The sequence below is a fragment of the Staurois parvus genome, unplaced genomic scaffold (assembly GCF_062004578.1).
Source record: "Staurois parvus isolate SC_StPar_1 unplaced genomic scaffold, SC_StPar_1.0 ptg001098l, whole genome shotgun sequence".
Classification (NCBI taxonomy): domain Eukaryota; kingdom Metazoa; phylum Chordata; class Amphibia; order Anura; family Ranidae; genus Staurois; species Staurois parvus.
Genome location: NW_028318894.1, coordinates 822,660 through 1,111,017, shown reverse-complemented (window position 1 = coordinate 1,111,017; position 288,358 = coordinate 822,660). Strand labels below are relative to the sequence as shown.

Here is a 288,358-nt window from a genome sequence, read left to right as displayed (position 1 = left end):
CAGTTCCCGCAGGAAGATGGATGACAGTCACTGATCATACCTCCTCTGAATTCAGTTCCCGCAGGAAGATGGATGACAATCGCTGATCATGACTCCTCTGAATTCAGTTCCTGCAGGAAGATGGATGACAATACTCTCTAGGAGGTGTTAGGAATGACGGGTCCGGGGCTTATTCCTTACATCAGCCAGGTGTCCATATTGCCATAAACCTCTACAGGAAACCTTCATGGGGGGTGTTGGGGTGATAAAACACATGGGAAATCTTATATACAGTCAATGTCCACTTAGAAAGTGCAGTTCCGGGAAGTTGCAGGAACTGAGACTGAGACTTCTATCAAAAGTTCACAATGATGGTAAAAATTATTGTAGGCCCAAAATATCTATCACACTAGTAACAAAAATACAATTCCAGTATCTATCCCGCCATTTGTAGATGTTATAACTTTCACATAAACAGATTCATTTACACGGATTGGGATTTTATTTTAGCGAAGACAAGGAGGAGAATACATTTTGGCCGAAATTTATGACAAAATTTGATTTTTCTTTTCTTTTTGCTGGACATGTTTAACCCCTTGCCCTCCAGAGGATTTGCCCCCTTAATGACCACGCCTCTTTTTGCTACTCGGTGCTGCACTAATTCAACTGATAATTGTGCGGTCATGCAATGCTGCACCCAAACGAAATTTACATCCTTTTTTTCACACAAATAGAAATTCAGTGGTATTTGATCACCTATGCAATTTTTTATTTTTGGTGCTATAAACGAAAAAAAGTTTTGCAAAAAAAGTTTCTAAAAAAATGACATTTTCTCATTTCTGTCATAAAAATATTAAAAAATACTAAAATATTCTGCTCCATGTTTTTGGTTAAAAATAATCCCAATAAGTGTATATTGATAGCTTTGTGTGATAGTTATAGCGTCTACAAACTATGGTATAGATACTGCAATTTACGCCATTTGTTTGCTGTACAGCGCTGCACTAGTTTAACTGACAATTGCACGGTCATGAAATATGATAAATAAATGAAATTTACGTCCTTTTTTTCACACAAATAGAGCTTTCTTTCAGTGGTATTTGATCACCTCTGCGCTTTTTATTTTCGGTGCTATCAACAAAAAAAAATTTGACTTTTTTTTTTAAAAAAACATTTTCTCATTTCTGTCATAAATAAATATAAAAAAAACAAAATTTCATCATAAATTTGGGCCAAAATGTATTCTGCTCCATGTTTTTGGTTAAAAATAATCCCAATAAGTGTATATTGATTGCTTTGTGTGAAAGTTATAGCGTCTACAAACTATGGTATAGATAATGGAATTTACAGCTTTCACTTTCTGACTGCCCATCACATTTCTTGAGGTGATAAAATACCAGGATAGTACAAACACCCCCAAATGACCCCTTTTTGGAAAGTAGACACCCTAAGCTATCTGCTGAGAGGCATATTGAGTCCATGGAAGATTTTGTTTTCCACAAGTTTTTGGAAAATTACATTTTTTTAAACCCAAAGTTGTCATTTAAATTGTATATTTCTCACACAAGCCATGGGTATATGTGGAATTACACCCCAAAATACATTCTGCTACTTCTACCGAGTATGGGGGTACCACATGTGTGAGATGTTTTGGGAGCCTAGCCACATACAGGAGCCTAAAATCCAATGACCACTTTGAAAGCCTGAAGGTGCGTAACTTCCTCATTACACTTCCTCACTACCTATCACAGTTTCGGAGGCCCTGAAATGCCAGGATAGCAGCAAACCCCCCAAATTACCCCTTTTTAGAAAGTAGACACCCCAAGGAATCTAAAAAAGAGGCATGGGGAGTATTTTGCAGATCTCATTTTTTCTCACAAGGTTTAAAATAAAATATTAAAAAAGAAAACATATGTTTTTGTTTTTTTTATTCATTTTCCAAAAACATGTGGCAACAAACGAGATCTGCAAAATACTTACCATGCTTCTTATCAAATTCCTTGGGGTGTCTACTTTCCAAAAAGGGGTCATTTGGGGGGTTAGGTGTTATCCTGGCATTTCAGGGTCTCCGAAACTGTGATAGGTAGTCAGGAAGTGTAATGAGGAAATAAAGCCCTTTAAAAGCCAGAAGGTGCTTATTGGATTTTGGGGTCCTGTACTTGGCTAGACTGACAAAATGTCTCACATGTGGTACCCCCATACTCGGGAGAAGTAGCAGAATGTATTTTGGGGAGTAATTCCACATATAACCATGGCATGTGTGAGCAATAAATCATTTAAGTGCAATTTTGTGTAAAAAAAAAAAAGTTTGTTTGTCAATCACCCTAGTGAATAAAATGGTGGGGGCTGCAATTTTTTATGTCACATAGTACTGAATTTTTTTATGTCACATTGTACTTGTGCAGCAATTTTTCAAACACAATTTTTTTTTTTAAATACAGTTTTTTTACTTTTAATGCATAAAAACACAATATATTGTACAATTATTTGGTAAAATATAAAAGATGATGATATGCTGAGTAAATAGATACCAAACATGACATGATTTAAAACTGCACATGCCCAGTGCAATGGCGACAAACTGCATACATTTTTAATATCCATAGGCAATGCTTTAAAAACCTTTACAAGCTACCATTTTAGATTTACAGAGGAGGTCTAATGTTAGAATTACTGCCCTTCATCTGACGTTCGTGGTGATACCTCACATTCATGGTGCAACCGCTGTTTACATACTGGCACAGGGTCAATGCTCGTGAACACAGGTGCACATGTGTGCGGGGGGAGGGGAAGAGGGTACTTTTTTTTGTAAGTTATTTTGATTTTTTTAATTATATTTACACTGTCCCTTTCATTTTTTTTTATCACTTTTAATGCTATCACAGGGAATGTAAATATCCCCTATAACCTCAATGGGCATTGTCATAGATTCTTTTTTGAGAAATCTGGGATCTATCAGACTCTGGATATCTCCTCTGCCCTTACATTATCTAATCTCACCAAAATCGGTGTGATCAGCTGCTTTCCCAATTTACAAATGGTGCTGTTTATATCCTGCAAAACTGAAGTAATGAAATGCTCATAGCTTCCGATTTTTTAGACTATAGAGATTATTGGCACCATTCTGGTCTCCAATCAGCTCTATGGTCAGCTGGCAGAAACACCGGCTGCATTCTCACGTTCCCACGATGGCACGGGACTGCCGTGGAAGGCAGCGGGGGAGGGGGGCATCATATCCTGCTGTTTGTTAAAGAAATGCTGCAGCTACTTAGCCACTAGGATTGCTTTTACATGAAAACCAATCGCTGGGTGAAAAAGTGATACCTGGATGAGGCCTGCAGCTGTAGGCATTTTCCTGGTATAACCATTCAAAGTACAGTGATGTACAAGTACGTCGCTGGTCCTTGTTGGGTATATATGATATGTTCTTTTTTTTTTGTATGTAGAGTGTGGGCTGAATAAAAAAAAGAAGAAATCTCTGGCAGAAAAAGTGTGTGGTATGCCCAGCATTAGAATATACCACCCTGAATCCACCCACTTCTAATGGTGGGCACACATTAGGTCACACGGTGCCACATGCCCCAATTCCAAGATTGTACAAATGTCTAAATAGTGGCACACTTGAATAAAAATTGTCCACGTATAAGTGGTACCCCATATGGAAAAAGGATGACACCAAGTCCCAAACTATCTTGCCACTGCTCCCCATGTAGTCTGGGCATCCGGGGGGCTCCACGTAACTATCTTTTCCCTCATAAATTCAAAACTTATAAGTATAGCCTGTTGTCCTCTCACAGGTCTTCTACATCTTGACCCCATATCTGGCACGCTTGCTGGGGAGAATTGTTTGAATGCAAGGCAGCCAGAAAAATGAATGAGAGACTCATCAACGCAGATGTTTTGCTGGGGAGTATAGACATCTGCAAATTTTTGGTTGAGGTGATTTATGAGGGGCCAAATTTTGTAGAGCCGGTCAAATTCAGAGTCACCCCGAGGATGACAGAGTGTATTGTCATTGAAATGCATAAAACACATTATACTCTCATATCTATGCCTGGCCATGGCAGCAGAGAACACGGCATATGATGAATCGGGTCTGTGGACCAATACAACTGCAATTCATTTCTTTTAGTAATGCCCATGTTGAGGGTTAGGACCAAAAAAAAATTTAATTCGGAAACCGTAATGGGTTTCCATGCGAATGGTCTGGCAAGGTTTGAATTTGGGTTGGCGGCGATAAATTGTTGTGCATATAAATTGCTTTGATCCACAATCAATGCATACAGATATTCCGTGAAAAACAGCTCCAAAAAATCAAGGGGAGGAGTTAAATTCGCTGTTTCCACCTGAATTCTGGGTTGGGCAGTAAAAGGGGGAAGTACAGGTGCTTCAGAATTTGTGGGCTGCCAATCGGGATTTGCAAGCACATCTGGAAGGATACTTGGGACTCTAGGTCTGTGTGTGAATTCCTGGTGGCTGCGGGACAATACTTGTGTTCGCCACCACACCAGCTTGTACTGCACTTATGAGACTCGCCACATCACCAAGTCATACTGCAGTGCTGGTATGTGAAAGACCAGGATGTACTAGGCTGCTGGTGCTCGCCAGTTCACCAAAAGGTAGCGTGGCACTAGTACTGGCACTCTGCTGCATATGAGAGTCATCACATTTTACCGGCAAGTGATAACAGAGATCAGGCCTGATTTTGCAAACACTGCGGTTTTGTGTACAATGTATCAGTGACGGTGACCTACTGACACTGCACTTGCTGGAGGAGGAGGGGTAAGCGTAGGGGCTAAATCCAGGTGCTGGCAGGTGCCGGGGCTGATCCCGCTAATGCTGCGTTTTTGGGGACACTATACTAATGTGAACGCTGATATAGTGCTGATCTGATCATATATAGATCCATTCAGACACCATATTAGCAATGGAGGTTTATTGTGTATGAGCGTCTTCCTGGCAATCAAGGGGTTAAATGTGATGGCTGGTGTACTGACGGGCAATCTGATGCCATCTGGGAGGGGCGTGAAAACCACGGAAGCGCGAATCACGTATATATATGTGACTTTTTGCACACCTGTGCTGCCCTGTAGCAGTATTTCTGCTATAGGGCGGTCAGGAAGCCGTTTGTTACGGCGCTGCATTTCTTTAACTGACAATTGCGCAGTCATGCAACGCTGACCAAAATGAAATTTACGTCATTTATTCCCGACAAATTGAGCTTTATTTTGGTGGTATTTTATTGCCTGTGCTGTTTTTATTTTTTGCACTATGAAAAAAAAGGTCTGACAATTTTGAGAAAAAAAACAATATTTTGGACTTTTTGCTATAAAACATGTCTAGTAAAAAAATGTAAAAATCAAATTTTGTCATAAATTTCATCCAAAATGTATTCTGCTCTGTGTCTTTGCTAAAAAAAATCCCAATACGTGTAAATTAATTGGTTTACGTGAAAGTTATAGTGTTTACAAATGGCGGTATAGATACTGGATTTTTTAAAATTTTTATACTAATAGCTGCAATCAGTGACCTATGGCAGGACTGCAGTGGACATTCTGACACTGGGGGGGAACTGACTTGGGATCACTGACATCCCCAGTGACACCAATACAGTGATCAGTGCAAAAAAAAAACACTGACACTGTACTAATGGCACTGGGGAGGAAGGGATTAACGTTTTTAGGCAATCAAAGGGTTACCTGTGTGAGGGGAGTGTTTTACTAGTGGGCGGGGAGAGGTGTGCTTCACAGGAACACACTGATCCGGAAAACTGAAAGCTGCTCTCCGGAACAGTGTGCTGGAAACTGCCAGGGATGAGAGCTGCATTGAAAACAATGCAGCCTTCCTGCCTGTGAGTGTTTGCCGGCAATCACCAGCCTCCTGTGAGTAATCACTGGCCAGGACCCGCTGATTGACACCCGTGGCCACGATCGGTGCCGCAGGTAGGACGGTTGCATGCCGCGCGCCCCCTAGCAAGTAAACAGGATGACGGTTATAAACATGATCCTGCGCACAGGGGCCGCTTTGTGGCAGTATATGTACTGTGGGCCGTCCCCTAGTGGAGGGATCAGTGATAATCCCATACACTGTCACTGGACTAATGACACTGGCTGGGAAGGGGTTAACATGTAGGACCATGAAGAGGATCCATGTGTGTAATTATGTGTCACGTGTGTACAGTGTGCTGCCTTTACTAACTCATCTCTCACTATACATTGTGCTGATCCAACAATATTATCCCCATGAACCCCAATGCAGCATTCCCAATATGTCATTATTTATTATATGGGGATATATATATATACACAGACTATATGACCTCCTCATGTATATATTACACTGCCCTGCGTTTCTTACAGCTTTAATGCCGGTGAATGTTTCTAATGTCTCTTACTATACCTCTTGATGTGTAATGTATTGTTACTTGTGTGAGCATGTTGTGATGTCACCTTTGTCCCTCCTCCTTTCCTGGGACTGCCCAACCCAAGTGGGAGGGTCCAACCTCTGTCCCAGGGTATATATTGAAGAGGGCTGTCATTGCCAAGTCAGCTCTGATGAAGAAGGGACTCCCTTCGAAATGCGTCAGCCTGACTCTCGTGTTTAGACTCGGCTGGTCTCTGATTGGTCAAGTCTCACTAAGGACTTTACACGCTTGTTATACTTCTCTGTGAGGATATTTTCACATCCAATAAAATCACATTTTACTGAGGTAATGCACAAGGTTAGTGCGCTTTTTGTTTCACTTTCCAGTATTGGTGGGGCTTCCCCAGCCTTGTTTAGAGCCGCACAACCTTTGATGCCTTGGTGGGGAATTTCTTCAAGTTCCGGGTCCATCTATCCACCCTTGTTCTGGGCCATAGAGGGCAGGAGGGGTTGTTTTGTGTTTACACCCGCAGTACCATTACTCCAGTCACTTTCCGGGTCGTTACCACCCCCCATTATTATCACTGTCCCAGCCCTTGCCATCTGTAGGAGGAGCTGAGTCTCCACCTCCTCATTAACACTGGGAGGCCTATAACAAACTCCAATGATGACCTTTGTAGTACCGCCCCCCATGTGCAGTTCCACCCCTAATACTTCAGCCTCATCACACTCTCCCTCAACTAGGTCCTCTTTCACACTCGCTCTGAGATCACTTCTCACATAGAGACAGACACCACCCCCTTTCCTATTTCCCCCGTCTCTCCGAAAGAGAACCTAGCCAGGAATATGAATGGCCCAGTCATGTGAGGAATGAAGCCAAGATTCAGCAATACCAATTCAATCCTAGTTCTCTTCATGCACCAAACCTTCCAACTCACCTATTGTGATGGGCACACTTCTGGCATTGGTGAGCAAACACTTTCATTCACTGACACCTTGTCCATTCACTGACGCCTTGTCCATTCACTGACACCTCCTTCATTCACCGACACCTTGTCCATTCACCGCCGCCTTGTCCATTCACCCACACCTTGTCCATTCACTGACACCTTGTTCATTCATTGACACTTTGTCCATTCACTGACACCTTGTCCATTCACTAACACGTTGTCCATTCACCGACGCCTTGTTCATTCACCGACGCCTTGTCCATTCACCGACGCCTTGTCCATTTACAGACACCTTGTTCATTCACTGATACATTGTTCATTCACTGACACCTCCTTCATTTACTGACACCTTGTCCATTCACTGACACCTTGTTCATTCACCGACGCCTCGTCCATTCACTGACACCTTGTTCACATGGATTTTGTGTATTTTTTATTTTCATACAAATGGTACCAATTCCACTGGTTGTATGTAACATGGGAACCTTCTTATCATCTGCCATAGCCCTCCCCCCATCTTTCCCCATTCCACCCCCCAATAAGTACTGACCTCTGTCTGATCTGTCTACCCCGTTATAATCAAATTCTCCCTCCCCCCTCCATCCTAGTTTATATACTCCTCCAGCCTTCCCATAAACCCCTCCCCCAGCACAGCAGACCCCCTTCCATTTAGGTGCAAACCACCTCTAGTATATAGGCTGCACCCCAAAAGTCAGCCCAGTGCTCTAGGTCAGGACTCCATTTTTATTCTTCTCCTGCCATCAATGGCCGACCCGGCCCCACACTTCATCCATGTCTTTGGGGACCTCTGATCTCCTTATGGACTGTTTCTTCCATGATGAAGATCAGCCATGGAGTATATCTGAGGTGTATATCAGGGTGTGCTTCTTCCCCACATGAGAGCTGGGATGTCCAGCAACATTCATCTAGAAGACATTTCCCACAATCAAGGCACTAATACACCTCCAGGGTTGTGTGGGACCCCTAATGTACAGGAAGACAGGACTTCAGTGAGGAACATTTCCCTCACTCAGGACAGGAAAGTGGATTCTCCCCTGTGTGAGATCTCTGATGTCTGTAAAGATTGGACTTCTGTGAAAAACATTTCCCGCACTCAGGACAGGAATATGGCTTCTCTCCCGTGTGAGATCTCTGATGTGTGTGAAGATGGGACTCCCGTGAAAAACATTTCCCACACTCAGGACAGGAATATGGCTTTTCCCCCGTGTGAGATCTCTGATGATAATGAAGATTGGACTTCTGTGAAAAACATTTCCCGCACTCAGGACAAGAAAATGGCTTCTCCCCAGTGTGACATCTCTGATGTTGATGAAGAATTAACTTCTGTGAAAAACATTGCCCGCACTCAGAACAGGAATATGGCTTCTCCCCTGTGTGAGATCTGTGATGATTGTAAAGATGGGATGTTTGTGAAAAACATTTCCCACACTCAAGACAGGAATACAGCTTTTCCCCCGTGTGAGATCTCTGATGTTTGTAAAGAGTGGACGTCTGTGAAAAACATTTCCCACACTCAGGACAGGAATACGGTTTCTCCCCCGTGTGAGATTTCTGATGTGTGTAAAGACTGGACTTCACTGAAAAACATTTCCTGCACTCAGGACATGAATACGGCTTCTCCCCCGTGTGACATCTCTGATGTGTGTAAAGACTGAACTTCCTTGAAAAACATTTCCCGCACTCAGGACATGAATATGGCTTCTCCCCTGTGTGATATCTTTTATGCATATTAAGACTGAATTTATAACTGAAACATTTCCCACACTCAGGACAGGAATACAGCTTCTCTCCTGTGTGAGTTCTCTGATGTGCGTACAGATTGGACTTCTTTGAAAAACCCTTCCCGCACTCAGTACAGGAGAACCTCTTCCCTGTTGGAAGGCCGGCCCGGTCCCGCACAGTCTGAGGTTCCTCCGGATACGAGGAATCCGATGGTCCATCTACACTGGGTGGTGCCGGATGGACATTGGAGGGAGCCGGGTTTTCTCCTGGACTATACTGTGTGATGTCCTCATCTTCTACTTTCCAGTCTGGAGACAAAGTGAGACAATCCTCTGAGGTTTTCCTCATCTCCCGGCCATGGACTAAAAGACAAAGACAAAGAGGATTACTAGACAGGAGCTGATTGGTTCCCCCAAACCAGGACTCCACCCACATCAGGCAGCTTGGGCTCTGAAGAGCTTACAATTCCACCCTCAAGGGAACTAGGAAATGGCTCCTCTGATCTCCTACCAGGTCATTTCTTTATTCATGGACCTTAGTCAGAGAGTGAGGAAACAACCAGAACTGTCTTTTATAGGAGGGACAGTGATGAGGGGATTATAGGACGAGGGTCCCCACCCCCTCTATCACTCATCACCATCTTCCCAACACAAGAAGTACTGCACTTCCTTATTTAGTCCATGATTTAGTCATGAAGAACAGCAGGGCTGAGCCCCACCAGAGGTCAGAGAGTGAGGATGGGGGGAGAACAACCAAGATGAAGACTGGACTGATCCTGAAGACCACCATCATTGGGGTATTGACTCCTCCCTCATTATCACTTTCTGTTTAAGGGTCCAAAGTTGGAGGATGTTCTCACATTATTATCACCATGTAAAAGTCTGTGCTCCAATCACATCATCCGATATAAAATGTCCAGCTGGGAGGAAATGGGTGTAACAAAAGAGAATCCATATTATGTGTATATATAGCAGTGGGGGGAGGGGGAGAGCAGAAGTTAGGACTATGGAATGTACAACATAGAGTATATAGTGCAGGGGTCAGGAGTATGTAATGTACAACATAGAGTATATAGTGCAGGGGTCAGGAGTATGTAATGTACAACATAGAGTATATAGTGCAGTGGTCAGGAGTATGTAATGTACAACACAGAGTATATAGTGCAGGGGTCAGGAGTATGTAATGTACAACACAGAGTATATAGTGCAGGGGTCAGGAGTATGTAATGTACAACATAGAGTATATAGTGCAGGGGTCAGGAGTATGTAATGTACAACATAGAGTATATAGTGCAGGAGTCAGGAGTATGTAATGTACAACATAGAGTATATAGTGCAGGGGTCAGGAGTATGTAATGTACAATACAGAGTATATAGTGCAGGGGTCAGGAGTATGTAATGTACAACATAGAGTATATAGTGCAGGGGTCAGGAGTATGTAATGTACAACACAGAGTATATAGTGCAGGGGTCAGGAGTATGTAATGTACAACACAGAGTATATAGTGCAGGGGTCAGGAGTATGTAATGTACAACATAGAGTATATAGTGTCACACAAATCTGATTTCTTTTTATGAGGTGAGCAAAACCTTGGACAGAGGGGTGGTGGTGGACGTGGTATACTTGGACAGAGGGGTGGCAGTGGATGTGGTATAGTTGGATTAGAGGGGTGGCAGTGGACGTGGTATACTTGGACAGAGGGGTGGCTGTGGACGTGGTATACTTGGACAGAGGGGTGGCGGTGGACGTGGTATACTTTGACAGAGGGGTGGCGGTGAACGTGGTATATTTGGACAGAGGGGTGGCGGTGGACGTGGTATACTTGGACAGAGGGATGGCGGTGAACGTGGTATACTTGAACAGAGGGGTGGCGGTGGACGTGGTATACTTGGACAGAGGGGTGGCGGTGGACGTGGTATACTTGGACAGAGGGGTGGCGGTGGACGTGGTATACTTGGACAGAGGGGTGGCGGTGGACGTGGTATACTTGGACAGAGGGGTGGCGGTGGACGTGGTATACTTGGACAGAGGGGTGGCGGTGGACGTGGTATACTTGGACAGAGGAGTGGCGGTGGACGTGGTATACTTGGGCAGAGGGGGGGCGGTGGACGTGGTATACTTGGGCAGAGGGGGGGCGGTGGACGTGGTATACTTGGACAGAGGGGTGGCGGTGGACGTGGTATACTTGGACACAGTTCCCCACACATGGCTAATGTGTAAGGTAAAGTCTACAGGATGGAAAAATCTGAATGTAAAACTGGCTAAAAGATGGTATTCAGAGAGTAGTAGTTAATGATTCATACTCTGAATGGTCTGGGGGTGTCAGTGGTGTACCCCAAGGTTCAGTGTTATTAGTGGAGTACCCCAAGGTTCAGTGTTATTAGTGGGGTACCCCAAGGTTCAGTGTGATTAGTGGGATACCCCAAAATTCACTGTTATTAGTGGGGTACCCCAAGGTTCAGTGTAATTAGTGGGGTATCCCAAGGTTCATTCTTTTTATTGTGATACCCCAAATTCAGTGTGATTAGTGGGGTACCCCAAGGTTCAGTGTTATTAGTGGGGTACCCCAAAGTTCATTCTTATTAGTGGGCTACCCCAAAGTTCAGTGTTATTAAAGGGGTACCCCAAGGTTCAGTATTATTAGTGGTGTATACCAAGGTTCAGTGTTATTAGTGGGGTACCCCAAGGTTCAGTGTGATTAGTGGGGTACCCCAAGGTTCAGTGTTATTAGTGGGGTACTCCAAGGTTCAGTGTTATTAGTGGGGTTCCCCAGGGTTCCGTGTTATTAGTGGGGTGCCCCAAGGTTCAGTGTTAGTGGGGTACCCCAAGGTTCAGTGTTATTAGTGGGGTACCCCAAGGTTCAGTGTTATTAGTGGGGTACCCCAGCATTCAGTGTTATTAGTGGGGTACCCCAGGGTTCAGTGTTATTAGTGGGGTACCCCAAGGTTCAGTGTTATTAGTGGGGTACCCCAGGGTTCAGTGTTGGGACCCTTACTTATTAATATATATATAAACAATATGGGGTGTGAGATTATAAACCCCATTCCAGTCTTTGCAGATGACACCAAGCTGTGCCGGGGAATAACGTCCTTACAGGATGTCTCCAACTTACAAGCCGACCTCAATGCTCTGTGTAATTGGGGGACTATGGGGCCAATGAGGGCTAATGGTGATAAATGTAAGGTTCTGCACTTGGGGGGCTAAGAATATGCATCATACATACTAGGGGGGTACAACTGGGGGGGGGGTCAGTGGTGGAGAAGAATCTGGGGGGTCAATGGTGGAGAAGGATCTGCAGGGGGCAATGGTGGTGAAGGATCTGGAGGGGTAGGGGTCAGTGGTGGAGAAGAATCTGGGGGGTCAATGGTGGAGAAGGTTCTAGTAGATCACAAGCTTAATAATGACATGCAATGCAAAGCTGCGGGTTCTAAGGCGAGCAAAATCCTCTCTTGTATTAGGAGAGGTATAGACTCCAGAGAGAGAGATATCACCCCCCCTCCCCCAGGGTACAAATCATTAGTAAGACCTCATCTGGAATATGCAGTTCAGTTTTGGGCTCCATTTCACAAAAAGAACATTGGGGAACTGGAGGAAGTACAGAGAAGGGCAACCAAACTGATACGAGGCATGGAGGAGATCAGCTATGAGGAGAGATTAGAGGAACTGAATGTATTCTCTACTGAGAAGAGGAGATTAAGGGGGGATATGATCTCCATGTATAATACATAAGGGGGGATATGATCTCCATGTATAATACATAAGGGGGATATGATCTCCATGTATAATACATAAGGGGGGATATGATCTCCATGTATAATACATAAGGGGGGATATGATCTCCATGCATAATACATAAGGGGGGGATATGATCTCCATAAGGGGGGGGATATGATATCCATGTATAATACATAAGGGGGATATGATCTCCATGTATAATACATAAGGGGGGATATGATCTACATGTATAATACATAAGGGGGGATATGATCTCCATGTATAATACATAAGGGGGGATATGATCTCCATGTATAATACATAAGGGGGATATGATCTCCATGTATAATACATAAGGGGGGATATGATCTCCATGTATAATACATAAGGGGGGATATGATCTCCATGTATAATACATAAGGGGGGATATGATCTCCATGTATAATACATAAGGGGGGATATGATCTCCATGCATAATACATAAGGGGGGATATGATCTCCATGCATAATACATAAGGGGGGGATATGATCTCCATAAGGGGGGGGATATGATATCCATGTATAATACATAAGGGGGATATGATCTCCATGTATAATACATAAGGGGGGATATGATCTACATGTATAATACATAAGGGGGGATATGATCTCCATGTATAATACATAAGGGGGGATATGATCTCCATGTATAATACATAAGGGGGATATGATCTCCATGTATAATACATAAGGGGGGATATGATCTCCATGTATAATACATAAGGGGGGATATGATCTCCATGTATAATACATAAGGGGGATATGATCTCCATGTATAATACATAAGGGGGGATATGATCTCCATGTATAATACATAAGGGGGGATATGATCTCCATGTATAATACATAAGGGGGGGATATGATCTCCATAAGGGGGGGGGGGATATGATATCCATGTATAATACATAAGGGGGATATGATCTCCATGTATAATACATAAGGGGGGATATGATCTCCATGTATAATACATAAGGGGGGATATGATCTCCATGTATAATACATAAGGGGGGATATGATCTCCATGTATAATACATAAGGGGGGGATATGATCTCCATGTATAATACATAAGGGGGGATATGATCTCCATGTATAATACATAAGGGGGGATATGATCTCCATGTATAATACACAAGGGGGATATGATCTCCATGTATAATACATAAGGGGGGGATATGATCTCCATGTATAATACATAAGGGTGGATATGATCTCCATGTATAATACATAAGGGGAGATATGATCTCCATGTATAATACATAAGGGGGGATATGATCACCATGTATAATACATAAGGGGGGGGGGATATGATCTCCATGTATAATACATAAGGGGTGATATGATCACCATGTATAATACATAAGGGGGGATATGATCTCCATGTATAATACATAAGGGGGATATGATCTCCATGTATAATACATAAGGGGGGATATGATCTCCATGTATAATACATAAGGGGGATATGATCTCCATGTATAATACATAAGGGGGGATATGATCTCCATGTATAATACATAAGGGGGGGGATATGATCTCCATGTATAATACATAAGGGGGGATATGATCTCCATATATAATACATAAGGGGGGGGGATATGATCTCCATGTATAATACATAAGGGGGATATGATCTCCATGTATAATACATAAGGGGGGATATGATCTCCATATATAATACATAAGGGGGGATATGATCTCCATGTATAATACATAAGGGGGATATGATCTCTATGTATAATACATAAGGGGGGGTATGATCTACATGTATAATACATAAGGGGGGATATGATCTCCATGTATAATACATAAGGGGGGATATGATCTCCATGTATAATACATAAGGGGGATATGATCTCCATGTATAATACATAAGGGGGGATATGATCACCATGTATAATACATAAGGGGGATATGATCTCCATGTATAATACATAAGGGGGGGATATGATCTCCATGTATAATACATAAGGGGGGATATGATCTCCATGTATAATACATAAGGGGGGATATGATCTCCATGTATAATACATAAGGGGGGATATGATCTCCATGTATAATACATAAGGGGGGATATGATCTCCATGTATAATACATAAGGGGGGGATAAGATCTCCATGTATAATACATAAGGAGGGAATATGATCTACATGTATAATACATAAGAGGGGATATGATCTCCATGTATAATACATAAGGGGGGATATGATCTCCATGTATAATACATAAGGGGGGATATGATCACCATGTATAATACATAAAGGGGGATATGATCACCATGTATAATACATAAGGGGGATATGATCTCCATGTATAATACATAAGGGGGGATATGATCACCATGTATAATACATAAGGGGGATATGATCTCCATGTATAATACATAAGGGGGGATATGATCTCCATGTATAATACATAAGGGGGGGCGATATGATCTCCATGTATAATACATAAGGGGGGATATGATCTCCATGTATATTACATAAGGGAGGGATATGATCTCCATGTATAATACATAAGGGGGGATATGATCTACATGTATATTACATAAGGGGGGGATATGATCTCCATGTATAATACGTAAGGGGGGATATGATCTCCATGTATAATACATAAGGGGGGATATGATCACCATGTATAATACATAAGGGGGGATATGATCACCATGTATAATACATAAGGGGGGACATGATCTCCATGTATAATACATAAGGGGGGATATGATCTCCATGTATAATACATAAGGGGGGGTATGATTACCATGTAAATACATAAGGGGGGATGTGATCTCCATGTATAATACATAAGGGGGATATGATCTCCATGTATAATACATAAGGGGGGGATATGATCTCCATGTATAATACATAAGGGGGGATATGATCTCCATGTATAATACATAAGGGGGGATATGATCTCCATGTATAATACATAAGGGGGGATATGATCTCCATGTATAATACATAAGGGGGGATATGATCTCCATGTATAATACATAAGGGGGGGGTATGATTACCATGTATAATACATAAGGGGGGATATGATCTCCATGTATAATACATAAGGGGGGATATGATCACCATTTATAATACACAAGGGGGAGATATGATCTCCATGTATAATACATAAGGGGGATATGATCTCCATGTATAATACATAAGGGGGATATGATCTCCATGTATAATACATAAGGGGGGGATATGATCTCCATGTATAATACATAAGGGGGGATATGATCTCCATGTATAATACATAAGGGGGATATGATCTCCATGTATAATACATAAGGGGGGGGGTATGATTACCATGTATAATACATAAGGGGGGATATGATCTCCATGTATAATACATAAGGGGGGATATGATCTCCATGTGTAATACATAAGGGGGGGATATGATCTCCATGTATAATACATAAGGGGGGATATGATCTCCATGTATAATACATAAGAGGGAATATGATCTTCATGTATAATACATAAGGGGGGGATATGATCTCCATGTATAATACATAAGGGGGGATATGATCTCCATGTATAATACATAAGGGGGGGTATGATCTCCATGTATAATACATAAGGGGGGGATATGATCTCCATGTATAATACATAAGGGGGATATGATCTCCATGTATAATACATAAGGGGGGGATATGATCACCATGTATAATACATAAGGGGGGATATGATCTCCATGTATAATACATAAGGGGGTATATGATCTCCATGTATAATACATAAGGGGGTATATGATCTCCATGTATAATACATAAGGGGGGTATATGATCTCCATGTATAATACATAAGGGGGATATGATCTCCATGTATAATACATAAGGGGGGGGATATGATCTCCATGTATAATACATAAGGGGGATATGATCTCCATGTATAATACATAAGGGGGATATGATCTCCATGTATAATACATAAGGGGGGGATATGATCTCCATGTATAATACATAAGGGGGGGATATGATCTCCATGTATAATACATAAGGGGGAATATGATCTCCATGTATATTACATAAGGGGGGGATATGATCTCCATGTATAATACATAAGGGGGGATATGATTTACATGTATATTACATAAGGGGGGGATATGATCTCCATGTATAATACATAAGGGGGGATATGAGCTCCATGTATAATACATAAGGGGGGATTTGATCTCCATGTATAATACATAAGGGGGGGATATGATCTCCATGTAGAATACATAAGGGAGGATATAATCTCCATGTATAATACATAAGGGGGATATGATCTCCATGTATAATACATAAGGGGGGATATGATCTCCATGTATAATACATAAGGGGGATATGATCTCCATGTATAATACATAAGGGGGATATGATCTCCATGTATAATACATAAGGGGGGGGGGATATGATCTCCATGTATAATACATAAGGGGGGATATGATCACCATGTATAATACATAAGGGGGATATGATCTCCATGTATAATACATATGGGGGGATATGATCTCCATGTATAATACATAAGGGGGATATGATCTCCATGTATAATACATATGGGGGGATATGATCTCCATGTATAATACATAAGGGGGTATATGATCTCCATGTATAATACATAAGGGGGTATATGATCTCCATGTATAATACATAAGGGGGGTATATGATCTCCATGTATAATACATAAGGGGGATATGATCTCCATGTATAATACATAAGGGGGGATATGATCTCCATGTATAATACATAAGGGGGGGGGGCGATATGATCTCCATGTATAATACATAAGGGGGGGATATGATCTCCATGTATAATACATAAGGGGGGGATATGATCTCCATGTATAATACATAAGGGGGATATGATCTCCATGTATAATACATAAGGGGGATATGATCTCCATGTATAATACATAAGGGGGGGATATGATCTCCATGTATAATACATAAGGGGGATATGATCTCCATGTATAATACATAAGGGGGATATGATCACCATGTATAATACATAAGGGGGATATGATCTCCATGTATAATACATAAGGGGGGGGGATATGATCTCCATGTATAATACATAAGGGAGGATATAATCTCCATGTATAATACATAAGGGGGATATGATCTCCATGTATAATACATAAGGGGGGATATGATCTCCATGTATAATACATAAGGGGGATATGATCTCCATGTATAATACATATGGGGGGATATGATCTCCATGTATAATACATAAGGGGGGATATGATCTCCATGTATAATACATAAGGGGGTATATGATCTCCATGTATAATACATAAGGGGGTATATGATCTCCATGTATAATACATAAGGGGGGTATATGATCTCCATGTATAATACATAAGGGGGATATGATCTCCATGTATAATACATAAGGGGGGATATGATCTCCATGTATAATACATAAGGGGGGGGGCGATATGATCTCCATGTATAATACATAAGGGGGGGATATGATCTCCATGTATAATACATAAGGGGGGGATATGATCTCCATGTATAATACATAAGGGGGATATGATCTCCATGTATAATACATAAGGGGGGGATATGATCTCCATGTATAATACATAAGGGGGATATGATCTCCATGTATAATACATAAGGGGGATATGATCTCCATGTATAATACATAAGGGGGGGATATGATCTCCATGTATAATACATAAGGGGGGATATGATCTCCATGTATAATACATAAGGGGGGGATATGATCTCCATGTATAATACATAAGGGGGATATGATCTCCATGTATAATACATAAGGGGGGGATATGATCTCCATGTATAATACATAAGGGGGGATATGATCTCCATGTATAATACATAAGGGGGGGATATGATCTCCATGTATAATACATAAGGGGGGATATGATCTCCATGTATAATACATAAGGGGGGATATGATCTCCATGTATAATACATAAGGGGGGATATGATCTCCATGTATAATACATAAGGGGGGATATGATCTCCATGTATAATACATAAGGGGGATATGATCACCATGTATAATACATAAGGGGGCATATGATCTCCATGTATAATACATAAGGGGGGATATGATCTCCATGTATAATACATAAGGGGGATATGATCACCATGTATAATACATAAGGGGGATATGATCACCATGTATAATACATAAGGGGGGGATATGATCTCCTGTATAATACATAAGGGGGATATGATCTCCATGTATATTACATAAGGGGGGATTTGATCACCATGTATAATACATAAGGGGGGATATGATCTCCATGTATAATACATAAGCGGGATATGATCACCATGTATAATACATAAGGGGGGATATGATCTCCATGTATAATACATAAGGGGGGATATGATCTCCATGTATAATACATAAGGGGGGATATGATCTCCATGTATAATACATAAGGGGGGATATGATCTCCATGTATAATACATAAGGGGGATATGATCTCCATGTATAATACATAAGGGGGGATATGATCTCCATGTATAATACATAAGGGGGATATGATCTCCATGTATAATACATAAGGGGGGGGGATATGATCTCCATGTATAATACATAAGGGGGATATGATCTCCATGTATAATACATAAGGAGGGATATGATCTCCATGTATAATACATAAGGGGGATATGATCTCCATGTATAATACATAAGGGGGGATATGATCTCCATGTATAATACATAAGGGGGGATATGATCACCATGTATAATACATAAGGGGGATATGATCTCCATGTATAATACATAAGGGGGGATATGATCTCCATGTATAATACATAAGGGGGGATATGATCTACATGTATATTACATAAGGGGGGGATATGATCTCCATGTATAATACATAAGGGGGAATATGATCTCCATGTATAATACATAAGGGGGGATATGATCTCCATGTATAATACATAAGGGGGGATATGATCTCCATGTAGAATACATAAGGGAGAATATAATCTTCATGTATAATACATAAGGGGGATATGATCTCCATGTATAATACATAAGGGGGGATATGATCTCCATGTATAATACATAAGGGGGGATATGATCTCCATGTATAATACATAAGGGGGATATGATCTCCATGTATAATACATAAGGGGGGATATGATCTCCATGTAAAATACATAAGGGGGGATATGATCTCCATGTATAATACATAAGGGGGATATGATCTCCATGTATAATACATAAGGGGGGATATGATCTCCATGTATAATACATAAGGGGGATATGATCTCCATGTATAATACATAAGGGGGGGGATATGATCTCCATGTATAATACATAAGGGGGGATATGATCACCATGTATAATACATAAGGGGGATATGATCTCCATGTATATTACATATGGGGGGATATGATCTCCATGTATAATACATATGGGGGGATATGATCTCCATGTATAATACATAAGGGGGGGTATGATCTCCATGTATAATACATAAGGGGGATATGATCTCCATGTATAATACATAAGGGGGGATATGATCTCCATGTATAATACATAAGGGGGGGATATGATCACCATGTATAATACATAAGGGGGATATGATCTCCATGTATAATACATAAGGGGGGATATGATCTCCATGTATAATACATAAGGGGGGATATGATCTCCATGTATAATACATAAGGGGGGATATGATCACCATGTATAATACATAAGGGGGGATATGATCTCCATGTATAATACATAAGGGGGGATATGATCTCCATGTATAATACATAAGGGGGGATATGATCTCCATGTATAATACATAAGGGGGATATGATCTCCATGTATAATACATAAGGGGGATATGATCTCCATGTATAATACATAAGGGGGGATATGATCTCCATGTATAATACATAAGGGGGATATGATCTCCATGTATAATACATAAGGGGGATATGATCTCCATGTATAATACATAAGGGGGGATATGATCTCCATGTATAATACATAAGGGGGATATGATCTCCATGTATAATACATAAGGGGGGATATGATCTCCATGTATAATACATAAGGGGGGATATGATCTCCATGTATAATACATAAGGGGGATATGATCTCCATGTATAATACATAAGGGGGATATGATCTCCATGTATAATACATAAGGGGGGGATATGATCTCCATGTATAATACATAAGGGGGGATATGATCTCCATGTATAATACATAAGGGGGGATTGCTGTAGGAAAGTCCTGGATTCTTTCTTGGATACACAGAATATAACTGGATATAACATTTATAGGGAACGTTGATCCAGGGAATATCTGATTGCCTCTCGGGGGGTCAGGAAGGGATGTTTTCCCCTGCGGGAGCAGATTGAATTGTCCTTTGCTTGGTTTTTGCCTTCTGGTGGATCAGCTGTGGGTGTCGGATTATAACTTTTATTTTTAATGGTAAAACTAGATGGAATGTCTTTTTTCAGCCAGACTAACTATGTAACTATGTAGGTCCCACACCGCTGCCTCCCATCTCCTGAGACTGCACTCAGTGACTTGGGTCTGAGACACTACAGACATATCCCTCCACCCGGCACAGCCAGCAGATAACAGAGAAGGTCCCCTGGAGGAGTCAGGCACAAGGCAGGAGACCCCAGTCACATGTCCTGGGTGCCTACATTATGCAATGCTTAGAGTAAAAATGAACATTTTTCTGCCAGCTGAACCCCAGAACCTCCATAAATCCAGTCTAGAGACATAAATTGTGTCTGCAGCACAGAGAAGGAAGATTATCCGAGAGAAATCCAGGAATACAGGACGGGGAACACAGCTCAGGAAAGTGACCAGGGGATTACAGGCTGATATCACCCAGTCCCCGCCCTACTCTGGACCAATCAGTGAGCAGTATGGGTGGAGGAATGGATTTAGTGTTCATGACCCACCTGTGCTGATCTCTGTAGGAGTGTCCTCCTCTATAAATGTCCCCGTTATTCCATCCTCCTCCATAGACTGCTGATCATCCCTCACATACGCCTCTTCTTCTTCTGCTTTCACCTCAAATTCTATATCGATTGGATCTCCACTCTAAATCAAGGAAATTAGAGAAAATATCATCTGTAAAATGTAAGATTTATGATTGTGACATCACACACAAAATCCACACATTGTCTCTATGAGTCCATGTTCTAGATGCTCCATCCCACCAACCTTGTAATGGTGAGGGATGGTGTGACCTTCCTGTGTGGAATCCCGGGAATACAGAGGACGGGGACATCTCTCTGGTGGGTTCCTGGTATTAGGTGGCTCCATCATATCCTTGTGTCCTTCTGAAAACTCCTCCATCACTCCATCCTCCTCATCCTCCTCTTTATACTCTTCTTTACCATCAATATTATCATCCCCGAGGATTCCACTCTGAAAGATATAATAAAACATTCATTGTAACAAACATGCTGTGTATAAATCACAACTACCAATAATTGTCATCATCTACCTGATGATGGTGAGGGATGGTGTGACCTTCCTGTGTGGAATCCCGGGAATACAGAGGATGGGGACATCTCTCTGGTGGGCTCCTGTAGCTGGATGACTCCACCATGGTGTCCTGGTACAGATCTTTGTGTTCTTTTAGAAGCTCTGACTCCTCCATCCCCCCATCCTCATCCTCCTCCTCTTTTATCTCTTCTTTAACCTCTACTTTAGAATCTCTCAGGTTTCCACTCTGAATATATAATAAAAATGACATCAATGGTAACAATGCAGAGAATGTACAGATCCTAATGATACTATCAGTGATTGTTCCTCATCTACCTGATGATGGTGAGGGATGGTGTGACCTTCCTGTGTGGAATCCCGGGAATACAGAGGACGGGGACATCTCTCTGGTGGGTTCCCATGACTGGATCCATCTGTAGGAAACACACACACTGACTGAATCCATTGTTTCTATGTGTTTATCAGATGATGGGGGATCTAGGTGGATCCTCCGTACTGCTCTCTCCTTTACAATAAAGTCTCCTCTTACCCGGTGATGTGAGGGGCGGCTGATTGTCCATCATGACGTCCTTGTAGAGATCCTTGTGTCCTTCTAAATACTCCCACTCCTCCATGGAGAAATAGACAGTGACACCCTGACACCTTATAGGAACCTGACACACACAATGATACAGTCACCATCCAGACACATCCCTTGTCTGTTACTGGAGAATGTCCCAGAATTCCCGGCACCGCTCACCTCTCCTGTCAGCAGCTCAGTGATCTCTCTGGTGACTTCTAGAATCTTCTTCTTCTTTCTCTCTTCTATCAGGGAGGGAGGTGGAGGCAATGTGATGTCATATGATCTCCAGACTTCACAGGAGGAAAACTCTACATCTGAACACAAATAGTCACATCAAATGATATTCCCAGAATCCTCCTCACCTCTCCATTCAGGTCTCCATTTTATTAAAGCCCCACTTCAGGCTGAGGTATAATTTCCCCCCACAGGACCCCCACACTACGCAGGGTATAGGCTTGTTGCAGCATTCTGATGTCATTACATACAATGCAGGACCAACAGTCCCACTTTACATGTGAGGATACCAAGGGACCCCACATCCTAAGAGCATCAGAAAAAAGCCAGATGGAGGGACATTGGGAGGAGGAGCTGTGAGGTCAGTGTGATGTCATAGGATTCTCTGACTCTGGATGGAGGGACATTGGGAGGAGGAGCAGTGAGGTCGGCGCGATGTCATAGGATTCTCTGACTCTGGATGGAGGGACATTGGGAGGAGGAGCAGTGAGGTCGGCGCGATGTCATAGGATTCTCTGACTCTGGATGGAGGGACATTGGGAGGAGGAGCTGTGAGGTCAGTGTGATGTCATAGGATTCTCTGACTCTGGATGGAGGGACATTGGGAGGAGGAGCTGTGAGGTCAGTGTGATGTCATAGGATTCTCTGACTCTGGTTGGAAGGACATTGGGAGGAGGAGCTGTGAGGTCAGTGTGATGTCATAGGACATATAGACTCTGGATGGAGGGACATTGGGAGGAGGGGCTGTGAGGTCAGTGTGATGTCATAGGATACTCTGACTCTGGTTGGAAGGACATTGGGAGGAGGAGCTGTGAGGTCAGTGTGATGTCATAGGATTCTCTGACTGGATGGAGGGACATTGGGAGGAGGAGCTGTGAGGTCAGTGTGATGTCATAGGATTCTCTGACTCTGGTTGGAAGGACATTGGGAGGAGGAGCTGTGAGGTCAGTGTGATGTCATAGGACATATAGACTCTGGATGGAGGGACATTGGGAGGAGGGGCTGTGAGGTCAGTGTGATGTCATAGGATACTCTGACTCTGGTTGGAAGGACATTGGGAGGAGGAGCTGTGAGGTCAGTGTGATGTCATAGGATTCTCTGACTGGATGGAGGGACATTGGGAGGAGGAGCTGTGAGGTCAGTGTGATGTCATAGGACATATAGACTCTGGATGGAGGGACATTGGGAGGAGGGGCTGTGAGGTCAGTGTGATGTCATAGGATACTCTGACTCTGGTTGGAAGGACATTGGGAGGAGGAACTGTGGGGGGCGCTCTGTGAGGTTTCTGTACATCTCTCCCGGGTGTGTCCCACCTCTCCAAACATGAAAGATGAACTTTGTCTTTGGGCTTTGCCAGGACACATCATATTTCTCAGATCTGTGTGTATTCCGGAGACTTTACTGATCACATTGTAGGATGAATATCTGAGACTGGGATCATTATGGAGAAATATGCTTTCATCACATTTACTACAAATGACATTTTTCTCTCTTTCTTCCTATTTGAATCTTATGAAACAAAGACATAGATATTCCAATCCCCCTAAATATCCCCCCATCCCCCGCCACTAACTAAAGTCATAAAATCCATTAGTATAGACTGATGAAGTGAGAAGGTGACACCTCTCCACAATGAGGAGAATGTTCCGGCCCCGGAAGTGGGGGAATGTTCTGCCCCTGAAGGGGTTAATCTGGGTTCCCACACTATATATGTGTGTATCATCATCTGCTGGAGATAAAAGATGTCACAGTGATTATGGAGGAAGAGGACGGACGTGACTACGGAGGAAGAGGACGGACGTGACTATGGAGGAAGAGGATGGAAGTGACTACGGAGGAAGAGGACAGACATGACTATGGAGGAAGAGGACGGGCATGACTATGGAGGAAGAGGACGGACTTGACTATGGAGGAAGAGGACAGACGTGACTATGGAGGAAGAGGACGGACTTGACTATGGAGGAAGAGGACAGACGTGACTATGGAGGAAGAGGACGAACGTGACTATGGAGGAAGAGGACGGACGTAACTATGGAGGAAGAGGATGGACATGATGATGGAGGAAGAGGACGGACGTGACTATGGAGGAAGAGGACAGACATGACTGTGGAGGAAGAGGACCGACGTGACTGCGGAGGAAGAGGACCGACGTGACTGCGGAGGGAGAGGACGGACGTGACTGCGGAGGGAGAGGACGGACGTGGCTGTGGAGGAAGAGGACGGACGTGGCTGTGGAGGAAGAGGACGGACGTGACTGTGGAGGAAGAGGACGGACGTGACTGTGGAGGAAGAGGACGGACGTGACTGTGGAGGAAGAGGACGGACGTGACTATGGAGGAAGAGGATGGATGTGACTATGGAGGAAGAGGACAGACATGATGGGGGTTATTGGGTGTAAATAGAACATAACATCTTATTACCTCCTCTGCTGCCACTTCCATCAATGTCTCCTTTCTACTTCCTGCCTGTACCTGACATCACTTCCTGTCTGTACCTGACATCACTTCCTGTCTGTATATGACATCACTTCCTATCTGTCTTCCATAGAGACTTCCTGTGTGGGTAGAAGTGAGATCCCCACCTTGTGGAGCTCAGAGGAACTGCAGCCCTGAGAAGCGTCTGGTAGTGTTTATGACTGCCTAGTCCAGCCTTTCTCAGCCAGGGGTCCTCCAAAGGTTTCTAGGGGCTCCTTCAGCAATGAACAATTCCTATCTCTTAGTAACAAATGGCATCAATGATGTGTAAAATCCATATTCTTGGAATACATCACAGGACACGAAGCATCTTTATAAATCTTTATGTTATGCCCCACCTACAGGTGGTCGGACATTGGCAAACAATAGACAGGAAGGCCCCTTATAGACCATAAGCAGGCGTTTATCGGGCATTTGAGGAGTGTTTGTAACGCTCTTCAAATGGCTATGAGAATTATACACATGGCAGCACACAGTGCTGTTCACACTGAAGAGTTAGCATCACGTCATGGCAAAAATGACACCTCTTGTCCAGTCAGGAGGGATTGAAGCTTTTCAATGCCTCCCATTCAAATCTATGGTAACGCTCCACAAATGCAGGCGTTTGCATGGCAGTTGTGGTGCTTTAATAATATTTTAAAAAAATGATTGATGAGGAATATCATGTCCCATAATTCCCTGAAATGATAGAAGAGAGCATAGAGTGTCCTTTTGTAAAGATGGCTGACATCAATGTCTCCATGTTGGCCCAGGAGGTAGAATGTTATGATCCCAGCACCCCAACCTACTGTGATGCATACAGAAAGCACGAGGCATGGATTGATGGATGGAAAGTGGTCAGTGCCAACAGCTGGCAATCACTTTCTGCAGAGGAGAGGGAGAATAAACGTCAGTCCTTTTCTTTCATTGACAACATTTTGCACACTGCCCCTACGCTCAGATATCAGTCACGTGGCCAAGTCCCATGTGCCCACACATGCTGCATTTTATTCAAATGTGTGACTGCACATGCTCAGAAAAATAGGATTTCACTTGTACATGTTGTAATATTGTTCCTTTTCTGCAACAGTAAAAATATCAAGAAACGTTGGAAGTCACTCAGGGACAGGTTCTAGAAGGATCTGACGGCGTTATCCACCCACCCAAGTGGTTCTGCTGCAAAAAAAGTGAAAATGCAGCGACTGTTTAATGAGCTTCAGTTCTTGAAGGCTGCAATGAACAGGAGACTGTATGTATTTCCCGATGGAATCTGCCTTGATACAGCGGGTAGAATAATGATTTCATCTCCTGCAAGTTTGCCCATAAAGAAATGAAAGGTCCATCATTTTTATCCTAGATGTATTTAAAATATTAGACAGAATATCAACCAAAATGCAGAAACACACACATGGTACAAATGGTATAAAGTGAGTAAAATACCTTCCCTCTACCTTACCAAATCTACAGGGGATCAAACACTTCCTTCCCCCACTGTGTCCTGTACATGTGATGCTGCCTACTGACAATTGTCCTACAACTTTACATGGTTTTCTTTTCCTTCACACAGAACTTCAGGAAATATTTCTGACAGTCAAGATGTCTCCACTCCTGACAAGGAGAACCTGGAAATGACAGACATGGAGAACCTGGAAACAACAGACATGGAGAACCAGGAAATGACAGACATGGAGAACCTGGAAATGACAGACATGGAGAACCTGGAAATGACAGACATGGAGAACCTGGAAACAACAGACAAGGAGAACCTGGAAATGACAGACATGGAGAACCTGGAAACGACAGACATGGAGAACCTGGAAATGACAGACATGGAGAACCTGGAAATGACAGACATGGAGGACCTGGAAATGACAGACAAGAAATGCCCGTAGCGAATAGGGAAGAATGGAAATAGCGCAGGGCATGCATGACTAGGCCCAGAGTGGTGTAGGGAACGGAAAGGGTTAAATTTAGCTCCAGGGGGTGGGGATTGATTGGGGAATTATAGCATTGGCCAGATGTGGAGTGTAGGTGGGGTTTGTGGTACCTTAGGGTGGGGGGTTCTGCGGAAGGGGCGTCAGTGGAGCTGGACGTAGCAAGGAACAGAGCTTCCCTCCCGCCCTCCCTGTTTGGTTGGGTATAGGGTCTCGTCCGGAGGCAGGTGAGAATAACTACGAAAAAAAAAAAAAAAAGGGAACCGGGTTGAAAAGGGGGGTTTTTCCCGTTGGTTCGTGGGCGGTTGTTGGTCTTTGGAGGCGGTTCTCATCTTGGAAGGTAAAACAATGGTGTGGGACCCCATCCGTGCTATGGGGGGCCCGGTGGATATTCCCAGTTAACCAAGGTTTAACTGGAAGGTGGTGGTGCTGCACTGCGGACGGTATGGTTGTCTCCGAGCTGGTTGGTTGCGGCTGGAGGCCTGGTGTATAGGGTTGTCCGCAGGTGCATTTTGGATCGTTTGTGGGTGCCTTTGAAGACCAACAACAATTCTTTGGTTTCTGTTAAGGAACGGTTGATGTATGTTAAAATGTGAAGTGGTTAATAAAAGGCCATGTTGGCCATTTACTCCAAAATGGTGTCATGTTTTTTGTAAAGTTTAGTCGGTTAAGGGGGTGTGGAGTGGTATGGTTAAGTAAAGGTGGAAGTCGGAGTGGACAAGCCTATCTATGGTGCATTAGTCATGGAGAACCTGGAAACAACAGACATGGAGAACCTGGAAACGACAGACATGGAGAACCTGGAAATGACAGACATGGGGGATTAGCAGTGCATTTCTCCTATTACTCCCTCCACTTCCCCCATTCCAAGCACCACAAGGAGTGATGGTACACGGAGCTCTGCTTCTTCCAGGAAGAGACAAGCTGATGACACAATTCCTCCAACCCAATGTGTGGAAGTATGGAAGGAAATGAGGCCACTAATGCAGGAGTCACGTGATGGTCAAACAGGTGGATTTGTGACCTCTATGGCACACGACATGAGGCAGATTCCAGCACATGGCCTATCAGCCCTGTAATATCATCTCCTTGGGGTCATACAGAGCTACATGCACATGTCATCTGCTCCACCCCCACCACAGTCTGTGCAATACTCCAATTCCCCAAATCCAAGATATACACAACATAGCGCCCCTTCATATCCAACACACACAACATTTCCACGCCACCCATCAGAGTATAATTCAATTGACAACAGGTGGGTCTGGAGAAGGTGACAACACCCAGCCAGGCCATTCTACTCATTCTACTCATACTAACCATTCCTCATCTGAGCCAGTGTATAGAAACTTGGACATTATACACACTAGCAATTCAAATAAAGAGCCATAACATTATGACTACCCACCCAATATTGAGTAGGTCCCTGAACTCAAGCAGACCTTGGAAGGTGTGTCTGGGATGCTGACAACGCTTTCCAAAAGCAGTTTACTGTGAACTCCAGAATGCCTTCCTCTCTGATAACGGTCAGTAGTCATAATGTTATGGCTTATCAGTGTATAGGTGTAAGTATATGGAAATGTAGAGGAGGAAATGACTCCTATCTGTGACTGCTGTAACCTGACCCCCTGTGAAAGCTGACACTGACACTGGCACTGGATACACACAAGGCAGTCAGGGATTTCAGCCCCTCCCTTCTCCTCTCAGACTGTAATAGAGAGAGAGCCAATCAGAGGAGCCATTAAAGGAGCCAATGACAGGGACTTTCTCAAGCAGGAGGTGCAGCTGCAAAGCATTGTGGGATATGCAGTCCTGAGCAGAAATGGCCTGATAGGCTGATATGAGGGATGGAACTACAGAGACCAGCATGCTTAGTGAGAGCAGAGTGAAGGACTCCATCTTGTTTTTCCTGAGGGGAGGCAGTCTGCATGTGGCAGGAGACAGTCTGGACCTGGCAGAGAAGTGCTCAGGGTCAGTTCACTCCATGTTTAGGTATCTGCATCAGTCAGGGAACATCCAACCTGAGAGATGTGGCCTACAGTACAGTGCCTACACCGACAGTGTGAAGGGCTCATCGTGAGGTGACCACAGGAGCTGGTCATTTCCAGGACCATGGTTTGGGCCTTAGTCCCAGGATCTGGTGAGAGGGATTTTGCCCCCTGGCAGATGACAGGAACACGGCACACAGAGACATGACACCTCTCCCATACTCACCAGGCACTGGGTTGTGTAGATGGTCCTGCTATACAGACACAGTGTTTGCTTTGCTATACAAATCCTGCCACGGGATTACAATGATACTTTACCATAGGAGTGTAAGTGTACCAATGAAAGTGTCTCGCTGAAGACCCCAACATTCATCCTGTTACCAAGAGACTGAAGTTACTGGTGCCATACGGGCACGCGCATGCGTATTCAGGCCTCTATATTGCATGGTGTGGGAGGGAATAGCTCTACCTTGGAAAGTAGCTATGAAGCATCAGTTGGGCGCAGTGTTTGCCTATTGGGCTTGTGGTGTCGGGGGTTAGAAGGGAGAAGTCTGACACCACAGAGAGTCATCCTTCTGCTCTCCTCCTGCTTGGACATCATAGAGCTGAGTTTATGTAAAGGGGTTTAGACCCACTTTGAGGGCGCCATGTAAGTGTTTCCTCTGCTCTTGGGGTTATTCACGGTTGGAATCCCCTGAAAGCAGCCTGAGTGTAAAAGTGAGTTATATTGCTTCCGGTCTCAGGATTTGCTGTTCTCTTGACTCACCGAACGTATACCTGTTGTTCATGTTTATTACTTCCCATAGAGGTCTTACAGTAAAGCTGATCTCTGTGTTTATTATACCGTGTGTGCTTTTAATTGGTCCTTGTACTTCATTATTGTCAGGGGTGTCAGTTGGGGCTGAGACAGTTCTTGGGGTTGGAAGGCAGAGTGGTGGAGTGAACAAACTTAAGCAACCCCTTCGGGGGGATCGCTACATAGAGGAATCAGGATCTCCTTCCTCCCGCCGGTGACCCCTCTAGTGATTTAACGATCTATATAGAGGAATCGGGCCTCCTTCCTCTTGCTGGTGACCCCTCTAGTGATATAAAGATCTATATAGATGAATCAGGACCTCCTTCCTCCTGCCGGTGACCCTCTAGTGATAGGATCTATATAGAGGAATCAGGACCTCCTTCCTCCTGCCGGTGACCCTCTAGTGATAGGATCTATATAGAGAAATCAGGACCTCCTTCCTCTCGCCGGTGACCCCTCTAGTGATATAAAGATCTATATAGAGGAATCGTGACCTCCTTCCTCCTGCCGGTGACCCCTCTAGTGATATAAAGATCTATATAGAGGAATCAGGACCTCCTTCCTCCTGCCGGTGACCCCTCTAGTGATATAAAGATCTATATAGAGGAATCAGGACCTCCTTCATCCCACTGGTGACCCTTCTAGTGATGCATCCAAATTCTATTTGCTTTCCTCACTGCCTGGCCACACTGTTTTCTCATTTTGCAATCATCTGAAATAAGTACCCTCAAGTCCTTTTCCTCTTTAGTGTTGAAAAACACTGTATCCCCAATGTTGTATTCTCTCAAGGGATTATTTTTTCCCTAGGTGCATTATTTTACATTTAGAAACATTGAACTGCAATTTCCACTTTTGTGACCAATCATCCAGCAATGCCAAATCCTGTTCCATGTTACAGACACCTCCAGGGATATCCTCCCTATTACACACCTTGTGTGTCATCAGCAAAGAGACATCCCCTTACCCAACAACCCTTTAGTTCTCTCACTTGCATATATATTAAATAGAACAGGTCCTAGTACAGAGCCTTGGGGTACACCACTAGTGACTGGTCTCTGTTCTGAGTGAACCCCATTTACAACCACACTCTGGTATCTATCCTTTATCCAACTGCACATCCACTGAACCACCCAAGGGCTAAGTCCTAGCTTGTCCAACTTCTGTATTAGATCATTATGTGGAACTGTATCACATGCCTTGCTGGAATCAAGATATTCTATGTCCACAGCACCACCCTGGTCCAAAACATTGGTGATATAGTCAAAAAGTCCAATCAGATGAGTCTGCCATGGTCTGCCCTCAGTAAAGCCATGCTGCTTTGGATCCAGCAAGTTGTGTGTTTTTAGATGATCAATGATCCTTCCTTTCAGGAGTGAATCCATTAACTTGACTACCACCGATGTTAGACTCACTGGCCTGTAATTGCCGGCTTCTACCTTGCTGCCCTTCTTGGATGGAACACACTGCGCACTCCATTACATGAACAACATTGGGAGTTCTGCAATCATCATCTGATCAGGATACACAGGAGTATGAGCCAATCGTAGATCAGCAGGTGCCTACAGGATACCACCCCACAGGGATATGAGCCAATCGTAGATCAGCAGGTGCCTACAGGTTACCACCACACAGGGATATGAGCCAATCGTAGATCAGCAGGTGCCTACAGGTTACCACCACACAGGGATATGAGCCAATCGTAGATCAGCAGGTGCCTACAGGTTACCACCACACAGGGATATGAGCCAATCGTAGATCAGCAGGTGCCTACAGGTTACCACCACACAAGGTTATGAGCCAATCATAGATCACCAGGTTGTCAGAACTGTTCTGAGCTCACAGAATGAAACAGGAAGACCTGAACTTATCATCACTACATGGACATGCTGGAAGCCATTTTGTTCTGTATATTCTATTTCATGGTTTCTGAACACAGATTCTAAGAGCATTCCAAGGTGGTTACAGCTTATGTTCCCAGGTTATAAATCTGGGGGGAGGTATGGTGGGATCAGACGGCTACAAGATGAAGACTAGACATGACACCAAGTGGTAAGATAAATGGATGAGTCCATGTCTAGATTGAACAAAGGACACAAGAACTGGTCACAATGATTATTTCCCATGATCCTCTGGAAAGAGTGCATATTATACCTTACATTGTATATGGTGTTATTATTATGTGACAGGAATATCTGATCCAAAAATGTCACTTGTATTATTATTAGTATTACATGAAGTGAATGCTTGCTTACTTATGTCATCCAGGTTTATATTACTAGATTCCATTTCCACATACATATATTTATATGAAATGGTTTAACAATGAATACATATTGATATATTGGGGATATTCTGTTTGTAACATTATAAAGTATCAGTTTGAGTTCATTGTATGACAACGTTGTTATGTTACAGAAGACGTGAGATAAGAAGTCTCAGTATAATGACCTCATCTTTTTGTAGGATATTTAGGTAGATTTGTTTTTTCCAGAATCACTTAAAGTGGTTGTAAACCAAAATATTACAAAATGTACTTTTTTCCATAAATGAATACATTTTAATGTAAACATACATACAGCTGTGAGTGTACCTCAGAAAAATGTTCCTTTAGCTTGTCTCCGCCCTCCAAAAACTGCTGGTCTGTGGGCGTGGCTTAGGACCAGAGAATAGTAGGAGGAGATGTGATGTCACACAATCCCCCAGTTATACCCCCCTCACTGGTGCTGATGAGTGCTGAGTTGTGGATCTTGTGAAGGCAGAGACCAGCATGGAGAGGACACCCCCTCCCCCACCCCTTGCAGTGTATTACATGGAGGCTCATACTGGTCTCATCCTCAGCACAGCCTGTCATTCACAGGAGAAGGGGAGTGGTGACACCATATTTCTGCTGGTGTCAGATTTATTCAGCTCAGAAGATCAGGTGGGATTTCTGGAGAAAGGGATTGCTTCAAGATACCAGACTAAGCTGAATGGCTCAGTAAAGGTAAAATCTACCCAACTGCAGGATTAGACTGATTTGTGTTTTTTAGGTTTACAACTACTTTCAGTAATACATTATTAGCAGTGACATGGGTACCAGTCTGTGTGACACCAAACCTGGCAGAAAAGCAGTTCTCTCTAATGTAGTCATGTCCTTACCAGCCGAGGTTAAAGGTCAACCCTTGTCATGTTCCAGAAGATATGTCAGAGAATTCCTCATCCTATACTGCCCCCTTCAGGTCACTGAAATCAATTAGTAGAGAAAATAGCACCTAGTCTGACGTCATTGTGAGGAGAGAGAAGCTTTGCCCACCTAGGTTTTATTTGGAGGGATAAAAGTAAGAGACGGACAGAGAAGAGGACACACATCACCAAAGAGACCTCACAAGACAGGAGACAAGGGGCAACAGACGGACACAGACACCCCCTGAAGTGAGCGCACTGAAAGCTGACATCACTGACACCATACAGTCCATATTGGGAACTAGAACTTTCATTTTCCTCAGATAACTTGTACTCCCCTTATATCTCCAGATACATTGTTTAGTCCGATAACGGTTCTGGTGAGCACAGGAGGGGATGTGACGTCATTTTACCTGCAGTATAAATTATTATCATTTCCCTCCTCTGGGGAAGATTGATTTTACATATCCCTGAAGCTGATTCTGGCTTCTAGTCAATGGTTTATCCGGATGTATACAGTATATATATGACAAGGCAGACTACTTCATGTAACATTACATCTTCATCTCAGATTGTAAGCGGATTGGATTGTCCTGTGTATGGGATTCCAGATCAAGTCATGGCAAGGTACACGTTGAGCGTTGAATATCTGGGTGTAGAGAGATCACGGGGGGGATTTGTATATCTGTTGTCACATGTTGCTGAGTTACTGATTTCTTACACGACATTTCCAGACAGTTGGATGTAATTCATTAATATTTGGAAGTAATTGCTGGCTTGTATTTCTCCCCATTATTGTGGATTAGATCATTGTACTGTTATCTTGTATTGTTTATTATTTATCATCACCTATTAGATTTCATCCCCATTTTGTACTGATTTATATTATTAATAAATATATATTTTTGCACATTATTGCGTTTTATTTTGTCTTCCAATTATCACAAATACAGAACTGGGATGTCGGTTACTTTGTGAGAATTAGTAGGGAATCTCCTTCATTCCAGATCCCGCCTGTTTCCATGAATTGTATACGGATTATTTCCTCACAGATAAAGTTCTGACAATTTGTACCGTTCTGGTGTTTTTGATCCTCAGAAATGAGATCTGCCGTCATCAGACATGATGGATTTTCAGACATCTCTCCCATAGTTTGTAGACTCTATAACTCTCCTACACACTGAATCATAGACACTGATTGGGGTTATTGTACCCAAGAAATGGCGCAGAATACACCTTTGTCTACATTTATAAGGAAAGACCATTTATTTGTAAAAACAAGAAACAAGTAAAAATGGTAAAAAGTGGTGTTTAATACCACCAAAATAAATATCTATTTATTTGAAAAAATTACAAAAATATAATTTAGGTACAATGTTGCATGACTGTGTAATTGTCATTCAAAGTGTGAGAGCGCTGATAGTTACCAGTCGGCCTGGGCAGGAAGGGGGTGGAAGTGTCCGGTATACAGGAGGTAGAAATATTTATTTTTAAACAGACCTCCAAGTGTTTGTGAAATCTCCCACCACAAAATATACTCAGCCAATCACAGGGCAGGACTCCATTTTTATTCTTCTGCTATCAATGGCCAACCCGATCCCACACTTCATCCATGTCTTTGGGGGCCTGTGATCTCCTTTTGAACTGTTTCTTCCATGATGAAGATCAGCCATGGAGTATATCTGAGGTGTATATCAGGGTGTGCTTCTTCCCCACATGAGAGCTGGGATGTCCAGCAACATTCATCTAGAAGACATTTCCCGCACTCAAGGCACTAATACACCTCCAGGGTTGTGTGGGACCCCTGATGTACAGGAACACAGGACTTCAGTGAGGAACATTTCCCTCACTCAGGACAGGAAAGTGGATCTTCTCTGTGTGAGATCTCTGATGTCTGTAAAGATCCGACTTCCGTGAAAAACATTTCCCACACTTAGGACAGGAATATGGCTTCTCCCCCGTGTGAGATCTCTGATGTGTGTAAAGACTGGACTTATCTGAAAAACATTTCCCACACTTAGGACAGGAATATGGCTTCTCCCCCGTGTGAGATCTCTGATGTGTGTAAAGATTGGACTTCCGTGAAAAACATTTCCCACACTCAGGACACAAATACGGCTTCTCCCCCGTGTGACATCTCTGATGTGTGTAAAGATTTGACTTCTGTGAAAAACATTTCCCGCACTCAGGACAGGAATACGGCTTCTCCCCCGTGTGATATCTCTGATGTCTGTAAATATTGGACTTATCTGAAAAACATTTCCCACATTTAGGACAGGAATGTGGCTTCTCCCCTGTGTGAGATCTTTTATGCACATTAAGATGGGATTTATAGCAGAAACCCTTTGTGCACTCAGTACAGGAGAGCCTCTTCCCTGTTGGAAGGCCGGCCCGGTCCCGCACAGTATGAGGTTCCTCAGGATACGAGGAATCTGATGGTCCATCTACACTGGGTGGTGCCGGATGGACATTGGAGGGAGCCGGGTTTTCTCCTGGACTATACTGTGTGATGTCCTCATCTTCTACTTTCCAGTCTGGAGACAAAGTGAGACAATCCTCGGAGGTTTTCCTCATCTCCCGGCCATGGACTAAAATACAAAGACAAAGAGGATTACTAGACAGGAGCGGATTGGTTCCCCCAAACCAGGACTCCGCCCACATCAGGCAGCTTGGTCTCTGAGGAGCTTACAATTCCACCCTCAAGGGAACTAGGAAATGGCTCCTCTGATCTCCTACCAGGTCATTTCTTTATTCATGGACCTTAGTCAGAGAGTGAGGAAACAACCAGAACTGTCTTTTATAGGAGGGACAGTGATGAGGGGATTACAGGAGGGTTTACAACCACTTTCAATGTCTACACGAGACAAGTTGCAGAGGTCCCACACCGCTGCCTCCCATCTCCTGAGACTGCACTCAGTGACTTGGGCCTGAGACTATACAGACATATCCCTCCACCTCCACAGCCAGCAGACCACAGAGCAAGGAATCCTGGGAGAATTGTTCTGTCAGAGATCTTATTAGACTTGGACATTGTGCAAAAGATCAAAAGCACATGCCCTAGGGGCCTAGGTCTAGGATTGTGTAGGGTGAAAATCAACATTTTTCTGCCAGCTGAACCCCAGAACCTCCATAAATCCAGTCTAGATACATAAATTGTGTCTGCAGCACAGAGAAGGAAGATTATCCGAGAGAAATCCAGGAATACAGGACGGGGAACACAGCTCAGGAAAGTGACCAGGGGATTACAGGCTGATATCACCCAGTCCCCGCCCTACTCTGGACCAATCAGTGAGCAGTATGGGTGGAGGAATGGATTTAGTGTTCATGACCCACCTGTGCTGATCTCTGTAGGAGTGTCCTCCTCTATAAATGTCCCCGTTATTCCATCCTCCTCCATAGACTGCTGATCATCCCTCACATACGCCTCTTCTTCTTCTGCTTTCACCTCAAATTCTATATCGATTGGATCTCCACTCTAAATCAAGAAAAAAAATCATCTGTTAAATATAAATTCACATGAAAAATGCACAAATTGTTTCCACGAGACCAAGCTCTAGATGCTCCATTCAACAAACCTTGCAATGGTGAGGGATGGTGTGACCTTCCTGTGTGGAATCCCGGGAATACAGAGGACGGGGACATCTCTCTGGTGGGTTCCTGGTATTAGGTGGCTCCATCATATCCTTGTGTCCTTCTGAAAACTCCTCCATCACTCCATACTCCTCATCCTCCTCTTTATACTCTTCTTTAACCTCAACTTTAGGATCTCTCAGGTTTCCACTCTGAATATATAATAAAAATGACATCAATGGTAACAATGCAGATAATGTACAGATCCTAATGATACTATCAGTGATTGTTCCTCATCTACCTGATGATGGTGAGGGATGGTGTGACCTTCCTGTGTGGAATCCCGGGAATACAGAGGACGGGGACATCTCTCTGGTGGGTTCCTGGTATTAGGTGGCTCCATCATATCCTTGTGTCCTTCTGAAAACTCCTCCATCACTCCATACTCCTCATCCTCCTCTTTATACTCTTCTTTAACCTCAACTTTAGGATCTCTCAGGTTTCCACTCTGAATATATAATAAAAATGACATCAATGGTAACAATGCAGATAATGTACAGATCCTAATGATACTATCAGTGATTGTTCCTCATCTACCTGATGATGGTGAGGGATGGTGTGACCTTCCTGTGTGGAATCCCGGGAATACAGAGGACGGGGACATCTCTCTGGTGGGTTCCCATGACTGGATCCATCTGTAGGAAACACACACACTGACTGAATCCATTGTTTCTATGTGTTTATCAGATGATGGGGGATCTAGGTGGATCCTCCGTACTGCTCTCTCCTTTACAATAAAGTCTCCTCTTACCCGGTGATGTGAGGGGTGGCTGATTGTCCATCATGACGTCCTTGTAGAGATCCTTGTGTCCTTCTAAATACTCCCACTCCTCCATGGAGAAATAGACAGTGACACCCTGACACCTTATAGGAACCTGACACACACAATGATACAGTCACCATCCAGACACATCCCTTGTCTGTTACTGGAGAATGTCCCAGAATTCCCGGCACCGCTCACCTCTCCTGTCAGCAGCTCCATCATCTTCTTGGTGACTTCTAGAATCTTCTGCATGTTGTGTCTCTCAGGGTTTAGGGAGTCACATGGAGGCACTGTGATGGTCATATGATCACCTGACTTCGGAACAGGAAATCTCTGTATTGAGAAACCAATAGGAATATCATGTTAGACTCCCAGAATCCTCCTCACCTCTCCGGTCAGGTCTGTGTTTTATTAATAGAGATGAGAGTGATGTCATGTGACCTCCCAGAATCCTCCTCACCTCTCCGGTCAGGTCTGTGTTTTATTAATAGAGATAAGTCATGTCATGTGACCTCCCAGAATCCTCCTCACCTCTCCGGTCAGCAGGTAGACGATCTCCAGGGTGAGGTTTAGTATCTTCTCAGTCATGTGACTCCGGTCCTCCTCCATCCTCATTGGTGCCATCATGTGATCTATACAGGTCTCCTTGTAGACGGATAACTTTGGGAAATGAAAGTAAGAATGATTTGGATGGTATTGGTCACACAATAATAGGATGTGGATGTGAGGGGGGAATAGGAGGGTTGCTGGACATTGAAGGACTACTCCCCCCATGGGAAGACATTTTGTTTGGACTGTTTAGTGTTTACTACAATTTTGAGGTCCGGGGCCCCTTTTCTCTGTTGGGTTTGTTTGGTCTCTGAACTGGTTTTGATGAGTATTAGATCTGCAGACAAGGAATGATAAATCTGATCCTTCCTATGACTAGTTTGCTCTGAGGCAGTGCTGTGAGGTCAATGTCGGCTCATCATGCAGGGATGGTCACTTTATATCGCCCGACGCCCGGGATATGTAGTTCTGGGTGCCGGGCAAGTATTGCCTTTAATCTTTATCCCTGCTAAGGGCAAGCCACAGGGCTCTCCTTTCAGGTTCCAGCCTCTGCCACCCCGTGTGTGTGAACCTCTCCTGTACCTACTATGCTTCCCCGGCTCTGCTTGCCCATCTGTGGGCCCGGGTCAGTGGGTGTCGGAGGGTAGAGGGGACACGTTCACTTCCTTCTTGTCCTGACCCAGAAGTGATGTTATGACAGATTTCCCGACCATTGTGTCAGGAATGGACTTGCTAATAATGGTGGGACTCACCTGCCTTGTGGGCTGCAGTACCAGGGCTGGCCAGCGGGTGCTCTCAGCAATCAGAGACTCATCCCTGCAATCAGCCAAACACCTGAAGCTGATTGCAGGGGTTGTATTTAAGGAATGGCCAGACTCACAGTCAAGGCCGTGGTGTGTGTTTTCTATGGGCCCCTGTATCTTATATCCTGTATTCCTGTTCCTGTCTGGCTTGTTGCCGACCCTGCCTGATCCTGACATCTGCGGACTTCTGCTTGATCCCTGGCTTGTGACCCTGACCATTCTCTGCCTGACCCTCTGTACTGCGCTGCCTGTGAGTTACTGAACCCAGCTTGTGACCCCGACCACTCTCCCGCCTGTTCCTGGTACTCTGTTTGCCCGTTTGCTACTGACCCGGCCTGCCTGATGACACTTGCATTGTATGTATTGTTATCTGTGGGTGGTTTGGTTTGGTTTGTTTGCATTGTATTTATGTTTAGTATTGCACTGCATTTTGTATTGTTAGTCTTAATAAATTATATTGTTTATACCATATCTGAAGCCTGCGTTTCCCTGTGTCAGTCCACACACCTCTGGTCATACCCTGATTCCTGACATTACACCAAGGCCAATCCTGACCAGAAGTGGCTGCACAGGGAAGCCATCTTGGCTTATTGTTGCTAGGAAGGATGGATCTTGATGAGGTTGCGTATTTATCTCTGCTAGTGTTTGATGACAAAGACTATGCTTATCAGACTCTGAAGGAGTATCCCCGGGATCAACTGCTAGAGTGTATAAGGATCGCTCATTGTCTAGTAGATCAGGGCACAGAGTTTTCTGAGGTGCAGCCATTGATCCAGGTTTGTGCTGAGTTGGCTCGGTCCTGTACCCCTGAAAGCAGGGATGACTTTTTCCCCCATTTAGTGTGGATCAAGTGGAATCACTGGTATGGTTGTTGGAGGAGGATCCAGATTGCTTCCATGAGCACTATGCAGCATGTCCATCACATGTGCTTATGGATTGTATAAACGCAGTGCAGTCTTTGATCAGACAGGCTTTGTGTAAGCTGAGTTTTGTTCAACCCATACTGCAGACATGGACAGATTTGTTGCACCCACCCTCAGTCAGCTTACAACATCATTCCTCTGCTCAAGGCACTCTTCCTGCATCCCCGACAGCACCCCCAGTGACGGCCCAGTATACTCTGCTAACTACCACATACCAGTCCCCTGCTCCCACTCGCTGCACCTATCCTTTCTTTGGCCCTGTGGAGAGGTCCGCTGTGGCGGCTGCTCCCTCCTCTGTTCCATCCTCCAGCTCTTCTCTGTCTTCAGCTGCTCCATTCATGTACAGACCTGCATTTACTTACAGTGCTCCAGTAACTAAAATGAGAAAAAAGCGAAAATTCTTTCCAACCAGTACCATCCTGCCAGTTGACTCAGAGCCCACTGTCGTGCCTGGTGACTCGGTGCCCACTGCCTTGCCAGATGACGTGGTGCCCGCTGTCAAGCCAGATGACCTGATGCCTGGTGACCCAATGCCCGCTGTCGAGCCAGACGATCCAATGCCTGATGACCCAGTGCCCGCTGTCATGCCTGGTGACCCGATGCCCGCTGTCGTGCCTGATGACCCGATGCCTGCTGTCGAGCCAGACGATCCAATGCCTGATGACCCGGTACTCGCTGTCGAGCCAGATGACCTGATGCCAGATGACCCAGTGCCCACTGTCGAGCAAGACGATCCACTGCCTGATGAGCCGGTGCCCGTTGTCGTACCTGGTGACCCGATGCCCGCTGTCGAGCCAGATGACCTGGTGCCCGCTGTCGAGCCAGACGATCCGGTACCTGATGACCCGGTGCCCGCTGTTGTGCCAGTTGACTCAGAGCTCGCTGTCGTGTCTGGTGACTCGGGGCCCGCTATCTTGCCAGATGACTCGGAGCCCGCTGTTTTGCCAGATGACTCGGAGCCCGCTGTCTTGCCAGATGACTCGGGGTGCGCAGTCTTGCCAGATGACTCGGGGCCCGTGGTCTTGCCAGATGACTCGGGGCCTGCGGTCTTGCCAGATGACTCGAAGCCTGCGGTCTTGCCAGATGACTCGGTGCCCACGGTCTTGCCAGATGACTCGGTGCCCGCTGTCTTGCCAGATGACTCGGTGCCCGCTGTCTTGCCAGATGACTCGGTGCCCGCTGTCTTGCCAGATGACTCGGTGCCTGCCGCTCCGCCTGGTGGCCCGTGCCCACCACTCCGCTTGGGGGCCCGGTGCCCACCGCTCTGCCTGGGGGCCCGGTGCCTGGCGCTCCGCCTGGGGGCCTGCCGCTTTGCCTGGTGGCCCGGTGCCTGCTGCTCCGCCTAGTGGCCCGGTGCCTGCTGCTCCGCCTGGTGGCCCGGTGCCTGCTGCTCCGCCTGGTGGCCCGGTGCCTGCTGCTCCGCCTGGTGGCCCGGTGCCTGCTGCCCTGCCTGGTGGCCCGGTGCCTGCTGCTCCGCCTGGTGGCCCGGTGCCTGCTGCTCCGCCTGGTGGCCCGGTGCCTGCTGCCCTGCCTGGTGGCCCGGTGCCTGCTGCTCCGTCTGGTGGCCCGGTGCCCGCTGCTCTGCCTGGTGATCCAGTGTCCAGCCTGATGTGCCTCTGTCCGGTGTCCAGCCTGATGTGCCTCTGTCCGTTGCCCAGCCCGATGTGCCTCTGTCCGTTGCCCAGCCCGATGTGCCTCTGTCCGTTGCCCAGCCCGATGTGCCTCTGTCCGTTGCCCAGCCCGATGTGCCTCTGTCCGTTGCCCAGCCCGATGTGCCTCTGTCCGTTGCCCAGCCCGATGTGCCTCTGTCCGGTGCCCAGCCCGATGTGCCTCTGTCCGGTGCCCAGCCCGATGTGCCTCTGTCCGGTGCCCAGCCTGATGTGCCTCTGTCCGGTGCCCAGCCTGATGTGCCTCTGTCCGGTGCCCAGCCCGATGTGCCAGTCTTTGATATCCCGCCAGTTACCGGACCCGGGAGGTGGAACATTTTACCCAGCTAGGACTGTTTGGAGCGTCCTGAGGCCGCTCCTTGGGGGGGGTACTGTCAGGAATGGACTTGCCAATAATGGTGGGACTCACCTGCCTTGTGGGCTGCAGTACCAGGGCTGGCCAGCGGGTGCTCTCAGCAATCACCTGAAGCTGATTGCAGGGGTTGTATTTAAGGAATGGCCAGACTCACAGTCAAGGCCATGGTGTGTGTTTTCCATGGGCCCCTGTATCTTATATCCTGTATTCCTGTTCCTGTCTGACTTGTTGCCGACCCTGCCTGATCCTGACCTCTGCGGACTTCTGCTTGATCCCTGGCTTGTGACCTTGACCATTCTCTGCCTGACCCTCTGTACTGCGCTGCCCGTGAGTTACTGAACCCAGCTTGTGACCCCGACCACTCTCCCGCCTGTTCCTGGTACTCCGTTTGCCCGTTTGCTACTGACCCGGCCTGCCTGACGACTCTTGCATTGTATGTATTGTAATCTGTGGGTGGTTTGGTTTGGTTTGTTTGCACTGTGTTATGTTTAGTTTTGCACTGCGTTTTGTATTGTTAGTCTTAATAAATTATATTGTTTATACCATATCTGAAGCCTGCGTTTCCCTGCGTCAGTCCACATACCTCTGGTCATACCCTGATTCCTGACACATTGAGGCCGGCAAAGAATGTAATGCAGTGCGATGTGCACTACATTACATCCAATGGAGTACAGGGGAGACATTGGGGGTCTTTTAGACCCTGGATGTCTAAATAAAGAGAACCTAATTGTAAAGAATTAAAGTTACACCCAAGTACATAACTCCTCCCTTTAAAATTTTTTAAGGCCCTCCACCCCCACATTTATGCACAACCAAACGTAAGAGCACACGCTGGAGCGCCTACACGTGATAACATTGATTGTGATACACGTTACATATCGCCGGTCACACCAGAATGAGAGGATAATTCTAGGAGCAGACCTCCTCCGTACTCTATACTGATGACCTAGAAGGGGCTATAAATGTGTCCCCTATAGATAATACCGGGACTAAAGGTTGTCACCATTTCAGCACACACAACTTAAGGTTTGACATGTTGGATATCTATTTACTCGCTGCAACCTTGGCTTTTATGGTGTAATTTATTGCTTTTTTGTGCCCTGAAACTAACTTAAGTGTATATTTTACTGAAATTTGGCATTTCCTAGACTTTGTGATAATATTTTGCGACATAAAAAATTAGAACTGCCGCTATTTTATTCTCTAAAGTCTCTACTTTTAGAAAATGTATATATTGGTGGTTTTGTGTCATCTTTAGGGCTAAAATGATTTTTTTAAACGTGTGCAAAAAATGCAAAAATGGCTCTGGGAGTGAAAGGGAGAAAGGATAAGCTGGACACTCCCCTTTCCTGAGGAGCAGCCAATCAGTTCTCATTACACTGCAAGGTCTCTCCCCTCCCTGCTAGTCCCCGGGTGCGGTGCTGGAGACAGGTGGAGGAGGGGAAGAGGAGATAAACAGCGAATGTTACACATATTAAATGTTTTAGTCGCTATAAAGCCCCTTTCATTCTTTAACCCCCCCGGACATTCCTAAAAGCGCCTCAGATTTATATACATTTCTTGTTAAAAAGGAATGTTTCCTTCCTCCTTCCCAGCAATGTAAGGGGCTCTATGCTCCATACTCCTGACCCCGGCACTCCATCATTGTGTTGGCTGCATAGTGTAATGATTGCCCATTGGCTGCCTGTGTAGTGTCATCATTGCCCTTTGTAGGCCATGTATGGTCAGGATGGTCCTTGTCTTGTCTATTTATTGTCAGTGCTGTTTGTTTAGAGGACCATATTACTAGAATTTATCTCCACAATGAGGAGAATGTTCCGGCCCCGGAAGTGGGGGAATGTTCTGCCCCTGAAGGGGTTCATCTGGGTTCCCACACTATATATGTGTGTATCATCATCTGCTGGAGATAAAAGACATCACAGTGACTATGGAGGAAGAGGACGGACATGACTGTGGAGGAAGAGGACGGACGTGACCGTGGAGGAAGAGGACGGACGTGACCGTGGAGGGAGAGGACGGACGTGACCGTGGAGGGAGAGGACGGACGTGACCGTGGAGGGAGAGGACGGACGTGACCGTGGAGGGAGAGGACGGACGTGACCGTGGAAGAAGAGGACGGACGTGACCGTGGAGGGAGAGGGCGGACGTGACCGTGGAAGAAGAGGACGGACGTGACCGTGGAGGGAGAGGGCGGACATGACTGTGGAGGGAGAGGGCGGACATGACAGAGGGGTTACTGGGTGTAAATAGGAAATAACATCTTATTACCTCCTTTGCTGCCACTTCTGGTAACGTCTCTTTTCTACTTCAAAACCACCTGGAACTTCCTGCCTGACATCACTTCCTGTCTTCCATAGAGACTTCCTGTCTGGGCAGAAGTGATATCACCACCTTGTGGAGCTCAGAGGAACTGCAGCCCTGAGAAACATCTGTAAGGCTCCAGTCACATCTTTGCAGTTTGCTTTTTGTTTGTTTTGCAGTACTTTTCGCAGTTCATTTTGAGTTTTTGATATGTTTGTAAGGGTGAATGTCACCAGCACACCGAGGATCACCAATATGGGTCCAAAAGTTTTAATGAATGATCACATAGTTACAGCAAGGCAACATTTTGGAGACTCGCAGGACCCTTTGTCACATGCCTGATGAAGGGGTCCTGCGAGACTCTGAAACATTGCCTTGCTGTAACTATGTGATCGTTCATTAAAACGTTTGGCCCCATATTGGTGATCCTCGGTGTACTGGCGACATTCTCCCTCGCTGATTCTGTTCAGTTCCAGCCGACGGTCGCTGCAGCACCCACTTATACACACCACCATTTTTAACACAGGAACATGAGTGTTTGGATTGTACACTTGCATGTTGATACGTTTGTGATGCATTTTCACCGTGTTTTGTGTTTTGTTCAGCTCTTTTTTTTCAAAGTGAAATATTTTTTTGTTGGGCAGAATAAAAATGCAAAAACACACTGCCATGCATTTCAGCAGATACTCCATTGAACTCTATTGTAGCAAAAATGCTGCTTTTTGATTTCAAAAAGAAATCCCTGACCCTTTCCAAAAACAAGCAAAAAGCATTAAAAAACGCATTTGTGTGAACGGAGCCTGAATAATCATTCCTGTGAAATATCTACCTTACACGGCTACCAGGGAAATTCATATATAACACAAGATAAGGAAGAACAAATCATTCTAGCTCTTATGGAACCAACACTTTAACAAAGATATTTTATTACATATAGAAAATAAATTAAAACAGATTCTTTTTGAAATCAAATCTTTTTGGTAAAGAAAATTGTGGCGGAACCGTTCCGCCTGGGCTTCCTCGTGCGGAGCGATGCATCTCAGCCAATGGTCCCCTTTTCTGGCACGTCTTCCAGTGCTCTGCCAAGGCAGGTATTAGAGCTCAAAACCAATCCTTTCCCTGATATCCCAAACCACGAGTCGGAACTTCACGTAGGGTGAAATGAATCAATCTTTATTAAGCACAGCTCAGTATATACAGCTTCACCCCCACCAGACATCCTGGCACTGGGTTTTCCCCACCCACAACAAAACCCTACAACACAAAAATACAGTATGAACTCTATAGAAGTGAAAGACTACAAGGTCACATTTCCCTAAACAGTGTAGAATGTTTGTCTCCATAACAGCCGCTAACATATACAGCTTTACAAAGGGGAGAAAGCTGAAACAGAAAAAGCAAAATGTTATCAGAAAGGGACGGTTCTTCACAAAAATGTAAAATATTCTTTAAAGTATAAAAATATAAATCAAACCTCTCATAATGAAGATGTTAGACATAAATGACAAGGATGTAATGGTCACAGAGGAATGGTGGTGGAGATCTCTCACAGTAAGAACACTTCCTTGAATGGTTCTATAAATAAAGAATGAATCCTGGAGGGAATAAAGCTGTAAAGCAATAAATAATATATAAACTGGGCCATCCACTTCATCCATAAAGACATTGTGATTGAAGATCTTCTAGATCACATAGAAGGAGGACTCATCCATGATTTCATACATTTGTTTGGAAGGATGACAGAGTGTATTGTCATTGAAATGCATAAATTGCATTATATACTAATATCTATGCCTGGCCATGACAGCAGAGAACACGGCATATCATGAATTGGATCTGTGGACCAATACAACTGCAAATCATTTTTTTTTAGTAATGCCCATGTGGAGGGTTAGGCGCAAAAAAACCTTAAATTCAGAAACCGTAATGGGTTTTCATGTAACTGGTCTGGCAAGGTTTGAATTTGGGTTGGTGGCGATAAACTGTTGTGCATGTAAATTGCTTTGATACAGATCCTCCGTGAAATACAGCTCCAAAAAATCAAGGGGAGGAGTTAAATTTGCAGTTTCCACCTGAATTTCGGGTTGGGAAGTGAATGGGGGAAGTACGGGTGCTGCAGAATTTGTGGGCTGCCATTCGGGATTTGCAAGCACACCCGCAAGAATACTAGGGGCTCTACGGGCCTGTGTGCGAATTCTTGGTGGTTGCTGGACAATACTTGTACTCGCCACCTCACCAGCTTGTACTGCACTTATGGAACTCACCATGTCACCAAGTCATACTGCAGTGCTCGTATGTGAAAGACCAGGATGTAATAGGCCGCTGGTGATCGCCAGTTCACCAAAAGGTAGCATGGCACTAGTACTGGCATTCTGCTGCATATGAGAGTCATTAGGCAATTGAATCACCTCATCACCCTGGGAATGGGGTCGGGTACACCTGACCTTAGCAGGGAACTCTTCTCCATCGTCTGAGCGATCTGTCAGGGTACCACTGTTGTCTACAGGTTCATTTTCTGATTGTGTCAGTGAGTCTTCCCCTTCGCTCTCACCTGACATGCTCAGAATCCTGTAGGCCTCTTCACTAGAGTACCTTTCATTGGACATTTTGGCCACTAAATTTATAGGTAGCTAGCGCGACTCCTGGGAAAAAGAGCACCTGGCTGTCAGGGACTGCTTGAACTGCTACAAAAAAACTGGCTTGCAAGTGCTAGCAGAGATCAGGCCTGATTCTGCCAACACTGCAGTTTTGTGTGCAATGTATCCTGTGACAGTGACCTACTGACACTGCACTTGCTGGGGGAGAAGGGGGGGTAAGCGTAGGGGCTAAACGCAGGTGCTGGCAGGTGCTGGGACTGATCCCGCTAACACTGCATTTTTGGGGACACTATACTATTGATAATGCTGGTATAGTGCTGATCTGATCAAAGATATTGATCCATTCAGACACTATACTAGCAATGGAGGTTTATTGTGTATGGGCGTCTTCCTGGAAATCAAGGGGTTAAATGTGATGACTGATGTAGTGACGGGAAATCTGACGCCATCTGGGAGGGATGCTAACTGACACTAATGCTATCTGAAGTTGCCGGAGACACTAATACAGTAATCAGCAAAAAATCTGTACACTGTACTAATGACACTGGTGACAGGGCAGTGAAGGGGTTAACTGGGGACGATCAAGGGCTTAAATGTGTCCTAAATGTGGTTTTACTGTGTGTGTATAATGCGTGGATCTGCTTTCTTCTCTCTCTGGGACAGAATGCGCTGAGAGAGAGAAGATGTCATCATTTCCTGTATCTGTGTAATGTAAACAAAGGTACAGGAAGATCTCTGATAAAACAGCAATCAATCATCAGATCCAAACATCACTGGCCTGAATCTGATGATTGATCAGTCAGGAACTGAATCACAGCAATGGCATGTTGGTGCATGCACACACACCCCCAGCCCACCGTCACCGTGGGAGCATCAACCACATATATACACGATTTTGCACAGGGAGTCCGCCCTGTGGCAGTATTTCTATTATAGGGAGGACTTAAAGCCGTTAAGGAAAGCTCGGCGCTGTATTTTTATTGATTAACATTTTTGCACATTTATATGAGTATGTTCAGGTGTGGCCAGCATTTTTTCAGTTGAATTCACTGTTAGGTTGGTTTATTGATTGTTGATCACCTTTTTTAGCTGCTTGTGGGAATACTTTGTATTATTTGTGCTCCTCTTCACTAGTGTACCTTTCCAGTTCCTGTGTTTATAAATATGGACACAGAATGATCTCTGATTCTGTACAGGTGATCAGCAGGTCCAGGTGATCAGCAGGTCCAGGTGATCAATAGGCCAGAAATCATTGGCCTGGACCTGATAATTGATTTGTTTTGTACTGAATGACAGCACAGTCAGGGCGGTGGGCTCACACGTGTACATGTACTGTATGTGATCTGGAGAAGCAGGACTGCCCTGCCGCAGTGTAAGTTCGGTGGTCGGTCCTGAACTGGGTAAAGTCAGTTTGTTTGCTGATGATCTTTTGCTTACTTTGGTCCAACCCAACACCTCCCTGCCAGTCCTATTCTCTGTACTCCATACATTTTCCTTTCCTCTGTAAAACAGAATGATAGTTTCCTTGGCCCACCTCCTACCTGGATTATTTGGGCATTCATCTCCCTCGCTCGTACAACACACTCCATGAGGCCAACTACATCCCCACTTTCAAATACTTGAGAGTCCTACTTCTGTCCTGGACTCATCTTCACCTCTCCTGGATAGGGAGGATCAGTGATATAAAATTGGCAATTTTACCAAAACTCCTTTACTTGTTCTGTACTCTTCCCCATCCCCACCCCCACCGATCCCCATCTCCTCCTATACTCTGAAATCTTTTTAAAATCAGGTCTTGTGATTCAACTGAGCAGACAAAGGGCCACGAATCCCAAGACATGCTATGTATATACATAAGGAACAAGGAGGTTTGGGTGTTCCAAATGTTACTAAATATTTCTTGGTGCCCAGATTACCCCACTAACCCCCCTTTACACCACAATACATGGCTCCTTATGGGCTGACTTAGAAGCATTGCTCTGTTCTCAAACTTCTCACCATTCACTCCCATGGAGTCCTCCTAAATCCAGACCTACGTCTATCAGCCTCTTGATGGGTCACACACTCTGCACCTGGAACTCTGATAAATATTCCAGCAACTTCATATCCCCTCACTTGGCTCTTTCCTCTTTTGGGCAATCCTAAAAAGGTCCTCAAACGGTTACAAACATTACTAACCTGCCACCTTCCCAGGAGCCCTTGGTACATCTTATGGCATTTAAACCCCCCAGGCCTCACAAGTTCCCAATTTAAATTGGCTATAAATGTTCTACTAGCGGCAAAACAAAGACTTGGAAACAAGAGCTTGGCCCCCTCGTGGAAGTCCATCTTAGCAAAGATGTCATCTAAGAAAGATGTCTAATAAGAAATTCTTAGAAACCTGGGCCCCGTGGATACATTACACTCACCCCCCCATGTCCCCTGACACCTACACACTGCTATAGGCATTGAGGCCCCAGGTTTCTGGTAAGGGGGTCCCCGATGTCCTCCATCTGTTCTTCATCTTACCACCTTGTTCTATTTCCTTCCCTCTTCCTTTTCTCTCAGCCCCCTGACCTGGGAGGCCTTGGTTACTGGGTATCTTGCCTATCCTCTGTGCAGGACCCGACTCTCACACCCAGTCCAAGAGTGTCTCCCAAATTATGGATAACTCAAGATTTCCCCTCCCCCTCATTTTATTCTCTTCTCCTTCCCTAATTATCCTCTTGTTGCCATTCTTACAATGTGTATGGTTACTGTAAACCCGATCTTGTAACACGCCGCGCTCATTGATCTTTATATCCATCACTTGTATTCTCTTGTATGATTTACGGATGCACGCTGGAATGGTTTTCATGGGTCGGTTACTTCTGAACATTTGTACGAGTTGCACAATGTATCCTACAAAACTTTAATAATAAAAACTTACTGCAAGTGAAAGTTAGTTGGACAAATGTGAGGAGCATTTCCCCCGCTGAGATACATTGTGGCCATCATTTATTTTACACAATGATTTCCTATGATGGTCAGCTCCATCTAGTGGCCTCAATGCAGTATTTTCCTGAAATCCCTCTGTGATATGGGGGTTTGTTAGCTCCTGTGGTAGATGTTTGTAAGTGAGTCCACGTCAGTCAAGACTTGCGGTTTATCGGCACGGCAGCCCACTTTTATTAAGAAGAAAAATGAAAGTCTTTACACCATAAGGTTTCCCACGCAGGGGATTGTCCAGCTTTGTCAATACATCAGATCACTGAAAATGCTAGCTCACCTGGCTACACTTCAGCAGCACCACTGATCTGTACACTGGTCCCCCAGACTAGGACTTCTTCAGGATTACTCAGCCTTGGTTACAGCCCCTCACTACACAGGCCCACTCCTGGCCTCTACATAGGGTTCCCCACCCCCCTAAAGCTTGATCTCTCCTCCATTGACTTCTGGAATCCCTCCAGCCCCTGGGATTCCCTCCAGCCCCCTGGACTCACAAGCCACTTCAGGTCCCCCAGAGTCTTGGAGCTGTCCTGACTTTCCCAGTCCTTGGGCAAGGAATCCCACCTCACAAGGGATGCAATCTCCAGCAGGAACCCCCAGCTCTCCTGACAGGGTCCTGTCTCCAAATGGCAGAAGACTTGGCCTATAACAATCCTGCCCACCTATGTACTCACACAGGCTGCAGGCATCTAGCACATGGGACTGAAGGACTTGTCCCCACCAAGAATCTCTGGAACCTTCAAGCTCCAGGTCCTGACCCGGAACTACCAAATCCATTGACAACCTAGAACACAGTTTTCTCTGCTCACAAAATACATGTTGGAGCTTCTCAAACAGCAGTCAGGAGGACCGGGTGTCATTGTCACAGTGGCAGGACCTCACACTTCCACACCTCCATCAGACCTCCAAGTGTTTGTGAGAGATTACACTAGAACATTGACTCCATTTTTATTCTTCTCTTATCAATGGCCGACACGGTCCCACACTTCATCCATGTCTTTGGGGGCCTCTGATCTCCTTATGGACTGTTCCTTCCATGATGAAGATCAGCCATGGAGTATATCTGAGGTGTATATCAGGGTGTGCTTCTTCCCCACATGAGGGCTGGGATATCCAGCAACATTCATCTAGAAGACATTTCCCGCACTCAAGGCACTAATACACCTCCAGGGTTGTTTGGGACCCCTGATGTACAGAAAGACAGGACTTCAGTGAGGAACATTTCCCTCACTCAGGACAGGAAAATGGTTTCTCCCCGTGTGAGACCTCTGCTGTCTGTAAACACTGGACTTGTCTGAAAAACATTTCCCTCACTTAGGACAGGAAAGTGGCTTCTTCCCCGTGTGAGATCTCTGATGTCTGTAAAAACTGGACTTGTCTGAAAAACATTTCCCGCACACTGGACAGGAATACGGCTTTTCCCCTGTGTGACATCTCTGATGTATAACAAGTCCTGATTTGTATACAAAACATTTTCCGCACTCAGGACAGGAAAGTGGCTTCTCCCCAGCGTGAGATCTCTGATGTCTGTAAAGAATAGACTTGTCTGAAAAACATTTCCCACACTCAGGACAGGAATACGGCTTTTCCCCTGTGTGACCTCTTTGATGTACAACAAGTTTTGATTTTTGTACAAAACATTTCCCACACTCAGAGCAGGAATATGGATTCATTCCCTTGTGCAGTCTCCGATGATTATAAATACTGGACTTAGCTGAAAAACATTTCCCGCACTCAGGACATGAGTATGGTTTTTCACCCGTGTGAGACCTCTGATGTTTGACAAGATCTGATTTTTGTACAAAACATTTCCTACACTCAGAACAGGAAAATGGCATCTTCCCCGTGTGAGATCTCTGATGTCTGCAAAGACTGGACTGCTGTGAAAAACATTTCCCGCACTCAAGACAAGAAAACGGATTCTCCCCTGTGTGCATTCTCAGATGTTTGTGAAGACTGGACTTCAGTGAAAAACATTTCCCACACTCAGAACAGGAAACCGGCCTCTCCCCAGTGTGCATTCTCCCATGGTTGTGAAGACTGGACTTCACTGAAAAACATTTCCCACACTCAAAACAGGAAAATGGCTTTTCCCTTGTGTGAGATCTCAGATGTTTGTGAAGATTGGACTTCTCTGAAAAACATCTCCCGCACTCAGGACATGAATACGGCTTCTCTCCTGTGTGAGATCTCTGATGTGTGTAAAGATTGGACTTAGCTGAAAAACATTTCCCACACTCAGGGCAAGAATGTGCCTTCTCTCCTGTGTGAGATCTTTTATGATCATCCAGTTTGGATTTATAATGGAAACATTTCCCGCACTCAGAACAGGAATATGGCTTCTCAGCTGTGTGAAGCCTTTGGTGTGTTTTAAGATTAGACTTTTGTGAAAAACATTTCCCGCACACATGACAGAAATATGTTTTTTCACCTGTGTGAGATCTTTTATGCTCATTAAGATGGAATTTAGAAGGGAAAAATTTCCTGCACTCTGTACAGGAGAACCTCTTCCCTGTTGGAAGGCCGGCCCGGTCCCGCACAGTCTGAGGTTCCTCAGGATACGAGGAATCCGATGGTCCATCTACGCTGGGTGGTGCCGGATGGACACTGGAGGGAGCCGGGTTTTCTCCTGGACTATACTGTGTGATGTCCTCATCTTCTACTTTCCAGTCTGGAGACAAAGTGAGACAATCCTCGGAGGTTTTCCTCATCTCCCGGCCATGGACTAAAATACAAAGACAAAGAGGATTACTAGAGAGGAGCTGATTGGTTCCCCCAAACCAGGACTCCGCCCCACATCAGGCAGCTTGGTCTCTGAGGAGCTTAAAATTCCACCCTCAAGGGAACTAGGAAATGGCTCCTCTGATCTCCTACCAGGTCATTTCTTTATTCATGGACCTTAGTCAGAGAGTGAGGAAACAACCAGAACTGTCTTTTATAGGAGGGACAGTGATGAGGGGATTATAGGACGAGGGTCCCCACCCCCTCTATCACTCATCGCCATCTTCCCAACACAAGAAGTACTGCACTTCCTTATTTACTCCATGATTTAGTCATGAAGAACAGCGGGGCTGAGCCCCACCAGAGGTCAGAGAGTGAGGATGGGGGGAGAACAACCAAGATGAAGACTGGACTGATCCTGAAGACCACCATCATTGGGGTATTGACTCCTCCCTCATTATCACTTTCTGTTTAAGGGTCCAAAGTTGGAGGATGTCATCACATTATTATCACCATGTAAAAGTCTGTGCTCCAATCACATCATCCGATATAAAATGTCCAGCTGGGAGGAAATGGGAGCAAAAGAAGTAATGCCAATGTAATGTACAACTTATTATATCGGAAACAAAAGTTAGGTCTATACAGTCAGATAATGTAATGTACAAAACAGAGTACATAGTGCAGGGGTCAGGAGTATGTAATGTACAACATAGAGTATATAGTGCAGGGGTCAGGAGTATGTAATGTACAACATAGGGTATATAGTGCAGGGGTCAGGAGTATGTAATGTACAACATAGAGTATATAGTGCAGGGGTCAGGAGTATGTAATGTACAACATAGAGTATATAGTGCAGGGGTCAGGAGTATGTAATGTACAACATAGAGTATATAGTGCAGGGGTCAGGGGTATGTAATGTACAACATAGAGTATATAGTGCAGGGGTCAGGAGTATGTAATGTACAACAGAGTATATAGTGCAGGGGTCAGGAGTATGTAATGTACAACATAGAGTATATAGTGCAGGGGTCAGGAGTATGTAATGTACAACATAGAGTATATAGTGCAGGGGTCAGGAGTATGTAATGTACAACACAGAGTATATAGTGCAGGGGTCAGGACTCATAATATTGGTATTCAGTAATCAGTGGAAGATGAAATGTTTACTGTAGAGAAGTTGCAGAGATCCCACACCGCTGCCTCCCATCTCCTGAGACTGCACTCAGTGACTTGGGTCTGAGACTATACAGACATATCCCTCCACCCGGCACAGCCAGCAGACCACAGAGCAAGGAACCCTGGGAGAAATGTTCTGTCAGAGATCCTGTTAGCCCCATGATAAGGGGTAGAAGACCCAATACACATGTCCCAGGTCAATCAACACCTAAGGTGAACACCAACATTTTGTTGCCAGCTGAACCCCAGAACCTCCATAAATCCAGTCTAGATACATAAATTGTGTCTGCAGCACAGAGAAGGAAGATTATCCGAGAGAAATCCAGGAATACAGGACGGGGAACACAGCTCAGGAAAGTGACCAGGGGATTACAGGCTGATATCACCCAGTCCCCGCCCTACTCTGGACCAATCAGTGAGCAGTATGGGTGGAGGAATGGATTTAGTGTTCATGACCCACCTGTGCTGATCTCTGTAGGAGTGTCCTCCTCTATAAATGTCCCCGTTATTCCATCCTCCTCCATAGACTGCTGATCATCCCTCACATACGCCTCTTCTTCTTCTGCTTTACCCTCAAATTCTATATCGATTGGATCTCCACTCTAAATCAAGGAAATGAGAGAAAATATCATCTGTAAAATGTAAGGTCACATAAAAGAACTCCACACATTGTCTCCATGAGTCCATGTTCTAGATTCTCCATCCCACCAACCTTGTAATGGTGAGGGATGGTGTGACCTTCCTGTGTGGAATCCCGGGAATACAGAGGACGGGGACATCTCTCTGGTGGGTTCCTGGTATTAGGTGGCTCCATCATATCCTTGTGTCCTTCTGAAAACTCCTCCATCACTCCATACTCCTCATCCTCCTCTTTATACTCTTCTTTAACATCAATATTATCATCCCCGAGGATTCCACTCTGAAAGATATAATAAAACATTCATTGTAACAAACATGCTGTGTATAAATCACAACTACCAATAATTGTCATCATCTACCTGATGATGGTGAGGGATGGTGTGACCTTCCTGTGTGGAATCCCGGGAATACAGAGGACGGGGACATCTCTCTGGTGGGTTCCCATGACTGGATCCATCTGTAGGAAACACACACACTGACTGAATCCATTGTTTCTATGTGTTTATCAGATGATGGGGGATCTAGGTGGATCCTCCGTACTGCTCTCTCCTTTACAATAAAGTCTCCTCTTACCCGGTGATGTGAGGGGCGGCTGATTGTCCATCATGACGTCCTTGTAGAGATCCTTGTGTCCTTCTAAATACTCCCACTCCTCCATGGAGAAATAGACAGTGACACCCTGACACCTTATAGGAACCTGACACACACAATGATACAGTCACCATCCAGACACATCCCTTGTCTGTTACTGGAGAATGTCCCAGAATTCCCGGCACCGCTCACCTCTCCTGTCAGCAGCTCAGTGATCTCTCTGGTGACTTCTAGAATCTTCTTCTTCTTTCTCTCTTCTATCAGGGAGGGAGGTGGAGGCAATGTGATGTCATATGATCTCCAGACTTCACAGGAGGAAAACTCTACATCTGAACACAAATAGTCACATCAAATGATATTCCCAGAATCCTCCTCACCTCTCCATTCAGGTCTCCATTTTATTAAAGCCCCACTTCAGGCTGAGGTATAATTCCCCCCCCACAGGACCCCCACACTACGCAGGGTATAGGCTTGTTGCAGCATTCTGATGTCATTACATACAACGCAGGACCAACAGTCCCACTTTACATGTGAGGATACCAAGGGGCCCCACATCCTAAGAGCATCAGAAAAATGTCAGATGGAGGGACATTGGGAGGAGGAGCTGTGAGGTCAGTGTGATGTCATAGGATTCTCTGACTCTGGATGGAGGGACATTGGGAGGAGGAGCTGTGAGGTCAGCATGATGTCATAGGATTCTCTGACTCTGGATGGAGGGACATCGAGAGGAGGAGCTGTGAGGTCAGTGTGATGTCATAGGATTCTCTGACTCTGGATGGAGGGACATTGGGAGGAGGAGCTGTGAGGTCAGTGTGATGTCATAGGATTCTGTGAATCTGGATGGAGGGACATTGGGAGGAGGAGCTGTGAGGTCAGTGTGATGTCATAGGACATATAGACTCTGGATGGAGGGACATTTGGATGGGGAGATTTGAGGGGTCCTCTATATGAAGCTCCCATGCAAACCAAATCCTTGTTCCTGGGTGCGTCCTACCTCTCCTAAACTGAAGAGTGACCTTTGACCTTTACCATCCAGAAATCTGTCCGGAATCTGTGGAAGTAAGCTGTCATGTGATCAGGTGACGTGCGGAGGAACGGAGTGTAAATAGCAGACAATTGTCTCCAGAGCCCCTAATGGTGGGGATGGATTTGGCGGCGTGCTGGTGCCAAGTTTCCCCCCCCAGGGTCACTGCAGGTGTGGAGAAAAGCTGTGTAAGAGGATATGGAGGAGAGATGAGGAGGAGATCCAGGAATCAGGAGAAAGGTCAGGGCAAGCAACAGACGAGCGCATCCAAGAGACCAAGCCGGGGTCACTACACAGAAAATCAATCCAAGGAAACAACAGGCAGGACGAGGAATAGCAAGAAGGAGCTGAGAGACAAATGAGAATATTGCTCAGCCAATGGGAGATGATCTCAGCATGACTTCCATCATGAAGGAGATGAGGGGGAGGGGAGGAAGTCACTGAAGGTGACCATAGATCCATGGAAATTCAGCTGGTTCAGCAGGGATCGCACACATTTCCATCCATGTGTGGCCACTGCCGGATAAAAGCCACTCCCCCAGCAGCTGCAGCCAATAGCTTCAGTGCTGATCTGTGTATTCTGAGAGCGGAGGAGTCCCCCCATTGTCAGAATACAAGAGTGCAGCGGGGAGGATTCCCCCATCCACCTCCAATGTGTGGATGGGGGAATCACTTCAGTTTTTATGGTCATCCCGCTGGCTGAACGATAAAACTGAACCATGTAGGCCAGCTTTGGGGGCAAATATATTATCATCAACTCCTCCCCCTGAAGGGGTTCATCTACATATTACCTCCTCTGCTGCCAGATCCAGGAATGTGGACTCTCTGCTTCCTCATTCATAGAACTTCCTGTCTGTACCTGACATCACTTCCTGCCTGTCCCTGACATCACTTCCTGTCTGTTCCTGACACCACTTCCTGCCTGTACCTGACATCACTTCCTGTCTGTCTTCCATAGAGACTTCCTGTCTGGGTAGAAGTGAGATCCCCACCTTGTGGAGCTCAGAGGAACTGCAGCCCCGAGAAGCGTCTGGTAGTGTGACCCCGGCCTTGTGCTGGGTGTGTATGGACTGTAGATCCTTATAGAGGGGTCACCTCCACTTTCACCAAGGGGGACAGAAATATATGACTGCTCGGGGGAGGGGTTTTGGCCCCTTTGATTTTGCAGTAACATTGATTGCAGATTTAGTCCTGTAGAACATCTGGTATATGGATACAAAGCCCCCCAGCTGGGAGTAAAGGGTGGAAATGGCTGGTGACCCCCAGATTTGGGCAATGATGTCATCACTATAAATGGATAAAACCCGCGCTATGTGTAACAACTCCAAACCTACAAAAACCTTCTAGCGGACTGCTGCTGTAACAAAGGGAAGGATTCCCCGTCATCTAGAAGAGCATTATGTGTCACAGCGCTGTCCTATTGTGTGTGCACAGAAATCATCACAAATACACTACAAATATGTGGAGACATTCAGAGATAAAGAGCTCGGGGCTCCAAATCCTATTCTCTGCACATCCACTGCTTCCACTTTACACCCACTTCATTGGTCTTATGGGGTTTATCAATAAATGAAGGAAACTGAACCATGTGCAAATCCATCCACAACATAAAGTGCTTTGTGCTCAAGATGCTGCTCCCTGCACATCCACTGCTTCCACTTTACACCCACTTCATTCATCTCATCAGATTTGCTGCTATAGGAAATCATTTAAAATGATCACAAAAACAGCTAATTGGCCACTAGGATTACTTTTACATGAAAGCCGACCTCCAGCTAATAAACCAGCACTAGAATGGTGCCTGTAGCTGCAAGCATCCTCCCGGTATAACCACTCCAAGTCCAGCGACGTTCCAGTACATTGCTGGTCCATGTTGGACATATATGTACCAGCAGAGAACACGGACATACGATGAATCGGGTCTGCGGACCAATATGACTGCAATTCATTCTTTTCTGTAATGTCCATGTTGGGGGTTCGGCCCAGAAAAGTTTTAATTTCATAAACGGTGATAGAGTTCCATGTGAGTTGTGTGACAAGAGCTGAATTTGGGTGTCGCCATGTATTGTGGTGTATAAATTGCCTTGGCCCACAATTGGTACAAATCTTCTGTGAAGAACAGTGGAGGGGCTGAACACTAGTGCTGGCAGTGACCGGGCCGATCCGGCTAACACTGAGTATTGGGGACACTATACAAAGCCGGCACTAGTATAGTTCTGTTCATGATCAATATATTGATCCGTACAAACACTATACTAGTAATGGCGGTGATCAGCGACTTATAGCGTGAGTGCGACAGTGTGCGGCCAATCTAACGCCAGCTGACCCTGGCTGGGAGGGGCTTACTGACCCTGACACTGTCTGATGTCACTAGTGGCAGGAATACAGAGATCAGTGATACATTCTATATACTGACACTGTAGTAATGGCACTGGCTGGGTGATAAGGTGTGGTCATGGTTCCCTACCTACACGGGATGGGTGATAAGGTGTGGTCATGGTTCCCTACCTACACGGGATGGGTGATAAGGTGTGGTCATGGTTCCCTACCTACACAGGATGGGTGATAAGGTGTGGTCATGGTTCCCTACCTACACAGGATGGGGAATAAGGTGTGGTCATGGTTCCCTACCTACACGGGATGGGTGATAAGGTGTGGTCATGGTTCCCTACCTACACGGGATGGGGAATAAGGTGTGGTCATGGTTCCCTACCTACACGGGATGGGTGATAAGGTGTGGTCATGGTTCCCTACCTACACGGGATGGGTGATAAGGTGTGGTCATGGTTCCCTACCTACACGGGATGGGGAATAAGGTGTGGTCATGGTTCCCTACCTACACGGGATGGGTGATAAGGTGTGGTCATGGTTCCCTACCTACACGGTACAGGTGATAAGGTGTGGTCATGGTTTCCTACCTACACGGGATGGGTGATAAGGTGTGGTCATGGTTCCCTACCTACACGGGATGGGGGATAAGGTGTGGTCATGGTTCCCTACCTACACGGGATGGGTGATAAGGTGTGGTCATGGTTCCCTACCTACACGGGATGGGTGATAAGGTGTGGTCATGGTTCCCTACCTACACGGGATGGGTGATAAGGTGTGGTCATGGTTCCCTACCTACACGGGATGGGTGATAAGGTGTGGTCATGGTTCCCTACCTACACGGGATGGGGAATAAGGTGTGGTCATGGTTCCCTACCTACACGGTACAGGTGATAAGGTGTGGTCATGGTTTCCTACCTACACGGGATGGGGAATAAGGTGTGGTCATGGTTCCCTACCTACACGCGATGGGGAATAAGGTGTGGTCATGGTTCCCTACCTACACGCGATGGGGAATAAGGTGTGGTCATGGTTCCCTACCTACACTGGATGGGTGATAAGGTGTGGTCATGGTTCCCTACCTACACGGGATGGGGAATAAGGTGTGGTCATGGTTCCCTACCTACACGGTACAGGTGATATGGTGTGGTCATGGTTTCCTACCTACACGGGATGGGGAATAAGGTGTGGTCATGGTTCCCTACCTACACGCGATGGGGAATAAGGTGTGGTCATGGTTCCCTACCTACACGGGATGGGTGATAAGGTGTGGTCATGGTTCCCTACCTACACGGGATGGGGAATAAGGTGTGGTCATGGTTCCCTACCTACACGGGATGGGTGATAAGGTGTGGTCATGGTTCCCTACCTACACGGGATGGGGAATAAGGTGTGGTCATGGTTCCCTACCTACACGGGATGGGGAATAAGGTGTGGTCATGGTTCCCTACCTACACGGGATGGGGAATAACACTCATGATAAATAATGACACAAACATTATTGATGATATACTGGAGAGAACTCTAAGGACATGGGGTTGCTAAATACCGAGACCAGAGCTATTAGAGAACAGCTGGAGATGCCAGAATTAGCTATGGAAAGCATGAGTGCTGCTCTGACAGGTCTGTGTGAGATGACAGAGGACATTTATCAGTCAGCGATACACCAGTAGGAGGAGCTCGAGCGGCAGCGCAATGACGTCATATCCGGCATCGACGCCATCTTGGTGCACCCGGATATATCCACACATGCAGTACACCCCTAATGCTGTGAAAACATCTACAGATGTGAGTAGATCCGTCTTTATATTTTAACAATAAAAGGTTTCACACTATATCAGATTTTCTTACTTTATTGGGGACGAGTTTGGAAGGTCATTGGCCCTGAGAAGCAGGAGAGTTCAGGGGAGACCCCGGTACAGAGGAGGAGAGAGTCCCAACATTACTACTAATGTGATGGATTTGGTAAAATGTCTATTTCGTTTCCTATCGAATATATATATATATACACACTTTTTTTTTATACACATCTTTTTACATATTTACTTTTATACTTTAATACTATTTCTTTCCACATATTTATAAATGTTTAGCATGAATATATATATGTTGCGTGAATATTTTCTGCCTGCTGGGCCTTGTGGTACTTTAAGAAATCCTTACTTAAGAAATATTTGCTCACAGGAACAGACCCCCTCCCATCGTGTGATTTGGAAGACAAAAGAATGTTTTTCTCTTTTTAAGATAAGACTGAAGAAGATCACACCTATACCATGACGGAGATTGTTTTCGTGTAAAGTGACCAATCAAAGACTAATATAATGCTTATGCTGTTATCACGTGATGTTCGCATCATTTTTCATATATAAGCTCACGGTTTCATTTAAATAAATTAGAGAGAAGTTTTCACAGACCAAACGTGTCAGTGTGAGTTTCTTTATGTGCGCACATTCCAAAAGCTGGCCAGTATCATAAATTAGGACAGGAACAGATAAGCAATGGACAATTAGGTCCACTACTAAATCATCTGGTGCCGAAACCCGGGAATTCTGGGTAATGAACCTGCAGCCAGCCGACATCAAAAGGCATTAAGTGTCAGTAAAACTGGACAGGACGGAGATTGATCACCTCTGGAGCATGGTAAGATATATTTTGCTATCTTACCATTGCTTATCCTGTCTTTGTTGTTGATTCATACCTGTGCCTAGTACGGCTGCTAAAGGTCACTAAAAGCAGGTAACCTTGCTTGCCCGGAGTTTATTTAAATATACCTGCATGTGCTTATCTGTTACCTGGGTCTCTGTTGTGTGTTTTTATGTATCAGTCTTGAGGTGGAAGAGGAGTGGACCTACTGAGGGTTTTGACACATAATTTCTCTGGGTGCATGGTAACCTTGTGTGTTGACCACAACAGAGGAGGTGTCGGTTTACGCGTCACTTTTTTGTGTGACAGCGTGGTGCCTTAGCTGTATTTGGGGCTAGGAAGAGTTACTCAGTGATCTGTACTCATAGCCCACCAAGATAGACTGATATGTCATGTCCTAAATGTGTGTCTGGTTTAATGTTTGCCATTCATGAAGACGGTTGGGGTTTGTTAAGGGTTAAAGAGAAAGGATATAGTCAGGAATTGTTAGGACGGCATCCTCTGTTTTCTGATTTGCCTGAAGTGTTAGTTTTCCGCCTTAATGTGCATTACCCTGTAAGGGGGGGTATTGGGAAATCAATTCAGCAGATAGAAGCAGAGGCGAGAGAGGGGGGGCATAGTATAGAAAGGTGCCCCTGCCAATTAGAACAGCTGGAAGATTGTGAGCAGAGTGAGCAGCAGCGCGTGAAGAGTCTTGGGTTTCTTTTAGGAAGACCAGAGACAGGAGGAGATGGGTCAGACGCTGATAAAATCGGAGAAAGGAATGTTAGCATGTGACCTGGTTGCACAAAGGGAGGGGGAACAGTATGTGAAGGGATTAGTTAAATTAGGGAAAGTATGTGGAATCACAGATAAGGGGGGTCGTTTACAGCCGGAAGAATGGCGGAAATTGATAAAAGAAAAGAAAGGTGTATTAGTTGATAATAATTTATTGAAGACAGCGGAAGCTTGGTACAATGTAGCTAAAGCTATACATAAAGAGCAGTGGACAGAAGAGGTATTGCAACAGGGAGGGAAAACTGTTTATGTATACCACCAATGTGTTGACATTGTGAAGGAACACCCACCGCCCTATATTTGGTCTGCAGACACTGGGCTCCACCCTTCATCTACCACCATCTCCTCAGTCCTTCCTGCCCAGCCCAGTGCACTTCCTGATGGCAGCCATCTTGCTACACCTACACTGTCATTTCCTGCCCAGCCCAGTACACTTCCTGGAGGTGGCCATTTTGGTACACCAAATCAGATTTCCAGAGGGCCTATGCCTCAAGTGAGCCGCCTCTACCCAGTGTGTCCGGTTTTACAAGCCGATGGTACATTCTACGTACCGCCAGATGTGCCGCGTGTCCCCACTATGCCAGTGCTTGAACCTGACACGACCGCTGGTCATGCGAGGGACAGTTTTGTCTCCAATAGACCAAAAGGAAGTAAACATTTGCACTTAGGGTCAACCTGGTCAGACATATCTTCTTTGGATGAGGAGGCCGCAGGTCCAGAACTTCCTACGCTATCCGCATATGCCTCTCCAGATGCCCCTCTTAGGCCACAGGTGACAGGAAGGACTCCTCAGGCAGGAAGACTCCATACCCCGGCAGATGCACCGGTCCTGTATGTCATCTTTACTCCGTCCCAGGCCTCTTCCCTGGTGACCACATTGCCAGACCCTGAAAAGCAGCCCATGCCCTTTTATCGCAGGATAGCTCAGATCCAGAAGACATACTCGGCAGCCTGGAGAGACCTAGTCAGCCTATGTGAGATAAAGGCAGGAGACTCATACTGGCCAATAATGGCACGAAGTCTTAACAACACCTGGCTTGTCGATGACAAAGCCTTCTCCTCTGGACTGGAATTTTGTACGCAATTGCATGACTGGGCCAAAGAGAGACTGGCCGATCAAGCCACCACCCTTCAAGATATTACCCAAGATAAGGCGGAGTCAGTAGAAAAATTCTATACCAGATTGTCCCAGGTCTTCTCCGACCTGGGATTCAGCGCATACAACAAAGCCCATAATCAGATGCTGTCATCAGCCTTTGTTGCGGGGCTGAGGGAACCAATACGGAAGGGTCTTATCATGGCTAGGCCTGAGTATCGTGTGGTGCCCCTAGACACTCTGCTGTTGGTGGCAAAAGGCCTTGAATCATCACAAGCTACCAAGAAGTCCACCCCTATTATGGTAGCAGATCCCTGGACACAAACCTGGCCAACGGCCTCAGAAGAAAATAAGCCCATTTGTTTCAATTGTGGCCGCCCAGGACACTACAAGAGGAACTGTAGAGCCCCTCCCAGACGTCGATGGACACAGTGGAACCAGGACGCATACAACCAGCAACAGTCACAACAGCAACATCAAGCTCCTGGGCCCAGTGCGAATCACCTGGATCTTCTGCGCTAGGAAGTGGGCAAGCCTGTGTCATCCCCTATCTTGGCAGTGTCTTCAGCTGGTTCAGGGGGCCCGTTAGCAAAAGTGACCTTACCTATTGAAGGGCACCCAACAACATTCTTAATTGACACAGGTGCAGCCAGGAGCGTGATCAGATCAGAAGACCTCCCAGACCACTCATACCTTTCTGATATAGATATATCCTGCGTGGGGGTAGATGGAACCCCACGGTCTAATCCTCTTACCCGACCTTTACAGGTTGGTCTATTCCCAGACTTGCTGGCCCGGTTTGTCGTGTCTTCAACATGTCCCCTGAATCTCCTGGGAGCTGATGTGCTATCTAGGCTCCAGGCCTCTATCACATTCACTCCTGATGGCAAGGTGGTTATCTCATCACCACTAGAAGTAGAGGACATGTCTGCACTGTGCTCCATTCCCCTTCTGATGGCACTTCAAGAGATCTCTACCACCACCATCCCAGAGGATGTGCTGAGCAGAATCCCAAGTTGTCTATGGTCCACAGGACCCGAAGATATTGGATATTTAAGGGTACCCCCAATTATGGTGGAATTGAAGCCAGGAGCCCCCCTACCCAGGAAACCACAGTACCCACTGAAACCAGCACAATCCGAGGCCATTTCAAAGCAGGTCAAGTCCCTTGTGGCAAATGGTGCACTCATACCTTGTACCTCTCCATGCAACACACCTTTGTTCCCGGTGAAAAAGAAGACACCTAAGGGGGAACCAGAGAAGTACAGGATGGTACAGGACCTCCGAGCAGTGAATGAAGCCACCATCTTGGAGACACCTATTGTTCCAAATCCCCACACTTTACTCACAGGGGTACCGCCAACAGCAAAGTATTTCACCGTGGTGGACCTGGCAAATGCATTCTTCAGTGTTCCCTTGCATCCTTCCTGCAGATACCTCTTCGCTTTTACCCATGAGGGGAAGCAATACACCTGGGCAGTTATGCCGCAAGGGGCGCAAAATTCTCCGAGCCAGTTTGCCAAGGCCATGACCACCATACTGGACACGTGGCAAAAGGAACATTCGGCAGTGGTCCTTCTTCAATATGTGGATGACCTTCTCCTCTGTGCTGATGACCTGCCCACAGCTAAAGAAGCCTCGGAGAGTTTACTATGTTATTTGGCACACCAAGGCTGTAAGGCTTCTAAACCGAAGTTGCAATGGTGCTCTACAACAGTCGTATTCCTGGGCCACTGCCTCTCACATGGAACGGAGGAAAGAGTTAAGGCCATCCAAAATCTGCCACTGCCGCTAGGCCAGAAGCCACTCCATGCCTTTCTTGGCCTCATATCCTACTGTAGGTCATGGATTCCTGATGCTTCTTGGTTTATGCAACCACTCTACGATGCTCTCAAGTCTGAGCCCTTCCATCTGTCCGAAGAGGCCGCCTCCAACTTTTTGGCTTTAAAACGCTTACTTTCTTCAGCCCCAGCCCTAGGTCTACCAGACTACGAGAAACCTTTCAAACTGTTCAAGTCTGAACGCCAAGGCCATGCCACAGGAGTATTGGCCCAGTTCCATGGCGACCGCCTACGACCCGTAGGCTACTACTCATGCCGTTTGGACCCAGTGGCTAGAGGAGCACCGTCGTGTCTGCGTGCAGTTTTCGCTGCTCAAGCTCTGCTGGATAAGACCTCTGATATCGTACTGGGACATGAACTTGTTCTTCTGGCGCCGCATGACATTGCTGCCATTTTAAACCAAGTCCAACCTAAACATTTGTCCACAGCGAGGCATCTTAGACTACAATGTTCCCTCCAACTTCCTGATAACGTCACTCTCCTACGTTGCCAAACCCTGAATCCGGCCACTCTCCTCCCAATTGCTGAGGGGGGTAATGAAGGTAATGAAGAAAGTGGAGAGGATAATGGAGCCACTGAGCCTCATAATTGTCTTGAAGTGATGAAAATGGAAACCTTCCATCTTCCCACAGTGAGTGAAACACCTCTGCAGGACCCAGACTTCACCTTGTTTGTTGATGGTTCCAGATATGCAGACGATGGAGGCAAATATCATACAGGATTTGCGGTCACTACTGCAGACACAGTCCTACAGGCAAGAGCCCTATCGCCAGCAATATCTGCACAGGGAGCTGAACTTCAAGCACTCACAACAGCATGCCAGATGATGGAAGGAAAAAGGGCCAATATCTACACAGACTCCAGATATGCCTTTGGGGTGGCCCATGACTTTGGACCCATATGGAAGGCAAGAGGATTTATGACTGCGGCAGGTACGTCCATAAGACATGGAGCAGCCATTGGAAGACTGCTGGAAGCACTCCTTCTACCCATTCAAGTGGCTATTCTGAAGGTAAAAGCTCATGGGAAAATAAACTCCTCAGAAGCCAAAGGCAATAATCTGGCAGATTTGGCGGCAAAACGAGCGGCCATGGGACCACCAGAAATGGAAGGAGAGGTGACCGGAGAGTGGGAACCAATATTCACCTTACAGACCTTACCTGTGGACAGAAGCTACCTCAAGGAACTCCAAGAAGCAGCAAGTCCAGAAGAAAAAGAGAGCTGGAGACGGAGAGGAGCTATTCTCAAAGACGGTCTGTTTGAGTGCAACAAGAGGTTTTGTTTACCCAAGAATATGTTTCCAGCTGTAGTCCAGTGGGCACACGGAGCAGCCCATCTGTCAAAGAGCCTCATGAACTCTCTCATCAACAAGTACTATATAGCGCCTGGAATTACCACATTGACAAATAATTTTTGCAAAACATGTGCCATCTGTGCAAAATGTAATCCGGGACGCACAGAGAAGACACCACAGAAACACTTGGCCAAACCCCTATACCCTTTTCAAAGGATACAAATCGACCATATCCAGATGCCAAAGAGTGGGCGGTTTGAGTACGCCCTAGTGGTGGTGGACATGTTTTCCAGTTGGCCAGAGGCCTTTGCTGTAACCAACATGACTGCTAAAACAACTGCGAAGAAACTCCTCACTGAGGTCGTATGCAGATATGGACTTCCAGAGGTGATAGAGAGTGACCAGGGCCCCGCTTTCACAGCTTCAGTAACCAAAGAAATATGGGCGGCATTAGGAGTCACTCTGGCGTTCCATACCCCCTATCACCCCCAAAGTAGTGGAAAAGTAGAAAGAATGAATGGCACTCTGAAAGCCAGAATGCTAAAAATGGCCCAAGAGACTGGCATGAGTTGGCCAGACAGTCTGCCTATTGCCCTATTTAGTGTCAGATACACACCAAGAGGAGAACACTCCCTATCCCCTTATGAGATTTTGTTTGGCTCAGTCCCCAGACTTGGTTGTTATTTTCCACAACAGTTGCAATTACAATCTGATGTGTTAACTAATTATGTGACTGTATTATCACGTGAATTAACCCGTATCCATGCCCAAGTGTTTTCTTCCATTCCAGATCCTGAGTCAGATACAGGAACTCACAGCCTATTACCCGGAGATTGGGTATTAGTAAAGAAATTTGTGAGGAAACATTCCCTTGAGCCAAGATATGATGGTCCATTCCAAGTTCTGCTGACTACAGCCACTTCTGTCAAGGTGGCCGGGAAGAACACTTGGATACACGCCTCCCACTGCAAGAAAGTCCCAACCCCTGAGGAAAAGGCATCATCTACACCATGATGATTGTGTTGTATATCCTTTTTCTAATAAGTTTGATAGAAGCTCAGCAGGTGGCTATCACCAAAACAGGTGCTCAACAGGTAGCCATCACTAGGATGAATGACACCTTCATATTCTGGTACAATTCATCCAACACATATGTGGCTGCGTTCACCTTTGATTTCTGTAGTATGATACCCATATATTGCAATAGTCGTGGACCGGGATGGGCACAGCGGGCCTGTCTGGTGGTCAACTCGGATCAGATATACATATGTATACCGGATGAGTATTGGGGACCGAACTGTGCATATTGGGGATCAGTGGGATGGAGTACTGGAGCAGGTTGGGGGTATCAACCACAGAGTGCCTTAAAAAAGAAAGATAAGGTGGGGAAGCCTCTCATTAAACGTATGTCCATCTGGAAGTCAGGGTGCAGTGATAGCGGAGAAAGACTCGTCCTAAACATTGAGAATCCTAGCCCTGGTGATGCTGGACTTTACTGGTTAGGCAGGCACCCACAGAAAGGTACACCTCTAGCAAAGTTTTACCTAAAAGACATGTATAACTCATCAAAACCAATAACAAATCCCCTTAAACCTGTCATCCCTGCTATAAAAGACATGATAGCAATAGCAAACCCTACTTTTGAAGAGACAATGGCGGCTGAAACCGGGTTCTCTGACACTAACCTGTGGCTTGAGTGGATGAGATTCAGTGCCAAACAACATAACAGAAGTAACTGCTATGTCTGTGGTAGTGCCAGGCCACATTTAGGGACAGTCCCTCTTCAGATCCCACAAGACAGTGAGGAATGTTTCCTCAGCCTGTTCACTAATACATCCACCAATCATTCTGCGTGCGAAATGTGGAAAGAGGAATATCCCATAGTTACCAAAATCCCGAAGCCTGGAGAGGGCATCACTATATATCCTGGGAATTATACCTGTTACTCGAATTACAAAGGCAAAGGGAGGTTTCTGGGTAATTTTACAGAAGGATACTGCTCTACCTACAGCAGTGTCTCAGGGAAGTTAATACAGAATCAGACCCAGTCTCTCGGTGACATATACTGGATCTGTGGGGACCAAAAGATTAGAACCAGATTGGAAGGGATTTGGACTGGTGAGTGTGCTCTTGCAAAGGCCATTATGCCTCTCCACATCCTAGCAGAAAATACCCCTGACCCAACGCCTGGCCGTAGGAGGAAACGGAAAGCTCCTTCTGGCAGTTTTGACCCACATGTGTATATAGATGCCATTGGAGTCCCAAGGGGGGTGCCTAATGAATTTAAAGCCAGAGACCAAGTAAAAGCAGGCTTCGAATCCCTGATTCCCATGATAACTGTTAATAAAAATGTAGATTGGATAAATTACATATACTACAACCAACAGAGGTTTGTGAATTACACCAGGGATGCCCTTCAAGGAATCGTTGACCAGCTAGCCCCTACATCCTACATGACATTCCAGAATAGAATGGCTCTGGACATGATTTTAGCAGAAAAAGGAGGTGTCTGTAAAATGATAGAAGGAACCGGAACATGTTGTACATCACAAAACTGGCCCGAATGGTAAGGTTACTCTGGCTATAAAGAAATTGGAAGACCTGTCAGCTGAGTTGAAGAAGAACTCAGGTATCACAGACCCGTGGGATCAATATTTCAGTTGGATGAGTGGGTGGCAAAAGATACTTGCCCAAATAGGGGTAACTGTACTAATAATTCTGGTTCTCCTGGCCCTGGTTGTATGCTGTGTTATACCATGTGTGAGGAAATTGATAAGCAAAGCTGTAGACAACAGTACACCTATCTTCCTGAACCAGGAGCAAGAGGATCCCCACATGATAGATGAAGAAAAACCTTACACCCCATTACGGTCCCTCCCCGCCAACAGTAATCTCACAATTTTGTAGGGATAGCATCTGACTTCCTTATGTACAAAGTCTGTGGCAAGGGGGGTGATGAAATAGTCATCAGTTGTCTAACGTACAGCACAAAAGAGTTCCAAGGTACATAAGGACAGATGAGCGAGGTCTTATAGGGACAGAGGAAAATAGTCATTTTAAGGGGGGACTGTGATGGATTTGGTAAAATGTCTATTTCGTTTCCTATCGAATATATATATATATACACACTTTTTTTTTATACACATCTTTTTACATATTTACTTTTATACTTTAATACTATTTCTTTCCACATATTTATAAATGTTTAGCATGAATATATATATGTTGCGTGAATATTTTCTGCCTGCTGGGCCTTGTGGTACTTTAAGAAATCCTTACTTAAGAAATATTTGCTCACAGGAACAGACCCCCTCCCATCGTGTGATTTGGAAGACAAAAGAATGTTTTTCTCTTTTTAAGATAAGACTGAAGAAGATCACACCTATACCATGACGGAGATTGTTTTCGTGTAAAGTGACCAATCAAAGACTAATATAATGCTTATGCTGTTATCACGTGATGTTCGCATCATTTTTCATATATAAGCTCACGGTTTCATTTAAATAAATTAGAGAGAAGTTTTCACAGACCAAACGTGTCAGTGTGAGTTTCTTTATGTGCGCACATTCCAAAAGCTGGCCAGTATCATAAATTAGGACAGGAACAGATAAGCAATGGACAATTAGGTCCACTACTAAATCACTAACAAGGAAGCTTTCCTGTGGAACAGCAATACTGCAAGGCTGATTGGCCCTGTGGGGCCGGGGCAGGAAGGTGAGGGGGCACCCCAGCCACTGAGGATTGTCACTGATTGGTTGCACACCTGCATGAAGATCATAATTATTATCATGAATTGATTTTTTCCGTTAAGGACACTTTATTATTGTGTTGTGCATGCCACACACTATGAAGGGGTTTATGCCCCCATGTAGCATGTATTGAGGGACACAAGGACTATTGCACTTTATAGGCCATCTGGAATATTGGGGTTCTATTTACTTCTATACACTTATGTGTTTCTATCACATCCTTGTAAGAGTTTTCTATATGTGCTCACATCAGTTTATTTGTATTATTCCATTATATTTGTCTATGTGATATTATTGTCTAGCGCTGCACTACCTATATATTCATCTCAGCCCTGACCACATTGTGACCCCTCTGGCTATCACACCTGAGCTGCTAAGCAGCTTCTGACCAATCATTAGGGTGTAGATCCCCCTGGCTGAACTAGGAGGGCGCTACAATGTATAATCTTCTACCTCAAAAGTCCAATTTTACTAGACATACAAAAAATATATGTGAGATAGAAGGAATCACTCTCCTGTGGGAACACTTCAAACATTAGAGCTCCCCCTAGCTGCAGCCTGGTAATGACATTACTAGGAGGTCTGTTCATTTATCTGCTCCATACTTCCCGTCTTTATATAATTTAACATAACATAATACAATAGAATAGAATATATTATATCTCCTGACATTTAGGGGTCTATTCATAAAAACATTTGTATAGCAGTGCGCTCAGTGACAAAGCATGTACATTCCTTCTGTGTGAATGGGGAACAATTTAAAATGAATTTTGACTTAAAATGGAAAATGTTGCCTTTTGTTAGAATTTCTATGAGGAAGATCATATTTTCTTCGTTTTCCCGGGTTGAACCATGGGAGTTATTATACCAAATAATAGAAAGGGTCATTTTCAGGTCTCAAGTCCCGCAAGGGACAAACTTCTCCCCAACTGAAGTATTTAGTTCTGCGTATAGAGAAGGAATTGAAGCCGGGACCCCTCAGTGCAGGAACAAGGGGGGAGGGGATTACAAACACCAAATAATCCCGTGGTGGTCCACACATCCTCCAGTCTAGCCGAGATGTCATTGTTCTGCCAACGAGAAGGATGAACAAGATGAAGAGACGCGGTATATGGAAGTATTCTCTACGTTTCTGCAGACACAGCGGCCATTATTCCAAGCTGAGGGATTCTGGGAGAACTCGGGAAAAAATGTCACAATGGAAGAGTTTCTGTCTTCCAATGTAATGAGGACAAGAGAAGTCACACATCATGGATTATACACTGTGTCACGGATAAAATGCATGCCCACGACAACTAGCTAACCAAGGCGTGGTCCGCCCGTGACTTGGGGTAAAGAGGGAATGAGGGGGACTTTGAGCATATAAGACTGGCCAGGATACCCTTTCACAGCCCACACTACCTCTGGCCACCACTAGAGGGAGACTCCACTCCAGCTGGCTGACCACACACAGGCAGATATGAATCTTATATACAATCTGGTGCACGCTAAGGATTGAGGAGCAGTCTAGCAATTGGCACACCCTTCTAGGATTCCTCCAGCTATCCTACAAGCTAGAACCCCGGTGTTAATCACTCTTCCACTGTCCACAGACCCCCACATTAGACACACAACACATCGTAGCTTGCCACCACCCAACAGTTTGTCCACAGACTGTTCTACTGGGCCACCACACACACACAGATCTCCGTCTGGCAGATCTATGTTACAATCTGCAGGCAATCTGCCAACACACAGTACAATTGCATACAGATTGGCAATGAACTTAGACCGAGCACATAGACTCTAGAATACAACAATCTCTCCGGAGATATGAGCCCGAGCTTAGTACACAGAAGTCACTTATTCATTTTATGATTTAATATCCCAAAAGTGGGCAGTGTATTAAATATGTACAAAGAAAAAAAAGTTGCAGAAAATACAAAAAGACACACAATTGGCTATTCACAATAAAATAAAAGGGAATAAAAACAGAAATAAAACTTTTACCAAGATTTATCCTGAGACTGGAGCAAGTCAGAGAAAGTCCACGATTCACCAGTCACATGGAACCGGCTCTGTACGAATCACCCCGTCCATATCTCAGGGTCCTCAATTTATTGAAATATGGATGTGGGCTGCACATTAGCCCTTGGCCAATCAACCCTGGGGGGTGTTCCTGTAGCAGCCCATTGGATGTTCTGGGTTCTGAAGTGCCCAGAGCTGAATGGGCCAGGAATAGTTTGGATCACTTGGTCAGCGATAGAATTTCCGACACCAGTGTGTTAGTCCGAACACAACAGAACCAATCGCTGTTCAGCTGTTGCAATCAGGCACCATATAACTGTTTCCTGTGTTTCTCTGGAATTCCACAGGGGCTACAAATAGTTTTACATGCAGATGTAGCCTACAGTGTGTCCAATCAGAAGGAAGTATTTTCATCTCTCTGCAACAAATATTTTAGCTTTTATGAGAGATGAAATACATTCCTTTGATTTGTGGATATAAATCAAAGCTGACAGACACTTCGGAGCCTTCTCAAGGTCTCCTGCTGACTCTTGTAGCCGAAATGACTAGGATTCTTCTTCTAGGTTCAAGAAGGTGGCAAACTCTGGCTACATAGGTGACAACATTGTATTGGCATCCAGGTGACACCTCTAGCCTAGAAGCTGCTCTGTCCTTTCAGATGCTAATTGGTGAACATATGTCTCTGACCGAATACTGAACACTTATCTGTAATAACATGGAATGAAACTAGATTCACAATTACATATTTCTACTGATCACCTCACATATCAGCTACCCAACCCTTACATTTATGTTACACACTGCTCCAAAAAATGAAAGGAACACTTTGAAAACCCATCAGATCTCAATGAGGAACAATCTCCTGCTGGATCTTTATACTGACATGGGCTGGGTAATGTGTTAGGAATGTAAGGATGCCCCATTGTTTAATGGAAATGAAAATGATCGACCTACAGAAAACTGAATTCAAAGGCACCCCAAAAATCAAGAAAAATGATGCAGCAGGCGAGTCCATTTTACCGAAATTTAATTGCAGCAACTCAGAATGGTCCTCGGTAGATTGTATGGCCCCCATATGCTTGCATGCATGCCTGACAATGTTGAGGCATGCTCCTAATGAGACCATGGATGGTGTCCTGGGGGATTTCATCACTGTGCTCCTGGACAGTCTAAAGTGCAACCGGGCAGCTTGGATGAATCTAAACATGACATCCCAGAGGTGTTCTATTGGATTTAGGTCAGGCCAGCATGGGGGCCATTCAGTGGTATTAAATCCTTCATCCTTCAGAAACTGCCTGCACACTTTTGCCACATGAGGCCGGGTATTGTCGTGCACCAGGAGGAACCAAGGACCCAATGCACCAGGAGGAACCCAGGACCCAATGTACCAGGAGGAACCCAGGACCCACTGCACCAGTGTAGGGTCTGAAAATGGGTCCAAAGATTTCATCCCAATACCTAATGGCAGTCAGGGGGCCATTGTCTAGCCTGTAGAGGTCTGTGCGTCCCTCCATGAATATGCCTCCCCAGACCATCAGTGACCCACCACCAAAACTGTCATTCTGAATGATGTTAAAGGCAGCAGAATGTTCTCCACGGCTTCTCCAGACCCTTTCATGTCTGTCACATGTGCTCAGGGGGAACTTGCTCTCATCTGTGAAAAACACAGGGCACCAGTGGTGGACCTGACAATTCTGGTGTTCAATTGCAAATGTCAATCCAGCTCTATGGTGCTGGGTAGTGAGCACAGGGCCCACTAGAGGATGTTGGGCCCTCAGGCCACCCTCATGAAGTTCCTCCTTGCACAAAGGAGCATATACGGTTCTGCTGGTGGGTTAAGGAACTTCTACGGCCCTTTCCAGCTCTCCTAGAGTAACTGCCTGTCTCCTGGAATCACCTCCATGCTCTTGTCTCCTGGAATCTCCTCCATGCTCATCTCCTGGAATCTCCTCCATGCTCTTGTCTCCTGGAATCTCCTCCATGCTCTTGTCTCCTGGAATCTCCTCCATGCTCTTGTCTCCTGGAATCTCCTCCATGCTCTTGCTGGGAGACACAGCAAACCTTCTTGCAATGGCAAGTGTTGAAGTGCCATCGTGGAGGAGTTGGACTACCTGTGCAACCTCTGTATGGTCCAGGTATGACCTCATGCTACCAGTAGTGACACTGACCAGAGCCAAAACAAAAACTAGTGAAGAACAGTCAGTAAAGATGAGTAGGGAAAAAAATGTCAGTGGCTTCCACCTGTAAATTCCTGTTTTGAGGGTTGTCTCATTGTTGCCCATCTAGTGCACCTGTTGATAATTTCATTAACACCAAAGCAGCTGAAACTGATTAACAATCCCCTCTGCGACTTCACTGACCAGATCAATATCTCAGGAGTCTCATTGACTTGATGCTAGACTCTGATTAATAAGTCTTTCTTTCATTTTTTGAGCCGTGTATTATGAATGCTAACTCTACAAAGCTGCAGATCTGTGAGAGTTCTTTTCTGGATTCTTCTGTTTATAGATTACTGAGACCTTTACAGTAAGATGTGCATTTCCTCATGTAATGTTCTATTTGTGTGTTTTGTTTTTTATGTTTCACTTCCCTCCACCCATCAACCAATAAGTTTGGAGACCACTGCTCTAGTGGGACCAGGGAAAAGAAAGAAGAGATGCAGCAGAGCACAGCACTGGATCAAGAATAAACTCAGGGTAAACGGATCCACCTTGCATTAGAGTGGAAAGCCAGCTGTGATGACATTTGCGTGCTGCTGCCCAGAATCTCTGGCGAGAAGGGGGAGTACTTTAGTCCACAGACACACTCCCGGGATGAATTACTGCTACCCAGCCTAACCAGAGGGATACCACCTACCAGGAGCTCATAGGGGGACCCCTAGTGGAAGAGGACCATCAGCCTCATACCCAACAGAGGGAGGACCACCCACAATCAGATGACATCGGGATTATTTATACACAAAACCGCATTTATTATGCGCGTCCGGTGAGTGCGCATTGCCTTATCATTACCACACGGGTACCGGATCTCTAAGTCACCCGAGCACTTATATCTTTATATTGATTTGCTGGACTATCTTCTTCGGCTTTTGAACTTTTATTTATATATATTTACAATTTAATAAGGATTTCTTTACACACATTGGTTTTAACATCGAGCGCTGCACTTTATATATACATTGCTATTTCCTAGGGTGATATTGGTACCTTTTTTGTGCATAGCAGCTTGTTACCTATATACTTAGGCGCTTGTACTACTTACTGCATACATTTTTGCTTTTTCTGTTGGTTGGACTGGATGGATTGGTGTCTTTTTTCCATCCAGATGAACTCTGTAACTATGTAACAAGGTGACTCCAGTAACACTGCTGAGACTAATTTCGTTTTGGTGAAAAGGTACAAAAAGGAACCTCCCTGTTTCCATATAATTCATGCTATATGAAAAGACGTGATGGGGATAAAATACCAGATTGTCTCCTAAGAATGTAGGACGTATATTATGGTATGTTTGCTGATTTGTAATCCCATGATATATATTTAGTGTGTTGGAGTTTATCGGTATTGTCAGGAATATTGTATGCATGCTACCAAAGCCGTAATCAATCAGTAGATCAGAATACAAATTATTCTTTTATTATCTCTCCTCTGTGTGTACAACTATTATTCTAATCGCTTTATGTAATCCAACCTCCTGATAGTTACAATTCTCCATTTAATCACTGTTACACCAAAACGTAATGATTGTAAATGAGGAATAATATCTACTCTCCAAGGCATTCTATAGATTTCACAAGGGACAATTTGTTATAGTGAAATATTCATTTTTTCTGATCACAGATTAGTTACTTCTGACCCCAAAAAAACTCAGACCAGACAATTCTTATCCAAGGATGACACCCAGTGGCCATGGGAGGTAATGCTTGAGTAAACATGGGTTAGAGAATCAGATTCCCCAATCACAGAGAAGGTTCCGCCTTCTGGGCCAGGTTTATTCAGATTTGATGAGAGTATAAGTCATAACTAGATAAAACCGGCAGGAACACTCACAGAGGGAGGACCATCTACACAGCCATCTGGAAGGTAGACATCATCTCACACTCAGATCATCTAAAGACACTCATCAACTGAAGAAGAGACACCATTTTGTGGAAGCTCAATCCCAACCATTAATTGGCAGCCATCTTTGAGTCTGATCATCAGTTCTCCAAAAAGATGACCTGATACTTGGAGGGTAATTGTATATTTTCTGTTGATTTTGCTTGCTTAGACTAGTAAGTCAATTGCCACATTCCTTTGTAACCTAATAACTCTCCCCATGATAACATCATTTCAAGTTAAGTCATTTATAAAAATGTTCCTGTTCTTAGGCCATACTGGTGAACTATTCTGCATAGTTTATTCCTTCTGCAGGAGACAGATTATTGTCCGTTTTTATTGGTTATGATGTTTACAGGGAGACTAATTATTGAATTTAATTCACTCTATTTTAGAATTTTTACAGAAACATCTTAGTGTCAGTGTAAATCACAATATGACTATTATTTATGGTGTTTGTAAGTGACTTATGTAAATAAATATTGATTTTCATACTCTGCAGTCTATACCTACACAGATCTTGTTTGAGTTCTTAAAGAAGTTTTCAGATTAAGTTATTTTTATAAATCATTTTTTGTATTGGAGACACTGTGATTAAAACCAAAAATACCTCATTTGGCCTTTAGATGACGCTAAGTATCCTAGCAATTAGCACCATCTAGTGTCCAAAGTGTCAGGGAACACCTGAACAATTGATTTAGTCAGCTAAATCAATTGTTCAGGTGTTCCCTGACACTTTGGACACTAGATGTTGCTAATTGCTAGGATACTTAGCGTCATCTAATGGCCAAATGAGGTATTTTTGGTTTTAAATCAATGGTTGGTTTAATTCTGTGGTTTTATGTAATTTATATCTTCAATGTTTGAAAATGTATGATCTCAGGTCTTTGTACGAAATTACCCCTAACATAGTAACCTAAGGGGTCTATGCAAAAAATATATTGGGGGAGGTGACAAGCATGAGTCCAGCTGTGACAAATTCTGGCCATATTTTAATAAACTCAGTGATTTCCTATAATCGTCAGCTCCCTCTAGTGGCCATAATAATGTATTACTTCCAAAATACCTCAATCAGGAAAAACAGTTTAATACCACATTATTGCCACTAGATGGAGCCAATGATCATAGGAAATCACTGTATGAAAAGACCAACATGTGACATGGCTGAATGAATGCTGGTCATATTAGTTCATCTATTCTCTAAGTGGGGTGGTATCTATTGGGCCAATCCCTTTTACAAACCACACATAATATCGACCTTCAAAGTGAAAACAGAAACGATTTGCACAAAATCAAAGAGTAGAAATATTTTCCGGTGGATCCCCTCTACCCAGACCCCATATGTAGACATAGAACAACAAGCTGTGTTCCCTCTCGTGCCGCACTCCTCCAACCACCCAAACCCACACAAAAGCCAAGGGAAATAATGAGAGGAAAGTTCCCCCCTAGTTTGGGGCGGAGTTCTCCTTCCCTCCTGTTGGGGGATGGGAGAAGGATGGACTGAAGACAGAGAGACGCTTCGGGGTCACCACTGTTCTGTAGAGCCTTGAAATGAAGGACATCAACTTCAGAAGTTCTTGTTGTCTGTGTAAAGTTCCCCGATAACGAGATCTGGGCTCTCCCGGCTTCTAGCTCTGTAACCCGCTATATCATTATCAGGAAACGCAACTCCGACACCCAAGAAGGGCTGAAGTTGTGTCCTTCAATTCCAGGATCTACTGACCACTCTGCACCCCGACATTTACTGCACTTCATCCATGTCTTTGGGGGCCTCTCATCTCCTTATCAACTGTTTCTTCCATGATGAAGATCAGCCATGGAGTATATCTGAGGTGTATATCAGGGTGTGCTTCTTCCCCACATGAGAGCTGGGATGTCCAGCAACATTCATCTAGAAGACATTTCCGGCACGCAAGGCACTAATACACCTCCAGGGTTGTGTGGGACCCCTGATGTACAGGAAGACAGGACTTCAGCGAGGAACATTTCCCTCACTCAGGACAGGAAAGTGGCTTCTGCCCCGTGTGAGATCTCTGATGTTTGGAAAGATGGAACTTCCGTGAAAAACATTTTCCACACTCAGGACAGGAATATGGCTTCTCCCCCGTGTGAGATCTCTGATGTATGTAAAGATCGTAATTCTTTGAAAAACATTTTCTGCACTCAGGACAGGAATACGGCTTCTCCCCTGTGTGAGATCTCTGATGTGTGTAAAGATTGGACTTCCGTGAAAAACATTTCCCGCACTCAGGACAGGAATACGGCTTCTCCCCTGTGTGAGATCTCTGATGTATGTAAAGATAGGGCTTGTGTGAAAAACATTTCCCACACTCAGGACAGGAATATGGCTTGTCCCCCGTGTGAGATCTCTGATGTGTGTAAAGATTGAACTTCCGTGAAAAACATTTGCCGCACTCAGGACAGGAATACGGCTTCTCCCCCGTGTGAGATCTCTGATGTGTGTAAAGATGCCACTTGTGTGAAAAACATTTCCCACACTCAGTACAGAAATATGGCTTCTCTCCCGTGTGAGATCTTTCATGCACATTAAGATGCGATTTATGCTGGAAACCCTTCCCACACTCAGTACAGGAGAACCTCTTCCCTGTTGGAAGGCCGGCCCGGTCCCGCACAGTCTGAGGTTCCTCAGGATACGAGGAATCTGATGGTCCATCTACACTGGGTGGTGCCGGATGGACATTGGAGGGAGCCGGGTTTTCTCCTGGACTATACTGTGTGATGTCCTCATCATCTACTTTCCAGTCTGGAGACAAAGTGAGACAATCCTCGGAGGTTTTCCTCATCTCCCGGCCATGGACTAAAATACAAAGACAAAGAGGATTACTAGACAGGAGCTGATTGGTTCCCCCAAACCAGGACTCCGCCCACATCAGGCAGCTTGGTCTCTGAGGAGCTTACAATTCCACCCTAAAGGGAACTAGGAAATGGCTCCTCTGATCTCCTACCAGGTCATTTCTGTATTCATGGACCTTAGTCAGAGAGTGAGGAAACAACCAGAACTGTCTTTTATAGGAGGGACAGTGATGAGGGGATTATAGGACGAGGGTCCCCACTCCCTCTATCACTCATCGCCATCTTCCCAACACAAGAAGTACTGCACTTCCTTATTTAGTCCATGATTTAGTCATGAAGAACAGCGGGGCTGAGCCCCACCAGAGATCAGAGAGTGAGGATGGGGGGAGAACAACCAAGATGAAGACTGGACTGATCCTGAAGACCACCATCATTGGGGTATTGACTCCTCCCCCATTATCACTTTCTGTTTAAGGGTCCAAAGTTGGAGGATGTTATCACATTATTATCACCATGTAAAAGTCTGTGCTCCAATCACATCATCCGATATAAAATGTCCAAATGGTAGGAAATGGGGGGAACAAAAGAGAATCCATATTATGTGTAGATATAGAAGTGGGGGGAGAGCAGAAGTCAGGAGTATGTAATGTACAACATAGAGTATATAGTGCAGGGGTCAGGAGTATGTAATGTACAACATAGAGTATATAGTGCAGGGGTCAGGAGTATGTAATGTACAACAGAGTATATAGTGCAGGAGTCAGGAGTATGTAATGTACAACATAGAGTATATAGTGCAGGGGTCAGGAGTATGTAATGTACAACATAGAGTATATAGTGCAGGGGTCAGGAGTATGTAATGTACAACATAGAGTATATAGTACAGGGGTCAGGAGTATATAATGTACAACATAGAGTATATAGTGCAGGGGTCAGGAGTATGTAATGTACAATATAGAGTATATAGTGCAGGGGTCAGGAGTATGTAATGTACAACATAGAGTATATAGTGCAGGGGTCAGGAGTATGTAATGTACAACATAGAGTATATAGTGCAGGGGTCAGGAGTATGTAATGTACAACATAGAGTATATAGTGCAGGGGTCAGGAGGATGTAATGTACAACATAGAGTATATAGTGCAGGGGTCAGGACTATGGAATGTACAACAGAGTATATAGTGCAGGGGTCAGGAGGATGTAATGTACAACATAGAGTACCCCTTTGACAACGAGCGTGGCTCGAAACATGTTAGGGGATCCACCCAACAGACGCCATTCGATTACCAGGGAGCCACAGATCACTAGGGAACCTCTTCGTTTGACCTGGGCTGTGTTCTCCAATTTTGTGAGTTCTTAACTTCTGATTTTACTGTTTACCCAATAAAAACATACTTCACTATCATTGCCCATTTTGCTCTGGCTCATTATTCACGAGCCCTATCAAGGTGGAGCGATCCAGAGAAGCATTGTGTGGAGAGGACTTCGTTGGAGCTGCTGGTTAAACCGGAGATGACCGTGGGGGGTTTCCACCATTCCTGGGAGTCTCATATGGTGACCGGATGCTGTCCTAGTTGCTGACCAGGCCCTGATGTCCATCTGTATACATACAACGCCCTGTTTGTATGTTTTTGTGGTAAGCGCAATCATTTACTGGATTTATCCACAAGCCTAATTGGATTTCAACATTTATTTATTTCATATCTTCATCTACATGGAACTATTTATATTTTGACTGATAATTTAATGTCTTATCCATCTGCACATTGATGGTTGGTATATTACTTAGCGCTGCATACCCTTTATAGATAGAGTATATAGTGCAGGGGTCAGGAGTATGTAATGTATAACATAGAGTATATAGTGCAGGGGTCAGGAGTATGTAATGTACAACATAGAGTATATAGTGCAGGGGTCAGGAGTACATAATGTACAACATAGAGTATATAGTGCAGGGGTCAGGAGTATGTAATGTACAACATAGAGTATATAGTGCAGGGGTCAGGAGTATGTAATATACAACATAGAGTATATAGTGCAGGGGTCAGGAGGATGTAATGTACAACATAGAGTATATAGTGCAGGGGTCAGGAGTATGTAATGTACAACAGAGTATATAGTGCAGGGGTCAGGAGTATGTAATGTACAACATAGAGTATATAGTGCAGGGGTCAGGAGTATGTAATGTACAACATAGAGTATATAGTGCAGGGGTCAGGAGTATGGAATGTACAACATAGAGTATATAGTGCAGGGGTCAGGAGAATGTAATGTACAACATAGAGTATATAGTGCAGGGGTCAGGAGTATGTAATGTACAACAGAATGTATAGTGTAGTGGACAGGATTATGTAATGTACAACAGAGTATATAGTGCAGGGGTCAGGAGTATGTAATGTACAACATAGAGTATATAGTGCAGGGGTCAGGAGTATGTAATGTACAAGTTATATAGTATAAGGATCAGGACTCTCAGTATTAGTATTCTGTAATCAGTGGAAGCTTAAATGTTTACTGTAGACAACATGTAGAGGTGAGCTGGGATTAAACCATCATGAAACAGGTTAGATTGGAGGTGACCAAATCCTTGGACAGAGGGGTGGCTTAGAACGTGGTACACTTGGACAGAGGGGTGACGGTGGACGTGGTACAATTGGACAGAGGGGTGGCGGTGCACGTTCTACACTTGGACAGAGGGGTGGCGGTGGACGTGGTACACTTGGACAGAGGGGTAGCGGTGGACGTGGTACACTTGGACAGAGGGGTGGCTGTGGACGTGGTACACTTGGACAGAGGGGTGGCGGTGGACGTGGTATACGTGGACAGAGGGGTGGCGGTGGACGTGGTATACGTGGACAGAGGGGTGGCGGTGGACGTGGTATACGTGGACAGAGGGGTGGCGGTGGACATGGAATACTTGGACAGAGGGGTAGCGGTGGATGCGATATACTTGGACAGAGGGGTGGCGGTGGATGTGGTATACATGGATAGAGAGGTGGCGAGGGACATGGTATATTCGGACAGAGGAGTGGACGTGGTACACTTGGACAGAGGGGTGGCTGTGGACGTGGTACACGTGGACAGAGGGGTGGCTGTGGACGTGGTACACTTGGACAGAGGGGTGGCTGTGGACGTGGTACACTTGGACAGAGGGGTGGCTGTGGACGTGGTACACTTGGACAGAGGGGTGGCTGTGGACGTGGTACACTTGGACAGAGGGGTGGCTGTGGACGTGGTACACTTGGACAGAGGGGTGGCTGTGGACGTGGTATACGTGGACAGAGGGATGGCTAATATGTAAGGTAAAGTCTATGGACTGGAAAAATCTGAATGTAAATGGATAGAAAACTGGCTAAAAGATTGTATTCAGAGAGTAGTGATTAATGATTCATACTCTGAATGGTCTGGGGGTGTCAGTGGTGTACCCCAAGGTTCAGTGTTATTAGTGGTGTACCCCAAGGTTCATTATTATTAGAGGGGTACCCCAAGAGTCATTGTTTTTAGTGGGGTACCCCAAGGCTCAGTTCTATTAGTGGGGGACCCCAAAGTTCAGTGTCATCAGTGGTGTATCCCAAGGTTCAGTGTTATTAGTGGGGTACCCCAGGGTTCAGTGTGATTAGTGGGGTTCCCCAAGGTTCAGTGTTATTAGTGGTGTACCCCAGGGTTCAGTGTTTTTAGTGGGGTACCCCAGGGTTCAGTGTTTTTAGTGGGGTACCCCAGGGTTCAGTGTTTTTAGTGGGGTACCCCAGGGTTCAGTGTTATTAGTGGGGTACCCCAAGGGTTCAGTGTTATTAGTGGGGTACCCCAGGGATCAGTGTTGGGCCCCTTACTTATTAATATATATATAAACAATATGGGGTGTGAGATTATAAATCCCATTCCAGTCTTTGCAGATGACACCAAGCTGTCCGGGGAATAACGTCCTTACAGGATGTCTCCAACTTACAAGCCGACCTCAATGCTCTGTGTAATTGGGGGGCTATGGGGCCAATGAGGGCTAATGGTGATAAATGTAAGGTTCTGCACTTGGGGGCCAAGAATATGCACCATACATACTAGGGGGGTACAACTGGGGAAGTCAATGGTGGAGAAGGATCTGGGGGGATCAGTTGTGGAGAAGGATCTGAAGGGGTTCAATGGGGGAGAGGGATATAGGGGGTCAATGGTGGAAATGTATCTGGGGGGGGTCAATGGTGGAGAACGATCTTGAGGGTTCAATGGTGGGATATGATCTCCATGTATAGTACATAAGGGGATATATGATCTCCATGTATAATACATAAGGGGGATATGATCTCCATGTATAATACATAAGGGGGGATATGATCTCCATGTATAATACATAAGGGGGGATATGATCTCCATGTATAATACATAAGGGGGGATATGATCTCCATGTATAATACATAAGGGGGGGATATGATCTCCATGTATAATACATAAGGGGGGATATGATCTCCATGTATAATACATAAGGGGGGATATGATCTCCATGTATAATACATAAGGGGGGATATGATCTCCATGTATAATACATAAGGGGGGATATGATCTCCATGTATAATACATAAGGGGGATATGATCTCCATGTATAATACATAAGGGGGGGATATGATCTCCATGTATAATACATAAGGGGGGATATGATCTCCATGTATAATACATAAGGGGGTGGATATGATCTCCATGTATAATACATAAGGGGGGGGATATGATCTCCATGTATAATACATAAGGGGGGATATGATCTCCATGTATAATACATAAGGGGGTGGATATGATCTCCATGTATAATACATAAGGGGGGGATATGATCTCCATGTATAATACATAAGGGGGGATATGATCTCCATGTATAATACATAAGGGGGGATATGATCTCCATGTATAATACATAAGGGGGATATGATCTCCATGTATAATACATAAGGGGGGTATATGATCTCCATGTATAATACATAAGGGGGGATATGATCTCCATGTATAATACATAAGGGGGTGGATATGATATCCATGTATAATACATAAGGGGGGATATGATCTCCATGTATAATACATAAGGGGGGGATATGATCTCCATGTATAATACATAAGGAGGATATATGATCTCCATGTATAATACATAAGGGGGATATGATCTCCATGTATAATACATAAGGGGGGGATATGATCTCCATGTATAATACATAAGGGGGGATATGATCTCCATGTATAATACATAAGGGGGGATATGATCTCCATGTATAATACATAAGGGGGGATATGATCTCCATGTATAATACATAAGGGGGATATGATCTCCATGTATAATACATAAGGGGGGATATGATCTCCATGTATAATACATAAGGGGGATATGATCTCCATGTATAATACATAAGGGGGGGATATGATCTCCATGTATAATACATAAGGGGGGGATATGATCTCCATGTATAATACATAAGGGGGGATATGATCTCCATGTATAATACATAAGGGGGATATGATCTCCATGTATAATACATAAGGGGGGATTGCTGGAGGAAAGTCCTGGATCCTTTCTTGGATACACAGAATATAACTGGATATAACATTTATAGGGAAAGTTGATCCAGGGAATATCCGATTGCCTCTCGGGGGGGTCAGGAAGGAATTTTTTTTCCTGCAGGAGGAGATCGGATCGGGCTTTGCTGGGTTTTTGCCTTCTGGTGGATCAGCTGTGGGTGTCGGATTATAACTTTTATTTTTAATGGTACAACTAGATGGAATGTCTTTATTCAGCCAGACTAACTATGTAGCTATGTAGGTCCCACACCGCTGCCTCCCATCTCCTGAGACTGCACTCAGTGACTTGGGTCTGAGACACTACAGACATATCCCTCCACCCGGCACAGCCAGCAGATAACAGAGAAGGTCCCCTGGAGGAGTCAGGCACAAGGCAGGAGACCCCAGTCACATGTCCTGGGTGCCTACAATATGCAATGCTTAGAGTAAAAATCAGCATTTTGCTGCCAGCTGAACCCCAGAACCTCCATAAATCCAGTCTAGATACATAAATTGTGTCTGCAGCACAGAGAAGGAAGATTATCCGAGAGAAATCCAGGAATACAGGACGGGGAACACAGCTCAGGAAAGTGACCAGGGGATTACAGGCTGATATCACCCAGTCCCCGCCCTACTCTGGACCAATCAGTGAGCAGTATGGGTGGAGGAATGGATTTAGTGTTCATGACCCACCTGTGCTGATCTCTGTAGGAGTGTCCTCCTCTATAAATGTCCCCGTTATTCCATCCTCCTCCATAGACTGCTGATCATCCCTCACATACGCCTCTTCTTCTTCTGCTTTCACCTCAAATTCTATATCGATTGGATCTCCACTCTAAATCAAGAAAATGAGAGAAAATATCATCTGTAAAATATAAGGTCACATAAAAAATCCACAATTCATCTTTACAAGTCCATGTTCTAGATGTTCTTCCCTTCCAACCTTGTAATGGTGAGGGATGGTGTGACCTTCCTGTGTGGAGTCCCGGGAATACAGAGGACGGGGACATCTCTCTGGTGGGTTCCTGATATTAGGTGGCTCCATCATCTCCTTGTGTCCTTCTGAAAACTCCTCCATCACTCCATACTCCTCATCCTCCTCTTTATACTCTTCTTTAACATCAATATTATCATCCCCGAGGATTCCACTCTGAAAGATATAATAAAACATTCATTGTAACAAACATGCTGTGTATAAATCACAACTACCAATAATTGTCATCATCTACCTGATGATGGGGAGGGATGGTGTGACCTTCCTGTGTGGAATCCCGGGAATACAGAGGACGGGGACATCTCTCTGGTGGGTTCCCATGACTGGATCCATCTGTAGGAAACACACACTGACTGAATCCATTGTTTCTATGTGTTTATCAGATGATGGGGGATCTAGGTGGATCCTCCGTACTGCTCTCTCCTTTACAATAAAGTCTCCTCTTACCCGGTGATGTGAGGGGCGGCTGATTGTCCATCATGACGTCCTTGTAGAGATCCTTGTGTCCTTCTAAATACTCCCACTCCTCCATGGAGAAATAGACAGTGACACCCTGACACCTTATAGGAACCTGACACACACAGTGATACAGTCACCATCCAGACACATCCCTTGTCTGTTACTGGAGAATGTCCCAGAATTCCCGGCACCGCTCACCTCTCCTGTCAGCAGCTCCATCATCTTCTTGGTGACTTCTAGAATCTTCTGCATGTTGTGTCTCTCAGGGTTTAGGGAGTCACATGGAGGCACTGTGATGGTCATATGATCACCTGACTTCAGAAGAGGAAATCTCTGTATTGAGGAACCAATAGGAATATCATGTTAGAATCCCAGAATCCTCCTCACCTCTCCGGTCAGGTCTGTGTTTTATTAATAGAGATAAGAGTGATGTCATGTGACCTCCCAGAATCCTCCTCACCTCTCCGGTCAGGTCTGTGTGTTATTAAGAGATAAGAGTGATGTCATGTGACCTCCCAGAATCCTCCTCACCTCTCCGGTCAGGTCTGTGTGTTATTAAGAGATAAGAGTGATGTCATGTGACCTCCCAGAATCCTCCTCACCTCTCCGGTCAGCAGGTAGATGATCTCCAGGGTGAGGTTTAGTATCTTCTCAGTCATGTGACTCCGGTCCTCCTCCATCCTCATTGGTGCCATCATGTGATCTATACAGGTCTCCTTGTAGACGGATAACTTTGGGAAATGAAAGTAAGAATGATTTGGATGGTATTGGTCACACAATAATAGGATGTGGATGTGAGGGGGGAATAGGAGGGTTGCTGGACATTTAAGGACTACTCCCCCCATGGGAAGATATTTAGTCAGGACTGTTTAGTATTTGCTACACTTTGGAGGTCCCGGGACTCTCTTGACCTGCTGCATCAGAAATCCCCTTTTCTCTGTTGGGTTTGTTTTGTTTCTTAACTGGTTTGCAGCTGAATCAGGACTCCTCTAAGAACAAGTGCTCACTGAGTGAAGGAATGTCCTTCTCTATGTTACTTGATATTCCAGAACATGTCACATGACCAGTGAGACAATAAGATGATTAAGATTGCCAGTTCTGTAAGGTCGGAAAAATAAGTACAGGTGGGGGAGGGCCACCACAGACCCAGAGACCTCCCCTCCCTCCGAGTCCCCTGAGCCCTCCAGCCCCCTATTCCCCCAAAGCCCTGCAGCCTGATTACCCCTTAAAAGGTCCCAGTTTCCCCCTTCAGAGGCCCTAAAGTCTTTCAGCTTTACTAAACCCTCACAGCCCCTCACCTCCTCTACTTCCCTCAGACCCCTCAGTATTTCCCTCCCTCTGACACCAATGATGGAACATATTCTTCATGGCCGGCTGGGGAATGTTTCCTTCCTCCTGAGCAGCAATGTAAGGGGCTCTATGCTCCATACTCCTGACCCCGGCACTCCATCATTGTGTTGGCTGCATAGTGTAATGATTGCCCATTGGCTGCCTGTGTAGTGTCATCATTGCCCTTTGTAGGCCATGTATGGTCAGGATGGTCCTTGTCTTGTCTATTTATTGTCAGTGCTGTTTGTTTAGAGGACCATATTACTAGAATTTATCTCCACAAGGAGGAGAATGTTCCGGCCCCGGAAGTGGGGGAATGTTCTGCCCCTGAAGGGGTTCATCTGGGTTCCCACACTATATATGTGTGTATCATCATCTGCTGGAGATAAAAGACGTCACAGTGACTATGGAGGAAGAGGACAGACATGACTATGGAGGAAGAGGACAGACGTGACTATGGAGGAAGAGGACGGACGTGACTATGGAGGAAGAGGGCGGACGTGACTATGGAGGAAGAGGGCGGACGTGACTATGGAGGAAGAGGACGGACGTGACTATGGAGGAAGAGGACGGACGTGACTATGGAGGAAGAGGGCGGACGTGACTATGGAGGAAGAGGACGGACGTGACTATGGAGGAAGAGGGCGGACGTGACTATGGAGGAAGAGGACGGACGTGACTATGGAGGAAGAGGGCGGACGTGACTATGGAGGAAGAGGACGGACGTGACTATGGAGGAAGAGGACGGACGTGACTATGGAGGAAGAGGACGGACGTGACTATGGAGGAAGAGGACGGACGTGACTATGGAGGAAGAGGACCGATGTGACTATGGAGGAAGAGGACGGACGTGACTATGGAGGAAGAGGACGGACGTGACTATGCAGGAAGAGGACGGACGTGACTATGCAGGAAGAGGACGGACGTGACTATGCAGGAAGAGGACGTACGTGACTATGGAGGAAGAGGAAGGACGTGACTATGGAGGAAGAGGAAGGACGTGACTATGGAGGCAGAGGACGTACGTGACTATGGAGGAAGAGGAAGGACGTGACTATACAGGAAGAGGAAGGACGTGACTATGCAGGAAGAGTACGGACGTGACTATGGAGGCAGAGGACGGACATGATGGGGGGTTAATGGGTGTAAATAGGAAATAACATCTTATTACCTCCTCTCTTGCCACTTCCAGCAATGTCTCCTCTTCTTTGTGCCACATGGAATTTCCTGTTTGTACCTGACATCACTTCCTGTCTTCCATAGGGACTTCCTGTTTAGTATAAGTGAGATCACCACCATGTGGAGCTCAGAGGAACTGCAGCCATGAGAAATGTCTCATGGTGTGATCCCGGCCTTGTGCTGTGTTCAGCATTTTGAATGTTTTCTTGTCATATTTGCCCTTTAACCCCTTCAATTCCGGGCACTTTTACCCCCTTCCTGCCCAGGACAATTTTCAGGTTCCCTATTCTTCATTCAGGAGGTCCAGTCCCCACCATCTGGGAATACAAGTCATTCACACTCTACTGGTAGACAACAAGGTCCCCCCAATCAGTCCATCACCTTCCAGTCTCTGCAGCAGAATACCAGGATGGAGTCTAGATGACGCCTCCCAATGACTCCGCCCCTCTCCATGACTTGGATTCCTTAGTGGAGATGACACCTTGGAAGAGGACTGAACCCCAAATGTCTATCAGACAAACTATGAAGGTCCAAACTCCCTCAGATTCAGAAATGAGATGACATTTCACAGAGGAGAGATTCATTTATACTTTACCAGGTGAGGAGAGCTGTGGTGGATGATAGGACCGCCCCCGAGGATTCCCAATGGCTGCTCCCCATAGAATCTGTTCTGGTATGGAGAGTCTGGATTGGTGGAGAGTGGAGATGAGGATCAGATGAGTGTCTGTGAAGATCCGTGTGCTCCGTCCAGTGTCAGTCCTTGTCTGAGAGCCCCTCCCCTTTTATATCCAAAACCCCCTTATCTAAGGAAAAGAGGTGTGGCTTAGAGTATTTACCTGCATTTGATTGGCCGACATTTCTGTTGATGTTCCCTCTCCGGAGGTTTCCATTTCCAGAGATGTTTCCTCTGTTAATGATTGGTGGGACACAGACAATCCAATCTTCATACATACATGGAGGCCCTCTGCCATTCACAGAGGAGATGTTTCTGATCCCCTCCCCCGACACATGACCTCCCTGCCTGCAGATTCAGAGCGAAGGAGAAATCTTCCACACTTATCAGCTGCTCATTGGGGGACCTTTCCCATCCCCCCACCACCACACACAGCCAAAATGCCAATATGAACAGGGTGATTAGGGTGTAATCAGACACATTCATAACACCCTGAACACACTCCTGCAGCCTATTAGCTCCCATTTCCCTCTCTATGTGTCAGCAGATCTCCTGCAGCCTATTAGCACCCATTTCCCTCTCTATGTCTCAGCGGATCTCCCGCAGCCCATTAGCTCCCATTTCCCTCTCTATGTCTCAGCGGATCTCCCGCAACCCATTAGCTCCCATTTCCCTCTCTATGTCTCAGCGGATCTCCCGCAGCCCATTAGCTCCCATTTCCCTCTCTATGGCTCAGCGGATCTCCCGCAGCCCATTAGCTCCCATTTCCCTCTCTATGGCTCAGCGGATCTCCCGCAGCCCATTAGCGCCCATTTCCCTTTCTATGTCTCAGCGGATCTCCCGCAGCCCATTAGCTCCCATTTCCCTCTCTATGTCTCAGCGGATCTCCCGCAGCCCATTAGCTCCCATTTCCCTCTCTATGGCTCAGCGGATCTCCCGCAGCCCATTAGCTCCCATTTCCCTCTCTATGGCTCAGCGGATCTCCCGCAGCCCATTAGCGCCCATTTCCCTTTCTATGTCTCAGCGGATCTCCCGCAGCCCATTAGCTCCCATTTCCCTCTCTATGTCTCAGCGGATCTCCCGCAGCCCATTAGCGCCCATTTCCCTCTCTATGTCTCAGCGGATCTCCCGCAGCCTATTAGCTCCCATTTCCCTCTCTATGTCTCAGTGGATCTCCCGCAGCCTATTAGCACCCATTTCCCTCTCTACGTCTCAGCGGATCCCCTGCAGCCTATTAAAGCCCATTTCCCTTTCTATGTCTCAGCGGATCTCCCGCAGCCTATTAGCACCCATTTCCCTTTCTATGTCTCAGCGGATCTCCCGCAGCCTATTAGCACCCATTTCCCTTTCTATGTGTCTGTACTCTGTGGGAGTTGGACTTGGGAGAACAAGACTCTGTGGGGGCGGGACTTGGTGAGCAGTACTCTGTGGGGGCGGGACTTGGTGAGCAGTACTCTGTGGGGCGGGACTTGGTGAGCAGTACTCTGTGGGGGCAGGACTTGGTGAGCAGTACTCTGTGGGGGCGGGACTTGGTGAGCAGTACTCTGTGGGGGAAGGACTTAGTGAGTAGTACTCTGTGGGGGCGGGACTTGGTGAGCAGTACTCTGTGGAGGCGGGACTTGGTGAGCAGTACTCTGTGGGGGAAGGACTTAGTGAGTAGTACTCTGTGGGGGCGGGACTTGGTGAGCAGTACTCTGTGGAGGCGGGACTTGGTGAGCAGTACTCTGTGGGGGCGGGACTTGGTGAGCAGTACTCTGTGGGGGCGGGACTTGGTGAGCAGTACTCTGTGGGGGCAGGACTTGGTGAGCAGTACTCTGTGGGGGCGGGACTTGGTGAGCAGTACTCTGTGGGGGCGGGACTTGGTGAGCAGTACTCTGGGGCGGGATTATGATTAGATTTACTATTCCATTCATTTTCTGCTCATATAAAGATGGAATTCAGATATAAAGACGGGAAGTATGGAGCAGAGAAATGAATAGACCTCCCAGCAATGTTATTACCAGGCTGCAGCTAGGGGGAGCTCTAATGTCACCCCAGCAGAGTGATCCCATCTAGCCCACATTAACCCTCTCACTGCCAGAGCTGGTTTTGCAGTGTGTAGGAGTCTGGGATGCGTTTTGTTGAGGTGGGGGAGGGGTTATGAATTGTTTCCATTCTCACTGTAGAATGTGCTGCAACAAAAGTGACATGAAGGCTCCTCCCACACTGATCACGGGACACGTATGACTTTTTGCTGCATTTCTGCCATGTTTTTACCGTGTTTGCATTGCACTTCTTAAAGATCATGTGACTCAAAATCTGCACCAAACCTTCACCGTGGGGAATTGTTGATGCGTTTTGCCATGTTTTCCTTTGATTTCAATGGGGAGGGGCGTTCTTGGAGCGTTTTCTTACCACCCCAAACCTGCAGCAAAAATGCATTAAGCAGGACTTTGAAAAATGCAGCGGCCCCGCATCGGCTGAGTGTGAAGAGTTCCAGGAATACACGTCACATGATGTTCTTCTACTAACACAAACCTGGGAGAACACCGGATGGGGGGACAGCAGAGTGACCGATAATGACACACATTGAGCTGCCGATAAAACTTCATTTCCAGAGTCCCCCCACAATACAGGAGGGGGCGCTATGTACTGTGGGGTCTGGGGGAAGGAATCCGGGAGGGAAATGTCATCTGCAGAACATTTCATACTCTTCTCTAGATTTATAAATGTCAGCGACGTGCGATGATTGACACCCCCTTACCCAGATAATGGGGACTTGTAATCTGACAGATTCACACAGGAATTGTTCATTGCTGAAGGAGCCCCGAGAAACCTTTGGGGAACCCTGACTGAGAGAGGCTGGACTAGGCAGTCATATATTTCTGTCCCCCTTGGTGGGAGTGGAGGTGACCCCTCTATAAGGATCTACAGTCCATACACACCCAGCACAAGGCCGGGGGTCACACTACCAGACGCTTCTCGGGGCTGCAGTTCCTCTGAGCTCCACAAGGTGGGGATCTCACTTCTACCCAGACAGGAAGTCTCTATGGAAGACAGGAAGTGATGTCAGGTACAGACAGGAAGTGATGTCAGGTACAGACAGGAAGTGAAGTTAGTCACAGTAAGGAAGTGATGTAATGTACACACAGGAAGTTCCGGGTAAGATGTGAGGCAGGAGGAAGCAGAGAGGAGACGTTGGTGGAAGTGGCAGCAGAGGAGGTAATAAGAAGTTATTATTATCATTATACAGGATTTATGGCGCCAACAGTTTGCTCAGCACTTTACATTATAATGGGAGACAATACAGCAACAATACAGATCAATACAAGAGGGATAGGAGGGCCCTGATCCTGGGAGCTTGCAATCTAGATTTCCTATTTATACCCAGTAACCCCCCTTCATGTCCTTCCTCCATAGTCATGTCCATCCTCTTCCTCCATAGTCATGTCCATCCTCTTCCTCCATAGTCACGTCCGTCCTTTTCCTCCATAGTCACGTCCGTCCTCTTCCTCCATAGTCACGTCCGTCCTCTTCCTCCATAGTCACGTCCGTCCTCTTCCTCCACAGTCAGGTCCGTCCTCTTCCTCCATAGTCATGTCCGTCCTCTTCCTCCATAGTCACGTCCGTCCTTTTCCTCCATAGTCATGTCCGTCCTCTTCCTCCATAGTCACTGTGACATCTTTTATCTCCAGCAGATGATGATACACACATATATAGTGTGGGAACCCAGATGAACCCCTTCAGGGGCAGAACATTCCCCCACTTCCGGGGCCGGAACATTCCCCTCATTGTGGAGATGTGTCACCTTCTCACCTCATCAGTCTATACTAATCGATTATACCACTTTTATTAGTTGCGGGGGATGGAGAATCCTATGACATCACACTGACCTCACAGCTCCTCCTCCCAATGCCCCTCCATCCAGAGTCAGAGAATCCTATGACATCACACTGACCTCACAGCTCCTCCTCCCAATGTCCCTCCATCTGGAGTCAGAGAATCCTATGACATCACACTGACCTCACAGCTCCTCCTTCTTCCAATATCCCTCCATCCAGAGTCAGAGAATCCTATGACATCACACTGACCTCACAGCTCCTCCTCCCAATGTCCCTCCATCCAGAGTCAGAGAATCCTATGACATCACACTGACCTCACAGCTCCTCCTCCCAATGTCCCTCCATTCAGAGTCAGAGAATCCTATGACATCACACTGACCTCACAGCTCCTCCTCCCAATGTCCCTCCATTCAGAGTCAGAGAATCCTATGACATCACACTGACCTCACAGCTCCTCCTCCCAATGTCCCTCCATCTGACATTTCCCTGATGCTCTTAGAATGTGGGGTCCCTTGGGATCCTCACATGTAAAGTGGGACTGTTGGTCCTGCGTTGTATGTAATGACATCAGAATGCTGCAACAATCCTATACCCTGCGTAGTGTGGGGGTCCTGTGGGGGGGAATTATACCTCAGCCTGAAGTGGGGCTTTAATAAAATGGAGACCTGAATGGAGAGGTGAGGAGGATTCTGGGAATATCATTTGATGTGACTATTTGTGTTCAGATGTAGAGTTTTCCTCCTGTGAAGTCTGGAGATCATATGACATCACATTGCCTCCACCTCCCTCCCTGATAGAAGAGAGAAAGAAGAAGAAGATTCTAGAAGTCACCAGAGAGATCACTGAGCTGCTGACAGGAGAGGTGAGCGGTGCCGGGAATTCTGGGACATTCTCCAGTAACAGACAAGGGATGTGTCTGGATGGTGACTGTATCATTGTGTGTGTCAGGTTCCTATAAGGTGTCAGGGTGTCACTGTCTATTTCTCCATGGAGGAGTGGGAGTATTTAGAAGGACACAAGGATCTCTACAAGGACGTCATGATGGACAATCAGCCGCCCCTCACATCACCGGGTAAGAGGAGACTTTATTGTAAAGGAGAGAGCAGTACGGAGGATCCACCTAGATCCCCCATCATCTGATAAACACATAGAAACAATGGATTCAGTCAGTGTGTGTGTTTCCTACAGATGGATCCAGTCATGGGAACCCACCAGAGAGATGTCCCCGTCCTCTGTATTCCCGGGATTCCACACAGGAAGGTCACACCATCCCTCACCGTCATCAGGTAGATGATGACAATTATTGGTAGTTGTGATTTATACTCAGCATGTTTGTTACAATGAATGTTTTATTATATCTTTCAGAGTGGAATCCTCGGGGATGATAATATTGATGTTAAAGAAGAGTATAAAGAGGAGGATGAGGAGTATGGAGTGATGGAGGAGTTTTCAGAAGGACACAAGGATATGATGGAGCCACCTAATACCAGGAACCCACCAGAGAGATGTCCTCGTCCTCTGTATTCCCGGGATTCCACACAGGAAGGTCACACCATCCCTCACTCTTACAAGGTTGGTGGGATGGAGAATCTAGAATATGGACTCACAGAAGTGATTTTTTTTTTTATGTGATGCCATAATATTGGAGTTTATGTTTTACAGATTAACTCTTCTATTATTATTTTATTAGAGGGAAGATCTGATAGATATAAAAGTTGAGATTAAAGCAGAAGAAGAAGAGGCGTATGTGAGGGATGATCAGCAGTCTATGGAGGAGGATGGAATAACGGGGACATTTATAGAGGAGGACACTCCTACAGAGATCAGCACAGGTGGGTCATGAACACTAAATCCATTCCTCCACCCATACTGCTCACTGATTGGTCCAGAGTAGGGCGGGGACTGGGTGATATCAGCCTGTAATCCCCTGGTCACTTTCCTGAGCTGTGTTCCCCGTCCTGTATTCCTGGATTTCTCTCGGATAATCTTCCTTCTCTGTGCTGCAGACACAATTTATGTATCTAGACTGGATTTATGGAGGTTCTGGGGTTCAGCTGGCAGCAAAATGTTGATGTTCACAATAGGTGTTGATTGACCTGGGACATGTGTATTGGGTCTTCTACCCCTTATCCTGGGGCTAACAGGATCTCTGACAGAACAATTCTCCCAGGGTTCCTTGCTCTGTTATCTGCTGGCTGTGCCGGGTGGAGGGATATGTCTGTAGTGTCTCAGACCCAAGTCACTGAGTGCAGTCTCAGGAGATGGGAGGCAGCGGTGTGGGATCTCTGCAACTTGTCTACAGTAAACCTTTAATGTTCCACTGATTACTGAATACCAATATTATGAGTCCTGACCCTTACACTGTATAATTTATATTGTACATTACATACTCCTGACCCCTGCACTATATACTCTATGTTGTACATTACATACTCCTGACCCCTGCACTATATACTCTAGGCTGTACATTCCATACTCCTGACCCCTGCACTATATACTCTAGGTTGTACATTACATACTCCTGACCCCTGCACTATATACTCTAGGTTGTACATTACATACTCCTGACCCCTGCACTATATACTCTATGTTGTACATTACATACTCCTGACCCCTGCACTATATACTCTATGCTGTACATTACATACTCCTGACCCCTGCACTATATACTCTATGCTGTACATTACATACTCCTGACCCCTGCACTATATACTCTATGTTGTACAATACATACTCCTGACCCCTGCACTATATACTCTATGCTGTACATTCCATACTCCTGACCCCTGCACTATATACTCTATGTTGTACATTACATACTCCTGACCTCTGCACTATATACTCTATGTTGTACAATACATACTCCTGACCCCTGCACTATATACTCTATGCTGTACATTCCATACTCCTGACCCCTGCACTATATACTCTATGCTGTACATTCCATACTCCTGACCCCTGCACTATATACTCTATGTTGTACATTACATACTCCTGACCCCTGCACTATATACTCTATGTTGTACATTACATACTCCTGACCCCTGCACTATATACTCTGTTGTACATTACATACTCCTGACCCCTGCACCATATACTCTATGTTGTACATTCCATAGTCCTGACTTCTGCTCTCCCCCTCCCCCCACTGCTATATATACACATAATATGGATTCTCTTTTGTTACACCCATTTCCTCCCAGCTGGACATTTTATATCGGATGATGTGATTGGAGCACAGACTTTTACATGGTGATAATAATGTGATAACATCCTCCAACTTTGGACCCTTAAACAGAAAGTGATAATGAGGGAGGAGTCAATACCCCAATGATGGTGTTCTTCAGGATCAGTCCAGTCTTCATCTTGGTTGTTCTCCCCCCATCCTCACTCTCTGACCTCTGGTGGGGCTCAGCCCCGCTGTTCTTCATGACTAAATCATGGACTAAATAAGGAAGTGCAGTACTTCTTGTGTTGGGAAGATGGCGATGAGTGATAGAGGGGGTGGGGACCCTCTTCCTATAATCCCCTCATCACTGTCCCTCCTATAAAAGACAGTTCTGGTTGTTTCCTCACTCTCTGACTAAGGTCCATGAATAAAGAAATGACCTGGTAGGAGATCAGAGGAGCCATTTCCTAGTTCCCTTGAGGGTGGAATTGTAAGTTCCTCAGAAACCAAGCTGCCTGATGTGGGCGGAGTCCTGGTTTGGGGGAACCAATCAGCTCCTGTCTAGTAATCCTCTTTGTCTTTGTATTTTAGTCCATGGCCGGGAGATGAGGAAAACCTCCGAGGATTGTCTCACTTTGTCTCCAGACTGGAAAGTAGAAGATGAGGACATCACACAGTATAGTCCAGGAGAAAACCCGGCTCCCTCCAATGTCCATCCGGCTCCACCCAGTGTAGATGGACCATCGGATTCCTCGTATCCTGAGGAACCTCAGATTGTGCGGGACCGGGCTGGCCTTCCAACAGGGAAGAGGTTCTCCTGTACTGAGTGCGGGAAATGTTTCCACTACAAATCCAAACTTAATGTGCATAAAAGAACTCACACGGGGGAGAAGCCGTATTCCTGTCCTGAGTGTGGGAAACTTTTTTCAGATAAATCCAATCTTTACACACATCAGAGATCTCACACAGGAGAGAAGCCGTATTCCTGTCCTGAGTGTGGGAAATGCTTTTCAGTCAAGTCCATTCTTTACAAACATCAGAAATCTCACACAGGGGAGAAGCCATATTCCTGTCTTGAGTGCGGGAAATGGTTTTCAGTCAAGTTCAGTCTTTACACACATCAGAGATTGCACACGGGGGAGAAGCCGTATTCCTGTCCTGAGTGCGGGAAATGTTTCAGTTCTAAAAACAATCTTAATAGGCATAAAAGATCTCACACAGGGGAGAAGCCGTATTCCTGTCCTGAGTGCGGGAAATGTTTTTCAGAGAAGTCCAATCTTTACACACATCAGAGATCTCACACGGGGGAGAAACCGTATTCCTGCCCTGAGTGTGGGAAATGTTTTTCAGACAAGTCCCATCTTTACACACATCAGAGATCTCACACAGGGGAGAAGCTGTATTCCTGTCCTGAGTGCGGGAAATGGTTTTCAGAAAAGTCCAGTCTTCAGAAACATCAGAGATCTCACACAGGGGATAAGCCGTATTCCTGTCCTGAGTGGGGGAAATGTTTTTCAGTGAGGTCCTATCTTTCCAGGCATCAGAGATCTCACACGGGGGAGCAGCCATATTCCTGTCCTGAGTGCGGGAAATGTTTTTCAAGCAACTCTAATCTTTACACACATCAGAGATCTCACACGGGGGAGAAGCCGTATTCCTGTCCTAAGTGCGGGAAATGTTTTTCAAGCAACTCTAATCTTTACACACATCAGAGATCTCACACAGGGGAGAAGCCGTATTCCTGTCCTGTGTGTGGGAAATGTTTTGCACATATGTCCATTCTTCACAAACATCAGAGATCTCACACGGGGGAGAAGCTGTATTCTTGTACTGAGTGCGGAAAATGTTTTTTAGAGAAGTGTTATCTTTCCAGACATCAGAGATCTCACACAGGGGAAAAGCCATATTCCTGTTCTGAGTGCGGGAAATGTTTTTTGCAGAAGTCCGATCTTTCCAGACATCAGAGATCTCACACAGGGGAGAAGCCATATTCCTGTCCTGAGTGCGGGAAATGTTTTTCACAGAAGTCTGATCTTTCCAGACATCAGAGATCTCACACAGGTGAGAGGCCGTATTCCTGTCCTGAGTGAGGGAAATGTTCCTCACTGAAATCCTGTCTTCCTGTACATCAGGGATCCCACACAACCCTGGAGGTGTATTAGTGCCTTGAGTGCGGGAAATGTCTTCTAGATGAATGTTGCTGGACATCCCAGCTCTCATGTGGGGAAGAAGCACACCCTGATATATGAAAGGATGATTTTCTTTATCCCCTCAGAGACCCCCGGTCTGTGGAGAGATTCCTGGTCTATCAGCAGAATTCTGGGAACACCCCTCGAACACGGAAATAACGGCAGCTTATGTTCAGAGATGTTCAAAGTTTATTAGATATTACTAAGATTATATAGGATACAGAAATAATAACGGGGGGAGCGAGTTCTAAAACTGTAACTTGTAAGTTTCCATCATGAGCTGACTACATGAAACATGACATATACATTTCTTGGTATAAACTATTTTGGCTACCTTTCCGAGAAATAGCCGGGCAAAGACATTGTCAGGGTCGTCTTATCTTCTGTTGATACATCCTTCACCAAACTAAAACAGTTCCATTAAACTTCTAATATATCTGCAAAAACCTAACTTAATACTTAAAATGGCGTACATCAACACAATGGAGGTTCTCTAGATCCTTTCAATCCCCTCTTAGATCATGAACATGATCTCAATTCTTTACCTCATTCATCTTTTTGTACATAGCCAGATAACCTTCATTTGTATTTTGCGGCTTGGTAGCTCTAGCAATGCAATATAATAAGCATTTAAAACATAGATATAAAAATAAAACAAAAAACAATATCATGACTATTCTTACAGAGATACCTTTCATCCATGAAAAGACGGAACCAAATCCTGATCCTAGCCAATCAAAAGGAGTCCATCCATCTTTTCCTATAGCTCTAGCTTCTTCCATTAAACCATCTACCTGTTCCCTGTGTTGCTTTATTATTTCATAATAATCTGGAACAGTCATTGTGGTATTATATATCCAAGTACAACATTCAGAATCCTCTGTCATCTCACACAGACCTGTCAGAGCAGCACTCATGCTTTCAATAGCTAATTCTTGCATCTCCAGCTGTTCTCTAATAGCTCTGGTCTCAGTATTTAGCAACCCCATGTCCTTAGAGTTCCTCTCCAGTACATCATCAATAATGTTTGTGTCATTATTTATTTTGTTCATGAGTGTTATTCCCCATCCCGTGTAGGTAGGGAACCATGACCAAACCTTATCACCTGTAGAGAATAGATCTACCTTTTCTTGTTTGGTTTCCCTTCTCTGTCTCAGAGTTAGTTGGTGTTTGTACTGGCTTTTACCTGATGTTCCTTCTGGTCTATAGCTGCCATGATTGGCACTAATTGGGCTACATAGCACCAGTGCTGGACATTACTCGGTATCCAAGGGTAACAGATCTTACCACAACAGATATAGGTATTGTTTCCCAAGGAGATCGGCTATTTTTGTATTGCAGAGCGAAATTCAGGGGTGACATGAAAAAGAAGTGTGAAATGAAAAAGAAGTTTTCCAAACATAGTTTTCCCCACATTATCTTGTATCCCTTCTAAACTTTCATTCAGGGCTCTACCATTTACTTGCCAGAGTTTCACAGAAGAAGTTCCATCCCTCCTTCCAGGATCAGATACATTTAATATGGACTGAGAGCACATTCCCCTTCCCTTGTGGGAAGTATTCCCCAGTCTAAAACACCAATCGGGGAGTTGAGTGACTCCCAGAGTTGGAAAAGATATGGTGGCATTAGAAGTAATATTGGTCAAACCAATACTTACATTCCCTGTTATTAACAAAAATATTTTGACTGGAGCGGCCAGAAGAGGAATTTCCTAGGTGCTCGGATGTAACTTACTACAGATCCAACATTTATCAGAACCTGACTTTTGAGCATAAGCAGATTTAAACTGCATCATCAACATTTTCCTGAAAAAGGATTGTTCTCTTTCTTTCACTTTTGGTTATCTGGGTCTCATTTAAATCTAGTCCTTGAAAACAGATACCTTTTATTAGGCCCAAGTCCTCAGGGTGATAAATACAGTTAGTTAGGATCCATACTGGCAGGAAAAAGAGCAGTCAGTGTGCCCAATAGGACCCAGATCTTCAAAGCACCATGAGGGGCAGTAAAAAATGTCATCTTCAGGGCCTTTTTCACTTACTTCACCCACTCTTCGAGGATTTTCCTCTCATACTTCACCTCCTTTTTCCATCTCGTGTTTCTCAGGTGTTTGGTTCACCTTCTTCACTCGACTAGCATGGATCCAGGACTGGGAATTCTCCACCAGAACAGCCGTTCTGGTAACCGCTATCACTGTAGTAGGTGGTCCAAAGGGGCGGTCTTGCTTCTTGTCTTTAGCGAGTTGGCGGACCACTACGACATCTCCCACTTGGAAAGGGTGTGTTGGTTCCTGAAAAGATAAAGGAGAGGTGCGAGCAACATTTCTTTCAACCTGATCTAAAGTCTGAATCAATTTTCTCACATATTCTTGTTGTACCAGGTCAAGGTCCCCTCTTTCTAACATAAGTGGCTGTCTAGCCCAAGGAGTGGGGAACGGTCTTCCCATTAATATTTCAAAAGGAGATAACCCTGTAGTCTTATTAGGTGTCATTCTTACCTCTGCTAGAATTGCAGGTAACATCTTCTTCCAGTGGGTATAGGTTCCTCCAGTGGCCTTCCTCAACTTATCCTTAACCCCTTCACGCCTAAGGGTAAAACAAATCTAAATGCCTAAGCACAATTCTGCAACGTTGACGTGTTAGTAAAACCGTACATATTGTCACAACTACTTTGTACATCCAGGTGGATTATACCTTGTTTTTTTCAGGATAAATTGGGCTTTCATTTGATGGTAAATGGTCATGGATAGCTCCTAATTTTTTTTTATTATTAAAGGAAAACTGGGCCAAAATAGTAAAAAAAATCATTTTTTTAAATTTAACTGTGTGTTTCTTGTTACGACCATAACCTACCACCAAAGAACAACTCAAAATACATTCTCCAGTTCTTGACGATCGCAGCGATACCATATATGTGTATGTTATTTGTTGTTTGTACCCGTAGTACAGTCCAGAAACAACAGTGCGCATTTTGTTTTTGTCTTTTTTTTTTATATAAAACACACTGTCACTGACATTGACATTAACACTAACTGACACTGATACCAATTTTTTTTTTAAATCCTGACCTTTGCCCTTGACCCTGACCTTTGACCCTGACACTAACCCTGGTACTGAACTAGATCAAACCTTGATCTAGGTATTTTTCTTTATTTTTTCTTTTATTTTTTAATATTTATTTATCTTTTTTTTTTTGTTACAAACTTTTTTTTCTCTCTCTGTGTCAGGAGTTCGAGAGATACAATGTATCTCTCTTCTCCATTCATAGAGAGAGAGAAAACAAGGGGGCCGGGCTGCACAGTGATTGATCACTGTGATAGCCAATCAGAGGCTATCACAGCGATCACGTGACCCGGAATCGGGAGTCCCGGGTCCCGATCGTTAGAACGGGACCCGGGGCTCTCAGTGACACCGCGGTCTTGGTGCTGGGAGCGCGCCGAGCGGCGCGCTCCCAGCACAAAGACAGGTACGCAAATATACGGCCCCACGGAAAAAAGCCCAGGTCTGTGAGGCCGCATATTTGTGTTACGTCGGCGTCAAGGGGTTAATCGTCCTGTTCATCCTTTCTACTATACCCCAACTTCGAGGATAATAGGGAATATGACATTTCCAATCTAAGTACTTTTACCAGGTCTTGGCATACCTTGGCCACAAAGGCTGGTCCGTTATCAGAATTTATCTGCAGCGGACATCCCCATCTGGGTATTATCTCCTGTGTAAGAATTCTGACTACAGTCTGTGCGTCTTCTTTATTAGTGACAAATGCTTCCACCCATCTGCTGAACATATCCACCATTACCAACAAAAACTCTTGCCTCTGTCCTGTTTTTGGCATGTGGGTAACATCTATTTGTAAATGGGTGAAAGGTGTAGTTGGGTACACTAGATGCTGGTGTTGTGGTTTCTTTGGGTTCTGTGGATTGTTCCTTATACATGTAATGCACCTGGAAACATATTCTTTCACCAACCTAGATAAACCTGTAATGTAAAAATCCTGCAATAATGTTTCACATGTCGTTTTCCATCCTCTATGTCCTAGACCGTGGTACTGTGCAATGAACAGTGGGGCACTTGACATGGGAATGCAGGGTTTCCCCTCTAAGCACACTAGACCAGAAGCTGGATCTAGTTGTGCTCCAGAACCATTCCAGTCTGCTAGATCGACTTCTGTAGCAAATGTTTGTAAATCTGCATACATCTGGTCATGTGGGGTGGTTGTGACGCCTGAAGTGGGCATAGACATCTGTTCACTGGCCACCTGTTGTAATGCAGCTTCCTTTGCTACCTTATCTGCTAATGCATTTCCTTTGGCAATATGATCTCTGTGATTTGTATGTGCCCTGCAATGAAGAATGGCTGATGTTTTCGGTAACTGTATGGCTTTGTGTAGATCAGATATCAAGGAAGAGTGAGATATGGTTTTGCCATCAGCAGCAATGAATCCTCTTCTCTCCCAAATGACCCCAAAATCATGTACAGCACCATGGGCGTACTTGGAGTCTGTGTAAATGTTGACATCCTGTCCTGCAAATAATTGACATGCTCTTGTAAGGGCAATCAGTTGGGCTGCTTGGGCTGACTGATATGGGATTGGCTTTGCCTCGAGTATTTTGTCAGGAAGTTGCACAATGGCATATCCTGCATGGTAAGTATTATCATTTGGCCTAGAACATGAGCCATCTACAAACACATCTGGGGCCCCATCAAGAGCCACAGCTGACATGTCGGGCCTAGGGGAAGTGTCTTGCTGTATGTGGGTTATACAATTGTGTTCTGGTGCCACTTCATCCTGTTCCCCCTTTAGCCCCAATAGGGCATTCAAAATTGGAGCAGGACCTGAATTTGCTGAAGAATATTTAATAATCAAGTTGGGATCAGATAGAAGAATCACTTCATATCCGCTCAACCTTTGTGCTGACATGTGTTGAGTGTGTATGTTTTTCAGTAGTAAGGACACTTGATGTGTGGTGTGTAGGGTAGTTTCATGTCCCAATGTGAAAGAAATAGCCATCTCCACCACCATTACGCAGGATGCAACAGCTCTCAGACAAGCAGGCATGCCCTGAACCTGAGGTGGCACTACTTTGAAAAAAAAAAGCTACAGGGCGGAGCTTGCCTCCATGTTCCTGAGCCAGGACCCCCGCCATGGTTGTACAATTTTCCCCCGCATACAGATGAAACATTTTCTTATAGTCAGGTAGTCCAAGACCAGGGGCCGTTACCATAGCATTCTTCAGGTACACAAAGGCATCAACCATTTCATTTGACCATGTGAGAATGTCAGGTGATTCTGAAAGTGTGGCAGACCTCAGAGTGTGATCATAGAATGAACAATCAGGTATCCATTGGCGGCAGTAACCAATCATACCAAGAAAAGTTAGCATGTCCTTTTCTGTTTGTGGGCGGGGCAGACCCACGAGAGCCGCAGCTCTTTTGTGACTGACATTCCTCTCACCATGACTTAGAATAACACCAAGGTATTCAACCTGTTTTTGGCACCATTGCAGTTTCTTTTTAGATGCTTTGTGACCATTCCCTGACACCCATTCTAACAGAGACCAACTATCCTCCTGACTGGCCTCCTGACTTGAACTACAAATCAATAGGTCATCCACATATATAATGAGGACTGAACCATTGGGAGGGGTCCAGGACCTCAGTGTGGTCTGGAGGGCAAGTGAGTAGACTGCAGGCGAATCTACAAAACCCTGGGGCATTCTACACCAGCTCATCTGACAATTTCGGAATATAAATGCAAATAGCGCCCTCGTCTGGTGGTTCACAGGAACCAAAAAAAATGCATTTGTTAAATCAATCACTGTAAAATATTCTGCATCGGACGGAATGGAGGTGAGGAGTGATGGCACGTCAGGCACTATTGGGGCTATTGGAACCACCAAATTATTTATGGCCCTCAGATCTTGTACAAACCTGTAAGAGCCATCCGGCTTCTTAACAGGACTGATAGGTGTGTTGTAAGGAGAAACCGTTTCTTCTAAAATACCTGTTTCTAAAAATCTTTCCACTAGAGGAGCAATCCCTTCCTCCTTCTCTGGCGTCAATTTGTATTGCCTCTGTTTGTAGGGCAATGCCCCTTCCTTGAGTGTGACTGTGTATGGTGTACATGAAATTAATCCTACATCCATAGAATTTGTGGTCCAAACTGGATGTGTATCAGGAGGGGGTGTAATGTGTGAGGGATGACTCTCATCATTGAAATAGGTGGGTATAATGGGTACTTTGGTGGATCTGGCAACAATACCTCCTTCTGATGTTACTCTCAGAGAAATCCCTAAAATTCCCATAAAATCTCTTCCCAACAAATGTACAGGGCAACTTGGAATGATTCTGAAACTGTGACAAGTGATGGCCTCATCCCATGTGAGGGCTGAAACAGGCAAGGGGGGAGTTTTGAGGGTTTTTGTTAGTATCCCATTTATTCCCATAGAAGGTTCAGCATTTGTAGTTTCTCCATGATACATTTCCTCACTCAGACTGCTGCATGTAGCGCCTGAGTCAATTAAAAATGGAACTTCAGCGCCCCTACTTGTAAATAAATGAGGGGCTGCTGCCTGTATGATGAAGAAACCAAGGGAAATGCCGGGACACCACCTTCTGGGCATCCCTATTGTCTCTGGTTCTGCTGTGGCCCCCACTGAATTGGATATTTAATATCTTGTTGTTGTGCCTGTGGTGTGGTGTTTGGGGGGTGGTGGTGGCATTAGGTGGTTGGTATCTCTGTGCTGTTGTGGCTGTCCCTGGGAAGAGGAAGGTTCATATGGACAGTTATGTCTCCAGTGATCCTGTCCTCCACAGTTAAAACATCCAGTTCTTCTGGGGATTTTGCAAGGTTCAGAGTTACTTCTTCCCCTGCCAAATCCTCCTTTTCCTCTACCTTTTTGTCCTTGCCCTTGATTTCCCTGTTGGGGGTCACTTTGGAAATGACTACTATTAACCTTCTCTTTTCTTACAATATCTAAACATCCCGCTGCCTCCTTCTCGTGAAGGGAGGTCTGAAACTCAACAACAGTTTTAGTTGCCCAGTCAGAGACCTGCTGCTTCACGGCTAATCCTGCTTCTGGCTTAAGACCTGTTATGTCTGAATCATCAATGGACTTAACTCTCCAGTTAGAGCCAGTCCTGCTTCTTGTGTCCAGACATCCTTCAACCTTTTCCAGAATTCTAATACAGTTTCTCCTGCCTTCTATTTACATGCTGTAGCAATAGGGAGGGAAGCCTTATTCTTGAAAACCCTTTTTAGTTCTGTGTCAAGCTCCCCCCACATAGTTTCTCTCCCTTCTGTGGTGTTTAGTTTATAGGCAGTAGCCTGTGTATTACTTGGTTCTATGTGACTAATGCTTTTTACATTTATCCAATCCCAAGCTGGATTATTTTCCAGAATACCATCAATGATCAATCTCATATCTTCCTGCGTGTAATTTCTTCCTAAACATGCCTTTTTTAAATAAGCAAGTGTACCTCCAGGAGATACTGTAGGCTTGGGACAATGTTTAACAATCTTATTAATATCTTCTAATTCTATGGGTTTTTTTTAGAATTAGTTCTCCTGCTGTGAGAAATGGTAGTGTCAATATAGCCACCTCCTTTCCTCCTACGGCCCCCTCATCTTCTCTTTTTCCCTCTTGTTTCTTATCCATGGATCTAAGCTGCATTCTAAATTCCTCCACATCTCTGCCCTTTCTATGACTGGTGTCACTTCTTCTCCATTGACCATACTTTTTCTGTAATTTTAATATATTTACCTGTCCCTGTTCTTCGTATTCCAACTCTCCTTTGTCGTCACTATTTTCCGTAAGGATGCCTTGAACTTGGCTACCCTCTTTGTCTGGTGATTTTATACTAATGATCTGTTTGGGTCTAGTGGAGGGGCCTGGCTGTATTGGCCATAGATCCGGGATGGGAAGTGGCGGAGGGGCAGGGGCTGGAGGGGCATTAGGCTGGGGAGTAGTCATCCCCAAACTGATCAAAAAATCATCATCAGCAGTATTTTTAAGACTGCTTAATGAAGGATATATATTATACGGAGGGGGTGGGGTTGGTGTCTGAACTGTTTTCAGTCCGATCTTGGGTCTGCATGTCTTTTCAGATTGATGCTTTTCCTGGCATATTTTTAATGTATCCAATTTTATTTTCCTCTTTTGTGTTAAAGAGAAGATCAAATTGAACTTTTCCTTGCTATTATCAACCCAGTATGGTGACCATTTTAACCAGTTTTCTCCCCCTTTCTTCATATAAACTTGGTCACATTGTGGGTCCCCCTCATACCAAGGAAAGGCTTGTTTGTCCCCCAAACATAATCCCTTAACCATGTCTGTATGAAAAGGATCATTTGCCCCCTTTCTTGGGAATGGGTCTGTACTTCCCATGGCTTCTGTCCAGCCTGCCATACAATCCACCCAGGGATTTATTAAATAATTGTCCGTTCCACAAACTCTAGCAACACAATCCTTACAATTTTCTCCCTTTTCCGGGGGACCTGGTGGGTAATTACCTCCTTGACCCATATTTAGACAGTGGATAAGATTATCTTACCTTATAATCTTATTTTGTTCCACACAACAAATTATCTTATACTTCTACGCAACAGAAAGAAAAAGCAAAAGACAGACAAACCAGAATCTGCTCCACAGACTTATTAACCTTTTGATAACTTCCCAAAAGTTATCTCTTCACTGTTCTACCAAAGGACAGTGTGTTCTACCAAAGAACAATTTCTTTTATGTTCTACCAAAGAACAATCTGTTTTACCAAAAACACTCTCTTTATAGTGCACTATATTGTAACTCTACCAAAGAGTTAAGTCTGCTTACCAAAAGCAGCTACAGGTTATCACGGGTCTATATAGACAATACAGAATGGTTCAAGACCTTCCCTCAACACAGGGCAAGAAAGAGCTTTTAGTCATAAAAAGACAAAAGGTTTACTTACCAAGTGAGGTGGGTGGTAATCCCGGATGAGCCCCCAGCTGAAAGGATGATTTTCTTATCCCCTCAGAGACCCCCGGTCTGTGGAGAGATTCCTGGTTTATCAGCAGAATTCTGGGAACACCCATTTACCACGGAAATAACGGCAGCTTATGTTCAGAGATGTTCAAAGTTTATTAGACATTACTAAGATTATATAGGATACAGAAAAAATAAGGGAGGGGGGAGCGAGTTCTAAAACTGTAACTTGTAAGTTTCCATCATGAGCTGACTACATGAAACATGACATATACATTTCTTGGTATAAACTGTTTTTGCTAGCTTTCTGAGAAATAGCCGGGCGAAGAAAGTTTCAGGGTCGTGTTATCTTTTGTTGATACATCCTTCAGCAAACTAAAACAGTTCCATTAAACTTCTAATATATCTGCAAAAACCTAACTTATTACTTAAAATGGTGTACATCAACACAATGGAGGTTCTCTAGAGCCTTTCAATTGAAACCTTTAAATACAACAAGGGAGTGAATAAGGTTCAGAATTTTCAATATGAAACAAAAATGAAGAACACGAGGACATGACCTCCAACTAACTGGAGGAAAGTTCACAACTAATCTCAGAAAGTATTATTTAACTGAGAGAAGTAGATGCTTGGAATAAATTTCCAGTAGAGGTAGTGAGCCAGTGACAAATCACAGAGATCATCACAATAGTACACAATGAATGGCTATGAATGAAATTAATTAATTGTGTACAACTGTCATGTGATCACTGTGATTGGTCACAGCAATCACATGGTACTGGGCTGGCCTGGTACAATGATCTGTCATCTGGTGGACACAGCAGGTGACATATCAAGATACAAAAGAGCCACTAGACTTGGAGGACTTCATATGATGTCCACCCAGGATGGGAAAGATCCCCCTCAGCTGTCATTCTGCTATAGGCCTGGTGGGAAGCAATTCATTACAGGGGACACTGTACAGGTTCTATATGTAGTCTGGGGGTCCCTGTGGAAGTCCATGTGTGGACATTTCTACCTATGATAAATGACAGGCTAAACCCACCTGGAGACTTTCTCTACACCTGGAGTGTGCTGAGTTCTTGGAGAACGTCTACACAGTGTTTCCAGATTGGCTTTATCACCCCAACGAGCTCGCTCCAGTTCATGGATGTCATCATTATGTTTGGAGGATCTCACCAGTCAGGAGCCTTTCCTGTCATCCTACATGTTCCCTTCTGAGGATTGTTCTATCCTTCCAAACAAATGTATGAAATCATGGATGAGTCCTCCTTCTATGTGATCTAGAAGATCTTCAATCACAATGTCTTTATGGATGAAGTGGATGGCCCAGTTTATATATTATTTATTGCTTTACAGCTTTATTCCCTCCAGGATTCATTCTTTATTTATAGAACCATTCAAGGAAGTGTTCTTACTTTGAGAGATCTCCACCACCATTCCTCTGTGACCATCACATCCTTGTCATTTATGTCTAACATACTCATTATAAATGGATTGATATTTATTCTTATGCTTTCGGATGTATTTTTGCATTTTTTTACCCAAAAAGATCTGTTTTGGAGGTCTCTGTTTTATTATGTATACCTTTATTTTATCTTGTGTTCTGTGTCTTTAAAAAAAATATTTTAATACAGATAGAAAAATCTTAAACAGTTGGTTGCATAAGAGTTAGGTTTATTGTTTCTTACGTTTTTTAGTTCTTTTTGATCTTCCCTGGTATCTCTGTAAGGTAGATACAATGCAGGAATGGTTATTAGGGGACACTTCTCAGGGCTGCAGTTCCTCTGAACTCCACAAGATGGTGATCTCATTTCTCTCCAGACAGGGCTTCTCTATGGGATACAGACAGGAAGTGATGTCAGGTACAGACAGGAAGTGATGTCAGGTATAGAAAAGAAGTTCCATGTGGTACGAAGTACAATGGAGACATTGCTGGAAGTGGCAGCAGAGGAGGTAATAAGATGTTATTTCCTATTTACACCCAATAACCCCCATCCTCTTCCTTCATAGTCATATCCGTCCTCTTCCTCCATAGTCACATCCGTCCTCTTCCTCCATAGTCACTGTGATGTCTTTTATGTCCAGCAGATGATGATACACACATATATAGTGTGGGAACCCAGATTAACCCCTTCAGGGGGAGGAGTTAATGATAATATATTTGCTCCCAAAGCTGGCCTACATGGTTCAGTTTTATTGTTCAGCCAGCGGGATGACCATAAAACCTGAAGCGATTCCCCCATCCACACATTGGAGGTGGATGGGGGAATCCTCCCCGTTGCACTCTTGTATTCTGACAATGGGGGGAGTCCTCCGCTCTCAGAATACACGGATCAGCACTGAAGCTATTGGCTGCAGCCGCTGGGGGAGTGGCTTTTATCCGGCAGTGGCCACACATGGATGGAAATGTGAGCGATCCCTGCTGAACCAGCTGAATTTCCATGGATCTATGGTCACCTTCAGTGACTTCCTCCCCTCCCCCTCATCTCCTTCATGATGGAAGTCATGCTGAGATCATCTCCCATTGGCTGAGCAATATTCTCATTTGTCTCTCAGCTCCTTCTTGCTATTCCTCGTCCTGCCTGTTGTTTCCTTGGATTGATTTTCTGTGTAGTGACCCCGGCTTGGTCTCTTGGATGCGCTCGTCTGTTGCTTGCCCTGACCTTTCTCCTGATTCCTGGTTCTCCTCCTCATCTCTCCTCCATATCCTCTTACACAGCTTTTCTCCACACCTGCAGTGACCCTGGGGGGAGGAAACTTGGCACCAGCACGCCGCCAAATCCATCCCCACCATTAGGGGCTCTGGAGACAATTGTCTGCTATTTACACTCCGTTCCTCCGCACGTCACCTGATCACATGACAGCTTACTTCCACAGATTCCGGACAGATTTCTGGATGGTAAAGGTCAAAGGTCACTCTTCAGTTTAGGAGAGGTAGGACGCACCCAGGAACAAGGTTTTGGTTTGCATGGGAGCTTCATATAGAGGACCCTTCAAATCTCCCCATCCAAATGTCCCTCCATCCAGAGTCTATATGTCCTATGACATCACACTGACCTCACAGCTCCTCCTCCCAATGTCCCTCCATCCAGAGTCAGAGAATCCTATGACATCACACTGACCTCACAGCTCCTTCTCCCAATGTCCCTCCATCCAGAGTCAGAGAATCCTATGACATCACACTGACCTCACAGCTACTCCTCCCAATGTCCCTCCATCTGACATTTTTCTGATGCTCTTAGGATGTGGGGTCCCTTGGTATCCTCACATGTAAAGTGGGACTGTTGGTCCTGCGTTGTATGTAATGACATCAGAATGCTGCAACAAGCCTATACCCTGCGTAGTGTGGGGGTCCTGTGGGGGGGAATTATACCTCAGCCTGAAGTGGGGCTTTAATAAAATGGAGACCTGAATGGAGAGGTGAGGAGGATTCTGGGAATATCATTTGATGTGACTATTTGTGTTCAGATGTAGAGTTTTCCTCCTGTGAAGTCTGGAGATCATATGACATCACATTGCCTCCACCTCCCTCCCTGATAGAAGAGAGAAAGAAGAAGAAGATTCTAGAAGTCACCAGAGAGATCACTGAGCTGCTGACAGGAGAGGTGAGCGGTGCCGGGAATTCTGGGACATTCTCCAGTAACAGACAAGGGATGTGTCTGGATGGTGACTGTATCATTGTGTGTGTCAGGTTCCTATAAGGTGTCAGGGTGTCACTGTCTATTTCTCCATGGAGGAGTGGGAGTATTTAGAAGGACACAAGGATCTCTACAAGGACGTCATGATGGACAATCAGCCGCCCCTCACATCACCGGGTAAGAGGAGACTTTATTGTAAAGGAGAGAGCAGTACGGAGGATCCACCTAGATCCCCCATCATCTGATAAACACATAGAAACAATGGATTCAGTCAGTGTGTGTGTTTCCTACAGATGGATCCAGTCATGGGAACCCACCAGAGAGATGTCCCCGTCCTCTGTATTCCCGGGATTCCACACAGGAAGGTCACACCATCCCTCACCATCATCAGGTAGATGAGGAACAATCACTGATAGTATCATTAGGATCTGTACATTATCTGCATTGTTACCGTTGATGGCATTTTTATTATATATTCAGAGTGGAAACCTGAGAGATCCTAAAGTTGAGGTTAAAGAAGAGATAAAAGAGGAGGAGGATGAGGATGGGGGGATGGAGGAGTCAGAGCTTCTAAAAGAACACAAAGATCTGTACCAGGACACCATGGTGGAGTCATCCAGCTACAGGAACCCACCAGAGAGATGTCCCCGTCCTCTGTATTCCCGGGATTCCACACAGGAAGGTCACACCATCCCTCACCATCATCAGGTAGATGATGACAATTATTGGTAGTTGTGATTTATACACAGCATGTTTGTTACAATGAATGTTTTATTATATCTTTCAGAGTGGAATCCTCGGGGATGATAATATTGATGTTAAAGAAGAGTATAAAGAGGAGGATGAAGAGTATGGAGTGATGGAGGAGTTTTCAGAAGGACACAAGGATATGATGGAGCCACCTAATACCAGGAACCCACCAGAGAGATGTCCCTGTCCTCTGTATTCCCGGGATTCCACACAGGAAGGTCACACCATCCCTCACTATTACAAGGTTGGTGGGATGGAGCATCTAGAACATGGACTCATAGAGACAATGTGTGGAGTTTTTATGTGATGTAACAATATTAACACTTATTATGTCTTACAGATGATATTTTCTTTTCTTTCGTTGGTTTAGGTTGAAGATCTGATAGATATAAAAGTTGAGGTGAAAGCAGAAGAAGAAGAGGCGTATGTGAGGGATGATCAGCAGTCTATGGAGGAGGATGGAATAACGGGGACATTTATAGAGGAGGACACTCCTACAGAGATCAGCACAGGTGGGTCATGAACACTAAATCCATTCCTCCACCCATACTGCTCACTGATTGGTCCAGAGTAGGGCGGGGACTGGGTGATATCAGCCTGTAATCCCCTGGTCACTTTCCTGAGCTGTGTTCCCCGTCCTGTATTCCTGGATTTCTCTCGGATAATCTTCCTTCTCTGTGCTGCAGACACAATTTATGTCTCTAGACTGGATTTATGGAGGTTCTGGGGTTCAGCTGGCAGAAAAATGTTCATTTCACCATAGATGTTGAGTTATCTGGGACCTGATCTGTGGGTGTTCTTCCCCATGCCCGGGTCTAGTAAGATCTCTGACAGAACAATTCTCCCAGGGTTCCTTGCTCTGTTATCTGCTGGCTGTGCCGGGTGGAGGGATATGTCTGTAGTGTCTCAGACCCAAGTCACTGAGTGCAGTCTCAGGAGATGGGAGGCAGCGGTGTGGGATCTCTGCAACTTGTCTACAGTAAACATTTAAGCTTCCACTGATTACTGAATACCAATATTATGAGTCCTGACCCCTGCACTATATACTCTATGTTGTACATTACATACTCCTGACCCCTGCACTATATACTCTATGTTGTACATTACATACTCCTGACCCCTGCACTATATACTCTATGTTGTACATTACATACTCCTGACCCCTGCACTATATACTCTATGTTGTACATTACATACTCCTGACCCCTGCAATATATACTCTATGTTGTACATTACATACTCCTGACCCCTGCACTATATACTCTATGTTGTACATTACATACTCCTGACCCCTGCACTATATACTCTATGTTGTACATTACATATTCCTGACCCCTGCACTATATACTCTATGTTGTACATTACATACTCCTGACCCCTGCACTATATACTCTATATTGTACATTACATACTCCTGACCCCTGCACTATATACTCTATGTTGTACATTACATACTCCTGACCCCTGCACTATATACTCTATGTTGTACATTACATACTCCTGACCCCTGCACTATATACTCTATGTTATACATTACATACTCCTGACCCCTGCACTATATACTCTATGTTGTACATTACATACTCCTGACTTCTGCTCTCCCCCCTCCCCCCACTGCTATATATACACATAATATGGATTCTCTTTTGTTACACCCATTTCCTCCCAGCTGGACATTTTATATCGGATGATGTGATTGGAGCACAGACTTTTACATGGTGATAATAATGTGATAACATCCTCCAACTTTGGACCCTTAAACAGAAAGTGATAATGAGGGAGGAGTCAATACCCCAATGATGGTGGTCTTCAGGATCAGTCCAGTCTTCATCTTGGTTGTTCTCCCCCCATCCTCACTCTCTGACCTCTGGTGGGGCTCAGCCCCGCTGTTCTTCATGACTAAATCATGGACTAAATAAGGAAGTGCAGTACTTCTTGTGTTGGGAAGATGGCGATGAGTGATAGAGGGGGTGGGGACCCTCGTCCTATAATCCCCTCATCACTGTCCCTCCTATAAAAGACAGTTCTGGTTGTTTCCTCACTCTCTGACTAAGGTCCATGAATAAAGAAATGACCTGGTAGGAGATCAGAGGAGCCATTTCCTAGTTCCCTTGAGGGTGGAATTGTAAGCTCCTCAGAGACCAAGCTGCCTGATGTGGGTGGAGTCCTGGTTTGGGGGAACCAATCAGCTCCTGTCTAGTAATCCTCTTTGTCTTTGTATTTTAGTCCATGGCCGGGAGATGAGGAAAACCTCCGAGGATTGTCTCACTTTGTCTCCAGACTGGAAAGTAGAAGATGAGGACATCACACAGTATAGTCCAGGAGAAAACCCGGCTCCCTCCAATGTCCATCCGGCACCACCCAGTGTAGATGGACCATCGGATTCCTCGTATCCTGAGGAACCTCAGACTGTGTGGGACCGGGCCGGCCTTCCAACAGGGAGGAGCTTCTCCTGTACTGAGTGCGGGAAATGTTTCTCTTCTAAATTCCATCTTAATGAGCATAACAGATCTCACACGGGGGAGAAGCCGTATTCCTGTCCTGAGTGCGGGAAATGTTTTTCACAACAGTCTAATCTTAAAACACATCAAAGGCGTCACACAGCTGAGAAGCCATATTCCTGTACTGAGTGCGGGAAATGTTTCCATTATAAATCCAAACTTAATGAGCATGAAAGATCTCACAGAGGTGAGAAGCCGCATTCTTGCCCTGAAGAAGATGACATCACACAGTATAGTCCAGGAGAAAACCCGGCTCCCTCCAATGTCCATCCGGCACCACCCAGTGTAGATGGACCATCAGATTCCTCGTATCCTGAGGAACCTCAGACTGTGCGGGACCGGGCCGGCCTTCCAACAGGGAAGAGCTTCTCCTGTACTGAGTGCGGGATGTGTTTCCATGCTAAATACCATCTTAACGTGCATAAAAGATCTCACACGGGGGAGAAGCCGTATTCCTGTCCTGGGTGCAGGAAATGTTTTTCACAGAAATCCAATCTTGTCAGACATCAGAGATCTCAAATGGGAGATAAGCCGTTCTCCTGTCCTGAGTGTGGGAATTGTTTCCGTTTTAGATGCCATCTTAATGAGCATAAAATAACTCACACAGGAGAGAAACCGTATTCCTGTCCTGAGTGCAGGAAATGTTTTTCACAGAAATCCCAGCTTATTGTACATCAGAGATCTCACACGGAAAAGCCGTATTCCTGTCCTGAGTGCGGGAAATTTTTCCGTTTTAATTGCTATTTTAATGAACATAAAAGAATTCACACAGGAGAAAAGCCGTATTCCTGCCTTGAGTGCGGGAAATGTTTTCCACAGAAATCCCAGCTTACCGTACATCAGAGATCTCACACGGGGGAAAAGCCATATTCCTGTCCTGAGTGCGGGAAATGTTTCCGTTTTAAATGCCATCTTAATGAGCATAAAAGAACTCACACAGGAGAGAAGCCGTATTCCTGTCCTGAGTGTGGGAAATGTTTTTCACAGAAATCCATTCTTTACAAACATCAGCGATCTCACACAGGGGAGAAGCCATTTTCCTGTCTCGAGTGCGGGAAATGTTTTTCAAATAAGTCAAATCTTTTCCCACATCAGAGATCTCACACGGGGGAGAAACCGTATTCCTGTCCTGAGTGCGGTAAATTTTTTTCAGTGAAGTCCAGTCTTTACAAACATCAGAGATCTCACACGGGGGAGAAGCTGCTTTCTACTCTTGAGTGAGGGAAATGTTCCTCATTGAAGTGCTGTCTTCCTGTACATCAGGGGTCCCACACAACCCTGGAGGTGTATTAGTGCCCTGAGTGCGGGAAATGTCTTCTAGATGAATGTTGCTGGACATCCCAACTCTCGTGGGGAAGAAGCACACCCTGATATACACCTCAGATATTTGGAAGGAACAGTTCATAAGGAGATCAGAGGTCCCCAAAGACATGTATGAAGTGTGGGACCGGGTTGGCCATTGATGGCAGGAGAAGAATAAAAATGGAGTCCTGCCCTGTGATTGGCTTTTGTGGTGGGAGATTTCACAAACACTGGAGGTCTATTATTAATGCTTTGTGGACAAATGTTCCAAGCACTCATTAGGCCCACAGTTGGAGGTGAGGACAATACTTGCATGGTGGGGGATCACTGAAGAGGTGGGTGGTAATAAAATGTCCCAATTCTAGGAGAGTGACTGATGGTGTACACATGGAAGCAATGGAATTGTGTGTATACCGGGAATGAAGGAGTGATTGGTGAATGCACATATTGGGACTTTCCCGTGTCTTTCTCCATACATGTTTCTTCTTGTATGTTTCCCGTGATACAAATGTCTGTGTATATGATCGGCACATGATGGTCTGTCTATGACAAACGTTTTATTGATCTGATCATTTCCATGGTGATTGTGGACACAAGTAGCAGAATGTATTTTGGGGAGTAATTCCACATATACCCATGGCATGTGAGCAATAAATCATTTAAGTGACAATTTTGTGTAAAAAAAAAAGTTTGTTTGTCAATCACCCTAGTGAATAAAATGGTGGGTGCTGCAATTTTTTATGTCACATAGTACTGAAATTTTCTGTCACATTGTACTCGCGCAGCAATTTTTCAAACACAATTTAAAAATAAAAATACACTTTTTCTACTTTTAATGCACAAAAACACAATATATTGTCCAATTATTTGGTAAAATATAAAATATGATAGTATGCCGAGTAGATACCAAACATGACATGCTTTAAAACTGTGCATGCCCCGTGCAATGGTGACAAACTGCATAAGTTTTTAATATCCATAGTCAACTCTTTAAAAGCCTTTACAAGCTACCATTTTAAATTTACAGAGGAGGTCTAGTGTTAGAATTACTGCCCTTGACCTGACATTCGTGGTGATACCTCACATGCATGGTGCAACTGCTGTTTATATACTGGCACAGGGTCAATGCTCACAAACGCAGGTGCGCGTGTGTGTGATAGTATTTTTTTTTTTGTAACTTATTTTGATTTTTTTAATTATTTTTACACTGTCCCCTTCATTTTTTTTATCACTTTCAATGCATTCACAGGGAATGCAAATATCCCCGATAACCTCAATGGGCATTGTCATAGATTCTTTTTTGAGAAATCTGGGGTCTATCAGACTCTGGATCTCTCCTCTGCCCTTACATTATCTAATCAAACCAACATCGGTGTGATCGGATACTTTCCCAATTTACAAATGGCGCTGTTTATAACCTGCGAAACTGAAGTGATGAAATGCTCATAGCGTCCGATTTCTTAGACTATAGAGATGATTGGCATCATTCTGGTCTCCAATCAGCTCTATGGTCAGCTGGCAGAAACACCGGCTGCATTCTCAGGTTCCCTCAATGGCACGGGACTGCCAAAGAAGGCTGTGGAAGGCAGCAGGGGAGGGGGGGGCATCATCTCCTGATGCTTGTTAAAGAAAACCTGCAGCTAATTAGCCACTAGGATTGCTTTTACATGAAAACCAATCACTGGCTGAAAAAATTGATACCAGGATGAGGCCTGCAGCTGTAAGCATTATCCTGGTATAACCAAAGTCCAGTGATATACCAGTACATCGCTGGTCCTTGTTGGGTGTATATGTTATGTTCTTTTTTTTGTATGTAGACTGTGGGCTGAATGAAAAAAAGAGAAGAAATCTCTGCCAGAAAAAGTGTGTGGTATGCCCACCATTAGAATATACCGCCCTGCATCCACCCACTTCTAATGGTGGGCACACATTAGGTCACATAGTGCCACATGCCTCAATTCCAAGATTGAACAAATGTCTAAATAGTGGCACGCTTGAATAAAAATTGTCCACGTATAAGTGGTACCCCATATGGAAAAAGCATGACACCAAGTCCCAAACTATCTTGCCACTGCTCCCCATGTAGTCTGGGCATCCAGGGGGCTCCACATGACTATCTTTTCCTTCGTACATCTGAAACTTATAAGTATAGCCTGTTGCCCTCTCACAGGTCTTCTACATCTTGACCCCATATCTGGCACGCTTGCTGGGAAGAAATTGTTTGAATGCAAGGCGGCCAGAAAAATGAATGAGGGACTCATCAACGCAGATGTTTTGCTGGGGAGTGTAGACATCTGCACATTTTTGGTTAAGGTGATTTGCGACGGGCTGAATTTTGTGGAGCCGGTCAAATTCAGGGTCACCTCAAGGACAACTCAGTGTATTGTCATTGAAATGCATAAAACACATTATACTCTCATATCTATGCCTGGCCATGGCAGCAGAGAACACGGGCCTATGATGAATCGGGTCTGTAGACCAATACAACTGCAAATCGTTTTTCTTTAGTAATGCCCATGTTGAGGGTTAGGCCCAAAAATGTTTTAATTCGGAAACTGTATTGAGCTTCCATGCGAATGGTCTGGCAAGGTTTGAATTTGGGTTGGTGGCGATAAATTGTTTCTGCATATAAATTGCTTTGATCCACAATCAATGCATACAGATCTTCTGTGAAAAACAGCTCCAAAAATCAAGGGGAGTTGTCAGGGTCCTGTCCACGGCAGGAGTTCTGGAAGATCTGGCATTTCTGCCAATACTCTACATGGCCGCAGAAGGATACATCAGCCTCAGTCTGGTGCCAGATGGCCTTTATAAGGAGGCTCATCACTTCCTCTGGTTGCTGGATGATCTCTAGCTCCCCGTGCCCTATTCCTGTGTTTCTGACTTGTGATCTCCTGTTACCGACTTGGTTTGTTCCTGGACCTGTCTACTCTGATTTACCCCTGACTTCGGCTTGGCTTACGAATACTCTCTTTCTCACTCCTCTGTGAATGACCTTGGCTTTCCCATCTGTCTACGTCTGCTCTGATTCCCAGCTCGTACCTGACCTTGGCTTGAACCGACTATTCCGTAAACATCCAAATCCCGGAAGGGCTTGCATTCCACGCACAGGCACCTCCTGTCTGTAGACCTATCTCCGTGCACCAGCTGTGCTTCTGAGTGGACCACCAACCAGCACTCCTACAGGTGACCTGTGCCACTTTGGGCCTGACTCCCGCTGTCCCACTCTCAGGGGAGTCCAGAAGTTAGCTGCAAGGAAAGCCCTCTCTCCATTGGCCTCCATCACCAGGTATGTGATAGGAGTAGTTAAATTTGCTGTTTCCACCTGAATTCCGAGTTGGGCAGTGAATGGGGGAAGTACGAGTGCTGCAGACTTTGTGTGCTGCTAATCGGGATTTCAAGCACATCTGGAAGGACACCATGGGTTCTACAGGCCTGTGTGCAACTTTGGTTGTGCTCGCCACTGCACCAGCTTGTACTGTACTTATGGGACTCGCCACATCACCAAGTGATACTGCAGTGCTGGTATGTGAAAGACCAGGATGTACTAGGCCGCTGGTGCTCGCCAGTTCTCCAAAAGGTAGCGTGGCACTAGTACTGGCACTCTGCTGCACATGAGAGTCATCAAAATTTAAGGGCAAGTGCTAGCAGAGATCAGGCCTGATTCTGCCAACACTGCGGTTTTGTGTGCAATGTATCAAGTGACAGTGACCTACTGACACTGCACTTACTGGGGGAGAAGGGGGTAAGTGTAAGGGCTAAATGCAGGTGCCAGGGCTGATCCCGCTAATGCTGCATTTTTGGGGACACTATACTAATGTGAACGCTGGTATAGTGCTGATCTGATCAAAAATATTGATCCGTTCAGACACTATACTAGCAATGGAGGTTTATTGTGTATGAGCGTCTTCCTGGCAATCAAGGGGTTAAATGTGATGACTGGTGTACTAACGGGCAATCTGATGCCATCTGGGAGGGGCATGAAAACCACGGGAGCACGAATCATGTATATATATATATATATATGTGATTTTGCGCACTTGTGCTGCCCTGTAGCAGTATTTCTGCTATAGGGCGGTCAGGAAGCCGTTACAGAAGCGGTTTGTGTTACGGCGCTTCATTAATTTAACTGACAATTGCACGGTCATGCAATGCTGCACCAAAATGAAATTTACTTCATTTTTTTCCACATGAATTGGGTTTTTGTTTTGGTGGTATTTGATTGCCTGTGAAGTTTTTATTTTTTGCGCTATAAAAAAGAAAGATTGACAATTTTGAGGAAAAAAACTATATTTTGGACTGTTTGCTATAAAACATGTCCAGTAAAAAAATGTAAAAATTTAATTTTGTCAAATTTGGGCCAAAATGTATTCTGCTCCTTGTCTTTGCTGAAAAAAAAATCCCAATACGTGTAAATTAATTGGTTTACGTGAAAGTTATAGCGTTTACAAATGGCGGTATAGATACTGGATTGTTTTTTATTTTTATACTAATAGCTGCGATCAGCGACTTATGGCGGGACTGCGGCGGACATTCTGACACGGGGGGAAATTACTTGGGATCACTGACATCCTGAGTGACACCAACACAGTGATCAGTGCAAAAAAAAAAAAAGCACTGACACTGTACTAATGGCACTGGGGAGGAGGGGGTTAACTGTGTGAGGGGAGTGTTTTACTAGTGGGCGGGGAGAGGTGTGCTTCACAGGAACACACTGATCTGGAAAACTGAAAGCTGCTCTCCGGAACAGTGTGCTGGAAACTGACAGGGATGAGAGCTGCATTGAAAACAATGCAGCCTTCCTGCCTGTGAGTGTTTGCCGGGCTCTGGAGAGTAATCACTGGTCAGGACCCGCTGATTGACATCCGTGGCCATGATCGGTGCCGCAGGTAGGACGGTTGCATGCCGCGTGCGCCCCCTAGCAAGTAAATAGGACGACGGTTATAAACACGATCCTGCACACAGGGGCCACTTTGTGGCAGTATATGTACTGTGGGCCGTCCCCTAGTGGAGTGATCAGTGATAATCCCATACACTGTCACTGGACTAATGACACTGGCTGGGAAGGGGTTAACATGTAGGACCATGAAGAGGATCCATGTGTGTAATTATGTGTAACGTGTGTACAGCGTGCTGCCTTTACTAACTCATCTCTCATTGAAGGAGAGAAACTTGCTGAATCTGGGCTTTACTTCCCTTAGCCCCTCCCCACAGAACCAGCCCAGGGTTGATGGCCCTCCTCCCCCGCTTTCACCTCTGTGGTCCCCCCCTCTTCAAAGAAGAAGAAACCTGCTACTCCACGTTAGGTCCCTTGAGGACCCTGCTGGCTACTAGTTGATTTCTATTGGGCGGGGACCTCTACACGGTCTTGTTATGGGACATTGGCCTCCACCCTTGTTCTTCTTTGAATTGTTATTGCAAATATTATGTTTTTTAATTTTATTGCTTTTTACCTGTTTACTGACTAGATTGGATATATGTCAGGTATTCTATTTCTCTGGGGTTAGGAACCTTTCTTATACATGTCTGTTACAGACCCCATGGTGCCGGGAAGCGTCTATGTGCTCTTCCTAATTGGAAGACTCTCCCCACTGCTATGCTTTGGTGGAGACTCTTCCATTCCTTGACCTTGTGTCTGGGTTATTTGGTGTTTTACTGTTTTATGCTGCATATCGTTGTTTTACCACTTGAACTGACGCTAGCCATTTTATGGGCTCGGTGTCTTTTGTCTCTCCCCTATTTCTTCCTTTTTTTCCCTCACTTTTTTAATTGTTTTTCTTTGAGGGTCATCTCGGGAATTTTCATTTGGTCCTGGATTCTCGATCTCCCCTACGGGGATGTGTGGGTCTCCCCATCGCTGTCTTGCATTTTTCTATGTCCACCTTAAGACCTAATAGTGGCATTGTTCCCTTACTCTCCCATAATGTTTGGGATCCCCCTCTAAGCATCTCAAGGTTTTTTCTCATTATCCTCGCCGACTCTTCTCCACCTTCAACTCTCTACTCTCGCCACCCCCACCTCCACCCAGCACCTCACTCACTGCCCTTGAGATTGCCAATCACTTCAAAAACAAGATTGACACAATTCGCAAGGACATCGCCGCAACTCACACACTCTCTCAACCCGTCCCCTCTCACACAGCTACCCCCTCATCCCCCCTCTCCCTCGACATAACCCGCAGGGACTTCATCGCTGCTTAAACTCCCTCCAACCCCGTTCCCCCTCACTCAGCTACCCCCTCATCACCCCTCTCCCACGGCCCCACCACTGCTCTGACCTCCACTTCCACCCCACCCTGCATTCCTCATACTGAAGACCCCCAACACTTCACACCTTTGACCTTACTACCATCGAGGAAGTCTCCAAGATCCTCTCTGATGCCCGCCTCACCACATGCCCTCTCGACCCTATCCCCTCACAACTCCTATGACCTCCCTCCCCCTCCATCCTACGCTCCCTCATCCACATCTTTAATCTCTCCCTCTCCTCCGGCACTTTCCCCTCCCCTCTGAAACATGCACATATAACCCCCATACTTAAAAAGCCCTCCCTGGACCCCAATGACCCGAACAACCTCAGACCCATCTCCCTGCTCCCATTTACATCTAAACTCCTCGAGCGCCTAGTCTACACCCGCCTATGATCTCACCTCAATGACAACAACCTCCTTGATCCCCTACAGTCCGGCTTCCGTCCCCTACACTCCACCGAAACTGCCTTACTAAAACTCTCCAACGACCTGCTAACCGCCAAAGCTAATGGCCACTACTCAGTGCTCCTACTCCTTGACCTCTCTGCGGCCTTCAACACAGTCGACCACCCCCTCCTCCTCAAAAAACTACACTCCCTCGGCCTCAGAGATTCTGCTCTCTCCTGGCTCTCATCCTACCTATCACAACGCTCTTTCAGCGTTACCTATAATGCTACCACCTTCCCCTCGCTCCCCCTCTGTTGGGGTCCCTCAAGGCTCTGTCCTCGGGCCCCTTCTCTTCTTCATCTACACCTCCTCCCTTGGCCAACTCATACACTCTCACGGCTTCAACTACCACCTATATGCCGACGACACACAAATCTATATCTCAACCCCCCACCTCACCACCTCGGTCTCTGCCCGAATCACACACCTACTGAGCGACATATCAGATTGGATGTCGCTCCACTTCCTTAAACTGAACCTCTCCAAAACCAAGTTTCTTGTCTTCCCCCCAGCCCAGACACCACCCCCCATTGACTTCTCCATCACATCCAACAACGCCACCATCAAACCCGCCCCGCAGGCCAGAGTACTTGGTGTCATTCTGGACTCCAACCTATCCTTCCAGCCCCAAGTCCAATCTTTAACAAACTCGTGCAGACTCCACCTCCGCAACATCGCCAAAATCCGCACGTTCCTAACCCCAGAAACCACTAAACAGCTCATCCACTCCCTCATCATATGATGACTCGACTACTGCAGCTCCCTCCTCACTGGCCTCCCTCACCACAGGCTATCCCCGCTTCAGTCCATCCTGAATACGGCTGCCAGACTCATTCACCTTTCCAACCGCTCCATTTCTGCCACCCCCCTCTGCCAATCCTTCCACTGGCATCCGATTGTGCAACGGATCAAATTCAAAATCCTAACACTGACGTACAAAGCTGTCCACCATACTGCCCCGAACTACATCACCGACCTAATATCCAAGTACCGCCCAGCACGCACACTCCGCTCCTCACAAGACCTCCTTCTCTCTAGTTCCCTGGTCTCCTCCTCCCATGCCCGCCTCCAGAACTTCTCCAGGGTGTCACCCATCCTCTGGAACTCCCTGCCCCAACCCATCAGATTATCACCTACTCTCCTCACCTTTAGGCGCACCCTGAAAACTCATCTCTTCAGGGAAGCCTACCCCACCCCCTGCCGACCTCCTCCACTCTTCCCACCACTCCATCCCCCACCTCCTAGATTGTAAGCTCGAAAGAGCAGGGCCCTCGATCCCCTCATGTTTTGCATTGTATTGGTATTGTTCTGTCACATGTTCTGTCCCCCTTTGTAATGTACAGCGCTGAGCAAACTATTGGCGCTTTATAAATACTGTATAATAATAATAATAATAATAAGTCCCTGGGAGCTGATATAGTTGCTCTGCAGGAAACCCATTTTGTCTCCTCTTTCACACCACGTTATATTCATAGAGATTTCCCTGTGTGCTTTTTGCTAATGCATCTGAGAAAGAATGAGGGGTAGCGCTCTGTTTGGCCCGGCGGTTCTCCTTTACTGAATCTAAAGTGATATGAGACAAGGAAGGGCGATATCTATTGGTTAAAGGCCACTTGGGGGGAAACTTAGTGACTTTCCTGATTTACTATGCCCCTAATGTGAATCAATTAGACTTTTTTCGATCCCTGTTTCAATCTTTAGCTCCGGAACTGGAAGGCGATGTCATTTTAGTGGGGGATTCAAATTTGGCTTTAGATCAAACGCTTGATAAATCGCATGCGATCAAACTTGTGTCCCCCCGAAACAAAGTCGCAAATTTGCTCAACTTTTATATCGCTATAATTTGGTGGATGCATGGAGAGAGGCCAATCCTACTTCTAGAGACTACTCTCATTTCTCTAGAGCTCACAACCATAAAGCTTCTATCAGAGGTTTTTGTATCCAAAGAGCCTCTAGACTGAAACGATCTCGTGAAGAGTTGATCTCTGCCCAAACTAAGGAATACGAGGCTTTACTGGCCCAACGTAAAATGACTCCAACCCCGGACTTGTTACTTAAGGTACAACAGGCTCGTTTGGAGCTTAATCTTTGTCTCGCCACAAAAACGGAAAAACAGCTACGATGGAGGAATCATAAATTCTTCACATGGCGAGACAAACAGGAGTGTTGAGAGAGACTTGTTGGAGGGCTGCCCATGTGCTGGGAGCTGCCAAGTAGCCAGAGATGAACTGGGCTAAACTTGGGGATGATGGAGTCATGAGATGTTTGCCTAAGGATTGGAACCCCATCTGTAACATACTGGAGTGACAGTCCAGGGAGTGACAACACTGGAGTGACAGTCCAGGGAGTGACTACAACACTGGAGCGACAGTCCAGGGAGTGACTACAACACTGGAGTGACAGTCCAGGGAGCGACTACAACGCTGGAGTGACAGTCCAGGGAGCGACTACAACGCTGGAGTGACAGTCCGGGGAGCGACTACAACGCTGGAGTGACAGTCCGGGGAGCGACTACAACGCTGGAGTGACAGTCCGGGGAGCGACTACAACGCTGGAGTGACAGTCCGGGGAGCGACTACAACACTGGAGTGACAGTCCGGGGAGCGACTACATCACTGGAGTGACAGTCCGGGGAGCGACTACAACACTGGAGTGACAGTCCAGGGAGCGACTACAACACTGGAGTGACAGTCCAGGGAGCGACTACAACACTGGAGTGACAGTCCGGGGAGCGACTACAACGCTGGAGTGACAGTCCGGGGAGCGACTACAACGCTGGAGTGACAGTCCGGGGAGCGACTACAACACTGGAGTGACAGTCCGGGGAGCGACTACAACACTGGAGTGACAGTCCGGGGAGCGACTACTACGCTGGAGTGACAGTCCAGGGAGCGACTACAACACTGGAGTGACAGTCCAGGGAGCGACTACAACACTGGAGTGACAGTCCGGGGAGCGACTACAACACTGGAGTGACAGTCCAGGGAGCGACTACAACACTGGAGTGACAGTCCGGGGAGCGACTACAACACTGGAGTGACAGTCCGGGGAGCGACTACAACACTGGAGTGACAGTCCAGGGTGTACTCTTTAAAGGCTTGTTATTACTCTAATGAGGGTAACTGTATGCATTTCAGCTATTTAGAAGTGTTCACAATTTATATAATTTTATTTATTTATTTCCTTTATTTTATTTATTTATTTTAATTTTATTTATTTTTTTGTTTTATGAGTGTACACTGATTGTTCACATTTATATATATTTATAGTGTACACGGAGTGATTTCATGATTCACGTGTTGCTCACGATTTGAATCTTGTTTTTGTTTTATTTTGTGCATATTTTGTTAAGTATATATTATTGTTGGTAAAGTATATACCAGATGATATTGAAGGTAATACACTATTTTTAGTTTTTCCATTTTTTTTGAGGTACACATCTTATCTGGATTTATGGGGAGGTTGAAGTTGGACACGGAGGATTCATTTATTTGGACTTTAATTTATTTGGACTATAATTTTGGATTTTAAACATTGACTGGCACAAATAAGATTTTTGTATAATGTCTGATAGTTACTAGATTTTGGATCCACATGGTTAACCTTATGTACAGGGTGATGGGGGTTAATGTTGGTAGGGCCCCGGAAACGGCCCTCTTCCATAAATTTCCACTTACAGTACCAAAAGAAGACCCTTAACCACTTGCCAACTGCATATAGCCAAATGATGGCTTCATTGTGGCCGGCTAGTTCTGGGAGTGTCATATGACATCCTCCCAGAACACGCCCTCCCGCATGCCCTTGGAGGCACGCACTCGGTGATCTCCATGATCGCTGTGTCCTACGGACACAGCTGATCATGTGATGTGGTAAAAGGCCAATCACAGCGGCCTATTACCACATGATCAGCTGTGTCCAATGACACAGCAGATCACCAGAAAATGTAGTTGCCAGTTATCGGCTGCACTTTCCTCACACTGTCACAGCATGAGGAATGTACTGCTGATAACTAGCAATTGTCAGAGGAGGGATCAGCACCGATCATCAGGGCACTGATGATCAATGCCAAGCAGTGCCAGTCACCTGTGCCCTGCAGTTCCGCCCACAAGTGCCCAGAAGTGCCCACCATTGCTGCCCAGCAGTGCCACCCATCAGTGCTCAGCAGTGTCGTCAGTCAGTGCCACCCATCAGTGCCACCTCTCAGTGCCTATGAGTGCTTCCTATCAGTGCCCAACATTGTTGCATATCAGTGCATCATCATCAGTGCCGCCTATAAGTTCTGCCTATCTGTGCCACCTCATCAGTGCTCATCAGTGCTGCCTATCATTGCTGCACATCAGTGCTGCCTATCAGTGCTGCCTATCAGTGCTGCCTATCAGTGCTGCCTATCAGTGCAGTCTCATCAGCGCACATCAGTGAAGGAGAAAAATTAACTGTTTGCAAAATTTTATAATAGAAACAAAAAAAAAACTTTTTTTTCAAAATTTTTGCTTTTTTTTGTTTATAGCTCAAAAAATAAAACACCCAGCAGTTAGTAAATACCATCAAAAGAAAACTCTATTTGTGTGAAAAAAAATGGTAGAAGTTTCATATGGGTACAGTGTTGCATGACCGCGCAATTGTCATTCAAAGTGCGATAGTGCTGAAAGCTGAAAATTGTCCTGGTCAGGAAGGGGATAGAACTGCCCGGTAGGCGAGGGGTTAAGTGTCTTCTATGCTGTTAGCAGCGAGAATCACTATTGCTGAATATTAGAAGAGATCAATTATTCCGCTTCAATATGTTCACAACAAATGAGATTGGATCCTGATTAATGACAGACTCACCTGTGTTTTACATCATAATACCAACATGTGTGATAAAACGTGGGATCCGTGGACTCCATACATCTCCGTGCCCTAGTACTTCCTGATTTAACTCTCCTCTCTTCTTCCCTCCTCTCCTCTCCTTCCCTCTTCCCTCCCCTCTCCCCTCTCCTCTCCTCTCCCCTGCACTCCCCTCCCCTCTCCTTTCCTCTACCATGTCCTCTTCCCTCCCCTTTCCCCTCCCCTCTCCTCTACCCTCTCCACTCGCCTGCGTTCTCCTCCTCTACCCTATCCTCTCCCCTGCCCTCCCCTCCTCTCCCCTCCCCTCGCCATACATCTCCGTGCCCTAGTACTTCCTGATTTGGCTCTCCTCTCTTCTCCTTCCCTCCTCTCCTCTTCCCTCCCCTCCCCTCTCCTCTCCCCTGCACTCCCCTCCCCTCTCCTCTCCCCTCCCCTCTCCTCTACCCTCTCCACTCCCCTGCGCTCTCCTCCTCTACCCTCTTCTCCCCTCCCCTGCCCTCCCCTCCTCTCCCTTCTTCTCCCCTCCCCTCTCCCCTCTTCTCCCCTCCCCTCCTCTCCTCTCCCCTCCTCTCCCCTCCTCTCCTCTCCTCTCCTCTCCTCTCCCCTCCCCTCCCCTCTACTCCCCTCTCCTCTTTTCTCCTCTCCTCCTCCCCTCTCCTCTCCTCCCCTTTCCCCTCCCCCTTCTCTTCTCTCCTCCTCCTCTCTTCTCCTCTCCCTCTCTCTCCTCTCACCTGCCCTGCCCTCCCCTCTCCCCTCCCCTGCCCTCCCCTCTCCCTTCTCCTCTCTTCTCTTCTCCCCTCCCCTCTTCTCCTTTCCTCTCCTCCTCCTCTCCTCTCCTCCTCCTCCCTTCCCTTTCTCCTCCTTCTCTCCTCTCTCCTCCTCCTCCCTTCCCTTTCTTCTCCTCCACTCCTCTCCTCCTCCACTCCTCTCCTCCTCCTCCCCTCTCCCCTCCCCTCCCCTCCCCTCCTCTCTTCTCTTTTTTTCTTCTCTTCCTCTCCTCTCATTACTGTTACCCTCTTTTCTTCCTTTCTGCTGTCTCTTTTATTTCCCATGTTCTGGTGCTAGTGTAGTTCCATGTTGTATGTGTTGTGCACTATGTGTGGTGTGTATGATGAATGCTCTGTGTGATCCATATGTCTCCTATTATTGCTTCCCCTGTACAAGGTGGACTTAATGCTGGGAATGTTCTATGTGACGTCTCCAGTCATTATTGCACACATTTCCTGCTTCCCTGCGGGATGTCTGTTGTTTATTCATCCGCCTGTTTGTTGGGGATATTTCATACCTTATAACATGACACTTGTCTATTACATTTTCTGTAACTTGAAACATTTCAATAAAATATTGGAAAATAAATGGTTGCATAAGAGCTAGATTTTTTTTCTTAGTTTTTTTTAGTTATTTTTGATCTTTCATGGAAACCACAGGAATGGTTATTTTAATGTTTCTTGGGGCTGCAGTTCCTCTGAACTCCACAAGGTGGTGATCTCACTTCTATCCAGAAAGGAAGTTCTTATAGAACACAGACAGGAAGTGATGTCAGGTAAAGACAGGAAGTGATGTCAGACACAGACAGGAAGTGATGTCAGGTACAGACAGGAAGTCACTTCAATAAAGACAGGAAGTTCCATACCATATGAAGTAGACGGTGGAAGTGGCAGCAGAGGAGGTAATAAGATGTTATTTTCTATTTACACCCACTAACCCCCATCATGTCCGTCCTCTTCCACCATAGTCACGTCCGTCCTCTTCCTCCATAGTCACGTCCGTCCTCTTCCTCCATAGTCACGTCCGTCCTCTTCCTCCATAGTCACGTCCGTCCTCTTCCACCGTAGTCACGTCCGTCCTCTTCCTCCGTAGTCACGTCCGTCCTCTTCCTCCGTAGTCACGTCCGTCCTCTTCCTCCGTAGTCACGTCCGTCCTCTTCCACCGTGGTCATGTCCGTCCTCTTCCACCGTGGTCACGTCCGTCCTCTTCCACCGTGGTCACGTCCGTCCTCTTCCACCGTGGTCACGTCCGTCCTCTTCCACCGTGGTCACGTCCGTCCTCTTCCACCGTGGTCACGTCCGTCCTCTTCCACCATGGTCACGTCCGTCCTCTTCCTCCATGGTCACGTCCGTCCTCTTCCTCCATGGTCACGTCGGTCCTCTTCCTCCATAGTCACGTCCGTCCTTTTCCTCCATAGTCACGTCCGTCCTCTTCCACCATAGTCACGTCCGTCCTCTTCCACCATAGTCACGTCCGTCCTCTTCCTCCATAGTCACGTCCGTCCTCTTCCTCCATAGTCACTGTGACATCTTTTATCTCCAGCAGATGATGATACACACATATATAGTGTGGGAACCCAGATGAACCCCTTCAGGGGCAGAACATTCCCCCACTTCTGGGGCCGGAACATTCTCCTCATTGTGGAGATAAATTCTAGTAATATGGTCCTCTAAACAAACAGCACTGACAATAAATAGACAAGACAAGGACCATCCTGACCATACATGGCCTACAAAGGACAATGATGACACTACACAGGCAGCCAATGGGCAATCATTACACTATGCAGCCAACACAATGATGGAGTGCCGGGGTCAGGAGTATGGAGCATAGAGCCCCTTACATTGCTGCTCAGGAGGAAGGAAACAATTCGCCAGCCGGCCATGAAGAATATGTTCCATCATTGGTGTCAGAGGGAGGAAAATACTGAGGGGTCTGAGGGAAGTAGAGGAGCTGAGGGGTCTCTCAGGGGTTACTGAGGATGAGGAACTTTGGGGCCCCTGAAGGGGTAGTGGAGTTCAAGGGCTTTTAGGGGGTAGAGTAGCTGAAGGAATCTGGTAGGATAGGGTTGGCAGGTAGCAAGGCTCTGAGGAAAGAGAAGTTTGTCAGGCTCAGGGGGACACTGAGGTAGGGAGGGGGGCTCTTGGTCTCTGATTGTCCTCTTACCTGCACTTACTTTCCAGACCTCCTTACAGAACTCCTACCAGGAAAGGAAGACAACCTTCACCTTCTTACCATCTCACTGGTCAAATAATGTATTCCAAGATACCAAGCGGAATGAAGGACAGTCATTCACCCCTTGGTGGGCACTTGTTCTTAGAGGAGGACTCTTGGTGCATTATTGACTAAAAGGTAGTCAGGGGTCAGTGCTATACATCTTCAGGAGACACTCCTATACCTTCCCATGACACAGGCTCTGGCAGTGCCCGGTGCTGGAATTCAGAGCCCCAGGAACCCACCGCCACTCTGTACAATGTCCTGGATGCTACAGTATACTTGGTATCCAAACCTGTCCTCCTTCTACCCACACTAGGCTGTCATTGGAGGGAAGAGAACAGACTCCTCCCCCACAGCTGTCTACTCCACCAGCACCATCCTCCTGCTATTCCATCCAAGCTCTTCTTTTACTGCAGAGAGTGACAGTGACATCACTCCTGTCAGTCAGCAGGCTGCCACAGATTGGAGCCTTGCAGCCGGAGTTCTGCCAATTATCCTGATTTTCCAGCAACTTAGGCCAAAAGTCAGCAAGTTCCCCTTCCTGGACATCATGATGAGCTGACATTGACCTCCCAGCACTGCCTCAGAGCAAACAAGTCATAGGAAGGATCGTATTTATAATTCCTTGTCTGCAGATCTAAAACTCATCAAAACCAGTTCAGAGACCAAACAAACCCAACAGAGAAAAGGGTATTTCTGATCTGGAAGACAAGAGGGTCCCGGGACCTCAAATATGCATCAAACACTAAACAGTCCAAACTAAATATCTTCCCATGGGGGGAGTAGTTCTTCACTGTCCATCAACCCTCCTATTCCCCCCTCACATCCACATCCTATTATTGTGTGACCAATACCATCCAAATCATTCTTACTTTCATTTCCCAAAGTTATCCGTCTACAAGGAGACCTGTATAGATCACATGATGGCACCAATGAGGATGGAGGAGGACCGGAGTCACATGACTGAGAAGATACTAAACCTCACCCTGGAGATCATCTACCTGCTGACCGGAGAGGTGAGGAGGATTCTGGGAGGTCACATGACATCACTCTTATCTCTATTAATAAAACACAGACCTGACCGGAGAGGTGAGGAGGATTCTGGGAGGTCACATGACATCACTCTCATCTCTATTAATAAAACACAGACCTGACCGGAGAGGTGAGGAGGATTCTGGGAGGTCACATGACATCACTCTCATCTCTATTAATAAAACACAGACCTGACCGGAGAGGTGAGGAGGATTCTGGGAGGTCACATGACATCACTCTCATCTCTATTAATAAAACACAGACCTGACCGGAGAGGTGAGGAGGATTCTGGGAGTCTAACATGATATTCCTATTGGTTCCTCAATACAGAGATTTCCTCTTCTGAAGTCAGGTGACCATATGACCATCACAGTGCCTCCATGTGACTCCCTAAACCCTGAGAGACACAACATGCAGAAGATTCTAGAAGTCACCAAGAAGATGATGGAGCTGCTGACAGGAGAGGTGAGCGGTGCCGGGAATTCTGGGACATTCTCCAGTAACAGACAAGGGATGTGTCTGGATGGTGACTGTATCATTGTGTGTGTCAGGTTCCTATAAGGTGTCAGGGTGTCACTGTCTATTTCTCCATGGAGGAGTGGGAGTATTTAGAAGGACACAAGGATCTCTACAAGGACGTCATGATGGACAATCAGCCGCCCCTCACATCACCGGGTAAGAGGAGACTTTATTGTAAAGGAGAGAGCAGTACGGAGGATCCACCTAGATCCCCCATCATCTGATAAACACATAGAAACAATGGATTCAGTCTCAGGAGATGGGAGGCAGCGGTGTGGGACCTCTGCAACTTGTCTCATGTGGACATCTAGGCCTCCACTGATTGCTGAATACCAATATTATGAGTCCTGACCATTTCATTGTATAATTTATATTGTACACATCCCCCTGACCCCTGCACTATATACTCTATGTTGTACATTATATACTCCTGACCCCTGCACTATATACTCCATGTTGTACATTATATACTCCTGACCCCTGCACTATATACTCTGTTGTACATTACATACTCCTGACGCCTGCACTATATACTCTATGTTGTACATTACATACTCCTGACCCCTGCACTATATACTCTATGTTGTACATTACATACTCCTGACCCCTGCACTATATACTCTATGTTGTACATTACATACTCCTGACCCTGGCACTATATACTCTGTTGTACATTACATACTCCTGACCCCTGCACTATATGCTCTATGTTGTACATTACATACTCCTGACCCCTGCACTATATACTCTGTTGTACATTACATACTCCTGACCCCTGCACTATATACTCTGTTGTACATTACATACTCCTGACGCCTGCACTATATACTCTATGTTGTACATTACATACTCCTGACCCCTGCACTATATACTCTATGTTGTACATTACATACTCCTGACCCCTGCACTATATACTCTATGTTGTACATTACATACTCCTGACCCTGGCACTATATACTCTATGTTGTACATTACATACTCCTGACCCCAGCACTATATACTCTGTTGTACATTACATACTCCTGACCCCTGCACTATGTACTCTTGTACATTACATACTCCTGACCCCTGCACTATATGCTCTATGTTGTACATTACATACTCCTGACCCCTGCTCTATATACTTTGTTGTACATTACATACTCCTGACCCCTGCACTATATGCTCTATGTTGTACATTACATACTCCTGACCCCTGCACTATATGCTCTATGTTGTACATTACATACTCCAGACCCCTGTACTATATACTCTGTTGTACATTACATACTCCTGACGCCTGCACTATATACTCTATGTTGTACATTACATACTCCTGACCCCTGCACTATATACTCTATGTTGTACATTACATACTCCTGACCCCTGCACTATATACTCTATGTTGTACATTACATACTCCTGACCCCCGCACTATATACTCTATGGTGTACATTACATACTCCTGACCCCTGCACTATATACTCTATGTTGTACAGTACATACTCCTGACCCCTGCACTATATACTCTATGTTGTACATTCCATAGTCCTGACCCCTGCACTATATACTCTATGTTGTACATTACATACTCCTGACCCCTGCACTATATACTCTATGCTGTACATTACATACTCCTGACCCCCTGCACTATATACTCTGTTGTACATTACATACTCCTGACCCCTGCACTATATACTCTATGTTGTACATTACATACTCCTGACCCCTGCACTATATACTCTGTGGTGTACATTACATACTCCTGACCCCTGCACTATATACTCTATGGTGTACATTACATACTCCTGACCTCTGCATTATATACTCTATGTTGTACATTACATAGTCCTGACTTCTGCTCTCCCCCCTCCCCCCACTGCTATATATACACATAATATGGATTCTCTTTTGTTACTCCCATTTCCTCCCAGCTGGACATTTTATATCGGATGATGTGATTGGAGCACAGACTTTTACATGGTGATAATAATGTGATAACATCCTCCAACTTTGGACCCGTAAACAGAAAGTGATAATGAGGGAGGAGTCAATACCCCAATGATGGTGGTCTTCAGGATCAGTCCAGTCTTCATCTTGGTTGTACTCCCCCCATCCTCACTCTCTGACCTCTGGTGGGGCTCAGCCCCGCTGTTCTTCATGACTAAATCATGGACTAAATAAGGAAGTGCAGTACTTCTTGTGTTGGGAAGATGGCGATGAGTGATAGAGGGGGTGGGGACCCTCGTCCTATAATCCCCTCATCACTGTCCCTCCTATAAAAGACAGTTCTGGTTGTTTCCTCACTCTCTGACTAAGGTCCATAAATAAAGAAATGACCTGGTAGGAGATCAGAGGAGCCATTTCCTAGTTCCCTTGAGGGTGGAATTGTAAGCTCCTCAGAGACCAAGCTGCCTGATGTGGGCGGAGTCCTGGTTTGGGGGAACCAATCAGCTCCTGTCTAGTAATCCTCTTTGTCTTTGTATTTTAGTCCATGGCCGGGAGATGAGGAAAACCTCCGAGGATTGTCTCACTTTGTCTCCAGACTGGAAAGTAGAAGATGAGGACATCACACAGTATAGTCCAGGAGAAAACCCGGCTCCCTCCAATGTCCATCCGGCACCACCCAGTGTAGATGGACCATCGGATTCCTCGTATCCTGAGGAACCTCAGACTGTGCGGGACCGGGCCAAACTTCCAACAGGGAAGAGCTTCTCCTGTAGGGAGTGTGGGAAGTGTTTCTGCTATAAATCCCATCTTAATGTGCATAAAAGATCTCACACGGGGGAGAAGCTGTTTTCCTGTCCTGAGTGCGGAAAATGTTTTTCATGCATGTCCCTTCTTTCCATACATCAGAGATCTCACACAGGGGAAAAGCCATATTCCTGTCCTGAGTGCGGGAAATGTTTTTCAGAGAAGTCCAATCTTTACACACATCAGAGATGTCACACGGGGGAGAAGCCGTATTCCTGTCCTGAGTGCGGAAAATGTTTTTCACAAAAGTCCAATCTTTACATACATCAGAGATGTCACACGGGGGAGAAGCCGTATTCCTGTTCTGAGTGCGGGAAATGTTTTTCAGAGAAGTCCAGTCTTTCCAAACATCAGAAATCTCACACAGGGGAGAAGCCATATTCCTGTGCTGAGTGCGGAAAATGTTTTTCAGAGAAGTCCTATCTTCCCAAACATCAGAGATCTCACACGGGAGAGAAGCCGTATTCCTGTCCTGAGTGCGGGAAATCTTTTTCTTATAAGTCACATCTTTACACACATCGAAGATGTCACATGGGGGAGAAGACATTTTCCTGTCCTGAGTGCGGGAAATGTTTTTCAGAGAAGTCCAGTCTTTCCAAACATCAGAGATCTCACATGGGGGAGAAGCCATATTCCTGTCCTGAGTGCAAAAAATCTTTTTCTAATAAGTCCAGTCTTTACACACATCAAAGATCTCACACAGGGGAGAAGACATTTTCCTGTCCTGACTGTGGGAAATGTTTTTCACAAAAGTCCAATCTTTGCAGACATCAGAGATGTCACACTGGGGAGAAGTCGTATTCCTGTGCTGAGTGCGGGAAATGTTTTTCACAGAAGTCTCATCTTCACACACATCAGAGATCGCACACGGGGGAGAAGCCGTATTCCTGTTCTGAGTGCGGGAAATGTTTTTCAGATAAGTCCAGTCTTTCCAAACATCAGAAATCTCACACAGGGGAGAAGCCATATTCCTGTGCTGAGTGCGGAAAATGTTTTTCAGAGAAGTCCTATCTTCCCAAACATCAGAGATCTCACACGGGAGAGAAGCCGTATTCCTGTCCTGAGTGCGGGAAATCTTTTTCTTATAAGTCACATCTTTACACACATCGAAGATGTCACATGGGGGAGAAGACATTTTCCTGTCCTGAGTGCGGGAAATGTTTTTCAGAGAAGTCCAGTCTTTCCAAACATCAGAGATCTCACATGGGGGAGAAGCCATATTCCTGTCCTGAGTGCAAAAAATCTTTTTCTAATAAGTCCAGTCTTTACACACATCGAAGATCTCACACAGGGAAGACATTTTCCTGTCCTGACTGTGGGAAATGTTTTTCACAAAAGTCCAATCTTTACAGACATCAGAGATGTCACACTGGGGAGAAGTCATATTCCTGTGCTGAGTGCGGGAAATGTTTTTCAGAGAAGTCAAATCTTTCAAAACATCAGAGATCTCACACGGGGGAGAAGCCGTATTCCTGTCCTGAGTGCGGGAAATGGTTTTCAGAGAAGTCCAATCTTTCCAAACATCAGAGATCTCACACGGGGAAGAAGCCATAATCCTATCCTGAGTGTGGGAAATGTTTTTCACATAAGCTAGATCTTTACAGACATCAGAGATCTCACACAGTGGAGAAGCTATAGTCCTGTTCTGAGTGCGGGAAATGTTTTTCATGGAAGTCCAATCTTTACACACATCAGAGATTTCACACGGGAAAAGTCGTATTCCTGTTCTGTGTGTGGGAAATGTTTTTCAGACAAGTCCCATCTTTACACACATCAGAGATTTCACACGGGGGAGAAGCCGTATTCCTGTTCTGAGTGTGGGAAATGTTTTTCACAGAAGTCCAGTCTTTCCGGACATCAGAGATCTCACGTAGGAAGAAGCCTCTTTCCTGTCCTGAGTGAGGGAAATGTTCCTCACCGAAGTCCTGTCTTCCTGTACATCAGGGGTCCCACACAACCCTGGAGGTGTATTAGTGCCTTGAGTGCGGGAAATGTCTTCTAGATGAATGTTGCTGGACATCCCAGCTCTCATGGGAAGAAGCACACCCTGATATACACCTCAGATATACTCCATGGCTGATCTTCATCATGGAAGAAACAGTTCATAAGGAGATGAGAGGCCCCCAAAGACATGGATGAAGTGCAGTAAATGTTGGGGTGCAGAGTGGTCAGTAGATCCTGGAAATGAAGGACACAACGTCAGCCCTTCTTGGGTGTCGGAGTTGCGTTTCCTGATAATGATATAGCGGGTTACAGAGCTAGAAGCCGGGAGAGCCCAGATCTCGTTATCGGGGAACTTTACACAGACAACAAGAACTTCTGAAGTTGATGTCCTTCATTTCAAGGCTCTACAGAACAGTGGTGACCCCGAAGCGTCTCTCTGTCTTCAGTCCATCCTTCTCCCATCCCCCAACAGGAGGGGAGGAGAACTCCGCCCCAAACTAGGGGGGAACTTTCCTCTCATTATTTCCCTTGGCTTCTGTGTGGGTTTGGGTGGTTGGAGGAGTGCGGCACGAGAGGGAACACAGCTTGTTGTTCTATGTCTACATATGGGGTCTGGGTAGAGGGGATCCACCGGAAAATATTTCTACTCTTTGATTTTGTGCAAATCGTTTCTGTTTTCACTTTGAAGGGCGATATTATGTGTGGTTTGTAAAAGGGATTGGCCCAATAGATACCACCCCACTTAGAGAATAGATGAAGTAATATGACCAGCATTAATTCAGCCATGTCACATGTTGGTCTTTTCATACAGTGATTTCCTATGATCATTGGCTCCATCTAGTGGCCATAATGCGGTATTGAACTGTTTTTCCTGACTGAGGTATTTTGGAAGTAATACATCATTATGGCCACTAGAGGGAGCTGATGAATATAGGAAGTCACTGAGTTTATTAAAATACGGCCAGAATTTGTCAAGGCTGGACACATGCTTGTCACATTCCCCAACATATTTTTCGCATAGACCCCTTAGTTTACTGTGTCAGGGGTGGTTTCATACAAATACCTGAGATCACACTCATACATTTTCAAGTACAGTAGACATTGAAGACATAAATTACATAAAACCACAGAATTAAACTATCCATTGATTTTAAACCAAAAATACCTCAATTGGCCTTTAGATGACGCTAGTATCCTAGCAATTAGCACCATCTAGTGTCCAAATTGTCAGGGAACACCCGAACAATTGATTTAGTCAGCCAAATCAATCAAATCACAGTATCTCCAATACAAAAAAATTATTTATAAAAATAATTTAACTGACTTAATTATTCTGAAAAATTCTTTAAGAAGTCAAAGATCTGTGTAGGTATAGACTGCAGTATGAAAATCAATATTTATTTACATACGTCACTTACAAACACCATAAACAATAGTCAGATTGTGATTTACACTGACACTAAGATGTTTCTGTAAAAGCTCTAAAATAGAGTGAATTAAATTCAATAATCAGTCTCCCTGTAAACAACATAACCAATGAAAACGGACAATAATCTGTCTCCTGCAGAAGGAATAAACTATGCAGAATTGTCCACCAGTATGGCCTAAGAACAGGAACATTTTTATAAATGACTTAACTTGAAGTGATGTTATCATGGGGAGAGTTATTAGGTTACACAAAGGAATGTGGCAATTGACTTACTAGTCTAAGCAAGCAAAATCAACAGAAAATATGTAATTACCCTCCAAGTATCAGGTAATCTTTTACAGAACTGATGATCAGACTCAAAGATAGCTGCTGATTAATGGTTGGGATTGAGCTTCCACAAAATGGCGTCTCTTCTTCAGTTGATGAGTGTCTTTAGATTATATGAGTGTGAGATGATGTCTGCCTTCCAGATGGCTGTGTAGATGGTCGTCCCTTTGTCAGTGTTCCTGCCGGTTTTTTCTAGTTATGACTAATAAACTCTCAAAATCTGAATAAACCTGGCCAGGAGGTGGAACCTTCTCTGTGATTGGGGAATCTGATTCTCTAACCCATGTTTACTCAAGCATTACCTCCCATAGCCACTGTGTGTCATCCTTGGATAAGAATTGTCTGGTCTGAGTTTATTTGGGGATGGAAGTAACTAATCTGTGATCGGGAAAAATGAATATTTCACTATAACAAATTGTCCCTTGTGAAATCTATAGAATGCCTTGGAGAGTAGATATTATTCCTCACTTACAATCATTACGTTTTGGTGTAACAGTGATTAAATGGAGAATTGTAACTATCAGGAGGTTGGATTACATAAAGCGATTAGAATAATAGTTGTACACACAGAGGAGAGATAATAAAAGAATAATTTGTATACTGATCTACTGATTGATTACGGCTTTGGTAGCATGCATACAATATTCCTGACAATACCGATAAACTCCAACACACTAAATATATATCATGGGAATACAAATCAGCAAACATAACATAATATACGTCCTACATTCTTAGGAGACAATCTGGTATTTTATCCCCATCACGTCTTTTTGTATAATCTGAAATATATGGAAACAGGGAGGTTCCTTTTTGTACCTTTTCACCAAAACGAAATGAGTCTCAGCAGTGTTACTGGAGTCACCTTGTTACATAGTTACAGAGTTCATCTGGATGGAAAAAAGACACCAATCCATCCAGTCCAACCAACAGAAAAAACAAAACACACAAATAGAACAATACATGAGGAAATGCACATCTTACTGTAAAGGTCTCAGTAATCTATAAACAGAAGAATCCAGAAAAGAACTCTCACAGATCTGCAGCTTTGTAGAGTTAGCATTCATAATACGCGGCTCAAAAAATGAAAGAAAGACTTGTTAATCAAAGTCTAGCATCAAGTCAATGAGACTCCTGAGATATTGATGTGGTCAGTGAAGTAGCAGAGGGGGCTGTTAATCAGTTTCAGCTGCTTTGGTGTTAATGAAATTATCAACAGGTGCACTAGATGGGTAACAGTTAGACAACCCTCAAAACAGGAATTTACTGGTGGAGGGCACTGACATTTTTTTCCCTACTCATCTTTTCTGACTGTTCTTCACTAGATTTTCTTTTGGCTAGGGTCAGTGTCACTACTGGTAGCATGAGGTCATACCTGGACCCTACAGAGGTTGCACAGGTAGTCCAACTCCTCCAGGATGGCACATCAATACTTGCCATTGCCAGAAGGTTTGCTGTGTCTCCCAACACAGTCTCAAGAGCATGGAGGAGATTCCAGGAGACAAGAGCATGGAGGAGATTCCAGGAGACAAGAGCATGGAGGTGATTCCAGGAGACAAGAGCATGGAGGTGATTCCAGGAGACAGGCAGTTACTCTAGGAGAGCTGGAGAGGGTCATAGAAGTTCCTTAACCCACCAGCAGAACTGTATCTGCTCCTTTGTGCAAGGAGGAACTTCATGAGGGTGGCATGAGGGCCCGACATCCTCTAGTGGGCCCTGTGCTCACTACCTGGCACCATAGAGCTGGATTGGCATTTGCCATTGAACACCAGAATTGGCAGGTCCAACACTGGCGCCCTGTGCTTTTCACAGATGAGAGCAGGTTCCCCCTGAGCACATGTGACAGACATGAAAGGGTCTGGAGAAGCCATGGAGAACATTCTGCTGCCTTTAACATCATTCAGAATGACCGTTTTGGTGGTGGGTCACTGATGATCTGGGGAGGCATATTCATGGAGGGACGCACAGACCTCTACAGGCTAGACAATGGCATCCTGACTGCCATTAGGTATTGGGATGAAATCTTTGGACCCATTTTCAGACCCTACACTGGTGCAGTGGGTCCTGGGTCCCTCCTGGTGCAGTGGGTCCTGGGTTTCTCCTGGTGCATTGGGTCCTTGGTTCCTCCTGGTGCACAACAATACCCAGCCTCATGTGGCGAAAGTGTGCAGGCAGTTTCTGAAGGATGAAGGAATTAATACCACTGAATGGCCCCCATGCTGGCCAGACCTAAATCCAATAGAACACCTGTGGGATGTCATGTTTAGATTCATCCAAGCCGCCCAGTTGCACTTTAGACTGTCCAGGAGCACAGTGATGCCCTGGTCCAGATCTGGGATGAAATCCCCCAGAACACCATCCGTGGTCTCATTAGGAGCATGCCCCAACATTGTCAGGCATGCATACAAGCACATGGGGGCCATACAAACTACTGAGGACCATTCTGAGTTGCTGCAATTCAATTTCGGTAAAATGGACTCGCCTGCTGCATCATTTTTTCTTGATTTTTGGGGTGCCTTTGAATTCAGTTTCTGTAGATCGATCATTTTCATTTCCATTAAACAATGGGGCATCCTTACATTCCTAACACATTACCCAGCCCATGTCAGTATAGAGATCCAGCAGGAGATTGTTCCTCATTGAGATCTGATGGGTTTTCAAAGTGTTCCTTTCATTTTTTGGAGCAATGTGTAACATAAATGTAAGGGTTGGGTAGCTGAGATGTGAGGTGATCAGTAGACATATGTAATTGTGAATCTAGTTTTATTCCATGTTATTACAGATAAGTGTTCAGTATTCGGTCAGAGACATATGTTCACCAATCAGCATCTGAAAGGACAGAGCAGCTTCTAGGCTAGAGGTGTCACCTGGATGCCAATACAATGTTGTCACCTATGTAGCCAGAGTTTGCCACCTTCTTGAACCTAGAAGAAGAATCCTAGTCATTTCGGCTACAAGAGTCAGCAGGAGACCTTGAGAAGGCTCCGAAGTGTCTGTCAGCTTTGATTTATATCCACAAATCAAAGGAATGTATTTCATCTCTCATAAAAGCTAAAATATTTGTTGCAGAGAGATGAAAATACTTCTTTCTGATTGGACACACTGTAGGCTACATCTGCATGTAAAACTGTATTTGTAGCCCCTTTGGAATCCCAGAGAAACACAGGAAACAGTTATATGGTGCCTGATTGCAACAGCTGAACAGCGATTGGTTCTGTTGTGTTCGGACTAACACACTGGTGTCGGAAATTCTATCCCTGAACAAGTGATCCAAACCTTTCCTGGCCCACTTCAGAACCCAGAACATCCAATGGGCTGCTACAGGAACACCCCCCAGGGTTGATTGGCCAAGGGCTCATGTGCAGCCCACATCCATATTTCAATAAATTGAGGACTCTGAGATATGGACGGGGTGATTTGTACGGAGCCGGTTCCATGTGACTGGTGAATCGTGGACTTTCTCTGACTTGCTCCAGTCACAGGATAAATCTTGCTAAAAATTTTTTTTCTGTTTTTATTCCCTTTTATTTTATTGTGAATAGCCAATTGTGTGTCTTTTTGTATTGCAACTTTTTTCTTTGTACATATTTAATTCATTGCCGACTTTTGGGATATTCCATCATAAAATGATCTCCGGAGAGATTGTTGTATTGTAGAGTCTATGTGCTCGGTCTACGTTCATTGCCAATCTGTATGCAATTGTACTGTGTGTTGGCAGATGGCCTACAGATTGTAACATAGATCTGCCAGACGGAGATCTGTGTGTGTGTGGTGGCCCAGTAGACCAGTCTGTGGACAAACTGTTGGGTGGTGCCAAGCTACCGTGTGTTGTGTGTCTGATGTGGGGGTCTGTGGACAGTGGAAGAGTGATTAACACCGGGGTTCTAGCTTGTAGGATAGCTGGAGGAATCCTAGAAGGGTGTGCCAATTGCTAGACTGCTCCTCAATCCTTAGCGTGCACCAGATTGTATATAACATTCATATCTGCCTGTGTGTGGTCAGCCAGCTGGAGTGGAGTCTCCCTCTAATGGTGGTCAGAGGTAGTGCGGGCTGTGAAAGGGTATCCTGACCAGTCATATGCTGAAAGTCCCCCTCATTCCCTCTTTACCCAAGTCACGGGCGGACCATGCCTTGGTTAGCTAGTCATCATGGGCGTGCATTTTATCCGTGACACAGTGTATAATCCATGATGTGGGACTTCTCTTGTCCTCATTACATTGGTGTACAGAAACTCTTCCATTGTGACCTTTATTATCAAGCTCTCCCAGAATCCCTCAGCTTGGAATAATGGTCCCTGTGTCTGCAGAAACGTAGAGAATACTTCCATATACCGCGTCTCTTCATCTTGTTCATCCTTCTCGTTGGCAGAACAATGACATCTCAGCTAGACTAGAGGATGTGGGGACCACCACGGGATTATTTGGTGTTTGTAATCACCTCCCCCCTTGTTCCTGCACTGAGGGGTCCCGGCTTCCATTCCTTCTCTATACACAGAACTAAATACTTTTTGGTATAATAACTCCCATGGTTCAAACTGGGGAAACGATGAAAATATGATCTTCCTCATAGAAATTCTAACAAAAGGCAACATTTTCCATTTTAAGTCAAAATTCATTTTAAATGGTTTCCCATTCACACAGAAGGAATGTACATGCTTTGTCACTGAGCGGATTGCTATACAAATGTTTTTTATGAATAGACCCCTAAATGTCAGGAGATATAATATATTCTATTATATTGTATTATGTTATGTTAAATTATATAGACGGGAAGTATGGAGCAGATAAATGAACAGACCTCCTAGTAATGTCATTACCAGGCTGCAGCTAGGGGGAGCTCTAATGTTTGAAGTGTGCCCACAGGAGAGTGATTCCTTCTAGCTCACATATACTTTTTGTATGTCTAGTAAAATTGGACTTTTGAGGTAGAAGATTATACATTGTAGCGCCCTCCTAGTTCAGCCAGGGGGATCTACACCCTAATGGTTGGTCAGAAGCTGCTTAGCAGCTCAGGTGTGATAGCCAGAGGGGTCACAATGTGGTCAGGGGGGCTGAGATGAATATATAGGTAGTGCAGCGCTAGACAATAATATCACATAGACAAATATAATGGAATAATACAAATAAACTGATGTGAGCACATATAGAAAACTCTTACAAGGATGTGATAGAAACACATAAGTGTATAGAAGTAAATAGAACCCCAATATTCCAGATGGCCTATAAAGTGCAATAGTCCTTGTGTCCCTCAATACATGCTACATGGGGGCATAAACCCCTTCATAGTGTGTGGCATGCACAATACAATAATAAAGTGTCCTTAATGGAAAAAATCAATTCATGATAATAATTATGATCTTCATGCCGGTGTGCAACCAATCAGTGACAGTCCTCAGGGGCTGGGGTGCCCCCTCACCTTCCTGCCCCGGCCCCACAGGGCCAATCAGCCTTGCAGTATTGCTGTTCCACAGGAAAGCTTCCTTGTTAGTAGTAATGTTGGGACTCTCTCCTCCTCTGTACCGGGGTCTCCCCTGAACTCTCCTGCTTCTGAGGGCCAATGACCTTCCAAACTCGTCCCCAATGAAGTAAGAAAATCCGATATAGTGTGAAACCTTTTATTGTTAAAATATAAAGACTTGGATCTACTCACATCTGTAGATGTTTTCACAGCATTAGTTCTACTACAGCATGGGTGTACTGCATGTGTGGATATATCCGGGTGCACCAAGATGGCGTCGATGCCATATATGACGTCATTGTGCTGCCGCTCGAGCTCCTCCTACTGGCGTATCGCTGACTGATAGATGTCCTCTGTCATCTCACACAGACCTGTCAGAGCAGCACTCATGCTTTCCATAGCTAATTCTGGCATCTCCAGCTGTTCTCTAATAGCTCTGGTCTCAGTATTTAGCAACCCCATGTCCTTAGAGGTCCTCTCCAGTATATCATCAATAATGTTTGTGTCATTATTTATCATGAGTGTTATTCCCCATCCCGTGTAGGTAGGGAACCATGACCACACCTTATCACCCATCCCGTGTAGGTAGGGAACCATGACCACACCTTATTCCCCATCCCGTGTAGGTAGGGAACCATGACCACACCTTATCACCCATCCCGTGTAGGTAGGGAACCATGACCACACCTTATTCCCCATCCCGTGTAGGTAGGGAACCATGACCACACCTTATCCCCCATCCCGTGTAGGTAGGGAACCATGACCACACCTTATCCCCCATCCCGTGTAGGTAGGGAACCATGACCACACCTTATCACCCATCCCGTGTAGGTAAGGAACCATGACCAAACCTTATCACCCATCCCGTGTAGGTAGGGAACCATGACCACACCTTATCCCCCATCCCGTGTAGGTAGGGAACCATGACCACACCTTATCCCCCATCCCGTGTAGGTAGGGAACCATGACCACACCTTATCACCCATCCCGTGTAGGTAGGGAACCATGACCACACCTTATCACCCAGCCAGTGCCATTAGTACAGTGTCAGTATATAGAATGTTTCACTGATCTCTGTATTCCTGCCACTAGTGACATCACATAGTGTCAGGGTCAGTAAGCCCCTCCCAGCCAGGGTCAGCTGGCGTTAGATTGGCCGCACACTGTCGCACTCACGCTATAGGTCGCTGATCACCGCCATTACTAGTATAGTGTTTGTACGGATCAATATATTGATCATGAACAGAACTATACTAGTGCCGGCTTTGTATAGTGTCCCCAATACTCAGTGTTAGCCGGATCGGCCCGGTCACTGCCAGCACTAGTGTTCAGCCCCTCCACTGTTCTTCACAGAAGATTTGTACCAATTGTGGGCCAAGGCAATTTATACCCCACAATACATGGCCGCCCCCTAAATTCAGCTCTTGTCACACAATTCACATGGAACTCTATCACCGTTTATGAAATTAAAACTTATTGGGCCGAACCCTCAACATGGACATTACAGAAAAGAATGAATTGCAGTCATATTGGTCCGCAGACCCGATTCATCGTATGTCCGTGTTCTCTGCTGGTACATATATGTCCAACATGGACCAGCAATGTACTGGAACATCGCTGGACTTGGAGTGGTTATACCGGGAGGATGCTTGCAGCTACAGGCATCATTCTAGTGCTGGTTTATTAGCTGGTGGGCGGCTTTCATGTAAAAGTAATCCTAGTGGCCAATTAGCTGCACAATTGTTTTTATGATCATTTTAAATGATTTCCTATAGCAGCAAATCTGATGAGATGAATGAAGTGGGTGTAAAGTGGAAGCAGTGGATCTGCAGGGAGCAGCATCTTGAGCACAAAGCACTTTATGTTGTGGATGGATTTGCACACGGTTCAGTTTCCTTCATTTATTGATAAACCCCATAAGACCAATGAAGTGGGTGTAAAGTGGAAGCAGTGGATGTGCAGAGAATAGGATTTGGAGCCCCGAGCTCTTTATCTCTGAATGTCTCCACATATTTGTAGTGTATTTGTGATGATTTCTGTGCACACACAATAGGACAGCGCTGTGACACATAATGCTCTTCTAGATGACAGGGAATCCTTCCCTTTGTTACAGCAGCAGTCCGCTAGAAGGTTTTTGTAGGTTTGGAGTTGTTACACATAGCGCGGGTTTTATCCATTTATAGTGATGACATCATTGCCCAAATCTGGGGGTCACCAGCCATTTCCACCCTTTACTCCCAGCTGGGGGGCTTTGTATCCATATACCAGATGTTCTACAGGACTAAATCTGCAATCAATGTTACTGCAAAATCAAAGGGGCCAAAACCCCTCCCCCGAGCAGTCATATATTTCTGTCCCCCTTGGTGGGAGTGGAGGTGACCCCTCTATAAGGATCTACAGTCCATACACACCCAGCACAAGGCCGGGGTCACACTACCAGACGCTTCTCGGGGCTGCAGTTCCTCTGAGTTCCACAAGGTGGGGATCTCACTTCTACCCAGACAGGAAGTCTCTATGGAAGACAGACAGGAAGTGATGTCAGGTACAGACAGGAAGTGATGTCAAGTACAGACAGGAAGTGATGTCAGGTACAGACAGGACGTTCCAGGGGAGAGGTGAATCAGGAAGAAGTAGAGAGGAGACATTCCTGGATCTGGCTGCAGAGGAGGTAATATGTAGATGAACCCCTTCAGGGGAGGAGTTGATGATAATATATTTGCTCCCAAAGCTGGCCTACATGGCCCAATGTCCCTCCATCCGGAGTCAGAGAATCCTATGACATCACACTAACCTCACAGCTCCTCCTCCCAATGTCCCTCCATCCGGAGTCAGAGAATCCTATGACATCACACTGACCTCACAGCTTCTCCTCCCAATGTCCCTCCATCCGGAGTCAGAGAATCCTATGACATCACACTAACCTCACAGCTCCTCCTCCCAATGTCCCTCCATCCGGAGTCAGAGAATCCTATGACATCACACTGACCTCACAGCTTCTCCTCCCAATGTCCCTCCATCCGGAGTCAGAGAATCCTATGACATCACACTGACCTCACAGCTCCTCCTCCCAATGTCCCTCCATCCAGAGTCTATATATCCTATGACATCACACTGACCTCACAGCTCCTCCTCCCAAAGTCCCTCCATCCAGAGTCAGAAAATCCTATGACATCACCCTGACCTCACAGCTCCTCCCCCCAATGTCCCTCCATTCAGAGTCAGAGAATCCTATGACATCACACTGACCTCACAGCTCCTCCTCCCAATGTCCCTCCATCTGACATTTTTCTGATGCTCTTAGGATGTGGGGTCCCTTGGTATCCTCACATGTAAAGTGGGACTGTTGGTCCTGCGTTGTATGTAATGACATCAGAATGCTGCAACAAGCCTATACCCTGCGTAGTGTGGGGGTCCTGTGGGGGGAATTATACCTCAGCCTGAAGTGGGGCTTTAATAAAATGGAGACCTGAATGGAGAGGTGAGGAGGATTCTGGGAATATCATTTGATGTGACTATTTGTGTTCAGATGTAGAGTTTTCCTCCTGTGAAGTCTGGAGATCATATGACATCACATTGCCTCCACCTCCCTCCCTGATAGAAGAGAGAAAGAAGAAGAAGATTCTAGAAGTCACCAGAGAGATCACTGAGCTGCTGACAGGAGAGGTGAGCGGTGCCGGGAATTCTGGGACATTCTCCAGTAACAGACAAGGGATGTGTCTGGATGGTGACTGTATCATTGTGTGTGTCAGGTTCCTATAAGGTGTCAGGGTGTCACTGTCTATTTCTCCATGGAGGAGTGGGAGTATTTAGAAGGACACAAGGATCTCTACAAGGACGTCATGATGGACAATCAGCCGCCCCTCACATCACCGGGTAAGAGGAGACTTTATTGTAAAGGAGAGAGCAGTACGGAGGATCCACCTAGATCCCCCATCATCTGATAAACACATAGAAACAATGGATTCAGTCAGTGTGTGTGTTTCCTACAGATGGATCCAGTCATGGGAACCCACCAGAGAGATGTCCCCGTCCTCTGTATTCCCGGGATTCCACACAGGAAGGTCACACCATCCCTCACCATCATCAGGTAGATGATGACAATTATTGGTAGTTGTGATTTATACACAGCATGTTTGTTACAATGAATGTTTTATTATATCTTTCAGAGTGGAATCCTCGGGGATGATAATATTGATGTTAAAGAAGAGTATAAAGAGGAGGATGAGGAGTATGGAGTGATGGAGGAGTTTTCAGAAGGACACAAGGATATGATGGAGCCACCTAATACCAGGAACCCACCAGAGAGATGTCCCCGTCCTCTGTATTCCCGGGATTCCACACAGGAAGGTCACACCATCCCCCACCATCATCAGGTAGATGATGACAATTATTGGTAGTTGTGATTTATACACAGCATGTTTGTTACAATGAATGTTTTATTATATCTTTCAGAGTGGAATCCTCGGGGATGATAATATTGATGTTAAAGAAGAGTATAAAGAGGAGGATGAGGAGTATGGAGTGATGGAGGAGTTTTCAGAAGGACACAAGGATATGATGGAGCCACCTAATACCAGGAACCCACCAGAGAGATGTCCCCGTCCTCTGTATTCCCGGGATTCCACACAGGAAGATCACATCATCCCTCACCATCATCAGGTAGATGAGGAACAATCACTGATAGTATCATTAGGATCTGTACATTATAAAAAAAATGTACAAAGCGAGTGCCATCCAGTCAGCAGCTAAGCACTGAAGGTAACCAACATAAACCTTACAATAGAATAAATAAAATAGTGCAGCGCTAAAATAATGATTCAGATAAAAGGGAGGTAAAAATAAACAATAAATAATAACATTTTTTGTAAATAAACAATATATGTGAACTCACTTAAAAAATTCAAATGGAGACTAGTTAGCAGCTTAGCACAAAGATAACTAGATAAAACCTTTAGATGTACATAAAGTATATAAGTGCAGAGCTCACACTAAATAAATAAATATGACATATAGTTTGTATCAGTGACTGAAAATATATAGGGCAAATAATTTGTGTCAGTGACTAGATAGTGCCCATATAGTCCCAAAAGCTTCAATTGGTGCTTGTGCTCGTGGAAACAGAAGAAATGCGCACTCACCAGACACACAATATTAGTGCGTGTTATATCTTATATCCTGGTGTCATCAAGGTAGTCATCTGAGCCAGTTGTGGAAAAACGCTTCCTCTCAAGGTGGATGGGTCCCAGGACTTTAAATGTTGATGATCCAGGGGTGTCCAGAGTTCCCCTTAAGGGATAGGTGGGTGCAGCTCACAAGGGTTAACTGGAGGCTCCCTCTCTGGAGGTAATGAACTGGTACTGGGTGTCGTCCCCGAATAAAGATGGCCACCGGAGCTCCATGATGCTTCAACGTGACTTGGCTCCTCCTTACACGTTACATGCGCACGCACATCATCAAACGAAGATACCATTGGCGCCATGACGTGACATAAGGCTTTAAATAGGCAGAATGGCGCATGCGTATCAAGCCGGCACCATTTTGCTGAAGCCTAAAGAGATTGCTTACTCTCGTGCGCTGATGTGCCATTATACTAGAGGTTTTTTATATAGATAAAAAGAGTATGTACATTCGTTCGCTTATGCGGTATATTACCTTAAATTCTAAATGTCAAAAGAGTATAATATATTAAAAACTCCTAACATGGGGGCGCATGCGCGGCCGGCTCGGGGATGGACGCACTATAGCCGCTGCTCCGTCCACCCGCCAGCACTGAAGCGGCACACTACGGCCCCAGAGAAAACAAACCCCAAACAGCTGATCACGGAGGGTGCCCGCAGCCCACTAGACATGCCCCGCAGGAAAAAAAGCCCGGGGCAACCAGGGAAGTTAACAAATTTCTTCCCGGCCGTTCAGCCGGGAATCCAAGATGGCGGCCACCATGCGGAGATGCAGGGAGTCGGCAGAAGCCAGGAGGGGGACTACAGCTCCCAGCCTGTGGATCCCAGGCTGCAGCACCAGCTCTATCCAGGGGACCCGGGTGAGTTGTCTCCCCCATTGTCTCCCACGTCCTGCAGCCCTGTAAAATCAAAGCTGCGGCTTGATAGAGACCCTGAGGACGCATGCCAGGCCCTAAACTTTACGCCTCAACCACCACTTCCCAATCTGCCTGACTTAGACGCATTCCCAGCATCTGACCAACCGCTAACCGAAATCTGTATGAAGAATATGCTGACACTATTGCGCCAAACTTTGCATAATGATATTTCCGCACCACTGACCCAAATTACTACTCTGGTCCAAAGACAGGAACGCAGGATCCGCCATGTTGAAACCAACATAACGGACATAGTGGAAGCGCACAATGATTTGATTGATGCTCATGCGGATCACGCGTCAGATATCGAACAAATCAACCTCAAATTGGCCGATATGGAGGATCGATCACGCCGTAATAACATCAAATTTAGAGGAATTCCCGAAACGGTGTCTAACGAGGCATTACTACCATATCTACATCACTTCTTTAAGCTGCTTATCCCCACACTCTCTGAGGTAGAGGCCATAATCGATCGAGCACATCGACTGCCTGAGCCTTCATTCTTGTCCGCAACCATTCCTAGAGAAGTGCTCGTCAGAATACACTTCTACCATATTAAGGAGAGAATTATGATGGCGGCCAGGAATCCACCTCCACTACCGTCCTCACACGCAACTTTGCGTCTTTATGCGGATTTATCTAAAGCCACACTAGCCAACAGGAAAAAAATGATACCAATCACGAAAGCGCTTAGAAATCACAATATGGCCTATCAATGGGGATTCCCCACTAAAATAATAGTGCGTCATCAAGGCAGAATCTATAATATTAAAAATCTAGAGGCCGGTCTGGACTTCCTTAAGGCCTGGAGCATTTTACCTGCGGACCCACAGAAGAACAACCCTGGTTCTGTGCAAAACATGGAAGCAACCTGAAGGGCTAAGCGGCACTAGCCGTGGTTATATTTCCTCTCCTCTTTCCCTGGAGGCGTTCTCTGAACTCTCATATTGCTGGCGATCGGCCTGAACCCAATGATCTGTAATTTCACAGTTGTGTTTAGATATGACCCTATCGGGGGTCATATCCTGTTTGATTCCCCCACCTTTGATGTAGCAATCCTGGCTACACCGTTTACTTGCTTTATGTGCAAGTGTTTTTTTAGTGTTATTTTTCCCTCTTCACTTACCCCTTCCAATGGCACCAACAAATGTTCATTTTTGACGCAAAACTTCTTCCCCGTGACCATGACTACCACTAGAATAAAAAACACCACGAATATGTCCGAGACCCCATTTACAAATGATTATCATCAAATCCTTTAATGTGCGAGGCCTCAACTCCCCTTTTAAGAGATCAATGCTAGCAAGAGAAGTCCGAAAGTTTCAAACAGATTTACTCTTCATACAGGAATCGCACTTTGCCACGGATAAAATTCCTAAGCTGTATCTACCTCGCTTCTCTCAACTATTCATGGCAACGAACGGGAAAAAAAAAAATGGAGTTATTATCGCGGTTAACGATGCCTTTTCTTTCAAACTTACCTCTACTGTAATTGACCCGCAAGGTCGTTATATTATTATGATATGCCAAATTAATGAGATTTCGCACACCTTAGTGAACGTTTATGGCCCTAACAGTAAACAACTTAAATTTCATCGGAAACTCCAGAATCTTATCTCCCAACATCAGCAAGGCAGACTTATTATTGGTGGAGACTTTAATGTTCTCAGTGACTCACTCCTAGACTCTTCTAATAAAAAACCCAGCAACCTCAACTTTAACCGTTTTCTGCACGACCATGACCTATATGACATCTGGAGATGTCAGCATGGTGCGGAAAGAGACTACACCTACTTTTCACCGCCACATCTGTCATACTCTAGAATTGATATGTTCATCACGGACAAATGGACTCTACAACACGTGATGTCCTCTCACATTGGTACTATAACCTGGTCTGACCATGCACCGATCACCGTATCCTTGGAGGACACCCAGCGGTCGGCGATCCCACCTATTTGGAGACTCAACTCTACAATTTTGAATACACCAGAAAACCAGAAATCCATATTAGAAGCACATGACCTTTTTTTTTAAACTAACCTTACCCCGGAAATGTCTATTACCACACTTTGGTTAACATATAAGGCTTATATGAGAGGTATCCTCATCCAATTAACTTCTCGCATTAAAAAACAGCGGTCTCAGCAAATTGACCTACTCCTTGCTTCTATTCGTAGAAACAAGCATATTAATAAACAACATCCAAACGCTACCACAACCGCGGCTTTAAACCGAGATAGGGACAAACTCCGCACTGCTCTTTTACACGTTTATGATACGAACCTCCAAAAACTCCTAATATATTGAAATATATTGGTGATGCAGGTGTGGTAATGCTTTATATGATTAGATAAACCATTTCAGACGTCAAAGGTATAGCACTTATATGAGTGTTGGAAGTGATTGCTCTACATTAAAAATTATTGATCAACTGTTGTATATTAATATCGATAAAGGATATTAATAATTAATAAGTAAAAGAAAAAAAAAGTTGTATAAGAATATCAGCAAAATCATAATAAAAAAATAATAAAGTCAAATAATGATACCATTAAAACACCTTTTGTATTCAAATAATAAAATAAGTAAAATATATACTGGTGTCCATTATAGTAAAATTATAAATAATTATATTATATAAAAAAAAAATTTAGAACAAAAAATGGACATCAGAAGGATTTGGCAAAGATCCGATGAGCGTTAACGAATGTACTAAAACTGAAATCGCATATGATATGAATATAACAGTATTGTAAGAATAATACATAAAAATTTAAATATTTATGCTAAAAGTACACATTAAAAAACGTTCAAATGAAATTACTATTATCGATAAAATAATTATCATCTAACTCAATATTGAGTCCTGCCGGGTGCAGGGTACCTAACTCGTAAATTTGTTTGGTCTCCAGTTGGGATACTGCCCGAGTCTTATATGTCCCTCTCTAGTGCGGGATGATAGTATCTATCCCTATGAACATAAGTGAGGAGGGATCTCTCTTCTGATATCACCTATAATGTGAGGAGAGGGAATGCTCCTTATATCCTTTTTTAATATTATAAATGTGCTCCGGAGACGGTCCCTCAACCTTCTCGTGGTACGACCCACATACTGTTTGGAGCATTCTAATAGATAGACTACATATTTCCTATTACAGCCGATGAATTTGTCTATATTATATGTCTTATTAGTTTGATTAGAAACATATCTGGTTATTTTTTTCTTTCTAGTATCATTAGGATCTGTACATTATCTGCATTGTTACCACTGATGGCATTTTATTATATATTCAGAGTGGAAACCTGAGAGATCCTAAAGTTGAGGTTAAAGAAGAGATAAAAGAGGAGGAGGATGAGGATGGGGGGATGGAGGAGTCAGAGCTTCTAAAAGAACACAAAGATCTGTACCAGGACACCATGGTGGAGTCATCCAGCTACAGGAACCCACCAGAGAGATGTCCCCGTCCTCTGTATTTCCGGGATTCCACACAGGAAGGTCACACCATCCCTCACCATCATCAGGTAGATGAGGAACAATCACTGATAGTATCATTAGGATCTGTACATTATCTGCATTGTTACCATTGATGGCATTTTTATTATATATTCAGAGTGGAAACCTGAGAGATCCTAAAGTTGAGGTTAAAGAAGAGATAAAAGAGGAGGAGGATGAGGATGGGGGGATGGAGGAGTCAGAGCTTCTAAAAGAACACAAAGATCTGTACCAGGACACCATGGTGGAGTCATCCAGCTACAGGAACCCACCAGAGAGATGTCCCCGTCCTCTGTATTCCCGGGATTCCACACAGGAAGGTCGCACCATCCCTCACCATCATCAGGTAAATGAGGAACAATCACTGATAGTATCATTAGGATCTGTACATTATCTGCATTGTTACCATTGATGTCATTTTATTATATATTCAGAGTGGAAACCTGAGAGATCCTAAAGTTGAGGTTAAAGAAGAGATAAAAGAGGAGGAGGATGAGGATGGGGGGATGGAGGAGTCAGAGCTTCTAAAGAAACACAAAGATCTGTACCAGGACACCATGGTGGAGTCATCCAGCTACAGGAACCCACCAGAGAGATGTCCCCGTCCTCTGTATTCCCGGGATTCCACACAGGAAGGTCACACCATCCCTCACCATCATCAGGTAGATGATAGACAATTATTGGTAGTTGTGATTTATACACAGCATGTTTGTTACAATGAATGTTTTATTATATCTTTCAGAGTGGAATCCTCGGGGATGATAATATTGATGTTAAAGAAGAGTATAAAGAGGAGGATGAGGAGTATGGAGTGATGGAGGAGTTTTCAGAAGGACACAAGGATATGATGGAGCCACCTAATACCAGGAACCCACCAGAGAGATGTCCCCGTCCTCTGTATTCCCGGGATTCCACACAGGAAGGTCACACCATCCCTCACCATTACAAGGTTGGTGGGATGGAGAATCTAGAACATGAACTTGTGGAGACAATGTGTGGATTTTGTGTGTGATGTCACAATCATAAATCTTACATTTTACAGATGATATTTTCTCTCATTTCCTTGATTTAGAGTGGAGATCCAATCGATATAGAATTTGAGGTGAAAGCAGAAGAAGAAGAGGCGTATGTGAGGGATGATCAGCAGTCTATGGAGGAGGATGGAATAACGGGGACATTTATAGAGGAGGACACTCCTACAGAGATCAGCACAGGTGGGTCATGAACACTAAATCCATTCCTCCACCCATACTGCTCACTGATTGGTCCAGAGTAGGGCGGGGACTGGGTGATATCAGCCTGTAATCCCCTGGTCACTTTCCTGAGCTGTGTTCCCCGTCCTGTATTCCTGGATTTCTCTCGGATAATCTTCCTTCTCTGTGCTGCAGACACAATTTATGTCTCTAGACTGGATTTATGGAGGTTCTGGGGTTCAGCTGGCAGCAAAATGTTCATTTTCACCAAAAATGATACTAGACCTAGGCACCTGGGGTGTGTGATTTGGGTCTTCTGTCCCATGTCCGGGTCTAGTAAGATCTCTGACAGAACATTTCTCCCAGGATTCCTTGCTCTGTGGTCTGCTGGCTGTGCCAGGTGGAGGGATATGTCTGTAGTGTCTCAGACCCAAGTCACTGAGTGCAGTCTCAGGAGATGGGAGGCAGCGGTGTGGGATCTCTGCAACTTGTCTACAGTAAACATTTAATCTTCCACTGATTACTGAATACCAATATTATGAGTCCTGACCCTTACACTGTATAACTTATATTGTACATTACATACTCCTGACCCCTGCACTATATACTCTATATTGTACATTACATACTCCTGACCCCTGCACTATATGCTCTATGTTGTACATTACATACTCCTGACCCCTGCACTATATACTCTGTTGTACATTACATCCTCCTGACCCCTGCACTATATACTCTATGTTGTACATTATATACTCCTGACCCCTGCACTATATACTCTATGTTGTACATTTCATACTCCTGCACTATATACTCTGTTGTACATTACCTCCTCCTGACCCCTGCACTATATACTCTATGTTGTACATTACATACTCCTGACCCCTGCACTATATACTCTGTTGTACATTACATACTCCTGACCCCTGCACTATATACTCTATGTTGTACATTACCTCCTCCTGACCCCTGCACTATATACTCTATGTTGTACATTACATACTCCTGACCCCTGCACTATATACTCTATGTTGTACATTACATACTCCTGACCCCTGCGCTATATACTCTATGTTGTACATTCCATAGTCCTGACTTCTGCTCTCCCCCTCCCCCCACTGCTATATATACACATAATATGGATTCTCTTTTGTTAAACCCATTTCCTCCCAGCTGGACATTTTATATCGGATGATGTGATTGGAGCACAGACTTTTACATGGTGATAATAATGTGATAACATCCTCGAACTTTTGACCCTTAAACAGGAAGTGATAATGAGGGAGGAGTCAATACCCCAATGATGGTGGTCTTCAGGATCAGTCCAGTCTTCATCTTGGTTGTTCTCCCCCCCATCCTCACTCTCTGACCTCTGGTGGGGCTCAGCCCAGCTGTTCTTCATGACTAAATCATGGACTAAATAAGGAAGTGCAATACTTCTTGTGTTGGGAAGATGGCGATGAGTGATAGAGGGGGTGGGGACCCTCGTCCTATAATCCCCTCATCACTGTCCCTCCTATAAAAGACAGTTCTGGTTGTTTCCTCACTCTCTGACTAAGGTCCATGAATAAAGAAATGACCTGGTAGGAGATCAGAGGAGCCATTTCCTAGTTCCCTTGAGGGTGGAATTGAGACCAAGCTGCCTGATGTGGGCGGAGTCCTAGTTTGGGGGAACCAATCAGCTCCTGTCTAGTAATCTTTGTCTTTTAGTCCATGGCCGGGAGATGAGGAAAACCTCAGAGGATTGTCTCACTTTGTCTCCAGACTGGAAAGTAGAAGATGAGGACATCACACAGTATAGTCCAGGAGAAAACCCGGCTCCCTCCAATGTCCATCCGGCACCACTCAGTGTAGATGGACCATCGGATTCCTCGTATCCTGAGGAACCTCAGACTGTGCGGGACCAGGCCGGCCTTCCAATAGGGAAGAGCTTCTCCTGTACTGAGTGCGGGAAATGTTTCCATTGTAATTCCAATCTTAATAGGCATAAAAGATCTCACACAGGAGAGAAGCCGTATTCCTGTCTTGAGTGTGGGAAATGTTTCCATTCTAAATCCCATCTTAATTTGCATAAAAGATCTCACACAAGGGAGAAGCCGTATTCCTGTCCTGAGTGTGGGAAATGTTTTTCACAAAAATCCAGTCTTAACACACATCAGAGATCTCACACGGGGGAGAAGCCGTATTCCTGTCCTGAGTGCGGGAAATGTTTTTCACAAAAATCCAGTCTTTACACACATCAGAGATCTCACACGGGGGAGAAGCCGTATTCCTGTCCTGAGTGTGGGAAATGTTTTTCAGTGAAGTCCAGTCTTTACACACATCAGAGATCTCACACGGGGGAAAAGCCACATTCCTGCTCTGAATGTGGTAAATGTTTTACACTGAAGTATTATCTTTACATACACCAGAGATCTCACACGGGGGAGAAGCCATATTCCTGTCCTGAGTGCGGGAAATGTTTTTCAGTGATGTCCAGGCTTTACAAACATCAGAGATCTCACAAGGGGGTTAAGCCATTTTCCTGTCTGGAGTGTGGAAAATGTTTTTCAGATAAGTCGAATCTACAAAGACATCAGAGATGTCACAATTTGGAAAAGCCATATTCCTGTCCTGAGTGCCGGAAATGCTTTTCAGCTAAGTCCATTCTTCATAAACATCAGAGATCTCACATGGGGCAGAAGCTGTATTCTTGCCCTGAGTGCGGGAAATGTTTTTCACGGAAGTCTAGTCTTCACACACATCAGAAATCTCACACGGGGTGAAAGCCGTATTACTGTTCTGAGTGTGGGAAATATTTTTCAGAGAATTCCAATCTTCATAAACATCAGAGATCTCACACAGGGGAGAAGCAGTTTTCTTGTCCTGAGTGTGGGGAATGTTTTTCATGTAAGTCCTGTCTTCACACACATCAGAGATCTCACATGGGGGAGAAGCGGTTTTCTTGTCCTGAGTGTGGGGAATGTTTTTCATGTAAGTCCTGTCTTCACACACATCAGAGATCTCACACGGGGGAGAAGCGGTTTTCTTGTCCTGAGTGTGGGGAATGTTTTTCATGTAAGTCCAGTCTTCACATACATCAGAGATCTCACACGGGGGAGAAGCCGTATTCCTGTCCTGAGTGCGGGAAATGTTTTTCAGTGAAGTCCCAACTTAAACTACATCAGAGATTGCACACAGGGGAAAAGCCATATTCCTGTTCTGAGTGTGGAAAATGTTTTTCACAGAAGTCTAGTCTTTACAGACATCAAAGATCTCACACGGGGGAGAAGCCACTTTCCTGTCCTGAGTGAGGAAATGTTCCTCACTGAAGTCCTGTCTTCCTGTACATCAGGGATCAAGCATGTGTCATGGGTCACTCGGATGATGTCCCCAGGTGGCTCCGCCTCTTACATATTTGAGAGCTGTCAACCAGACTTAGAGCACAGGTCTGGGCAGCCATCGTCGGGAACAAAACCTTTTTTCTTTTTGTGGGTCGCCGGTGGCGGGCTTCGTGATTGACGTTGGATCTACTTCGGGGGACATTCTTTTAGATTCTTCTTTTATTAAAGGACTTCTCAAAGACCATGTTCTGTCTTTTTTTATGCTACACTTTTTGCTTTTTTTGTGAATGAGTAGCAGTACCATGTACCCCATACTCATTCACAAAGGGGGGGCTGGAATCTGGTGGCCCCCTTGATAAAGGGGGCTTCCAGATTCTGATAAGCCCCCTGCCCGCAGACCCCAAAAACCGCCGGCCAGGGTTATCAGGAAGAGGCTCTTGTCCCCAGCAACATGGGGATAAGGTGCTTTGGGGGGAGCCCCCCTACCCCAAAGCACCCCCCCATGTTGAGGGCATGTGGCCTGGTATGGTTCAGGAGGGGCGGAGCGCTTGCTCAACTCCTCTTTTCCTGACCTGCCGGGCTGCTTGCTCGGATAAGGGTTTGGTATGGATTTGGGGGGGTCCATGCCATTTTTTTTGTTTTGTCATGAGGTTATCCTTTAAGATCTATACCAAACCTGAGTGGCTTGGTGTGGATGGAAGGGGGGACCCCTGAAGGACTTGGTGTGGATGGGAGGGGGGACCCCACACCATTTTTTATTTATTATGGTGCTGGTTTTTGAATGTAATTCTCCCTTTTATTTTCTTCACTATAGCTCAGAAATTCACCTGTCACTTCCCCCAGCTAAAAGAGAAAGTTTTCTTGGAGTTTATGTCCCTAAAGGAAACAATGTTTACTTTGAGTTTATTAAAAGATACAAAGTTTTCTGTAACTTCGGGGAAAGTGACTTCTAAGCTTGTGAACTATAGTGAAGAAAAAAAAAAGGCGGCATTTGCATTTAAAAATCAGCGCCGACATACACTTTGTATTGTGTAAACTGACGCATTATTTTCAATGGATTTTCATTCGTAAACCGAAAATTCCATTAACCGAGGCGTTGGTACACCGAGGTACGCCTGTATTAGTATTGCAATCCTTTGTATTGGGATACATAGAACCAACATACATCTGAATTGGCAACATAGCACAACATTTGTGTCACATTGGAGATATCTGGCTAGTTACACTGACCTTGCCCAGGGACTTAGGATTGATTCACACCACAGAAATACAGGCAGGATTAGTGTTCAACAGCTCCGTGGATTAGTGGTTAGCACTACTGCCTCACAACGCTAGGGTTGTCAGTTTGAATCCCAACCACAGCAATGAATTTGCATGATCTTCGTGTGACTACCCTAACATACATGTGCTGGTGGCAGCATCTTTGCTTTCTGTCTAAATGATCCCTAGAATGTGAATTAGAATGAGGCCTTGACTGTTCAAACACCATTAAAGTAGCACCTTATGTGAATGTCAAACAATGGGATGAGATAAGGGCCTGGACTAATGATTGATTGGATAATGCTGGTTTGCACTCCACTCCCTTTTGGGAAGGTTTGTCAAAGCATGAGAAGAGTGAGCGAGAGAGAAAAGGATTAAAAAAATTAATAAAATAATGGCATGGAGTCCCCCCCTCCCAAATCCATATCAGACCCTTATCTGAGCATGCAGATACCGCATGCCTTCAAAGATTTATTTCCTTTGTTGAATTGCCTGCTTGGTTCACACTAGATGTGATTTAAAATTGTGCTTTTTGTTGGCAATTTCACCGTGTTTTCTGTAGATTTACCAATGAGTTATTGTGTTTTCAATTGTGTTTTGCATTGCGATTTCTATTGTAGTCTATATGTGAAATCGCTACAAAATGCTGAAAAAGTTAGACAAGAACTACTTTTGAAATTGTGCTGCAGCAAATCGCTTACGTTAAGACACTCACATCCACATTCATTAGATCGGATATCAGGTACAATTTCAATTCCCAAATCGCACCTGAAATCAAGCACCCTGGATGCGGCTTGGCATGTGATTTGCATGGCATGCGACCTGCAAATCATATGCCAAGTCACACCCTATTGTCTGCTATTAGAGCAGTCACATGGGTGCGTTTCCTACACTGATTTCTATAGTAGTACATGTACTACTTTTGTGCCGATTTGCATAGATATCTGTGTCAGATGTTTTGCAAATCGCAAGGAAATCGGCATCTTCACTGTACATCGCACAATTTCTAAATCGGCTTTGATGTGACCGTCGAGTAAGGCCTTTTTATGTTTGATTTCCTGAGTGTTTTTCCGATTTATGGGAAATGCCACATACTAGCAAAAGTGAATTGACATTTTCAGTATTGCATGCGAGATGTGGTCATGTGACTGCCTTAACTCATGCGATAATCTAGAGTGAATTGTGGCCATAGGGCCAAGAAATATTGCCAATAGGGTTCCCTTCACATCCCTGTTCAATGTTCTGTTGTATGCTGCACAGGTACACGTCACTGTGGCTTTCTTTCTGACTCTGATTTGTGGGGCCTGTATACCAAGGGTTAACGCAGGTGGGAAGAGGATTCATCAGGTGCAAACACTTTCTCTGACCAAATGAATGACAGTGGTGGGTGTGGCCTACCTTATATAAAGAGATGCAGTAGTGGCTGATTTTAGCCTTGTACAGGCACATTATTTCTGCATGTCCTTGTCTGTGGTGGTTTGGGGGAGGAAGAGATATTGTGGTGAATTGCCCCAGGCCACACTCACGCTGTGTTTGGGGGGGAAGAGATATTGTAGTGAATTGCCCCCAGGCCACACTCATGCTGTGTTTTGATGTGGGCTGTAAATATTTTCCATGTTCTTCCTTCTAAGGTGTTTGTGTGTTATTGTACAATGATTGTGTTTATTATCTTTGCATTGTAATCCTAACACATGTCCATTGCTCTGCTCTTCCAAGTTTGCTTTATTTAGAATGAAATGCAGTTTTCAGACAAACATGGTGAGAAATGTATATGTGGGGGATTTGGGGAGGTGGGAGGTGTTTTTATTTTGGCACGTATGTATTTTTATATTGATATTTCGATCTGCAGCTTGTTTTGTGAATAAGCCCAAGTGATAATAACTGTTTCCTGCTGTAACCTGTGAAAGCACAGTTCATTAGAAGTATAGTCTTTTAGATTGTAAGCTCTTATGAGCAGGACTGTTCTATTTTAGCAACATCAATCCTGCTTTTTTTTTTTTCTTTTTTTTTTTCACACCAAGATATTGAATGTAGCTTTTTGTTGCTGTCCAAATAAATGTGGAATGTGTATTTGATCAATAAACATTTGTACTATGTATTTTTGGGGGGTTTTATTTCATGTTCTAGTCGAATGTTGCACAGTGGCTAAATGGTTAGCACTTCCACCTGGCAGTTCTAGGGTCATTGGTTCAAATCCCAGCCATGGCACCTCCTTCCTGGAGTATGCATGTTCTCCCTGTGCCTGTGTTTCCTCTGGGTACTCCGGTTTCCTCCCACACTCTAAAGACATGCTGGTAGGTTAATTGGATCCTGTCAAAATTGGACCTAGTATATGTATGAATGTAAGTTAGGACTCTTAGTACGCCCCTTGAGGGTTAGGGACTGATGTGAATTTACCACATCTATATGTAAAGCGCTGCATAAATTGACAGCGCTATATAAGTATCCTAAATGTACTAGCACCCCTAACACTTATTTGTGCTAGCTATATAATATGCCCAAATCTTCCTTGTTAGAGCGCACATGTGCAAGTATGTCCAAAATAACAAACCAAAAGCCCCCTATTGCACCACAAGACCATGTTATGTACCAATGAATAGGTTGTGTTCAATGTGCAGCTAGCTATTCTTTTTCTACAATCCTCTTAACAGCAAAAAATTGGGCCCCCAATTTATGTTGACTTTGGGCCTTTACTGGCAAATATATATTCACCAATGTCATATACACAGTATAGCTGCAAGCATACATTCATCAATGTCATATACACAGTAGAGCTTCAAGCATACATTCACCAATGTCATATACACAGTATAGCTGCAAGCATACATTCATCAATGTCATATACACAGTAGAGCTGCAAGCATACATTCACCAATGTCATATACACAGTATAGCTGCAAGCATACATTCACCAATCTCATATACACAGTATAGCTGCAAGCATACATTCACCAATGTCATATACACAGTATAGCTGCAAGCATACATTCATCAATGTCATATACACAGTATAGCTGCAAGCATACATTCATCAATGTCATATACACAGTAGAGCTGCAAGCATACATTCACCAATGTCATATACACAGTATAGCTGCAAGCATACATTCACCAATCTCATATACACAGTATAGCTGCAAGCATACATTCACCAATGTCATATACACAGTATAGCTGCAAGCATACATTCACCATTGCCAAATCTACAATAGAACTGCAAACATATATTTGCGAATGTCATATACACAATGGAGCCGCATGTAAAATTGCTATGGTGCACAAATAAACGCCAATACGGCTGTTGGAGGAGGCGCTAGAGCAGCTGTCATACTGGAAATACGTCATGACGTTGGCGGAAGGACGTTTGCACACACCCGGAAGTGGGGAGTGTGAGTGAATGGGAGTGTAGTTAGGAGAGTTTAGTGGTAATTTGCAAGTCTATTTTTTAGTTTTGTGAATTGTTCTTTTTTGGAATTGGAACCACATCTGGACATGGCGAGATCGCTGTTCTCCACCGAGGAGCTGATCCTCATTTTCTGGGGAAACATTACTAATAATTGTTGTATTTTCAGTTGAAAACATGTCCAATTCCTAGATCCATTGAGGTACATAGCAGAGTTTAAAGGTTCTTCCTAACTATACAGGTGGCACAGACACAAGCATACACCCAGGGCCACTGTTAGATATCACGGGCCCCGTACAGCATACCTGACAGCCCCCCACCGCCAGAGAAAATATCCAAATTATATTTATGGTAAAAATACACTAAAAACATTATTAATGGACATAATCCCAACCATATTCCTGTGAAATCTAAATGATAAAACTGTACTGAGTTCATAAATAAAGCTGTGTGTGTAATTGAGGTGTAATTGAGGTTTTGGGGCTCATGGGTGCTGTGGCCTGTAGAGTGGGAATCAGTGGTTTGTTTTTGTGGCTATCACTGTTTGCAGGCAACCTATGTTACACTATGGAATTGCTGCAGGTCATAATTTGACAAGCATATGGGTGCAGGTGTACAGCCCTGAACACAGACAGTGAGCATTCAGGGCCACTTCCCCACGCCTTCACACCTGTTAGATTAAAACCTGTGTTCATACAGCTGCTGTGTCCCCATAGTGTAACAGGTGGCTCTAGCCACATAAACAACCCCCTCATTCATGCTGTATAGGCCAGAGGACCACTCCAGAGGCTTGTTAATTTCAATGGGCTGCCTAATGTGTGGAAACATGCAAAAATACTGCAGGCATATTATTTTAAAAGTGTGTTGCACCTAACCGCACGCATCTGCAAAGGGCATTGCATTTCTTTGCTGTGCTGGAAAATGTGTGTTCTTGCATGCGTTTCTGCACCACCAATGGTGTGAACAAGTCCAAAGGGCCAGTTCACACTATAGAAACAGTCTAGATGTGTTCATGATGCGTTTTTGCATGCACTTTTGGCATGCATGTTTAATGTGTTCCAGTACATTTTGGATGTGTTTTGGACACGTTGCATTGCATTTTTGTATCCCTTCCAGTTTGTTTTTTCTACTTTATTTTTATTCAATTTAATTAGGGACGTGTGCGTTTTAGTACATTCAAGGACATTTCAATGTGTTCCAGTACAGTTCTGTGCAGAAACAATGCAGCGTGGTCAACTTTGTTTACAGCACCTGCAATGCACTGAAAATGCAAGCGCTGATGTGAACTATCACATTGACAACCATATAACCTTCTTTCTGTGCGTTTGTGATGCCGAAAAAGCAACTGAAACACATGTAGTGTGAACTGGTCCAAAGATTATTTGAGGTCAGGGAACGGGACTGACCAGGGATTGTAAATTCAATCAGATTAGTGGTGATATACAATCAGCAATCGTATAATAATGTGAGATCTGAGCTGTAGCTGATAGAAAATGAGACACATTCACTTGATCAGTAAATAGTTAAAAAGAGTGTGGCGGTGATCCATAGATTTGCATATGGGACAGGTGATGATGGGGTGGGGGAGGGGGTCAAGTTGTATAAGGAGACAGATTTAAAAGAAGAAAAAAAAGTTACAATGAAATATACACAGCATGAAACTTGCACATTTCCTAATTGGCAGAAGAACAGGACGCAGGTAACATTCATCCACTTTCTAGTCATTAGGCAAAATCATAATTGATTGATCAATATTCCTGGCACTGACACAACCCAGAAAATTGATCTCCATTTTGTTAACATTCATAAATGTTATTTTTTAACATTTATGTAGGCCAAATGAACCTAACAACATGTCTTTTTTAAGTGTTGGCAGAAACACATCCATACAGGGAAAGCATGAAAACTGGGATGCAGCCATGACTAGGATTAGAACCCATGACCCAAGTGCTGTAAGTTCCAAGCTCTAACCACTAAACCACTGTGGGAGACACAGTTTGAGATACAATGTAGAATAGTTACATTGTTTAAAAATGATAAAGTGAGCGCTGGTCAAATGATATAGACTAGTAAAATGGTATTACACAAGATAAATATAACCACGGACAGTAGTGCATGAACTTGTGAAAGGTCATCCACCCCTGTGACAGTGTACTACACTATTAAGCACCTTTCTGGCTCCTGTGGCTGAGCTAATTACTCCCCAGGACCATTTGGGCACCCACCCTGATGGATGGATGGATGGATGGATGGATGGAGCTGGATGACTAACCCATAGCTGCCAGCATACTGCTGCACCCCCAGATGTGTGATGTGTATAACCCATGCACATTAATACTTTTGTTCTGGTGAGTGTAGACCAGTCCCAAGGGTGGTTTACCTTTCACGTGTTCATGCACTACTGTCCGTCACGGAGAAACCACACGTGCCATTCATAGGCACTCTCTGAGTTGGTACTCTCACACCAAGGACATTCAATTTTTCAGGAATGATTATGTGAACTTATGTTAGCACCATTTACCATTTTACATCATTATTGCAATTATTTGCACTTTTTGGTTTTTACATGCGTTCATTATTGATCACATGCATTTATAGCGCTGCACTATGACTTTAACATAGAATAGTTACATGATTACAGAGAAGGAAGCTATATCATTATATTGGGAATTTAGAACTAGACATATTTGAGATATAAGTGTGAAAATGTTTAACATTTGAAAATAGAATGTATGACATTCATTAGTAAATGCATTAGTTGTCTGATCATTTTGGAGAAACAGCAAAAAAAATTAATAAATTATAATATAGGTGTATTATTTGTTACATTCTAAGTATTCTCTTATGCTAACACAAAAACGCCAATGGTACAAAGCCTGAGCTTGTGCGCCATCTAGCGAACATATCCGGTATTGCACCTAAAAATGTGCCAGATGGGATACCACATTTACTAATAGCAAAGTAGACGTTCGTCAATGAGATTGCTAGATGCCGCTCAGGAGACTGACAGGTCTTGATTGATTTAACTGAGTCTGCCTGAATGTTCAGAGTCTGGTGGTAGACTCACGTCTTGGTAAATCAGGGCCACAGTGACAACACATCAAGTTTCACAGTTATTTTTTCCAATATGAATCCGAGTTCTTTAAAAACATGTTACAAATGCACATGCAAAATTTAGCAACAACATACATATTAGTAAAAAATATAACAAAATCGGCATGTCTACTTTCTTAAAAACATTCTCTCTGATTCTCAATGACTTCATAGCAGTCTGGGATCTCAGGAGAAGTGTTATGTATCCATGTACAACACTCATAATCAGCAGTAGATTCACACAACTTGGTCATTCAAATTCAACATTAAAAAAAACACCTGTAGTTATGTTTCCTGTTTTTTTTGTTATCTATTCTTAGTAGTGTACAAAGTCACCGTCCTCAGGTACCTTCCCATTGACATTCACTTTAGACTTACTACAAAATTATTTCCTTCATTTTTTAGTTGCCTAAATGAAAACACCATTCAGGTTCCATCATAACTCCCAACACTTCAGATTTCGGCCTTGTAGTAACATTTGTGAGGATAATACTCAGATTACCAATAAACATTGATGTCACTTTTTTTGGTGCAGCATACAAAGGAATGTTCACGGTTTCAGGGTGGAGCCTACTCCAAACCCAACAACTCTCAATTCCTGAGAGCTTGGCATACCTATACTTACATTTCAATAGTGACATATTTTCAGTCAATGATCTTTTCTGCTGCTTTTTTATTAGTTCAGCGTCATTCACAGTCTTACTGTTGTGGCCACAGATTGGTGGCCATTCATCTTGGTGATAGTAGCAGTGACTAGCCCAGTAAGCCACTGAAAAAGTTATCACTGAGAGATAACCTGATCAAAAGAAAATTCTTCCAGACTGTCTCCGGATGAAGCAACATCCTGAAAATTGGAGGGTGTTTACAGGTCTGTCTCCTTTTCTTGCTCCATCTGTTGCGCTTGGTTCTTTGGTGGTTCTGGGATCCAGACTTTGGAAACAGCAGTCAGAACTGCGGTTCTCATCACAGCCATCACTATGATAGGTTTTCCGTATGGTGGATCTGTGGTCTTGTGTCTGTGAAGGTCCTTAACCACTCCCCGATCTCCTGGCTTGTACGGGTGGTTTGGATTATCTGTGGGAAAAAAAGAAAACAAAAGAGAGAAATCACCGTATACACCATTGGACACCCTAATCAATTCCTGGATATATCTAAATTTCCTGGCATAACTACCAAAGGACCTCTTGTCAAGGGGGGTGGGGAATGGCAGCCCATAAAAAATTTCAAAAAGGAAAATTTGGTGATTTTATTAGGTGTCATCTTCATCTCAGCCAGAACAGCTGGCAAATACACCTCCCATCCCTTTAATGTCCCACCTGTTACCTTCCTTAGTTTCTCCTTCAGGGTCCTATTTGCCCATTCTACCTGAGCAGAACTCTGTGGATGGTAGGGTATGTGGAACTTCCAGTCAATGCTCATCAGTTTGGTTACCTTGTGTGTAACCTTTGAAATAAATGTTGGTCCTATGTCCAAGTCTATACTTACCAGACATCCTCATCGAGGGATGACTTCCTTTACAAAAAAATCTTTTCTTTATTTCATCTCTCACTACCTGTCAACCCCAATGTCCTATGCCATAGAACTGTGCACTGTGACGTGGGAGTCCTGTTATACTTCCCTTTGGCATTAGATCATTTGCATCTACTGTCAACCCTTTTTGTTGTATGTCTATTCTGGGAGTGGTATCCTCATGTATTACCTGAACACAATCATGTTCCTCGGGTGGGTTGTCAGTTTCACCTTTTATCCCTAGCAAACTATAGCATACCTAAGGGACCAGAATTAGAACCTACATATTTCACTTCTAAATTAGCAGTTTATGTCAAAATCACTTCATAACCACTTTCCCTTTGTGCTGTCATGTGCTGCGTAGTGAGGTTCTTAAGGACATGCAGAACATGATGTGCAATATGAAGGATGGTTTTATGTCCCAGGGCCACGCTCATTGAGTCCTCCACCGCCACGGCACAGACGGCCAGGGCTCTCAGACATGCCGACATGCCTTGTACCGGACTTGGCACTACTTTTGAAAAATGGGCTACTTGCCTCATGTGTCCTCAATGATCCTGAGCGACCACAACCATCATGGTTTTACAATTATCATGAGCATACACATGAAACTAAACATCAAAACCCAGAGCAGGAGAGGAAACTAGCGAGGACCTCAAGATTTGGTAGGCATTGGTGGATACTTCGTCCCACTCAGTAAGGTCTGAAGCCTCAGCCTTAGTGTGCTGCCTGAGTATGTTGTCACAATGGGAGCAGTCAGGTATCCATTGGCAACAATAGTTGACCATACCAAGGAAGGAGAACATTTCCTTTTTAGTTTTTGGGTGGGGCAGACCTGTAATGACTAGGATCCTGGACTGACTCACCATTCTGGTGCCTTGTGACAAAGTGAAACCCAAGTAATCCACTGAATTTGACAACATTGTACCTTATGCCTTGCCACCTTGTGTCCCTTTGTATCCAGAAAATTTAACAGAGATATACTGTCCTGCCTACAAGCCTCCCTGTTGGATAAACAAAATAATGTCATCCACGTACTTGAGCAACGTGTAACCATGGTGGGGTGCCCAACCCTTTAAGGATTCTTGGAGGGCCATGGAATATACAGCTGGAGAATTCACGTAGCCTTGGGGTAATCTGGCCCAGGTTAACTGTTGGTCAGAATACAACTTAACAGTAGTTGTGTCTCTTCGTCAACTTGGACGGAATAAAAAAAACTTTGCTTAAATCAATCACAGTATAATACTGTGTATCGTGTGGTATGGAGGTAATCCATGAAGGCACATCTGGGACGATGGGTGCAATTGGAATAATGAGATTGTTAATGGCCCTGAGATCTTGCACTAAACAGTAAGTACCATCAATCTCCTTGTGACAAAGGATACTGCTTTTGATATACTGGACCAACTCCAGGTTTGAGTCTGGCCTTGTAAGGTGTACAGGGAATATACCATCTAGTTTACTGTAGTTAATATACTGTATATACTCGAGTATAAGCCGACCCGAATATAAGCCGAGTTACCTAATTTTACCACAAAAAACTGGGAAAAACTATTGACTTGAGTATAAGCCGAGGGTGGGAACACCAGTGGGAAGAATCGTGCCTCATCATTGTTGTCAGTAGGAGGAATAGTGCCCCATCATTGGTGTCAGTGGGAAGAATCGTGCCTCATCATTGTTGTCAGTGGGAGGAATAGTGCTCCATCATTGGTGTCAGTGGGAGGAATAGTGCCCCATCATTGGTATCAGTGGGAAGAATCGTGCCTCATCATTGTTGTCAGTGGGAGGAATAGTGCTCCATCATTGGTGTCAGTGGGAGGAATAGTGCCCCATCATTGGTATCAGTGGGAGGAATAGTACCCCATCATTGGTGTCAGTGGGAAGAATCGTGCCTCATCATTGTTGTCAGTGGGAGGAATAGTGCTCCATCATTGGTATTAGTGGGAGGAATAGTGTCCCATCATTGGTATCAGTGGGAGGAATAGTGCCCCATCATTGGTGTCAGTGGGAGGAATAGTGCCCCATCATTGGTATCAGTGGGAGGAATAGTGCCCCATCATTGGTGTCAGTGGGAGGAATAGTGCCCCATCATTGGTGTCAGTGGGAGGAATAGTGCCCCATCATTGGTGTCAGTGGGAGGAATAGTGCCCCATCATTGGTATCAGTGGCAGGAATAGTGCCCCATCATTAGTATCAGTGGGGGGAATAGCACCCCATTATTGGTGTCAGTGGAATAGTGCCCCATCTTTGGTGTCAGTGGGAGGAATAGTGTCCCATCATTGGTGTCAGTGGGAGGAATAGTGTCCCAACATTGGTGTCAGTGGGAGGAATAGTATCCCATCATTGGTGTCAGTGGGGGGGTGGAGGAATAGTGCCCCATCGTTGGTGTCAGTGGGGGGGAGGAAAAGTGCCCCATCGTTGGTGTCAGTGGGGGGAGGAATAGTATCCCATGATTGGTGTCAGTGGGGGGTGGAATAGTGCTCAATGATTGGTGTCAGTGGGGGGTGGAATAGTGCCCCATCATTGGTGTCAGTGGGGGGGGTAGGAATAGTGCCCAATCGTTGGTGTCAGTGGGGGGGAGGAAAAGTGCCCATCGTTGGTGTCAGTGGGAGGAATAATGCCCCATCATTGGTATCAGTGACACCAATGATGGGGCACTATTCCTCCCACTGACACTTGCTGACCCCTGTTCCAGTATGGTGCTGCTGCAGCCAGTATATGTGGTTGCAGCAGCACCTAAGCACGGCACACGTACCGTGTCAGTGACACCAATGATGGGGCACTATTCCTCCCACTGACACTTGCTGACCCCTGTTCCAGTATGGTGCTGCTGCAGCCAGTATATGTGGTTGCAGCAGCACCTAAGCACGGCACACTTACCTGCATCTCCTTCACTCAATTTTCGCAGGGCCGCTCAGCTCCGCCTCCTCGCCGGTGATTGGCCGCCTGTGTGCCTTTCCTGAGCTACAGTTCTGGTGGCCAATCACCGGTGAGAAGGCGGAGCCGAGCAGCCGCGCGAACATCCAGTGGACGAACCGAATGAAGGAGCAGCCGCGCTTCCTGGACCGGATCGTCGCGGGACCGGAGCCAGGTAAGAGACAGCAGCCCCCTGCAGACGTTTACTCGAGTATAAGCCGAGGGGGGCGTTTTTCAGCACAAAAAATGTGCTGAAAAACTCGGTTTATACTCGAGTATATACGGTACATCTAGTTTACTGTTGGCACAGACTTCACTTTGTCTAAATCTTCCATGCTCACAAAACAGTGAGAAGACTCCATGTGCACCCCTCCCTTCTCACTTATCCTGATTGTGGCCTTGAATTTTCCCAACAGATCTCTGCCTAGCAAATTCACAGGGACTCCTGATATGATCTTGAAAGAATGTTTCACTATGGAACCTTTCCTGTGAGAGTCTGAAATACTCAAAGGGGGTGTCCCAGGTTTTGGCACATGTCCCAGTGATTCCATCTGAAGGTTCACATTCTACTCTTGTCCCCTATTTCTATTGCTACCTCTTTCTATAGGATTAGAACTATGTTGTAACCCCTGAAAATGTGCTTTTTTAGTAAATTTGGAGACCTCAAAACATCCAGCAGTGTCTTTCTCTATCACTTGTTTTTCAAATGTACCTGCATCCATCTCTGTGCAGTTTGAAATAGGCCGTCTTACCAACAGCAAAACTTCAAATCTGAATCCCGCCATCAAGGTTTGGATATATATAATGCCCATTTCTGCACTAACTATATCCATCCCAGCTTCTTCCTTCCAAACATTCCTCAGTCTTTTCCCATTCTCTGTCACCGTCTCTTTTGTTCCTTGCTTACAAACTACAGCAATTGCTAATGATTTCCTACTCTTCCATATTCTGTCCATCTCGGCTGTCACCTACTATCACACCTTTCTCTTAATGTCTTACTTCAGCCATACATGAGTGGCTGCCTGGGTTCCAGGATCAACTAGAACATATATTTTAGGCCCCTTTGTCCAGTCAAACCCTGAGTCCATGTCATATCCCAAAATTCCATCAATTATTAACCACTTGTCCTCCTGAGGATTTACCCCCCTTAATGACCACGCCTCTTTTTGCTACTCGGCGCTGCACTAATTCAACTGATAATTGCGCGGTCATGCAATGCTGCTTCCAAACAAAATTTGCATCCATTTTTTCACACCAATAGAGCTTTCTTTCGGTGGTATTTGATCACCTGTGCGCTTTTTATTTTTCATGCTATAAACAAAAAAAGACCAAAAATTTTGAAGAAAAACAATATTTTTTACTTTCAGCTATAAAAAATATATAGTAAACTCAAAATTAGTTATAAATTTAGGCCAAAATGTATTCTGCTCCATGTTTTTGGTAAAAAAAATCCCAATAAGTGTATATTGATTGCTTTGTGTGAAAGTTATAGCGTCTACAAACTATGGGATAGATACTGCAATTTACGCCATTTTTCTGCTATACAGCGCTGCGCTAGTTTAACGGACAATTGCGCGGTCATGCAATACGGTACATAAATGAAATTTACATCCTTTTTTTCCCACAAATTGAGCTTTCTTTCAGTGGTATTTGATCGCCTGTGCGTTTTTTTTTTTGCGCTATAAAAAAAAGGCTGACAATTTTGAGGAAAAAAAACAATATTTTGGACTTTTTGCTATAAAACATGTCCAGTAAAAAAAATTTAAAAATCAAATTTAGTCATAAATTTCTGCCAAAATGCATTCTGCGACATGTCTTTGCTAAAAAAAAAACCCAATACGTGTAAATTAATTGGTTTACGTGAAAGTTATAGCGTTTACAAATGGCGGGAATAATACTGGGATTTTTAATTTTTTTTAATACTAATAATGGTGGCGATCAGCGACTTATGGTGGTGATCAGTGACTTATGGTGGCGATCAGCAACTTATGGTGGTGATCAGTGACTTATGGTGGCGATCAGTGACTTATGGCGGCGATCAGCGACTTATGGCGGGACTGCGGACATTCTGACACTGGGGGGGAACTGACTTGGGGTCACTGACATCCCCAGTGACACTAATACAGTGATCAATGCAAAAAAAAAACCACTGACACTGTACTAATGGCACTGGGGAGGAAGGGGTTAAGTTTATTATTCAGTGAAAGGGTTAACTGTGTGAGGGGAGTGTTTTACTAGGGGGCGGGGGGTGTACTGCACGGGACACCGCTGATCGAGAGAGAGAAACTCTTCTGTCCCGATCAGCGTGTCAGGAGCTGTCAGGGAACTGACAGAAAGCACAGCTACTGCAGCTGTGCTCTCTGTCACTGATTGCCGCTAATCACCGGGAGATAGCCGGTAATGACCGGCTGTGACCCGGCGACTGACAACTGCGGCCGTGATCGGCGGGACAGGTAGGGCAGCGGCGTGCCTCGCTCGTGCTTCTACCTGGTTTTAAAATGTGGTTTTGCCCAGCTGTGCCACCCTGCCACCATATTTCTACAGTGGCTGGGCAGCATGTGGTTAATTTCATGTTCTGTCTGGTATGGCTCTCTTCTCCTCCTCCCTCTTCTATACCCCTCACTTCTGTACTATCAGGACTCTGTTTTTCTGCCTGAACTAAGGGAGATTGTGATGGTCTGTCCTTGAAGGTCTGAGGAGAAAAAAAAATCATCCTCCCTTTTTGGCAAAGCTGAATATACTTTTGTATAACTTGTCGGAGCCGACCGTGGGGGGGGGTTAAGAGTGGAGATTCAAATTACTGTGCTCTGGAATGTAACCAGACACATATTTCAGCCAGTGAAAACCTGCTGCTTTCAGATACTTCATCCCGTATACTGTTATCACATATTCCTTACAAGTAAACCTAGACAATTCAGGATATTTTGTCTTTGTCTTTTTTTTCAGCAATATCACTTAACACTTTATGCACAAGCTTTGGGTAGATCTCTCACCTTAGATATACCTGCTTAAAGCAAAAATCAGCGGTTAGGCAAAGCAATAAATATTACAGTATCAGTACTTATTCTCTGAAGTGGAGAGGCTGTAACACCTACAAAGCCTTCTCAACATTTCAGGAATTTCACACTTAAAAGTACGGCCCTTGTAATATCCCTATACTGTAACACAAATTACTACTTCACAGTTTCTTAAAATGCAGCAAATAAGCACTTATACTTCTACAATGGCAAAAGTAAATGAGGACTCCTGTGAATTCACAATTATACCTGCCTTGGAAATATTTCCCCTTAGGTTCCAAAACCTCTGAATTCCCTTTGAGGACCCACCTTAAAGACCCTCCGTGAGATCCAACAATCTCAAATGGAAACTTGGGCTGCTATCTCGGGGTCTTTAAAGGGGGACAATCCAGGTAAAACTAAGACTGGCTCAGCTTAGCTGACCATCCACACCTTTAATCCCACTTCCCGAAACCAGATTGCAAGGATTCAACCTATGTCTGAGCCCCCTGTCCACATTATTTTACCCACCAGGCCTGGGAGAAATAAAGCTCTGACACGGAAGTCTGCAAGCTAAATCTCTGAAAGTTTAATGCATGACAAGAACGGTTATACAGAACTCAGTAGGCGTGGCTTAATCTCAGGATGACCAATGAAACATTCCATTCTTATCAATATAGTTACGTGAAGAACAGAAAGTGCAAATAGTTGAGGGATACCATACAGTATAAGGGAGTTCCTTTTAGAGAAATTAAACTAATCTAAGGAAACAAGAGAGAAGTTACAAAAACAAAATAACTGTTCACACATCTAAAAATGGAGGCATTATACAAAATGGATGCCAGTTAATAAGACATATTTCCTTACAGGCAGTGTACAGGGGTCAGCAGGGCACAGGATGGGAGGTCAGCAGAAAACTGTAAAGGAATCAGTTGGGCAGTGTACAGGGGTCAGCAGGGCACAGGATGGGAGGTCGGCAGAAGAATGTAAAGGAATCAGTTGGGCAGTGTACAGGGGTCAGCAGGGCACAGGATGGGAGGTCAGCAGAAGAGTGTAAAGGAATCAGTTGGGCAATGTACAGGGGTCAGCAGGGCACAGGATGGGAGGTCAGCAGAAATGTGTAAAGGAATCAGTTGGGCAGTGTACAGGGGTCAGCAGGGCACAGGATGGGAGGTCAGAAAAAGAGTGTAAAGGAATCAGTTGGGCAGTGTACAGGGGTCAGCAGGGCACAGGATGGGAGGTCAGCAGAAGAGTGTAAAGGAATCAGTTGGGCAGTGTACAGGGGTCAGCAGGACACAGGATGGGAGGTCAGCAGAAATGTGTAAAGGAATCAGATGGGCAGTGTACAGGGGTCAGCAGGGCACAGGATGGGAGGTCAGCAGAAGAGTGTAAAGGAATCGGTTGGGCAGTGTACAGGGGTCAGCAGGGCACAGGATGGGAGGTCAGCAGAAATGTGTAAAGGAATCAGATGGGCAGTGTACAGGGGTCAGCAGGGCACAGGAAGGGAGGTCAGCAGAAATGTGTAAAGGAATAGTTGGGCAGTGTACAGGGGTCAGCAGGGCACAGGATGGGAGGTCAGCAGAAGAGTGTAAGGCAATAGTTGGGCAGTGTACAGGGGTCAGCAGGGCACAGGATGAGAAGGTGGCAGAAGAGCGTAAAGGAATCAGTTGGGCAGTGTACAGGGGTCAGTAGGGCACAGGATGGGAGGTCAGCAGAAGAGTGTAAAGGAATCAGTTGGGCAGTGTACAGGGGTCAGCAGGGCACAGAATGGGAGGTCAGCAGAAATGTGTAAAGGAATCAGTTGGGCAGTGTACAGGGGTCAGCAGGGCACAGGATGGGAGGTCAGCAGAAGAGTGTAAAGGAATCAGTTGGGCAGTGTACAGGGGTCAGCAGGGCACAGGATGGGAGGTCAGCAGAAATGTGTAAAGGAATAGTTGGGCAGTGTACAGGGGTCAGCAGGGCACAGGATGGGAGGTCAGCAGAAGAGTGTAAAGCAATAGTTGGGCAGTGTACAGGGGTCAGCAGGGCACAGGATGGGAGGTTGGCAGAAGAGCGTATAGGAATCAGTTGGGCAGTGTACAGGGGTCAGCAGGGCACAGGATGGGAGGTCAGCAGAAATGTGTAAAGGAATCAGTTGGGCAGTGTACAGGGGTCAGCAGGACACAAGATGGGAGGTCAGCAGAAGAGTGTAAAGGAATCAGTTGGGCAGTGTACAGGGGTCAGCAGGGCACAGGATGGGAGGTCAGCAGAAATGTGTAAAGGAATCAGTTGGGCAGTGTACAGGGGTCAGCAGGGCACAGGATGGGAGGTCGGCAGAAGAGTGTAAAGGAATCAGTTGGGCAGTGTACAGGGGTCAGCAGGGCACAGGATGGGAGGTCAGCAGAAATGTGTAAAGGAATCAGATGGGCAGTGTACAGGGGTCAGCAGGGCACAGGATGGGAGGTCAGCAGAAATGTGTAAAGGAATCAGTTGGGCAGTGTACAGGGGTCAGCAGGGCACAGGATGGGAGGTCAGCAGTAATGTGTAAAGCAATAGTTGGGCAATGTACAGGGTCAGCAGGGCACAGGATGGGAGGTCAGCAGAATAGTGTAAAGGAATCAGTGTCAGCTTCTATGTGAGCTTGCATTCCAGCTCCATGCCTACTTGACACGTGTAGCACTCGGCGGCCATATTTTGGCCCTGTAGCAGCCAGTGTGCGTTCCAATGGGCCACCTACACCACCTATTCACTGCCTTCCTAGAGGGTGATAACAGGTATCCTTATGGTACTTATCCCCCTCACCCCTTTTTCAAGCTCATGTTTGCCCACTGTGGTGCACATGGAGGTTGGCATAGATGCAGCACAGGAAGTACATATACATGATAGGTGGTACATACGTGTGACATATTTGATTCTACACATGCACATGTACTGTTCACACAGATTTTATACCGTGTCCTTTGTATGTTTCACTGTTTTCACAAAGACTTGTGTACATGTATTGTCATCCATTGTTATCATTCATTCATAGACTTCTATGCTTGTTGTGGGTGGTACTCATTGGCGCTGTCCCTGCCTCTGGGTGAGGAGGTGACAACTCGTCTGCAGCACTTTGACTCGATATCCGACCATTTATAAAGAGGTTACAGACACTGTGCAGGCAGGCTCTGAGGAAGGGGCAAGTCCTGGAAACACATTAGTATATTGAAGGCCCAGGGTTCCTGTGGGGATCTATAAATAAAACAGAGATCCTCCTGCGCTCTTATGTAAAATTAAAATAAAAATGTTGTGTAATTAATACACACTAAAGCTTCTAGCATCCAAACCACTACCATATAGGTCATGAACAGAAGAAAATATGATGCAGCGCTAATAGACACAAATGAGTAATATAAGATATATAATTGACATAAAACATATATAGATGATAAATCTAAAATAAGATCAGACACGTGACTAACACAAACAATAGTGACCCCAATGCACATGGGGATAATACAAACAGGGACCCCAAGTGCCCTAATGGGACACTACAATAAAGGCACACACAGCAGTGAGTCCCTAATATGGGATCAAGATGCAGATGGTCACACAGTGACACAACACTATATCACAAGGTGTCACCAAGTGTCCGTATATAGGGGTGCGCTGTTATTCCATTCCATGCATAAAAGTGGATGCAATGCACCCTCAGTGTGACCCAACAATAGCTGAAGTGGCCTCTCACCTCAAGCTTCACCACCCTGCAGGGTCATAAATCATATACTCCCCTCTGGATCCTCAATGTACTGGATCTACTAGCCAGATGATGAGAATGGATGGTAGGCAGGGACAGATGGATAAGCAATCTCATACCTCACCACTCATACCATAGAACGACAAGAGAACACGCTCCCCATAGTGTAATACAGCTTTATTAACAAGTAATAAACTAGCCAGTATTGCAGTCACATGTTGGAAGCGTGTATCAAGGCAGAATCACAAGGGTGTGAGTATACAGCATACAACAGGATCCACAGTGCAGAGTACACAGCATGAAGAAAAAAATGTGTATCTCCAATCCAAAAATGGCGCCAAACCAGGAGTATGTCAATGCCGTCGACGCACTGCATCACGTGACCTTTTGACTTCATCAGGACATGAGGTCACGTGACGCAACGTGTCGACGGCACTGGACGGCATTGACGTACTTCCACTGATCAGCTTCTCTTCTTGGCAAAGTTTCTATGTCTTCCCAGGATGTTTGATGTGTGTTTGATGTGTTTTAGCAGCGTATGATAACCTGTGGGGTGGTATCCCTTTTGTCATTCGAGAGGATCTTCTGATTTCTTGTTCATTGGCTGGTTGATTGTAAGTTCCCCTTCTTGTTCTGGTTCTTGTCCTGCTTCGCATGGGTCAGTGTCTCTTGCCGATTCAGTACGTAAATCCTCTCCACATTTTTCAAGAATTGTATTATCTGGTGCTTCACTTTCATCAAAATAAACACTGCGGCTTACTGTGACCTTGTTGATCTTTGGACAAAGGATTCTATATCCCTTACTCTGCTCACTGTAGCCCACCAGAATGCCTTCTATGGCTTTGTTCTCCAACTTGGAGCGTTTCTGACTTGGAATGTGGACATATGCTTTACAGCCAAATACTCTGATATGTCCTACGTTAGGTTTTGATCCATTCCACATTTCATATGGTGTACTCTCAATAGCTTTTGATGGGAGACTGTTTTGTAGGTATGTTGCAGTCATTATTGCTTCTCCCCAGTATTTGTTAGGTAAGGCAGCGTCCGTAATCATTCATCTGGTCATTTCTACAAGAGTGCGATTCTTTCTTTCCGCTACACCGTTTTGCTCAGGAGTGTATGGTACAGTTGTTTGGTGTATAATACCTTGTTTCTTTAGGTATGATTCCATCTCTTTATTCATATATTCCCCTCCTTTGTCAGTGCGTATTATTCCAGGTTTCCTTTGGAACTTGTTGCTTGTCATAGCTACAAACTCTTGAAGTTTTTCTAATGTCTCACTTTTGTGCTTCATTAGATACGTTATTGTGTACCTGGAATAATCATCGATGAAAGTCAGTAAATATCTGTTCCCGCCAGGTGTGATGGTTTTCATTGGTCCGCACACATCACTGTGTATCAGTTCCATGGGTTTAGTGGTTTTACTCTGACTGGTCTGTGGAAGAGGGGTTCGGGTGGCCTTTGCTTTGATGCAACACGTGCACTTGCTGAGTGTGTGGCAAGGCAATATTTTCATGTCTTCTGATAGACCTCTCTTTGCAAAGTCCTTTATAGCTCCTGGGTTTCGATGCCCCAATCTTCTATGCCACAGGTGGATGCACTTGTCATGTGGGTTATGAGTTGCCACATTAGCCTTCTCACTTTCAGTGATGATTTTGTACAGATGTTCATGTAACCTTCCTCTTGCTAGGATTTGCTTTCCATTTTGAATTGTGCATTCATCACCTCTGAACTGGACAGTGAGTCCATTGCTTGCAAGGGTTTTAACTGATAGGAGGCTTCCTTCTAGGCTTGGAACATATAGAACATTCTTTACAAGGATGCTCTGCTTGCCCCCTGATGGCGTTTTGCAGTTCAGAAATCCCTGACCTTTACCTTCCACTGTAATACTTTTCCCATTTGCTAGGAAGACTTTATCTTTTACACTAAAATCAATTTCTGTGAAGAATGTCTCGTCGCTTGTCATGTGACTTGTTGCCCCTGAATCAATGTACCATCCATGTGAGGTACTATTCTGAGTCACTTTAAAAGTCCCACTCCATGATGCACTTTCATTTTCTTTCATGACTGCTTTAGCTCTTTCTCTTGTGGGTAGCTCCCGCTTTCACTGCTCAGCTTTCCAGATTGAACAGTTCTTTTTCAGGTGACCGGCCTTTTTGCAGCGAAAACATACCCTGGTTTCTTTGCTTTGTCTTATGCCTTCATGCACCTTCAGAGCTGCCTCTGGTCTCTCGTTCTCTTCACTATGCAAATCTTCTTTTCTTCTGCTGTATTCATCAATTAATTTTCCCTTAACATATTCTAGTGTCAGTTCAGTTTCCGGTCTAGTTTCTAGAGCATTTATAAGGGCACTGTATGATTCTGGAATGCTGCACAGAAGTATTGACACAACATGGTTGCCTTTCAATTCTTCACCTATTGCACCCAGCTGGTCCACAATTTCTAGCATAGCATTTACATGTTCCCCCATTTCCTGCCCTTTTTCCAGCCTCATCTTATACAGTTTGTGTAGCAGATATAGTTTACTGTTTAGGTTTGCATGTTCATGCAGTGTTTGTAATGCAGTCCACATACCTTTAGCTGTGTTTTCTTTCCTTATATGAATGAGTTGATCGTCCTCCACTAACAGGCTTATGACTGCTTTTGCTTGCCTGTTTTTCCTGTCCCATTCTTCCGGGTTGTCATTGGGTCTGTGTGTATCTAGTACCGGCCACAAGTCATCTTTGGATAACAGCATTTCAAGCTTAAACTTCCATAGCTGGTAGTTGGTATTGTTGAGCTTTGCTATTGTAAACTTCATATCTGAAGCACTTGCCATCTTTCAGTGAATTGGATACAGCTCTTGTTTCCTCAGATAGGATTTGGTAGGATTGCAAATGCAGCACTTACTTGCTTGTAGTTTTCCTTTTTCCAGTGTCTGGAGCTGGGCCCATAACCTGTTGGTTATGTGTTATAGAAGACACTGGTAGTGATGGCAGAATTCAGACTTTACTTGTGTGGCTTAAGTTACAAACATACAGAGCACATTTCAGCAGATATATTACTTCCTGAAGATAGAGATAGAGAGGAAGAGATAAAACCAGCAAGTTTTACACATATGTACAACTAGTAACCTTTAGTGTACAGTGCCATCTACTGGTCAAGTGATATTAACACACAATACTATATAGTACATTATAGTACATGCTGTTGCATTCCCAACAATAATGAAGATGTTAGACATAAATGACAAGGATGTAATGGTCACAGAGGAATGGTGGTGGAGATCTCTCAAAGTAAGAACACTTCCTTGAATGGTTCTATAAATAAAGAATGAATCCTGGAGGGAATAAAGCTGTAAAGCAATAAATAATATATAAACTGGGCCATCCACTTCATCCATAAAGACATTGTGATTGAAGATCTTCTAGATCACATAGAAGGAGGACTCATCGATGATTTCATACATTTGTTTGGAAGGATAGAACAATCCTCAGAAGGGAACATGTAGGATGACAGGAAAGGCTCCCTGACTGGTGAGATCCTCCAAACATAATGATGACATCCATGAACTGGAGAGAGCTCGTTGGGGTGATAAAGCCAATCTGGAAACACTGTGTAGACGTTCTCCAAGAACTCAGCACACTCCAGGTGTGGAGAAAGTCTCCAGGTGGGATTAGCCTGTCATTTATCATAGGTAGGAATGTCCACACATGGACTTCCACAGGGACCCCCGAGACTACATATAGAACTTGGAGGTACCTGTAACATGGAACAGGATTTGGTGTTGCTGGAAGACTGGTCAGAGCAGTGGAAATTGCAGTTCAATGTTTCTGAATCATGAGCTGGGGATGGATAGTGGGTACAAAGCTCCCTGGGATGGGCACACTTTTAGGAACAGATACCAGTCCAGTGATGTGGTGTCACACAGTGCAGTGTTTATTGGTGCTGATTACAGGTGCTGTACAATGTTCCACAAAGTAACGGCAAAAACCTCAAAACCAAAATCCTAGCCATGTCCCGGCACTAACTACATAAACACGATTCCTGACTATCAGGGTACTGGGACAGTGGCCATTCTTTGTTCTGTTGAACTGTTGGGGAGAAGACACACTGGACACCTTGGCTGCCATTGTGCTATAAGCTGGGTGTCCGGTGCACTCCTGTACCTTTAAGGAGGGGTGGGCTCCCTCAGGTCCACCTGCCCTTGGTCTAGCTATTAAATACAAATGCATCTACTATGGGGGCTCACAAAATTTGTAGAGTTAGGACTACAGATTATCAGGGTGCCGTGACGTGGCTCTGTAGCTTACGCATGTGTTTGCAAATGTGTGCTAACTAAACCCCTGTTTTTAACGCATACTGTTAGACAGGGTAATTTGGTTTGTTTGCAGGCTGGCTGATAAGTCTCTTTTGTTGTGTGACATGCGTTGCCCGTTCAAGTGCTCCTTGCTGTGAAGGCCAGTTATAGACTGGGGCAGCGGCCATTTCTTGTACTATCAGGGTGAGCAAGCCTAGTGCTTGTCAGTCTCCAAAGATGCAGTTTTACAGCTTCCACCAACCTTCCATCTCTCCCAGACATGACTTGTCTGTTCCCAGGTATGAGAGCTCTGACTGCATGTTTCTGGTGAGTATAAATTACACCCGGGGAGAGGCGTGAAACCTGAGCTGGACCAAGGATCAGAGAGTATGAGGAGGAGCCTGGGAGATGTATGGACCCTGAACAGAACTTTTCCCAGCTCCCTCTGAGACACTCTGCTACATATCCCCCTTGATTAAACCCCAGGGTTGGCACAGCTGTGGCCCAACAGGAGTGAACCCGGGACCGGGCATCTACATTTCCCATCTTAGCCCCTGGTCTGTGTTTTACCATGAAGGAATAATCTTGAGGAGCCAAAAACCACCAGTTCACCCGCTATTTGTCTCCTTCTTTTGGGCCATCCATTGAGGGGATCATGGTCAGCTATCAGGTCAAACTCACCCTAACAAATAGTATCTTAGAGCATCCAAGGACCACTTTATGGCTAAACATTTCTTGTCAATTACTGCACATTTCTTTCCATGTTCATTACGTTTGTTTTCTGCTCAGGTACACTACAGGGTGTTCTTCCCCATTATGTACCTGTGACAACACTGCCCCAATACCAAAATCAGATGCATCCATTTGAACCACATAAAGCCTTGGAAAAACAAGTGGGTGTACAGTACTGGGTGTGCACAAGGGGGCCCTCTTCAGGACTTGGGAAGACTCTTCTGCCAATGGGTACCATCTTACCTTTACCAAGTCTTTCTCTTTTGCAAGGTCAGCCAGTGGAGCTGCTAGAGTTGAGAAATTTTGGATAGACCTTCTGTAGTACCCCGCAATACCAAGGAAGGTTCTGACCTGCTTCTTGTTTGCAGGACATGGCCATTCTTGGATGGCATCTATTTTGTTTTATGACGCCTTGTCCAATAGTGTAGCCCAAATACTTGGCATTTGCCATAAAACCTTCCTTGAAGAGAGAATCCAAGACCGCCTGGACAAGGGGCAAGTGAGATTCCCATTCAGTGCTATGTATGCCTATGTCAGACCCCAGGTTCAGTAATAATATTATCCTAAACCACTGAAGTCATACCAGGTAACTCTGAAAATGTGTCTCTGTTCCTTATCAGGAACTCTCTAGCTCCGTGCTTTTGGGAATGAGACAGTCTGTCTGGAATTGTGACTTCAGGGACTAGAGGGGACTCAGTACTCCCAGGAGTTCCAGGGGCAGACCCCACAGTCAGTGCCACCCTACCCTTCCAGGGGCATAACAGGTGTACATGGTATATCTGCTCAGGCTTTCTATTATCCGGTTGATATACTTTGTAATTCCCCAACTCTTTTAACCACTTCAAAGGAGCCTTTTACTTAGCCAGGAACTTGCTTTCAACAGTGGGAACCAACACCAGGACCCGGTCACCAGATGAGAAAACCCCATTGTATATTCTTTGTTGGGCTTCCTGGGTGTGAACTTCGTGTTCTTCTACAATAGACGTGATTGCTGTAATCCTGTCCTGCATATGAGCGATATGCTCAATGACACTTTTGTGGGGTGTCTGCTCCCCCTCCCAGGTTTCCTTGGCTATGTCTAGGAGCTCCCGAAGATGATTCCCATAGAGTAACTCGAATGGAGAGTGGCCCATAGAGGACTGGGGAAGCTCCACCAGGCCATCAGTTTGAGGGTGTGTCACGGATAAAAACACGCCCACAGCGACTAGATAACCGAGGCGTGCACATGTGTGACTGGGAGACAGAGGGGGTGAGGGGGACTCTGAGCATATAAGGCTGGCCATGATACGCTTTCACAGCCCGCACTACCTCTGGTCACCACTAGAGGGAGACTCTCCTATCCAGCTGGCTGACCACACACAGGCAGATACAAATCTTACATACAATCTTGTGCACTCTAAGGGTTGGGGAACAGTCTAGCAATTGGCACACCCTTCTAGTATTCCTCCAGCTATCCTACAAGCTAGAACCCCGGTGTTAATCACTCTTCCACTGTCCACCCCCCCACACCAGACACACCACAAACGGTAGCTTGCCACCAGCCAACAGTTTGTCCACAGACTGATCTTCTGGGCCACCACACACACACAGATCTCCATCTGGCAGATCTGCTACTTTACAATCTCCATGCAATCTGCCAAAACGCAGTGCAATTGCATAAACATTGGCAATGAACTTAGACCACAAGTGGGAGATTTATGCACACCCCCAGATTTATATGGCACATGTACTGATGGTCCAATCAGAACCCTCCAGGCCCCAGCAGTGCCCCCAGCCCTGAATTCTCTCCAATGGAACTCTCCAGTGAAATCTCCTCTCATCAATTACTAGCCGGATTCTCTCTATTACCTCCTGTATGTACAAAACTCACCCAAATCTCTCCCCTCCTCACCATCCACTAGAAATTGGAGGAATTGTTTCTTCTTCCTGAAATCCAGACCTAGAGAGGAATAGAAAAGAACCAACAAACCCAACAAAGTCTTTTTATAGAGATTTATTCCATCAAATCCAAACTATTCTACACATATTTATTCCATGGAATATGAAGAGATTTTACTATCAATAATCACATCAAATCTGCGTGTTTATTGGACTTTATTCCCAGCAATAATCAATCAGGAATCCATGCCAGCAATCATCAGATCAATAGGAATGTTTCCAATATCCAGTGATCACGGTTTGATCCTCCAACATAACCAGTGCACAGAATGATAAATCTATCCCATGAAATGGATCTTATTGATTGGTTGATGTCATTTATTGATCTATTGATTCCCTTCTATGATAGAATCGATTGATTTCTCCATGTATTGATCATCCTCTCCATATACAGTTGTGTTCAAAATAATAGCAGTGTGTTGAAAAAAGTGAATAAAGCTGAAAATCCTTCTAATAGCTTTTATTTCCATCCACACAAATGCATTGGGAACACGACACATTCTATTCCAAATCAAAACATGAAGAAAAATACATCAAATTTGTGTTGTTCCTCTAAAAAAATGGAAGAAAAGTGAATATTAGACGGTTCAAAAAAATCGCAGTGTTTGTATTCTTCTTTACAAACTCAAACATTCACTATATAAACTGAGAAATGTTTGAAGATTTTCCTTTCCTTTGAATGACTTCATGAATATTTGGTTGTAGTCGCACTGTTTGTGAGAACTGCTGTACATCTGTGTTGCATGGAGTCACCCAACTTCTGGCCCCTGTGATCAGGTATTCCAGCCCAGGATGATTGGACCACATTCCACAGTTCTTCTCTATTTCTTGGTTTGGCCTCAGAAACGGCATTTTTGATGTCACCCCACAAGTTTTCTATTGGATGAAGATCCGGGGATTGGGCTGGCCACTCCATAACGTCCATCTTGTTGGTCTGGAACCAAGATGTTGCACGTTTACTGGTGTGTTTGGGGTCATTGTCTTGTTGGAACACCCTGTAACGGAACCGGAACCCAGACCGCACTGAGTTTTTCCGTTATACCGCAGCTTCTCCTGTCCGAACACCATCCACGAACCACACCCTTGAAATCCCTCAGGAAACAGACAATACCCAGCCCTTCATAAATCAGGAAGCCAACAACTTTTATTGTACACAAAACAACATGTTTTATACAGAGGGTGGGGAAAGACAACCAGGGACAGGAAACACATCATCAGCCCACCCTATCAGTGGGAAGGGCTACAGTATAGGCAGGAAACACCTCATCACCCCTCCCCATCCAACCAGACACAGAACAATGGGATGCAGCCATGCGGCAAAGGATATTGACCAACCCCCACACCAATACACAAACAGTACATCCCATAATAGTTGGCTGGACAGGAAGACACAGCACAATGGGGGGTAGCACATGGCAAACAGACAATGGACAGCCATGTGGCCTAGACAAAGGAGCACACACTATACACAAGACTCAGACATTCACATACACACCTTGTACCCCTTAACAGGCACAGGGTGGGTTAAACATAATGAGGGGGACATGAGCTGACCAAGCGGTCCCCCCACCCCCAAAAGTCACTCCCGTCACACACCCATTTCAAGGGCATTTCCTCTTCAGCATAAGGCAGCATGACCTCTTCAAGTATTCTGATGTATTCAAACTGATCCATGATCCCTGGTATGCGATAAATAGGCCCAACACCGTAGTATGAGAAACATCCCCATATCATGATGCTTGCACCACCATGCTTCACGGTCTTCACAGTGTACTGTGGCTTGAATTCAGTGTTTGGGGGTCATCTGACAAACTGTCTCCGCCCACTAGACCCAAAAAGAACAATCTTACTTCCATCAGTCCACAAAATGTGGAGTCATTTCTCTTTAGGCTGGTCAATGTGCTCTTTGGCAGATTGTAACCTCTTCAGCACGTGTCTTTTTCCCAACAGTGGGACTTTGCGGGGACTTCTTGCAGATAGCTTGGCTTCACATAGGAGTCTTCTAATTGTAACAGTCCTCACAGGGAACGTCACACCTTCTTTCATCTTCCTGGAGCTGATTGTTGGCTGAGTCCCCGCCATTTTGGCTATTCTTCTATCCATTCCAATGGTAGTTTTTCGCTTTCTTCCACGTCTTTCAGGTTTTGGTTGCCATTTTAAAGCATTTGCGATCATTTTAGCTGAGCAGCCGATCATTTTCTGCACTTCTTTATATGTTTTCCCCTCTCCAATCAACTTTTTAATCAAGGTACGCTGTTCTTCTGAACAATGTCTGGAACGACCCATTTTCCTCAGAATTTCAGAGAGAAATGCACTGTAACCAGCATGTCCAACATTTGCTGCCTTCCTTCCTTAAATAAGGGCAATAATTGCCACCTGTTTATCAAAGAATGAATGACCTCACTAATAGAACTCCACACGGCTATTATTTTGAACACGCCCCTTTCAATGAGTGATTCAATGACACAGAATCAGCAGCATGCATGTCATGACTGTCGGGTCTGTTGGATTTCTATGACTCTACTACACCTGCTAGGAAATTATTTGCCATGTAGAGATATCATTTCCACCAAAAACAGTGATTGATCCGGTTAGTGATGTCTGACGGCTATTATTTTCAACACAACTGTATCTCTTCACCTTGTGTAACATCATACAAATCCTGAATGCTATAAATCTCAGTCCTGTCCATGAATTGTATGTGACTCGGGTCTTTATAATACCATATACTGGACTGTTACTTCATTCCCTATTTTTATATTGTCTTCTTACACCTGTCCTGATGAAGTGACACTTTGAAGCCATGAAACGCGTTGATGGTGTATTTTACATTCACTTGTCCAGAAAACACCGACCTTCTGAAGAAAACATTTCAGAGTTTCCTCCTTTACTATGGGCTCCTCTGCTGACCTCACCCTCATTTTTTCTTGGGGTGAAAGTTCTCCACCGGGGTCCAAATCCTGCTTAGTATATGATGATCTGGTATCACCGCTCTCTGCCCTGCCCCCCCCCCCCACATTCACTGGGCTGTGGAGGGGGAGGGTGCGGTTGGTCCAGACTCTGATCTCGGGATCTTTCCCCAGCCTGGACCGGCTGAGTGACGTCAGCTGACAGCCGGTTTCACCTGAAAACGGGTCACAGGAGTTCAGAATGAACTGCACTCCTCTGATCCACAGGAGAAGTACAGACAAAAGAGCTTTGCCTGAACTTCTCCTTCAAAGAATATGTTCCTCCAACATGTCCTATTCCTGATCTGTGCCGGCTGTCCCATGTCCTGGTATGAAGACGTCTCCTCTTCTCTCTGTATTATTTCCTTTGTGTGAGATCCCCGGAGATCCTGCCAGTCCCTCTGATTCCCTATTAAAACTGACCACACTAGGCATGAGAGCTCAGCGTGGTTAGTTTTGTATCTTTGCTGGGAGCTCAGTCTGCTCTCCTCCAATCACCAGACGTGTCCTCACACCCCCTCCCTGCACAGCCATTCACTGGGAAGACCAGTGAACTGAAGACAAGTAATCACATGAACAGTAGTAAGGAAGATGTCACTTCCTGATATCATTGCTGACTACTAGTGAAATCTGTGAATGATCACCGAGGTCACATGGTACAGGGCTATTCCCAACAGACTTGTACCATGTGACCAGCTCTGACCAATCACAGCTCTCACAGTATTTCTCAATGGCTGAAAGAATGCAGCCGGAGAGAAGGAGAAATTATTGCTTTTACAGCCTTTATGGGTGTAAAAAAACCCATAAATAATAATATAAAAAAAATAAAAATGTAAAAAATTTTTTTGAAAAATTATAATTTTGGGTTATTTTTTTTACTTAAAAGATAGATGAATACATTTTGGCTGATTTATGAAGAAAGATTATTTATTTGCAAAATTTCATAAGAAAATCACTTTTTTTTTTAATTTTTGGACATTTTCATTTATATAGCAAACAAATAAAAATTCCAGCACTGAATACCACCAAAATAAAGTTTTATCTGTCTCAGAGTGCGGGAGTGTGACCTCAGAGTGCGGGAGTGTGACCTCAGAGTGCGGGAGTGTGACCTCAGAGTGCGGGAGTGTGACCTCAGAGTGCAGGTGTGACCTCATGGTGTGGGAGTGTGACCTCAGGGTGCGGGAGTGTGACCTCAGGGTGCGGGAGTGTGACCTCAGAGTGCTGGAGTGTGACCTCAGAGTGCTGGAGTGTGACCTCAGGGTGCGGGAGTGTGACCTCAGGGTGCGGGAGTACGACCTCAGAGTGCTGGAGTGTGACCCCAGGGTGCGGGAGTGTGACCCCAGGGTGCGGGAGTGTGACCCCAGGGTGCGGGAGTGTGACCCCAGGGTGCGGGAGTGTGACCCCAGGGTGCGGGAGTGTGACCTCAGGGTGCGGGAGTGTGACCTCAGAGTGTGGGAGTGTGACCTCACGGTGCGAGAGTGTGACCTCAGGGTGCGGGAGTGTGACCTCAGGGTGCGGGAGTGTGACCTCAGGGATTAGTATGGGGGCGTGTCTGATGAAGGAAACCAAGGGCTCTATTTATAGAACATTCATTGGACCAATGAGACAATCATTCCTCCAGCTGTGACAACATCCGGCCCTATGTTAAGTAACACAGTGATTTCCTATGATCGCCGGCTCCATCTAGTGGCCACAATGAGGTGATTTTTCTGAAATATCTCCATCAGTAAAACTAGCCCAATATGATATTATGGCCACTAGATGGAGCCAATGATCATAAGAAATAAAATACGGCCAAAACTCCTCCCAGATGGAGAATGCAGGTCACATCCGGTCAACATTGTTCTCCATAGACCTCCAAGTGTTTGTGAAATCTCCCACCACAAAATGTACTCAGCCAATCACAGGGCAGGACTCCATTTTTATTGTTGTGTCCTGCAGAGTCTACAGTACTCATGCGTGTCGGAGTATGATCTCAGGGATGAGGATGAAGCCCTGTCTGACAAACGAAGATAAGGGGGCTATTTATAGGAAATGACATTATGGCCACTAGATGGAGACAACGTTCATAGAAAATAAATACGGGCAGAATGTCGGTCACATTTGTTCCTCAATTTACTTTTTGTTTTAGACCCCTAAATGGTTACAAAATCTTCCACCACAAAATCTACTCAGCCAATCACAGGGCAGGACTCCATTTATATTCTTCTCCTGCCATCAATGGCCAACCCGGTCCCACACTTCATCCATGTCTTTGGGGACCTCTGATCTCCTTGAACTGTTTCTTCCATGATGAAGATCAGCCATGGAGTATATCTGAGGTGTATATCAGGGTGTGCTTCTTCCCCACATGAGAGCTGGGATGTCCAGCAACATTCATCTAGAAGACATTTCCCGCACTCAAGGCACTAATACACCTCCAGGGTTGTGTGGGATCCCTGATGTACAGGAAGACAGGACTTCAGAGAGGAACATTTCCCTCACTCAGGACAGGAAAGTGGCTTCTCCCCTGTGTGAGATCTCTGATGTTTGTGCAGACTGGAGTTCTCTAAAAAACATTTCCTGCACTCAGAACAGGAATACGGCTTCTCACGCGTGTGAGATCTCTGATGTGTGTAAAGATTGGACTTCTGTGAAAAACATTTCCCGCACTCAGGACAGGAATACGGTTTCTCCCCCATGTGAGATCTCTGATGTGTGTAAAGATTGGACTTCTTTGAAAAACATTTCCCACACTCAGGACAGGAATACGGCTTCTCCCCTGTGTGAGATCTAAGATGTGCGTGAAGACTAGCCTTGCCTGAAAAACTTTTCTCGCACAGAGAACAGGAATACGGCTTCTCCCCTGTGTGAGATCTCTGATGTGAGTAAAGATTGGACTTATCTGAAAAACATTTCCCGCACTCAGGACAGGCATAAGGCTTCTCTCCTGTGTGAGATCTCTGATGTCTGTGAAGACTAGTTTTGTCTGAAAAACATTTCCCGCACTCAGGACAGGAATACGGCTTCTCCCCTGTGTGAGATCTCTGATGTCTGTAAAGATGGGATGTTTTTGAAAAACATTTCCCGCACTCAGAACAGAAATACGGCTTCTCCCCTGTGTGCAATCTCTGATGTATGTAAAGATTGGACTTTTGTGAAAAACATTTCCCGCACTCAGGACAGGAATACGGCTTCTCCCCCATGTGAGATCTTTTATGCCTATTAAGATTGGATTTATAATGGAAACCCTTCCCGCACTCAGTACAGGAGAACCTCTTCCAATTTGGAAGGCCGGCCTGGTCCCACACAGTCTGAAGTTCCTCAGGATACGAGGAATCCGATGGTCCATCTACACTGGGTGGTGCCGGATGGACATTGGAGGGAGCCGGGTTTTCTCCTGGACTATACTGTGTGATGTCCTCATCTTCTACATTCCAGTCTGGAGACAAAGTGAGACAATCCTCGGAGGTTTTCCTCATCTCCCGGCCATGGACTAAAATACAAAGACAAAGAGGATTACTAGACAGGAGCTGATTGGTTCCCCCAAACCAGGAATCTGCCCACATCAGGCAGCTTGGTCTCTGAGGAGCTTACAATTCCACCCTCAAGGGAACTAGGAAATGGCTCCTCTGATCTCCTACCAGGTCATTTCTTTATTCATGGACCTTAGTCAGAGAGTGAGGAAACAACCAGAACTGTCTTTTATAGGAGGGACAGTGATGAGGGGATTATAGGACGAGGGTCCCCACCCCCTCTATCACTCATCGCCATCTTCCCAACACAAGAAGTACTGCACTTCCTTATTTAGTCCATGATTTAGTCATGAAGAACAGCGGGGCTGAGCCCCACCAGAGGTCAGAGAGTGAGGATGGGGGGAGAACAACCAAGATGAAGACTGGACTGATCCTGAAGACCACCATCATTGGGGTATTGACTCCTCCCTCATTATCACTTTCTGTTTAAGGGTCCAAAGTTGGAGGATGTTATCACATTATTATCACCATGTAAAAGTCTGTGCTCCAATCACATCATCCGATATAAAATGTCCAGCTGGTAGGAAATGGGGGGAACAAAAGAGAATCCATATTATGTGTATATATAGCAGTGGGGGGAGGGGGGAGAGCAGAAGTCAGGAGTATGTAATGTACAACATAGAGTATATAGTGCAGGGGTCAGGAGTATGTAATGTACAACATAGAGTATATAGTGCAGGGGTCAGGAGGATGTAATGTACAACATAGAGTATATAGTGCAGGGGTCAGGAGTATGTAATGTACAATATAAATTATACAGTGTAAGGGTCAGGACTCATAATATTGGTATTCAGTAATCAGTGGAAGTTTAAATGTTTACTGTAGACAAGTTGCAGAGATCCCACACCGCTGCCTCCCATCTCCTGAGACTGCACTCAGTGACTTGGGTCTGAGATACTACAGACATATCCCTCCACCCGGCACAGCCAGCAGTCCACAGAGCAAGGAACCCTGGGAGAATTGTTCTGTCAGAGATCTTACTAGATCCAGGCATGGGGAAGAAGATCCAAAGCACATAATCGAGGTCAATTAACATATTTTTGCCAGCTGAACCCCAGAACCTCCATAAATCCAGTCTAGAGACATAAATTGTGTCTGCAGCACAGAGAAGGAAGATTATCCGAGAGAAATCCAGGAATACAGGACGGGGAACACAGCTCAGGAAAGTGACCAGGGGATTACAGGCTGATATCACCCAGTCCCCGCCCTACTCTGGACCAATCAGTGAGCAGTATGGGTGGAGGAATGGATTTAGTGTTCATGACCCACCTGTGCTGATCTCTGTAGGAGTGTCCTCCTCTATAAATGTCCCCGTTATTCCATCCTCCTCCATAGACTGCTGATCATCCCTCACATACGCCTCTTCTTCTTCTGCTTTCACCTCAAATTCTATATCGATTGGATCTTCACCCTAATAAAATAATAATAGAAGAGCTCATCTGTAAAACATAAACTCCAATATTGTAGCATCACATAAAAAAAAAATCACTTCTATGAGTCCATGTTCTGAATGCTCCAGCCCACCAACCTTGCAATGGGGAGGAATGGTGTGACCTTCCTGTGTGGAATCCCGGGAATAGAGGACGGGGACATCTCTCTGGTGGGTTCCTGGTATTAGGTGGCTCCATCATATCCTTGTGTCCTTCTGAAAACTCCTCCATCACTCCATACTCCTCATCCTCCTCTTTATACTCTTCTTTAACATCAATATTATCATCCCCGAGGATTCCACTCTGAAAGATATAATAAAACATTCATTGTAACAAACATGCTGTGTATAAATCACAACTACCAATAATTGTCACTCATCTACCTGATGATGGTGAGGGATGGTGTGACCTTCCTGTGTGGAATCCCGGGAATACAGAGGACGGGGACATCTCTCTGGTGGGTTCCCATGACTGGATCCATCTGTAGGAAACACACACACTGACTGAATCCATTGTTTCTATGTGTTTATCAGATGATGGGGGATCTAGGTGGATCCTCCGTACTGCTCTCTCCTTTACAATAAAGTCTCCTCTTACCCGGTGATGTGAGGGGCGGCTGATTGTCCATCATGACGTCCTTGTAGAGATCCTTGTGTCCTTCTAAATACTCCCACTCCTCCATGGAGAAATAGACAGTGACACCCTGACACCTTATAGGAACCTGACACACACAATGATACAGTCACCATCCAGACACATCCCTTGTCTGTTACTGGAGAATGTCCCAGAATTCCCGGCACCGCTCACCTCTCCTGTCAGCAGCTCAGTGATCTCTCTGGTGACTTCTAGAATCTTCTTCTTCTTTCTCTCTTCTATCAGGGAGGGAGGTGGAGGCAATGTGATGTCATAGGATTCTCTGACTCTGGATGGAGGGACATTGGGAGGAGGAGCTGTGAGGTCACTGTGATGTCATAGGACATATAGACTCTGGATAGAGAGACATTTGGATGGGGAGATTTGAGGGGTCCTCTATATGAGGCTCCCCTATAAACCAAATCCTTGCTCCTGGGTGCGTCCTACCTCTCCTAAACTGAAGAGTGACCTTTGACCTTTACCATCCAGAAATCTGTCTGGAATCTGTGGAAGTAAGCTGTCATGTGATCAGGTGACGTGCGGAGGAACGGAGTGTAAATAGCAGACAATTGTCTCCAGAGCCCCTAATGGTGGGGATGGATTTGGCGGCGTGCTGGTGCCAAGTTTCCTCCCCCCAGGGTCACTGCAGGTGTGGAGAAAAGCTGTGTAAGAGGATATGGAGGAGAGATGAGGAGGAGATCCAGGAATCAGGAGAATCAGGTCAGGGCAAGCAACAGACGAGCGCATCCAAGAGACCAAGCCGGGGTCACTACACAGAAAATCAATCCAAGGAAACAACAGGCAGGACGAGGAATAGCAAGAAGGAGCTGAGAGACAAATGAGAATATTGCTCAGCCAATGGGAGATGATCTCAGCATGACTTCCATCATGAAGGAGATGAGGGGGAGGGGAGGAAGTCACTGAAGGTGACCATAGATCCATGGAAATTCAGCTGGTTCAGCAGGGATCGCTCACATTTCCATCCATGTGTGGCCACTGCCGGATAAAAGCCACTCCCCCAGCGGCTGCAGCCAATAGCTTCAGTGCTGATCTGTGTATTCTGAGAACGGAGGAGTCCCCCCATTGTCAGAATACAAGAGTGCAGCGGGGAGGATTCCCCCATCCACCTCCAATGTGTGGATGGGGGATCCCTTCTATCTCCTTCCATGACCTTTTTGTCTCCGGCTCCCTTAACCTACTAGCAATTACAGAAACCTGGCTCCAAGCAGCAGATTCTGCTTCCCCCGCAGCACTTCCCTATGGAGGCCACATCTGGACCCACTCACCCAGACACAGTGGTCAGAAAGGTGGTGGGGTTGGTTTGCTTCTGTCCCCACTGAGCACCTTTCAAGTCCCCCCTAACCCTCCCTCTCTATCCTTCTCTTCTTCCCAGACTCACTGCATCCGGCTGTTTTCTCCCATTTCTCTGAGGATTGCAGTGATCTATCGGCCTCCTGGACCCGTCTCCCGCTTTCTTGATGATTTCTCCACCTGGCTGCCCTACTTTCTCTCCTCTGAGCTACAAACTATCATTCTCAGAGATTTTACCATCCCTATTAATGTCAACAACCCGGCTACACCCCAACTCTTCAACATAACCTCATCTTTTGCATTAGCACAATGTATACAGTCCTCCACTCACTCTGATGGGAATACATTAGACCTTGTTTTCTTCCATCTTTGCACTCCCTACAACCTCACAAACACCCCCTTTCCTCTCTCTGATCACAATCTCATCACCTTCACAGTCTCCTCGTCTTCAAACACCTATCCCTCCAAGCAGCCAACAATTACCCGCAGAAACCTTCACAACTTGAACCCGGCTCCTTTCCACTCTGCAACTGACCAACTCTGACAGAATCTCTCCCCTGTCCTGCCCTGACCTGGCCACTGCTGTCTACAACAGTTCACTTTCATCCACACTGGACTCACTTGCTCCTCTAACAACACGAAGCATTAGGCCCCAACTATTACATCCGTGACAGACTGACCACACCAGACATCTTAAATGACATAGTCGTGCGCTGGAGCGATTGTTACGTAAAACCAAATCCCAGCAAGCATTCACCCGATATAAATCTGCTTTCTTCACATACAATTCCTCCCTCCATGCTGCCAAACAAGCCTACCACCAACCTGAACAACTTAAGACCCATCTCCCTGCTGCCATTTACCTCTAAACTCCTAGAACGCTTAGTCTACAATGGCCTGAGCTCCCACCTCACCGACAACAACCTTCTTCACCCTTTACAGTCTGGATTTTGCTCACTACACTCCACTGAAACTGCCCTACTAAACCTCACTAATGATCTACTAACTGCTAAAACCAATGGCCACTACTCCGTACTCATCCCAACCAATGGCCACTACTCCATACTCATCCCAACCAATGGCCACTACTCCATACTAATCCCAACCAATGGCCACTACTCCGTACTCATCCCAACCAATGGCCACTACTCCCTACTCATCCCAACCAATGGCCACTACTCCCTACTCATCCCAACCAATGGTCACTACTCCATACTAATCCCAACCAATGACCACTACTCCATACTCATCCCAACCAATGGCCACTTCTCCGTACTCATCCCAACCAATGGCCACTACTCCGTACTCATCCCAACCAATGGTCACTACTCTGTACTCAGCCCAACCAATGGCCACTACTCCGTACTCATCCCAACCAATGGCCACTACTCCATACTCATCCCAACCAATGGCCACTACTCCGTACTCATCCCAACCAATGGCCACTACTCCGTACTCCTCCCAACCGATGGCCACTATTCCATACTCATCCCAACCAATGGTCGCTATTCCGTACTCATCCCAACCAATGGTCGCTACTCCATACTCATCCCAACCAATGGCCACTACTCCATACTCATCCCAACCAATGGCCACTACTCCGTACTCATCCCAACCGATGGCCACTACTCCGTACTCATCCCAACCGATGGCCACAACTCCATACTCATCCCAACCAATGGTTGCTATTCCGTACTCATCCCAACCAATGGCCACTACTCCATACTCATCCCAACCAATGGTCACTACTCCGTACTCATCCCAACCGATGGCCACTACTCCATACTCATCCCAACCAATGGTCGCTATTCCGTACTCATCCCAACCAATGGTCGCTACTCCATACTCATCCCAACCAATGGCCACTACTCCGTACTAATCCCAACGAATGGCCACTACTCCATACTAATCCCAACCAATGGCCACTACTCCATACTAATCCCAACCAATGGCCACTACTCTGTACTAATCCCATCCAATGGCCACTACTCCGTACTAATCCCAACCAATGACCACTACTCCATACTAATCCCAACCAATAGCCACTAATCCATACTAATCCCAACCAATGGCCACTACTCCGTACTCATCCCAACCAATGGCCACTACTCCGTACTCCTCCCAACCAATGGCCACTACTTCGTACTCCTCCCAACCAATGGCCACTACTCCATACTCATCCCAACCAATGGCCACTACTCCGTACTCATCCCAACCAATGACCAATAATCCATACTAATCCCAACCAATGGACACTACTCTGTACTCTTACTACTTGACCTCTCTTCGGCTTTTAATACTGTTGACCCCCTCCTCCTCAAAAGACTCCACTCTCTTGGCCTTAGAGACTCTGCTCTCTCTTGGTTCTCCTCCTACCTATCGCAGCGCTCCTTCAGTGTTACCTATAACGCTGCCTCCTCCTCTTCACTCCCTCTTTCTGTAGGGGTCCCTCAAGGTTCTGTCCTTGGACCCCTTCTCTTCTCCATCTACACCTCCTCCCTTGGTCACTTGATAAACTCCCATGGCTTCATGTATCATCTCTATGCTGATGACACATAAATCTATCTTTCTACTCCTCACCTCACCCCTTCAGTCTCCTCCTCACCTCACCCCTTCAGTCTCCTCTCACATTAATAACCTACTAAGTGACATATCGGCATGGATGTCACTCCACTTTCTCAAACTCAATCTCTCCAAAACTGAGCTCTTAGTATTCCCTCCAGCCCGTGTCCCCTCCCCTGACTTCTCCATCAAGATCAATAATACAACCATCAGTCCCTCCCCTCATGCCAGGGTACTAGGTGTAACCCTAGACTCCCATCTGTCCTTTCAGTCCCAAATCCAATCACTGTCCAAATCTTGTAGACTTCACCTCCACAACATCTCCAAGATACGCCCGTTCCTAACCTCGGAAACCACTAAGCAACTTATTCACTCCCTTGTTATATCTCGCCTTGACTATTGTAACTCCCTCCTCATTGGCCGACCTCATCGCAGACTATCCCCTCTTCAGTCTATCATGAAGGCTGCTGCCAGACTCATCTACCTTACTAACCATTCTGTATCTGCCACCCCTCTCTGCCAATCCCTCCACTGGCCTCCATTCAGTGTCCTCCACCCCTCTCTGCCAATCCCTCCACTGGCTTCCCGTTGCCCAACGGATAAAATTCAAAACATTAATAACATATAAAGCCATTTATAACTCCGCCCCAAATTACATCACAGATCTTATCTCTAAATATCACCCAAACCGTACTCTTCACTCCTCACAAGACCTTCTGCTCTCTAGCTCCCTTGTCTCCTCCTCCCATGTTCATCTCCAGGACTTATCCAGAGCTTCTCACATCCTCTGGAACTCTCTACCCCAATTTATCAGACTATCACCTACTCTGCTCACTTTTAGGCGATCTCTGAAATCCTCTCTCTTCAGGGAAGCCTATCCTGCCCTCAGCTAATAATGGAATCTTCTACTCTTCCAACCAGTCCATCCCCCACAGTTACTACCTTTTGTACTACTAGCCCCTCCCTCTTAGATTGTAAGCTCCCAGGATCAGGGCCCTCCTATCCCTCTTGTATTTAACTGTATTGTTGCTGTATTGTCTCCTGTTATATTGTAAAGTGCTGAGCAAACTGTTGGTGCCATAAATCCTGTATAATAATAATAATATTTTTTTCTCTCATCCCTCTGGCTGAACGATAAAACTGAACCATTTAGGCCAGCTTTGGGAGCAACATATATTATCATCAACTCCTCCCCCTGAAGGGGTTAATCTGGGTTCCCACACTATATATGTGTGTATCATCATCTGCTGGAGATAAAAGACGTCACAGTGACTATGGAGGAAGAGGACGGATATGACTATGGAGGAAGAGGACGGACGTGACTATGGAGGCAGAGGACGGACGTGACTATGGAGGCAGAGGACGGACGTGACTATGGAGGCAGAGGACGGACGTGACTATGGAGGCAGAGGACGGACGTGACTATGGAGGCAGAGGACGGACGTGACTATGGAGGAAGAGGACGGACGTGACTATGGAGGAAGAGGACGGACGTGACTATGGAGGAAGAGGACGGACGTGACTATGGAGGAAGAGGACGGACGTGACTATGGAGGAAGAGGACGGACGTGACTATGGAGGCAGAGGACGGACGTGACTATGGAGGCAGAGGACGGATGTGACTATGGAGGCAGAGGACGGACGTGACTATGGAGGAAGAGGACGGACGTGACTATGGAGGAAGAGGACGGGCGTGACTATGAAGGAAGAGGACGGACATGACGGGGGGGTTACTGGGTGTAAATAGGAAATAACATCTTATTACCTCCTCTTCTGCTACTTCCACCGATCTCTCTTTTTCTTTGTGCCACATGGAACTTTGTCTTTATTCCAGGTCACTTCCTGTCTGTACCTGACATCACTTCCTGTCTGTACCTGACATCACTTCCTGTCTGTACCTGACATCACTTCCTATCTGTCTTCCATAGAGACTTCCTGACTGGGTAGAAATGAGATCACCACCTTGTGGAGCTCAGAGGAACTGCAGCCCCGAGAAGCGTCTGGTAGTGTAGATCTCATTTTTTGCCACAAGTTTTTGAAAATTTAAGAAAAAAAAATATTTTTTCTTTTCTTTTTTTATATTTCAAAACCTTGTGAGAAAAAATTAGATCTGCAAAATGCTCACCATGCCTCTTTTTAAATTCCTTAGGGTGTCTACTTTCCAAAAAGGGGTCATTTGGAGGGGTTGGTTTTATCCTGGCATTTCAGGGCCTCCAAAACTGTGATAGGTAGTGAGGAAGTGTAATGAGGAAGTTACGCACCTTCAGGCTTTCAAAGTGGTCATTGGATTTCAGGCTCCTGTATGTGGCTAGGCTCCCAAAAAGTCTCACACATGTGGTACCCCCATACTCAGTAGAAGTAGCAGAATGTATTTTGGGGTGTAATTCCACATATACCCATGGCTTCTTCCATGGACTCAATATGCCTCTCAGCAGATAGCTTAGGGTGTCTACTTTCTGAAAAGGGGTCATTTGGGGGTGTTTGTATTGTCCTGGTATTTTAGCACCTCAAGAAATGTGATGAGTGGTCAGAAAGTAAAAGCTGTAAATTCCATTATCTCTCCCATAGTTTGTAGACGCTATAACTATCACACAAAGCAATCAATATACACTTATTGGGATTTTTCACCAAAAACATGGAGCGGAATACATTTTGGCCTAAATTTATGAAGCAATTTTAGTTTTTTTAGATATTTTTTGTGACAGAAACAAGAAAATATTGTTTTTTTCCAAAAAACATTTTTTTCTCAAAATTTTTTTGTTTATAGCGCCAAAAATAAAAAGCGCACAGGTGATCAAATATCAGCAAAAGAAAGCTCTATTTGTGTGAAAAAAGGACATAAATTTCATTATGTACCATATTGCATGACCGCGCAATTGTCCGTTAAACTAGCGCAGCGCTGTATAGCAAAAAAATGGCGTAAATTCCATTATCTATCCCATAGTTTGTAGACGCTATAACTGTCACACAAAGCAATCAATATACACTTATTGGGATTTTTTCACCAAAAACATGGAGCAGAATACATGTTGGCCTAAATTTATTTATTTTTTTGTTTACAAATGGTTTTATTTTGCAAAAGTAGACTGTAAAACAATACATTTTCAAATGATACTTACAGCAAAAACAAGGCACTTTTGAAAAATACAATACAGAAAAGTATATTAACATAAGAAAGAGAAGAAATAGAAAAGAATAGATTGCAAGTACATGAAATATGTAGACGATAAAGTAGGTTGAATGATACATCTGTCAACAGTATATGCCAGTCAACCTTCACTGGGAATGTTGTTAATCATGCAATCAATGTCTATAATCCCTCCATGATTCCCATTTTTTATCAAATAAGTGCATCCCATCCAGTAAGGTATAATGAATACGTTCCATGAGCATCACAGCATCAACCCTGCGTAAAACAGAGGCCAAGGGTACGGCATTGGACCTCCAATGTAAGGCATTAGCCCATAAAGTGGCAATACAAATAGTATGTATCAGTCTCATAGTGGCATCAGAGACCCCCAGGATATGAGCCCCCAATAAACAGGTCTGTATAGACAATCGTACCGGGATACCCGCCAGTGAGGTAGCCACCTCAGATATCTTACGCCAAATCAAAGATATGGTTGGGCAATCCCAGAATATATGAACCAAAGTACCTGTGAGACCACAGCCCCAAAACATAAAGGGGACACCTGAGGGAACAATACATGTAGTCTTGATGGGGTATAATACCATCTGGTTGAAACCTTAAGGGCCGTCTCATGGACAGAAAGAGATCTAGAACACTTACATATGTTATCCACCATGGAATCCCAATCCTCCTCCGAAAAAGTGATACCACCATCCTCCTCCCATCTTCGTCTATACAAAGGGGGTGTAGGAGAAAACAGATCAAAAATTGGTGATAAAGATCAGAAATAAGACCCTTGCCCCTAGGAGAGTCACGGCTGACACGTTCAAAAAATGAAATCGGAGAAGAGGGTATAAGGCCAAAATGTGAATTAAACAAATGTCTAATCTGTCGGTAACGATGGTATTCACGAAGAGGAACATCAAAAAACACACGCAGCATATCAAAAGTAATAGAAGATCCTCCTCTTTGAAAATCAGATCATCTAATAAAAGATCGATCATACCACCAACGAAACGACTGTGGAGGAGCTAGTAGGTTAGAATAACATTTTTCAAAAACACCCAAAACTTCTTGAGGTAGAGATGAGATAGCGCCCGAGTTAGTGCGTAACTTATAAATATGTGAGGGGCGCAGAGAGTGATTCAATTTCCTTGCAAACATAATGGATGCTGAGTTACTATGCAGCAAGAACAAGGCCTTCGACCAGCGGAGAGCTTTTTCAGTCTTTTGAGAAAGCAGAGTATTCAATTCTAAACGCTTTTGAGATAGTAACCGTTTATTAAGAAGAGATGGATTAGCAATATGTGTTTCTAATTCTCGGGTAAGTTGCAGAATTTGCTGCCATCGTTTTCTATTTCTGGAAGAAGCCATGGAGATAAGGCGGCCACGTAGGACCACCTTATGGGCTACCCATAGTGTGGCTGGAGATATATCAGGAGTAGAATTAGACTGAAAATATTCCTGAATAGATGTAACCACCTCTAGAGTTAATATCAGTGAGCATAGAGTCATTAAGTCTCCAAGAGAAGGGGGTAGGTGCCAATCCTATAAATGTGATAGATAAGGCCATTATATTGTGACCCGACCAGGGGCTCCGGTGAATACAAGCTGTCCTAGAATTAGCTAGTAAAATGGGGGTGCAGTAGATATAATATAATCTAGCATAAGAGTCATGTGGGTGAGAATAAAATGAGTAATCCCTGGCTCCCACATTATGTGCCCTCCAGGTATCAACCAACTGGAGGGCATCCAGTTTTTTAGTGAGGGATTTTGGGAAAGTTTGGGAAGATTGTGAGGGAGAGCTATGGTCCAAAAGTGGGTTTGCTACCAGGTTAAAATCACCACCCACCAATAGATGGGGGGACAAAAACCTATCAAGAATGCTAAAAAATTGAGAAAAAAAGGAAGCATGTGCCGAATTAGGCGCATAGATATTAGCGATCGTAAGTTCACGACCCGAAAGGATGCCTTTAAGAATGATAAACCTACTGCCCGGATCACGGTACACATGTTGAACCTCAAAAGGGAATGAATTATGCAACAAAAATGGCTACACCTCTGCTTTTAGAGGAATGTAAGGTATAACACCCCTGCCTATAGGATTTATGAAAATATGTCGGGTGTTTGGCGGATGCAAAGTGGGTCTCCTGTAGTAAAATAATTTTAGCCCCTAATCGCTTATATTGAAGAAAGGATGTTTTTCGCTTGTTTGGTGAATTGAAACCCTGGACATTATGCGAAATACATTGAATAACCATGGCAACACGGAAATAATAGCTATCGGCATAAAAGTACATATTGACAGGAAATCTCAAAAAAACTATTTGGCTAGACATTAGAATCAGCAGATCCACAACAAAGCAATAATCTGTAGTGACAATTTAAGGAACATCCAGACCCCGGTGTGGGCGCCAGGACATCCACAAATCAGCACAAAACCATTATCATGTACTAAGGCTTTATAAAGAAGAAAGATAGAAAGCAATAGAGGTGAGGTTTTAAGAACTTCTACAATTAAAAGGTTAGCTAGAAAACATGGATCAGGTGGGCCTTTTGCCATACCTGAAAAAACAGAAAAATCAAACATCAAAGGGCCAATCAGGCCCAAACCCTGACTCTGTAAAGCATGGAAACTAGAGCCGCCACCACACAATCGGGAGGTGACATCTCCGGCCATGCCAGGTGGCAGGGGGGGTCACGTGTCCAAGAGTCTTAAGATCATGAACATACAGGCGGTGTAATATAGGTCCAAAGACCTTAGTTAAACTTTACACATCCAGATATAAGTACCAAAAACGCAAACATAATATGCAGGATATAGAGACATCTCAATAGTGACCAAGAAAAACATCCAAAGGATGTATGTGACACAAACGAGCAAAATCCATCAATAACGGTTCATCCTGGTTCTTGTCTGACTCTCCTCCGTTCTCTTCTTGGAGATGGAGTGTGCCATATTGGAGATACCCGAGGAGTGGAAGGAGGGCATCGATGAGAAGGAGGATCAACCAAGCCCAATTCGGCCAAAATATCCTGGCCCTCAGGGAGAGAGGTAGCTGTGTATGTGCTTCCATTGTGGGGGACTATCAACTTAAAGGGGAAGCCCCATTTATAGCGGATCCGAGCTGAAAAAAGGGTGGACATAATTTCCTTCATTTTTCTGCGTCTCTCCAACGTAGTCGGAGAGACATCTGGGAATATTTGCAAAGCGGAGCTTTCAAAAATGATTGTTGGGATATTGCGGGCAGCCCTGAGTTTTCTTTAATCAGGAAATCCTTCATACAAAGGACAATGTCACGAGGTGGTTTATCGTTAGGAGGTTTTGGGCGCAGGGCTCTGTGAATGCGATCACAAGCAAAGGACCCGGTGTCATGGTCCGGAAGGAGTGATTGGAATAGCTTGGTCATGGCTTTTGAAAGGTCACTCACAGACTCCGGGACTCCTCTGACTCGCAAATTATTCCTGCGGTTACGATTATCAAGATCCTCAACCTGTGCCTGCAATTGTGCAAAGGTTGTCTGTAAATGATCGTGATCCCTGGAAAGCTCACCATGAGCCAGGCTGAGTTCATCATGTTTGGTTTCCAAGCGGTCGGTTCTGGAGCCCAATGCCGCTATTTCCTGGGATAGAACATTCGTGCTCTTGTGGAGTTCTGATTGGAATTTAGCAGCTAGCTTAGTGTACATAGTTTCCAGGCAAGATTCCAAGTCCCTCTTGGTAAGTTGCTGTGCACATTCAGTGTCCTGAGTTAATGTATGAACTACGGTATTCTGCGTGGGACCGGATGGAGATGCTCGTTCTGTATTATCTTGAGACATGTTGCTTATCTCGTGCGTTTTAAGTAGGTATGTCGTAAGGGACTATTGAGCTTGTCCCTTCTTTTTCTTCGTGGATGGCATATAGGAAGTCCCTTGGGGGTGATCAATTGAAAATTAGATGTCCAAGGAAGATACCCCAGGAGACCTATAACGCCCTAAGCAGGTACGATGATAGTCACATGGATGCGGTCAGGCACATCAGCAGAATCGATATATTGTAAAAATTATTATTAACTAGTTGCCAACCGCAGATAGCCGAATGACGGCTGCACTGCGGCCGGCCAGTTCTGGGTGGACGTCATATGACATCCCCCCAGAACGCGCTCTCCTGCGCGCCCCAGGGGGCGCGCACCCGGTGATCTCCGTGATCGCTGTGTCCTACGGACACAGCTGATCACGAGATGTGGTAAAAGGCCAATCATACCGGCCTTTTACCACGTGATCAGCGGTGTCCAATGACACGCTGATCACAGGGAAATGCAAGTGCCGGTTCTCGGCTGCACTTTCCTCACGCTGTCAGATCGTGAGGAAAGTACTGCCGAGAACCGGCAGTTGTCACAGCGGGGATCGGCACCGATCATCAGGGCACTGATGATCAGTGCCCTGATGATCGGTGCCCAGCAGTGCCACCCGCAAGTTCCGCCCACCTGTGCCCAGCAGTGCGCCCACTAGCTCCGCCCACCTGTGCCCAGCAGATCACCCACCTGTGCCCAGCAGTGCACCCACCTGTGCCAGCAGTGCACCCACCTGTGCCACTCTGCAGTGTCACACACCTGTGCCCAGAAGTGCCACCTACCTGTGCCCAGCAGTGCCACCCACCTGTGCCCACCAGTGCCACCCACCTGTGCCCACCAGTGTCACTCACCTGTGCCCACCCACCAGTGCTGCCCACCAGTGCCACCCACCAGTGCAGCCCAGCAGTGCTGCCAGTCAGTGCCACCAGTCAGTGCCCAGCGGTTGTGCCAGTCAGTGCCGCCAGTCAGTGCCCAGCAGTGATGCCAGTCAGTGCCATCTATCAGTACCCATCATCAGTGTCACCTATCAGTGCCGCCTATCAGTGCTGCATATTAGTGCCGCCTATCCGTGACACCTCATTAGTGCTGCCTATCAGTGCCGCCTATCCGTGCCACCTCATAAGTACTGCCTATCAGTGCCCTTTAGTGCTGCCTATCAGTGCCCATCAGTGCCGCCTATCAGTGCCCATCAGTGCTGCCTCATCAACGCACATCAGTGAAGGAGAAAAATTACCTGTTTGAAAAATTTTATAATAGAAACAAAGAAACTTTTTTTTTTTTTCAAATTTTTTGCACTTTTTTAATTTATAGCGCAAAAAGTAAAGCACCCAGTGGCGATTAAATACCACCAAAAGAAAGCTTTATTTGTGAGAAAAAAATGATCAAAATTTCATATGGGTACAATGTTGCATGACCGCGCAATTGTCAATCAAAGTGCGGCAGCGCTGAAAGCTGAAAATTGGCCTGGTAAGGAAGGGGGTATAAGTGTCTGGTAGGCAAGTGGTTAAGCCGCAGAAATGCAGAGTGGACATAGGCTGCAACAGGCGAGACCAAGGATCCAAGAGCTGGCTCCAATTCCCACCACAGGAGGCCTTTGGGCCCAGCAGGGGTCACATTCACAGGGGGAGGAGCACGTGGACCAGATAGTGGGAGCCACGGACCACCAAACGTTGGAGGGGGATCAGAAAACCAGCACCCGCCCCCACTATACTACTTGTACTCACTGCGATCCCAATGGGACAGGATCAGGGCTGGATGGAGCAGGTCACACTAGGCCGCAGGCCTCCACCGCCTCAGAGGAGGGAAATAAGGTCCGCCGCCCCCCCCAGATATAGGGAATGGTCCAGGTGCCTCCGATGCCCCGGATGGGTCCACCTCCACCCAGATGGCCGCGGATTCTGTGCTGGGGCTCCGCAGTCGCACCAGGCCTCGGACCTCCACGGTTGTGGAGAGGGGTAATTCAGTCTGGATCCCCTCTCCCAAATGCAGAGGATAGTGAGGGAGCCCCCCTGTGACTCGGATGGGTCCGCGGTCGCCAGATGGCAGCGGAGATGAGGCCAAGGCTCCGCAGCCGCACTAGGCCGTGGATGTCCGCGATCACGGAGATGGGCAATACAGCCCGGATCCCCTCCTCCAGATGCAGGGGACTGTGCAGCAGCCTCCGGCACCCCGTACGATGCCCCCGCTGCCCGGATGACAGCGGATTACAATCCTGGGCGCCGGAGCTCTGGATTAGGTGGCCGCTCCGGTCGCCATTTTGGACATGCCCCGAAAAACCACTTTCTTGTCATCAGTGATGGAAATGTTCCTCACTGAAGTCCTGTCTTCCTGTACATCATGGATCCCACACAACCCTGGAGGTGTATTAGTGCCTTGAGTGTGGGAAATGTCTTCTAGATGAATGTTGCTGGACATCCCAGCTCTCATGTGGGGAAGAAGCACACCCTGATATACACCTCAGATATACTCCATGGCTGATCTTCATCATGGAAGAAACAGTTCATAAGGAGATCAGAGGTCCCCAAAGACATGGATGAAGTGTGGGACCGGGTTGGCCATTGATATCAGGAGAAGAATAAAAATGGAGTCCTTCCCTGTGATTGGCTCAGTACATTTTGTGGTGGGAGATTTCACAAACACTTGGAGGTCTTTTTAAAAATAAATATTTCTACCTCCTGTATACCGGACACTTCCCCCCCCCTTCCTGCCCAGGCTGACTGGTAACTATCAGCGCTCTCACACTTTGAATGACAATTACACCGTCATGCAACATTGTACCCAAATTATATTTTTGTAATTTTTTCACACAAATAGATATTTATTTTGGTGGTATTAAACACCACTTTTTACCATTTTTCTTGTTTCTTGTTTTTACAAATAAATGGTCTTTCCTTATAAATGTAGACAAAGGTGTATTCTGCGCCATTTCTTGGGTACAATAACCCCAATCAGTGTCTATGATTCAGTGTGTAGGAGAGTTATAGAGTCTACAAACTATGGGATAGATGTCTGAAAATCCATCATGTCTGATGACGGCAGATCTCATTTCTGAGGATCAAAAACACCAGAACGGTACAAATTGTCAGAACTTTATCTGTGAGGAAATAATCCGTATACAATTCATGGAAACAGGCGGGATCTGGAATGAAGGAGATTCCCTACTAATTCTCACAAAGTAACCGACATCCCAGTTCTGTATTTGTGATAATTGGAAGACAAAATAAAACGCAATAATGTGCAAAAATATATATTTATTAATAATATAAATCAGTACAAAATGGGGATGAAATATAATAGGTGATGATAAATAATAAACAATACAAGATAACAGTACAATGATCTAATCCACAATAATGGGGAGAAATACAAGCCAGCAATTACTGCCAAATATTAATGAATTACATCCAACTGTCTGGAAATGTCGTGTAAGAAATCAGTAACTCAGCAACATGTGACAACAGATATACAAATCCCCCCGTGATCTCTCTACACCAGATATTCAACGCTCAACGTGTACCTTGCCATGACTTGATCTGGAATCCCATACACAGGCCAATCCAATCCGCTTACAATCTGAGATGAAGATGTAATGTTACATGAAGTAGTCTACCTTGTCATATATATACTGTATACATCCGGATAAACCATTGACTAGAAGCCAGAATCAGCCTACCGGGCACTTCTACCCCCTTCCTGCCCAGGCCAATTTCTAGCTTTCAGCGCTGTCACACTTTGACAATTGAGCGGTCATGCAACACTGTACCCATATGACATTTTTTCTGATAGATAGAGCTTTATTTTGGTGGTATTTAATCACCTCGGGGTTTTTTATTTTTTCTTAAACAAACCAAAAACTACTGAACATTTTGAAAAAAAAATTTTTTTTCTTAGTTTTTGTTATAAAATGTTGTAAGTAAGTGATTTTTCTCCTTCACTGATGTGTGCTAATGAGGCTGCACTGATGGGCACTGATGAGGAGGCACTGGTAGGTGGCACTGATGGGCACTGAAAGGCAGCACTCATATATAGCACTGATAGGCAGCACTGACTGGCACTGATAGGTGGCACTGATGAACACTGATAGGCAGCACTGACTGGCATTGATAGGCGGCACTGATTGGATTGATAGGTGGCACTGACTGGCACTGATTGGTGACACTGAAAGGCAGCTCAAATGGGCACTGATATGTGGCATTGATGTGCACTGGTAGGCAAATATGTGGCACTGATGGGCACTGGAATGTGGCACTGTTCAGCACTGACAGCTGGCACTGATGGACACTGGCAGGTGGTACTTCTGGGGCCACACTGATCATCAGGGGACACTGATCATCAGTGCCCTGATGATCAGTGTACATGTCCCCTCTGCAGAATGACGATTACTGGCTCTCCTCTGCTCTGTCAGTGTGACAGCTCGTGAGGAGAGAAATGCCGATAACCGGCATTTCCCTGTTTACATGTGATCATCTGTGATTGAACACAGCTGATCACATGACCAAGCCGACATCTTCAGCTCTTTCCAAGGGACACAGCGCACCGCCGATCGCCGTGCTGCACGCTCCCAGAGCCACACATGCTTGGTGAGAATGGGAGGACATCATATGATGTCCTCCCAGAATGAGAGAACCACTTTGCGCCCATCATTGGACTATATGGCGGGCGGGAGGTGGTTAAAATAAATCTTCCCCAGAAGAGTGAAACGAAAATAATTTATACTGCAGGTAAAATGACTTCACATTGTAGCAATTGTGCACACCGAGATGGACACGGTCATCCATCTTGTTAAGAATCTTCCAAGCTGTATCATCTCTACTCCCAAATCAGCTTTCCTCATCCCCCCTCCCTCTCTGTTGAGTGACATGTGGTCTGTTTGATGCAGATCACAGGCAGCAAACTCCATGGGAGGGCGTCATGGCTATAAATCCCACAACTGAGCTGGGGCCTAGATGTCTGTTAACTTTGCAATCTCGGCTCGTAAAGCCATAAACCAAGTCCTTCACTGAGTTCAAAACACATTCCAAGGGGTCGTAAAAACAGACTTACATTTAAAAACTCACTTTTCATATAAGTTTATATCTTCAAATAGAACATAATTACCTAAACATGGAGCCCATATTCGGACAGCTTAATTTAAGACCATTCTCCAGGTATATTACACCCCCTAGCTGGCATATACAGGAGAGCTGAAAATTACATCTTCTTAACCATTCCAGTGGATATTTCATATCTATCCGTTCAGCCAAAGATTCTGCGTAATAATCTACTCGTGGATATGTATCTAGAATAAGTTATGAACCATAATATAATTTTTGCAGGCTTTGGTCATAGCCGGAGGTCTCCACCTACAACTCCCTCCCCAAATGAGGCGATTGGTTTACTGCTCCAGTCAGACACCCTGTGGAGTTGCTAGAAAAATATAAGCTAGGCTGAGTTGAGGTGGGTGAGCGTTGAAGATTCTCCCTTTAACATCAGAACAAACTTTGGGAAAAACACCCTTTTGCTCAGAAAACTTGAAGTTGCTTAACCCAAGGCTTTTGGCAAGTACTTTATCCCTTTAAACTTCTTTCCGTTATCTCTTTGCTGTGTTATTGTTCTCTGTATATTTATATATATATTGGCTACATCTTTTTCTGTAAATATTTTTATTGCACCCTTTTGACCTTTTAGTAATAAATCTTACTTTCTGAAAGTGTTGAACTGTTTCTAAAGCTCTTTAATGCAAACTATGTATTCCTGCCTCTGAAGTGCGCTACTGTGTGTGTTTAACCCTCTGTATAACCTGCCTGCAGTGACAGTGGTGTACAGACAATTATTCAACCATCCTAGTGTTATTGCTTTCTCTTTCTCTGTACAAAAAGGAGGTGGTGGCAGTGTGAAGGGTTAATTGTGTAATTAACCTGACCCAGTAACAATCGCTCAGACTGCCAGTACATCGATTGTGGTCCAGTGAGCTGGAAAATCATTGTGCAGGGTGCAGCTGGGCGTGACATTGTTACACACATGACAGCGCGGTTTTAGATTGGCTAGTCATTTAATCATGAGTTTGGTGAGAAGGTCAGGGGTCTGACGCCGCGCCCGTCACATATTGGATGGTAGCATATGTGGGATAGTTGCAGTAAGAGCTTCGGTGAAGTGTTAGGAATTAGCTCTGCACTGAAGGATTGTAACCTTTGTGGAAACAGTCCTTAGAGACAAGCGGTGCATATGTTTTATATACAGTTGTGTTCAAAATAATAGCAGTGTGTTGAAAAAAGTGAATAAAGCTGAAAATCTTTCTAATAGCTTTTATTTCCATCCACACAAATGCATTGGGAACACGACACATTCTATTCCAAATCACAACATGAAGAAAAATACATCAAATTTGTGTTGTTCCTCTAAAAAATTTGAAGAAAAGTGAATATTAGACGGTTCAAAAAAATAGCAATGTTTGTATTCTTCTTTACAAACTCAAACATTCACTATATAAACTGAGAAATGTTTGAAGATTTTGCTTTCCTTTGAATGACTTCATGAATATTTGGTTGTAGTCGCACTGTTTCTGAGAACTGCTGTACATCTGTGTTGCATGGAGTCACCCAACTTCTGGCCCCTGTGATCAGGTATTCCAGCCCAGGATGATTGCACCACATTCCACAGTTCTTCTCTATTTCTTGGTTTGGCCTCAGAAATGGCATTTTTGATGTCACCCCACAAGTTTTCTATTGGATGAAGATCCAGGGATTGGGCTGGCCACTCCATAACGTCCATCATTTTGGTCTGGAACCAAGATGTTGCACCTTTACTGGTGTGTTTGGGGTCGTTGTCTTGTTGGAACACCCATTTCAAGGGCATTTCCTATTCAGCATAAGGCAGCATGACCTCTTCAAGTATTCTGATGGATTCAAACTGATCCATGATCCCTGGTATGCGATAAATAGGCCCAACACCGTAGTATGAGAAACATCCCCATATCATGATGCTTGCACCACCATGCTTCACAGTCTTCACAGTGTACTGTGGCTTGAATTCAGTGTTTGGGGGTCGTCTGACAAACTGTCTCCGCTCACTAGACCCAAAAAGAACAATCTTACTTTCATCAGTCCACAAAATGTTGCGTCATTTCTCTTTAGGCCAGTCAATGTGCTCTTTGGCAGATTGTAACCTCTTCAGCACACATCTTTTTCCCAACAGTGGGACTTTGCGGGGACTTCTTGCAGATAGCTTGGCTTCACATAGGCGTCTTCTAATTGTAACAGTCCTCACAGGGAACGTCACACCTTCTTTCATCTTCCTGGAGCTGATTGTTGGCTGAGTCCGCGCCATTTTGGCTACTCTTCTATCCATTCCAATGGTAGTTTTTCGCTTTCTTCCACGTCTTTCAGGTTTTGGTTGCCATTTTAAAGCATTTGCCATCATTTTAGCTGAGCAGCCGATCATTTTCTGCACTTCTTTATATGTTTTCCCCTCTCCAATCAACTTTTTAATCAAGGTACGCTGTTCTTCTGAACAATGTCTGGAACGACCCATTTTCCTCAGAATTTCAGAGAGAAATGCACTGTAACCAGCATGTCCAACATTTGCTGCCTTCCTTCCTTAAATAAGGGCAATCATTGACACCTGTTTTTCAAAGAATGAATGACCTCACTAATAGAACTCCACACTGCTATTATTTTGAACACAACTGTATATAGAGAGAAAGACATATAGCAACAGCTCCTTCGTTTTTCTGCTTCCTATTCTATCTTTGCTTGCAATTATGCCTGGTGACGCAGAATGCAAGAAAATGAGCAAAAGTAATTTGAGTGCTGAATGTGCCTCATGAGGAATGGACATCGGTTGCAAAACTCGTAAAGATTTGATTTGGCACCTACAGGAGCATGATAGCCGAGCAGACCAGAACTCGAGGGAACCTGACCATGATGGGGTTCCCGCCTCCTCAGATCCCAGGGGCTCAGAGATGGCCTCACAGGATGGGCATACAGAGACTGACACTGGAGTATCATCAAATGTTATCTTCACACCACCACCTGAGTGGGCCAGCACCAGAGAGCCTGTAACCAGTAGAGATTCTCCTCAGATGCAGGAAGCCCTGAAATGCATCATGGAGACAGTTCCTGGGGCATACCTAAAGTTCCTTGACTGCCAGGCAGATAAGAATGCCTTGGTATATGATATACTCCTGACCACTGCACTCTATACACAGGGCTGTATATGACATGTTCCTGACCACTGCACTTTATACACAGGGCTGTATATGATATACTCCTGACCACTGCACTCTATACACAGGGCTGTATATGACATACTCCTGACCACTGCACTCTATACACAGGACTGTACGTGACATACTCCTGACCACTGCACTCTATACACAGGGCTGTATATGACATACTCCTGACCACTGCACTCTATACACAGGGCTGTACATGACATGTTCCTGACCACTGCACTCTATACACAGGGATGTATATGACATACTCCTGACCACTGCACTCTATACACAGGGCTGCATATGACATGTTCCTGACCACTGCACTCTATACACAGGGCTGTATATGACATACTCCTGACCACTGCACTCAATACACAGGGCTGTATATGACATACTCCTGACCACTGCACTCTATGCACAGGGCTGTATAGGACATACTCCTGACCACTGCACTCTATACACAGGGCTGTATATGACATACTCCTGACCACTGCACTCTATACACAGGGCTGTATATGACATACTCCTGACCACTGCATTCTATACACAGGGCTGTATATGACATACTCCTGACCACTGCATTCTATACACAGGGCTGTATATGACATACTCCTGACCACTGCACTCTATACACAGGGCTGTACATGACATGTTCCTGACCACTGCACTCTATACACAGGGCTGTATATGGCATACTCCTGACCACTGCACTCTATACACAGGGCTGTATATGACATACTCCTGACCACTGCACTCTATACACAGGGCTGTATATGACATACTCCTGACCACTGCACTCTATACACAGGGCTGTATAGGACATACTCCTGACCACTGCACTCTAGGCTGATGACCTGGGAAGGCTCTCAATGTGTCATCTATGAACAATTTATGATGAAGACGTTTGTCACTCACAACACAATTTTGTTTTTCATTCAATAAACTTTTTATTGTAATTATATTTTTAACAAGATTGTGATCATAGAATCAGGAAATAACAAAGGAAGAAATCTGATTGGTCAAGAAGATCCCTTGTCTGGAATGTGGGGGCGGAGTCATTATTATTGGTGTACAATACAATACACAACATGTTCCATTATTATAACAAAGTATTGTAGAAAAGATCCCAACATAGAAAATGGGGGAAAGGAGGAAATAAAGGCGGATATGAAGGGGAATCTGTGTACGGGGAACACCTTAACAATCACCACCATTTTATTCTCCAGGGCCTCTGATGTCACAGAATAGATGTTTGGGGGTTTATCTCATCTTCAGGACCAAAATCTGCATTTTCCCATGTGTGCAAAATCATGCAGAAACAGCTCTGGCAGTGAGAGGGTTAATGTGGGCTAGATGGGATCCCTCTGCTGGGGTGACATTAGAGCTCCCCCTAGCTGCAGCCTGGTAATAACATTGCTGGGAGGTCTATTCATTTCTCTGCTCCATACTTCCCGTCTTTATAGAAACGTCTCCTGACATTTGGGGGTCTATTCATAGAATGTTTGTATAGCAATTCCCTCAGTGAGAGTTCATGTCCATTCCTCCTGTGTGAATGGGGGAACCAATGTTATTGGGATCACATCTGAGCTGCTGGAATGTCTTCCATTCATGGAAAATACATTGAAAACTTCTCCTGCCATCAATGGCTAACCCGGTCCCACACTTCATCCATGTCTTTGGGGACCTCTGATCTCCTTATGAACTGTTTCTTCCATGATGAAGATCAGCCATGGAGTATATCTGAGGTGTACAGTTGCAAGAAAAAGTATGTGAACCCTTTGGGATTACGTGGAGTTTTGCATGAATTGGGCATAAAATGTGCTCTGAACGTCATCTAAGTCACAACAATAGAAGAACACAGTCTGCTGAACATAATACTACACAAACATTAGATGTTGCCATGGTTTAATTGCACATAACATGTAAACATTCACAGTGCAGGGAGGAAAAAGTATGTGAACCTTTGGACTTAATAACTGGTTGACCCTCCTTTGGCAGAAATAACCTCAACCAAATGTTTCCTGTAGTTGCAGATCAGACCTGCACAATGATCTGGAGTAATTTTGGACAACTCCTCTTCACAAAACTGTTTCAGTGTAGCAATATTCTTGGGATGTCTGGTGTGAATCGCTCTCTTAAGGTCATGCCACAGCATTTCAATCGGGTTGAGGTCAGGACTCTGACTGGGCCACTCCAGAAGGCGTATTCTGTGCTGTTGCAGCCATTGTTTTGTTGAATGACTTGTATGCTTTGGGTCATTGTCCTGTTGCATCACCCATCCTCTGCGGAGCTTCAGTTGGTGGACAGATGGTCGTACGTTTTCCTGCAAAATGTCTTGATAAACTCTGGAATTCATTTTCCCATCAATGACAACAATCCCTCCAGGCCCTGAGGCAGCAAAGCAGCCCCAAACCATGATGCTCCCTCCGCCATGTTTTACAGTGGGGATGAGGTTTTGATGTTGGTGTGCTGTGCCTTTTTTTCTCCACACATAGTGTTGTGTGTTCTTCCCAAACAACTCAGTCTTGGTTTCATCTGTCCACAGTATATTTTGCCAGTAGTGCTGTGGAACATCCAGGTGCTCTTTTGCAAACTTCAAACGTGCTGCAATATTCCTTTTGGACAGCAATGGCTTCCTCCGTGGTGTCCTCCCATGTACTCCATTCTTGTTTAATGTTTTCCTTATTGTAGATGTGTCAACAAAAATGTTAGCATGTGCCAGAGATTTCTGTAGGTCTTTAGCTGACACTCTGGGATTCTTCTTTACCTCATGCAGCATTCTCGCTGTGCTCTTGCAGTCATTTTACAGGACGGCAACGCCTAGGGAGAGTAGCAACAGTGCTAAACTTTCTCCATTTGTAGACAGTCTGTCTTACCATGGACACATGAACATCAAGGCTTTTGGAGATACTTTTGTAACCCTTTCCAGCTTCATGCAAGTCAACAATTCTTGATCGTAGGTCTTCTGAGAGCTCTTTTCTGCGAGGCATGGTTCACATCAGACAGTGCTTCTTGAAACCAGTAAACCCAAAACAGGTGTGTGTTTTTTAAGGGCAAGACAGCTGTCAGCAACAAATCCAATATCATCACACTGATTGGAGTCAAGGTTGGCTCACTCCTGGCTCCAATTAGCTCTGGGAGAAGTCATTAAGCTAGGGCCTCACATACTTTTTCCTCCCTGCACTGTAAATGTTTACATGTTATGTGCAATTAAACCATGGCAACATCTAATGTTTGTGCAGTATTATGTTCAGCGGACTGTGTTCTTCTATTGTTGTGACTTAGATGACATTCAGAGCACATTTTATGCCCAATTCATGCAAAACTCCACATAATCCCAAGGGGTTCACATACTTTTTCTTGCAACTGTATATCAGGGTGTGTTTCTTCCCCACATGAGAGCTGGGATGTCCAGCAACATTCATCTAGAAGACATTTCCCACACTTATTATTATACAGTATTTATAAAGCGCCAATAGTTGGCTCAGCGCTGTACATTACAAAGGGGGACACAACATGTGATAGAACAATACCAATACAATGCAAAACATGAGGGGATCGAGGGCCCTGCTCTTTCGAGCTTACAATGTAGGAGGGAGGGGATGGTGGCACAGGAGGAGATAGCTGTGGGGGATGGAGTGGTAGGAAGAGTGGAGGAGGTTGGCAAGTTAGCAGGGGGTGGGGTAGGCTTCCCTGAAGAGATGGGTTTTCAGGGTGCGCCTAAAGGAGAGGAGAGTAGGTGATAATCTGATGGGTTGGGGCAGGGAGTTCAGGAGGATGGGTGACACCCTGGAGAAGTCCTGGAGGCAGGCATGGGAGGAGGAGACCAGGGAACTAGAGAGAAGGAGGTCTTGTGAGGAGCGGAGTGTGCGTGTTGGGTGGTACTTGGATATTAGGTCAGTGATGTAGTTCGGGGCAGTATGGTGGACAGCTTTGTACGTCAGGGTTAGGATTTTGATCCGTTGCGCAATCAGAAGCCAGTGGAGGGATTGGCAGAAGGGGGTGGCGGAGACAGAGCGGTTGGAAAGGTGGATGAGTCTGGCAGCTGTATTCAGGATCGACTGAAGTGGGGATAGCCTGTGGTGAGGCAGGCCAGTGAGGGGGGAGTTGCAGTAGTCGAGTCGTGATATGATGAGGGAGTGGATGAGCTGTTTAGTGGTTTCTGGAGTTAGGAACGTGCGGATTTTGGCGATGTTGCAGAGGTGGAGTCTGCATGAGAGAAGGTGACCCACACAAATGCATGTTTAGAAACTCTGACCTATTAAAATGGATACATGCTTTATTAATAACATTAAAAAAATGTTGGCCTATAGAACTTAAAGCACTAATACACCTCCAGGGTTGTGTGGGACCCCTGATGTACAGGAAGACAGGACTTCAGAGAGGAACATTTCCCTCACTCAGGACAGCAGAGTGGCTTCTCCCTCGTGTGAGATCTCTGATGTCTGTAAAGATTGGAGTTCTGTGAAAAACATTTCCCACACTCAGGACAAGAATATGGCTTCTCCCCTGTGTGACATCTCTTATGTTTGTAAAGATATCTGTTCTGTGAAAAACATTTTCCGCACTCAGGACAGGAATATGGCTTCTCCCCCGTGTGAGATCTCTGATGTGTGTGAAGACGGGACTTCATTGAAAAACATTGCCCGCACTCAGGACAAGAATAGAGCTTCTCCCCCTTGTGAGATCTCTCATGTTTATGAAGAAGGAACTGCCGCACAAAACATTTCCCACACTCAGGACAGGAATATGGCTTCTCCACTGTGTGTGATCTCTGATGTGTGTGAAGATTGGATATCTGTGAAAAACATTTCCTGCACTCAGGACAGGAATACGGCTTCTCCCCCGTGTGAGATCTCTGATGATTATGGAGTTTGTACTTCTCTAAAAAACATTTCCCACACTCAGAACAGAAAAATAACTTCTCCCCCGTGTGAGATCTCTGATGTCTGCAAAGACTGGACTTCACTGAAAAACATTTCCCACACTCAGGACAAGAATACGGCTTCTCCCCCGTGTGAGATCTTTCATGCACCTTAAGCTCTGATTTATGCCAGAAACCCTTCCCACACTCAGAACAGGAATGTGGCTTCTCCCCCGTGTGAGATCGTTGATGTGTGTAAAAATTGGACTTCACTGAAAAACATTTCCCGCACTCAGGACAGGAATAGGGCTTCTCCCCTGTGTGAGATCTTTCATGCACATTAAGCTCTGATTTATGCCAAAAACCCTTCCCACACTCAGGACAGGAATACGGCTTCTCCCCCGTGTGGGATCTTTGATGTGTGTAAAGATTGAACTTCACTGAAAAACATTTCCCACACACAGGACAGGAATACGGCTTCTCCCCCGTATGAGATCTCTGATGACTATGAAGTTTGGACTTCACTGAAAAACATTTCCCGCACTCAGAACAGGAATACGGCTTCTCCCTCCTGTGAGATCTTTCATGCACATTAAGCTCTGATTTATGCCGGAAACCCTTCCCACACTCAGAACAGAAAAATAGCTTCTCCCCCGTGTGAGATCTCTGATGTGTGTAAAGATTGGACTTCAATGAAAAACATTTCCCACACTCAGGACAGGAATACGGCTTTTCCCCTGTGTGAGATCTCTGATGTCTGTAAAGATTGGACTTCAGTGAAAAACATTTCCCGCACTCAGGGCAGGAATATGGCTGCTCCCCTGTGTGAGTTATTTTATGCCTATTAAGACCAGATTTATAAAGGAACCTCTTCCCGCACTCAGTACAGGAGAAGCTCTTCCCTGTTGGAAGGCCGGCCCGGTCCCGCACAGTCTGAGGTTCCTCAGGATACGAGGAATCCGATGGTCCATCTACACTGGGTGGTGCCGGATGGACATTGGAGGGAGTCGGGTTTTCTCCTGGACTATACTCTGTGATGTCCTCATCTTCTACTTTCCAGTCTGGAGACAAAGTGAGACAATCCTCGGAGGTTTTCCTCATCTCCCGGCCATGGACTAAAATACAAAGACAAAGAGGATTACTAGACAGGAGCTGATTGGTTCCCCCAAACCAGGACTCCGCCCACATCAGGCAGCTTGGTCTCTGAGGAGCTTACAATTACACCCTCAAGGGAACTAGGAAATGGCTCCTCTGATCTCCTACCAGGTCATTTCTTTATTCATGGACCTTAGTCAGAGAGTGAGGAAACAACCAGAACTGTCTTTTATAGGAGGGACAGTGATGAGGGGATTATAGGACGAGGGTCCCCACCCCCTCTATCACTCATCGCCATCTTCCCAACACCAGAAGTACTGCACTTCCTTATTTAGTCCATGATTTAGTCATGAAGAACAGCGGGGCTGAGCCCCACCAGAGGTCAGGGAGTGAGGATGGGGGGAGAACAACCAAGATGAAGACTGGACTGATCCTGAAGACCACCATCATTGGGGTATTGACTCCTCCCTCATTATCACTTTCTGTTTAAGGGTCCAAAGTTGGAGGATGTTATCACATTATTATCACCATGTAAAAGTCTGTGCTCCAATCACATCATCCGATATAAAATGTCCAGCTGGGAGGAAATGGGGGGAACATTAATATAATACATAAGGGGGGATATGATCAACATGTATAATACATAAGAGGGATATGATCTCCATGTATAATTCATAAGGGGGGGGGGGTATGATCTCCATGTATAATACATAAGGGGGGATATGATCTCCATGTATAATACATAAGGGGGGGGATATGATCTCCATGTATAATACATAAGGGGGGGATATGATCACCATGTATAATACATAAGGGGGGATATGATCTCCATGTATAATACATAAGGGGGGGTATGATCTCCATGTATAATACATAAGGGGGGATATGATCTCCATGTATAATACATAAGGGGGGATATGATCTCCATGTATAATACATAAGGGGGGATATGATCTCCATGTATAATACATAAGGGGGATATGATCTCCATGTATAATACATAAGGGGGGATATGATCTCCATGTATAATACATAAGGGGGGGATATGATCTCCATGTATAATACATAAGGGGGGATATGATCTCCATGTATAATACATAAGGGGGGATATGATCTCCATGTATAATACATAAGGGGGGATATGATCACCATGTATAATACATAAGGGGGGATATGATCTCCATGTATAATACATAAGGGGGATATGATCTCCATGTATAATACATAAGGGGGGATATGATCACCATGTATAATACATAAGGGGGGATATGATCTCCATGTATAATACATAAGGGGGGATATGACCTCCATGTATAATACATAAGGGGGATATGATCTCCATGTATAATACATAAGGGGGGATATGATCACCATGTATAATACATAAGGGGGGATATGATCTCCATGTATAATACATAAGGGGGATATGATCTCCATGTATAATACATAAGGGGGGTTGCTGTAGGAAAGTCCTGGATTCTTTCTTGGATACACAGAATATAACTGGATATAACATTTATAGGGAAAGTTGATCCAGGGAATATCTGATTGCCTCTCGGGGGATCAGGAAGGATTGTTTCCCCTGCAGGAGCAGATTGGATTGTGCTTTTCTGGGTTTTTGCCTTCTGGTGGATCAGCTGTGGGTGTCGGATTATAACTTTTATTTTTATTGGTACAACTAGATGGAATGTCTGTTTTCAGCCAGACTAACTATGTAACTATGTAGGTCCCACACCGCTGCCTCCCATCTCCTGAGACTGCACTGTGACTTGGGTCTGAGACACTACAGACATATCCCTCCACCCGGCACAGCCAGCAGATAACAGAGAAGGTCCCCTGGAGGAGTCAGGCACAAGGCAGGAGACCCCAGTCACATGTCCTGGGTGCCTACATTATGCAATGCTTATAGGAAAAATCAACATTTTGCTGCCAGCTGAACCCCAGAACCTCCATAAATCCAGTCTAGAGACATAAATTGTGTCTGCAGCACAGAGAAGGAAGATTATCCGAGAGAAATCCAGGAATACAGGACGGGGAACACAGCTCAGGAAAGTGACCAGGGGATTACAGGCTGATATCACCCAGTCCCCGCCCTACTCTGGACCAATCAGTGAGCAGTATGGGTGGAGGAATGGATTTAGTGTTCATGACCCACCTGTGCTGATCTCTGTAGGAGTGTCCTCCTCTATAAATGTCCCCGTTATTCCATCCTCCTCCATAGACTGCTGATCATCCCTCACATACGCCTCTTCTTCTTCTGCTTTCACCTCAAATTCTATATCGATTGGATCTCCACTCTAAATCAAGGAAATGAGAGAAAATATCATCTGTAAAATTTAAGGTCACAAGGTCACATACACTTCCACATATCATCTCCACAAGTCCATGTTCTAGATGCTCAATCCCACCAACCTTGCAACAATGAGGGATGGTGTGACCTTCCTGTGTGGAATCCCGGGAATACAGAGGACGGGGACATCTCTCTGGTGGGTTCCCATGACTGGATCCATCTGTAGGAAACACACACACTGACTGAATCCATTGTTTCTATGTGTTTATCAGATGATGGGGGATCTAGGTGGATCCTCCGTACTGCTCTCTCCTTTACAATAAAGTCTCCTCTTACCCGGTGATGTGAGGGGCGGCTGATTGTCCATCATGACGTCCTTGTAGAGATCCTTGTGTCCTTCTAAATACTCCCACTCCTCCATGGAGAAATAGACAGTGACACCCTGACACCTTATAGGAACCTGACACACACAATGATACAGTCACCATCCAGACACATCCCTTGTCTGTTACTGGAGAATGTCCCAGAATTCCCGGCACCGCTCACCTCTCCTGTCAGCAGCTCCATCATCTTCTTGGTGACTTCTAGAATCTTCTGTGTCTCCTGTCTTGTAGGGATCAGGGATGGAGGTGGGGGGATGGTGATGGGATTCTGGATTCTCGAGGATCTTGTGGTCATACGATGAGATCTCCTTCTGGTGTCATTGTCGGTAGATTTCTTCATGACTCCTGTACAGTTCTGTGTTATACAAAGATCAATCTCACTCTCCCATAATCCCTCACTTCTATGGTCAGCTCTAGATTTATTCTCCAGGGATTGGCCACAATGTGCCGACTCAGCAAAGGACAGACATGTCCATCCAATGATATGATGACAATGGGGTCAGATTTATAGCTCCTTCTAGAAGTCATATAATAGAGTCACTAATGGTTTACTAGTAAGGCTCACTGACCCACCAGGAAATGTCACCCATGGATTTAGTGGTCAGTGGGCGTGGCATGCTGGTAATCATGGGTCTCCCTGATTGGACGAAAGCTGAGATTGTTCTCTTCTATAACCAATGCCGCCATCTTGTGCTATAACCAAATCTCATAGAGTCCGGACACTTTATGTATTCATAGTACTTGTGTGGATGTCGTTATTGATTACAGAACATCAGAAGACTTCAAGTGACTCTGAATCCCTCCCAGTGTACAGCCGAGTCAGATTTAACCCCTTCATTACACTCACCTCTCCAGTCAGCAGGCTGAGGATCTCCAGGGTGAGCTTCAATATCGCCTCATTCCGGGGAAATTCCTTCCTTACAATCTTCACAAAACCCAAAGTCTGCTGATTGTCCATCATGACGTCCTTGTAGAGATCCTTGTGTCCTTCTAAATACTCCCACTCCTCCATGGAGAAATAGACAGTGACACCCTGACACCTTATAGGAACCTGACACACACAATGATACAGTCACCATCCAGACACATCCCTTGTCTGTTACTGGAGAATGTCCCAGAATTCCCGGCACCGCTCACCTCTCCTGTCAGCTGATGGACCATCATGGTGGTCAGTTCCAGAATCTTCTGCTCTTTCTCCCTCTCAGGTATCAGAGAATGAGATGGAGGCACCATGGTGAGGCTCCAGGTTCTGCTCCATCCTCCTGAGATTGGCTCCCCACTAGACTTCTTCTTTACAACATAATCCTACAGATCAGGAGAAAAATAAAACAATATCAACCACCTGACATCATCTAAATGTGTGCAAAAATAAAATGGTCTATTGACCAGAATAGACAAGAGTGATGTCATGTGACCTCCCAGAATCCTCCTCACCTCTCTGGTCAGGTCTGTGTTTTATTAATAGAGATAAGAGTGATGTCATGTGACCTCCCAGAATCCTCCTCACCTCTCCGGTCAGGTCTGTGTTTTATTATCAGAGATGAGTGATGTCATGTGACCTCCCAGAATCCTCCTCACCTCTCTGGTCAGGTCTGTGTTTTATTAATAGAGATAAGAGTGATGTCATGTGACCTCCCAGAATCCTCCTCACCTCTCCGGTCAGGTCTGTGTTTTATTAATAAAGATAAGAGTGATGTCATGTGACCTCCCAGAATCCTCCTCACCTCTACGGTCAGGTCTGTGTTTTATTAATAGAGATAAGAGTGATGTCATGTGACCTCCCAGAATCCCCCTCACCTCTCCGGTCAGCAGGTAGATGATCTCCAGTGTGAGGTTTAGTATCTTCTCAGTCATGTGACTCCGGTCCTCCTCCATCCTCATTGGTGCCATCATGTGATCTATACAGGTCTCCTTGTAGACGGATAACTTTGGGAAATGAAAGTAAGAATGATTTGGATGGTATTGGTCACACAATAATAGGATGTGGATGTGAGGGGGGAATAAGGAGGGTTGCTGGACATTGAAGAACTACTCCCCCCATGGTAAGACATTTAGTTTGGACTGTTTAGTGTTTACTACAATTTTGAGGTCCGGGGACCCTTTTCTCTGTTGGGTTTGTTTGGTCTCTGAACTGGTTTGATGAGTTTTAGATCTGCAGACAAGGAATGATAAATCTGATCCTTCCTATGACTAGTTTGCTCTGAGGCAGTGCTGTGAGGTCAATGTCGGCTCATCATGCAGGGATGGTCACTTTACATCACCCGACGCCCGGGACATGTAGTTCTGGGGGCCGGGCAAGTATTGTGTTTAATCTTTATCCCTGCTGAGGGCAAGCCGCAGGGCTCTCCTTTCAGGTGCCAGCCTCTGCCACCCCGTGTGTGTGAACCTCTCCTGTACCTACTATGCTTCCCCGGCTCTGCTTGCCCATCTGTGGGCCCGGGTCAGCGGGTGTCGGTGGGTAGAGGGGATGGAGGAGAGCGGACATGTTCACTCCCTTCTTGTCCTGACCCAGAAGTGACTTTATGACAGATTTCCCGACCATCGAGGCCGGCAAAGAATGTAATGCGGTGCGATGTGCACTACATTACATCCAATGGAGTACAGGGGAGACATTGGGGGTCTTTTAGACCTTGGATGTCTCAATAAAGAGAACCTCTCATCAAGAGTCATCTCATAGAGGATTTTGTCCCCTTAAGCAAAAATGCTTTTTTTTAATTGTAAAGAATTTAAGTTACACCAAAGTACATAACTCCACCCCTTAAAAAATTTTGAGGCTCCCCACCCCCACATATATGCACACCCAAACATAAGAGCACACGCTGGAGCGCCTACACGTGATAACATTGATTGTGATACACGTTACATATCGCCGGTCACACCAGAATGAGAGGATAATTCTAGGAGCAGACCTCCTCCGTACTCTATACTGATGACCTAGAAGGGGCTATAAATGTGTCCCCTATAGATAATACCGGGGACTAAAGGTTGTCACCATTTCAGCACACACAACTTAAGGTTTGACATGTTGGATATCTATTTACTCGCTGCAACCTCGGCTTTTATATTTTTACACATAAATGGGTCATTTATTGCTTTTTTGTGCCCTGAAATCAGCTTAAGTGTATTTTTTAATGAAATTTTGCATTTCCTAGACTTTGTGATAATGTTTTGTGACATAAAATATTGGAACTGCCGCTATTTTATTCTCTAAAGTCTCTACTTTCAGAAAATCGATATTTTGGGGGTTTTGCGTCATCTTTAGGCCCAAAATTATTTTTTAAACGTGTGCAAAAAAATGCAAAAACGGCTCTGGGAGTGAAAGGATAAGCAGGACACTCCCCTTTCCTGAGGAGCAGCAAATCGGTTCTCATTACACTGCAAGGTCTCTCCCCTCCCTGCTAGTCCCCGGGTGCGGTGCTGGAGACAGGCGGGGGAGGGGAGGAGGAGATAAACAGCGCAATGTTACACATATTACACATTTGAGTTGCTATAAAGCCCCTTTCATTTTTTAAAGCCCCAAACATTCCTAAAACAGCTTCAAATTTATATACATTTGTTGTAAATAGGAAATAACATCTTATTACCTCCTCTGCTGCCACTTCCACCAACGTCTCCTCTATACCTCCTCCTGCCTCACCTCTCATCTGAAACTTCCTGTCTGTGCCTGACATCACTTCCTGTCTGTCCCTGACATCACTTCCTGTCTGTACCTGACATCACTTCCTGTCTGCATTCCATAGAGACTTCCTGTGTGAGTATAGGTGAGATCCCCACCTTGTGGAGTTCAGAGGAACTGCAGCCCTGAGATCCATCCCATAATCCCCCTTCCTGTATAATATGTACCTTACAGGGATACTACGGGAGATGAAACATTACTGAATAAAGGAAGAAGAAATAAATGTAACTCTTATGTAACCAACTGTTCAACAAACATCTCTTATTACATATAGAAAAGTCTTACAAACACAGAACACAAAATACAAATGTATAGCTAATGAGAGCGATCCCGCCAAACCTGATCCTTCTGGGGGGGACAATGCAAAAATATATATCAATCCACTCATAATGACATCATCTTCTGGGAGTGTCTGCACATCCATCCATTTCATACACATTTCACTGTCTCAGCAGATCCCCTGCAGCCTATTATCACCCATTTCCCTCTCTATGTCTCAGCAGATCTCCTGCAGCCTATTAGCACCCATTTCCCTCTCTATGTCTCAGCAGATCTCCTGCAGCCTATTGGCACCCATTTTCCTTTCTATGTCTCAGCAGATCTCCTGCAGACTATTAGTGCCCATTTCCCTTTCTATGTCTCAGCGGATCTCCTGCAGCCTTTTAGTGCCCATTTCCCTCTCTATGTCTCAGTGGATCTCCTGCAGCCTATTAGCACCCATTTCCCTTTCTACGTCTCAGCAAAATGGTGCAATTAAAATATTTACAGAAAAAGATGTAACAAAGATATAAAGAACAATAAAACAGCAGAGAAATAAAAGAAAGGAGTTCTGAAGGCAGAATACTTGCAATATCCTTGGTTTAGCAGAGTCCAATTGTCCGAACAAAAGGATTGCCTTGGCTCTCTAGTCTCCTAGATGGTTCCTGATTGATGTTACACGAGAGCTGTCTTCTCCAGGCTGTCAGTCTTTTTCTATCATATCAAAGGGGTGTCTCCTGAGAACAAATGACCAATCATGCAGTTTGGGGAGGGGTGTTAGGCGGTAACCAAGGTTATGACCAAATCTCTTCCAATTTCATACTAAGGTCAATAACCTCCAATAGGTACAGGCAGCATCCTAGCAACTGGCAGATTAATATTCAGAATTATATTCCAAACACAAAGATACCAAACATAGCGCACCCTTGTCACCCAGGAGGGAAGAGACTAATTAGAGGTTTACAGCCCTGGAGATGATCTATCTGTGTTTTATTTAGGATAAGAGATCCTGTTGACCTCCGTTCAGCTTGTAGCTATGCATTCCATGGACAAAGGGATGAGGGAGGACAGAAGGGAACATGGCTGAGACCTAACAAGATGGCTGTCATGTACAGCGTCCATGCCTCTGTGGCGCACATTCGTCACAGAAGGAGGTCCTGATTCCTCTATATAGATCTTTATATCACTAGAGGGGTCACCAGCAGGAGGAAGGAGGTCCCGATTCCTCTATATAGATCTTTATATCACTAGAGGGGTCACCGGCGGGAGGAAGGGGGGTCCCGATTTCTCTATATAGATCTTTATATCACTAGAAGGGTCACCTGCAGGAGGAAGGAGGTCCTGATTCCTCTATATAGATCTTTATATCACTAGAGGGGTCACCGGCAGGAGGAAGGAGGTCCTGATTCCCCTATATAGATCTTTATATCACTAGAGGGGTCACCGGCAGGAGGAAGGAGGTCCTGATTCCCCTATATAGATCTTTATATCACTAGAGGGGTCACCGGCAGGAGGAAGGAGGTCCTGATTCCTCTATATAGATCTTTATATCACTAGAGGGGTCCCCAGCAGGAGGAAGGAGGTCCCGATTCCTCTATATAGATCTTTATATCACTAGAGGGGTCACCGGCAGGAGGAAGGAGGTCCCGATTCCTCTATATAGATCTTTATATCACTAGAGGGGTCACCAGCAGGAGGAAGGAGGTCCTGATTCCTCTATATAGATCTTTATATCACTAGAGGGGTCATGAATCATGCTGAGCCCTCTCTGGGTAGTTATGTCTGAGACTGCAGAAGGACCCATGGCTGTTGAGACATCTGACTTGGTTGGTAATTGGTTTTCCATGTGCTCAAGGATTCTTTTGCAACCTCTGCACCATGTAAGACAAGGCAGAGATTGATTGACAGATGTCCCCTATTGCAGAGGCCTCCCTTTCAGACTCCATCATTGGCTGACTGGTACTGTCATGTACCTGATGGGGGACTGAAATGACAAGGTCGGCCTTACTTGTGTCACTAGCCCTGACCCCACTGAAAGAGGAACAGAGGGTGTCTAGGGACCAGGGGGACAAGAGCGCCAGCAGGTGTTGTTTGCAGCTCTTGCAGTTGGAGACTTTGGAAGACTGATAAACCTCCAATTGAGGCACAGTAGTGATATGCAGAGCTGGTATGGTAGATCACCAGGTGTGCACCAGAGCAAGGTAGGAAGCAGGCATGGGAGACAGGAGCAGTGTCATAGGAATAGCCGGGGTCATTAATGGGCGGACAGCAAGGTACCAAATCATAAGCAATTCAAAGTCAGGAGCAGAGCCGAAGTCAGGAACCAGTATCAAGCAGGGGAGTAATCAGCGTCAGGTCAGGAACAAGCCAGGTCAGCAACAAGGAAATCACACATAGGAACGAGCAAGAAACAGGGAACAGCTGAAGACCAGTCAGCACTCAGCACAGGCAAAGGCACCTTTTAAATAGTCCACCTGGAGCCAATCTTCACCGTGCATGATTGTGCATTTCTGTGCACATGCGCACGTCTAATCACCAGCCGTCTCACGGGAATTCCCTTACAGAGGGGTCACCGGGGAGATGAAGGAGGTCCTGATTCCTCTATATAGATCTTTATATCACTAGAGGGGTCACCGGCAGGAGGAAGGAGGTCCTGATTCCTCTATACAGATCTTTATATCACTAGAGGGGTCACCGGCGAGAGGAAGGAGGTCCCGATTCCTCTATATAGATCTTTATATCACTAGAGGGGTCACCGGCGAGAGGAAGGAGGTCCTGATTCCTCTATATAGATCTTTATATCACTAGAGGGGTCACTGGCAGGAGGAAGGAGGTCCCAATTCCTCTATATAGATCTATCACTAGAGGGGTCACCAGCAGGAGGAAGGAGGTCCTGATTCCTCTATATAGATCTTTCTATCACTAGAGGGGTCACCAGCAACCTCATTTAGAATACTGTGTCCAGTTCTGGAGACCTCACTTACATAAAGGTATTGATAAGACAGAACGAGTCCAGAGACGGGGAATACAAATAGTGATATCAGGAGAGACTTCAGGAACGTAACATGTCCAGTCTGGAGGAGAGAAGGGAAAGGGGAGACATGACTGAAACCTTTACATACAACAAGGGAGTGAAGAAGGTTCAGGAGGGCAGGATTTTCAATATGAAACCAAAATGAAGAACACGAGGACATGACCTCCAACTAACTGGAGGAAAGTTCACAACTAATCTCAGAAAGTATTATTTTACTGAAAGAGTAGTTGATGCTAGGAATACATTTCCAGTAGAGGTATTGAGCCAGAGACAAATCACAGAGATCATCACAATAGTACACAATTAATGGCTATGAATGAAAGCCATTCATTATGTACAACTGTCATGTGATCACTGTGATTGGTCATAGCAATCACATGGTACTGGGCTGGCCTGGTACAATGATCTGTCATCTGGTGGACACAGCAGGTGACATATCAAGATATAGCAGAGCCACTAGACTTGGAGGACTTCATATGATGTCCACTAGAGATGAGCGAAGTATTCAAAAATTCGATTCGACTGATTCGGCGAATTCGTGGAAAAATTTTGATTCAAGTCGAATATATTCGCTGTGAATTTAACTTAAAAAAGGGTGTTTCTAGGCTTCAGAGAGACTTAATATTAGTGCAGAACACTGTACCTTTAATTTAAATGCCCTTGGAGTCTGCTGGGGAAGAGAAATAATACTGTCAGTCAGTATGACATGCAGATGAGTGCCGTCGATCTTAGAATCACCGCACACTTCACTCATTTGGGCAGTCACGGGGCCAAAACCAGAGTGTGGAGCCACAGTGTGGCGGTGGAGGCAGCAGCAATGGGAGGCCATACAGCACCCTATGACAAAAATGGAAACCACCAGCAGTGTGAGGAGACCTGAAAGTGGCACATGGCAGAGTGTGGCGATGGAGACAGCAGCAATGGGAGGCCGTACAGGGACCCATGACACACTCTGGACCTGGCAGCAGCATGAGGAGGCGGTACAGGGGCCCATGACAGATTACGGGCCTGGCAGCAGCATGAGGAGTTGGTACGGGGGCCCATGACAGAATACGGGCCTGGCAGCAGCAATGGGAGGCCGTACAGGGACCCATGACACACTCTGGACCTGGCAGCAGCATGGGGAGGCGGTACAGGGGCCCATGACAGATTACGGGCCTGGCAGCAGCATGAGGAGTCGGTACGGGGGCCCATGACACACTCTGGACCTGGCAGCAGCATGAGGAGGCGGTACAGTGGCGCATGACAGATTACGAGCCTGGCAGCAGCAACTTGGACAGGAGGACGTTCAGCTTCTGCACCGTCGGGTGCGTGCTCGCAAACTGTTGTCTCTTGGAAACGGATTCCAAGAAAGACTGCTGACGGAATCCGTGAAGAGGAGTAGCAGGAGAAGGAGCATCTGAACGAGCGGAATATGCCAACAAGCGACAACAGGGGCCCATGACAGATTACGGGCCTGGCAGCAGCATGAGGAGTCGGTACGGGGGCCCATGGCAGATTAGGGGCCTGGCAGCAGCTATGGGAGGCCCGTAATCTGCCAGCACCCTATGACAAAAAATGGAACCCACCAGCAGTGTGAGGAGACCTGAAAGTGGCACATGGCAGAGTGTGGCGATGGAGACAGCAGCAATGGGAGGCCGTACAGGGACCCATGAGAGACTCTGGACCTGGCAGCAGCATGAGGAGGCGGTATAGGGGCCCATGGCAGATTAGGGGCCTGGCAGCAGCTATGGGAGGCCCTTAATCTGCCAGCACCCTATGACAAAAAATGGAACACACCAGCAGTGTGAGGAGACCTGAAAGTGGCACATGGCAGAGTGTGGCGATGGAGACAGCAGCAATGGGAGGCCGTACAGGGACCCATGAGAGACTCTGGACCTGGCAGCAGCATGAGGAGGCGGTATAGGGGCCCATGGCAGATTAGGGGCCTGGCAGCAGCTATGGGAGGCCCGTAATCTGCCAGCACCCTATGACAAAAAATGGAACACACCAGCAGTGTGAGGAGACCTGAAAGTGGCACATGTTTGGGGCATGATTCATGGCGGATTTAGTCAGTTGTGTCAGGAACTGGTGGTTTGAAATCCAGACTAATCCACGCCTGATTCATTTTCACAAACGTGAGTCTCTCCACACTTTGGGTGGACAGTCGTGTCCTCCGCGGAGTTGCAATACCTCCTGCCGCACTAAACACGCGCTCCGATGCCACGCTACTGGCCGGGCATGACAGCCTTTCAAGGGCAAATTCAGCTAGTTGGGGCCAAAGGTCAAGTTTCGTTGCCCAGTAGTCAAGGGGATTGTCTACCTCGGTTGGCAGGGTGCTGTCCAAGTAGGCCTAAGCCTGTTGTTTGAGGTCCTGCTCCAGGTCCACCTGATGCTGCTGCTGCTGCTGCTGCTGCTGCTGCGGCTGGTTAGTAGTTTCCTCACTGCGCTGGTGAAGAAAGCTACTCATCATCGACTGCAGACTGAGGCAGCCGCTGCTGGTGGAGCTGCCACTGCTCCTACCACCCCACCCCTCCCCTGCTGCCATGGCAGCGGAACGCGAGCGCACAGGGCCCACAGTGTCTGAGGATGGACGTTGGCGCAGAAAGGCAGAGACCAACTGACTACATAGGTGGTTTTTATAGTACGTTATTTTGGCCTCCCTCTCAGCAGGTGTGAAAAAGGCCACCATTTTTGAACGGTAGCGAGGGTCCAACAAGGTGGACAGCCAAAAGTCATCCCTCTGTCTGATGGTTATTATTCGGCTGTCGCTACGCAAGCAACCGAGCATGCTATGGGCCATTTGTGCCAAGGAATGCGAGGGACTCCCTGCCTCCATCTCCACAGCATACTGCCACGGTGCGTCTGGGTCCTCTGTCTCCTCTTCCACCTCCTCTACCAGATGCTCCTGCTTCTCCACTCCTGTCCACTGAGTGGAAAAACCACCCATTTCACTCAATAATTCCTGAGCACCAATGTCCTCCTCTACCTCCTCCTCTTCTTCCTGACCTGCCCCCACAGGGGTCATGTGGCGTTGAGATCTGTGCGCCACGTCTACCACACCCTGACCAGCCATTGTTAACAGCATTTGTTCCAGGACGTGCAACAGAGGAATGACGTCGTTCATCCCATAGTCCTGCCGACTCACGAATAGCGTGGCCTCCTCAAAGGGCCTGAGCAAGCGCAGGTGTCACGCATGAGCTGCCAATGGCTGACATCTAAGTTACACAGGGAGTACCTTTATCCGCTTTTAACATCAGGAAATCTGTGATGGCCTTTTGCTGTTCGTAAATGCGGTATAACATATGTAGGGTTGAATTCCACCTTGTTGCAACGTCACAGCATGAGGAGTCGGTATAGGGGCCCATGGCAGATTAGGGGCCTGGCAACAGCTATGGGAGGCCCGTAATCTGCCAGCACCCTATGACAAAAAATGGAACACACCAGCAGTGTGAGGAGACCTGAAAGTGGCACATGGCAGAGTGTGGCGATGGAGACAGCAGCAATGGGAGGCCGTACAGGGACCCATGAGAGACTCTGGACCTGGCAGCAGCATGAGGAGGCGGTATATAGGGGCCTATGGCAGATTAGGGGCCTGGCAGCAGCTATAGGAGGCCCGTAATCTGCCAGCACCCTATGTCAAAAAATTCAACACACCAGCAGTGTGTGAGGAGACCTGAAAGTGGCACATGGCAGAGTGTGGCGATGGAGACAGCAGCAATGGGAGGCCGTACAGGGACCCATGACAGACTCGGGACTTGGCAGCAGCATGAGGAGGCGGTATATAGGGGCTTATGGCAGATTAGGGGCCTGGCAGCAGCTATAGGAGGTCCGTAATCTGCCAGCACCCTATGTCAAAAAATTCAACACACCAGCAGTGTGAGGAGACCTGAAAGTGGCACATGGCAGAGTGTGGCGATGGAGACAGCAGCAATGGGAGGCCGTACAGGGACCCATGACAGACTCTGGACTTGGCAGCAGCATGAGGAGGCGGTATATAGGGGCCTATGGCAGATTAGGGGCCTGGCAGCAGCTATAGGAGGCCCGTAATCTGCCAGCACCCTATGTCAAAAAATTCAACACACCAGCAGTGTGAGGAGACCTGAAAGTGGCACATGGCAGAGTGTGGCGATGGAGACAGCAGCAATGGGAGGCCGTACAGGGACCCATGACAGACTCTGAACTTGGCAGCAGCATGAGGAGGCAGTATATAGGGGCCCATGGCAGATTAGGGGCCTGGCAGCAGCTATGGGAGGCCCGTAATCTGCCAGCACCCTATGTCAAAAAATTGAACACACCAGCAGTGTGTGAGGAGACCTGAAAGTGGCACATGGCAGAGTGTGGCGATGGAGACAGCAGCAATGGGAGGCCGTACAGGGACCCATGACAGACTCTGGACTTGGCAGCAGCATGAGGAGGCGGTATATAGGGGCCCATGGCAGATTAGGGGCCTGGCAGCAGCTATGGGAGGCCCGTAATCTGCCAGCACCCTATGTCAAAAAATTGAACACACCAGCAGTGTGTGAGGAGACCTGAAAGTGGCACATGGCAGATTGTGGCGATGGAGACAGCAGCAATGGGAGGCCGTACAGGGACCCATGAGAGACTCTGGACCTGGCAGCAGCATGAGGAGGCGGTATATAGGGGCCTATGGCAGATTAGGGGCCTGGCAGCAGCTATAGGAGGCCCGTAATCTGCCAGCACCCTATGTCAAAAAATTCAACACACCAGCAGTGTGAGGAGACCTGAAAGTGGCACATGGCAGAGTGTGGCGATGGAGACAGCAGCAATGGGAGGCCGTACAGGGACCCATGAGAGACTCTGGACCTGGCAGCAGCATGAGGAAGCGGTATATAGGGGCCTATGGCAGATTAGGGGCCTGGCAGCAGCTATGGGAGGCCCATAATCTGCCAGCACCCTATGTCAAAAAATTCTACACACCAGCAGTGTGTGAGGAGACCTGAAAGTGGCACATGGCAGAGTGTGGCGATGGAGACAGCAGCAATGGGAGGCCGTACAGGGACCCATGAGAGACTCTGGACCTGGCAGCAGCATGAGGAAGCGGTATATAGGGGCCTATGGCAGATTAGGGGCCTGGCAGCAGCTATGGGAGGCCCATAATCTGCCAGCACCCTATGTTAAAAAATTCTACACACCAGCAGTGTGTGAGGAGACCTGAAAGTGGCACATGGCAGAGTGTGGCGATGGAGACAGCAGCAATGGGAGGCCGTACAGGGACCCATGAGAGACTCTGGACTTGGCAGCAGCATGAGGAGGCGGTATATAGGGGCCTATGGCAGATTAGGGGCCTGGCAGCAGCTATGGGAGGCCCTTAATCTGCCAGCACCCTATGTCAAAAAATTCAACACACCAGCAGTGTGAGGAGACCTGAAAGTGGCACATGGCAGAGTGTGGCGATGGAGACAGCAGCAATGGCAGGCCGTACAGGGACCCATGAGAGACTCTGGACCTGGCAGCAGCATGAGGAGGCGGTATATAGGGGCCTATGGCAGATTAGGGGCCTGGCAGCAGCTATGGGAGGCCCTTAATCTGCCAGCACCCTATGTCAAAAAATTCAACACACCAGCAGTGTGAGGAGACCTGAAAGTGGCACATGGCAGAGTGTGGCGATGGAGACAGCAGCAATGGGAGGCCGTACAGGGACCCATGACAGACTCTGGACCTGGCAGCAGCATGAGGAGGCGGTATATAGGGGCCTATGGCAGATTAGGGGCCTGGCAGCAGCTATGGGAGGCCCGTAATCTGCCAGCACCCTATGTCAAAAAATTCTACACACCAGCAGTGTGTGAGGAGACCTGAAAGTGGCACATGGCAGAGTGTGGCGATGGAGACAGCAGCAATGGGAGGCCGTACAGGGACCCATGACAGACTCTGGACCTGGCAGCAGCATGAGGAGGCGGTATATAGGGGCCTATGGCAGATTAGGGGCCTGGCAGCAGCTATGGGAGGCCCTTAATCTGCCAGCACCCTATGTCAAAAAATTCAACACACCAGCAGTGTGAGGAGACCTGAAAGTGGCACATGGCAGAGTGTGGCGATGGAGACAGCAGCAATGGGAGGCCGTACAGGGACCCATGACAGACTCTGGACCTGGCAGCAGCATGATGAGGCGGTATATAGGGGCCTATGGCAGATTAGGGGCCTGGCAGCAGCAATGGGAGGCCCGTAATCTGCCAGCACCCTATGTCAAAAAATTCTACACACCAGCAGTGTGTGAGGAGACCTGAAAGTGGCACATGGCAGAGTGTGGCGATGGAGACAGCAGCAATGGGAGGCCGTACAGGGACCCATGAGAGACTCTGGACCTGGCAGCAGCATGAGGAAGCGGTATATAGGGGCCTATGGCAGATTAGGGGCCTGGCAGCAGCTATGGGAGGCCCATAATCTGCCAGCACCCTATGTCAAAAAATTCTACACACCAGCAGTGTGTGAGGAGACCTGAAAGTGGCACATGGCAGAGTGTGGCGATGGAGACAGCAGCAATGGGAGGCCGTACAGGGACCCATGAGAGACTCTGGACCTGGCAGCAGCATGAGGAAGCGGTATATAGGGGCCTATGGCAGATTAGGGGCCTGGCAGCAGCTATGGGAGGCCCATAATCTGCCAGCACCCTATGTTAAAAAATTCTACACACCAGCAGTGTGTGAGGAGACCTGAAAGTGGCACATGGCAGAGTGTGGCGATGGAGACAGCAGCAATGGGAGGCCGTACAGGGACCCATGAGAGACTCTGGACCTGGCAGCAGCATGAGGAAGCGGTATATAGGGGCCTATGGCAGATTAGGGGCCTGGCAGCAGCTATGGGAGGCCCATAATCTGCCAGCACCCTATGTCAAAAAATTCTACACACCAGCAGTGTGTGAGGAGACCTGAAAGTGGCACATGGCAGAGTGTGGCGATGGAGACAGCAGCAATGGGAGGCCGTACAGGGACCCATGAGAGACTCTGGACCTGGCAGCAGCATGAGGAGGCGGTATATAGGGGCCTATGGCAGATTAGGGGCCTGGCAGCAGCTATGGGAGGCCCTTAATCTGCCAGCACCCTATGTCAAAAAATTCAACACACCAGCAGTGTGAGGAGACCTGAAAGTGGCACATGGCAGAGTGTGGCGATGGAGACAGCAGCAATGGCAGGCCGTACAGGGACCCATGAGAGACTCTGGACCTGGCAGCAGCATGAGGAGGCGGTATATAGGGGCCTATGGCAGATTAGGGGCCTGGCAGCAGCTATGGGAGGCCCTTAATCTGCCAGCACCCTATGTCAAAAAATTCAACACACCAGCAGTGTGAGGAGACCTGAAAGTGGCACATGGCAGAGTGTGGCGATGGAGACAGCAGCAATGGGAGGCCGTACAGGGACCCATGACAGACTCTGGACCTGGCAGCAGCATGAGGAGGCGGTATATAGGGGCCTATGGCAGATTAGGGGCCTGGCAGCAGCAATGGGAGGCCCGTAATCTGCCAGCACCCTATGTCAAAAAATTCTACACACCAGCAGTGTGTGAGGAGACCTGAAAGTGGCACATGGCAGAGTGTGGCGATGGAGACAGCAGCAATGGGAGGCCGTACAGGGACCCATGACAGACTCTGGACCTGGCAGCAGCATGAGGAGGCGGTATATAGGGGCCTATGGCAGATTAGGGGCCTGGCAGCAGCTATAGGAGGCCCATAATCTGCCAGCACCCTATGTCAAAAACTTCAACACACCAGCAGTGTGAGGAGACCTGAAAGTGGCACATGGCAGAGTGTGGCGATGGAGACAGCAGCAATGGGAGGCCGTACAGGGACCCATGACAGACTCTGGACCTGGCAGCAGCATGAGGAGGCGGTATATAGGGGCCTATGGCAGATTAGGGGCCTGGCAGCAGCTATGGGAGGCCCTTAATCTGCCAGCACCCTATGTCAAAAAATTCAACACACCAGCAGTGTGAGGAGACCTGAAAGTGGCACATGGCAGAGTGTGGCGATGGAGACAGCAGCAATGGGAGGCCGTACAGGGACCCATGACAGACTCTGGACCTGGCAGCAGCATGAGGAGGCGGTATATAGGGGCCTATGGCAGATTAGGGGCCTGGCAGCAGCTATGGGAGGCCCTTAATCTGCCAGCACCCTATGTCAAAAAATTCTACACACCAGCAGTGTGAGGAGACCTGAAAGTGGCACATGGCATGAGAGACTCTGGACCTGGCAGCAGCATGAGGAAGCGGTATATAGGGGCCTATGGCAGATTAGGGGCCTGGCAGCAGCAATGGGAGGCCCATAATCTGCCAGCACCCTATGTCAAAAAATTCTACACACCAGCAGTGTGTGAGGAGACCTGAAAGTGGCACATGGCAGAGTGTGGCGATGGAGACAGCAGCAATGGGAGGCCGTACAGGGACCCATGAGAGACTCTGGACCTGGCAGCAGCATGAGGAAGCGGTATATAGGGGCCTATGGCAGATTAGGGGCCTGGCAGCAGCTATAGGAGGCCCATAATCTGCCAGCACCCTATGTCAAAAAAATCTACACACCAGCAGTGTGTGAGGAGACCTCAAAGTGGCACATGTTTGAGGCATGATTCATGGCGGATTTAGTCAGTTGTGTCAGGAACTGGTGGTTTGAAATCCAGACTAATCCACGCCTGATTCATTTTCACAAACGTGAGTCTCTCCACACTTTGGGTGGACAGTCGTGTCCTCCGCGGAGTTACAATACCTCCTGCCGCACTAAACACGCGCTCCGATGCCACGCTACTGGCTGGGCATGACAGCCTTTCAAGGGCAAATTCAGCTAGTTGGGGCCAAAGGTCAAGTTTCGTTGCCCAGTAGTCAAGGGGATTGTCTACCTCGGTTGGCAGGGTGCTGTCCAAGTAGGCCCAAGCCTGTTGTTTGAGGTCCTGCTCCAGGTCCACCTGATGCTGCTGCTGCTGCTGCGGCTGGTTAGTAGTTTCCTCACTGCGCTGGTGAAGAAAGCTACTCATCATCGACTGCAGACTGAGGCAGCTGCTGCTGGTGGAGCTGCCACTGCTCCTACCACCCCACCCCTCCCCTGCTGCCATGGCAGCGGAACGCGAGCGCACAGGGCCCACAGTGTCTGAGGATGGACGTTGGCGCACAAAGGCAGAGACCAACTGACTACATAGGTGGTTTTTATAGTACGTTATTTTGGCCTCCCTCTCAGCAGGTGTGAAAAAGGCCACCATTTTGGAACGGTAGCGAGGGTCCAACAAGGTGGACAGCCAAAAGTCATCCCTCTGTCTGATGGTTATTATTCGGCTGTCGCTACGCAAGCAACCGAGCATGCTATGGGCCATTTGTGCCAAGGAATGCGAGGGACTCCCTGCCTCCATCTCCACAGCATACTGCCACGGTGCGTCTGGGTCCTCTGTCTCCTCCTCCTCCTCCTCTACCAGATGCTCCTGCTCCTCCACTCCTGTCCGCTGAGTGGAAAAACCACCCATTTCACTCAATAATTCCTGAGCACAAATGTCCTCCTCTACCTCCTCCTCTTCTTCCTGTCCTGCCCCCACAGGGGTCATGTGGCGTTGAGATCTGTGCGCCACGTCTACCGCACCCTGACCAGCCATTGTTAACAGCATTTGTTCAAGGACGTGCAACAGAGGAATGACGTCGTTCATCCCATAGTCCTGCCGACTCACGAATAGCGTGGCCTCCTCAAAGGGCCTGAGCAAGCGGCAGGTGTCACGCATGAGCTGCCAATGGCTGACATCTAAGTTACACAGGGGAGTACCTTTATCCGCTTGTAACATCAGGAAATCGGTGATGGCCTTTCGCTGTTCGTAAAGGCGGTCTAACATGTGTAGTGTTGAATTCCACCTTGTTGCAACGTCGCAGATCAGGCGATGCTGTGGAATTCCGTTCTGCCGCTGCAGCTCAAGGAGGGTGTGCTTTGCGGTGTAGGAATGGCTGAAATGCATGCAAAGTTTACGTGACATTTTAAGGATGTCTTGCAGTGGGATGGTGGATTTTAAGAACCGCTTGACAACCAGATTGAACACGTGAGCCATGCATGGCGCATGGCACAACCTTCCTTGACGCAGAGCAGACACCATGTTCTTTCCGTTGTCGGTCAACATGGTTCCGATTTTCAGTTTGCGCGGAGACAGCCATCTGTCAATTTCTCTGTTCATTACACTCAGAAGTTCCTCCCCTGTGTGACTACGTTCGCCAAGGCATACCAGGTGCAGAACAGCGTGACACCGTTGCGCCCTGCACATGTGATATGCCGGTCGGGTAATGGGACTTGGCACGGGGGTGGCGGCTGAGGACACGGCGGAAGAAGAGGTGGTAGAGGCGGACATCTTTGCCGGACCAAGGACGTGCAAACGTGGAGGCAAAAGCGGCGTGACCTGTCCAAGTTGCTGGTGCGGCTGTGACGGCACCACGTTCACCCAGTGGGCCGTAAATGACATGTACTGTCCCTGACCGTAGTTACAGCTCCACACGTCGGCGCTGCCGTGCACTTTGGCAGAGACCGACATGCTCAAAGACTGGCCCACCATGTCTTCTACATGTGAATGCAGGGCTGGCACTGCCTTTTTGGCGAAGAAATGACGGCTTGGCACTCTCCACCGCGGCGCGGCACAAGCCATCATTTCTCTGAAAGGTGCTGAGTCCACCACTTGGAAAGGGAGGGACTGCAGCACCAGCAACTTGGACAGGAGGACGTTCAGCTTTTGCACCGTCGGGTGCGTGCTCGCAAACTGTTGTCTCTTGGAAACGGATTCCAAGAAAGACTGCTGACGGAATCCGTGAAGAGGAGTAGCAGGAGAAGGAGCATCTGAACGAGCGGAAGATGCCAACGAGCGACAACTCCCCTCAGCAGAGGTGTTGGAGCCTTGACTGGCTGATGGAGGGCGATTGACGTCGGGTGACGGAGCAAGTAACGGAGCGGGTGATGGAGCGGGGGCGGGCAGAACCGCCGTATCTTTATCACGGTTTTCCCAGGCCACCAAATGGCGACGCTGCATATGCTGCCGCAACGCTGTAGTCCCAACATGGGCCCCCTGGCCACGCTTGACTTTCTGGCCACATAGTCGACATACGGCTACGTTTACTTCCTCGGGCGGCTTGACGAAAAATTGCCACACCGCCGAGTAGGAAACTTTGCCCCCGATACTCCTCACTGGCTGACTGCTGCTTCCTCCGTGCACACCGGCACCACTACTGGCCGTGGTGGTAGGCTGCAGTGGAGCTGGTGCTCTACTCCGTGGCCGTTTGGCTCCACTGACACTGCTGCGACCCTGCTGCCTCCTGGGCAACCCACCGACTGTTTTGCTCGCTGCCAAGCTGGCACCCTCTTCTCCTGATGATGCGAAAGCAATAGCCTGATGACGACAAGGCTGCCAAGTGCGATCAGCCTCATCATCATCAATTAGGGTCTCCGCCTCACTACTAGCCCCCTCGGCTGCGTGTGGGTCAGGAGACAGACCTGTCTCTAGACCGGCTACCGAGCCACTCTCCTCGCCAGTACTTCTTCGCCTGGCTGCTGAAGAGGCGGATGTCTCCCCCCGTTCCTGACTGCCCTCTGTTAGCTCGTCCTCACTGAGCCCACAGCATGCGATACTTCGCTTGGTGAGGGAACACCAAAGGACAGGGGCAGGTAGAGGACACGTGATTTCAGTGGGCTTGGTCCCGGGCCATGCCAACTAACGGTTGTGACTGACGTACCCACCGACCGTTGGCTGTAGGTGTCAGAGGTGACCTGGGAAGAGGAAGACGACCGAGCCAACCAATCGACGACGGCAGGGTTGTCGGTGGAGACACGACCGCTGGATGACACCGGGAGCACTGGCCTCTGGCTGCGAATAGTGCTGCCTCGACCCCTTCCTCTGCTGCCACGTCTGCTCGCTCCTAAAACATTGCCTCCTCTGCCACTCCTCTGCATGTTGTCTGACATACTCTTTAATTAAACGATTATGTGTCCCTGAGTAACAATTCTGTGTCCCTGAGTAACAATTCTGTGTCTGTGCGAGTAACAATTCTGTGGCCCTAAGTAACAGTTCTGTGGCCCTCAGTAACAATTCTGTGTCCCTGATTAACGTTTCTGTGGCCCCAAGTAACAGTTCTGTGGCCCTCAGTAACAATTCTGTGTCTGTGCGAGTAACAATTCTGTGTCTGTGCGAGAAACAATTCTGTGGCCCTAAGTAAAGTTTCTGTGGCCCTAAGTAACAATTCTCTGGCACTCAGTAACAATTCTGTCTGTCCCTGAGTAACAATTCTCTGGCACTCAGTAACAATTCTGTCTGTCCCTGAGTAAAAATTCTGTGGCCCTAAGTAAAGTTTCTGGGGCCCTGAGTAACAATTATCTGGCACTCCGTAACAATTCTGTCTGTCCCTGAGTAACAATTCTCTGGCACTCAGTAACAATTCTGTCTGTCCCTGAGTAAAAATTCTCTGGCCCTAAGTAAAGTTTCTGTGGCCCTGAGTAACAATTCTCTGGCACTCCGTAACAATTCTGTCTGTCCCTGAGTAACAATTCTCTGGCACTCAGTAACAATTCTGTCTGTCCCTGAGTAAAAATTCTGTGGCCCTAATTAAAGTTTCTGTGGCCCTAAGTAACAATTCTCTGGCACTCTGTAACAATTCTGTCTGTCCCTGAGTAACAATTCTCTGGCACTCAGTAACAATTCTGTCTGTCCCTGAGTAAAAATTCTCTGGCCCTAAGTAAAGTTTCTGTGGCCCTGAGTAACAATTCTCTGGCACTCCGTAACAATTCTGTCTGTCCCTGAGTAACAATTCTCTGGCACTCAGTAACAATTCTGTCTGTCCCTGAGTAAAAATTCTGTGGCCCTAATTAAAGTTTCTGTGGCCCTAAGTAACAATTCTCTGGCACTCAGTAACAATTCTGTCTGTCCCTGAGTAACAATTCTCTGGCACTCCGTAACAATTCTGTCTGTCCCTGAGTAACAATTCTCTGGCACTCAGTAACAATTCTGTCTGTCCCTGAGTAAAAATTCTGTGGACCTAATTAAAGTTTCTGTGGCCCTAAGTAACAATTCTCTGGCACTCAGTAACAATTCTGTCTGTCCCTGAGTAACAATTCTCTGGCACTCCGTAACAATTCTGTCTGTCCCTGAGTAACAATTCTCTGGCACTCAGTAACAATTCTGTCTGTCCCTGAGTAAAAATTCTGTGGCCCTAAGTAAAGTTTCTGTGGCCCTGAGTAACAATTCTCTGGCACTCCGTAACAATTCTGTCTGTCCCTGAGTAAAAATTCTGTGGCCCTAATTAAAGTTTCTGTGGCCCTAAGTAACAATTCTCTGGCACTCAGTAACAATTCTGTCTGTCCCTGAGTAACAATTCTCTGGCACTCAGTAACAATTCTGTCTGTCCCTGAGTAAAAATTCTGTGGCCCTAATTCAAGTTTCTGTGGCCCTAAGTAACAATTCTCTGGCACTCAGTAACAATTCTGTCTGTCCCTGAGTAACAATTCTCTGGCACTCAGTAACAATTCTGTCTGTCCCTGAGTAAAAATTCTGTGGCCCTAAGTAAAGTTTCTGGGGCCCTGAGTAACAATTATCTGGCACTCAGTAACAATTCTGTCTGTCCCTGAGTAACAATTCTCTGGCACTCAGTAACAATTCTGGCTGTCCCTGAGTAACAATTCTCTGGCACTCAGTAACAATTCTGTCTGTCCCTGAGTAAAAATTCTGTGGCCCTAAGTAAAGTTTCTGGGGCCCTGAGTAACAATTATCTGGCACTCCGTAACAATTCTGTCTGTCCCTGAGTAACAATTCTCTGGCACTCAGTAACAATTCTGTCTGTCCCTGAGTAAAAATTCTCTGGCCCTAAGTAAAGTTTCTGTGGCCCTGAGTAACAATTCTCTGGCACTCCGTAACAATTCTGTCTGTCCCTGAGTAACAATTCTCTGGCACTCAGTAACAATTCTGTCTGTCCCTGAGTAAAAATTCTGTGGCCCTAATTAAAGTTTCTGTGGCCCTAAGTAACAATTCTCTGGCACTCAGTAACAATTCTGTCTGTCCCTGAGTAACAATTCTCTGGCACTCGGTAACAATTCTGTCTGTCCCTGAGTAACAATTCTCTGGCACTCAGTAACAATTCTGTCTGTCCCTGAGTAAAAATTCTGTGGCCCTAATTAAAGTTTCTGTGGCCCTAAGTAACAATTCTCTGGCACTCAGTAACAATTCTGTCTGTCCCTGAGTAACAATTCTCTGGCACTCCGTAACAATTCTGTCTGTCCCTGAGTAACAATTCTCTGGCACTCAGTAACAATTCTGTCTGTCCCTGAGTAAAAATTCTGTGGCCCTAAGTAAAGTTTCTGTGGCCCTGAGTAACAATTCTCTGGCACTCCGTAACAATTCTGTCTGTCCCTGAGTAACAATTCTCTGGCACTCCGTAACAATTCTGTCTGTCCCTGAGTAAAAATTCTGTGGCCCTAATTAAAGTTTCTGTGGCCCTAAGTAACAATTCTCTGGCACTCAGTAACAATTCTGTCTGTCCCTGAGTAACAATTCTCTGGCACTCGGTAACAATTCTGTCTGTCCCTGAGTAACAATTCTCTGGCACTCAGTAACAATTCTGTCTGTCCCTGAGTAAAAATTCTGTGGGCCTAATTAAAGTTTCTGTGGCCCTAAGTAACAATTCTCTGGCACTCAGTAACAATTCTCTCTGTCCCTGAGTAACAATTCTCTGGCACTCAGTAACAATTCTGTCTGTCCCTGAGTAAAAATTCTGTGGCCCTAATGAAAGTTTCTGTGGCCCTAAGTAACAATTCTCTGGCACTCAGTAACAATTCTGTCTGTCCCTGAGTAACAATTCTCTGGCACTCGGTAACAATTCTGTCTGTCCCTGAGTAACAATTCTCTGGCACTCAGTAACAATTCTGTCTGTCCCTGAGTAAAAATTCTGTGGCCCTAATTAAAGTTTCTGTGGCCCTAAGTAACAATTCTCTGGCACTCATTAACAATTCTGTCTGTCCCTGAGTAACAATTCTCTGGCACTCGGTAACAATTCTGTCTGTCCCTGAGTAACAATTCTCTGGCACTCAGTAACAATTCTGTCTGTCCCTGAGTAAAAATTCTGTGGCCCTAATTAAAGTTTCTGTGGCCCTAAGTAACAATTCTCTGGCACTCAGTAACAATTCTGTCTGTCCCTGAGTAACAATTCTCTGGCACTCCGTAACAATTCTGTCTGTCCCTGAGTAACAATTCTCTGGCACTCCGTAACAATTCTGTCTGTCCCTGAGTATGAATTCTGTGGCCCTAACTAGCGTTTCTTTGTCCCTAAGTAACAGTTCTGTGGCCCTCAGTAACAGTTCTGTGTCTGTGCGAGTAACAATTCTGTGTCTGTGCGAGTAACAATTCTGTGGCCCTAAGTAACAGTTCTGTGGCCTTCAGTAACAATTCTGTGTCTGTGCGAGTAACAATTCTGTGTCTGTGCGAGTAACAATTCTGTGGCCCTAAGTAAAGTTTCTGTGGCCCTAAGTAACAATTCTCTGGCACTCAGTAACAATTCTGTCTGTCCCTGAGTAACAATTCTCTGGCACTCAGTAACAATTCTGTCTGTCCCTGAGTAAAAATTCTGTGGCCCTAAGTAAAGTTTCTGTGGCCCTGAGTAACAATTCTCTGGCACTCAGTAACAATTCTGTCTGTCCCTGAGTAACAATTCTCTGGCACTGAGTAACAATTCTGTCTGTCCCTGAGTAAAAATTCTGTGGCCCTAATTAAAGTTTCTGTGGCCCTAAGTAACAATTCTCTGGCACTCAGTAACAATTCTGTCTGTCCCTGAGTAACAATTCTCTGGCACTCAGTAACAATTCTGTCTGTCCCTGAGTAACAATTCTGTGGCCCTAATAACGTTTCTGTGGCCCTAAGTAACAATTCTCTGGCACTGAGTAACAATTCTGTCTGTCCCTGATTATGAATTCTGTGGCCCTAACTAGCGTTTCTTTGTCCCTAAATAACGATTCTGTGGCCCTCATTAACAAGTCTGTGTCCCTGAGTAATGGTTCTCTGTCCCTAAGTAACTTTTCTCTGTCCCCAATTATCGTTTCTGTGGCCCTAACTCTGTCCCTGTCCCTAGTACAGAGCGGTCTGCCTCTGTTCAATAACTGCAGGCAAATGAAGAATTCCAAAATGGCCGCTATTTATAGCTCGACCATTACACAGTGCTGGCTGGCTGGCTGCTGATAGGCTGATGCGATCACATGTAGTTGAGGCATGCATTATGGGTCAGCGCGCCTTGTCTGCGCGCCTTCCCAGACATCCCCGCTCCGTCGCCGCACATGTCAGCCGCCATTTTCTGAAAAATTTCGATTCGCGCGTCCGAATTAGGCTATTTTTCGGATTCGGCACGAATCGAAATTTTTCAGATATTCGACTCGAATTCCACTTCGGATACTTCGATTCGCTCATCTCTAGTTACAATATTTTAAATGCTACAACTACTTACTCTCTCCTCCCAGGAGACCCTCTCCCAGCTTTTAACCACTTGACCTCCTGAGGATTTACCCCCCTTAATGACTAGGCCTCTTTTTGCTACTCCGCAGTGCACTACTTCAACTGATAATTGTGCGGTCATGCAATGCTGCACCCAAACAAAATTTACGTCCTTTTTTTCCACACAAATAGAGCTTTCTTTTGGTGGTATTTGATCACCTGTGCGCTTTTTATTTTTTACGCTATAAACAAAAAAAGGCCAAAAATTTTAAAGAAAAACAATATTTTTTACTTTCACTATAAAAAAATATATAGTAAACTCAAAGTTGGTTATAAATTTAGGTCAAAATGTATTGTGCTCCATGTTTTTGGTAAAAAAATCCCAATGAGTGTATATTGATTGCTTTGTGTGATAGTTATAGCGTCTACAAACTATGGTATAGATACTGCAATTTACGCCATTTTTCTGCTATACAGCACTGCGCTAGTTTAACGGACAATTGCGTGGTCATGCAATACGGTACATAAATGAAATTTACATCCTTTTTTTCCCACAAATTGAGATTTCTTTTGGTGGTATTTGATTGCCTGTGCGGTTTTTATTTTTTGCGCTATAAAAAAAAGGCTGACAATTTTAAGGAAAAAAAACAATATTTTGGACTTTTTGCTATAAAACATGTCCAGTAAAAAAGAATTTAAAAATCAAATTTAGTCATAAATTTCTGCCAAAATGCATTCTGTGACATGTCTTTTGCTAAAAAAAAACCCAATACGTGTAAATTAATTGGTTTACGTGAAAGTTATAGCGTTTACAAATGGCGGGAAAGATACTGGGATTTATATTTTTTTTTATACTAATAATGGCGCCGATCAGCAACTTATGGCAGGACTGCAGCGGACATTCTGACATTGGGGGGGTACTGACATGGGGTCACTGACATCTCCAGTGACACCAATACAGTGATCAGTGCAAAAAAAAAACACTGACACTGTACTAATGGCACTGGGGAGGAAGGGGTTAACTTTATTATTCAGGGAAAGGGTTAACTGTGTGAGGGGAGTGTTTTACTAGGGGGCGGGGTGTGTACTGCAGGGAACACCGCTGATCGGGAGAGAGAAACTCTTCTGTCCTGATCAGCGTGTCCTGGAGCTGTCAGGGAACTGACAGAAAGCACAGCTACTGCAGCTGTGCTCTCTGTCAGCGATGATCGCCAGGACATAGCTGGTAACGACCGGCTGTGACTCGGCAACTGACATCCACAGCTGTGATCAGCGGGACAGGTAGGGCGGCGGCACACCTCGCGTGCGCCCCCTACCTGTTTACAAAACACACGTTTTAAAATGTGCTTTTGCCAAGCCGTGCCGCCCTGCCGCCGTATTTCTACAGTGGCTGGGTGGCATGTGGTTAAACGTACTTTGAAACAGATTATCAAAACTGGTTTTGACAATAAGATTTTAAGTAAAAAAGAAAAAGCCTTTTTCTGTCCAGTAGCACCTAAACTACCCGTGTTTTATCTACTACCTAAAATTCACAAGGACCCTATTACAGCACCAGGTAGACGATCGTTAGTGGTATAGGGTCGCTGTGTTGTAAAGTAGGAGAGTATATTGATTATTACCTACAGACACTAGTTACACAGACACCATCATATCTCCGAGACACAGACACCAGTTACACAGACACCATCATATCTCCGAGACACAGACACTAGTTACACAGACACCATCATATCTCCGAGACACAGACACTAGTTACACAGACACCATCATATCTCCGAGACACAGACACTAGTTACACAGACACCATCATATCTCCGAGACACAGACACTAGTTACACAGACACCATCATATCTCCGAGACACAGACACTAGTTACACAGATACCATCATATCTCCGAGACACAGACACTAGTTACACAGACACCATCATATCTCCGAGACACAGACACTAGTTACACAGACACCATCATATCTCCGAGACATAGACACTAGTTACACAGACACCATCATATCTCCGAGACACAGACACTAGTTACACAGACACCATCATATCTCCGAGACACAAAACAAGTCCTTAATGTAGGGAGAGATGTCACTCTATCACCAGACACATTTTTGGTCACTTCTGATGTGACATCTCTATATTCCCACATTAGTCATAAGGACGGCATGGAAGCAGACGATTTCTTTCTTTCACACTACAGCACCTTACCCTTAGTGCAAAGAGAAATCATTTTAAACCTTTTAGAGTTTGCAATGCAAAAGAATTATTTTTGGATTAATAAGGAATATTATCTACAGATTAAAGGCGTGGCCATGGGGGCCACATTTGCCCCTAGCTTGGCTAATCTGTTTATGACTTCCTGGCAGGAAGACCTGATTGATGCTCGTGATTGGCCGGAACTTTTACTATACAAAAGGTATATAGATGACATCCTTCTTTTTTGGAATGGAGACGATCAATCCTTAACGAATTTCTTTAGCACCTTAAATAATAATAGCCTGAACATTAATCTAACATATTCCTACAGCAAATCAGAAATGGACTTATTAGGCCTTACTATAATGAACATAAATGGTAATGTCACAATGAAATAATTTTTAAAAAACAAACCGGAATAGTTATATTCCTATGGATAGTTGCCACCACCCGACGTGGTTACAAAATATTCCCAAGGGCCAGAACACAAGAATTCGTAGAAATTGCACAAATATTGATGATTACCATTCTCAGGCTAAAGTCCTTAAAGACAGATTTGTAGAAAAAGGTTACAGTGTAAATACGCTGGATAATACTCTCAAAACTGTGGCTGGTCCTGATAGGGACCAAAGGCTGATTGACACAATGAAAACACCAACTTCACGGGTCTGTCCTTTCATAACAACCTATTCCATACAATATAGAGCTATAAGCGGGATTATTAACCACTTTAAGACCAGCCACTGCAATAAAACGTTTGCAGGGCGGCACAGCTGTGTAAAAGCATGTTTTAAAACGTGCTATTGCAAAACAGGTAGGGGGCACGCGCGAGGCACACCACCGCGCTACCTGTGTCACCAATCGCGGCTGCGGATGTCAGTCACCGGGTCACAGTCAGTCATTACCGGCCGTTTCCCTGCGATTAGTGGCAAACACTGACCGAGAGCAGGGCTGCATTGTTTACACACAGCTCTACTCTTTGTCAGTTCCCTGTCAGCTCCTGACAAGCTGATCGGGACAGAAATGTTTATCTGTCCGGATCAGCGTGTCTCACTGCAGTACACACCCCGCCCCCTAGTAAAACACTCCCCTCGCACAGTTAACCCTGTCATTGAATAAAAATTTTAACCCCTCCCTCCCCAGTGCCATTAGTACAGTGTCAGTATTTTTTTTTTTTGCACTGATCACTGTATTGGTGTCACTGGGGATGTCAGTGACCCCAAGTCAGTTCCCCCCAGTGTCAGAATGTCCGCCGCAGTCCTGCCATAAGTCGCTGATCACCGCCATAAGTCGCTGATCGCCGCCATTATTAGTATAGATAAAAATTAAAAATCCCGGTATCTTTCCAGCCATTTGTAAACGCTATAACTTTCACGTAAACCAATTAATTTAAACGTATTGTTTGTTTTATTTTTTCAGCAAGACATGTCGCAGAATGCATTTTGGCAGAAATTTATGATGAAATTTTATTTTTAAATTTTTTTACTGGACATGTTTTATAGCAAAAAGTCTCCAAAATATTGTTTTTTTTCTCAAAATTGTCAGCCTTTTTTTTTATAGCGCAAAAAATAAAAAACACACACGCGATCAAATACCACCGAAAGAAAGCTCAATTTGTGGGGAAAAAAGGATGTAAATTTAATTTGGGTGCAGTGTTGCATGACCGCACAATTGTCAGTTAAAGTAAAGCAGCGCCGTAACACAAACCTCTTCTGTAACCGCTTCCTGACTACCCTATAGCAGAAATACTGCTACAGGGTGGCATGGGTGTGCAAAATCACATATATATATATATATATATATATATACTGTATATATATATACATGATTTGCGCTCTCATGGTTTTCACACCCCTCCCAGATAGTGTCAGATTGCTAGTCAGTACTAGAGATGAGCGAATCGAACCAGGCGAACCGGAATTCGAGTCGAATTTCAGGAAATATTCGATTCGCGGCGAAACCAAAATTTTGCCTACTTCGGGTGCGCGAATCGAACATTTCCCGATCAGCCGGCAAAAGTGTCCCTGCAGTGAGCTCCGCTATTTCTGACAGTTCTCTGACAGAAGGAACACATGTTTAGCGGTTGAAACATTGTATCTATTAGTTTACATTTAGGATACAGATGTTTCAACCACTGTACATGTGAAGAAGCTGTGAGAGAACTGTCAGAAATAGAGGAACTCTGCACATACACTTTTTGCCGGCTTGGAATTATTCTTCTTTTCATCCTACTTCTTCTTCTTCTTCATCTTCATCCTCAGAAGAAGAGGATGAGGATGAGGATGAAGAAGAAGAAGTAGGATGAAAAGAAGAATAATTCCAAGCCGGCAAAAAGTGTATGTGCAGAGTTCCTCTATTTCTGACAGTTCTCTCACAGCTTCTTCACATGTACAGCGGTTGAAACATCTGTATCCTAAATGGAAACAAATACATACAATGTTTCAACCGCTGCATGGAAGGACAGTCCCAGAACTGTCATTAATAGTCTATTTGTGACAGTTCCATGACATTCCCTCCATACAGCGGTTGAAACAGCTGTATGGAGTGAATGTCCCAGAACTGTCAGAAATAGACAGAAACTGTCACAGAACTGTCCTTCTTCTCATCCTTCTCCTTCTTCTCATCCTTCTTCTCATCCTTCTTCTCATCCTTCTTCTCATCCTTCTCCTCTTCTCATCCTTCTCCTTCTTCTCATCCTTCTCCTTCTCCTTCTTCTCATCCTTCTCCTTCTCTCATCCTTCTTCTCATCCTTCTCCTTCTTCTCATCCTCTCCTTCTCCTTCTTCTCATCCTTCTCCTTCTCCTTCTTCTCATCCTTCTCCTTCTCCTTCTTCTCATCCTTCTCCTTCTCCTTCTTCTCATCCTTCTCCTTCTCCATCTTCTCATCCTTCTCCTTTTCCTTCTTCTCATCCTTCTCCTTCTGCTTCTCCTTCTCCTTCTTCTCATCCTTCTCCTTCTTCTCATCCTTCTCCTTCTTCTCATCCTTCTCCTTCTCCTTCTTCTCATCCTTCTCCTTCTTCTCATCCTTCTCCTTCTTCTCATCCTTCTCCTTCTCCTCATCCTTCTCCTTCTTCTCATCCTTCTCCTTCTCCTTCTTCTCATCCTTCTCCTTCTCCTTCTTCTCATCCTTCTCCTTCTCCATCTTCTCATCCTTCTCCTTCTCCTTCTTCTCATCCTTCTCCTTCTTCTCATCCTTCTCCTTCTTCTCATCCTTCTCCTTCTTCTCATCCTTCTCCTTCTCCTCATCCTTCTCCTTCTCCTTCTTCTCATCCTTCTCCTTCTCCTTCTTCTCATCCTTCTCCTTCTCCTCATCCTTCTCCTTCTCCTTCTTCTCATCCTTCTCCTTCTTCTCATCCTTCTCCTTCTCCTTCTTCTCATCCTTCTCCTTCTTCTCATCCTTCTCCTTCTTCTCATCCTTCTCCTTCTCCTTCTTCTCATCCTTCTCCTTCTTCTCATCCTTCTCCTTCTTCTCATCCTTCTCCTTCTTCTTCTCATCCTTCTCCTTCTTCTCATCCTTCTCCTTCTTCTCATCCTTCTTCTCATCCTTCTCCTTCTTCTCATCCTTCTCCTTCTCCTTCTTCTCATCCTTCTCCTTCTCCTTCTTCTCATCCTTCTCCTTCTTCTCATCCTTCTCCTTCTTCTCATCCTTCTCCTTCTCCTTCTTCTCATCCTTCTCCTTCTCCATCTTCTCATCCTTCTCCTTTTCCTTCTTCTCATCCTTCTCCTTCTGCTTCTCCTTCTCCTTCTTCTCATCCTTCTCCTTCTCATCCTTCTCCTTCTTCTCATCCTTCTCCTTCTTCTCATCCTTCTCATCCTTCTTCTCATCCTTCTCCTTCTTCTCATCCTTCTCCTTCTTCTCATCCTTCTCCTTCTTCTCATCCTTCTTCTCATCCTTCTCCTTCTTCTCATCCTTCTCCTTCTCCTTCTTCTCATCCTTCTCCTTCTCCTTCTTCTCATCCTTCTCCTTCTTCTCATCCTTCTCCTTCTTCTCATCCATCCTTCTTCTCCTCATCCTTCTCCTTCTCCTTCTTCTCATCCTTCTCCTTCTCCTTCTTCTCATCCTTCTCCTTCTTCTCATCCTTCTCCTTCTTCTCATCCTTCTTCTCATCCTTCTCCTTCTTCTCATCCTTCTTCTCATCCTTCTCCTTCTTCTCATCCTTCTCCTTCTTCTCATCCTTCTCCTTCTCTTTCTTCTCATCCTTCTCCTTCTTCTCATCCTTCTCCTTCTCCTTCTTCTCATCCTTCTCCTTCTCATCCTTCTCTTTCTTCTCATCCTTCTCCTTCTTCTCATCCTTCTCCTTCTCCTTCTTCTCATCCTTCTTCTCCTCATCCTTCTCCTTCTTCTCATCCTTCTCCTTCTCCTTCTTCTCATCCTTCTCCTTCTCATCCTTCTCCTTCTCCTTCTTCTCATCCTTCTCCTTCTCCTTCTTCTCATCCTTCTCCTTCTTCTCATCCTTCTCCTTCTCCTTCTCTTTCCTCATCTCCAAGGGCATTTAAATTAAAGGTACAGTGTTCTGCACTAATTTAAAGGCTCTCTGAAGCCTAGAAACCCTTTTTATAAGTCATCTTCGTAGCGAAGAAATTCGCATCGAATCGAATTTCACACTGGAATTCGCCGAATCAGCCGAATCGAATTTTTGAGAAATTCGCTCATCTCTAGTCAGTACACCAGTCATCACATTTAACCCCTCGATTGCCAGGAGCACACTCATGTACAATAATCCTCCATTGCTAGTATGGTGTCTGAACGGGTCAATATCTTTGATCAGATCAGCACTACACCAGCGTTCACATTAGTATAGCATCCCCAAAAATGCAGCGTTAGTGGGATCAGCCCCGGCACCTACCAACACCTGTGTTTAGCCCGTACGCTTACCCCCCTTCTCCCCCAGCAAGCACAGTGTCAGTAGATCACTGTCACTTGATACATTGCACACAAAACTGCAGTGTTCGCAGAATCAGGCCTGATCTCTGCTAGCACTTGCCGGTAAATTTTGATGACTCTCATATGCAGCAGAATGCCAGTACTAGTGCCACGCTATCTTTTGGTGAACTGGAGAGCACCAGCGGTCTAGTACATCCTGATCTTTCACATACCTCCTTAATATTTGGAGCTGTTTTTCATGGAATATCTGTATGCATTGATTGTGGATCAAAGCAGTTTATATGCACAACAATTTATCGCAAATTCAAACTTTGCCAGACTATTCGCATGTAAACTCATTACGGTTTTCAAATTTACATTTTTTTGGGGCCTAACGCTCAACATGGGCATTACTAAAAGAAATGAATTACGGTTGTATTGGTCCGCAGACCCGATTCATCATATGCCGTGTTCTCTGCTGCCATGGCCAGGCATAGATATGAGAGTATAATGTGTTTTATGCATTTCAATGACAATACACTCTGTCATCCTCGGGGAGACCCTGAATTTGACCAGCTCCACAAAATTCAGCCCCTCGCAAATCACCTTAACCAAAAATTTGCAGATGTCTACACTCCCCAGCAAAACATCTGCGTTGATGAGTCCCTGATTCATTTTTCTGGCTGCCTTGCATTCAACAATTTCTCCCCAGCAAGCGTGCCAGATATGGGGTCAAGATGTAGAAGACCTGTGAGAGGACAACAGGATATACTTATATGTTTTGGATGTATGAGGGAAAAGATAGTCACGTGGAGCCCCCGGATGCCCAGTTTACATGGGGAGTAGTGGCAAGATAGTTTGGGACTTGGTGTCATCATTTTTCCATATGGGGTACCACTTATACGTGGACAATTTTTATTCAAGCGTGCCACTATTTAGACATTTGTACAATCTTGGAATTGGGGCATGTGGCACCATGTGACCTAATGTGTGCCCACCATTAGAAGTGGGTGGATGCAGGGTGGTATATTCTAATGGTGGGCATACCACACACTTTTACTGGCAGAGATTTCTTCTCTTTTTTTCATTCAGTCCACTGGCTGCATACAAAAAAAAATAATATAGTATATATACCCAACAAGGACCAGCGATGTACTGGTACATCCCTGGACTTTGAATGGTTATACCAGGATGATGCCTACATCTGCAGGCATCATCCTGTTATCCTTTTTTTCAGCCGGCGATCAACTTTCATGTAAAAGCAATCCTAGTGGCTAATTAGCTGCAAGATTGCTTTTTCAAGCAGCAGGATATGATGCCCCCCCTCCCCCGCTGCCTTCCATGGCCTTTTCGGGCAGTTCCGTGCCAACAGGGGAACCTGAGAATGCAGCCGGTGTTTCTGCCAGCTGACCATAGAGCTGATTGGAGACCAGAATGGTGCCAATCATCTCTATAGTCTAAGAAATCGGAAGCTACCAGCATTTCATCACTTCAGTTTCGCAGGATATAAACAGCGCCATTTGTAAATTGGGAAAGCATCTGATCACCGATCTTGGTTTGATTAGATAATGTAAGGGCAGAGGAGATATCCAGAGTCTGATAGACCCCAGATTTCTCCCCATTGAGGTTATAGGGGATATTTGCATTCCCTGTGATAGCATTAAAAGTGATAAAAAAAAATTAAAGGGACAGTGTAAAAATAATTGAAAAAATCAAAATAACAAAATAATGAAAAAAAACCCTGCCCCCCCCCCCCCCCCCCCCCACGCATGTGCACACCGGTGTGCAGGAGTGTTGACCCTGTACTGGTATGTAAACAGCGGTTGCACCATGCATGTCAGGTATCACCACGTCAGATCAAGGGCAGTAATTCTAATACTAGACCTCCTCTGTAGATCTAAAATGGTAGCTTGTAAAGGCTTTTAAAACGTTGCCTATGGATGTTAAAAATGTTTGCAGTTTGTCACCATTGAATGTACAGTTTTAAATCATGTCATGTTTGGTATCTATTTACTCGGCATACCATCATCTTTTATATTTTACCAAATAATTGGCCAACATAATTAGAGATGAGCGAATCGAAGTATCCGAAGTGGAATTCGAGTCGAATATCGGAAAAATTTCGATTCGTGCCGAATCCGAAAAACAGCCTAATTCGGACGCGCGAATCGAAATTTTTCCGAAAATGGCGGCTGACATGTGCGGCGACGGAGCGGGGATGTCGGGGAAGGCGCGCAGACAAGGCGCGCTGCCCCATAATGCATTCCTCAACGACATGTGATCGCATCAGCCAATCAGCAGCCAGCCAGCCAGCACTGTGTAATGGTCGAGGTATATATAGCGGCCATTTTGGAAATCTTCATTTGCCTGCAGTCATTGAACAGAGGCAGACCGCTCTGTACTAGGGACAGGGACAGAGTTAGGGCCACAGAAACGAGAATTGGGGACAGAGAGAAGTTACTTAGGGACAGAGAACCATTACTCAGGGACACAGACTTGTTAATGAGGGCCACAGAATCGTTATTTAGGGACAAAGAAACGCTAGTTAGGGCCACAGAATTCATACTCAGGGACAGACAGAATTGTTACTCAGTGCCAGAGAATTGTTACTTAGGGCCACAGAAACGTTATTAGGGCCACAGAATTTTTACTCAGGGACAGACAGAATTGTTACTGAGTGCCAGAGAATTGTTACTCAGGGACAGACAGAATTGTTACTGAGTGCCAGAGAATTCTTACTCAGGGCCACAGAATTCATTCTCAGGGACAGACAGAATTGTTACTCAGGGACAGACAGAATTGTTACTGAGTGCCAGAGAATTGTTACTCAGGGACAGACAGAATTGTTACTGAGTGCCAGAGAATTGTTACTCAGGGACAGACAGAATTGTTACTGAGTGCCAGAGAATTGTTACTCAGGGACAGACAGAATTGTTACTGAGTGCCAGAGAATTGTTACTCAGGGACAGACAGAATTGTTACTGAGTGCCAGAGAATTGTTACTCAGGGACAGACAGAATTGTTACTGAGTGCCAGAGAATTGTTACTCAGGGACAGACAGAATTGTTACTGAGTGCCAGAGAATTGTTACTCAGGGACAGACAGAATTGTTACTGAGTGCCAGAGAATTGTTACTCGCACAGACACAAAATTGTTACTTGCACAGACACAGAATTGTTACTCGCGCAGACACAGAATTGTTACTCAGGGCCACAGAATTCATACTCAGGGACAGACAGAATTGTTACTGAGTGCCAGAGAATTGTTACTCAGGGACAGACAGAATTGTTACTGAGTGCCAGAGAATTGTTACTCAGGGACAGACAGAATTGTTACTGAGTGCCAGAGAATTGTTACTCGCACAGACACAAAATTGTTACTTGCACAGACACAGAATTGTTACTCGCACAGACACAGAATTGTTACTCAGGGCCACAGAATTCATACTCAGGGACAGACAGAATTGTTACTGAGCGCCAGAGAATTGTTACTCAGGGACAGACAGAATTGTTACTGAGTGCCAGAGAATTGTTACTCAGGGACAGACAGAATTGTTACTGAGTGCCAGAGAATTGTTACTCAGGGACAGACAGAATTGTTACTGAGTGCCAGAGAATTGTTACTCAGGGACAGACAGAATTGTTACTGAGTGCCAGAGAATTCTTACTCGCACAGACACAAAATTGTTACTTGCACAGACACAGAATTGTTACTCGCACAGACACAGAATTGTTACTCAGGGCCACAGAATTCATACTCAGGGACAGACAGAATTGTTACTGAGTGCCAGAGAATTGTTACTCAGGGACAGACAGAATTGTTACTGAGTGCCAGAGAATTGTTACTCAGGGACAGACAGAATTGTTACTGAGTGCCAGAGAATTGTTACTCGCACAGACACAAAATTGTTACTTGCACAGACACAGAATTGTTACTCGCACAGACACAGAATTGTTACTCAGGGCCACAGAATTCATACTCAGGGACAGACAGAATTGTTACTGAGTGCCAGAGAATTGTTACTCAGGGACAGACAGAATTGTTACTGAGTGCCAGAGAATTGTTACTCAGGGACAGACAGAATTGTTACTGAGTGCCAGAGAATTGTTACTCGCACAGACACAAAATTGTTACTTGCACAGACACAGAATTGTTACTCGCACAGACACAGAATTGTTACTCAGGGCCACAGAATTCATACTCAGGGATAGACAGAATTGTTACTGAGTGCCAGAGAATTGTTACTCAGGGACAGACAGAATTGTTACTGAGTGCCAGAGAATTGTTACTCAGGGACAGACAGAATTGTTACTGAGTGCCAGAGAATTGTTACTCAGGGACAGACAGAATTGTTACTGAGTGCCAGAGAATTGTTACTCAGGGACAGACAGAATTGTTACTGAGTGCCAGAGAATTGTTACTCAGGGACAGACAGAATTGTTACTGAGTGCCAGAGAATTGTTACTCGCACAGACACAAAATTGTTACTTGCACAGACACAGAATTGTTACTCGCACAGACACAGAATTGTTACTCAGGGCCACAGAATTCATACTCAGGGACAGACAGAATTGTTACTGAGTGCCAGAGAATTGTTACTCAGGGACAGACAGAATTGTTACTGAGTGCCAGAGAATTGTTACTCAGGGACAGACAGAATTGTTACTGAGTGCCAGAGAATTGTTACTCGCACAGACACAAAATTGTTACTTGCACAGACACAGAATTGTTACTCGCACAGACACAGAATTGTTACTCAGGGCCACAGAATTCATACTCAGGGATAGACAGAATTGTTACTGAGTGCCAGAGAATTGTTACTCAGGGACAGACAGAATTGTTACTGAGTGCCAGAGAATTGTTACTCAGGGACAGACAGAATTGTTACTGAGTGCCAGAGAATTGTTACTCAGGGACAGACAGAATTGTTACTGAGTGCCAGAGAATTGTTACTCAGGGACAGACAGAATTGTTACTGAGTGCCAGAGAATTGTTACTCGCACAGACACAAAATTGTTACTTGCACAGACACAGAATTGTTACTCGCACAGACACAGAATTGTTACTCAGGGCCACAGAATTCATACTCAGGGATAGACAGAATTGTTACTGAGTGCCAGAGAATTGTTACTCAGGGACAGACAGAATTGTTACTGAGTGCCAGAGAATTGTTACTCAGGGACAGACAGAATTGTTACTGAGTGCCAGAGAATTGTTACTCAGGGACAGACAGAATTGTTACTGAGTGCCAGAGAATTGTTACTCAGGGACAGACAGAATTGTTACTGAGTGCCAGAGAATTGTTACTCAGGGACAGACAGAATTGTTACTGAGTGCCAGAGAATTGTTACTCGCACAGACACAAAATTGTTACTTGCACAGACACAGAATTGTTACTCGCACAGACACAGAATTGTTACTCAGGGCCACAGAATTCATACTCAGGGACAGACAGAATTGTTACTGAGTGCCAGAGAATTGTTACTCAGGGACAGACAGAATTGTTACTGAGTGCCAGAGAATTGTTACTCAGGGACAGACAGAATTGTTACTGAGTGCCAGAGAATTGTTACTCGCACAGACACAAAATTGTTACTTGCACAGACACAGAATTGTTACTCGCACAGACACAGAATTGTTACTCAGGGCCACAGAATTCATACTCAGGGACAGACAGAATTGTTACTGAGTGCCAGAGAATTGTTACTCAGGGACAGACAGAATTGTTACTGAGTGCCAGAGAATTGTTACTCAGGGACAGACAGAATTGTTACTGAGTGCCAGAGAATTGTTACTCAGGGACACCTAATCGTTGAATTAAATAGTATGTCAGACAACATGCAGAGGAGTGGCAGAGGAGGCAATGTTTTAGGAGCGAGCAGACGTGGCAGCAGAGGAAGGGGTCGAGGCAGCAGTATTCGCAGCCAGAGGCCAGTGCTCCCGGTGTCATCCAGCGGTCGTGTCTCCACCGACAACCCTGCCGTCATTGATTGGTTGGCTCGGTCGTCTTCCTCTTCCCAGGTCACCTCTGACACCTACAGCCAACGGTCGGTGGGTACGTCAGACACAACCGTTAGTTGGCATGGCCCGGGACCAAGCCCACTGAAATCACGTGTCCTCTACCTGCCCCTGTCCTTTGCTGTTCCCTCACCAAGCGAAGTATCGCATGCTGTGGGCTCAGCCCCACTGTACAGTGAGGAAGAGCTAACAGAGGGCGGTCAGGAACGGGGGGAGACATCGGCCTTTTCAGCAGCCAAGCGAACAAGTACTGGCGAGGAGAGTGGCTCGGTAGCCGGTCTAGAGACAGGTCTGTCTCCTGACCCAGACGCAGCCGAGGGGGCTAGTAGTGAGGCGGAGACCCTACTTGATGATGAGGAGGTTGATCGCACTTGGCAGCCTCGTCGTCATCAGGCAATTTCTTCCGCATCATCAGGAGAAGAGGGTGGCAGCTTGGCAGCGAGCAAAACAGTCGGTGGGTTGCCCAGGAGACAGCAGCAGGGTCGCATCAGTGTCAGTGGAGCCAAACGTCCACGGAGTAGAGCACCAGCTCCACTGCAGCCTACCACCACGGCCAGTAGTGGTGCCGGTGCGCACGGAGGAAGTAGCAGTCAGCCAGTGAAGAGTAGCGGGGGCAAAGTTTCCTACTCGGTGGTGTGGCAATTTTTCCTCAAGCCGCCCGAGGAAGTAAACGTAGCCGTATGTCGACTATGTGGCCAGAAATGCAAGCGTGGCCAGGGGGCCCATGTTGGGACTACAGCGTTGCGTCAGCATATGCAGCGTCACCATTCGGTGGCCTGGGAAAACCGTGATAAACATACGGCGGTTCTGCCTGCCCCAGCCCCCGCTCCATCACCCGCTCCGTTACTTGCTCCGTCACCCGACGTCGTCAATCGCCCTCTATCAGCCAGTCAAGGCTCCAACACCTCTGCTGAGGGGAGTTGTCGCTCATTGGCATCTTCCGCTCGTTCAGATGCTCCTTCTCCTGCTACTCCTCTTCTCGGATTCCGTCAACAGTCTTTCTTGGAATCCGTATCCAAGAGACAACAGTTTGCGAGCACGCACCCGACGGTGCAAAAGCTGAACGTCCTCCTGTCCAAGTTGCTGGTGCTGCAGTCCCTCCCTTTCCAACTGGTGGACTCAGCACCTTTCCGAGAAATGATGGCTTGTGCCGCGCCACGGTGGAGAGTGCCAAGCCGTCATTTCTTTGCCCAAAAGGCAGTGCCAGCCCTGCATTCACATGTAGAAGAGATGGTGGGCCAGTCTTTGAGCATGTCGGTCTCTGCCAAAGTGCACGGCAGCGCCGACGTGTGGAGCTGTAACTACGGTCAGGGACAGTACATGTCATTTACGGCCCACTGGGTGAACGTGGTGCCGGCACAGCCGCACCAGCAACTTGGACAGGTCACGACGCTTTTGCCTCCACGTTTGCACGTCCTTGGTCCAGCAAGCATGTCCGCCTCTACCACCTCTTTTTCCGCCGTGTCCTCAGCCGCCACCCCCGTGCCAAGTCCCATTACCCGACCGGCATATCACATGTGCAGGGCGCAACGGTGTCACGCTGTGCTGCACCTGGTATGCCTTGGCGAACGTAGTCACACAGGGGAGGAACTGCTGAGTGTAATGAACAGAGAAATCGACAGATGGCTGTCTCCGCGCAAACTAAAAATCGGAACCATGTTGACTGACAACGGAAAGAACATGGTGTCTGCTCTGCGTCAAGGAAGGTTGTGCCATGCGCCATGCATGGCTCACGTGTTCAATCTGGTTGTCAAGCGGTTCCTAAAATCCACCATCCCACTGCAAGACATCCTTAAAATGTCACGTAAACTGTGCATGCATTTCAGCCATTCCTACACCGCAAAGAACACCCTCATTGAGCTGCAGCGGCAGAACGGAATTCCACAGCATCGCCTGATCTGCGACGTTGCAACAAGGTGGAATTCAACCCTACACATGTTAGACCGCCTTTACGAGCAGCGAAAGGCCATCACCGATTTCCTGATGTTACAAGCGGATAAAGGTACTCCCCTGTGTAACTTAGATGTCAGCCATTGGCAGCTCATGCGTGACACCTGCCGCTTGCTCAGGCCCTTTGAGGAGGCCACGCTATTCGTGAGTCGGCAGGACTATGGGATGAACGACGTCATTCCTCTGTTGCACGTCCTGGAACAAATGCTGTTAACAATGGCTGGTCAGGGTGCGGTAGACGTGGCGCACAGATCTCATTGCCACATGACCCCTGTGGGGGCAGGACAGGAAGAAGAGGAGGAGGTAGAGGAGGACATTTGTGCTCAGGAATTATTGAGTGAAATGGGTGGTTTTTCCACTCAGCGGACAGGAGTGGAGGAGCAGGAGCATCTGGTAGAGGAGGAGGAGGAGGAGACAGAGGACCCAGACGCACCGTGGCAGTATGCTGTGGAGATGGAGGCAGGGAGTCCCTCGCATTCCTTGGCACAAATGGCCCATAGCATGCTCGGTTGCTTGCGTAGCGACAGCCGAATAATAACCATCAGACAGAGGGATGACTTTTGGCTGTCCACCTTGTTGGACCCTCGCTACCGGTCCAAAATGGTGGCCTTTTTCACACCTGCTGAGAGGGAGGCCAAAATTACGTACTATAAAAACCACCTATGTAGTCAGTTGGTCTCTGCCTTTGTGCGCCAACGTCCATCCTCAGACACTGTGGGCCCTGTGCGCTCGCGTTCCGCTGGCATGGCAGCAGGGGAGGGGTGGGGTGGTAGGAGCAGTGGCAGCTCCACCAGCAGCGGCTGCCTCAGTCTGCAGTCGATGATGAGTAGCTTTCTTCACCAGCGCAGTGAGGAAACTACTAACCAGCCGCAGCAGCAGCAGCAGCATCAGGTGGACCTGGAGCAGGAGCTCAAACAACAGGCTTGGGCCTACTTGGACAGCACCCTGCCAACCGAGGTAGACAATCCCCTTGACTACTGGGCAACGAAACTTGACCTTTGGCCCCAACTAGCTGAATTTGCCCTTGAAAGGCTGTCATGCCCGGCCAGTAGCGTGGCATCGGAGCGCGTGTTTAGTGCGGCAGGAGGTATTGTAACTCCGCGGAGGACACGACTGTCCACCCAAAGTGTGGAGAGACTCACGTTTGTGAAAATGAATCAGGCGTGGATTAGTCTGGATTTCAAACCACCAGTTCCTGACACAACTGACTAAATCCGCCATGAATCATGCCTCAAACATGTGCCACTTTCAGGTCTCCTCACACTGCTGGTGTGTTAAATTTTTTGACATAGGGTGCAGGCAGATTACGGGCCTCCTATAGCTGCTGCCAGGCCCCTAATCTGCCATGGGCCCCTATATACCGCCTCCTCATGCTGCTGCCAAGTCCAGAGTCTCTCATGGGTCCCTGTACGGCCTCCCATTGCTGCTGTCTCCATCGCCACACTCTGCTGCCATGTGCCACTTTCAGGTCTCTTCACACTGCTGGTGTGTTAAATTTTTTGACATAGGGTGCAGGCAGATTACGGGCCTCACATAGCTGCTGCCAGGCCCCTAATCTGCCATGGGCCCCTATATACCGCCTCCTCATGCTGCTGCCAAGTCCAGAGTCTGTCATGGTCCCTGTACGGCCTCCCATTGCTGCTGTCTCCATCGCCACAGTCTGCTGCCATGTGCCACTTTCAGGTCTCTTCACACTGCTGGTGTGTTAAATTTTTTGACATAGGGTGCAGGCAGATTACGGGCCTCACATAGCTGCTGGCAGGCCCCTAATCTGCCATGGGCCCCTATATACCGCCTCCTCATGCTGCTGCCAAGTCCAGAGTCTCTCATGGGTCCCTGTACGGCCTCCCATTGCTGCTGTCTCCATCGCCACAGTCTGCTGCCATGTGCCACTTTCAGGTCTCTTCACACTGCTGGTGTGTTAAATTTTTTGACATAGGGTGCAGGCAGATTACGGGCCTCACATAGCTGCTGGCAGGCCCCTAATCTGCCATGGGCCCCTATATACCGCCTCCTCATGCTGCTGCCAAGTCCAGAGTCTCTCATGGGTCCCTGTACGGCCTCCCATTGCTGCTGTCTCCATCGCCACACTCTGCTGCCATGTGCCACTTTCAGGTCTCTTCACACTGCTGGTGTGTTAAATTTTTTGACATAGGGTGCAGGCAGATTACGGGCCTCACATAGCTGCTGCCAGGCCCCTAATCTGCCATGGGCCCCTATATACCGCCTCCTCATGCTGCTGCCAAGTCCAGAGTCTCTCATGGGTCCCTGTACGGCCTCCCATTGCTGCTGTCTCCATCGCCACACTCTGCTGCCATGTGCCACTTTCAGGTCTCTTCACACTGCTGGTGTGTTAAATTTTTTGACATAGGGTGCAGGCAGATTACGGGCCTCACATAGCTGCTGCCAGGCCCCTAATCTGCCATGGGCCCCTATATACCGCCTCCTCATGCTGCTGCCAAGTCCAGAGTCTCTCATGGGTCCCTGTACGGCCTCCCATTGCTGCTGTCTCCATCGCCACACTCTGCTGCCATGTGCCACTTTCAGGTCTCTTCACACTGCTGGTGTGTTAAATTTTTTGACATAGGGTGCAGGCAGATTACGGGCCTCACATAGCTGCTGCCAGGCCCCTAATCTGCCATGGGCCCCTATATACCGCCTCCTCATGCTGCTGCCAAGTCCAGAGTCTCTCATGGGTCCCTGTACGGCCTCCCATTGCTGCTGTCTCCATCGCCACACTCTGCTGCCATGTGCCACTTTCAGGTCTCTTCACACTGCTGGTGTGTTAAATTTTTTGACATAGGGTGCAGGCAGATTACGGGCCTCACATAGCTGCTGCCAGGCCCCTAATCTGCCATGGGCCCCTATATACCGCCTCCTCATGCTGCTGCCAAGTCCAGAGTCTCTCATGGGTCCCTGTACGGCCTCCCATTGCTGCTGTCTCCATCGCCACACTCTGCTGCCATGTGCCACTTTCAGGTCTCTTCACACTGCTGGTGTGTTAAATTTTTTGACATAGGGTGCAGGCAGATTACGGGCCTCACATAGCTGCTGCCAGGCCCCTAATCTGCCATGGGCCCCTATATACCGCCTCCTCATGCTGCTGCCAAGTCCAGAGTCTCTCATGGGTCCCTGTACGGCCTCCCATTGCTGCTGTCTCCATCGCCACACTCTGCTGCCATGTGCCACTTTCAGGTCTCTTCACACTGCTGGTGTGTTAAATTTTTTGACATAGGGTGCAGGCAGATTACGGGCCTCACATAGCTGCTGCCAGGCCCCTAATCTGCCATGGGCCCCTATATACCGCCTCCTCATGCTGCTGCCAAGTCCAGAGTCTGTCATGGTCCCTGTACGGCCTCCCATTGCTGCTGTCTCCATCGCCACAGTCTGCTGCCATGTGCCACTTTCAGGTCTCTTCACACTGCTGGTGTGTTAAATTTTTTGACATAGGGTGCAGGCAGATTACGGGCCTCACATAGCTGCTGGCAGGCCCCTAATCTGCCATGGGCCCCTATATACCGCCTCCTCATGCTGCTGCCAAGTCCAGAGTCTCTCATGGGTCCCTGTACGGCCTCCCATTGCTGCTGTCTCCATCGCCACACTCTGCTGCCATGTGCCACTTTCAGGTCTCTTCACACTGCTGGTGTGTTAAATTTTTTGACATAGGGTGCAGGCAGATTACGGGCCTCACATAGCTGCTGGCAGGCCCCTAATCTGCCATGGGCCCCTATATACCGCCTCCTCATGCTGCTGCCAAGTCCAGAGTCTGTCATGGTCCCTGTACGGCCTCCCATTGCTGCTGTCTCCATCGCCACACTCTGCCATGTGCCACTTTCAGGTCTCTTCACACTGCTGGTGTGTTTAATTTTTTGACATAGGGTGCAGGCAGATTACGGGCCTCACATAGCTGCTGCCAGGCCCCTAATCTGCCATGGGCCCCTATATACCGCCTCCTCATGCTGCTGCCAAGTCTAGAGTCTCTCATGGGTCCCTGTACGGCCTCCCATTGCTGCTGTCTCCATCGCCACACTCTGCCATGTGCCACTTTCAGGTCTCTTCACACTGCTGGTGTGTTTAATTTTTTGACATAGGGTGCAGGCAGATTACGGGCCTCACATAGCTGCTGCCAGGCCCCTAATCTGCCATGGGCCCCTATATACCGCCTCCTCATGCTGCTGCCAAGTCCAGAGTCTGTCATGGTCCCTGTACGGCCTCCCATTGCTGCTGTCTCCATCGCCACACTCTGCCATGTGCCACTTTCAGGTCTCTTCACACTGCTGGTGTGTTTAATTTTTTGACATAGGGTGCAGGCAGATTACGGGCCTCACATAGCTGCTGCCAGGCCCCTAATCTGCCATGGGCCCCTATATACCGCCTCCTCATGCTGCTGCCAAGTCCAGAGTCTGTCATGGTCCCTGTACGGCCTCCCATTGCTGCTGTCTCCATCGCCACACTCTGCCATGTGCCACTTTCAGGTCTCTTCACACTGCTGGTGTGTTTAATTTTTTGACATAGGGTGCAGGCAGATTACGGGCCTCACATAGCTGCTGCCAGGCCCCTAATCTGCCATGGGCCCCTATATACCGCCTCCTCATGCTGCTGCCAAGTCCAGAGTCTGTCATGGTCCCTGTACGGCCTCCCATTGCTGCTGTCTCCATCGCCACACTCTGCCATGTGCCACTTTCAGGTCTCTTCACACTGCTGGTGTGTTTAATTTTTTGACATAGGGTGCAGGCAGATTACGGGCCTCACATAGCTGCTGCCAGGCCCCTAATCTGCCATGGGCCCCTATATACCGCCTCCTCATGCTGCTGCCAAGTCTAGAGTCTCTCATGGGTCCCTGTACGGCCTCCCATTGCTGCTGTCTCCATCGCCACACTCTGCCATGTGCCACTTTCAGGTCTCTTCACACTGCTGGTGTGTTAAATTTTTTGACATAGGGTGCAGGCAGATTACGGGCCTCACATAGCTGCTGGCAGGCCCCTAATCTGCCATGGGCCCCTATATACCGCCTCCTCATGCTGCTGCCAAGTCCAGAGTCTGTCATGGTCCCTGTACGGCCTCCCATTGCTGCTGTCTCCATCGCCACACTCTGCTGCCATGTGCCACTTTCAGGTCTCTTCACACTGCTGGTGTGTTAAATTTTTTGACATAGGGTGCAGGCAGATTACGGGCCTCCCATAGCTGCTGCCAGGCCCCTAATCTGCCATGGGCCCCTATATACCGCCTCCTCATGCTGCTGCCAAGTCCAGAGTCTGTCATGGGTCCCTGTACGGCCTCCCATTGCTGCTGTCTCCATCGCCACACTCTGCCATGTGCCACTTTCAGGTCTCCTCACACACTGCTGGTGTGTAGAATTTTTTGACATAGGGTGCTGGCAGATTACGGGCCTCCCATAGCTGCTGCCAGGCCCCTAATCTGCCATGGGCCCCTATATACCGCCTCCTCATGCTGCTGCCAAGTTCAGAGTCTGTCATGGGTCCCTGTACGGCCTCCCATTGCTGCTGTCTCCATCGCCACACTCTGCCATGTGCCACTTTCAGGTCTCCTCACACACTGCTGGTGTGTAGAATTTTTTGACATAGGGTGCTGGCAGATTACGGGCCTCCCATAGCTGCTGCCAGGCCCCTAATCTGCCATGGGCCCCTATATACCGCCTCCTCATGCTGCTGCCAAGTTCAGAGTCTGTCATGGGTCCCTGTACGGCCTCCCATTGCTGCTGTCTCCATCGCCACACTCTGCCATGTGCCACTTTCAGGTCTCCTCACACTGCTGGTGTGTTGAATTTTTTGACATAGGGTGCTGGCAGATTACGGGCCTCCTATAGCTGCTGCCAGGCCCCTAATCTGCCATAGGCCCCTATATACCGCCTCCTCATGCTGCTGCCAGGTCCAGAGTCTCTCATGGGTCCCTGTACGGCCTCCCATTGCTGCTGTCTCCATCGCCACACTCTGCCATGTGCCACTTTCAGGTCTCCTCACACACTGCTGGTGTGTTGAATTTTTTGACATAGGGTGCTGGCAGATTACGGGCCTCCCATAGCTGCTGCCAGGCCCCTAATCTGCCATAGGCCCCTATATACCGCCTCCTCATGCTGCTGCCAAGTCCAGAGTCTGTCATGGGTCCCTGTACGGCCTCCCATTGCTGCTGTCTCCATCGCCACACTCTGCCATGTGCCACTTTCATTTCTCCTCACACACTGCTGGTGTGTTGAATTTTTTGACATAGGGTGCTGGCAGATTACGGGCCTCCTATAGCTGCTGCCAGGCCCCTAATCTGCCATAGGCCCCTATATACCGCCTCCTCATGCTGCTGCCAGGTCCAGAGTCTCTCATGGGTCCCTGTACGGCCTCCCATTGCTGCTGTCTCCATCGCCACACTCTGCCATGTGCCACTTTCAGGTCTCCTCACACACTGCTGGTGTGTTGAATTTTTTGACATAGGGTGCTGGCAGATTACGGGCCTCCCATAGCTGCTGCCAGGCCCCTAATCTGCCATAGGCCCCTATATACCGCCTCCTCATGCTGCTGCCAAGTCCAGAGTCTGTCATGGGTCCCTGTACGGCCTCCCATTGCTGCTGTCTCCATCGCCACACTCTGCCATGTGCCACTTTCATTTCTCCTCACACACTGCTGGTGTGTTGAATTTTTTGACATAGGGTGCTGGCAGATTACGGGCCTCCTATAGCTGCTGCCAGGCCCCTAATCTGCCATGGGCCCCTATATACCGCCTCCTCATGCTGCTGCCAAGTTCAGAGTCTGTCATGGGTCCCTGTACGGCCTCCCATTGCTGCTGTCTCCATCGCCACACTCTGCTGCCATGTGCCACTTTCAGGTCTCCTCACACTGCTGGTGTGTTGAATTTTTTGACATAGGGTGCTGGCAGATTACGGGCCTCCTATAGCTGCTGCCAGGCCCCTAATCTGCCATAAGCCCCTATATACCGCCTCCTCATGCTGCTGCCAAGTCCAGAGTCTGTCATGGGTCCCTGTACGGCCTCCCATTGCTGCTGTCTCCATCGCCACACTCTGCCATGTGCCACTTTCAGGTCTCCTCACACACTGCTGGTGTGTTGAATTTTTTGACATAGGGTGCTGGCAGATTACGGGCCTCCTATAGCTGCTGCCAGGCCCCTAATCTGCCGTAGGCCCCTATATACCGCCTCCTCATGCTGCTGCCAGGTCCAGAGTCTCTCATGGGTCCCTGTACGGCCTCCCATTGCTGCTGTCTCCATCGCCACACTCTGCCATGTGCCACTTTCAGGTCTCCTCACACTGCTGGTGTGTTCCATTTTTTGTCATAGGGTGCTGGCAGATTATGGGCCTCCCATAACTGCTGCCAGGCCCCTAATCTGCCATGGGCCCCTATACCGACTCCTCATGCTGTGACGTTGCAACAAGGTGGAATTCAACCCTACATATGTTAGACCGCCTTTACGAACAGCAAAAGGCCATCACAGATTTCCTGATGTTAAAAGCAGATAAAGGTACTCCCTGTGTAACTTAGATGTCAGCCATTGGCAGCTCATGCGTGACACCTGCGCTTGCTCAGGCCCTTTGAGGAGGCCACGCTATTCGTGAGTCGGCAGGACTATGGGATGAACGACGTCATTCCTCTGTTGCACGTCCTGGAACAAATGCTGTTAACAATGGCTGGTCAGGGTGCGGTAGACGTGGCGCACAGATCTCAACGCCACATGGCCCCTGTGGGGGCAGGACTGGAAGAAGAGGAGGAGGTAGAGGAGGACATTGGTGCTCAGGAATTATTGAGTGAAATGGGTGGTTTTTCCACTCAGCGGACAGGAGTGGAGGAGCAGGAGCATCTGGTAGAGGAGGAGGAAGAGGAGACAGAGGACCTAGACGCACCGTGGCAGTATGCTGTGGAGATGGAGGCAGGGAGTCCCTCGCATTCCTTGGCACAAATGGCCCATAGCATGCTCGCTTGCTTGCGTAGCGACAGCCGAATAATAACCATCAGACAGAGGGATGACTTTTGGCTGTCCACCTTGTTGGACCCTCGCTACCGTTCAAAAATGGTGGCCTTTTTCACACCTGCTGAGAGGGAGGCCAAAATAACGTACTATAAAAAACACCTATGTAGTCAGCTGGTCTCTGCCTGTCTGCGCCAACGTCCATCCTCAGACACTGTGGGCCCTGTGCGCTCGTGTTCCGCTGCCATGGCAGCAGGGGAGGGGTGGGGTGGTAGGAGCAGTGGCAGCTCCACCAGCAGCGGCTGCCTCAGTCTGCAGTCGATGATGAGTAGCTTTCTTCACCAGCGCAGTGAGGAAACTACTAACCATCCGCAGCAGCAGCAGCAGCATCAGGTGGACCTGGAGCAGGACCTCAAACAACAGGCTTAGGCCTACTTGGACAGCACCCTGCCAACCGAGGTAGACAATCCCCTTGACTACTGGGCAACGAAACTTGACCTTTGGCCCCAACTAGCTGAATTTGCCCTTGAAAGGCTGTCATGCCCGGCCAGTAGCGTGGCATCGGAGCGCGTGTTTAGTGCGGCAGGAGGTATTGCAACTCCGCGGAGGACACGACTGTCCACCCAAAGTGTGGAGAGACTCACGTTTGTGAAAATGAATCAGGCGTGGATTAGTCTGGATTTCAAACCACCAGTTCCTGACACAACTGACTAAATCCGCCATGAATCATGCCCCAAACATGTGCCACTTTCAGGTCTCCTCACACTGCTGGTGTGTTCCATTTTTTGTCATAGGGTGCTGGCAGATTACGGGCCTCCCATAGCTGCTGCCAGGCCCCTAATCTGCCATGGGCCCCTATACCGCCTCCTCATGCTGCTGCCAAGTCCAGAGTCTCTCATGGGTCCCTGTACGGCCTCCCATTGCTGCTGCCTCCATCGCCACACTCTGCCATGTGCCACTTTCAGGTCTCCTCACACTGCTGGTGTGTTCCATTTTTTGTCATAGGGTGCTGGCAGATTACGGGCCTCCCATAGCTGCTGCCAGGCCCCTAATCTGCCATGGGCCCCTATACCGCCTCCTCATGCTGCTGCCAGGTCCAGAGTCTCTCATGGGTCCCTGTACGGCCTCCCATTGCTGCTGTCTCCATCGCCACACTCTGCCATGTGCCACTTTCAGGTCTCCTCACACTGCTGGTGGGTTCCATTTTTTGTCATAGGGTGCTGGCAGATTACGGGCCTCCCATAGCTGCTGCCAGGCCCGTAATCTGCCATGGGCCCCCGTACCGACTCCTCATGCTGCTGCCAGGCCCGTAATCTGTCATGGGCCCCTGTTGTCGCTTGTTGGCATATTCCGCTCGTTCAGATGCTCCTTCTCCTGCTACTCCTCTTCACGGATTCCGTCAGCAGTCTTTCTTGGAATCCGTTTCCAAGAGACAACAGTTTGCGAGCACGCACCCGACGGTGCAGAAGCTGAACGTCCTCCTGTCCAAGTTGCTGCTGCCAGGCTCGTAATCTGTCATGCGCCCCTGTACCGCCTCCTCATGCTGCTGCCAGGTCCAGAGTGTGTCATGGGCCCCCGTACCGACTCCTCATGCTGCTGCCAGGCCCGTAATCTGTCATGGGCCCCTGTACCGCCTCCCCATGCTGCTGCCAGGTCCAGAGTGTGTCATGGGTCCCTGTACGGCCTCCCATTGCTGCTGCCAGGCCCGTAATCTGCCATGGGCCCCTGTACCGACTCCTCATGCTGCTGCCAGGCCCGTAATCTGTCATGGGCCCCTGTACCGCCTCCTCATGCTGCTGCCAGGTCCAGAGTGTGTCATGGGTCCCTGTACGGCCTCCCATTGCTGCTGTCTCTATCGCCACACTCTGCCATGTGCCACTTTCAGGTCTCCTCACACTGCTGGTGGTTTCCATTTTTGTCATAGGGTGCTGTATGGCCTCCCATTGCTGCTGCCTCCACCGCCACACTGTGGCTCCACACTCTGGTTTTGGCCCCGTGACTGCCCAAATGAGTGAAGTGTGCGGTGATTCTAAGATCGACGGCACTCATCTGCATGTCATACTGACTGACAGTATTATTTCTCTTCCCCAGCAGACTCCAAGGGCATTTAAATTAAAGGTACAGTGTTCTGCACTAATATAAAGGCTCTCTGAAGCCTAGAAACACCCTTTTTTAAGTTAAATTCACAGCGAATTTATTCGACTCGAATCGAATATTGTCCACGAATTCGCCGAATCAGTCGAATCGAATTTTTCATTTCTTCGCTCATCTCTAAACATAATGTGTTTTTGTGCATTAAAAGTAAAAAAAGTGCAGTTTTTTTAATTTGCATTTGAATAATCATTGTGACATGAAAAATTGTAGCACCCACCATTTTATTCACTAGGATGTCTACTTTAAACAAATATATAATGTTTGGGGTTTAAATTAATTTTCTAGCAAAAAATACTGATTTTTTTCATGTGAACAAAAAGTGTCAGAAAAGGCTTGGTCTTCAGGTGGGTAGAAGAGTGAATGATGTGTGGCATAAACTTCTAATGCTGGGCATACAATGCCCCCACCCCCCACAAATGACCCCTTTTTGGAAAGTAGACACCCCAAACTATTTGCTGAATGGCATGTTGAATTAATAAATGAAATAATTTTTTTACAAGTTTTTGGAAAATTACAAAAAAATTTTTTTTTTACACAAAATTGTCACTTAAATGATTTACTGCTCACACATGCCATGGATATATGTGGAATTACACCCCAAAATACATTCTGCTACTTCTCCTAAGTATGGGGGTACCACATGTGAGACATTTTGGCAGTCTAGCCAAGTACAGGACCCCAAAATACAATAAGCACCTTTTAAAGGGCTTTATTTCCTCATTACACTTCCTGACTCCCTATCACAGTTTGGAGGCCCTGAAATGTCAGGATAGCACCAAACCCCCCTGAAATGACCCCTTTTTGGAAAGTAGACACCCCAAGGAAATTGATAATAAGCACGGTGAATATCTTGCAGATCTCGTTTGTTGCCACATGTTTTTGGAAAATGAATAAAAAACAAAAAAAAATTTTCTTTTTTTTTTATATTTCAAAACCTTGTAGAAAAAAATGAGATCTGCAAAATACTCACCATGCCTCATTTTAAATTCCTTGGGGTGTCTACTTTCCAGAAAGGGGTCATTTTGGGGGGTCTGGTGCTATCCTGACATTTCAGGGCCTCCAAAACTGTGATAGGTAGTGAGGAAGTGAAATAAGGAGATTCCACACCTTTGCCTTTGGGATTTCAAAGCAGTCATTGGATTTCAGGCTCCTGTATGTCGCTAGGCTCCCAAAAAGTCTCACACATGTGGTATCCCCATACTCGGTAGAAGTAGCAGAATATATTTTGGAGTGTAATTCCACATATACCCATGGCTTGTGTGACAAATATATAATTTAAGTTACAACTTTGTGTAAAGAAAAAAATAATAATTTTCCAAAAACTTGTGGAAAAAAATAAATCTTCCATGGACTCAATATGCCTCTCAGCAGATAGCTTAGGGTGTCTACTTTCTGAAAAGGGGTCATTTGGGGGTGTTTGTACTGTCCTGGTATTTTAGCACCTCAAGAAATGTGATGAGGAGTCAGAAAGTATAAGCTGTGTAAATTCCATTATCTCTCCCATAGTTTGTAGATGATATAACTATCACACAAAGCAATCAATATACACCTATTGGGAATGTTTTTTACAAAAACATGGAGCAGAATACATTTTGGCCTAAATTTATGATGAAATTAAATTTTTTTGATATTTGTTATGACATAAATGAGAAAATATTGTTTTTATTAAAACATTTTGGTCTTTTTTTGTTTATAGCGCGAAAAATAAGAAGTGCACAGGTGATCAATGACCACTAAGGGAAAACTATTTGTGTGAAAAAAAGGATGCAAATTTCATTTACGTACACAATAATCAATAAACAGAATTCCGCACCCTATCACCTACAAAAATATCTACTATACCCAAAAGAAAAGTAAACTTTCACCCTTGAAAGTATATGTACATGTAACTAGACTCTTCTTTAAACATAGATGAATCTATCCCAATATACAATAAAATAATACAGAAATACAATTTACAATAAAATAAATAAAATAAATTGTAAATTAAAATTAATATCCCAAAAAATTATATATCAAACTAAATGTCCCAAAAAATAAATGTCCAAAATGTCTCTGTAAAGATGTCTTTCCAAATTCCAAAGCAAACTTGTATCATCTGTAATCATCCAGTATGGAAATTCCAAAATTCTTTGTGAACCTCAAAAAAATAAACTTCTGATAGTGTATTACCTTTATACTGAACATACATGTAAAATAGTGAAAACTTTTATGTATTTGGTAGATTTTATATTAACTGTTAGTGTTTTTTAGGGGTTGATTTTATTTATATATTTTATTTAATTTATTTTATTATCTATCATATTTATCATAATTTTTATGAGATAGTTTGGGGGATATGGATCAGGTTGTGTGTGAGTAGATGTAGAATGTATTGATCTGGGAATGCATAGATTGACCAGTAGAGGGAGTCATTACCATAGGGGGTATAAGATTGTCATTGTATTGAATATCGGTCTGTTATATATTTATATATTATATAAGAAGGGTGTATATACATTGCTGCTATTTAGTTGGATTCACAGTATATGTTGATCCTTTTTAGCATTTTAATTACATGGGGATTTAGATCAGGTATGGGGGCGTGTACCTGTTAGGAGGAGTGGGGGGGTCATTAAGATGGAGTTTATATTACAGTATAGGTACACAGTTATATGTTTCTAGTATAGATGCTGTGTGATTGCAGTGTTCGTATAGGGATTGCAGTGTTTGTATAGGGATTGCAGTGTTCATATAGGGATTGCAGTGCTCGTATAGGGATTGCAGTGTTTGTATAGGGATTGCAGTGTTCGTACAGGGATTGTAGTGCTCATATAGGGATTGCAGTGTCCATATAGGGATTGCAGTGTTCGTATAGGGATTGCAGTGTTTGTATAGGGATTGCAGTGTCCATATAGGGATTGCAGTGCTCGTATAGGGATTGCAGTGCTCGTATAGGGATTGCAGTGTTTGTACAGGGATTGCAGTGTTCATATAGGGATTGCAGTGCTCGTATAGGGATTGCAGTGTTCGTATAGGGATTGCAGTGCTCGTATAGGGATTGCAGTGTTTGTATAGGGATTTCAGTGTTCGTATAGGGATTGCAGTGCTCGTATAGGGATTGCAGTGTTCGTATAGGGATTGCAGTGCTCATATAGGGATTGCAGTGCTCGTATTGGGATTGCAGTGTTTGTATAGGGATTGCAGTGTTCATATAGGGATTGCAGTGTTCGTATAGGGATTGCAGTGCTCGTATAGCGATTGCAGTGTTCGTATAGGGATTGCAGTGCTCGTATAGCGATTGCAGTGTTCGTATAGGGATTGCAGTGCTCGTATAGGGATTTCAGTGCTCATATAGGGATTGCAGTGTTCGTACAGGGATTGCAGTGCTCGTATAGGGATTGCAGTTCTCGTATAGGGATTGCAGTGTTCATATAGGGATTACAGTGTTCGTATAGGGATTGCAGTTCTCGTATAGGGATTGCAGTGTTCGTATAGGGATTGCAGTGTTCGTATAGGGATTGCAGTGTTCGTATAGGGATTGCAGTGTTCGTATAGGGATTGCAGTGCTCGTATAGGGATTGCAGTTCTCGTATAGGGATTGCAGTGTTCATATAGGGATTACAGTGCTCGTATAGCGATTGCAGTTCTCGTATAGGGATTGCAGTGTTCGTATAGGGATTGCAGTGCTTGTATAGGGATTGCAGTTCTCGTATAGGGATTGCAGTGCTCATATAGGGATTGCAGTGTTCATATAGGGATTGCAGTGCTCGTATAGGGATTGCAGTGCTCGTATAGGGATTGCAGTGCTCGTATAGGGAATGGGAATAAAGATATACATGCCACCATTTTTCCATATAGTAAGATGGCGGATTCTATTTCCTGCCCTTGATGTGGGACAGAATATAAAGAACCACCTCTCAGACATCTTGATCCCTTGTGAAAAAGTCCAGGAAGTGACGAAACGCGTCAGAACACGCAACGTCTGAAGAACTCACGCAAAACCGGAAGTGTGGTGGTGGCCATTTTGGAAGTGGGAACATGCGGCTCTCTATACATAGGACTACACCTGAGCTGTTCTGAATGCTGGAAGCTGATATTCTTCAATTGTAATGTAAGATATTCAATAAATATTGACTTCTGTTACTATATAGCGCTGATTGTCTCCTATCTCACCTGATGAGGAATATGGAAGAGTGCCAACAGGAACATTAGGAAGCCTGGAGAGTGCGACTATCCCCTGAAAGCCTGGGATTTATTTCCAGAGGGGAATGATCCATTGTTGCACCAGTTGGAGGAGAGCACTTTATTGTTCACTATTATTGAGTTTGTAGAGCTCACTATTAGAGATTTGGGTTATTCTCCATCCTCACTATTTGGAGGTGATCACGTTTCATCGTTTGGACTTGGAATGGTCACTCTTCTGATTCTTGTCACGAGTGTATTTACATATTCAGAGATTGATATATTGGTAGAGGAATTGTTTTTTCACGTGTGAGCTCACGGTATGCAGTTGACATGATACACGGTTCTTTCACTATTTTACATGTATGTTCAGTATAAAGGTAATACAGTATCACAAGTTTATTTTTTTGAGGTTCATGAAGAATTTTGGAATTTCCATACTGGATGATTAAAGATGATACGAGTTTGCTTTGGAATTTGGAAAGACATCTTTACAGAGACATTTTGGACTTTTATATTTGGGACATTTAGTTTGATATATAATTTTTTGGGATTTTTATTTTACAATTTATTTTATTTTATTGTATATTGGGATAGATTCATCTATGTTTAAAGAAGAGTTTAGTTACATGTTCATTTATGTACCGTATTGCATGACCGCGCAATTGTCAGTAACACAAGTGCAGCGCTGTATAGTAAAACAATGGTGTAAATTCCATTATCTCTCCCATAGTTTGTAGACGCTATAACTATCACACAAAGCAATCAATATGCACTTATTGGGATTTTTCACCAAAAACATGGAGCAGAATACATTTTGGCCTAAATTTATAACTAACTTTGAGTTTACTATATATTTTTTATAGCCAAAAGTAAAAAATATTGTTTTTTTTTCAAAATTTTTGGGTTTTTTTTGTTTATAGCGCAAAAAATAAAAAGCGCACAGGTGATCAAATACCTCCGAAAGAAAGCTGTATTTGTGTGAAAAAAAGGACATAAATTTCATTTTGGTGCAGCATTGCATGACCGCGCAATTATCAGTTGAACTAGTGCAGCGGTAAAAGCAAAAAGAGGCGTGGTCAGGAAGGGGGGTAAGTCCTTAGGAGGGGGAGGGGTTAAACTCTCCAGTATCTTCCCAACTATAGAAGTTCCACTAACAGGTCTATAATTACTTGGGAAAGATTTTGTCCCCTTTATAAATATTGGCCCCACATTGGCCTTACACCAATCCAGTGGTACTATGCCAGTCATTAAAGAGGCCCTAACAATGAGAAACAATGGCTGTGAGATGACAGAGCTGAATTCTTTAAGGCCCCGTGGGTGTCTGCCATCCGGTCCAGGGGCTTTATTCACCTTTATTCTGTACAAATATTTCTGCATCATATCAATTGTGAGCCAATGTGGATCATCTGGTGGTGTCAGTACCACCCCCATTATGGACAAGAGCCCCCCCATGCTCCTTTGTATACACAGAGCTGAAGAAGGGATTTCATACATTGTCCTTCTCTTTGTCCCCCCCCCTCTAGATGGTTCTGTAAAGGGCCTACATGCTGGGACCGGACCTTTCTACTATTCATAGATTGGAGGAATGTTTTGGGGTCGTCCTGATATCTTTCTGTCGTTTGTTTTCAGTTTTTGTGCCTTTATTTCCTTTTTGCATCTTCTGTTCTATTCTTTGTAATGTGTAAACGATGATCGCGTTCCTTCATTGTTATATGTAATAAAAGCTCTTTTCTTATTATCTATCGCTTTTGTAACTTTGGCCGTAAGCCACATAGGTTGGATTTGTAGCCTTTTATACTTGTTGCCCATGGGAATATATTTTGCAGTGCGGTCACATACAGTCTTTTTGAAGAACTCCCATTTCTGTGTTGTGTTCATCGATGTCAATATTCCCTCCCAGTCTAAGTCTTGGAGAGCAGCTCTCAGCCTTGGAAAATTAGCTCTCTTAAAGTTGAGCATTTTTATTTTTCCCGTATGTGCTTGCTGTTTACAACTAACAATAAATGAAATCATGTTATGGTCACTGCTACCCAGATGTTCTTTTATATGGACATTCGTAATAAGCTCTGCATGGTTGGAGATGACCAGGTCCACCAGAGCATCATTCCTAGTTGGGGCCTCTATGAACTGGACCATAAAATTGTCCTGTAGTAGGTTTATACATTTTTACCCTTTAACTGTGCTTGCAGTCCCATTCCGGGTAGTTACCATCCCCCATTATTATCACTGTCCCAGCCCTTTCCATCTGTGGAAGGAGCTGAGTCTCCACCTCCTCATTAACACTGGGAGGCCTATAACAAACTCCAATGATGACCTTTGTAGTACCGCCCCCCATGTGCAGTTCCACCCAGGGGCGGACTGACCATTTGGAAACTCGTGCACTACCCGAGGGCCTGAGGTCAGTAGGGGGCCCCATGAGATGCCCCTGGTACCTTTTTCATGGGCTTTTTTGAGTTTGGGCAAGGACACAGGGGCCCCATGATCCCCTATTGCCCGGGGGCCCCATGAGTTGTCAGTCCGCCCCTGGTTCCACCCATAATACTTCAGCCTCATCACACTCTCCATCAACTAGGTCCTCTTTCACACTCGCTCTGAGATCACTTCTCACATAGAGACAGACACCACCACCTTTCCTATTTCCCCCGTCTCTCCGAAAGAGAACCTAGCCAGGAATATGAATGGCCCAGTCATGTGAGGAATGAAGCCAAGATTCAGCAATACCAATTCAATCCTAGTTCTCTTCATGCACCAAACCTTCCAACTCACCTATTGTGATGGGCACACTTCTGGCATTGGTGAACAAACACTTTCATTCACTGACACCTTGTTCACATGGATTTTTTGTATTTTTTATTTGCATACAAATGGTACCAATTGCACTGGTTGTTTGTAACATGGGAACCTTCTTATCATCTACCATAGCCTTCCCCGCATCTTTCCCCATTCCACCCACCAATAAGTACTGACCCGTCTGATCTGTCTACCCCGTTATAATACCTGATGTACAGGAAAACAGGACTTCAGTGAGGAACATTTCCCTCACTCAGGACAGGAAAGTGGATTCTCCCCCGTGTGAGATCTTTGATGTATGTAAAGACTGGACTTCTGTGAAAAACATTTCCCGCACTCAGGACAAGAATACGGCTTCTCCCCAGTGTGAGATCTCTGATGTCTGTTAAAATGGGACTTAACTGAAAAACATTTCCCACACTCAGGACAGGAATACGGCTTCTCTCCCGTGTGAGATCTCTGATGTGTGTAAAGACTGGATTTCACTGAAAAACATTTCCCACACTCAGGACAGGAATGTGGCTTCTCCCCCGTGTGAGATCTCTGGTGATTATCAAGTTTGGACTTCTGTGAAAAACATTTCCCGCACTCAGGACAAGAATACGGCTTCTCCCCTGTGTGAGATCTCTGATGTCTGTTAAAATGGGACTTAACTGAAAAACATTTCCCACACTCAGGACAGGAATACGGCTTCTCTCCCATGTGAGATCTCTGATGTGTGGAAAGGCTGGACTTCACTGAAAAACATTTCCCACACTCAGGACAAGAATACGGCTTCTCCCCTGTGTGAGATCTTTGATGTGTGTAAAGATGGGACTTCACTGAAAAACATTTCCCACAATCAGGACAGGAATGTGGCTTCTCCCCCGTGTGAGATCTCTGATGTGTGTAAAGACTGGACTTCACTGAAAAACATTTCCCACACTCAGGACAGGAATATGGCTTCTCCCCTGTGTGAGATCTTTGATGTGTGTAAAGATGGGACTTCACTGAAAAACATTTCCCACACTCAGGACAGGAATATGGCTTCTCCCCTGTGTGAGATCTCTGATGTTTGTAAAGATGGAACTTCGATAAAAAAAAATTCCCGCACACAGTACAAGAAAATGGCTTCTCCCCCGTGTGAGATAACTGATGTATGTAAAAATAGGACTTCTGTGAAAAACATTTCCCGCACTCAGGACAGGAATATGGCTTCTCCCCAGTGTGAGATCTTTGATGTGTATAAAGATGGGACGTCACTGAAAAACATTTCCCACACTGAGAACAGCAATACGGCTTCTCCCCCGTATGAGATCTCTGATGTTTGTAAAGATGGGACCTCACTGAAAAACATTTCCCGCACACAGAACAGGAATGTGGCTTCTCTCCTGTGTGAAATCTTTTATGCCCATTCAGACCAGATTTAGACTGGAAACCCTTCCCGCACTCAGGACAGGAGAACCTCTTCTTTGTTGGAAGGCCGGCCCGGTCCCGCACAGTCTGAGGTTCCTCAGGATACGAGGAATCCGATGGTCCATCTACACTGGGTGGTGCCGGATGGACATTGGAGGGAGCCGGGTTTTCTCCTGGACTATACTGTGTGATGTCCTCATCTTCTACTTTCCAGTCTGGAGACAAAGTGAGACAATCCTCGGAGGTTTTCCTCATCTCCCGGCCATGGACTAAAATACAAAGACAAAGAGGATTACTAGACAGGAGCTGATTGGTTCCCCCAAACCAGGACTGGCTGAGCATCACCAGAGGTCAGAGAGTGAGGATGGGGGAGAACAACTATGTCCAGCTGGGAGGAAATGGGTGTAACAAAAGAGAATCCATGTTATGTGTATATATAGCAGTGGGGGGAGGGGGGAGAGCAGAAAACAGGACTATGGAATGTACAACAGAGTATATAGTGCAGGGGTCAGGAGTATGGAATGTACAACAGAGTATATAGTGCAGGGGTCAGGAGTATGTAATGTACAACAGAGTATATAGTGCAGGGGTCAGGAGTATGTAATGTACAATATAAATTATACAGTGTAAGGGTCAGGACTCATAATATTGGTATTCAGTAATCAGTGGAAGATTAAATGTTTACTGTAGACAAGTTGCAGAGATCCCACAACGCTGCCTCCCATCTCCTGAGACTGCACTCAGTGACTTGGGTCTGAGACACTACAGACATATCCCTCCACCCGGCACAGCCAGCAGACCACAGAGCAAGGAACCCTGGGAGAAATGATCGGTCAGGAATCTTACTAGACCCGGACATGGGGAGGAGAACCAAATCCCATGTCCCAGGAGACTAGGTCTAGTAATGCTGCCAGCTGAACCCCAGAACCTCCATAAATCCAGTCTAGAGACATAAATTGTGTCTGCAGCACAGAGAAGGAAGATTATCCGAGAGAAATCCAGGAATACAGGACGGGGAACACAGCTCAGGAAAGTGACCAGGGGATTACAGGCTGATATCACCCAGTCCCCGCCCTACTCTGGACCAATCAGTGAGCAGTATGGGTGGAGGAATGGATTTAGTGTTCATGACCCACCTGTGCTGATCTCTGTAGGAGTGTCCTCCTCTATAAATGTCCCCGTTATTCCATCCTCCTCCATAGACTGCTGATCATCCCTCACATACGCCTCTTCTTCTTCTGCTTTCACCTCAAATTCTATATCGATTGGATCTCCACTCTAAATCAAGGAAATGAGAGAAAATATCATCTGTAAAATGTAAGATTTATGATTGTGACATCACACACAAAATCCACACATTGTCTCCCTTCACAGAAGCAGATCACATGTGATATGTGGGTACATTTCCCCTAAATACCGCATGCCATCCTGAAACTGTCCATTTCCTATCCCGTGTTGCGGTATTGACCACAAACACTGAACACGCTCAGTAAATACCGCATGAACAGGCGTTACATTCACAGAAGGAAATAAAGAATGAAATGCATGCGGTCATTAATTAGTGGTGGAGACATGCGGCATTCAGGAAATGTGTACTGCTTGGGAAAGAGTGGGCGGCCGCTGGCATCCTTAACAACCAGTAAACAACATGGTTGTTAGGGAGCGAGCGGCCACCACGTCCTAACCAATCGATAAATCTAAAAAAAAAGAATTACCGGCAATGAAATATTAAGAAAATGGCGTGGGGTCCCCCCCTTTGGGGGGTCTAGTATGGATTTTGAGGGGGACCCCTTGCCAAAATGAAAGAAATACATACCAGACCCCTATCTGAGCATGCAGCCCAGCAGGTCAGGAATGGGGGGGAGTGCAAGCGACCCCCCATCCTTAAACATACCAGGCCACGTGCCCTTAACATGCAGTGGATGCTCTGGGGCAGGGGGGCTTTGCTCCCCCAGAGCACCTTGTCCATGTTGATGGGGACAAGCGATTTTTCCCCACAACCCAGGCTAGTGGCTGTGGGGGTTTGCAGGCAGAGAACTTACAAAATGTAACAAGGGGGCCCTCAGATCCCTCACCCCATGTGAATGAGTATGGTGTACATGGTACCCCTAATTATTCACCCCCAAAAAAGTATTCTGTTAAAGACAGCAGGCAGTTTTTGACAAGTCCTTTATTAAAAAAGCAAAACTAAAGCAAAATGTCCCCCCGGTGTAGATCCATCATCAATCACGATGCTCGCTGTCACCGCTGACTCGGAAAGAAAAGCTCCGCTCCCAATGAAGACTCCCCTCTGTCTGACAGCTCTGCTGCCTCCTGCCACTAAATATATTAAGGGACGGTGCCACTCGGTGATGTCACTGACCGGGGCATGTTGTATTGGTGATGTCACTGACCGGGGCATGTTGTATTGGTGATGTCACTGACCGGGGCATGTTGTATTGGTGATGTCACTGACCGGGGCATGTTGTATTGGTGACGTCACTGACCGGGGCATGTTGTATTGGTGACGTCACTGACCGGGGCATGTTGTATTGGTGATGTCACTGACCGGGGCATGTTATATTGGTGATGTCACAAGAGGGCAAGGCCACCCAGTGATGTCACAGGTCCTTAGTTTATTTAGAAATGGGAGGCAGCGGAGCTGTCAGATGGCAGGAGTGGAGCTTTGTTTTTTCTTCCAGTCAGCGATGACAGCGAGTATTGTGATTGGATCATCGATGGATCTACATCAGGGGGACATTTTTCTTTATTTTTGTTTTGTGAAAAATTACTTCCAGTGTTTTCTTAAACTACATTTTTTTTTTGGTGAATGAATAGGGGTATTATGTACTCTATACTCATTCACATAGTGGGGGGGCCTGGATCTGGGGGCCTCCTTGTTAAAGGTGGCTTCTAGATTCCAATAAGCCCCCCACCCACACCCACTGCCCAGGGTTGTGGGGAAGGAACCCTTGTCCCCATCGACTGGGGACAAGGTGTTTTTGGGGAGGCAGAGCGCACCTGCCCTGAAGCACCCACCTCATGTTCAGGGTATGTGGTCTGATATGGTTCAGGAGGAAGGTGGGCACTCACTAAGGGTCTGGTATTGATTTTGGAGGGGAACCCACGCCATTATTTTTATAATTTTGGCATCGGGTTCCCCTCAAAATTCATACCAGACCTGTCACAGCCATCAGCGGAGAACCTGTCGGCCATCCGCTCCTTGTTTACTGGTTGTTGGGGACACTGGCGGCTGCCTTTTCCTTAACAACAAGCTATTTACAAGTGTTGCTATGGACACCAGTGGTAAATTACCCGCAGGATTCACTACTAAAAAACAGAATGCAGCATCTTACTACATACTGGGATACGGGAAGATACCGCTTTGTGATTGGAGCCCATAGTCTCTACAAGTCCATGTTCTAGATTCTCCATCCCACCAACCTTGTAATAGTGAGGGATGGTGTGACCTTCTTGTGTGGAATCCCGGGAATACAGAGGACGGGGACATCTCTCTGGTGGGTTCCTGTAGCTGGATGACTCCACCATGGTGTCCTGGTACAGATCTTTGTGTTCTTTTAGAAGCTCTGACTCCTCCATCCCCCCATCCTCATCTTTTATCTCTTCTTTAACCTCAACTTTAGGATCTCTCAGGTTTCCACTCTGAATATATAATAAAAATGACATCAATGGTAACAATGCAGATAATGTACAGATCCTAATGATACTATCAGTGATTGTTCCTCATCTACCTGATGATGGTGAGGGATGGTGTGACCTTCCTGTGTGGAATCCCGGGAATACAGAGGACGGGGACATCTCTCTGGTGGGTTCCTGGTATTAGGTGGCTCCATCATATCCTTGTGTCCTTCTGAAAACTCCTCCATCACTCCATACTCCTCATCCTCCTCTTTATACTCTTCTTTAACATCAATATTATCATCCCCGAGGATTCCACTCTGAAAGATATAATAAAACATTCATTGTAACAAACATGCTGTGTATAAATCACAACTACCAATAATTGTCATCATCTACCTGATGATGGTGAGGGATGGTGTGACCTTCCTGTGTGGAATCCCGGGAATACAGAGGACGGGGACATCTCTCTGGTGGGTTCCCATGACTGGATCCATCTGTAGGAAACACACACACTGACTGAATCCATTGTTTCTATGTGTTTATCAGATGATGGGGGATCTAGGTGGATCCTCCGTACTGCTCTCTCCTTTACAATAAAGTCTCCTCTTACCCGGTGATGTGAGGGGCGGCTGATTGTCCATCATGACGTCCTTGTAGAGATCCTTGTGTCCTTCTAAATACTCCCACTCCTCCATGGAGAAATAGACAGTGACACCCTGACACCTTATAGGAACCTGACACACACAATGATACAGTCACCATCCAGACACATCCCTTGTCTGTTACTGGAGAATGTCCCAGAATTCCCGGCACCGCTCACCTCTCCTGTCAGCAGCTCAGTGATCTCTCTGGTGACTTCTAGAATCTTCTTCTTCTTTCTCTCTTCTATCAGGGAGGGAGGTGGAGGCAATGTGATGTCATATGATCTCCAGACTTCACAGGAGGAAAACTCTACATCTGAACACAAAGAGTCACATCAAATGATATTCCCAGAATCCTCCTCACCTCTCCATTCAGGTCTCCATTTTATTAAAGCCCCACTTCAGGCTGAGGTATAATTTCCCCCCACAGGACCCCCACACTACGCAGGGTATAGGCTTGTTGCAGCATTCTGATGTCATTACATACAACGCAGGACCAACAGTCCCACTTTGCATGTGAGGATACCAAGGGGCCCCACATCCTAAGAGCATCAGGGAAAAAGCCAGATGGAGGGACATTGGGAGGAGGAGCTGTGAGGTCAGTGTGATGTCATAGGATTCTCTGACTCTGGATGGAGGGACATTGGGGGGAGGAGCTGTGAGGTCAGTGTGATGTCATAGGATTCTCTGACTCTGGATGGAGGGACATTGGGAGGAGGAGCTGTGAGGTCAGTGTGATGTCATAGGATTCTCTGACTCTGGATGGAGGAACATTGGGAGGAGGAGCTGTGAGGTCAGTGTGATGTCATAGGATTCTCTGACTCTGGATGGAGGGACATTGGGAGGAGGAGCTGTGAGGTCAGTGTGATGTCATAGGATTCTCTGACTCTGGATGGAGGGACATTGGGGGGAGGAGCTGTGAGGTCAGTGTGATGTCATAGGACATATAGACTCTGGATGGAGGGACATTGGGAGGAGGAGCTGTGAGGTCAGTGTGATGTCATAGGATTCTCTGACTCTGGATGGAGGGACATTGGGAGGAGGAGCTGTGAGGTCAGTGTGATGTCATAGGATTCTCTGACTCTGGATGGAGGGACATTGGGAGGAGGAGCTTTGGGGGGGGGGGCGCTCTGTGAGGTTTCTGTACATTGCTCCCAGGTGCACCCCATTTCTCCAAACATGAAAGATGAACTTTGTCTTTGGGCTTTGCCAGGACACATCATACAGTCATGGCCGAAATTGTTGGCACCCTTGATATTTTTCCTGAAAATCAAGTATTTCACACAAAAAAGGTATTGCATTAACACATGTTTTGCTATACACATGTTTATTCCCTTTGTATGTATTGGAACAAATATAAAACAGAGGCAGAAAAGCAAATATGACATAATGTCACACAAAACCCCAAAAATGGGCTGGACAAAAGTATTGGCACCCTTAACTTAATATTTGGTTGCACACCCTTTGGAAAACATAACTGAAATCAGTCGCTTCCTATAACCATCAATAAGCTTCTGACACCTCTCACCCGGAATTTTGGACCACTCTTCCTTTGCAAACAGCTCCAGGTCTCTCTTATTGGAAGGACACCTTTTCCCAACAGCAATTTTAAGATCTCTCCACAGGTGTTCAATGGGATTTAGATCTGGGCTCATTGCTGGCCACTTCAGAACTCTCCAGCGCTTCTTTGCCATCCATTTCTGAGTGCTTTTTGACGTATGTTTGGGGTCATTGTCCTGCTGGAAGACCCAGGATCTTGGACGCAAACCCAGCTTTCTGACACTGGGCCCTACAGTGCGACCCAAAATCCTTTGGTAATCCTCAGATTTCATGATGCCTTGCACACAGTCAAGGCACCCAGTGCCAGAGGCAGCAAAACAACCCCAAAACATCATTGAACCTCCACCATATTTTACCGTAGGTACTGTGTTTTGTTCTTTGTAGGCCTCATTCCGTTTTCGGTAAACAGTAGAATGATGTGCTTTACCGAAAAGCTCTATCTTGGTCTCATCTGTCCACAAGACGTTTTCCCAGAAGGCTTTTGGCTTACTCAAGTACATTTTGGCAAACTGTAGTCTTGCTTTTTTATGTCTCTGTGTCAGCAGTGGGGTCCTCCTGGGTCTCCTGCCATAGCGTTTCATTTCATTTAAATGTCGACGGATAGTTCGCGCTGACACTGATGCTCCCTGAGCCTGCAGGACAGCTTGAATGTCTTTGGAACATGTTTGGGGCTGCTTATCCACCATCCGGACTATTCTGCGTTGCAATCTTTCATCAATTTTCCTCATCCGTCCACGACCAGGGAGATTAGCTACAGTGCCATGGGTTGCAAACTTCTTGATAATGTTGCGCACTGTGGACAAAGGCAAATCTAGTTCTCTGGAGATGGACTTGTAACCTTGAGATTGTTGATATTTTGCCACAATTTTGGTTCTCAGGTCCTCAGACAGTTCTCGTCTCCTCTTTCTGTTGTCCATGCTTAGTGTGGCACAGACAGACACACAATGCAAAGGTTAAGTGAACGTCTCTCCTTTTTATCTGCTTTCAGGTGTGATTTCTATATTGCCCACACCTGTTACTTGCCCCAGGTGAGTTTACAGGAGCATCACATGCTTGTAACATTCTTATTTATCCGCAGTTGTGAAAGGGTGCCAATACTTTTGTCCAGCCCATTTTTGGAGGTTTGTGTGACATTATGTCGAATTTGCTTTCTTTCCTCCCTTTTTTTGTTTTGTCCCAATACACACAAAGGGAATAAACATGTGTATAGCAAAACATGTGTTAATGCAATACGTTTCGTGAGAAATACATGATTTCCTGGAGAAATATCAAGGGTGCCAACAATTTCGGCCATGACTGTATTTCTCAGATCTCCGTGTTCTCCGGAGACTTTATTGATCACATTGTAGGATGAATATCTGAGACTGGGATCATTATGGAGAAATATGCTTTCAGGACATTTTTATTATTATTATTATACAGGATTTATGGCGCCAACAGTTTGCTCAGCGCTTTACAATGTATTGGGAGACAATACAGCAACAATACAGTTCAATACAAGAGGGTTTGGAGGGTCCTGATCCTTGGAGCTTACAATCTAAGAGGGAGGCGCTAGTGGTACAAAAGGTAGTAACTGTGGGGGATGGACTGGTAGGAGGAGTAGAAGATTCCAGTATTAGCTGAGGGGCAGGATAGGCTTCCCTGAAGAGATCGGTTTTCAGAGATCACCTAAAAGTGAGCAGAGCAGGCGATAGTCTGATAAAATGGGGTAGAGAGTTCCAGAGGATGGGTGAAGCTCTGGAAAAGTCTTGGAGCTGAGCATGGGAGGAGGAGACAAGGGAGCTAAAGAGCAGGAGGTCATGCAAGGAGCGGAGAGGACGGTTTGGGTGATATTTGGAGACAAGATCGGTGTTATTGTTAGTGTTTTGAATTTTATCTGTTGGGCAATGGGAAGCCAGTGGAGGGATTGGCAGAGAGGAGTGGAGGACACTGAATGGAGGCCAGTGGAGGGATTGGCAGAGAGGAGTGGAGGACACTAAGTGGAATTGGGGAGAAGGATTGGCAGAGAGGGGTGGAGGACACTGAATGGAGACCAGTGAAGGGATTGGCAGAGAGGGGAGGACATTGAATGGAGGCCAGTGGAGAGATTGGCAGAGAGGGGTGGAGGACACTGAATGGAGGCCAGTGGAGGGATTGGCAGAGAGGGGTGGGAGGACACTGAGAACGGTTAGTAAGGTGGATGAGTCTGGCAGCAGCATTCATGATAGACTGAAGAGGGGATAGCCTGCGATGAGGTCGGCCAATGAGGAGGGAGTTACAATAGTCAAGGCGAGATATAACAAGGGAGTGAATAAGTTGCTTAGTGGTTTCCGAGGTTAGGAACGGTCGTATCTTGGAGATGTTGCAGAGGTGAAGTCTACAAGATTTGGACAGCGATTGGATTTGGCGGTGAAAGGACAGATGGGAGTCTAGGATTACACCTAGTACCCTGGCATGAGGGGAGGGACTGATGGGTGTATTATTGCTTTTGATGGAGAAGTCAGGGGAGGGGGCACAGGCTGGGGGGAATACTAAGAACTCAGTTTTGGAAAGATTGAGTTTGAGGAAGTGGAGTGACATCCATGCCGATATGTCACTTAGTAGGTTAGTAATGCGAGAGGAGACTGAAGGGGTGAGGTGAGGAGGAGACTGAAGGGGTGAGGTGAGGAGGAGACTGAAGGGGCGAGGTGAGGAAGAGACTGAAGGGGTGAGGTGAGGGGTAGAAAGATAGATTTGTGTCATCAGCATAGAGATGGTACTTAAAGCCATGGGAGTTTATCAAGTGACCAAGGGAGGTGTAGATGGAGAAGAGAAGGGGTCCCAGGACAGAACCTTGAGGGACCCCTATAGAGAGAGGGAGTGGAGAGGGGGAAAGAGAGTTATAGGTAACGCTGAAGGAGCTCTGTGATAGGTAGGAGGAGAACCAGGAGAGAAGAGATGACAAGGTATTGATGATAGTGACAAAGTCGTCTTGTTTGGCAACATGGAGGGAAGAATTGTATGTGAAGAAAGCAGATTTATATCGGGTGAATGCTTGATGGGATTTAAACATACATAAAATAGTGAAGCGCTATATAAACCCAAATCCTAATCATAAATAAAAATTCATACTTAATTGTGCAAAATGTGTCAACATATTAGTGCTCAGTGGTAAAAATGACCCGCAAACGGGATAAACTATCCTTAATGTGACACCACTACACAAAGAATATATAGAAATAAATAAAGTTCAAGTGATATAAAGAAATATATATCGAATGCATTAACAATATATTTTACAAAACTAATAACCACTCAATATTAAATGACATCAGAATGTGAATCAATGCAGAAAAAAACATCCGTGAATATTCAAAATATAAAGTCCATGCAAGTGAAACTGTCAAATGGTGATCTTCACTCTGGTGAATAAATCCTCAGATGTCAGCAATGCCTTCTCCCCTCCACACACTGACCACACAGGGCCAAAGGCTAGTAACCTCCTGTGTACCAGATCCTCATAAATATGCTCCTCATCCAGGGACCGCAGGATAAATGGGGATCCTCCCAAGCGTACCTTATCCACTCCACCTCCCCTCAAGGACATATAAGTGACACACAGAAAGATCCTTCCATAGTGCAGTATTATTTATTGTAAGAATGGATAAAAGTTATATTGCATCACGTGTAATTCCCAGACACATCAGCCTGTCACCACATCCTATGGGTGTACTGCATGGTATCTGGGGGAAGCAATATGGCCGCTGCGTCCGGACATGCGTCACCTCGTAACCAGAAATGGCGTACCGACGCGTTGCGTCACTTGTATCGGTACACAATTTCCGGTTACGAGGTGATGCATGTCCCTGGATGAGGAGCATATTTATGAGGATCTGGTACACAGGAGGTTACTAGCCTTTGGCCCTGTGTGGTCAGTGTGTGGAGGGGAGCAGCATTGCTGACATCTGAGGATTTATTCACCAGAGTGAAGATCACCTTTTGACAGTTTCACTTGCATGGACTATGACTATGGAGGAAGAGGACAGACATGATTATGGTATAAAAGGACAGACATGACTATGGAGGAAGAGGACAGACATGACTATGGAGGAAGAGGACAGACATGATGGGGGGTTACTGGGTGTAAATAGAACATAACATCTTATTACCTCCTCTGCTGCCACTTCAAGCCACGTCTCCTCTCTACTTCCTGCCTGTATCTGACATCACTTCCTGTCTACCATAGAGACTTCCTGTCAGTACCTAACATCACGTCCTGTCTGTGCCTGACATCACTTCCTGTCTGTCTTCCATAGAGACTTCCTGTGTGGGTAGAAGTGAGATCCCCACCTTGTGGAGCTCATAGGAACTGCAGCCCTGAGAAGCGTCTGGTAGTGTGACCCCGGCCTTGTGCTGGGTGTGTATGGACTGTAGATCCTTATAGAGGGGTCACCTCCACCCCCACCAAGGGGGACAGAAATATATGACTGCCTAGTCCAGCCTTTCTCAGCCAGGGTTCCTCCAAAGGTTTCTCGGGGCTCCTTCAGCAATGAACAATTCCTGTCTCTTGGTAACAAATGGCATCAATGATCTGTAAAATCCATTTCTTGGAATACATCACAGGACACGAAGCATCTTTATAAATCCTTCCTAACACTGTTATGCCCACCTACAGGTGATCGGACATTGGCAAACAATAGACAGGACGTCCCCTTGTAGAGCAGATCTCCGACATAGGAAAGGTTTGTAGCAAGCCATAGCCCATAACAGGAGGGGACGGATCTCTGGGATTCCTGAGGGACTCCAAGAAATGGATTTTACAGGTAACCCACAAAATGTCATTTTCTTTGTCGCACATCACAGGACACAGAACATCTTTTACATTCCTTACTAACAGGGATGTCCCACCTAGAACATGAGGGGAGGACAACAAGCCAACAGGTCCCAAAAACAACCAGAAATAGGAAAGAACCTCATGCAGCAGCCTGCAAAAACCAATGTGTCCAAAGGGAAGAGTCCTTAGTGACTCCAACATCCACCTGGTAACATCATAAAGAGTGCACCGAAGACCAGGTAGAGGCTTCACCAACATGATACACTGAAGGTAGGTAGTGTCATCCCTTATAAAGGGGGAACCTGTCCTTTCATACTGGAAACTGGAGCAACAAGCCGACAAATTCAGGGAATAAACATAGACATGGAAGCTGAGTGATCCTTCTATTCGGTCCTCAGGAGCCACAAAGAGAAATCCTGTTGCCAAATTGCGGCTGTCAACTACAGGTAACCTGATAGACAAACAAATACCCAACGTGATAAAAACCTATTCCCCCAGTTACTGAGCCTGAGGGCAAAGGGAGGTAATACGCCGTCCCGGCTGAGATGAGGGTAAAGGGAGGTAATACGCTGTCCCGGCTGAGATGAGGGTAAAGGGAGGTAATACGCTGTCCCGGCTGAGATGAGGGTAAAGGGAGGTAATACGCTGTCCCGGCTGAGATGAGGGTAAAGGAAGGTAATACGCTGTCCCGGCTGAGATGAGGGTAAAGGAAGGTAATACGCTGTCCCGGCTGAGATGAGGACAAAGGGTGGTAATACACTGTCCTGGCTGAGATGAGGGTAAAGGGAGGTAATACGCTGTCCCAGCTGAGATGAGGATAAAGGATGGTAATACGCCGTCCCGGCTGAGATGAGGGTAAAGGAAGGTAATACGCTGTCCCGGCTGAGGGTAAAGGAAGGTAATACGCTGTCCTGGCTGAGATGAGGGTAAAGGAAGGTAATACGCTGTCCCGGCTGAGGGTAAAGGAAGGTAATACGCTGTCCTGGCTGAGATGAGGGTAAAGGGAGGTAATACGCTGTCCCGGCTGAGATGAGGGTAAAGGAAGGTAATACGCTGTCCTGGCTGAGATGAGGGTAAAGGGAGGTAATACGCTGTCCTGGCTGAGATGAGGGTAAAGGAAGGTAATACGCTGTCCTGGCTGAGATGAGGGTAAAGGGAGGTAACACGCTGTCCCGGCTGAGATGAGGGGTAAAGGGAGGTAATACGCTGTCCCGGCTGAGATGAGGGTAAAGGAAGGTAATACGCTGTCCCGGCTGAGATGAGGGCAAAGGGAGGTAATACGCTGTCCCGGCTGAGATGAGGGTAAAGGGAGGTAATACGCTGTCCCGGCTGAGATGAGGGTAAAGGAAGGTAATACGCTGTCCCGGCTGAGCTGAGGGTAAAGGAAGGTAATACGCTGTCCCGGCTGAGATGAGGGTAAAGGAAGGTAATACGCTGTCCCGGCTGAGCTGAGGGTAAAGGGAGGTAACACGCTGTCCCGGCTGAGATGAGGGGTAAAGGGAGGTAATACGCTGTCCCGGCTGAGATGAGGGTAAAGGAAGGTAATACGCTGTCCTGGCTGAGATGAGGGTAAAGGGAGGTAACACGCTGTCCCGGCTGAGATGAGGGGTAAAGGGAG

At 45.8% G+C, this 288,358-nt stretch overlaps 8 protein-coding genes across 8 annotated transcripts; 4 read left to right on the top strand and 4 right to left on the bottom strand.

The window, feature by feature from the left end:
- Nucleotides 1-21,886: 21,886 nt before the first annotated feature.
- LOC149440284 (uncharacterized) lies at nucleotides 21,887-25,474 on the bottom strand. Its single transcript, XM_089658839.1, has 3 exons — nucleotides 25,454-25,474; nucleotides 22,236-22,463; nucleotides 21,887-22,156 (listed from the first exon to the last, which is right to left on the bottom strand). Exons 1-3 carry the CDS (start codon nucleotides 25,472-25,474, stop codon nucleotides 21,887-21,889), a joined length of 519 nt encoding a protein of 172 aa, XP_089514965.1.
- A 24,865-nt stretch (nucleotides 25,475-50,339) lies between these two features.
- Nucleotides 50,340-89,057, bottom strand: LOC149440281 (uncharacterized). Its single transcript, XM_089658838.1, has 4 exons — nucleotides 89,037-89,057; nucleotides 84,933-85,074; nucleotides 78,072-78,719; nucleotides 50,340-52,352 (listed from the first exon to the last, which is right to left on the bottom strand). The coding sequence occupies exons 1-4, from the start codon at nucleotides 89,055-89,057 to the stop codon at nucleotides 51,232-51,234; spliced, it is 1,932 nt and encodes a 643-aa protein (XP_089514964.1). The 3' UTR covers nucleotides 50,340-51,231.
- Nucleotides 62,305-65,396, top strand: LOC149440283 (uncharacterized). Its single transcript, XM_089658829.1, has 3 exons — nucleotides 62,305-63,219; nucleotides 63,439-64,619; nucleotides 65,390-65,396. Exons 1-3 carry the CDS (start codon nucleotides 62,305-62,307, stop codon nucleotides 65,394-65,396), a joined length of 2,103 nt encoding a protein of 700 aa, XP_089514955.1.
- LOC149440282 (endogenous retrovirus group 3 member 1 Env polyprotein-like) lies at nucleotides 65,358-68,621 on the top strand. Its single transcript, XM_089658828.1, has one exon. It carries the CDS (start codon nucleotides 67,062-67,064, stop codon nucleotides 68,619-68,621), a length of 1,560 nt encoding a protein of 519 aa, XP_089514954.1. The 5' UTR covers nucleotides 65,358-67,061.
- A 7,367-nt stretch (nucleotides 89,058-96,424) lies between the features above and the next one.
- On the top strand, nucleotides 96,425-157,386 carry LOC149440279 (uncharacterized). Its single transcript, XM_089658836.1, is given in 7 exon segments — nucleotides 96,425-97,947; nucleotides 113,601-115,120; nucleotides 123,850-123,961; nucleotides 133,639-134,668; nucleotides 134,707-134,716; nucleotides 134,763-135,461; nucleotides 155,869-157,386. Coding segments are annotated over 7 exon segments (6,213 nt in total). The 5' UTR covers nucleotides 96,425-96,468; the 3' UTR covers nucleotides 157,232-157,386.
- Nucleotides 142,092-153,157, top strand: LOC149440280 (uncharacterized). The gene is made up of 4 exons (XM_089658827.1): nucleotides 142,092-142,124; nucleotides 147,319-147,525; nucleotides 152,547-152,774; nucleotides 152,864-153,157. Exons 1-4 carry the CDS (start codon nucleotides 142,092-142,094, stop codon nucleotides 153,155-153,157), a joined length of 762 nt encoding a protein of 253 aa, XP_089514953.1.
- A 56,880-nt stretch (nucleotides 157,387-214,266) lies between the features above and the next one.
- Nucleotides 214,267-276,537, bottom strand: LOC149440277 (uncharacterized). Its single transcript, XM_089658823.1, has 2 exons — nucleotides 275,004-276,537; nucleotides 214,267-216,339 (listed from the first exon to the last, which is right to left on the bottom strand). The coding sequence occupies exons 1-2, from the start codon at nucleotides 276,466-276,468 to the stop codon at nucleotides 215,057-215,059; spliced, it is 2,748 nt and encodes a 915-aa protein (XP_089514949.1). The 5' UTR covers nucleotides 276,469-276,537; the 3' UTR covers nucleotides 214,267-215,056.
- On the bottom strand, nucleotides 219,178-220,337 carry LOC149440278 (gastrula zinc finger protein XlCGF66.1-like). Its single transcript, XM_089658826.1, has 3 exons — nucleotides 220,140-220,337; nucleotides 219,456-219,647; nucleotides 219,178-219,369 (listed from the first exon to the last, which is right to left on the bottom strand). The coding sequence occupies exons 1-3, from the start codon at nucleotides 220,302-220,304 to the stop codon at nucleotides 219,178-219,180; spliced, it is 549 nt and encodes a 182-aa protein (XP_089514952.1). The 5' UTR covers nucleotides 220,305-220,337.
- Nucleotides 276,538-288,358: the final 11,821 nt, after the last annotated feature.

Coding starts and splice junctions, on each gene's coding strand:
- LOC149440277 (XM_089658823.1), bottom strand. CDS start 276,468: ATGCTCAGCCAGTCCTGGTTTGGGGGAACCAATCAGCTCCTGTCTAGT. Junction 216,340..275,003: donor AAGATCTCACACGGGGGAGA/ATCCACTTTCCT, acceptor ACACAGGGGAGC/AGCCATATTCCTGCCCTGAG.
- LOC149440283 (XM_089658829.1), top strand. CDS start 62,305: ATGCCTCAAGTGAGCCGCCTCTACCCAGTGTGTCCGGTTTTACAAGCC. Junction 63,220..63,438: donor AGAAGTCCACCCCTATTATG/GTAGCAGATCCC, acceptor CTTCTGCGCTAG/GAAGTGGGCAAGCCTGTGTC.
- LOC149440278 (XM_089658826.1), bottom strand. CDS start 220,304: ATGGAGGAGTGGGAGTATTTAGAAGGACACAAGGATCTCTACAAGGAC. Junction 219,648..220,139: donor TCAGCCTGCTGACTGGAGAG/GTGAGTGTAATG, acceptor TGTATAACACAG/AACTGTACAGGAGTCATGAA. Junction 219,370..219,455: donor TGGAGCTGCTGACAGGAGAG/GTGAGCGGTGCC, acceptor TGTGTGTGTCAG/GTTCCTATAAGGTGTCAGGG.
- LOC149440280 (XM_089658827.1), top strand. CDS start 142,092: ATGTGGGGACCACCACGGGATTATTTGGTGTTT. Junction 147,526..152,546: donor CCATCCCCCACCATCATCAG/GTAGATGATGAC, acceptor TTATATATTCAG/AGTGGAAACCTGAGAGATCC. Junction 152,775..152,863: donor CCATCCCTCACCATCATCAG/GTAGATGAGGAA, acceptor TTATATATTCAG/AGTGGAAACCTGAGAGATCC.
- LOC149440281 (XM_089658838.1), bottom strand. CDS start 89,057: ATGTCGGCCAATCAAATGCAG. Junction 85,075..89,036: donor TGTCGGCCAATCAAATGCAG/GTAAATACTCTA, acceptor TTCTTGATTTAG/AGTGGAGATCCAATCGATAT. Junction 52,353..78,071: donor AGGGGAGAAGCCGTATTCCT/GTCCTGAGTGCA, acceptor GATCTCACACAG/GTGAAAAAACATATTTCTGT.
- LOC149440282 (XM_089658828.1), top strand. CDS start 67,062: ATGATGATTGTGTTGTATATCCTTTTTCTAATAAGTTTGATAGAAGCT.
- LOC149440284 (XM_089658839.1), bottom strand. CDS start 25,474: ATGGAAGTGGCAGCAGAGGAG. Junction 22,464..25,453: donor TGGAAGTGGCAGCAGAGGAG/GTAATAAGATGT, acceptor TTATATATTCAG/AGTGGAAACCTGAGAGATTC. Junction 22,157..22,235: donor CCATCCCTCACCATCATCAG/GTAGATGATGAC, acceptor TATATCTTTCAG/AGTGGAATCCTCGGGGATGA.